This window comes from Candoia aspera, chromosome 14 (genome assembly GCF_035149785.1).
Source record: "Candoia aspera isolate rCanAsp1 chromosome 14, rCanAsp1.hap2, whole genome shotgun sequence".
Lineage (NCBI taxonomy): Eukaryota > Metazoa > Chordata > Lepidosauria > Squamata > Boidae > Candoia > Candoia aspera.
This window is the reverse complement of record NC_086166.1, coordinates 18,421,135-18,705,915: the sequence shown is the minus strand read 5'-3', so window position 1 is coordinate 18,705,915 and position 284,781 is coordinate 18,421,135. Positions and strand designations below refer to the sequence as shown.

Genomic DNA, 284,781 nt, shown 5'->3' with positions numbered 1-284,781 from the left:
AGAACAGAACAGAACAAACAGGCCAGGTATCCTAACAGCCAGGAACCACGCTGAGACAAGGAATAGGTCTCTAGTGTTTTATTACTGCTACATAAGACAGAAAATCCTAACAAACTGAAGAAGCATGGGAAAAACCCAGACAGATAAACCCCAAAAGTCAAGGCGGGTCTGATCTGTGTCTCTTTGAGTGGCTGCTCAACTCCTCACTACTACGCATGCATTTTCCCCCCTGGATAGGGGCCCCCTCCTGCTCACCATCAGTGCTCATGACATCACCCTCCCCTCCAGATTTACATTCCATTTCAGCCCCCTCCTCTCTATGGTTCCTTCCTCCCTCCAAAGTCTCATGATAGTCCATCTCCCCCTCCAAGCTCCCATGGGAACTGGGCAACGATGGAAATTCTTCAAAGGAAAACTCCTCCAAGGACGAATCAGTGCTGCTCTCCAGGTCTGATAACGCTTCTGGCCAGCAGGTGGCTGCTGCTGGAAAATAGCTAGATAATTAGAAGATTCTTCCCCCTTCCCCCTTGGGAAATGCAAGCCCAAGGTGGAGGGCTGCGGCTCCCCCTCCTCCTCTCGCTCTGGCCTCAGAGCCTCTGGTGGGGGTGGAGGTTGCCAACTTATGAACTCCTCTGCTTGAGATTCCTCTGCTTGCTCAGTCAAGTGAGGAATCTCTGGTAGAGTGCGAGGCTTGGATTTGTGAGGGAAAGGCTGATGGAATTGATGAACCAGCGTTGGTACATGCACATCTCGGGCATTTTCCCACATGCGCTCTTCCTCAGGGTACCCTTTCCAGTGTATTAAATATTGGATGCCCCTTCCCCTCCTCCTAGAGTCCAGAATTTCCTCGACTTCGTATTCCTCCTCCCCCTCCACAATTACTGGAGGGGGGGGGCATTTGCGATCGTAAGGTACTTGGGGAAGGGTCTTTGGCTAGCAAGGCTCTGTGAAAGACTGGATGGATTTTCATGGATGCTGGCAGCTTTAAGCGATAGGCCACTGGATTTATATGCTGTACCACAGTGAAAGGGCCCACAAACTTAGAGTCCAACTTCTTCAAGGGCCTGGTAGAGGTTAAAAACTTGGTAGAGAGCCACACTTTGTCTCCTACCGCAATCGCTGGCCCCTCTTGTCTGTGAGCATCTGCAGCACTCTTTGCCCTGTTCAGCTGCTCCTTTAACAACTCCTGTGTGGCTTGTTGCGCTTTAAGAAAATCAGCCGCGGCTGGAACAGTTCCCTGCTGGGAGGAGGTGGGCAACACCCGAGGGTTAACCCCGTAGAGTGCTTGGAAAGGAGACATCTTGGTAGAGGACTGCACAGAGTTGTTATAAGTAAATTCTGCCATGGGGAGCAGGGCTGGCCAATTGTCTTGCTGATAAGTGGTGTAACACCTGAGATACTGCTGTAACCATTGGTTAATTTTCTCAGCTTGCCCGTTACTAGCCAGATGATGCAATGATGATAGGTGGATCTGGACCCCTAATGACTGGAAAAGGGCCCTCCAGAACCTGGAAGTGAACTGAGGACCTCTGTGTAATGGTTGCCTACCCCAAACACTCAGACTCACAAGAGGTTACTTAAATGAAATCTGATTTATTAGGGAAATTATGGCAAATACAGAGAAAGCTGAGAATGAGCAAAAGCACGCGAAAATACAAACTAAATCCCCTTGCTTGAGGAGAACCCCTCCCTCGCCCAGCCATATCAACCGCCCCTTCCCAGGTGCTGGAAACCGTTAGCCGCAGCCTGGGAAAGCAACCTTGAATCCATGACCTAACCCAAACACATTCCAACACAGCAGCCAAGAGATAACACCTCAGCAGAGTGGAATTATCCACCCGCTCCTGAGAGTAAGCCCCCTCCAAGGAAATGGCATGCGAGGCATTACGATGTACCAGGCACATTGAAACGGTAAACATGACATACTGCCCCCCCCCAAAAATAGCTAAGGACCGGGTTTGGAGGGATAAGCATTATGGAATCGACGAACAAGAATAGGGGAAGCCACATCGTGAGCGGCCACCCATTCCGGGTGGGGAAAATGTTTCCAGCGAACGAGGTACTGCAGTGTGTTGCGAAGCCGGTGAGAGTCAAGAATTTCTTTTACTTCAAAATGCTGTTGCCCGTCAATCATGATAGGAGGAGGCGGCGGAGGTTGATCATGCCAGCGGTCTGAGCGAGTAAGGGGTTTGAGCAAACTGCAATGAAAGACAGGGTGTAAGCGTTTCAGATTATGCGGCAAGTCAAGTTTAAAAGTCACTGGGTTAATTTGTGCCACAATAGGAAATGGACCCCCAAATTTAGGAGCTAATTTTTTCGATGGTTGAGAGGACTTGATGAACTTGGTAGACAGGTACACCATGTCACCCACTTGAAACGAAGGGTGAGGGGCACGCTTCTTATCAGCATGCTGTTTGTAAGCAGACTGTGCATCCGCTAGTGCCTGCTCCTTTAGAAACTTTTGTTGCAATTGAGATGAAATGGACAAGGTGCCCTGCGGGGCAGAATCACTGCCGGCAGGCTGCTGCGCACGGGCTTGACTACGGGTCACAGCCGGCATTCCCAGTTGTGGCTGTGTCCACAGCGTACTGACCACCTCTGGCGCTGAGCTGGAGTCCTGGGGCTGCCTGGACAGCGCATCTGCTAAGAAGTTCTTTTTTCCTGGGATAAACTTCAGTTTGAAGTTGAAACGGTTAAAGAACTGAGCCCAGCGAACTTGTTTAGGGCTCAACTTGCGGGGGGTACTAAGGGCTTCCAAGTTCTTATGGTCAGTTCACACCTCAAATGGATGATTAGCCCCTTCCAGTAAGTGGCGCCAAGAGTCCAAAGCCACTTTGACTGCAAAAGCCTCCTTTTCCCACACATGCCAACGTCTCTCCATCTCAGAGAATTTGCGCGACAGGTAGGCACGTGGCTTTAAACAATCCGCCCCATCTGCTTGCAACAACAGGGCTCCAATAGAATAATCAGAGGCATCTACTTGAACAACAAAAGGCTTGGAGGGGTCAGGGTGTTGTAAAATAGGCTCCTGTGTAAAAGACTCCTTCAGCTTATCCAACGCCGCCTGACAAGCCGGAGTCCATCTAAGCAGCACGCCTGGGTTTTTTACCCAGCGGGTTTCCCCCACCCCCTTCGTCCAAAGCAAATCTGTCAGGGGCAAAGTTATCTCTGCGAACCCCTTTATGAACAGCTGGTAGTAATTGCTGAACCCCAGGAAACTTTGAAGTTGCCTGTGGGTGCGGGGTCTCTCCCATTCCAGGATGGCCTGGATCTTAGCAGAATCCATCTCTATGCCTTTATCTGAGATCCTATACCCCAGATAATCAATTTGTGTTTGATGGAATGCACATTTGGACAGTTTGGCATACAACTCAGCTTTCCTTAGCTTGCGAAGCACCTGCTTAACCAACTGTACACGTTCCTCCAGAGTTTCAGTATAAATCAATACATCATCCAAATAGACCAATACTCCTTTAAACAGATGTTCATGTAATACTTCATTGATCAATTGCATAAACACCCCAGGTGCCCCAGCCAAACCAAACGGCAAAACCTTATATTGAAAAGCTCCCAATGGGCAATTGAATGACGTTTTCCATTCATCCCCCTCCCGGATCCTCACACGGTAATAAGCTTCCCTTAAATCTAGTTTTGAGAAGATTTTCCCCTTAGCCAGATGTGATAACATATCTTTTATCAAGGGCAGAGGCTATTTATTTGATATTGAGACCACATTGAGCCCACGGAAATCGGTACAGAGTCTTAATGTCCCATCTTTCTTCAGGCGGAAGAGGACCGGTGCCCTCACTGGCGAACTAGCTGGTTCAATGAACCCTCTTGCCAAGTTTTTGTCCACAAACTCCCGTAACAAAGTTAGTTCCTTCTGAGTCATTGAGTAAATATTTGGCTTAGGCAATTGGGTGTTAGGCACCAGCTCAATGGCACAGTCAGTTTTCCGATGGGGGGGAAGTTGATCCGCTTCTTTCTCCCCAAACACATCAGCAAATGCCTGGTATTCCTCCGGTAGACCCTCAAGAGGAGAGGTTGGGTACTGTGGAGTCGCAGCTGCCGCTACCCCCACCACTCCTCTGGGGCTTCATTCCCCTCCGGTGCTTGATAAAATCCATCCCTAAAGGTTACAGTCCGATAGACCCAATTTATCTGAGGATTTTGCTGGACCAACCATGGGACACCCAAAACCACCAAAGGACCCCCCACTGGAGCTACTACAAATGACAACCCTTCCCGGTGGCTACCCATTTGCAAGGCTACCAAACCGGTGAAATGCGTGACCGGTTTGCCCCCTGCCATGGATCCGTCCAATTGGGTGAAAACCATGGGTCGTTGCAACGGAAAGGTGGACAACTCCAAGGCAGCCACCATGTCGGGATGCATTAAGCACCGTGAGCACCCAGAATCAATCATCGCCCACACTTCTATCATCTTAGTGTGTGATCCCAACTTTACTTTCACAGTGAGAATGCGATAGTTGCCACTCACCGACACAGGCTCGCACCCCTCCTCTACCACCTGCCCTGCGGCGCCCTTTAGAGCAGGTGGCTGGCATTTCCCGCCGACTGCAGCAATTCAGGCTCACCCTCGTCCCCGTAAAATGGCACACTTTCCATCTCGCTGTCAGCCACTGCTGCTTTCATTTTTCTCAGCAGAGAGGGGGACTTCGCCGTCGACTTTCCCTGCCGGTCCTCGCCCTTCACCTTCAGGCACGCCGCCACGCGGTGCCCCTCTTTGCCGCAGTGCAGGCACTGCCCCTTCACGTAGCGGCACTCCTTCTCCTCGTCCCACGAACGTTGTCCAGATCTTCCTAAGGAGCCCGAAGGGCGGGTGGGTTTTCCATCCCGCCCCGACTTCGTCGCCCATCTCTGCGCGAACACCTCGTGGGCACACTCAGCCTTTCCAGTGAGCTGGATCCACCCGTACAAGCTGTCAGGATCAGCTCGTCCCAGCAACCAGCGCAGCACTTCGGTGTTTAAACCATCCTTGAACAACTCTATTACAGTTGCCTGTGACCAGTCTTCCACCTTCCCCGCTAGCGCTTTAAACTCCAGCGCGTAATCAGCCACGGTTCTCGATCCCTGCTTGAGTTCTTTCAAGGCACGCTTTGCCCGCTCCTTAGCTAGTGGATCTTCAAAATGGTGCTGTAGGGCCCAGAGGAATTCATCCAATTTCTCCAGTTCAGGGGCTTCTGACTGGCACATCTGTACATACCAGTCCGCTGCCCTCCCCTTAAGCTTGGTGGCAATGGTGATGATTTTTGCTTTTTCCGAGCGAAAGAGCGACCCCCACTCTTCCATGTAAGCCTTGGCATTCGTCAGAAAGAACGAGAGTTTTGTCGGGTCTCCATCGAACTTGACAGAGAAGTCCCTCAGTCCTCCGCCCGGCGGGCCACGCCCCCCCACTGGCGGTTCAGCTGCTTTGACAGCTCCCGGCTGTCTGCGCTCAGGGACAAGCGGCAGCGCTAGTTCCACCCTGGGAGCCCAGTCCCCCTCTCTCGAGCGAGCTCCCCTTCTCCGTTCTGGAGACTGTGTCTGGGAGGAAGGGGTCGAATGCCGCTGGCTTGACCCCTCCCGCACTTCTTTCAGCGAACTCAAGTCCATGCTCATTTTCTGCAGAATGAGCTCCAGGGAATCCATCTTTGACTCTAGTACCCGGATCCGGTCTGGAGTGGGGGAGTCCCCCCTTGGTGGCACCTGTACCACCGTGGGGGACAGCGGGTATCTCTGCCTCCAGGACGAGCCCCTCGCCTCCGAGAAGTCCCCACGACTGTCGTCCCAGGTGACCAGTTCGCCCGGGGTCGTGACCGTGGTCTCTGGCGCGGTTTTCATGCCCGCAGCTTCGCCTTCAGACCCCGAACTCGCCTCCTCCCGAATCGCTGAGAGTTCTCCCAGGGGGGCTCTGTTGGGTCGCATCATGGTAGAGTCGGGCTCTCCCTCGCTCGACCCATCACTCTCCACGAGTAGCACATTTGGATCGATCATCACCAGCACTCTCCCTCACAGGATCGAAAGAACCTTTCTTTTCCTGGATAGGGGCCAGCGGGATTTGAAGCTTTGGATTCTCAGCTTTATGTAATGGTTGCCTACCCCAAACACTCAGACTCACAAGAGGTTACTTAAATGAAATCTGATTTATTAGGGAAATTATGGCAAATACAGAGAAAGCTGAGAATGAGCAAAAGCACGCGAAAATACAAACTAAATCCCCTTGCTTGAGGAGAATCCCTCCCTTGCCCAGCCATATCAACCACTCCTTCCCAGGTGCTGGAAACCGTTAGCCGCAGCCTGGGAAAGCAACCTTGAATCCATGACCTAACCCAAACACATTCCAACACAGCAGCCAAGAGATAACACCTCAGCAGAGTGGAATTATCCACCCGCTCCTGAGAGTAAGCCCCCTCCAAGGAAATGGCATGCGAGGCATTACGATGTACCAGGCACATTGAAACGGTGAACATGACACTCTGTCACTCATGAAATGATTTATCATGCCTCTATACCTAAAAACATGGTCCATAAACAACTGCGCTGTGGCTTGCACAGATGGGAGGCCCTTGCAAGGAATAAAATGCACCATTTTAGTGAAAAGGTCCACCACCACTAGTATGGAAGTCAGCCCCTGGACCGGGGGTAAATCAGTGATGAAATCCATGGAGATTGTATCCCAAGGCCTACTGGGGGTGGGTAGGGATTGCAAGAGTCCTGTGAGCTTCCCTGGGAGAGGCTTGGCTCATCTACAGGTATGACAAGAAGCAACATAACCCTTTATGTCTGCAGTCATCTTAGGCCACCAGTAGTCTCTCAGAGCTCTATGCAGAGTTTTGAAAACACCTCCATGGCCTGCAGTTTGATGGTCATGGCAAAGTCTCAGTACTTCTTCCCTCAATGAGGGGGGAATGTATAATCGCCCACTATGCCAGAGGATTCCTGCCTCCACATTAAATGGGGAGCAGTGTCTTGTGGGCCCCTCTGGAGGTCATCCATCCTGGCCCTGGCATACGGGTCCTGTTGCTGCTGAGCTCTGACTCTTGTAAATAGGTCCTCTGCTTGCTGCTAAAATCTCTGTCTGGTTCCCCCTCATAGACTGCTGAAAGTTGTGAGGTTGTAATATAGTAGCCTGTACCTCCTGGCGAGTAGCAGGGGTTGCCTGAATGGATCGAGACATGGCATCTGCCAAACAGTTCTGCATCCCGGGAACATAAGAAATAACAAAGTTGAAACGGGAGAAAAACTGGCTCCATCTGATTTGGCGTGGAGTGAGGAATCTGGTGTTTTGTAGAAGCTGTAAATTCTTGTGATCGGTGCAAACTTTCACAGGAAAGGTTGCACCTTCTAGCCAGTGCCTCCACTCTTGAAATGCTGCTTTAATTGCTAGCAACTCCTTGTTAAAAACATCATAGTTTCTCTCTGCTGGTGAGAGTGTGCGGGAGAAAAATGCACAAGGTAGCAATGTATTCTCTGTTTTGTTTGTATATTGCAATAAAACAGCAGCAATAGCAAAATCTGAAGCATCTGAATGCATTATGAATTGTTTCGTGGGATCAGGGTGCTTTAAAAGCGGCTGGGATGCAAAGAGTTGCTTAAATTCTTGGAAGGCTGCTTGCTCTCTCTCCCCCCAAATGAATTTTGATCCTTTCTTCAAAAGCTGTGTGAGGGGTTTAGCCCTGTCACTAAATTTATTTATGAATCTCCTGTAAAAATTGCAGAACCCTAGAAATTTTTGTACCTCTTTCACATTTTGGGGGGGTTGCCACGAGAGAATTGCCTGGACCTTAGAAGGATCCATGGATATGCCTTCTGTTGATATTTTATAGCCCAGGAAATGTAATTCAGTTAAATCGAAGGCACACTTCTCTAGCTTGGCGAACAGCTTGTTCTCTCTCAGTCTTTGTAAGACATTACGTACATGGGTTACATGAGTTGTAGCATCCACAGAGAATATTAATATGTCATCTAGTTAAATGACCAGATACTTATCTAGTAAATCAGAGAAAATCTGATTCTTAAATCGGGAAAATATGGCTCCTGCGTTAGACAAGCCAAAGGGCAAAACAAGATACTCAAATTTACCAAACCTGGTATTGAAGGCAGTCAGATATTCATGCCCCTCTTTCATCCAGATCAGATTGTATGCATTCCTGAGGTCCAACCTAGTAAAAATGCGTGCTTTCTGTAAGCGATCCAGCAGATCAGATATTAGGGGGAGTGGATAATTTTACTTGACCATGACTTTATTGAGGGAACTGAAATCATGCACCACTCTCATGGGTGCCTCCTGGTTTGCTGGTGCGAATGGGTCAGGCTTCTTTGGTACAAAGAAGGTAGGAGCAGATGCTGGGGAGGTAGATGGTCGGATGAAACCCTTTCGAAGATTAGAATCCAAGTAATTCTTTAAGGTGGCTAGTTCCTTGGGGGACATGGGATATTGTTTCCTTGCTGGAATCTTGGCTCCTGGTATCAACTCAATAGTGCAATCACAGTCCCTATGGGTGGGTAATGCTGTGGCCTCTTGTTTGCTGAAAATGTCTGCGAAATCTGCATACTTGGCTGGCAATTGGACCCCCCCTGCTTCCATTACTGCGTTGGTTGCTGGAGAGAGAAGAGCGGCTTGAATCTTGTGGTGCTGGCATTCCTTAGCTGGGAAGGAGACTGCTCCCGTAGTCCAGTCCAACAATGGGTTGTGGATCTTCAGCCAAGGTGTGCCCAGGACTATAGGCACATTAAGTGATGCAGTAACATAAAGTTGGATCCACTCAGTGTGGTCCCCCACTGTTAGTTGCAAAGGTTCTGTGAAACTTCTAATCGGCCCTGCCTTGAGGGGCTGGCCGTCAATGGTCTCAACTTCTATGGGACGTGGCAAGTCTATGGTCAGGATGTTCAGGTCTTGTACAGTCTGTACTATTAATTATGAAGGCTACTCCATTTCTTCTGTGGTCCTCTTGTCCACAGTAGTAGATCTGGTGGTCATTTGATGTGAAGTGGCCCATTCCAGTCCATTTCAGTTCACTGACGCCCAGAATGTCTATCTTTAATCTGGACATCTCACCAATAACCACATCCAATTTGCCCTGGCTCATAGATCTTACATTCCAGGTTCCAATGGTGTGTTGATCCTTAGAACATCGGATTCGCCGTTCACCACCAGCACCGTCGGCCGCTAGCCGTCCTTTCAGCTTTGAGCTAGCTGCGTCATCATATCTGGGGCTAGTTGAGCTCATCCTCTGTTCTGTACATCAATAAAATTGGTGGAAGCTCCGGAATCCATGAGGGCCTCTAGCTTGACCTGGTGCTCTGGGTTTACATGCATTATGACTGGTAAGTAGTAAAAGGATTGCTGGAATCCTCGGAATGAACCCTTCTTAATTGATTGATGGTCTTCCTGCTGAGCTCTGTGGAGGGAGACCGATGGAGTTTTCCTGGTTGGAAGTAGAGGTGGCTCTTGGTTCTGCTGCTTGCCCTGGGACTCTTACGGAATTTGCTTGGCTTCTCACTGGGCAAGCTCTCACCATATGCCCCGGGACTCTGCAGTAGAAACAGAGGGCTCTCCCTCTCCTTCTCTGTCTCTCAGCCTCGGAAATAAGCCTCCTGCTCACCCCCGATCTGCATCGGCTCCTCTGGTCCTGAGTAGAGAGATGCTGCAGAGAGAGCTGGAAATCCTGGAAGCGCTCTGAGGCCCCTGCCTCTCCCCAGCTGCATCTGTCTGAGCTCTTCTAGCCTGGCATCTATGACCACAGACAGTTGATATAAACCTTCTAGGGTAGCTGGTGTTCCCTTGCGCACTAATTCATCCAGCCCCTGTTTGAATTGGTCTTTCAAGGCACTCTCATTCCAGTCCAGATCTCCTGCTAACAGCTTGAAATCAGCAATGTAAATTCCCACCCTCTTGTTGCCTTGCTTGAGCTTCCAAATTTCCTGGCTGGTAGTGACCTCTCTGATCGGGTCGTCAAAGTGTGCTTGGAACCCTGCCAGAAAATTCTGGTAGTCGTTGAGAATTGGGTCGTTGTTCTCCACCATGGGAATAGCCCATTTGGCTGCTGGGCCCTTTAGCAGACTTAAAATGAAGGTGACTCTGGTGCTGTCTGTGGGAAACACTGCCGGTCTGCTGTCGAAAAATATTGTGTACTGTGTGAGAAAGGTTCTCAACTGTCCTGCTTCTCCTCCAAACTTCTCTGGTAGACTGCCCTGGGATCGCAAGACTACTGGCAGAGCTGCTGCTGCTGCTGCTGGCACCAGTTGTGGGTTAATCGGAGCTGGTTGTTGTAACTGCTGTAGCATGGCTGCTTGTAATGTGTTGATCTGGAGATCTACTTGTTGATGATGTTGTTGCAATGCTGCTGCCAGTTGTTGGATGGCTTGCCGAATTTCCTGGTTTTCCGAAGACATTTTTCCAAATGTCTCTTCCTTTCTTTTTTTGTTCCTCCCTCTTTCACTGGGAGTAGTAGTTTGTTAGGATTGATGTCCTAACAGTCAGGAACCACGCTGAGACAAGGAATAGGTCTCTAGTGTTTTATTACTGCTACAGTTTAAATTAGGATTACATTATTGATCACATTTCAACCAGTTTCTGCATATCTTAGCTGAAGCCATTTAGTGGCCTGCTAGAACCACCTAATGGAGCAGAGCTTAACACAGCTGAAAAACTGCACACAGAAAAAGAATATTATCTTAAATAGCTTCAATGAGCATGTCAGAGAAACACAAGTTATTGATCTTACACATTTAGCCCTCCTAAGCATAAAGTATAAGATGCTTAGACATAGTAAGTTTAAAAGTAAGTAAAAGAATATCTTATTCATTTTATTCTTGTTGTTACATCCATCTTCGGTGGAAAATGAAGTTCCTTGTATCTTCTGTTCTTTCTAAAATTAATTCATCCTAAACTCTCAGCCCTACAGCTGCAAAGAGCTGCATGGAAGAAAAGGGGGAAAGTTTCTTTTCTTAGGTTGACTGCATAGCCCAAGATGGAGCAGGAGACAAAGCATGCTGCATGCTTTGCTCCCGGTGGAAGGAGGAGGAGGAGAGAGAGAGGAAGTGGGAGTGGCAACAAACAACTTCCTCAATAGCATGGAGAGTTTGCATCCATGAGCAACCATCCATATGCTAATGAGGCATGCTGGATTTGGACTTCCAACATTACCAACTGGTCTGAATGTTTTTAAATGGCCACACCCCTCTTTTTCCAGGTTTGACCCGGCTGCATCCTTTCTGCACTGGCATCCACCTCTGCCAACCTTCCCTCTCCTACTCCCCCAGCTCCTCTTCACAGAAAATCTTCTTGGCAATCCAGATTGTAGGATGTGCCACAAGAACGACATAAACAAATGCCTGAGACAATTGACAAAGAAAAGTCAGGTTTCATCCTTTCTCCTTGTAAGAAACAAATGGAAATGCTACTTCCCCAGCCCCTTGAAGACTGCAGCCTTGGCTGCCTCCACCCATCCGTCGAGGGCCTGGAGAAGACCCAGGTCAGCATCAGAATTGCCCAGGGAGACTTCTGCTGAAGTCCTCATTCTGCAGATGATGCAGCTCTTCCTTCACCTGGCACTACCTACCACCCAAGATCTTGGTACCTCAGGTGTCCCTCGGTGATAGCAGCTGACAGTAGAGCCAATCTGATCCCAGGGTCCAGAACTTCTGGAGATCAAGGGCCAGATTACATGTGACACAGAATTGGCTCAGACATGATTTGTTGAGCCACAGTTTGGTGAACCAAACATACATAATGGGCCGAGTCCACACAACATTCTAAGCCATAAACTCGAGGGCCTCAACAAGGCATCAGAGGGCTCGGTGTGATCTTGGAGATATTTACAATTATCAGAACAACAGGAAACCAGCATTGTTCCAACTACCAGCACCTCCTTTATTTCTAAGGACACCTCTGAGTCCCAAATGTTGGGTGGCTGAAGCCCAGGGCTTGGTGGGGAAGTGGGTGCTCCTACTTCGAAAAAGGACCAAGGCTTGGCAGAGGACTGGTCAACCAGGGCTTTGTAACTGAGCACATCCTCCATGCAGCCCTTGCCCACAAGAAGGAAAAACACTGTTTTGTGTTTCCCTTTTTACTCAGTGATTGTGTTCACACGACATCTTCATCTATGATTAATTTGGGTATAGTTTACTTAAGTGCCCCAATTCTGACAGTTTACCCAACTCACCGAGCCATGAACTAAGCACCCAGAGGGCAAAATGTGATTTGACCGGTTTGTGGTTCAGAGTGTGGTGTGAGTGCAGGTCTTCTTGCTGCAGCATAGACCTGTAGCAGCATTACCGGCGTGTCTGGTTCACTCAAACTGCCTCTGCAGATCCATCAGTGAAAACGTTAATAAATGAAGTGATGCCGTCCTCCCTGGCAGCCGAAAGGCGCCCTCTCCCCCCTTGGGCCGGGGTCTCCGATGGGCAGACTCCTTTGACTGGCCGAGCAGCAGTTTGGCTGGCTGGAAAACAGCTGGCGACTGCCCCTCCCCATCCAAGCGGAGATTCAAAGCGCTTCACGAGCAGAAGAAAGGACTAAAGAGGGCAATTGTCTGAAAGGAGTTGCATGACAGCTCAGCCTCCTGCAGATGTCTGAGGCAAGCTGTTCTCTGCTGCCAGAGAAAAATGCGTTGTTCCAACCTGAAATAGGAAGGAGAAAGTCACAGGCGAGGCAGGACCAGTTCCTCCCGAGAGATGCCGGACAAGCCTCCAAATGCTGATCTCCCACCAGCTTCTCTGCAGTTCAGCAAAGGAGCCAAGACTCGGGGGTGGGGGGGCAGGCGGTGTCTAGAGGCACAGGTTGCCCAGGCCTTTCAGAAGAGGGCATTTGGGTAAGGTGGCTTCCTTGTCATGCCAAGAGGGAGCAGAGAAGCCCCGCCTGCCATCCCCTGTTCCGAAAGGTCCAGGAGCCCGATAGATGGCTAACGAAACGAGGTGGACAGCCCTTCCAATCTTCTCCATCTCCAGGTGCTTCAGAGGAGAACTTCGCCAGCAATTCTCTAGTAGATCGCTCTGGGAGAAAGTTTTGCAGGAGGAACTGTCCCTCCCTGTAGCCCTCCGATACCTTCCCTTGAGACATCTGAGAAGTCGGATTACAGGACACGGAACGGGTATCGTGGGCACGCTTACGCCTCTCGCTCACCTCATTGTTAAATAGCACAAGAATGCCACATACTCCTGTTTTGCCCACCAGTGAAGTTCATGCACCAGTCAATTACATCCACTTATTTGGGCTATTTCACGCTTTTTTCCCCACCAAATGGGTCAAGGATGGTTGACAGTTACCTCTGCGAATTTACGTACCCACACTGTAATCACAACACAAATGTCACACCAATCCATTACATCCACGGTGGGCAAAAGCTTTTTGGACATGAGATTTTAACCCTAAAAAGAAAGAAGAGACCCACAATTTTATCTGTGGGAATTTCTGAAGTAAATCCTTTCACTGAACTGAACTAAATGAAAATGCTAAGAAAAACACGGAGGAAAACGTTTCAGCCGGGCACTAATCGGGAGCAGGTGAGAGCCATCCACATTCGCAGGCTCTCCATCGGTTTCTGCTCCCTGCCCGGGATGTGGCCTTGCAACTCCACGGCAACTTAAGCAGCACACATGAATGTTGCCCTGTCGGAATCAGTAGTCTCAGCGTTTCATGACTGGGTCTGCATGGTGCGCTAAGCTGCAATATGGCTTCTTTGGTTCCACTTCATTGTGTGTTATGTGAACTCAATCACTGTGGCTTGCAAACCGTGATGTATGGCTTGGTGTGTTGAAAAAGTCAGCCAATTGTGGATTATCTCATACACTCCGGTTTGCTCAATGCAGTGTGCAAGCCCTGCCAGAGTGCCCAGCATGTACTGTATCTCTGCTAGCTTGCCTTCCAGAGCAGCTGGTGTGGCTAATGGCTAATGCGACCTGCCTCTGAGCACCTGGTTATCTCCCCTCCTTTTCAGTTGCCTTGGGGGGTGAAAGGGACCTCCAATGGTAAATTGGGGGGGTGGGGGCATTGGAAATACAGAAATGGGCAGCAAAAAAAGGCTCAGAGCCCCCTGCTCCAGGAGGTCCAGATTCTTCATCCCCAAAGACAGATTCCAGCCTTTCCCCAGACCCTTCTCTGTCACCTGCAGCTGCTGGTATTGTTCCAGTCCTGGTCCAGGGAATTGGGCTGCACAGCTTGGGCAGGCGCAACGCATGCACCTCATTATGTGCGCCCTTCAATGGCCTTTCCTAATTGGCTGCAACAACCATCAGAAATTAGCTCCAGGGTGACCATTTTTCCCTGGCACTTTTCATAAAGGAGGCCCCAGTCATCTAATTTCTTCTTTCTCTTTTTTGATAACAAAAACAGAAATGGGAAGAGTCCCCCTTTTGGGGGTAGATGGGCAGTGATAAAATTTGATAAATAAATAAACTCTCCTACTGCTCTGCTCACACACCTGCCAGGAGAGTTCTCGCCATCTTGCTGCACAGGAGACCACACGTCATACTAAGTCATGGCTGATTACATCAGCCAGGAAGGCCTGGGCTCATTCAGTCAGCTCACCAAGCAAAAGGCATCCCCTCCTTTGGGAGAGACCCCAGAACAGTGTTTCTCGACCTTAGCAACTTGGAGAGGTGTGGACTTGCACTCCCAGAATTCCCCAGCCAGCCAACATTGCTCTAGAACCTCCCCCAGGGAAGGCTGAAATCTGCTGCGAGAACTGTGCCTTGGTGAGCAGGAAACCGGCTTTTCAAGTGCAATCCTTGTCATTCTCTCAAGCACCGCTTGAGCCAGCTTCGTAGAACTTCCCGAATGAAAGGCGAGGATGCACTACTCAGCCTCACCCCGCCAGGTGCCTCTGCACCACCGCAGCCTGGCACCTCCCTCTCTGTATCTGCTGGCAATGATTAAGCCACCACTCTCTGCCTCTGCCTTATCACCACAGACCTTGTCATTTTGTGCCTCCCACAGGGGACATGTAAGCCATTGCCTGATAATCCAAGGTCTAGGGCCAGGCAGATGTCTCTCGATTCAGCAAGATTTCAGCCCTAAATACAACTCACATCATTCTCTCATCTCTGCAGATGGTGGACGATCCCCCTCGAAATGTACACTTCAGTCCCTTTTGTAGCAGAAACTGCTGTTGCTGATCTCCATGTCCAAGGGCCCCTGAGAGATCCAGGTTCCACTCCCCCAACGCTCTCAGGATACCCAGGCAAGAGGACACAGCGTGCGACTGGGGGCAACCGGGTCAGTGGCCAGCAGGGCCATTTGGTTGTTCCAGTCACTCGAAGGAGGACCTTCCTGCCTTTTTACCCTCCCCTTTGGAGGATTTTTTTTTAATCCATGGGATGTCACCCCCATCTCAACTCAGTCCCCATGGCATAGTTCACACAACACACCGTGTGGATCAGCTGCCTGGGAGAGTCAGTTCAGCCCAAAAGGAGACTCGGTTTGTCTGAGGCGAAGCCTGTCCCGCTCCAGACAGGACACGGAGAAAACTGGGCTCGTCTCCTTGGATCTAGCGTGCTGGGTCCAGGGCACCAAGAGTGCGTCTTTCAGCCTCAGGACCAGGGACCGGCTGGGGGTTCTGTTGCTGCATCGCCCGCCTTGCTGTCTAACAGACTCCCCAGTGGATCTGGTGTTGCAGCCAGTGCTGGACCCTCCCAGACCCTGACTTGGGGGGAAGTGTATCTGGACCGGCTCAGGGGCTCGTGGTGACCAGGGGCCTTCCCATTCTGCTCACAGCACCAACGCAAGATTAGGATTGTGTGCTCGTTAAACCAGGGCAAGTTGAGGAAAGCGACCAGTGGATTCCCCCGCCCAAGCCTCTCCTGCCCACCGAACCCTAGACCCCCAATGTTCAGAAAGAGGCCCCAAGGAGCATTGGGCCCTGCCCTGCCCCTGCTTCACCCTGGGCCCCCCTCCTGGCCTGTGACAAGCTGGCAGCTGGCTGCCCCCATCATACCAAATGTGCCACCCCAACAAATGGTGACTGTTTTCCCATGGTCAGCTTGGTGGGAGGGGAAATGCAGCCAGAAGCATCCACCTAGCACCATCTATTCCTCCAGCCCTGGGCAAAAGAGCGCTCAGCAGTGAGATCCTGCAACAGAAGCAGCCTCAAGGAGCAGAGGAAAGCCCTTCTCCACCTGCAGGACCCCTTTTCCTGACGCCAATTCTTGAAAGATGGGCTGTGTTTGCAGGACACTCTCACTTGCGGCCATTTTGGCCATGGTACATGGGAATGAGCCAGCTTCCTAGGTTTCCCTGGCACCCTGAGCCACAAAATAGACACCTAACTTGAGCTTGCTGGCCAGCTAGCTGCGCTCCAGCCTGAGGTCAAGCTGACCTTCCCTGAAGCTGGTGGAGCCAAGGTCACCTCTAGGTCTCCAGCCCCAGCAATACCAGTCCCTGTCAGAAAGAGGAAATCTTGGACATCGGCCTGCTAAAGAACCACCTGATATGTTTCTGGTTGTCCTTCTTTCCTTGTTTTTTGGTTCAAGGTGTCTGTTCTTCCTTATTTGTTCAGGTACCTGTGAGAATTTCCTTTTTAACTGCAGTGCTCCTCTTGCAGATTCAGCTCTTTGCCTTCACAGGTTGACAGATAACCACGTGGCTTGGGAAACACGAAAAGAGCATCTCAGAGCACTGGCAGGTGCTTTAGCCTCCCAAGCGGGATCAAGTTGCAGATACATAGTTCTTGTTTTGTGAACTGTGGAACCCTTTATGTATCCCACCCCGACCTTGTTTCTGTGCAATGATTTGCAAGGACAATTCTAATCTGGAGCGCCTTCTAAGAAAGCAAAACTCATTTGAGGCACACAGAGAGAAAAATGGGACAACCCTTCCAAAGAATGAGGACACGCCGTAGGAAGATGCTGGCAAGATGGGTTGCCATGGCAATGCTCTGAAGATGTAGCCCCAAAAAACCTCAAGTGAAGCTCCTCCCTCTGGGATCTCCCTCAGCTGCAGTGAGCAAGCAGCGAAAGGAGGGGAAGGACAGGACTCAGGCCACGTGGAAGCCGGTGTGTGTCCAGCATTACAGGACTGGTTTCGAGTTCGGGCCCCAACGGAGGACATGGGTTGCCATGTGGGAGAACTGACAGCTTCACACCTTCGTGTCTAGGGAGGACCAGGCCATCAGCTTCTGCCAGTGGCCTCCAAGCCCAATTCAGAGAGGCTTTAAAACTCTGAATCACTCAGGAGATCTGCTGAAGGACCATCTTCACTTGCGCAACAGACATATTCATACAACGCATTCAGTTAAACAGCTCTCTGGACCAGAGTTTCTCAGCCTTGGGAACTTTAAGATGTGTGGACTTCAACTCCCAGAATTCCCCAGCCAGCATCGATGCTGGCTGGGGAATTCTGGGAGTTGAAGTCCACACATCTTAAAGTTCCCAAGGCTGAGAAACACTGCTCTGGATCATTGTTTCACCCCAACCTCTTTCCTCAAGTTTTTCAGGTCATCTGATCTCAAAAAAGCTGCACTGTTTTCAGTTTCCCAAAGCAAGGATTTGGAACCTTTAACAAGCTTTTGGGACAAGTCTCAGTTTCAGGAGCCCCCAAGCGATGATAGTTTCCAGTTTGGATGAAGCTGCAATGCTGAGTATGATGGGGAGGAGGAGATGGTGGCATGAGTTTGTTAACTCTTCAGCCCAACGTATTGTGCAAACAGCCAACAATTCCAGAACTGTGGCTCTCTCTCCCTCCAGGCTTGAAAACCATTCCTCCTCTCTAGCGGACAGTGTAACTGGGGTTGCATATTGCCTCGAGTCCCTTGAGACTGGGGTGTGTGTGTCTGTGTGTGTGCCAACAAATGTTACAAATAAATCAATTGCACTAAGCCACAATTTGCTTCACTATGGTTTAGTGAACAAACCAGTTGGCTAGGTTTGGCTTCTGCACAAAGCCATCAACCTTGTTTTACAAACCACGGTGATTTAGTTCACCCAACCCCATGCTACAACCAAGCACACCTCACTCCCATTACAGCTAAGCAAAATGTGTGAACGTGTCAGTGAGCTCCATGTGCTTGCCAAGGGCTGTCTCTTTTTTTCCCCTGCCTTTGCTTGCCCTTGCACACCTCTCAGTCACGGCACACCCTCAAAGAGCAGTTCAAATACGTTTTGCAGAGAAATAGGTCTTTCTTCTGTTATTCTGCATGCCTTTCAACAGCAAAGAATGCTCAATGAACACTTCCACAACATATAAAAGGGAGCATTTATTTACACAAATAATAAGGTGAATAGTCTCTTGACTGCCTTCCAGCTCCAAGAACAGTGTTTCTCAATTTGGCAGCTTTCAGATGTGCTTTGCTGTCTAGGGAATTCTGGGAGTTGAAGACCACACATCTGAAAGCTGCCGAGCTTGAGAAACACCGTCCAAGAGCCTTCTGGTGCAGCAGCCCCACTGACTCCCCCACACACAGGCAGGTTTTCTCCTGTGGCTACTCCCCAATAGCCACCAACACCCTCAACTGACGTTTTAGCATTGCTTATTAAAGAAACATCTCCATCTATGAGCCTGCAGAGATAAAAGTTTATTGCCTCACACCCCAGCTCAACACTTCTGTTAGCTGTTATATGCCTTACTACAGATAAGGGCAGCTTTTAGATAGGGGTCGCCTTATTCCTCCTTGCATTAACAAGAGGGTTCTTCCCTATTTGCTGACCCTGAGGGTCTGGTAAGGGGGAGGGGCTTTTGGAGGGATCAGAAAAAGCCTAGAGAGCCAACCTCAGCTACAGCTCAAGAATTTCTTCCAGCGGTGGGCCAACCCAACTCTGGGAGAGTCTGCAAGCCCTCAGCTGCTCTGCACTAGCAACTGAAGGACTCCTGACCTGGAGATATGTTGCCTGGGAGGGCTGAGACGCTTCAGCCCATCGGCAGCCTCCCTACAACAGGCTCTTGTTGCAACCATTGGCTTCCAATGTTGGGATGGTTTGCAGATCCTGAAATGGGGGGGGGGGGCACAAAACCCGGGATGGCAGCAAAGCCATTTGGAAAACAGCCTCTTTCGTCCCGACAGCAGCAGCCCCATCGGCTCAGAGCTGCTCAGAGGCTCTGTAGACACAACATGCCAAACCACCAACGGCTTAAGCAACCGCCAGCAGCTGCGTTCCTACTGTAGGATACACCAAAATAAGCAGATCCCATTAGGGTTCACTGCCCTAGCGTAGTTTTCTTGCAGTAGTTTTCTTGGTTTTCACTCTACCACTGTGGTTTGTGAACCCAGCTTGTGGTGGATCATGCTGGGCGACCGTATCCAGAAGAAGCCTGGCATCGCTTTGGATCTGCTTGGGAGAGGAAAGCTTGGAGGGGGGAGAAGGGGCAGCACTTCTGACCAATGGCTGGGGCCAGTAGTGCTCTGGCCCAAAACCAAACAAACAACATAGTGGCTTAACCCAACAATCTGTGGCTAATTCAACAAACAATGGTTAAGCAATCTGTGCTTGCACCACAGACAGGCCAATGGAGCATGATGAATGAGGACGCACATCCCCTGCAGGCTGGAGCTAATTTGAGAATCAAGGCGCGGCTCCAACTTGCACCGGTCCCCTCCGCGGGTGCGCAAGGGCAGAACCTGTCCCCGGTATCCAGCTTCAGTTTCACCTCCCGGTTTCTGCAAAGCGGCAACTAGCTCCGCGCTTGGCCAAAGGGGCAGGGAGAGGCGGCAGCAGAGCACCCCGTTTACCCGCTGCAAGGTGGGGCGTCCTTTGTACCGAGCCATAAACCAAGGAAGTCGCGCCGCGCCGGCGGCCACCTGCGCCACAGTCTTCCTCCGCGCTCCTTCCGGCCCTGCGAGGCGCGCCGACAGCCCCTTCGGGCAGGCGGGGAGGCAGAGCAGTGGGGCGTTCTGAGGCTGCGCCGCGCAAACCTCCGCTGGCCGCCGGGACGGACCTCCGCGGGGGCGCTGCTCAGCGGGCTCGCGCAGGGAACGCTCCGGGGCGGCCTCCGGGCCCGGGAGGCCCCCGCCGCGCGGCGCGTCTTCAGAGGCGCGCGGGGGCCGCTCTCGGGCGGGGGCGAGAGACCGAGGAAAGCCGGGCCCGCGAGGAGCCGCGCCCCCGTCTGCGGTGGGAACGCAGCTCCCTCGGCCCGGCTCGGCTCGGCTCGGCACGGAGAGCCGTTTTCCAAACTGCGCGCCGAGCAGGACCCGGGCGGAGGAAGCCCCGGCCATTCGCCACCCCCGGTGGCGGGGGCGCGGGGGGGGCGGCGCGGCCCCGGCAGGTCCCCGCTTGGAGCGCTGAGGAGCGGCTTCGGGGTGCCTCGGCCCCGCGACGGGGGCCGCAGAGGCGCCAGGCGTGCGCCGGGGCCGCTGCGGCTGCCCGAGGCCGGGCCTCGTCGGGCGGCTCCGGGTGCGCGGCTGTCGCTTGGCGCGGCGGCTTCGGGGGGCCGATTCGTCCGAAGCGGCCTCCGGGACCGGCTGCCCTCGGTGCCGCGCCCGATTCGTGCCGGCCTCTGCCGGTCCTGCTGCGCTTCCTGTCCTTTTGCCTCTCTCGGTTGACGGAACGTTAAAAAAAAAAAAAAGAGGCCGTCCCAGCGGGGACTGAAGGAATCGTCCCTCGGGGATTTCGGAAGGGAGGCGGAGTTACTATTTCGGCAAACGGGGGGGGGAGGATCGCATCGCCCTTTTTTTGCGGGGCAAAAGCAAGCGCTTGGCGGAGCGCCGGCCCTGTCTCCCCCGGGGAGGACGGAGAGCAGCGGCGAGCCAAGCCCGCTGTGCGGTGCCCGGGGTCACCCAGGGAAGGGGGTCGGGGGGGGGTCCCGGGACCGCGGGCAGGAGCCTCTCGGGGCGCCCTCATTTGAGGAAGAAGCGGGTCTTCGCGTCTCCAATCAAGAACCTGCAGAAAGGAAAGAGAGAGCCGTGAGCCCGTATTTCGGGATGCAGCCCAGTGCTCCGCTGGCGCTTCTCAATTCCTGCTGCTTCTCTGGGTCGGGGGTGGGGGGGAGCTTGTACATAATGCTTTGTTTCCGCTTAAAACTCCGAAGGTGCGTCTATCAAAGGGCAGACACTGTCAAAAGGGGAGGTCTTTTGCGGAGGCCCAAAAGTGCCACTTCCCCCGGGTTGCCAAGGTACTGTATGCAACTGCCCTCCCTATCGCCCTATCCTGCCTTCTGGGAAGAGAAGAGGTCCAGGCCGGTCGCTGGAGGACAAGTGGACAAGCTTGGAAAGAGCTGCCCCATCTCCACCTCCAGGCTCCTCACAGCTGAGCATTGTGGTCTTATTCCTAGGACCACATTCATCCTTGCTGCCCTTCTCTGCAGCCCTTCTACGCTGAGGCTTTCTTCAACGGTTGAAGGTGTCTGCAGTATATGGTCAAAAAAGTCAAGATGGCATCCACAATGGTGCGATCAAAGCTCCACCTGTTTTTATGTGCATTGCCATCTTGAGTTTTTTTACTATGTCCCTGTAAACAGTGTTTGTTAGAAGTGGGCATGATACTTGGGGGGGGGGTATTAGTAGCTATCCCATCCATTCCCCCCCCCCCCATCTAAGTCATTGATCAATGCAGAGCCCCTTGTGGTCTCCCTCCAGAGATCATCTTCTGATGAAAACTCTTTGAGATGCTCACATAACTGATGGCACATCATGGCATCCAGCCCAGATTTAACTAGCTTGCTAATAAGAATCTGTTGCTGAAATCAGGATCCATTTCTAACATCCTCACAACCTATTAAGGAGGTTACCCATTTTTAAAAAGCCGTTGTTTCACAAGACCGAGCCAAAATTGAAGTTAAGGAGTTTTCCCTTTCCTTTTTTACCTGTTAACATCTTATTCTTAACACCCTTGCCAACCTGGCCTCATTCTCCTGTTTTCCTGCCACCATCTGTGCAAGTCTGTGCTACCTGCCTAGCCTCTTCCTCCAGAACCTCCCCATTTTCCCATCCCCTGTTTGCGTCCTTTTTGATTCCCTGACCTTCACATTAGTTTTTCCTCCTATTATTTCTCTCACTGGAGTTGCTTACAATAGTGCCTCCTTTTTTTTAGGAATTTCTTTTCCCATTAGCTTCTCCTGCCATTGCTCTGAGTTTATTAAATTGCACTCTTTCAAAGTCTGTGTCATGACTTGGCTGCACTCCATTTCCCTAAAAATCAAGAACTTCTACTTCTCCAGTGACGTCCTCCCTGGTGACTAGCGCCGACCCAAGGAGAGCTGATCCTCTTGGGCCTCCCTCACCAGCAAGACCAGTCAGGAATTTCCTGGAACAACAACACTTGGCAGATGGTCTTCATACAGACGGCAGGGTCATTAAAGCCCCCCTCAGTTCTACGAGGAAAGATTCTCAGCTTGCTTGGAGAAACCAATCTGCATCTTCTCGATCATCTGGCAATATCAGGCACCCAGAGCAGTTCTGGCTTCTGACTGGCTCCTCCGCATTTGAACTTGATGCTTGCCAGGTTCGTTCAGTAGGAGAGGACATTTCTAACATCCCGCACAAATCCTCCCCCCTCGGTTTTGAGCAAATTCTATCCCTTCCTTGACCCAGTCCTGGAGTCATCCCACTTTTCTTTTGCCTTTATTTGTCTTGTTCCAAAAGACTCTGCTCATCCTGGTTATTCTTCGTGTTCTGGCCATTGGGGGTGGACAGTGAAGGGTGTGGCTTTGTGGGCCAGCGCTCTTTCTGACATCTCACTGAGTGGCTGAGGAGGTCCCGTTTCGGCAAGACGCGCATTCCATCCAAACGGCCCTCGAGGTTTTGCCTCCGGTTTAACACCCTCCTAATCAAGCTCGCTCTACTCTGGCCAGACCTGCTTTTGGCAGGCCTTACGAGGCGCAGGAGAGCTTGCGCCACAATCCATCAACCGCCCAATACAAGTTGGGCGGTGAAGAAATACAATAAACAAATGAACGGATAAAATCCTTCATCCTGATAACTCAGACCTGGATGCCAGAAACCAAACCGCTCCCTCTGATACAATGCCTGAAGTCAGTCCTTTTCCGTGCTGAACCTAGTTCCCATCAACCTTGGTTGGGCGTCTCTGCGGCTGAGTCTGCTGCACAGACCTGGTCTGTCTAGTTCGTTTTTGAGTCCAAGCATTGTGGGCAGGCAGCAGGAGGAACCAAGCACGCTGTGCGAAGCCAGGCTCTGCCTCTCCCTGCCCTCTGTCTCGCATGCACAAGGGAGGAAGAACGCTGCGGGTGAAGTGGTGGAGAAAGAGCCCTCTGCAGACACAGCCTGGCTCCGGATTCATGCCAGAATGGAGGACCGCTGAAACATCTCGACTGCTCAGAACTTCTACAGCTTTTCTCTGGACTCCACGCCCGGGACTACATTCCATCTCAAGGTGGGGACGCAAGGACAAGGTCCCCGTGGCAGCCCTGGCGTTTGAATGGCATGCGAAGGGCCAGATTCAAAAAAGCTGGCACAGCCAGGACAAAAGCACGTGTTACTTATGAACACAATTACAGTTAGATTAATTAAAAGCTATGTGATTATTTCCCAGGTGTTTCATTGTGTCTGCCTTCTGTCACATTAAAAACTTTGGGAGGGGCTGCAGAGACCACATGGAAGCAGTCCATTCCTGATATGGCCCAAGGCGTCACGGACTTGGTCCTTGGGGGTCTTTCCTGGCCTACCCTCAACCTGCCAGGACTAAATGTGGGACTTCCTGCAGGCCAAACGCATCCTTGTTCTCCACAAGCGAGGGATCCTTTAACAACTCAGACAGCCTGCCTTTGGACATGGAAGTTCCATTGGCCGTTAGGCACGAAGAGCTGCTGATAGAGCCAGTGAAGCCTAAGTCCTGCTCCTGAATCAAGCCAAGGGTCCAACTAGCCCAGCCAGGCAGCCCCATGAAGCAGCACCTGCCCTCTGGAATGAGGGTTCTCCCCGAGATCTGTACCACTCCCACCCTCTTGGCATTCCAGAAGGCCTTGGAAACCTGCCACCTACCTTATCAATGCACCAACCAGAAGTCCGGCCCCCATGGGGCTCACCCAGTACACCCAGTGATAGTCCCAGTAGTTTGCAACCACTGCAGGGCCAAATGCTCTGGCCGGGTTCATGCAGGCTCCAGAAACAGCACCCCTGAACAGTGCAAAAAGATTGACAGTGAAAAGTAGAATGAAACGGCCATTCCCAGTAATGTGTTCAGAGACTTGGGATTCTCAGTCCTGGGCAAAAAGAGTGCCCTGGAGGCGCCTTCTTTGTCCATTCCCCCGCTTCTCCTCAAACAGCGTAGAGTTAATTCATACAGTGATACCTACAGTGCCCCTGCCCCAAGCCATTGACCTAGGCAAGCCAGACTCATGTTGGACCACTAGCCCAGTCCATTCAAGTCCCATTGGTACGCACTGAACTGACACTGAAATAACTGGTAGATCGGCTTCCGGTGACAGAGCAGGTCTTCTGAAGGGTAAGCACTGCTGCATTTAGTATTTCAATTTGTCTTTAGACGAACAGCAGGCAAGTAGGCACCAGCACCGCAGCACGAGACGTATTTTCTAGATGGCTAGAAATAGAAACCCTCCAGGCCAGGGGGTGGGCAGTCTTCACCTGGAGGTGAAAGTAGGAGCAGACATTCTCCCAGGCCTCTTGGGGGTTGTGCTGGGAGGAGCCAGCGATCTTGGGGGGGCACCCTGAGGCAGATGTGCAGGGGAAGGTGCTGCCTGGCCGTGGGGCCGTGTCCCTCAGCTGAGTCAGCATCAGCAGGAGAGCCATCCGGTGATTCCAGAGCCCCTCCCTGGAGGCTACACTCCTCCCTCCCACTTCTTAATCTCTGTATGCAACAGCTGGGAAAAATTACTTAGCTGCCTAACGGCAACTTAAGCATATATGACAATACGTGGTGCTGTCTCGTTTTTTTCAAAGTGAGGCGGTGTGGGACTTCTTCTCCCTGAATTGCCGGTGGAACATGGCTGGAGCTTCATCCAGAAAAGACCTCCATGGTGATGGAGAGATGCTGGGGATTTTAAGTGTTTTGGGGTATGAAAGGCCAAGTGCCAAGATGGGCACCATGGATCCTAGTAGCAAAGAGTGCCAGGGACAGTGTTCTACCCATTCTGGCCAGAAGAGCCGTTTCTGCCCAGGTCAAAGCCCAGGGCCCCATCTGTCCTCCAGCCAGGCAGTGGAGCTGTCCAGCAGGTCAGGAGGCCCTTGGCCGTGGCTGCTGCCAAACGAGGGAGCTGACCAACCACAGCAGATAACGAAGGCAAAGCCACTTTCCTCCCCATGCCAAATCTGGGCTGCCAATGATTCATTCCCTGATCTCATATGCTGCCCAGGCCACCCCATTGGGGCATCTTTTACCTCTGTGTGTTTTTCACAGGCTTAATCCTTTCAGACAAAAAAACCAGAGGAGGATGTTAATCCCTCAAGGAGCAGGTGTGCTCCTTGACTTGATTCCTGTAGGTGTTGGGAAGGGTTGAGGATCAGCCATCACGCTCATCAGGCTTCCCTCTCCCAAGCCCCCAGGTTGTTCTGAGCATCTGCAAAGCTGTTACTTACATCTGCCTAAATTTTTACACCCGCATTCTGAGATGTGAAAACATTACAAGTTCACCTATCTTGAAACCAGCTCTGCACCTGCCAGTGTTTTCAGCTTTCCTTTCAGAGCAGAAGGAACATCTTTTTGTTTACGCAGAGAAGTGAGCAGACACTGTCACCTGCACATGGGCGAGCAACTGGGACTGTTTTGGGAGTGGGGTGGGGAGCGAAAGGGATGGAGTTGACCTATGCAAATAAGTAGCATTGCTGGGTATTTTATACGGCAAACAGTTTTGTTTTGTGGAAGGGGAACTAATAAGTTTAAATCAATGGGAATAAATTTTGTGGGCCATAGATTGTGGTGGGGTTTTTTTTCAAACGATGTGGCCAAAATGTCATCCTGAAAACCATATAAAGTATAAGTTTGGCAGCAAGGCAGTAGTCCACAGTGGGTGTTCCACGAGGTGAAAGTAAGCATTTTGAGAGGTAGGTCCTGCCTTTCATGGAGCACTCCTGGATCTTTCCAATGCTGGCTTTCTGCTCCACCTTTTGAGAAGAATCTCAGCAGTAGAGAATGTAGAGAACTGGGAGGCAGGGCTGGCTGCGGTAGGCATTCATGCAGAAAGAACATGGGAACCACAAGAAAAGGCCAGTCCCCACCCGCCACCCCGTCACACACCACTTCTTCTGGGACTGAGTAGCGCTTGCCAGCCTTCTGGACAACTCACCCAGCCAGGATGTCCACTGTGACTGTGAAGCCAATGCAGAAGGGTGCCAGTGGACTCTTGGTTTTCTCGTTAATGGCACCCATGCAGACAGCCAGCACCAGGAACATGGTCATCACAATCTCCCCCACCACAGCAGCAGGGAGCTGGTGGTCTGAGGAAATGGCAGTGAAGGCTGCTCCTGTGGCATTTTCATATCTCTCCCACGTTGTTGTCACCTGAAGCAGACATCAAAGAGGGATTATTGCAAATTGATAAACCTGGATTAACCAAGCACACCAGCTGTGCCCAGATCATCTGCACTGCCCAAACAAAGAAACCGTGGAAGTTCATGGCCTAGTCTGGTTCACACACAAGTGCCCATAAGTATCTGAGGTCCTTCAGACTGAGTGGCTGCTTTGCCACTGGACCAAGATTTGGGACATCGCTTGGGATACCTTCTTAGCTTCACATCAAAGGGCTGTAGTTTCAGGTGTCCGAAATCCATTCCTGAACCAGAGAAAGATACACTTCCTCCTGTGAGAGAGGAAGGCCTGGATCCAGAACTGCTGCAGCAGGTGGCTTCCAGACGGAAGGAGAAGAAGCCAGAGCTGGACAGGAAGGCTCGCCTTCCTCATCTCACCCCCATATTGCCTTCATGTTGCATTTGGTTTGGTAAGGAAAGAAGGTCAGCATGAAGGCATTTTAAGAAGCTAAGCATCAACCAGGAGGTGTACTTTTCTGCCCCCATGAACCATATTAGCTCACCCTGGTTCTTTTCAGGGGGTTTTGCATGGGAGATCCTCCATGGGTCAGACACTTCTGTCCTTGGCCCTGCCACCCAATGTCTGCCATAGCCTCTGCTCACCATCTGTGATGGTATGTGGGAATGACCTTGGGAGACAAGGCAACAAGACACAGCCAAGGGAATGGTCAGATAAGAAGCAGCTGAGCCTGCAGCTGGATGGTGGGTGGGGCAAGAGGCTCAGGAGGGACCCTCCCTAGTTGGGGGGCAGTAAAGGGGACAGGGGGAGAGAAGTACTTTCAGACTTGCAAGTTTCTGTTAATGGATCCTTACAATAAAGTAGCATTGGCTCATCTGGCCGTGTTTCCTGTCTGGTCTACCTGGGCAGGCTGACACCATCCTTGTGGCAAGCTGCCCATCTCCACCCAGATGCTCCCCCCATCCCCCTCCATCCCAGCCCCCAGACATACCTTGGCCAGGGCAGCTCCAATCATTCCCCCGCACAGCTGGGAGATCCAGTATGGAATGACCATCACCATGTTCAGCCCACCAACGAGCCATGCCCCCAGGGAGACAGCAGGATTGTAGTGGCCTCCGCTGCAGGCAGAAAGGGGGAAAGAGAATTTCTGCTCAGAGGAATGCCTGGGAGGAAGATGATGTCGGATCACACCGTTGCCTGCTGGCAGGGAGCAGAAGTCAAGAAATTTGGAGGAGAAAACTTCAACAGCCTTGTCATGGAATTATTCCCTTTGTTCAGGCCTCTTCTGGCTTCATTCATGAAAAAGAATCAGTGGAACGTTCAAGTCCACACTTCTGACTGGTGTGAGGCTCAGCTATAGGTTGCACTACGTTTGCTCCTGCCGTTAACGGCCTTTCCCCACCCAACGGTTATATTTGCATCTTTCCAGGGCATGAACAAGAGTGAGACAGGCTTAGGTCGTCCTCAACTGTGCCAATAGGATCCCCCTCCCTTATTCCAACTCCTGCAAGGGCAGCCTCACCTTGCCTAAGGACTGTTGGGTCAGTTGCCTATTCAGTTCCTTGGAGACTGGCAATAACTGGGAAAGGGGGCAACAGAAGGGGGTCGACCAGAAGGACAGCAAATCTCAAGATGGTCTCGTTTTCTGCCAACTCAGGGATGAGAAGAATCCAACTCAGCCACGGGGAAAGGGTTGAATTAGGAATCCTCTCTGGGCAGTGTGGCTTGGCTCTGCCAAAGTTATACAGAGCGGTGAGGCCAGGGGGATATAGCACAGGGCACCCCCTTCCTTCTTACAGGAGGGTTCCCCTGGCATGTTAAAATAAAATGGGGAACTTCCTAATCAGACCATCTCCTGCCATGCAAGGCCAGCAGCCAATATCATTCCCAAATGTCCCCTTTTGCCTGAAGTGAGGCTGTTCCAGTAGAGCCCTCCTTTTTGGGGGGAGACGGGCGGTGATAGAAATTTGAATAATGAATAAATGAATAAAGAGAAGGGCTTCCCTTCCAGCAGGGGGTTCCAGGACCAGAATGGCTCTCACCAGCAAGTTCACCTGGCACCCACATTGAAACAAAGCCTCTTGAAACAAGAGCCAAGCAGTGAAAACATTTTCACTGCCCAAAGTATTTAAACTCTGTGATGTCCTGATGTCATTTATCTGCTGGCCATTGTGCTTGGCTCTGTTGTTCTTTCTTTATGTAAATCACCTTCAAATCATGGACAAAGGATGACCACAGGTTTAACTAGCTAAGCCCTGTTTGAGGCCCAGCTTTTAAGAATAGGCCTGAAAGCAAGGTAGGCGCTCCAGTTACAAACTGGCCCAGAGGAGCGATGCAGAGCGCAAAAATGCAAAGGAAGAGGATTGAGGCTGCAGACCTGCCAATTTAGACAGCTGCAATGCAGACTTAGTGGTGAACAGAGCAGAAGTCAAGAAGAACAAGGGGAAAAATGACCCACTGCAGCTCTGCACTTTGAGGACTACTTTCCACTTGTTTGGATCTTGTTCCAAGGGCCTGCTCCTACAAGCAAGGGACCAAAGAACTGGTTTTGCATGACACCGATTCCCATTTGGTTGATCTGTGAGCCATCAAGTTGGGGATTTTTAGCACCCAAGAAGATTCAAAGAGATCGCCTTGGGCAGGTTATACTCCCCCAAGGCTGCACCTTCTCTCAGCCTCAGTCAACTCATCTGCAATATGGGATTATTTACTTGATAGCTGGTTGTGAGGATTACATCTGGAATACTCTATGTGAAACCCTTTGAGCACTTGACAGCATTATAAGTCTCATTAATTATTGAAATTACCACCAATTTCTGTTGACAGAAAACACAGTAGTCATGTGCAACTAGGAAACGCTGGGATCATGCCATGATTAAGCACCTCTCCCATTGGATGAAAAGGATGGATTACCGGCTGGGATTCACCTCTCTAGAAAAAGGATGCTTAAATCAAAGCAGTGTTAAAAGTTAATTTTCTTTTGCCAGTGTGGGGCAGGGGGAGCAGATGGATTTTAAAGATCTACTAAAAGTCTGCTTACTCCAGTCTAGGACAGCTGGAGTTTAACTGAATGCAGCTTCTGAGCAAAGGTCTCCTCGTCATCCTTCTAGCAGGTGGGGCCAGCAGGAGCAATGACAGAAGAGGTTCAAGGTGGGGAGTTGGAACTCCGGTCCCTCCAATTTATGTGCCTTGTCTGCAGACCAAGGAGAACCCAGAGTCCCTCCCCACACCCAACCTTGGACTTTGCTTCCTGATTATTTCCTTGCCTCCCTTCCCTACAGCTCTGCAAAGAATCTGAGTCCCAAAATCACCATTAGCCTCAAATCACTGGGGAGCCACCTCACCCCTGGAAGCATTATCTGGAGCAATGTTTCTCAACCCTGGCCACTTGAAGATGTGTGGACTTTGTGGCTAGCTGGGGAATTCTGGGAGTTAAAGTCCACACATCTCCAAGTGGCCAGGGTTGAGAAACACTGATCTGGAGGTTGAATTCAGCTGACCCCCCTCCTGCTTGGGCTCTAGCCTCCTCCATCGCTCCCTCGTGGATAACTTGCTAGCTTCAAGCTTTGCCAAGACCTTCTCGACCCTCACTAGGACCGCACCCCCTTGCCAAAGCCCACGGCTGCCCCTTCCTTCACCTGATGTTCCCCAAGACGGCAATGGTGAGCCCCAGCGCCAATCCGTGGGCCAAGGCTGGCTGTAGCCTCCCCGTGCCCTCTGAGTTCTCAATGACTGAAGCGCAGCCGATGAAGATGAAGAAGGCTGAGCCCACCAGCTCCCCGAGGCATGGCTGCAGGTAGTGCTCATACCAGTGGGGCAGGGCAGGGCTGCGTCTGCCATCCAGCTCAGGCTCTTTGATAGACATCCGTCCAAATTCCACATCTGACATGGCTGGGCAATTCTGGAAGACAAAGATTCTGCCTTGGTATGCAAAATTGTTCCCTGCCAGCCCAGTCAGGTGGATGGAGGTTGACCCTGGTATGTGACAATGGAGACTTAAATCGGCTTGCTTGTCATTCCCACAAGGCCAGACTGTTCTGAGCAGGGTGAGGCTTTGGCAGAGCTGCCCCCCATTGTCCTCCTCTTACCCAGCTCGGGCAACAGGAAGGAAAATCAAACCCACCAGCCACCCCACACTTGTAAACACTGCAGCCACCCTGACTGGTCAGGCGAAGGTCCCCCCATGCCACCCACTCTCTCTCTCTCTGAGAGCAGCCAGCCAGGAACGGAGTGCAGAAGTGCAAGGCAGAACCAACCAGCCATCCGAGAAATTCCGAACTTGGGCCGGGCAGCTGAGTTCACCCCGGGACTGCCCCAGGTTTGTTTTCATTTTTCAGAAGGCCTTTTTGGGCCTGCAAAGATGTAGACTTTTCCCAGGAGAAAGCCTCACTACTGCTCTACTGTTTACCGGTTCTGCGTAAGGGCTGTGTTCACATGACACATCAAACCAGTAAATGACCCATCTCGTTTTAGTCAAGGATGCTGCATGAACCCAGCCCATGTGGTCAGTTCATGGCGGAATGTGCTGTGGGAACCCAGAAGGCTGGGTCAGTTTGAGAATCCAGGCAAGCATGGCAAGTGTAAGGGCTGTTTCAATGAGCTGGTGCTTAGAAGGGGCTTGCCAACGGGGTGGGAGAGAGTGACTGATCAGCGGTTGAGAGGGTTACTGTTGCCGTTACGGGGCATAAGGGAACCACAGAAAACCACCTTGCTTTTTTATTTAAAACTCACCTGCTTGGATATAACCTGAAATGAGTTTTGGGCAGAAGTATTGCTGAGATGATTACCCCAATCCACCTCCCTCATCCGCTCCTATATTCACCCAGATAAATCCACCCCTTTTGGAAGCTCCACAGCAGTGCTGGGCAGAGGCACAGAGCTGATTGCAGGACAGCCCCCCCCCCCCAGCCTCCCCACCTCCCCTGCCAAAAGGGCAGAAAAGCCACCTCCAGGGCGCACCACTTGCACCCTGTCCTGCAATCCTTTCCCCTCCCCACTCAAATATGTACTGCTAGACACCCCACACTAGTGTGGGAGTACAAAGGCCACTTTCTACATGCAATTATTTCGTCATTCTGTTTTTTGGCCCAATAATGTCTCCACACTGGAGCTCTAAATGTAGCCCCAAGGGATCCATCCCACATGGCAATCTATTGCCTCCCCTGAGTTGGGTGGAGCTGCTGGGTTGAAAGCGCCAGAGCAGCGTCGGGCCAGATCTTTGTGGGTTTGCTTTCCAGGAGCAAGCAAGGAGCGTTTCCCTTGGGTCTCAATCCCACCTTATTCTCTTTCTTCTTCTCACCTGAGGAAAGGTGAGAAGGGCCCATGGGATTGCTGGGGTGGGAGACTCAGTAGGTGCCCTGAATCAGTGAGGACTAGCATCTTCAGAGGCACCCTTGTAAAGTGCATGAGTCTTAGTTTCTTGACCCACAAGCTCCTTCTGTGCTGGAATCTCATCCCCTTTGCCCGAGGGAGCCTCACAGGAAACCCAGCTGCCAGTGAGAGACGCAACTGGACTTCTACTTGTTTAAAACATGTCCAGTTTGCACTAAAGAGGCAGGCTATAAATTTGCACACATATCAAAATAAAATGTTGGCTTTGGCACATCCTATTATTCCCCCCCAAAAAGTATCTATACTTGATATTTAAGATTTGAAAAGTATTCTTCAGCAATTATAAGAAGTGAACTTTGGAACGAAGATCTGACTTAGAAGACTTTTATCCAGTGTGGTTTTCGAAAAAAGCAAACAACAAAAAACCTCTTTTCTGTCCAAGGAAGAGCAAAATGCCAGCCTGTACTCAAAGCTGGAGGCAATTCCTAAGGGTCACCCTCTGGGCTCCGTCTCTGTTCATCATCAGGCAGAGGAACAGATTCATTTCCACAAAGCTCCTGATGAGAAATTATTCCAAGAAAGGAATGAAGGAGCTACTTGCTTTTCAAGCACTCTTTCTTGCAATTGTGTTTTAACACTTTCAAAGGCATCCTATAGACCAAAATATTTTTCATTTGTCTTAAGGCTGATTCCCTGTTCACTTTAAGTATTTGGAAACAAACAGGAGATGCAGGAGGGCTTTGCAGCCTGTCCAGGGAATGCAGAATGGAGGCTTGCCTGTCCCTCTCTGGACGGGATCCTCATCCTTCTCCTGCCCCCACCCCGGCCTCCCCCAGCCCCAAGCTGTTGCGGGTCTCACCTGGGCGTCTCACCTCCTGGCTGCAGCAGCTGGACAGCTTCACCCTGGAAGAGTGGAGGCTCCTCACTAGCTTGCCCAACGCTCCTCCGGCTGACCGGCCCTGTTGGCCAGGAGCAGCAGTTTTCTTATCTCCTGGGAAGACTGGCACCCTCCCCACTTGCTCTGGGGTGTGTGAGAAGTGTGACAAAAGTACAGTCAGACCTGGAGGGGAGGGGACAGGAGGGGGCTGTTCCAGCCGACTGAGGAAGGAGAGCTGTTTGTTCGGGGGGGGGGGCAGGTTGCTCAGGTTCAAGGCTTCCTTTCGGAGGACTCTGCCAAACCTGGTTGCCAGCCTGGGCGAAGCGCAGGGTGCAGATTCCCCAAGAGCAAGCCAAGAGACACTCCTTCCTCAGAGCAGCGGTGCCTGCTTAGGAGAGGCGGTCGGTGCACGTGAGAGGAAGGGGTGGGCACAGCTGCCTCTCCTAAAAGAGGTGGCACCGCCAGCGCTCCCTCTGAGCCAGGAGGCCTCTTGAGCATGATGGGGGCAGTTGGCCTCATCCGATGGGTGGACATTGACTCCCAGAATTCCTTGGCAGCCCAGCCGTGCAAGAATTCTGGGAGCCGGCATCCATTCCTTTGGAGGCATCAAGGCTGGCCAGTCCTTTCTCAATGTACCAGCATATGAAGCACTAACAACAAGAGGGTGGCCTTGAGCACGTACAGAGTGCTTCTGCATTGAGTCTGGGGATAAAGCTGGGGTATAAATTGGCTGCCACTGAAAGGCCAGCAAGCCCAGCCCTGCCTTTGCGTAAAGACGCTGCTGCTGTCTGCAGTCAGTGCCTCTGCAGGGCCAAGTCTGGGCAGAGAATTTCAGCGAAATGCCCTGAACGGAGAGCTCGGAGGCCTCCTCACCTCGGGTGCTCGGGGCAGACAGGCAGGTGGTGGCTAGAAGCAAACCGTGGACGGAGCCCTCCTCAGGCTGTGCTTGGCTGTGGCTGCTCGTGCAGCAAGTGTGACGGGCACCTCTTTCAGGCTGGAGAGACCTCAGGGCCACAGAGATGATACAGTCTGTGCAAAGGGCATCAAACGGTTGGGGAGGGCAGAAAGTGGGACCCAGGAAAGGGAGGCATTGCCATGGGACACTCGTTGGAGGGATTCCCGCCCCCCAGCAAATAAACCTCCCCCCATTGCCATTGCCACTGCCTCCCACCAGCCTTCCCCAGCTTGGCATCTTGCAGCGCTGCTGGTGTCTGACTCCCATAAGGCTGTTTGGAAACTATGGAGGCTGCCAGGTGGGGGAGTCTGATCTCAGCCAACCAGACAGATTCGGGGAATCGGGTTGGACGATGTTTTATTTACTACCACTCAGACTCTGCACCGTGTTGTTTCTCGTGACCAGCGAATGCCAAAAAGAGACAAATTTTGAGCCATTGGTAAATGTTTAGTTAATCAGCAGACAGGAACGACAGTATCAAGCTCCACGTACATGTACCCTGAATGGGGGCTCCTCAGATCAGTATGGCCCAGTTAGAGAAGTCCCAGAGCCGTGGAGTGGATGAAATCCGGAGCTTCTCCTTCTTCTAAAGCAACATGGAGCCTTGTTTTTGTTTAGCGACTGACTTTCTGTCCCTCCATGTCTGTCTCTTTGGCGGACAGCATTGCTGGATTTGCTTTTCTCACAGCTGAGGACAGGCCAAATGCGCCACCCTTGAGGCTGGGCAAAGACCAGGAGATCTGTGCTCCCGTCCACCTTCCTCCAACAAAGCTCACAGGGAGCCTTTGGGCCATCCATGGTCTTGAGTGCAGCCAACCTCACAGGGTTACATGCTGGGGAAGAGCCAGGGGAGGGAAGTCTACGCTCTGCCCCGGAAGCTCCCAGAAGAAAGGCAGAATAGAAATCTATTGAATGAATAACTGGAAACTGTAAATGCAGTGAATTCCCTTTACTGGATTTGCAGGAAGAATTTCAAAAACACTTCTGATCTTGTGCCTGCAATAAAACTAGCTAGATTTACACAGGATTTTTAGTTAAAAGGACATTCTGAAAGAACTGGATTATCCCTGGCTTGCACGTTCCCCCCCCCCACCTCTCTCTCTCTCTCTCTCTCTCTCTCTCTTTCTCACACACACACACACACACACACACACACACACACTCAAGAAAAAATGGGGAGGCAGTAGGGCTGCAACTTCCCTGTGCTAAGATCTTGATTGGCAGAGATGTACGAGGGAGGGGGTCAAAGAAGTCAAGACTGCAGCTAGCCCAGTGATCAAAGCCCCACCCTTTGGGACACATAAAACAGGAATGGCACTTTGATCACATCTGGTGGCTCCCATCTTGACTTTTTTGACCCCCTCCCTGAAGATACCGTGTTGATTGGCAAGACCTGCTTTTGAGGGTGGATGGAGCAGGACACACACACACATGCTGCCATTGTCCACGGCTGGTAGCAAAGAGGATGCTCAGCCTGGTCCTTTGCCCAGGACCTGAATTTTTGCTAACCTCTTGCATTCTCACAAAGAAGCCAGCTCAGCACCCTGTCCTGCTGGGGATGATGGGAGTTGCCTTTCAATCCATCTGGATGATACCAGCCTGCACCGAGGGAGGGGAAGGCCCTCTGCTCATCTAGAGCTAACTCCTATTGTGGGGATACAGAGATCCTGCATCAACCACAGGAAATGAAATGAAGTGTCCTTATAATGCAGAGGGTCGGAGACAGGCTGCCCACAGTTTCTCACCCGGAAGGGAAAGTACAACCCACTCTGGAGTCACTGAAACAGAGATGCTGCCAGCAAGCAGAGAAGAAAGCCAGCATTTATTAACATTTTCACACTGTGGCTCATGGAGGTAACAGTGGAATAAACTCAAGGAACCTATGAGGCTGTGCAACCCCAGACCCGACTCCCCAGAACCCAGGCAGAACCCTAGAAGCTGGGGCAGACTTTTATGATGGGATTTGAGCATAGGATCCCTTCTAGGCATAGGATTCCCTAAGGGACGCGGTGGCGCTGCGGGTTAAACCGCTGAGCTGCTGAGCTTGCCGATCAGGTTGGCGGTTTGAATCTGTGTGACGGGGTGAGCTCCCGTGGCTAGTCCCAGCTCCTGCCAACCTAGCAGTTCGAAAACATGCAAATGTGAGTAGATTAATAGGTACCGCTTCGGCGGGCAGGTAACAGCGTTCCGTGTAGTCATGCTGACCACATGACCATGGAAGTATCTATGGACAAACGCCGGCTCTTCGGCTTTGAAACGGAGATGAGCACCGCCCCCTAGAGTCGGACACGACTGGACTTAATGTCAAGGGAAACCTTTACCTTTACCTATCCCTTCTAGGCAGAGCTTAACATCTCCTGCTACTATTAATGTAATGGTTTTTCCAATCTCCTTCCTATAAAGGCACAAGACAGGACTTGCTTCCTTCAGCACCACGGTTCATAGGACAGGCTGTCCCTTTATCATCACCGGTGAGAACTGGAAAGGGAAAGGTGAGAAAGCTGATGAACCCTAAAGTGTTAGTTTGAACAAGAAAGGTGGTCTACAATTATCATATTTTAGCCCTCACAAAACAAAACACTTCCACTTTTAGATAATGTGAAGGGCAAAAAAAGTAAATCTATTTGGGTGGTTGGGCACTTATTTATTGTTATACATGGCTGACCTTTGTCAATTAAATTGTCAACCATTAATTGCTTATAAGGAGTTACTTAGTATTTTATAGATTGGGACAGGAATATACTCAGGTATGGTCAAGATGGTGGCCACAGCAGTGTGACTGAAGCTCCATCTGTGTGATCGAAGCCCTGCCTCCATGACACACTAAAAACAGACAGAGCTTTGATTGCACCGCTGTGACTGTCATCTTGACTTTTTTGATCATACCTTGAGATATTCCTTGATAAGGAAAGGCAAGATGAAAGAAAGAAAAAGAAAGCAAGAAAGAAAGAGGGAGGGAGAAAATCTGCAGATCCCTAATCCTGCATTCTATTTTTATACCAGTGTTGACATTTCTAGTGACCATGAAGGAGAAAGGAAGCCCATGGGTGAATTTTGGATGAAAAAGTGACAAGACGGGAGGCTGCTAAGGGGTGGTCCACAGAGCAAGTTGGTGTTGGGAATGCAAGATAAATGGAAGAGAAAGAAGAGTGATCTCTTCCTCTTTAAGAGTTGAAAAGATGGGAAGAGTAGTTGGACATGTCAGAAATGTAGATGTCTGGCATGGTCACCAAATGCCAATTAATGGAGAAATTCCACACTGGTTTCTAGTATCTTGTCAGAAGAGTAAAATGTATTTGTTGCAGTAGGTTGGAAATTTAACCTCACCAAGATCACTTCCACGCAATCCAGAAGAGTGAATGTTTGGTGTCTGTTACGGGCAAGAGATTCTCAGAGCAAGAAGGCAGAGAATATAAATAAGTGACTGTCAGGCACAACTATTGAGTTTGAGAAGCAGAAGCAGGAAGTCCTTTCCACAGGAGAAGATGTGAAAAGAGAAACCTCTCTAACTGAATCAGGAGGGGATAGAAGGTCTGGATCACCCGAGTGCCATTCACTGGGTTACAGTAAAGAGTTGTTTCTAGCTGTGTTGCTCAAGAGTTTCAGAAGCTTCTGTCTACTCCCTTAGGGAGCCTGACAGTTGGAGGAAGAGTATGTATCCTGAAAGTCTAACAGTTATTTCACTTTCAGTTATTTCACTTGGAGACAGAGATTTGAAAGAAGTGGATCAAATAATATAGAAGTGGGAGGGAATTTAACAGCAGCGGCTACTACAGCTGCAGAACGGTGAAGGTAATGCCACCCACAAGCCACGGGTAGCCCTTTCTGGTCCGAAAATGAGGGGCATGTGTGGTTCCTCCATGCTCTGGATCTGCCCTAAAGCTAATGCCATTCGATTCCCCGGAATATGGTGATAGAGGAGCAGGACCAAGGAGGTGGCAAGCGCTGGTGCCGCTGCGACATAGCCTGGGTTTGGCCATCACACCCTGGCAGGTTACCACCTTTGGGGTGGAACAAGAACAACAGCACGTTGTACTGAGCGTGGTGCCTTTGCGTTTCAGGTGTTGAGCAATCACTCCTTTGGCTTTATTGGTGTGTCGGTAATTAAGATTCCTCGTTAATAGCAGTTGTTCTCTGTTGGCGGAAGGTACAGAATCCCACAGATGTTTTTACGATGTTTCACAAGGCTCAAGGGACAGGGAGGAAATTTCCACTTGCTTGCTTCAGCACAAGCTGTCTTGCTGGCTCCTGGAAGCAGGGAGGGGGCCCATGTCTGCTCCAGGAGTGGATGAGTGCGGAGAAAAGGAGCCGATGTCTTTGGCGGTTCTCCTTCCTCAGCCCAGATGGCTGCTGGGAAGCTCTCTCATGTCAAGCCATGGCAGGCCAGTCCTACCACTGGGCAGAACCAACCAGCAACTTAAAGGGCAGTCGCTTTGGGGGAGGGGGATGGAATGGATGCACATTGCCGATCCCCCTTGGTGGAGGACCTGGCTCTGCTAAACTCATCAGCTGCCCTCAACTTCCCTGCCCACTATAAGAATACTGCTTTTTGTGGAAAAGAGGGCCCTGGGAGTGGGGTATTTCTTCAACCATCCACAGAGGAAACAGGGAGGTACCTGAGGCTCCCAAATGACAAGGCCTCTGGGACCTGCTTCCCCACCTCCCCTCCTGGGTCCACCATATTTGCATGACTGCAGCCATTTCCTCTGCAATTGCTGTCTCCTCTTGACCCTACCCTGATCTCCAGATGCAGGAGGCAGCCTGTGGCCCTGGAATTCACTGGCAGCCCACTGCACACTTCTTATAGATGCATGAAGAACTTTGGGCAGAGTAGCAAATCTATTCTGGGGTCTCCAAAAACTTCAGGCCTGCCCTACAGCCTTCTACACTCCCCTGGCCAATGGTTTTCTTGCTATCTTTCCAGAGCAGGAAGAGTCATTTTCTGCTAATAATAATCCCAAGATTAATATTAAGTCCTGCAAAGCTGGCAAGCTCAGGAAACCACTTGGATTTCTGGAAACAGTTTTATTGCTAGGAGGATAACGTACCAGAATCTTGAAAGCCTACCAAAGTAATTCTCCAGCTCAACTTACACCTAGTGTAATTAAGGCAGTGTTATTCCAAGCCTCTTTCTCATGCTTTTCCACTCCCCTGGACTCCAGAATCTCTTCTGTAACAACACTGTTTCCTCCCTTAACTGCCTTGCTGACCCCACTGTGTTCCCAACAGCTGTTAGGTACTCCACCCCAACACATGACCAAGATTTTGCCAAGATGCTGGTCCTGGCCAAAATGGCAATGAGATTCTGGAAACAGAGACAGCAAAGTCCTGCCTCTTGACCTCAGCATGAGAATGCAACATCTGAGTAAATCAGCCCTTCCATTAAACACAGCCGTGAGAAGTCAACCTTGCGCTCTGGGGTGGTGAGGGAGGGGGAAGGCAGCTCTCCTGCACTTCAATAGCACCAGTTGTGCTGAAATTGACAGGTGCCGCTTCTCCCAGGCAGGCAGAAGCTGGTGCTCCTGTTCAGTGACCAGCTAGTGAGGAACACCTTCAGCCTTATCTGTCATAGCCTCTGGGGCTTGCTGGGCAACAGGCAACACTCTACCCCAGCTTCTAAGCACAGAGTCCTCATGGCCAGGTATGGCAGAAGGAAAGAGAGACCCTCTTGTTGGTGCTCAGAACCAACCCCAGCTGCATCCCTGGCTCCTCCTAAGACCTGGGGCTTTGCTGCCCTCTCCTCTTTCCTCTTCCCTCACTTGCCTGTGGCAAGCTATCTTTCCCTTGACCTTTTTCCTCCAGCCAACCTCTGGATCACCAACATTCCAGCCTGTCCCGGGTATCTTACGGATTCACAGGCAATCCCTTGATTTTGGACACCCATAAAGCAGTTGTCAAACACTGTCCCCCTTTCCTTAAGGGTTGGAAGGACTTAATGGTTTCAGGGAAATGCTACTCACAAGCAGCTACCAAGTGAAGCAAAGACTCCAGCCTTCTCTCCAGCTTTGAAGCAGCTAATAGAAAGTCATCCAGGCATCAGCTAACAGGAACTGTCTAATTAGGATTTGGCTTTGTCCCTCCCAGCATCACAACAGCCTCCAGCCTTCTTGGGAATTGATCTCCAGCTGTTCTTTTGTATCCTTTTGGTTTCCAGAGGGGAAGGGAGGTTTTATCATCGTTCTTTGGAATTGGAGTTTATTGATGATTCAAGAGCTCACCAGGGACTTCAAAAGCTGGTAGCTCGCAATCATTTTCTAAGCCACTGTCTCATGTCCTACTCTGGGGCATCCTAGAGGTTCATTACCAAGCTCAACAGAGGTCAGTGGCTCATGGGAGTTTTCACACCTGATGCCAAGAGCATCTTGGAAGAGCACGTTGTCACTTTGGAATAGAAAAGTAACAGGAAAGAAAAGGCAGTGAAGCAGGTTTGAAAAACAAACAGTCTTCTGATCAGTGACATAGTATTAATTCAGCTGTGACCATATACACTGAGGATACTGCGCAAAATACTGCAAATAAAAACCACCCCAGATTTCAGAGATACAATGCCATCTGACCCTACCAAGGGCACCCTCATTTCTAAGGCCTTTCCCCCCAGCTGAGTTGGTCTTCTCCACCCGCCCTTTCTGCATCCTTCTCCTGCCTCTATTGCTCCTGTTCCTGGTCTTTGCCATTATCAGGACTTTTCTCCAAAGTATAACAGCTTTTACACACCTTGCAGCAGTTCCTGAATGGTGCCTAATTAAGGGGGGAAATATGACTTTAACAATGACAAATGTAAAGATGTCATCAGGCTGTCTCACTCCTTGGCTGGAGAGGAGATAAAAGCTACACCAGGGGAAAAAGTGTGTGTGTGTGTGGGGGGGGGGGGTACTGCCAGAACATGTCCGTACTGTGATTAGCTGCAAGTGGGCACACCCTTTATTATTTGTGAAATTATGCAGTGATTTATTTGCAGCTCCACTGAGGCTTTAGTTAGGGATCTGGGAGTTAGAAAGGGATGCTAAGAAAACTGAAAGGTGTGGAGAGAAATGTGAAGAATAATTTAAGGTTTTTGAACAGACCTCCTTGACATGGCACCATCTACTTTATAATGGCTGTGAATGCTGGGATTTGACATCCAGCCCTTCTGCAAGGCAGTAGACTGGAAATCACTGACGTAGAATATCAAGCTTTCAGTGACTGCCGGTCCTGGTAACTACAAATGCCATCTCCACCATCAGGGGCAATAAGCTCTCAGTAGGGGTTGCTATCACTTGGTTTATGTGTTAGCTTTATACCCCATGTTCTCTCCAAGAGCTCATGGCCAGTTACATGAGGGTTCCCCTTTGTTTTATCACCGTAACAGCAACCCGGTGAGGTCAGCTCAGCCAGGTGAGAGAGACTTTCCTTAGAAGCCACAATCCATGGCTGAAGGTGGACTGCAACCCGGGGATCCCGCTCCTGGTCCAGTCCCTGAGTCGCTCTGTCCCACGGACTTCTTAGGATTAGTGATTCAGCTGACACCCTGAGCTTCTCCCTGGGCAGGGCACTCAAGGCAGAATACAGGCATGGAAGGGGCTCTTCAGCATACCTGCCACAAGTCTTCAGAATGGCCACTGTGATTGGCCACTTAATCCAACAAAGATCAGGAACAGATCCTGGTATGTTTATATTACCATGATTCCTGCAGGGTTTTGCCTCCAGAAAAGAGGGTGAAGGGCAGGAAGAACTGGGAAACATCTTGATTCTGGAAAGGAAGAACACACAATCCTAATCTGTTTGTTTTCCATGCTGAGGTTGAGGCAAGAGACAGCCATCTTCGTCTCCAAGAGAATCTTCTCCTGGAAGCTCTGGGACACGTTGGACACTTGAGAGGAGCTTCTTCAAAGGTGCTGAGAAAGGCAGGACAAGCACTGCTGGGAGACCCCAGGCCCATCATGACCAGTTTGCTTCTGCAATGGGCTGCTCCGTAGTACGCTTTGTGATTTACACCTTTTTCATGGGGGGCAACAGTGGGACCAAAAGAGTTCTGGTGGTGGGCATGAGATCCACAACTTCAGAGCAAGGGCAGATGTTTTTTTTTCTTCAAGATTAGTCATTGCAGAACCTTTCAGGAGGTCCAGCAATGCATGGAGCGAGAACTGCCAGATGTACAAGCTGGGTTTAGAAAAGGCAGAGGAACTAGGGACCAAATTGCCAATATCCGCTGGATAATGGAAAAAGCCAGGGAGTTTCAGAAAAACATCTATTTCTGTTTTATTGACTATTCTAAAGCCTTTGACTGTGTGGACCATAACAAATTGTGGCAAGTTCTTAGCGGTATGGGGATACCAAGTCATCTTGTTTACCTCCTGAAGAATCTGTATAACGACCAAGTAGCAACAGTCAGAACAGACCACGGAACGGACTGGTTTAAGATTGGGAAAGGAGTACAGCAGGGCTGTATACTCTCACCCTACCTATTCAACTTGTACGCAGAACACATCATGCGACATGCTGGGCTTGAGGAATCCAAGGCTGGAGTTAAAATCGCTGGAAGAAACATTAACAATCTCAGATATGCAGATGATACCACTTTGATGGCTGAAAGTGAAGAGGAACTGAGGAGCCTTATGATGAAGGTGAAAGAAGAAAGTGCAGAAGCTGGCTTGCAGCTCAACCTCAAAAAAACCAAGATTATGGCAACCAGCTTGATTGATAACTGGCAAATAGAGGGAGAAAATGTAGAAGCAGTGAAAGACTTTGTATTTCTAGGTGCGAAGATTACTGCAGATGCTGACTGCAGTCAGGAAATCAGAAGACGTTTAATCCTTGGGAGGAGAGCAATGACAAATCTCGATAAAATAGTTAAGAGCAGAGACATCACACTGACAACAAAGGTCCGCATAGTTAAAGCAATGGTGTTCCCTGTAGTAACATATGGCTGCAAGAGCTGGACCATGAGGAAGGCTGAGAGAAGGAAGATCGATGCTTTTGAACTGTGGTGTTGGAGGAACATCCTGAGAGTGCCTTGGACTGCAAGAAGATCAAACCAGTCCATCCTCCAGGAAATAAAGCCAGACTGCTCACTTGAGGGAATGATATTAAAGGCAAAACTGAAGTACTTTGGTCACATAATGAGAAGACAGGACACCCTGGAGAAGATGCTGATGCTGGGGAAAGTGGAAGGCAAAAGGAAGAGGGGCCGACCAAGGGCAAGATGGATGGATGACATTCTAGAGGTGATGGATTTGACCTTGGGGGAGCTGGGGGTGTTGACGACCGACAGGAAGCTCTGGCGTGGGCTGGTCACGAAGAGTCGGAAGCAACTGGATGAATAAACAACAAAAAATGGCACCAGACTGACATCTCCAGGCCAGCTTCACACTTCATGCTGAGACATAGTTGGCTTAATAAGCCATACTGGTCTGGTTCATACATCACACTAAGCCAAACATAAATGAACAACATATCTTTCTGGGTGGGTCTATACATGAAGATAAAATGTGTAGTTAGGCTTAGCATACTGCTTGGAGTCAGTCAATTCCAACTGAATCAATAAACTATACATAAGCCACCCATGGGTCAGTTCAACGTGTTAACCCCCTCACTGTGAAGTGTGAATCCATCCACAAACTGCTCTTCCATTTGTATAATGATTGCTCAAGCATAGGCCATCTCTTCCCACTTCCACCCCCCACCCCACCCCCCACACACAAAACCACCTGACCAGGACTGGTGTGTCTCTGCTGCCAATCTTTGTTCCATGGCTGGCTGATTGGCAGAGATAATTGGGAGTGGAATCTCAGGAGGGCACCCACTGGATTTAGGGTGCCCCTGTATTCCAGAGTGTGCCTCCCTAAAACACTCACTGAAAACTGCTAAAACTGTCTAGACCAGTGCTTCTCAACCTCGGCAACTTTAAGATTCCTGGCTGGAGAATTCTGGGAGTTGAAGTCCACACATCTTAAAGTTGCCGAGGCTGATAAGCACTGGTCTAGATGGTCCTTCTTCAGCAAAGGATCGTTATCTTGTCGTGGTGCTGGAGCTTGAGCACCTCAATGATGCCATGAGCTAAACCGTGAAGGGCCACCCAAGACGGGAAGGTCATGACAGAGAGGTCAGACTAAATGCGATCCCTGGGGAAGGTAATGGCAACCCACCTCAGTATTCTTGCCGTGAAAACTAAATGGATCAGTACAACCAGAGATATGTCGGTATACCATCGGAAGATGAGACCCCCAGGTCGGAAGATGGTCAAAATGCTACTGGGGAGGAACAGAGGATGAGCTCAACTAGCCCCAGACGTGATGACGCAGCTAGCTCAAAGCCGAAAGGACGGCTAGCGGCCGACGGTGCTGGTGGTGAACGGCGAATCCGATGTTCTAAGGATCAACACACCATCGGAACCTGGAATGTAAGATCTATGAGCCAGGGCAAATTGGATGTGGTTATTGGTGAGATGTCAAGATTAAAGATAGACATTCTGGGCGTCAGTGAACTGAAATGGACTGGAATGGGCCACTTCACATCAAATGACCACCAGATCTACTACTGCGGACAAGAGGACCACAGAAGAAATGGAGTAGCCTTCATAATTAATAGTAAAGTGGCTAAAGCAGTGCTTGGATACAACCCAAAAAATGATAGAATGATCTCAATTCGAATTCAGGGCAAGCCATCTAACATCACAGTGATCCAAATATACGCCCCAACCACAAATGCTGAAGAAGCTGAAGTAGAGCAGTTCTATGAGGATCTGCAGCACCTACTGGACAACACGCCTAAAAGAGATGTTATTTTCATCACAGGAGACTGGAATGCTAAGGTGGGCAGTCAAATGACACCTCGAATTACAGGTAAGTATGGCCTGGGAGAACAAAACGAAGCAGGACACAGGCTGATAGAATTTTGCCAAGACAATTCACTCTGCATAACAAACACTCTCTTCCAACAACCTAAGAGACGGCTTTATACATGGACTTCACCAGATGGACAACACCGAAATCAGATTGATTACATCCTTTGCAGCCAAAGGTGGCGGACATCTGTACAGTCGGTAAAAACAAGGCCTGGAGCTGACTGTAGTTCAGATCACGAACTTCTTCTTGCACAATTTAGGATCAGACTCAAGACATTAGGGAAGACCCACAGATCAGCTAGATATGAGCTCACTAATATTCCTAAGGAATATGCAGTGGAGGTGAGGAATCGATTTAAGGGACTGGACTTAGTAGATAGGGTCCCGGAAGAACTCTGGACAGAAGTTGGCAGCATTGTTCAGGAGGCGGCAACAAAATACATCCCAAAGAAAGAGAAAACCAAGAAGGCAAAATGGCTGTCTGCTGAGACACTAGAAGTAGCCCAAGAAAGAAGGAAAGCAAAAGGCAACAGTGATAGGGGGAGATATGCCCAATTAAATGCAAAATTCCAGAGGTTAGCCAGAAGAGATAAGGAATTATTTTTAAACAAGCAATGCGCAGAAGTGGAAGAAGACAATAGAATAGGAAGGACAAGAGACCTCTTCCAGAAAATTAGAAACATCGGAGGTAAATTCCAGGCAAAAATGGGTATGATCAAAAACAAAGATGGCAAGGACCTAACAGAAGAAGAAGAGATCAAGAAAAGGTGGCAAGAATATACAGAAAACCTGTATAGGAAGGATAACAATATCGGGGATAGCTTTGACAGTGTGGTCGGTGAGCTAGAGCCAGACATCCTGAAGAGTGAGGTTGAGTGGGCCTTAAGAAGCATTGCTAATAACAAGGCAACAGGAGACGACGGCATCCCAGCTGAACTGTTCAAAATCTTGCAAGATGATGCTGTCAAGGTAATGCATGCTATATGCCAGCAAATTTGGAAAACACAAGAATGGCCATCAGACTGGAAAAAATCAACTTATATCCCCATACCAAAAAAGGGAAACACTAAAGAATGTTCAAACTATCGAACAGTGGCACTCATTTCACATGCCAGTAAGGTAATGCTCAAGATCCTGCAAGGTAGACTTCAGCAGTTCATGGAGCAAGAATTGCCAGACGTACAAGCTGGGTTTAGAAAAGGCAGAGGAACTAGAGACCAAATTGCCAATATCCGCTGGATAATGGAAAAAGCCAGGGAGTTTCAGAAAAACATCTATTTCTGTTTTATTGACTATTCTAAAGCCTTTGACTGTGTGGACCATAACAAATTGTGGCAAGTTCTTAGTGGTATGGGGATACCAAGTCATCTTGTATGTCTCCTGAAGAATCTGTATAACGACCAAGTAGCAACAGTAAGAACAGACCACAGAACAACAGACTGGTTTAAGATTGGGAAAGGAGTACGGCAGGGCTGTATACTCTCACCCTACCTATTCAACTTGTATGCAGAACGCATCATGCGACAAGCTGGCCTTGAGAAATCCAAGGCTGGAGTTAAAATCGCTGGAAGAAACATTAACAATCTCAGATATGCAGATGATACCACTTTGATGGCTGAAAGTGAAGAGGAACTGAGGAGCCTTATGATGAAGGTGAAAGAAGAAAGTGCAAAAGCTGGCTTGCAGCTAAACCTCAAAAAAACCAAGATTATGGCAACCAGCTTGATTGATAACTGGCAAATAGAGGGAGAAAATGTAGAAGCAGTGAAAGACTTTGTATTCCTAGGTGCAAAGATTACTGCAGATGCTGACTGCAGTCAGGAAATCAGAAGACGCTTAATCCTTGGAAGAAGAGCAATGACAAATCTCGATAAAATAGTTAAGAGCAGAGACATCACACTGACAACAAAGGCCCGCATAGTTAAAGCAATGGTGTTCCCTGTAGTAACATATGGCTGCGAGAGCTGGACCATAAGGAAGGCTGAGCGAAGGAAGATCGATGCTTTTGAACTGTGGTGTTGGAGGAAAATTCTGAGAGTGCCTTGGACTGCAAGAAGATCCAACCAGTCCATCCTCCAGGAAATAAAGCCAGACTGCTCACTTGAGGGAATGATATTAAAGGCAAAACTGAAATACTTTGGCCACATCATGAGAAGACAGGACACCCTGGAGAAGATGCTGATGCTAGGGAGAGTGGAAGGCAAAAGGAAGAGGGGCCGACCAAGGGCAAGATGGATGGATGATATTCTAGAGGTGACGGACTCGTCCCTGGGGGAGCTGGGGGTGTTGACGACCGACAGGAAGCTCTGGCGTGGGCTGGTCCATGAAGTCACGAAGAGTCGGAAGCGACTAAACGAATAAACAACAAAGATGGTCCTTCAAAGAAAAACTGATGTGGAAGTGGGAAAAGCTGGACAGCGCTGTTCCGAAGAGAAGACCCTCTCCTTCCATGTCCCTTTTGTCCCTTGAGTGACATCTTTACTTCTTCAAGCATGCTAATTAAATTCCAGATTTGAAAACTAGCATAATAGTTGACATATTCTGCTTTTCACAAGGGTGCCTTCAAAGCAATAAAGAACACAAAACTCAGCTGATGATGTCCTTATCTATTTGCACTGTGATCTCCAGTGATCATTGGCTGTGCAGCAAATACCAATGATCTGAAAGTTACACAATCTCCACAAAGGGCGCACACTCAGAAACCTCTCCAGTAGCTAGCACGTACATTTTATACAGTCGCTATGAAAATTTATGTGTGTTATTATGAAACCAGTTGATTTTACAGAGAGACCAGTGGAATTTTCCAAGCCCGTGCTGTCAGTCTGCCATTTTTTAGGAAGCGGAGAAGCAGGGAGAGCTGTCTCAAAGGGAAGAGATGAGAAGTTTGGATGGTCTCACACCTGACGGGACACGCAGCAGCTTCGGACAAGGCATCAGGGTGATCGGTGCATGAAGCCCAGCTTGGACCAAGCCCATCCATTTCTGGGGAAGCCATTCTGGGAGGCAGGACAGAACCTGCCACGGGGCCACACCTTTGGCGGGATAGCTCATCAGGGCAGTGCACCGGGGGAGGGGGGCGTTCCTTGCAGCTTAAGCCTAGTCCACCTAATCCAGCAGCCCCGCCAAGGCAGAACCCTGGTCAGAACAGCCTTGCCTCCAATGCACAACTGTGCTCCCAGCATCAAGAGAAAAGGAGGAAAACTTAGGGCAAGTCCAGGACTCCTCACTCATGGGGGTGGGGGGAATGGGTGGGCATTGGCTCTGAGTCACCCTGGTTCCTCCCCAAACACACACAGCGGGTCCCTGTCTTTCTTCTCATCCTGGAGTTCCAATGGTGGAGAGACCATTCAAATCCTGAAAGCCCCCCGGGGGTGGATCTCCCTCTTCCCTGGGCAGCTTAGAGCCCTTGTGAGCCCCACAAAGCAGCAGGGATGGATTGTCCCCGATGGTTGTGGGGGACGTTGTGCCAGTCATGCCCTGAGCACCCTTAGGCTTTCTGTCTCCAAAAAGATACTGGATAGCTGGAAAAGGCTCCAAACTGCTTCCCTCTAGGAAAAGATGGACCATTGGGCTTGAGCCCAGAGCAATGATCAGGGAAGGCCCACCGTCCAGCCCCAGCCAAGGAAGCTCACCAAGCAAGGCCTCTTCCTCAGCCCTGCCAGCTGCCCAGAGTCACAGGTGGGAGCTCCCAGGGAAGAGGAGGGACAAGGGGTGTCCACCAGTGTGGTCCATAAAGCCACGTTGGTGGCTGCCCCAGTGGTATCGAAGCTCCACCTGTTTTTAAAAAGAGGGGGAAAACACCAGGTGGAACTTTGATCACACTGTCAGGGCCACCATCTGGACTTTTTTAACCATGCCCTGTGGACACGCCTGGAAGAGGTGATTTTCCTATCTGATTTCATATCAGATAGCAAAACCACAAGTGTAAGAAAAAAGATCCATCACACAGGGCAGTGGGACACCTGGTGGGTTTTGTTTTGTTTTTTAAATGCATGGGGTGGAGAAGAGGGCTTTGGCTTTCCCTTTTCTCACACCCACACTAAAACTGATCTCAGCATTAAAATTTGCTAAGCAGCCAGGGTGATGTGGTAGCCCAGGGGGTGGATGGGCACCAGGGAGACCACGGTTCCAGTCTACCCTCAGCCACGGAGGCCCACTGCCCACCTGGGCCAGTCCCTCTCTCTCACCCAACCCACTTTACCGAGCTGTCCTAGGAGAGGAAGGAGCACTGCATGCATCAGTGTGAGTCTAGGCATGTCTAGGCAAGAAGACCAAGTGCCTTGGGCAGCAGCACGATGTAACGGTGAAGGTGTTGGCTGGCACCGGTAAGACCCCAGTCCTAGACCCCCCTCAGCCACAGACAGCCCTGGCTGACTGTGCACTACGCCCCCAGCCTTGATCTCCTGAATGAAGGGTAGGACACAACTCTAAGAAACAAACATTGATTGGCCCAAGGTTCAGGGCAAACAAAACACCAAGAGGCATCATCACTCAAAAGGCAATCAACATCCAAATGTCACTAAATGCAAAACTGAGCGGCCAGCTTGAAAACAGGACTCCCAGACTGGATGGGCTTTGAGCAGCAAATCCTCTTTGCTTTGAATTGTGGTAAGTGTGCTAAATATGTTATACCTCAACTTGAGTCCTGGCAGGTAAGGAGAGAAAGGAGTCGGCCAGGTCTGGAGAAAGCACGTTTCGCCAGATTCAGGCAGAAGAGACGGAACAGACTGCGCTCCAGAAATCCCTTCCAGCAATGGAGCTGTGTCTGCTTTTTGCAGGAAAGCTGCAGAGAATTTTGCACACCTCAGAGAGGGAACAAGTGTGATTTGCAGGACCTGACAGATGCAGAGCCCTTGATAGAGATGCTTGGCTTTTACCAGGGCTCACTGTAATGCCCTTCCTTCAGCACTGCCACAGGGCAGGTACTGCAAACTCCCGCCAGCACCACCCCCCGTCTCTGCCCCGGGATGCAAAAAAGGGAGAATCAGTAACCCGAATTCCTTATATTGCAGGTTTTACAGGACTTGGGCCCAAACCTAATTCTTCCCCTTCTAGCAGTAATCCCCAGACAATCAGGTAATTTCTACGTTGATTTTCTGCTCACTGATAAACTATTTTATACAACCTACGCTGTTGCTAAGTTTTATTATCTAGCATCAGGGTTTCAGCAGGAGATCCACAGCAAGATTTAAGATGGATTGCTGTGTATGCTTATTTGTGTTTAGCTGTTGACTCTCTTTTTTCCTTCTCATTTATTTATTTATTTATTTATTTATTTTTCAGATTTTGTTACCACCCATCTCCCCCAAAAGAGGGACTCTGGGCAGTTATTTCCTGTCTAAAGGCCATAATAAATAAAATTGAAACATCCTGCCTGTGCATGCTGATCAGAGACAGCAGCGAGAGCCAGTTTGGTCTAGTGGCTAAGGTGCTGGGCTAGAAACCAGGTGTCTGTAGTCCCGCCTGAGGCACGGAAGCCGGCTGGGTGGCCCTGGGCCAGTCACTCCCTCTCAGCCCAACTCGGTGCAATGTAGACCAGCCTCCTCGGGGTGCACCCCGGGCAACGTGGCTTGTCACGGCTAAATAGCCTGCACATCTGGCTGCTGGACCTCACAAGGACTTCCCAGCAAGAAAAAAAGCAGCATGAACACCAAACTGCTATGCCACACAATGAGAGAGAGAGAGAGAGCAGCAGCGTGTATTTGCATGTACAGGCATATGCGCAGCATGCGTGTGTGCATGGACAGTGCCTGTGTGTGTCCACATCTCCATCCATCCATCTACCTGACTGGGAAGAGGACACCTCCTGGATGTGGTGCTGCAGAAGAAGCCAGCATGTTTCCTGACATACTCCCTCACTCCTGTTGCAGTTTTTTCCCAACATTAAGTAATATTTGGCAACCGGGAAGCAGGGCTTGGTTGGGGCACAGTGCTCTGCAGGGTGGCTATTTGCAGAACCCATGAGTGCTGGAGCTGCCACAAGCTGCAGCCACTGCTGTGACCCCCTTCCTGGCAGCAGCCATGGAGGCAGGGCAGGGGGGACATGGTGGTGCCTGGGGAATCCTCCAAGCAGGAGGTGCGCTGCCAAGATGCCCACCCCCTGCCCCCGGGTGGCTGGAAAGTCCCTGGCTTCAGGAATCTGGGGGTGGCTTTCCAAGGTGGGCAGGGGAAGCCAGCCCCCTGCCCCCCCCCCATGCCTCTTGGCAGCTACCAGTAGCCTTACAGGGTTTGAAAGAACGGACACATGAATGCAACCCTGAAGCAAATGCGCAGCAAAAGATCTCCATGAAATACAAAAGTTTTCACAATGAATTCATGGCAGGCAAGCAGGACGCCAAAGCCAGTGCACACCAAGGGCAGCCACGCTTTGCCATGGCAACCCAAATCCCAGTTTGCCTTTCCCTGGCACCACAGAGCCACCCTTTTTTTTTTTCCACAGGAACAGGCCTGGGGCCATCCACAGCTTTGGGCGCCCAGCTGGTGCTCTGTTGCAGATGACATTCTGACACAAGGATCCTCAAAGGAAGGCTGGGGTGGCTAGCTAAACAGGGAAGATGGTTCCACCCACCAACACCTGGGGTGATTTTGTCTGCGGGGAAGTACGTATGTTATGCTCCCCCCCTCCGCCACCAATATTGCCCTTCCCAACTTAGTGGGTGAGTGGGATCAGAGGCTCTTTGGTTGCCACAGATACCTGGGCCCCATCCAGCCGGGAGCAGGGTTTCAAGTGCTGACCCGCCACGGGGGGGGGGGGCAGTAGGGCGAGTAGAGAGAAACCCTGTTTTGCCCTGTAAACTATGGAGAAGTTAAAGAAAAGATTCAGGCATCCTGCTTTCAAAATGGCCCTGTTATTTGGAGCTGGAGAAGCCAGTCACGACAGTTTGTATTTCACCTCCCGGGTCAGCTTCCGCCTGTTTGGGGGGCCATCTTTTGGACAAGGAGGAACTTCTGCTTGCAGGCAACAGAGCTCCAGTCCAGCTCCATCCCTGTTCCTAAAGAGGACCTTGGCAGAGCTGGGAAGAGCTGCCCTCTGGCATTGCTACGGTTTATCCCTGTGGGTGACAGTTGACTCACTAGACCGCGGGGCCAACTCTACAGGAGACCCAGCTTCAAGCCGTGCGCCATTTCCGTGACGGGGAAGCTTCAGGGAAAGGGCCCCAGCAATGCTTGACATTTCTTGATGGTTCCTTCCAGCAGCGCTTTCCTGCAAAAAAGCACATTCGGTACCTTCTGCACCGGTGACGTCTCCAGCCAATACCTTTCAGCCAAACCATCCCTTCCAAGTCATGGCTCCAACGTTGCCAGAACAGGTGTGGCTGTGAGCACCAAGCACCTCCCTGAGCAGGTAAGGGCTTGTATCTCATTGCAGAGGCCAAGGTTGGAAGGTAAACAAGCCAGCAGAAAATGTGCACTATCAACTGTTCCAATAAAAGTCTGAAGAATTTGGCAGCTGCTGAACCGTCCAAATAAAAAGAATTTATCAGCTTCCTAACCCTTTCCAAATATCTCTTTGAAAGCAAAGGTGAGAGAAGATCAGGGCAGGCCAAGAGCAAAGGGCAGCTCCCAGGTGGGAAGGGGCAGGGCTGAACTTTGCTAAAGAGGGATTTCAGAGACCTTCAGACTCAGCGCCAAGCTGCTGATAGAGAATCGGATGCGCAAACACCTGGGCGAACTGTGACCATTTCTGGCAGCAAGCTGAGCCGGGAGTCGGGAGCCTTCGCTGGAGGAGAGCAAAGGCCCCCCAAAAATTCACTTAGGGAGCCGGAAGCAACTCCTTGGCCCACTGTTCCTCCACTCCTGCCTTTGGCGACACTTGACGCCCTGGCTGGGAGACCCAAGATTAGCCACTGACAGACCATCCTCCAGCAACAGCTCCCCCACCATGGAAGTGCTGCCCCCTTGCTGTCCTTGGGGAACTCCTAATTTAAACCAGGACAGAGCGCTCCAGGGTGGTGGGGAGGGGGAGATTAGCACATGTTCAAAAGCAGGTCTACCCACAGAAGCAGCTGTCTGTGACAAGGTTTTCATTGTTACGGTTCAGGGCTCTAACCTACTTTTTCCCCATCAGCTCCCACCTAGGCCACAGCATTGGGTGCAGCTGGAACACCTGCTCCGTCCTGATGAAGAAAATTCCCGGCTTACCAAGAGAATAGCTGCCCACCGCCTCTCTGCACGAGTCACCATTACTCCTGGTCCATCTGGGTTAACTGGAAGAGAGCTTGGGAAATGGGGAACAGGTTCTGTTGGTCAAAATCTAAACTTCTGAGGAAGTCAGAGGACAGCCTTTGGGGCCCCAAAGAGCCATAGGGGTTGGCAGGTAGGGCACACACACAGTTGCATACACCCCTTCTCCTTCGCTTATCCTGCTCCCCAATCCACCGCAGGTTGCCGGCTACCTGCCGTTGGTCACCTTAATCATCAGAAAAGTGCAGGAATCCTCTGGCTCCACGGGCTGCAGGTGAGCCATGCGTAAAAGGTCAGAGGGCAACCAATCCACACAAGTCCCTTTCCCAGAAAGCGAACTGGGGAGGCTGCCTTTTCTGTCTACCATCTCAGCCTACCTTGCATGAAGGAACATGGAGGTAACCCAAGAAGGGATGGGGGAGCCGTTAAGGGAAGGAAAACAACCATTCGTTTCCGGGAAAGGGGAAAGCATGAGAAAGAAACTCAGAATAACTGTGCCGTGAATCTCTTTTGTTTAAGGTGGGGCAGGGAGACAGTCTGACAGGCTTTCAAGATTGAGTTCAGCCCTTCAAGGTAGGCCAGATCAGGAACCAGACACAAGGATTAGATTACTTTATTGATGTAGGTATTACAACAGAACCTTGAAATCCTCCCAAGAGTTTTTCTTTGCCCCCTCTTACCCCAAAGAGAATCAAGGTGGGGTTATTTTGAGTTTCTTTCTCACACTTTCCACCTTTTTCCATTTTTCCTCCTTTATCAGCTGATCCATTCTTTCTCCAAGGTTATCTCCACATTTCTTTACACCATGGGTTCCCCCCCACCACCACCACCACCACAGGGAAGTGCGAGTTGCAGCTCCCCTCATTTTATTTTCTGGGTCTTATAAATAAAGGGGAAGCAGAAGGCTACCCTCCAAGTCATTGGTTCTGTCAAAAAATCAACCAGGTGGGACGTGGAATCCAAGTATCAGTGGAAACATCTGCAATAGGTTGGTGCTTACAGGCCTCAGGCTGGGAACCAGGGGCTCTGGTGCCAGACAGAAAACTCTCCCTTGCTGCCCTCCAAAGTTGTGCCCCAACTAGCTCAAGCCACATTGGCCAGGGTGGATACCTGGGCCCCATCCAGGTATCCTTAGATCCAGGCCCACCGTGGTTCCTGCAGCAGGCAGGCAGGCAGGCAGTGCTGCTGTCAGGAAACGCGAAGAGGCTCCCCGGAGAAACCCCACAAGCAGAGCAGATGTCAGGACCAAAACAATCCGTGCTCTTGAGAGGAGGAGAAGCAACCTGCACCTGCTCCACTGAACTCTGGGCTTAGACCGTCATGAGCCATTTTGCAGACCCAGAATTAAGAGGCGTGTTCTTACTTACTTACACCGGAGCCACTGAAAATCCCCCCGCTTGGTGGGCCAGAACCAGGTCGACAAGCAGCAGCCAAGCAAGGGCGGGCTCCAGCCATGGTCATCCAAGGGGCCAGCTTGCACCCTTCGCAGACGGCTGCCGCATGGTACCGCCTGGACCCAAATGAGACCACCCCCTCAACACAGAAAAAGAAAGGTGACGAGAGAAGTAAGGCGAAGGAGTGATGGGGGGCCATGACCATGTATTCGGGGACTGTGGTAATACAGACTCAGCCATCAAAAGGTGGTCCTTTGCCAGTGGAGAGGGTCATTTTCATGAGCTTAACAGGGATAGCCACCCCCCTCATACCTGTCAATGTAAGAAATTGTGCCTCACCATTTTTCTGGGTTGCTGTAAATCAAGGGGCATTGAAGGGAACACCTCAGCACCAGCTGCTTGCTTAGCGAGCCACTGAGGAGGCAGAAGAAAGCCTTTAGGGTGAGACCAATTAGGGTCTTGGGTCCTAATTAATTTGTGGTTAGCACCTTTCAGGGGAGCTCTGGGCTGGGGAAGAAAGCAGTTTGGGAAGAGAAAGCTTGTTTAAGCAATCTCTCCGCTCTGCGAGGGGGAAAATTCTTTGAAGGGGGAAATTAGAAAATGGGTCAGACGACCAAGCACAGGACTAAGTCACAGAGGGAGGAAAATTACCGGGAGGTGCTACCTCAAGGGTCTGGGTGGAGGGAGGGGCTCTCCTCCAGGACAAACGAAGGGAAATCACCCCATTTCCTAGGGAGCAAATGTCTGGAGGACAGTGCCGTCTGGCCCTTTGGGCATAAACTGCATTGGGGACCCCCGAGTCTTGTTTAACCAAATGTTTATTTGAGTTGGCAAAAAAAGCATGACGCGACTTTACAAAAATTCACCATTTATTAACCCTTGCAGAGTCAGGAGCACGTTTCAATACAGCCACAAAAAGCTGCAGCTCAGGGCCAACAGAATTTTCCGCCTCAACAAGAGATCTTCCTGAACTGAAGCCAGCTCTCTTTTGACAAAAAAGAGAAAAAAAAGCAAATTCCCACAGAAGATACCAATAAACTCACAGCAGAAGAGGGTGGAAATGCACCAGGAACAGCATTTCACAAAATAAAAGAAATGCAAGATTCCAGGGGGAAGAAGGACCTCTAAGGATTGCTGACAGCAAACAGGATCCCTCTTCCCTGCCCCAGTTTAAATCCTCTGCCCGGTTCTGAAGGACCCAGTGGAACAAGGAGGCAAGAACATCACTTGTACGTCTAGGAGGAACCAGAATCCTTTTCTATTCATAATGGGTTTTTTTAAAAAAATCCCAAGAAAAGGGAGAGAGACTTGCTTGTTTTTCAGCTGCTCACAAAAAGAGTAATTTATTCAAAAGGTTGCCACGTGCCACGAATGGGGGAAAGAAGAGGAGGGCACTAGCCAAGGCTCCAGTGCTCACATTCACCTGCAGGCGCCTTCAAGGGAGGGATCGGGCAGCGGATGCATGCAGAGGCCCACCAGGAGGGGGCAGCAGATTCACCTGGAGCTCCACTGGAGCAAACGCATCACAGAATAATGTCTGCAAGGCCTGTAGAAAGACAGGGAGAGAAATCAGAGGTTTCCAACTTTTTCAAGCAGAAGGATCTGTTAGTTAAAAAAATATTTCCCAAAAACCTTGATGAAGAGACAAAGCTCTAGTGACAGAAAATTTTATGTGTCTGAGTGAACTTTTTTTGCCCTTAGTCTCTTGGAAGCCCATCAGACTCTCACAGAACCCTTGGGGTCCCCCCAACACAGTCTGAAAAACCCTGACACGTGCCTCCAGGCACAGCTGTGTCTACCTGGCTTGGTCCTGGCACAAAGTAACAGCGGATTAAAGAGGACCCAAACTTCACCAGGAAAAGGCGACAGAAGGATCCCCTTCCCCCTGCTTTCAGGGAAGCAGCACGCAAACGTATGCCATACAGCCAGGCATCGGAAAAACAGATGAGATTGGTAACCAAGAGGCATAGTTAGATCTGGAGTTCCAAGTCAAGCTGGCAGCTAGTGAATAAAGTGGACATCCAAGCACATTTCTCAGCTGTTCAAACACTGTCAGAATGACCTGAACAATGGTGGAAATCCTTTAATCCACCCACAGTAAATCCAGGGGTGTTGAAACTTCCTCTGCATGTAGATCCTCAAGCGTGACTGGAAGACTTCACAACAGAGTCTTGGAAGGACTGCAGAGTCCAATGGCTACATCCATTTTTTCTGTCCCTCCCCAAAGAGGTCACAGTAGCATCAGTTCATTTTAGATACTATATGACTAGGATCTTTGAGCTTTTGGCCCAGCCACACTGTTTTGGCTTAATGTATTTAAGAATCCAGAAAAAGAAACCCCAATGGTATGAAGCAGAAACTGGTGTGATCAGAACCTGAAAAAGACCAGCTGCTAACAAGGAGCAGTCAGAAGAGGATGCACCTTCCCAATCTAGTAATTCCACCTTGTTTCTTGTACCCAAAAAAGAACAGCACAGGAAGTGCCCATCAAACAGGCTCTACGTGGCCATGAGGATATCATGACAAAATGCTCGTGATACGTTATATTCAACGAAACCCCTGGCTGCTAAATCAATTCACATGTATTTGCTAATTTGCATAAACTGACAAAGAGGGACCCTAACTCCACCCCCCTTTAGACCCATTTTTGTCTCCAGCACCATCAATAAACCCATCTGACCTTCAGTGTGGTATGTCCTACTCTCCAGTTCAGATGTACCCCTAAACATTCTACTGCCGAGGCCACCTCAGCAGGACCACACAGCAGCAGTCAAGCCAACGGAGGCAGCCACCCTGGGACCGGCCCACCTTCGAGCTGTTCATCTCTCTGCAGCACAACTGCTCCAGCTGAAAGCCAAGAACGTGAACAAAACACCGGACTGTCTAATCAACGGAAGGCTTAGCAGAGATCACGGCAAATACATGCCCATGCCAGGAAGCGCTGAGCTTCCCATCCAGCAGTTCCCGCAGGATTTCCCACTTCTTACCTAGAAAGGTACGAGTGGGAAATGGCCGTCTTTTCTGCACCCCCTCACTAGGCACAAACAGGCCAAGTTGCCAGTTGCTTCTACGCAACCACAACCAATTACCTGACTTGGCAGGTCTACTGGCAGGACGACCCAATCACAGGCCACAGTTCCCTGCACCCATCCACTCAACTAGCTTTCCCCTCCCATCCCAAGTGCCCCCCCCCATCTTCCGACTGAATCCAACAGATGCGTCACATTGCCCTGTTTTTCCCGGCCCTGTGGAGAAAGAATTCTTCTGGTATTAAGGTGTTGGACCATGGAGGCCCCCGCTGGCTGAATCGCTCAGCCCAACAAATCCCACAGGATTACCATTTTGGAAAAATTCTGAAGCAAGTGCCATGTACTCCCCTTTGAGCTCCTGGAGGAAAGTTATAATCTCACACACACACACACACACACACACATGCATGTGTGTGTCATCTCTACTGCAGAGGTCTTTGAAGAATCAGAGGGAGCTCCCTTTTGCTGACCAAGTGCAGGAGAATCATAGAGAACTGGCCGATCCCATTTTCTCCCACCCGGGTATTCAGCCGCACTTTGAGCATTAGATAAAATATAAGTTTAAGAGGTGGCTTGTAGAACGTTTGAAACATCGCTGCTGTCCCTGTTTGCACTACACACATCTGGCACTGGTAAAATTGAAGCGCTACAGTCAGAATTGTGCTTTCCTAAGAACAGGAGAGAGAAAACAGACAATGGGGTCAGTGTGTTCTCCCCAGAGCCCCTGGTCAGAAAAGGTCCATGATCTCGCAGGCAGCCCGTACTGGTCCTTCCCCGCTCCAAAGCAAGAGGCAAGACGGAGGGCCATACCTAAGTTCTGGGAATCCTTGACGGCCCAGCACAGGCAGTAATGTTGCATAAGCTGCTCAAAGGGCTCCTTCTCATCCAGGAACTCAAGTGCCTCTATTCTGGAAGGAAGAAGAAGACAGGACAGACTGCAGCAGACCCAAACTGCACAGAGAGAGAAAGGAGCTAGAAAGATGGACTGGAGCCAGGTTCAAATTCCTACACAGGGCCAAGGCTGATGCGGAAGCTTTGAGCCAGGCCCCCTTTCACGCATCAGCCCACCGCAAAGGACCCGACTACGGAGGGAGCCAGAAGTTTCAGAACTTCTATGGCGGCCAGTCCAAGGAGCCCAAACCGGTGGTCTGGTGGTGCCTCTGAACTGTCACATCGCCATCTGTGAGTCGGACAGCCATCTCGATAGATCAAATAAACAAGCAAAAAATCCTGAAATTTGGTTTCCACCCAAAACCTACTCTAAAGTTTTACACCATTTTATTCCACCAAACGCAGATTTTGAACCACAACCCAGAGTGGCTAACCGACATGCCCTCTGTGGGGAGCTACAGAATACCATAAAACCAGCACAGCCAAAGTTTTGCTCCACAAAGCCCAGCTGGTACCCCCCTGATTAGGACATCTGAAATTGGGGGTCAAAGGAAGCACCTCACACATACCCCAACATTGCTGTATTTATCAAATACCTGTGTCAAAGTTTTGTACTGGTTCTGTTCATTTTTGTTCCAGCATTTTCAGGTTTCATTCCCTCCCCAGAGTAGGTAACTGACATGAACTATGTATTAGCTACAGAGCACCCCAAAATCAGTATGGCCCTACTGACCATTTTCATTCAGTATTTTAAAACATTAAGCAGCCATGTTACTCAAAATAGGTTTTCAACAATAAAAGCTCACTATAAAAATCTGGCTTTTGATCAGGCTCAAATTCATTAAAAAATGTGTTTCTCATCAGCCCTGGACAGATTTAATCAAAATACTTATCTAAGTATAAACTCAATCTACAGATTAAGAAGTAATATAGTTCAGTTTATAAATCCAGTTATTCTTTTCCCTTATTATATTTAGATAGGCACAAACTTCTCAGACGCGTACCTTTTTAAAGCATTATACTACTAATGAGGCGCCATAAAACTGTTCCAGCAGAGTCACCAGCAACTTCTTAAAAACATGCTTTTACTTTTCTGTGTTTTTAATTTTACAAGGTTGTTTGTTTTGAGGATGAGAGAGACTGCCAAATCCCAGGGTCATTCCATTAGCTTCGGCCAAGTCTCACAGTTATGCTGAGCCCAAGAAAAAGCCATGGTAACATGGGACACTCCTGGAACTGCAAATCTAGCAATTCCTTTTAAAAAACTATCAATGCAATTGTCTGATCTGAGCCTATACGGAGTAAACCGAACATAACTTTACAAACTCTTATGACAATGTTGAGCCATTGCTCCTATAGTAGTAACAATAAAACCTTAAATGTGAATGCATTTGTATCATTTGTAAAGTAGCTTGCACCACAGAATCATCACCCAAAGAACATGTTGTTGTTGTTTACTCGTTCAGTCGCTTCCGACTCTTCGTGACTTCATGGACCAGCCCACGCCAGAGCTTCCTGTCGGTCGTCAACACCCCCAGCTCCCCCAGGGACGAGTCCGTCACCTCCAGAATATCATCCATCCATCTTGCCCTTGGTTGGCCCCTCTTCCTTTTGCCCTCCACTCTCCCTAGCATCAGCATCTTCTCCAGGGTGTCCCGTCTTCTCATGATGTGGCCAAAGTATTTCAGTTTTGCCTTCAATATCATTCCCTCAAGTGAGCAGTCTGGCTTTATTTCCTGCAGGATGGACTGGTTTGATCTTCTTGCAGTCCAAGGCACTCTCAGAATTTTCCTCCAACAAGAACATAAATTGCAGCAATTACATGCCTCTGTTCTATTTAACAGACATTTGTGAATAGCAGACATCTCCGCCTCCAAATTATCCCGTTAGAGCAAGGTTTCATTGCACCCCGCTTCTATACCAATGGGCCAATATTTAATTATTCTCGGCTAACATAATTGCTTCCCAATATATCAGATACGCAGCCAAGAGGGACGAAGAGTTAAACTTCTCTGAATAGAGCAATTGCTCTCTTCCTCCCTGGCACTAAGACTAAAATTCATTCCCAGATCATGAAGTATTCATTTTTTCCAACACTTCTATTAATGTATGCATCAGTCAGAACAGAACCGAACAGAACCGAACCGAATACTTCATTGGCCAAGTATGGTTAGACATACAAGGAATTTGACTTTGGTGGAAGAGCTCTCAATAAAGCAGCATTAGTGCTAGGTGCAACTTATGGGACTTAATATCCTGTCCATTATGATCCTGTCGTCAAAATCTGCTCTACAGCTCACTTACTTTTCAGTATTCTTATCTAGGAAAACCATCTAATGTTTGCCGTTCATAAAAAAAAATACAAGTTCTATATCCTATGACTGTCAGTTACCCACTTTTAGAGGAGGAAGAGATAGAAAACCTGGGCTTGATGGAACAAACCGCAAAAAACTTTGGCAAAGGTTTTGGTTGTGGATGTGGATGTGCAAACTCACCAATTCAGGAACAGAACGTTCCGTTGAATTCTGGAATGTTCCGTTCCCCCTCCAGACCATGTCGTTCCGGGGGCAGTTTCCTGAAGTTATCAGTGAGTTCTGCACATTCCTAGTTTGGGGTGAATATAACAATGTTGAGTTTTTAGATGTTTCCTCTGAATCCTGATTTGACATTTCTGTACCTCTTAATTACTAGGATACTCAACTCAGGCTTACTGGAACAAAAAGTATAAAACTATAAAACCAGTACTTTGGTGCCAGCTGGGGCCAGTAGGGCCATATTGGTTCTTGGGTGGTCTGCAGCTTCTGTACTCACTTTTAGGTGGGTGTAAAACGTTGGCTTGCTGGAGCAAAATGCTACAAAACCAGGGAGTATTTCAGGATTAATTTCCACTCCATAACTCTTTGTTTCTAGGATAATTCTGGATTCAGCCTTTCCTGCTTTTTAACATCTACATGGATCCTCTGAGATGTATCACTCAAGGTCGGGCCAAAGAATCATCAGCACTCAGAAGGATTGGACACACATTCTGGAGACACTCCTTGATCCATTTGTTTTCTATGGAGACCAAGCTGAGCTCAACAGGTAGAAATGGCTTTTGTTCACTCAGTCTGGTGCACCAATTCAGCCTCACCTGGAGAGAGTACACGGGGCCTCTCTCACACACGCGTTGGTTAAACCCCAACTACATTATTCTTGTATTCTAGGCTTGGCAGGTTTTTTTGGGGGGAGGGGGGCTAGGCAACTTAAAAATACATCAGTTTAACATCAGGTACATTGCTACCCATCTACTTCCAAATTCAATTTCAAATGCCACCACCGGCTTTGGAACAAGGCTAATTCAAGTTCTACAATCCCTCATTCAAGTCAGCTTGGACCTTCAGATAAGCATCAGGTGCCTTACTCTGTGGCCTGTCCTTTAGTATGGTCAGGCTGGGAGGACTTAAGGTCAGAGCACTTCCAGCTACGTTCACCAAGCATCTGACTGATTCACTGCTATTTGCCATCTGTTTCTATTGTAAACAAACATGTGAGGGATCACCCTATAACATAAACATACTCTACATATTTTTAGTACAGAGACTGTATTATCATCATCCTCATCTATCGTCACTGTCTCTGTCAACATCATCACCCTGACGCAAACCATAGCCGGAGGAAGGCCTTTTCACTGAAGGTTATGCACCATAATCTACCATGCTGATTCAGTGCAGGTCAGCGCTTCCTAGTCCAGCACCTTCACCACTACCCCTAATACTCTTGCCTCCTGTTTTTCCCACAACCACCACCCTGTGAGGTAGGTCAGGATGAGAGAGTGACTGGCCCCAAGTCACCCAGCTGTCTTCCATGCCAAAGGCACCTAGAACTTACAGCCTCCTGGTTTCTAGGCAAGCACCTAAACTGCCACACCAAACTGGCTCTCATATCCTGTATGTGAACAAATATACAAACACACATGCTCTTTCCCTCCCTTTCGGTAAAAAAGAGCAAGTGAATTAATCGATGTGAGTGAAGAGGGGTTACCTTCTGATATCCTCCGATGGCAAACTCTGGTAGACCTTCAGCATATCGAGAGCGTTTACTGTTTCCCAGCCGAGTAGCAGGAATCGTTCCTTCTGTGAACAAAATGCAATAGAAGAACCCATTTTAGGCAGATTCTCCAGGACTCAAAGGGAAGATAAAGCCCTCAAAAGGTTCCACACCAGTCAGCTTCATATCCGAACCGGGCAAGATGCCAGAACAGCCTGCCAGGCAGTGTGTCTGAACGCTCCTGGAAAAGGATGTTACCACAGCAGGAGTTAACAGACTGAGGGATCTGGGAAAACTCTGGGGGATATGACAGCCCTCTTTAAGTATCTGAAAGCATGTCACACAGAAAACCATCAAGACCTGTTCTCCATCTTTCCAGAGGGCAGGACCTCCAATAATGGAGAAGAATTCTAGGAAAGCAGAACCTGGTTGAACGTCACAAAAAATTTTCTAACAGAAAGAAGAGCTCAACAGGGGAGTTGACGCGTAAGGAAGCACAGAGCTGCCACCTCTCGGGGACTCCCTCTGTGGGGGCCAGACTCAGCAGCCTAAATGGCCCTGTCCGGCGCTACAGTTCCAAGGACAAAAACGGTGCCGCTCCCAGCCCAAGATGCGCCACAAGGGCATCCGCTTGGCTTCTGTATGGTGTCCCGTGTCTCCCCGCTAGGTCAGTGGGAGCAATCCCCTGTTCGCCAGCACAGCAGCTCTCCAGAGCAAGGCCTGCTACGGGGCGGAACATTAAGAAGCGCAGGGCGGAGATATGACCTGGCATGACTACACCCAAATGCAGGCACTACAGCCCAGGCAAAGCCCTCCTCCTTCACTGGGGGTTCACCAATCTGAGTCCCGTCGTCCAGGATGCCTGACCTGGGTATCCAGAGATCTGCAAGCGTCTGCACCAACCAACTCGCACTGCTTGCTCTGCAAGTTCTCAATCATGATCTGTCCAAAGCGATCAGCCATATTCACCTGGAAAGGACACCACAAAGAAGCCCACCATCTCTCCGTTCAGGGCACAAGTGCACAAACAAGCAGACAGGCAACTGCGCCCACTCCAGAAACAGAGTGGGAGAGGGGCTTTGGGCCTCACTTCTCTGAAATTCATTAGAGCAGCCCCAGCTTTTTCAGGGTTCAGCATGAGCCCAAAACAAGGCATTACAGAGTTGACTCGTTAAATTTAAGATGGCTCTTAAAAGGGCAGCATCCTTTTTCAGGTTCACGGGGAACCCTGGAATGTCTGGCTGCTTTTGCGAAAGTAGAAAGATGCTGCCATCGCCCAATATTCAAAGGGTGCACAGTCCTGCTATACACATACCTTTTATCTTTGCCCCCAGATTCTCTTTCATCCTTAGATGCACGCCTAGAAACCAGATTCTCCCCACCCCCAGCTGGAAACAGCAAACACGCTGCGCGCTGAGACAGCAGGCATCAAATTAGTAGCTTTAGACTGTTCTTCTAGACTTGTGATTTAAGCGAACAGCAATATCCAACGAGGGCTTGTGCACCAGAGCTTCCTGCTAGGTGGAATGTCCGAAACTCAGCTCTGCTCAGGCCTCAATAAATGCAGACAAATGGCAGAACCTGGTTTCCTTTTTATGGGACTGAAAAAGATAATTTCTTCCCACCCCAAAATGCAAAGCAGTGGGATCCCAATACCTGCAGGAAACCACGGCATTTTACAACTGCTGGGTACCATAAAGATGATGATGATGATGATGCCCACAGAGCAACTGAGCGTTACCCCAAGTGACTGCCATCCCACTCCGATTTGCAAAGAGGTCATTCTAGTGACACTGAAAATTGGAAATATTTCCTAAACGGAAAGCCAGCAATCCGATGAGAAAAGGGTTTGTCGCACTGGATCACTACAAACTTATCCCAGTGTTTTCATTTCCAGCTTCAACTGGATTCATACCCAAAAGTGGAGTATCAAATCTGTCACCTGCATTTTTCCTCCAGTGAGCAGTTTCTCCTTTTTATAAGGAAGCAGCTTGCACCACCATTCAAATGCCAGCGTGATAAGAACCAATGGATTAATATTTAATAAAAGGTAAGACTGCTCCGAGTGCTATTTCCTTGAGTTCAACCACCTCTGACTCAGCAGCTCTTCTTCTCAATAAAGAATAATTATCCCTGTTTGAGAAGAGCTTGGCTCCTGTACTGTGGGAAGCAATGCAAAAAAGCAAAGCAGAAACCCAGACACGAAGAATAATGGGCAGCGGAGCAGCCTCGGCTTACCTGCTCATAGTTGATAAACATGGCAGATCGAAACATGCCTCCCACCCACTTGATGAGGCAGGTCGAATGCTCTGTGGTCATGTAGATCAGCACACATTCCGCCAGCAGGAGGGTTGGCAAACTGTTAAACAGGAAAAGAAGTGAGGGCAAGGGATAAAGAGAATTCAGGTTTTTTTCCATCTTCAATTCAGGGTACTAGAAGTCCATAAAAGATTGTTTTGTGTGTACAGAAAGGCACTTTCCACAACATTAATTTAATTTAATTTGATTTAGACACCACTTGACTCTGGGCAGCATACAATAAAACCAACAACATAAAAGCAGAATATGATAAATGAAAAAGAATAAAAGAGTAAACAACAAAAAATGATGGCGGGTCTGGATAACTACCCCTACACACAATCCAGCAGGACCCCCACCCACCCTAGCCAGGCCTGGGAGAAGAGCCAGGCCTTTAAGGCTTTCCTGACTGCCATCCAGGTGGGAGCCGCACGGATATCCGGGGGAACCTCGTTCCAGAGGGCAGGCGCCATGACAGAGAAGGTGCACTTTCTGGGCCCCGATAGACAACACTGTTTAACTGAAGGGACCCGGAACACACCCACTCTGTCAGTCCAAACCAGCCAGGCTGATATGACAGGAGACAGGGGATCCCTCAAGTAACCAGGCCCTGTGCTGATGTGATTAGTTCAGTCCTGGCTGATCCTTTGGAACGGGAAAGACAACTTTTCTGTTTTTCCCTAGCCAATTCCATATCCCAGTGTGCCTGGGCATGAACAGCAGCAAGAACCAAGGCAGCATCAGAACCCGTAGCCTAGAGATGAACAGGCTCAAGAGGAGGCCAGAAAGGCATCAGCCTGAGAAAGTTTAATTTGGAGAGATGCCTGAAGCACAGAGTTGGACTTAGGGGTCTCCTCCAAGTCTAGGATTCTAAGCTGCTAAGCAGAACAAGATCTACTGTCACCTATTACCACTGATTGTGTTGTGTGTTCTTCAAGTCAGGGACACTGAAAACACAGAAGAAACCAGAGCAAGTTCTCAGAAAGGTAAAACCTTCATCCTTTTTCTTTGTCAGTCATACGCAATTCTTCCTACATTCCGGGAAAATGCTTTATTTGGACAACAGACTGTGACATCCCGATTCACCAGGTCAAACATCTTCACAGGCCAGAAGAATGTTAGAGGCCTGCAGCCCAGAGTCACTGACTGCACTGTTAAAATTGCTGTTTTCATCGCATTCAACTGGGATTGCGCATCTGGCACTGCTTCTCGCCACCGATTCACCCAGGGCCTTGGACTGAACCCAGTGGCACCTCAGGTCACGGCAGGCAGCACTGAGGGCTCTGCACCCTGAGCAGCAAGAAGGCAGAGGCTCAGACAGCCCCCCCTGCGTTCTTCGCAAGCAGAAACGATGCTTCTAACCATGCTGGCCTAGGGCAATCCATGGAGCAGTTTTTACCCTGGGGCTACTTTTAAATACTGGTAACTGAAGAGTCATATAAATGAGATGGGCAGCTACGTAAATTTAGATAAGCAAATGGGAAAAAAGTCTGCTAGAAACAAAAGGAATCCCACACAGGGAAGTTCTGTGGGCAGGTGGAAGAAGCGGGATGAAAGGCCTTGGTCAGCAGATGCCGCTCCACAATGTGCCCGCCACGTCCCGGCTCGCTCTGTATGAGCCTGTGGGATGTGCACTGAACTGCCCACTGGAATACCACTGAACACTTCTTAGAAGCCCTATTGACCACCCCAGCTGTGTGCCTGATGCCTTCAAAATCCCCCAATTCAATGCCAGTGTGAGCATTGCTGAGAATTCTGGGCATGGGAAGTATGAACAGGGATTTTGGCTGATTCTCAGCAAAGTTCAAGAAAATGTTGCAGCCAGCAACCCTCCAAGTGTGCATGGATTACAACTCCAAGAAGGTCGGGAAGGCTGGGGGCTGCAGTCCTTATCCATCTAGAGGGAAGCGGGTCGGGGAGGGTACAATACTGAACGCAGTCCCCGCTGCACCCACATTAACCAGAGCTGGGACCCCTAAAGACAGCGGCGGGGACTCCCGATTCCCTCTTACTCTGGATTGATGTGGCATTTCTTCAGCTTTTCCTCTAGTTTGGGCAGGTCTCGAAGATCTCCTCCAATAATGGCGTATCGGCTGGAATCTAGACTGTGTGGATCTGCAGAGGAATCAGCGGGGGAAAGCCATTTTTAAGTGCTCCTCATCCGAGGGGAGTAAGAATCAAGTAAGGAACCTGGCAGATATCGGGGTTCCTCCCCCTGAGGCCCCTTTTCCCCTCCATCAAAGAAGTGTGGGCAAGGTGGTTGGCAAAACCTTTCATCAGCCAATTCCTTCTGAAGAACTACCTAAAGAGCTGTCTCAAATGCCCCCATTTTTCAGAAAAGGAAAACTCTAAAGCCAGCAGCAGATCCTCTGTTTTTAGAGGCAGGGAGATAAAATTAAATTATTTTAGGGCAAAAACATTGTACTTCACCCTCTTCAGAGAAGGTCAACTTGATGACAGCTGAGAAAGAGTAGTTACAGGCTTGAGCTCTGCAAACCATTTGAACAGGTCATGTCATAAATATGGGATTAGCCCACCCTCCACAAAACAACTGGTCGCTACTTCCCAGTATTCTGCAGCCCAGCCCACCTTAAAATACACATAAAATAAATCAAACCTTCCCTTTTTAATATTGTTTTATTGTATTATTATAAAACAGCAGTAGTACATTATATTATTTGGATACAGTGGTATTTATTCAGTGTTGACTAGAGATTATTAACACTCTGATGATTTAGATAACAAACCTTTAAAGATAAAGAAAAAAGGTTTATGTCAATATTAATTATGGTTCCTATAATGTTAATGTTGATAAGCATAAGGTTGCTTAACTTCTAAAATTTAAGCTAAGCATAGCATTGTTAAACAACTGCAAAATGCTTAAATTATTTGTCAGTAACAAAGGTTTCTATCTTAAGTTTAATACTTAATACTAAGTTCTCCACTGCTGTTACTTATTGTTGTTTATATATATTAGAAAGCTACTTCCCAATGTTTTGTAGCCCACCCCATCTTATAACACCCATAAAATAAATCAAATCTAAACAACAAATTTATCATCCCCAGCCAAGATAAACCCTGCTGCCAAAACCAAAGCAGGGGAAAACATTTTTGTAAAGAGGATCAAGTACTGATGGATCTTGCAGAAAAAAGAAATTCCCACTAAGTAAATTACAAAAAGGAAAAAAACACTTATTTTTCTTTCAGAACTCCGAGAACTAGGACTCTCCATGGCTGCCTCAACCCTCAATGGGCACCCCATCTGATAAGAGAAGAATACCGTGTGGAGGTTTGAAGAAACCAACCGAAAAATGCTGCCAGGCAAGACAGAGACCAGAGGGAATCCTGGTACAAGCCAAGAGAATGGCTGTTCAGAGGTGGACGGAGCTGAGCGGTGGGGTCAGGGAGGCCTGACTTAACAGCGGAAGGAGAAAGCTCTGTGGCTGCCCATCTCCTTCTCAACCGGGCAGGCAAGGGAGATGATGCCACACGATGAGGCATACAGACGCACCGCTAGGCAGATCTGTAGAGACTTCTCAAAGGGCTTGTATGAATGACAAAACCTGGAGGTTTGGTCAAGAAATGTGACGACCGAGGCTGTTCTTAAAAGCTAAGCTACCAGTGGTGATCACATGCTGCTTAATGACCGGGATGGGTGGGGGGGACCCACAGATCAATCTCCACGTGAAGGAGTCAGGGATTTACCAAGGATGATATCTAACTCGGCAGGAAAAAAGAAAGGGCACGGCCCTTGGAACAGTGTCATCAAGCAGGGAGCATGTTCCCAGACCCATTTATGGGCACATTCCCATGTGACTTCAGAACCGGTCTCCTTTCAGCAGCTGCCGACACAAGCCGAGCTTGCTGATCTAGTTTCATGGGAAAGGAGGGACTTGGGAGCACTGAGCCCTGTGAGCAACAGTCCTACAGAAGGACCATGAGGCAAAGGGCACTTCTAAGGACGTTTGATCCCAGTCCTAAAATTAGCTATGGGTAAACCTTGGAAAAGAAGAAACTCCCTGGGAACAAACTCACTCGTATAGCTATCTCCAGTCACAATGGGGGGCGTCTCCAGCAATCCCACTGCAGGGGATGAGCAAACAGGTCAGCTCAGATCAAAATTATGTCTTTAAAAAACAAAGCAAAGCCTGGCTTGATCCTAAAATCAACGAAGGCGTCTAGGGGAGGGACTAGTCCAGAATTTTACAAAAGAAATCAGTAGAAGCTTTTCCCGCCGTTCGTAGTTGTGACTTCCTATGCTGGTCTTGATCAAGGAGAGGCAGCCACTTACTGGCCAAAGGAAACAGGGGGCTCCCTCCAATGATCCCATCCCATCCTCACCAAGCCCAGTGGAGGAACGAGAGGGAAATAAGTCCGGAAGAGCTGCCTGCTCTCATGGGGACTCACCTATGAGAAGAGTCTCCCCTGAATGGCTTTCCATGATCGGTTTTGATAGAGGAGGTTTTGATCTGTAAAGGACAAACAGAAAGGGAAAAGAGAGCCCATGAGTCACCAGAGAGTGCGTGATCTTTCCTAAACCATAAAAAGAGAATGTGTCTGTGCTCTTCTGAAAACAAACCAAGAGGGTGGGCTGCAGGATCACCTTCTGCAGTGGATTAAGTGAGCAAGTAACAGGAAAAAAAATAAGCTGAATGCCACTGATGTGCTTGTCAGAATCAAAGGGACTTTCTCTGGGGCCAAACATTTGTGGGTAATGCTGGGCAGGAAAGGCAATGCCAACAGAGATGGTTTCAAGGTGAAGAGAGACAATGCAATCCTCATTTTTCAGAATAAATGTATCCAATGGAGCTGTTGCAAATCTGTATGCCAGAAATTAATTTGAACAGCTCTTTTTATTTATTTAAAAGTACTTTTAGCCACCTTGAGTTTGTTTTAAAGTCCCATCATCATATATTTCAAGGCATTCTTTTTTTTTTTTTTTAACACAAGCAACATTCAAGCAAATACGTTATCCTATTAGACCAAATAACTATGGAACAATTGATGATCGTTTTATAAGGAATCGCTGTTAGGTTCCCCAGATCGGGACTTGGCCACAAACCTCTGTTCTTCAACCACATATGGCTTAACTTGGCTTGAACCTATCGGAAATCTCTCAGACACTTCAGCTAGATAATTAGTTTACCAATGCATTAGAAAGTAAACTATTTTCATGCTTGTCTTCGTAAGCTTCTTTGCTTCTACATTTTATTTACTTAAGAGGTCTTCAGTTGTAAGATAGTTTTAAGAATGTTTGTGCTCTTTCTAGATATTTATTTTTCTGATTATTACAGCAATACTCTTGACTGTCCAGCTAAACCCAACAATATATGAAATCGGTTTTTCATCATACAATTGTTTGACTGACTGCATTTCTAAGCTAAGACTATCCTATCTAGATACCTTATAGTAGTTAGGATATGCGAAGAGAATATTATCTATTATAATTATAAGCTTCTGTATAATTATTTTTACCCTTTTTTGCATTCTATTTTTAGAATGCCCCCGAGAATACAATATAATTCCAAAGCACTTTGGCTTTCCGTGAAACCATTTTCACTGGAATCCAGGATCCCCTTCTCTCTCTTTTACTGCCTTTCTCTGGCAGTGTGATGCGAAGGATTGGAATTATCTCCTTGCTGCGGGAGGAGCGGATTCCCTGGTTTTTTGTTTCGCTAACAGACTGAGCTGGTTATTGATCTGTTTGCTCTTAACCGTGTGGGAGCTTGCTCTCACAATTAGTTGATGAAAGGGGAAGTCCTGCTTCTCAATTTTTTAAACAAACCTCTGCAAAGTAATCATAACAGCTTTAAAGGGAATCTTTATAAAATTATAATTAAAGTTCACATTCCTAATTTCAGATTAATGGAAAAAGAAAAAAAAATTATCCACTTCAACTTTGGGTGATGGCAACTACAAGTCTGTAAACTGTTACCTGCCCAATATATTGACAAAAAGAAAGGCACCCTTTCTTGAATTTTGGCAAAGCTGCAACTGCTCTGCAGAGCTCTTGCTTTGGAGCAAATAGAAAATGTCAAAAGGCAGAAATGGACAAAAACTCCCTCATCAAACATTCACGGCGGTATCGTCACATTTACCTGGGCAACACTCTTAAAGGTGCAGTTTGTAGGATAGCAGGTAAGATTTTAGATGTACTCCCTTGTGATACTTGATATATTTATACAGCAAAGCCAACTAATTAAAATGTGACTATTTTAGTGTCACTTCTAACCATTTTTCTCTAAAATTCTCTGCTTCTCCAAAGACAAATGCATCCATTCAGTTGTTCAAACATAATGAAAATCCCAGCACTTACTTGATGTAGTGGATTTTCCTTGAGACTACAGATGGAAAATCAACTTCAAAGTATTTCATAGGAAGAAGATTCTCATCCTGAAAAGGGGGGGAAACAGATAGACTCCAATGTTTTCACTGAGGGCAAAAGAATCAGCCCATAGCTTTACTTGAGGTCGTGACTGTGACTCCAAGGTTGCTAGGCTGGGATTCTGGAGTCACAGTTAGACGTGCCTTTCTCCTACTCCTACGATATTCTTATGCCTAATCCCCCACCTATAAGTGAAAGTGAAAGGTCCCCTGTGCAAGCGCCGAGTCATGTCTGACCCTTCGGGGGGATGCCGCTTTCACGACGTTTTCTTGGCAGACTATAGAGTGGGCTGGTTTGCCGTTGCCTTCCCCAGTCGTCTCCTTCCCCAGCAAGCCGGGTGCTCATTTTACCGACCTTGGGAGGATGGAAGGTTGTCAACCTGAGCCAGCTGCCCCGAGAGAGGATCCAGCTTCTGCTGGGATCAAACTCGGGTCGTGGGGAGAGTTTCAGTTGCAATACTGCCGCCTACCACTCTGCGCCACACAAGGCTATATAATTCCCCACCTATGCTGAGCAAAAACCTGGAAAAGAGGTGGAAGCAATGACCCCACCTCAATAATCCACTTGAGAGGTGTTGGGAGGCCTGATCTTCCCTCATCTTAGCAATTCTATTTAAGATCATTGATTTACTACTAACAGAAAAAGTGGACAGACTTCTGCAAGCGGCCCTATTGTGTGCACCCTGTAAATCATGAAATGCTCAGCCATATCCTAGTTTAGTGGTTTGCACGCTATTTTCTAGAAACCATTTTCACTGACATATACCAAAAACTGCTTTGCACATTATATATCATGCTGTGAATTAGAAACAACAGCAGAATTCTCTGGAACATAAACCACACTTAACATTCTTCTCCTGTAAGATAGCAACCAGGTATCCTTAAGCTGTTTTGGATAACAAGTCCCACAGTCCTCTGACTTCAGCTATGTTGCATGGAGCTGATGACTGTTGAAGTCCAAATTTTCTAGAGGATACAAGTTTGCCTAGCTTACATATATAATCAATAAAGGTGAAAAAAACAAAGTCTTTTAGAAATTATAATTAGAGATTACACTTGAGATAACATTATAAGCTATTTCACCTTTAATTTCCAAAACAGAGTATCCATGCCAGCACCAAGATTTACAATTTGGCAATTGCATTTTGTCTTTTCTAAGAAAGCCTTAAGTAAACGACCAACTCCATGGACCCGTGCATAATACCCTTAGAAGAAGAAGAAACAATTAGTTGACAATACTTCAGCTCTGAAAACATTTGAAAATGATTTTGTTAGCTCCCATCCATCCCTCTCTTCTGTTCTTCCTTTTGCCATATAGTCACGGAGTTACATAAATTGCCCTGACACATATTTGTTTATAACCTACCACGGCTGATTTCAGGTGCCTTCCTTTCTTTTGGATGGCTTACAAAATATTCAATGTAAGGATCTTTCCAGTAGCCAACACTTATAGCATACCTGACCACAGAAAGAAAAACAGTATTTTAACAAAATCAGAATTCCCACTCTGTTGAAAACACAATTCTAGACTATATGAATATCAATCTAATCTAGAAAACTGGCTCTTACGCACTTTAAGTAAATTAGGCAAATTCATATTATTATACCATGTTTAGAGATGGCATATCAATATCACAAAGAGCCTCTTCAAAACATTTATGACTTTCAGAAGCAGGCTGCTGCTCTCAAGAGGCGGGGGGGGGGGACAGAAATCTGGGGACCATGAATCTGGGAGGAAACCGTTGGATCAAAACCAGGTTTGTGTATATCTGGATGCAAGAAGGAGAGAGCCAGGATAATAGGTTTGGGGAGAATACCTGCTCATGGCAGAAATCAGTATTAAAGCATCCCCTATAATTATTTATCCAGCTTCTGCTTGAATAAGTGGGGTGCCCAAAACAGGACATGAGGCTGTACTATCCAGAATAGAACTATTACTTTGTGGAACTGTGATTTTGGAACCTATATGCCTAAATGCAGGCTAAAGTGTACTTGTCATTTTGGCAACCAAGTCATGCTGTTGATATATAGCCAGCTTTTGGTCATCTATAATCCCCAATACAAATAATAAATAACAGACTGCTAGACGGCTGGAGAAAGAGTAAAGAGGCTGAGGTCCAAATCTCTCTTCAGCCACAAAGCTCATCAAGCCAGCCACTATTCTCAAGCTGGAGATGGGCAAGGGCCAAACCACAAGCAGCCCTTGGAGAAAAGGCAGGTTTGTAAATGAAGAGAGCAACAGTAAGCTAGACATTTGGTCTGATGCAGCAAGGGGCATTCCTGTGCCCTTGCAGTAGTTTCAGTTCATTCACTCATTCAGTCTTAACAAGTGGCTCTGGTTTCCTGCACCTTGCATTTTCCAGATGTCTGGAAATAAGGCAACCCCTGTAGATGCCACCTCAAATCAGGGCTGCCTTCAACTGCGATCGATCGAGCTCACAGAATGCGTTAAGGAGGATTTATAACCACAGTGGCTGAGCCAAACTCCCACACGCCACATATCAGCTCAATGCCTCAGCCTCCTCTGGGCCAGCCTGAGCCTTCGTGACGCCATGGATGGGTCCCTGCATTCCTCTCACGGAAATGACTCCTGGGGTTTTTTGCGACTTCCCAGGCTAGCCTTCAGCCCTGAGATTTCCTGGTGGTCTCCCATCCCGGCCAGCCAGTCCCAAGCCTGCTTGGCTTCCCGGAGTCGACTAGGCGCAACCACCTCCTGCACCAGCTGACAGGCGAGCCGCAATCTCCCCGCCCCCGCCCGCCCCCCTTCGGCGAGCCGCGCCAGGCGAGACAGGGGCCTCCCGCACAAGCTCCGCCCGCGTCCTCCCCCCGCCGCTCCTTCACCGCTTGCAATGGGAGGCGACATCGCAGGTGTTCCGCACGGCCTCGTCGAAGACGTCGGCCAGCAGGTCCCGGGAGGGGCCAGCCATGGCCGGGCGCAGCTGCTCAGCGGAGAGACGCGGGAGAGGAGCGCGGGCCGCCCATGCTGGGCCTCCGCCGCCGCCGAGCTCCCCTCAGAGCGCGACGTCGCCGGCACCAGCCAGCAACGCGCTCCCCCATTGGCCGGGCCAGGAAGCGCCCCCTGGGAAGCTGGTCGAGGTCGTTCTCCCCGCCCCGTTCTCTTCTCATTGGTCGAGGCTATTGCCAGTACCCAATCAAGGGCGATACACACCGTATCGCGTGAGGCGCGGACAGCAAAGTACGCCGGGAATTGTAGTCCGTCGCTGAATGGGGGTTAGTCCGCTCGAGGGCGGAAGCAGCCCCTCGGCATTGTGGGAATTGCAGTCTCAAGTCACGAGGGCTGCAGGCTATTGGGGAAGGGGCCAAAAGCCCCGCGGGGAGGTTGCCCTGTGTTCGTGTGTTGCTCGTTCCCAACGATCGGCGGCCGGTGAAACGGCCCCAGCCCTGGGGAATCCCCTATGTCCGCCATCCAGTCACATTTATATACTGTATACAGTATTAGATGTGTGTCTCTCAACCTGAGCAGCTGTAAGATGTGTGGAGCTCAACTCCCAGAATTCCCCAGCCAGCCTGTATGTATATGCCATCCTCACGTTTAAAGCCCACAGCTGCAAAAACCCAGCCCTGCAAGATGGCAGCAGCAAAACGCTGGACTTAAAAGCTGATCCTGTGTCGGGATCTCACGGCCCTGGGGACTCAGGACACTTGCTTCTCTATTCAGCTCTCAGGATAGTCCTCCCAAACCAAGATGGAAAAGGCAGAGTCCGGGAGTTGAGTTCGGCTCCCAAGAACTGGGCAGACATGTCTGTCTCGCTTCTGAACATTGCAGGGATAAAGAACAATACTCTGAAAGCAAATCAAGAGACTTCTAGGACGAGGACTTGTGAAAAAGCAAAAAAAAGAAAATTGGGTACAAATCCATAGAATGATGCAAAAGATATTACGGATTAATATCTTGATGAAACCAGAATTATTTTTACTGGGCGTTATTGTTTTTATTTATTTATTTTCTATCCCACCTTTATTATTTTTATAAATAACTCAAGGCGGCAAACATCCCTAGCACTCCTTCCTCCTCCTCTTTTCCCCACAACAACCCTGTGAGGTGGGTTGGGCTGAGAGGGAGTGACTGGCCCAAGGTCACCCAGCCGGCTTTCACGCCTAAAGTGGGACCAGACCTCTTGGTCTCCTGCTTTCTAGCCTGTTGAGTTAACCACTAGACCAAAGTAATATTGTATATGGTAACTGTGGCAAGATTATTGCCTGCAAAAAGTTGGAAAAGCAGTGACATGCCTACAGTGGAAGACAATCATAAAATTAACTGAACTTGCAGAAATGGCAAAGCTGACCAGTTTGGTCAGAGAAAAAAATGATGAAGACTTTTTTTAAAGACTGGAACCCTTATATGAACTTTTTGCTGAAAAAAAATAAATTGATGATTATGGGACTTGGGGATTTAAAATGAGACTAAGAGGTTGGGGGAAAGTTTAAGATGACAATTACTTGATAGAAAGAAGGGTGGAAGACACAATTGTATGTTTTTGTTTTCAATTTGTTTCTCTCTTCCTTTGTTCCTGTTTGTATATTTTACTATATTAAAATTTTCTGATGGAGTAAAAGAGACTTCTAGGACCATCAGGGAAAGCGATGGTGGTCCTGGTAGAAGGGAGGAAGGTCTAGGGGAGCAGCTTGATAAGGCTGATTGGGATCATCTTTGCTGCCCACAGACAGCATCACAATGATCCTCCCTTTTACCATTTTTAGAGAACGTCTCTTGATGCTGCAGGCCACTGTAGAGACAGCCTCAATTCTGCACTGCCTTGTCCACCGTCTTTGAGGTGCCATGGTCATCCATGGCCATCTGGGGTTGTTTTGGGCACATCCCCTCCCCTCAGGCCACTGCGCAAGGCCCTCCATGGCCATTTCAGCTTGGGCTGCAGGAGAATCTGGATCACTGATTTCTGTGGAGGCCTTGGCCCTGCAGTGCCCGACCCACACTTCACAAAGTGCTGTTCAGGCATTGCGCATGCTTATTTTACTTACTTTCCAACAACCTAAGGGACGGCTTTATACATGGACTTCACCAGATGGACAACACCGAAATCAGATTGACTACATCCTTTGCAGCCAAAGGTGGCGGACATCTGTACAGTCGGTAAAAACAAGACCTGGAGCTGACTGTAGTTCAGATCACGAACTTCTTGCACAATTTAGGATCAGACTAAAGAGATTAGGGAAGACCCACAGATCAGCTAGATATGAGCTCACTAATATTCCTAAGGAATATGCAGTGGAGGTGGAGAATTGATTTAAGGGACTGGACTTAGTAGATAGGGTCCCGGAAGAACTCTGGACAGAAGTTTGCAACATTGTTCAGGAGGCGGAAACAAAATACATCCCAAAGAAAGAGAAAACCAAGAAGGCAAAATGGCTGTCTGCTGAGACACTAGAAGTAGCCCAAGAAAGAAGGAAAGCAAAAGGCAACAGCGATAGGGGGAGATATGCCCAATTAAATGCAAAATTCCAGAGGTTAGCCAGAAGAGATAAGGAATTATTTTTAAACAAGCAATGCGTGGAAGTGTGGGACGCGGTGGCGCTGTGGGTTAAACCGCTGAGCTGTCGATCGGAAGGTCGGTGGTTCGAAACCGCGCGGCGGGGTGAGCTCCCGTTGTTAATCCCAGCTCCTGCTCACCTAGCAGTTCAAAAACATGCAAATGTGAGTAGATCAATAGGTACCGCTTCGGCGGGAAGGTAATGGCGTTCCGAGTCATGCTGGCCACATGACCCGGAAGTGTCTATGACAACGCCGGCTCCAAGGCTTAGAAATGGAGATGAGCACTGCCCCCTAGAGTCGGATTCGACTGGACTTTACGTCAAGGGAAACCTTTACCTTTACCTAATACATGGAAGTGGAAGAAGACAATAGAACAGGAAGGACAAGAGACCTCTTCCAGAAAATTAGAAACATCGGAGGTAAATTCCAGGCCAAAATGGGTATGATCAAAAACAAAGATGGCAAGGACCTAACAGAAGAAGAAGAGATCAAGAAAAGGTGGCAAGAATATACAGAAGACCTGTATAGGAAGGATAACAATATCAGGGATAGCTTTGACAGTGTGGTCAGTGAACTAGAGCCAGACATCCTGAAGAGTGAGGTTGAATGGGCCTTAAGAAGCATTGCTAATAACAAGGCAGCAGGAGACGATGGCATCCCAGCTGAACTGTTCAAAATCTTCCAAGATGATGCTGTCAAGGTAATGCATGCTATATGCCAGCAAATTTGGAAAACACAAGAACGGCCATCAGACTGGAAAAAGTCAACTTATATCCCCATACCAAAAAAGGGAAACACTAAAGAATGTTCAAACTATCGAACAGTGGCACTCATTTCACATGCCAGTAAGGTAATGCTCAAGATCCTGCAAGGTAGACTTCAGCAGTTCATGGAGCGAGAATTGCCAGATGTACAAGCTGGGTTTAGAAAAGGCAGAGGAACTAGGGACCAAATTGCCAATATCTGCTGGATAATGGAAAAAGCCAGGGAGTTTCAGAAAAACATCTACTTCTGTTTTATTGACTATTCTAAAGCCTTTGACTGTGTGGACCATAACAAATTGTGGCAAGTTCTTAGCGGTATGGGGATACCAAGTCATCTTGTCTGCTGTCAAGGCAGCCGCGCTCTGAATAAGACTCAGACTCACTTAGAAGGTCTAAGGATTTCTGGTTTTATTAGAACGGTGTGCGTGCAAAGAGAAAGACAGGAATCCTTATGTGGTGACAGGGTGCCCTGTTTATACTTTGCTGGCGGACGTTGTGCTTCCCTACCCTTGGGCCAGGACCGGATGGGTGCTTGAGACTGCGATGCGTCAGCTGATGGGCGATCCCGGCGATCTCCTTTGTCTCCCTGTCTTCGTCCGGACCAGGTGCGTCCCCTGAAGGTGTTTCCCCGATCTTCCGATAGGCGTTAACTCCTGTCTGATGGGTGCCCCCATTATGTTGGGCATTACTCTGTGAACATGCATGCCTGAGGGAGGTGTGAATGCATCCCCGGGGGGAATGGGAAGGCGTTCCCCTTATCTCTTTATGGGTGCTAAGTTTGGTCTGAAGGGCTTATCTGTTATGTTGGGGGTTCCCTTCTGGATATGGGTGCTTGAGTGATATAGGGATTATGCTTATCCCTTCCTCTTACCTAATGTGCATGTTCCCCGTTGTGATGCACATATGCCTTGCAATGGGGAACATGACATGCTGCCCCCCAAAGAAGCTCTTAGGGTGCTGGTTTGGATGGGTATGCTTCATGGAAGTTCTTTACCAACCGTTTAGCTGAGACATGTTGGGCTTGGACCCACTCTGGGTGTGGGAAATGCCTCCATTTGACAAGGGATTGTAGTGTGCCCCTTTGCCTCCTGGAGTCAAGTATTTCTTGGATTTCAAAATGTTGTTGCCCATCTATCATGATGGGTGGGGCGGGGGGGTTTCTGTGTGCCATTTTGAAGGGGTGGCTGGTTTCAGGAGGGCACAGTGGAAAACTGGGTGTATGCGCCTTAGATTGTGGGGTAAGTCCAGTTTGAAAGTGACTGGGTTAATAATTTCTGTGATGGGGAATGGTCCGATAAATTTGGGTGCCAGTTTCTTGGAGGGCTGTGGGGATTTGATGAACTTAGTGGAGAGGTAGACCCTATCTCCCACTTTGTAGTTCGGTTGTGCCGCCCTGTGATTGTCTGCAAACTTCTTGTATGTTGCTTGTGCATTGGCCAGGGCTAGCTGGATGATGGGCCAAACTGTACCCAGTTGAGCTGCCCAGTCATCTGGAGAACAGGGTGGGGTGTCTGGTTGGGGCAGTTCCGGGATTGGCACAAAGTCTCTGCCATAAACCACCTTGAAGGGGGTGTGACCTGTGCTTTGGTGTACCGTGTTGTTGTAGGCCACCTCTGCAAAAAGAAGCAGGTCCACCCAATTGTCCTGTTGGTAGTTAATAAACGCCCGCAGGAACTGCTCCAGGGTAGAGTTGAGGATCTCCGTAGAGCCGTCTGTGTGGGGGTGCCAAGCCGTTGACAGTGCTTGCTTCATGCCAATGAGGTTTAGGAACTCTTTCCAGAACCTGGAGGTAAATTGTGTGCCCCTATCTGTCACCAAACGGTAGGGGGCACCGTGGATTTTGTAGATATGGGTGGGGAACAGGCGTGCCAGCTGCTGTGCAGAGGGGATGGATGCACAGGGTATGAAGTGTGCCTGCTTGGAAAAATAGTCTTTTACCACCCAGATTACGGTTTTCCTTTGGCTGGGTGGCAGGTCGACTATGAAGTCCATGGAAATCTCCTCCCAGGGACAGGAGGGGCTTGCTACTTTCTGCAGCAGTCCTTGGGGTTTCCCCACCTTCTGTTTAGACCTTGCACATGTGGGGCAGGATGTTACGTAGTCCTTGACGTCTTTTCTTAGGGTGGGCCACCAGAATTGCCTCCTGATTAAGTGTAAAGTTTTTACAAACCCAAAATGTCTAGCCGTTTTATCATCGTGGGAGCAGTTTAACACCTCCGCTCTCAATGGTTCTGGTACGTATAGGGCTTTTTGTTTCCATGCGAGCCCGTTTGTAATAGATACATGGTGTTGGTTGTTTTGCAACCATGTATCTTTTTCGAGGGCTTGGGCGAGTCTTTGTTGCCAGTCCTGTGAAATTGACCTGCACCTTCCCCCGTTTGCCGGTGGTTGCTCTGAGGCGCGTCGGGTTTAGTCTGGCTGCGTGTGACAGCAGGGCAGCCCAGCTGTGTGTCTGTCCATACAGTCCCCACAATGTCCGGTGCTTGGCCAGCATCTTGAGGTTGTCGGGAAAGGGCATCCGCCAGGAAGTTTTTTCTCCCCGGGATGAACTTAAGTTTAAAATTGAATCTGCTAAAGAATTGCGCCCAGCGTACTTGCTTTGGACTGAGGCGTTTCGGGGTGCTGAAAGCCTCCAGGTTTTTGTGGTCAGTCCAGACCTCGAAAGGGCAGGAGGCCCCTTCTAGGAGGTGCCTCCATGTTTCCAGGGCTGCCTTGACCGCGAACGCCTCCTTCTCCCACACGTGCCATCTCCTTTCCGTTTCTGAGAACTTGCGGGAGAGGTACGCACAGGGCTTCAGCTGATTGTCAAAATCGCGCTGAAGGAGGAGTGCTCCGATAGAAAAGTCTGAGGCGTCTACCTGTACGACAAAGGGTCTGGCGGGGTCGGGATGCTGTAATACTGGCTCTGCCGTGAAGAGGCTTTTTAGGTGTTCGAAAGCCGTTTGACAATCAGCTGTCCAGTTTAACAGCGCTCCCGGGTTTCGTGATTTACGGGTGTCTCCCAGGCCCTTTGTCCGGAGGAGGTTAGTCAGTGGCAGCACAATTTCCGCTAGCCCCTGGATGAAACCCCTGTAGAAATTCGTGAACCCCAGGAAACTTTGAAGTTGTCTCCTCGTGCGCGGGCGCTCCCACGCTAGTATAGCCTGGACCTTACTGGGGTCCATTTCGATCCCCCTTGCCGAGATCCGGTAGCCGAGGTAGTTGATTTGCTCCTTGTGAAATTCACACTTGGAGAGCTTTGCGTATAGCTCTGCCTTGTGGAGTTTTGTGAGCACTGACTTTACAAGGCGTTCGTGCTCGGCTTCATTCTCAGAATAAATCAAAACATTGTCAAGGTAAACAAGCACCCCCTTAAACAAGTGGTCGTGCAAGACCTCATTGATTAGCTGCATGAACACGCCCGGTGCCCCAGCTAACCCAAAAGGCAGAACCCGGTATTGGAATGACCCCAGCGGGCAATTGAAAGCCGTCTTCCATTCGTCCCCCTCCTTTATTCGAATCCAGAAGTAGGCTTCCCTGAGGTCTAATTTTGTGAATATTTTGCCCTTTGCGAGGTGGGCTAGAATGTCCTTTATTATGGGCAGGGGATATTTATTTGAAACGGACGCGGCATTGAGTCTGCGGTAATCTGTGCAGAGCCTGAGGGACCCGTCCTTCTTTTCCCTAAAGAGGACCGGGGCTCTGATTGGCGAGTTAGCCGGTTCAATAAACCCCCGCACCAAATTCTTGTCAATAAAGTCCCTTAATGCCACCAACTCCCTTTGAGTCATAGCATAAATTTTCAGCTTTGGTAAGGTTGCCCCCGGGATCAGTTTAATGGTGCAGTCTGTTTTTCTATGGGGGGGGGAGTTTGTCAGCCTCCTTTTCCCCCAAAACGTTGGCAAAGTCTGCGTATCTGGCAGGCAGGCCCTCCGGGGTTTCTGCCTCCAGGTGCATTGAGGTCGTTGTCGCCCTCCCCATTGCGGCGCGGGGAACCCGATCTCCTGTGGGTGCTTTGTAACGCCCGTCCAAAAAGGTGATCTCTCTTGTCGCCCAATTTATTTGGGGGTTGTGATGCCCCAGCCACGGGATCCCTAGTATGAGTAGAGGTTGGCCCACTGGTGCCACGATGAAGGGGAGGCTTTCCTCGTGGTTGCCAAGCCTCATCGCAACTCTTTCTGTGTATTGGGTGACCGGGCCCCCTCCCGCTGCTGATCCATCCAACTGCGTGAACACCAATTGGTGCTGAAGTGGATAGTAGCGGAGGTTAAGCGCGGCCACCAGGTCTGGGTGCATGAGGCATTTCGAGCAACCCGAGTCGATCAGTGCCCAAACCTTCTCTGTTTTCCCCCTGTGGGCCAGGGTGACTCTCACATATAGGGTAGGACAGTTGTCACTCACCCCAAAGTCGTTGCGCCCTTTGTTATCGTCAACCTGTATTTTGGCGCTCTTCAAGGCAGGTGGCTGGCGTTTCCCGCCAGTTCGTCACTTCCGCTTTCCTCGTCATCGGTGACGTCAGGGAATTCCCTTGCCGAGGTTTCCCCCTTCGCGGCTGGCCTTTTCTTTGGCGTTGGGGTTGGTTTGTTGGGAACCTTTCCCGGGCTGTCTCTTGTCTTTGCTTTCGGGCAAGCCGCCGCCTTGTGGTTCACCTCTCCACACTTGAAGCACTGCCCCTGGGCAAACCTGCGCTCTCGTTCCTCCCCCCAGGGTCAGGGCGCCGGTGTCGCTGGAGCACCGCCGGATCGGGGTCCTCTTGCTGTTGCTGCGGGTTGTAGGGACCTCTGGACATGCCGAAAGGTTTCTTGAGCGTTCTCCGTCTTTCCCGCCAGCCAAATCCATTCGCGGAGGGTGGTGGGGTCATCCTGGTTTAGCACCCATCTTAAGACGGTTAAATTAAGCCCCTCCTTGAATTTTTCCATGAGGGTGGATTGTGACCAGTCCCGCACTTTGCCCGCAAGCGCTTGGAACTCACTTGCGTAAGCAGCCACGGAGCGCTGTCCTTGCCTGATTTGCCGTAGTGCTCTCTTCGCTGTTTCGGTCTCGAGGGGGTCTCGGAAATGGGAGTCCAGAGCAACCAGGAATGCGTCCACATGCTTGAGCTCTGGGGCGTCTGCCTGGCATAGATGGACGTACCAGTCAGCCGCCCTCCCCCTGAGTCTGTTGGCAATGGCGTTGATCTTTCCCTGTTCCGTCCGGAAGCAGGGTCCGTATTCAGCCATGTAGTTCCTCACGTTGATCAGGAAGAACGACAACATGGCTGGGTCACTGTTGAATCTTGCCGCGAGGTCTCTCATTCCCATCGTGGGTGGGCCCAGGGCACCTCCGGACGTGTGGTCCTTCCCCCCTCCGGTAGGAAGCTGTCGTCCCGAGGTGGGGATTCCCTCAACCAGGCTCCAGGTGGTGTCGGCTCAGCATCCACTCGCCTCCAGCCTCTTCCCAGCTGATGCCCTGCAGAAGAGGGGGGGGGAACCCTCTCCCAGGCAGCCCAGTATGGTGTGCTCCGGCGTGGTCAGCTCCCTCCTCCCATGCTGCGCCCTGCCGCTGCAGCCGCCATGCTTCGGGGTCAAGCAGGGGTGGGGATGAGCTTCTGGCGCTCCGTTCGCACTCACCCCGGTCGCTGCCTCCACGCTCCAGCGCTAGTTCTGCGAGTAGCCGCTCGATCCGTGCCAGGCGTGCTTCTGTGGCTCCGCAGCACGCGTTCTCCGGGGCGCCTCCCGTGGCTTGCCCGCTCCGCCGGCGATCTCCGCCTCTCACTGTGGGTGCGTTCCATTGCTCCCATGCCGCTTCGACCATCACGGGTAGGGATTCCCCTGTTGCGTCGAGGGTGACCCATTCTGCCTGCGACTCACCGGTGGTCACCCCGGTCACATTGCGGCTCAGTTCCTCCCCCGCTGGGCATCCGCTGGTTGCGGGTGCTGTCGCCGGTTCCCGGGTGCTGCTTCATCGCTGCGTTGTTCCCTCACAGAAAAGTCTGGAAAGGTGCTAGCGAAAAATTTTTTTGGGGATTCCTGTCTTTATGTCAAGGCAGCCGCGCTCTGAATAAGACTCAGACTCACTTAGAAGGTCTAAGGATTTCTGGTTTTATTAGAACGGTGTGCGTGCAAAGAGAAAGACAGGAATCCTTATGTGGTGACAGGGTGCCCTGTTTATACTTTGCTGGCGGACGTTGTGCTTCCCTACCCTTGGGCCAGGACCGGATGGGTGCTTGAGACTGCGATGCGTCAGCTGATGGGCGATCCCGGCGATCTCCTTTGTCTCCCTGTCTTCGTCCGGACCAGGTGCGTCCCCTGAAGGTGTTTCCCCGATCTTCCGATAGGCGTTAACTCCTGTCTGATGGGTGCCCCCATTATGTTGGGCATTACTCTGTGAACATGCATGCCTGAGGGAGGTGTGAATGCATCCCCGGGGGGAATGGGAAGGCGTTCCCCTTATCTCTTTATGGGTGCTAAGTTTGGTCTGAAGGGCTTATCTATTGTGTTGGGGGTTCCCTTCTGGATATGGGTGCTTGAGTGATTTAGGGATTATGCTTATCCCTTCCTCTTACCTAATGTGCATGTTCCCCGTTGTGATGCACATATGCCTTGCAACGGGGAACATGACATCTGCCTCCTGAAGAATCTGTATAACGACCAAGTAGCAACAGTAAGAACAGACCACGGAACAATGGACTGGTTTAAGATTGGGAAAGGAATATGGCAGGGCTGTATACTCTCACCCTACCTATTCAACTTGTACGCAGAACACATCATGCGACATGCTGGGCTTGAGGAATCCAAGGCTGCAGTTAAAATCGCTGGAAGAAACATTAACAATCTCAGATATGCAGATGATACCACTTTGATGGCTGAAAGCGAAGAGGAACTGAGGAGCCTTATGATGAAGGTGAAGGAAGAAAGTGCAAAAGCTGGCTTGCAGCTAAACCTCAAAAAAACCAAGATTATGGCAACCAGCTTGATTGATAACTGGCAAATAGAGGGAGAAAATGTAGAAGTAGTGAAAGACTTTGTATTTCTAGGTGCGAAGATTACTGCAGATGCTGACTGCAGTCAGGAAATCAGAAGACGCTTAATCCTTGGGAGAAGAGCAATGACAAATCTCGATAAAATAGTTAAGAGCAGAGACATCACACTGACAACAAAGGTCCGCATAGTTAAAGCAATGGTGTTCCCCGTAGTAACATATGGCTGCGAGAGCTGGACCATAAGGAAGGCTGAGAGAAGGAAGATCGATGCTTTTGAACTGTGGTGTTGGAGGAAAATTCTGAGAGTGCCTCGGACTGCAAGAAGATCGAACCAGTCCATCCTCCAGGAAATAAAGCCAGACTGCTCACTTGAGGGAGTGATATTAAAGGCAAAACTGAAATACTTTGGCCACATAATGAGAAGACAGGACACCCTGGAGAAGATGCTGATGCCAGGGAGAGTGGAGGGCAAAAGGAAGAGGGGCCGACCAAGGGCAAGATGGATGGATGACATTCTAGAGGTGACGGACTCGTCCCTGGGGCAGCTGGGGGTGTTGACGACCGACAGGAAGCTCTGGCGTGGGCTGGTCCATGAAGTCACGAAGAGTCGGAAGTGACTAAACGAATAAACAACAATTTTACTTACTTAGTTACTTATTTATTATTTCAATCTAAGGCCACCTCAATCATGCAAGCAACTCTAGGTAACACACGACACATTAAAATAATAAAACAAGTGGAATGTTTTATTACTGTATCAAGAAAGAAGACCTAAGAACCAAGATACAAACTTCCAGGGCCTGCTGAAAAAGCCACATTTTAAAGGCTTTCCTAGAGAACAGGGTCCTGGCTGGAGGGGGGTACTATCCGGCAGGTCAGGGCGACCACAGAAAAGATGGGTCACTGGTGTGAGAAAGGGGGGATAGCGATGTTGTTTTTGCAAGGCCTACAATAGAACAGAACTTGCTTTTTCAGTAACTGGCCAACTGAAGCTTGCTTTCTAGTAGCTAGGCTTGCTTGTCAGTATATTGAGGATGTGGGATATGTGATTAGGGGAAACAGGAGACTGTATCTCCATAAGGGCAGGTATAAAGGAAATAAGCTGCCTAACCAATGCTGAAAATATGCTCAAAACCAGTTCTAGCGAACTTTGTGGTCAGACAAGACCCTGACCTACTTACTCCAAGGGGGCTAGCTGCCTTATAAGGAAAAGAATAAATAGGGGACTGGGGGAGGTAAGAAGTGAAGAATGTGTCATGAGTGAGGATGGCAAGCAGGGGGCTCCCATCCAGGCTGTAAAGTGCATGCGTAGTACTGAGGAATTGGGCGGCCATTCAAAGAGACACAGATCGGGCCCGCCTTAGCCTTTGGGGTTTATCTGTCTGGGTTTTCCCACGCTTCTTCAGTTTGTTAGGATTCTCTGTTATGTAGCAGTAATAAAACACTAGAGACCTACTCCTTGTCTCAGCGTGGTTCCTGCCTGTTAGAACAGAATGGGAGATATAAACAAAGGCGGGACTTCCTGCAGAATCTAAGGGTCTCGGATAGGCTGTGAACTCCTAAGTACCTACCCAATGGGGAACAGGAGGAGGGATTTCACCGGCCAGGCAGGGCGGGCGTAGGGAATAAAACTGCATGCTTTGTGTGAAGGGGTGTGCCTATCTTGGCTGGGCACCCGTCCTTGCAAGAACATTAATAAAACCTTTTTGCTGCTTCTCAAGACTTTGTCAAATTTATTCTGTGAGTACAATTCTCACAGCGGGATGCCAGAAGGCCACTAGACCTGTTTATGAAGGTCTTCAGCAGTCCTTCAAAAGACCAGTAGACACATCTCCAGAAGGCCTGGTAGTCAAAACTAGGAGAGGGACATCTTGCTGGTTCTCTCAAAGGAGGGCCTTCATTTGCTGCTCCTCCTGGGGACAAGGGGCTTTACATGACACTGATTTCTGCCGTTTCTGTGGGGAAGCACCGGCACTCCGCCTGGGAATCGTCCAAGGCTGTCGGCTGTGGCCATTGCGTTGGAATTTGGAAAGCTGGCGTGAAATCGAGAAGCGTTCTGTGGCCTCCTCTTTCTCTTTCTAGCTGAAATGACTGAAGACTAAAAAACCTTGGAAGACTGGCAGGAGGAGGGTGTATTGGTCTAAGGCAGGGGCCCCCACCCCCGGGCCACAGACTGGTACCGGTCCATGGCCTGTTAGGAACCGGGCCGCACAGCAGGAGGTGAGCGGTGGGCGAGCAAGCGAATTTACAGCCTGAGTATTTACAGCCGCTCCCCATCACTCACATTACCGCCTGAGCTCCACCGCCTGTCAGAGAAAGCAAGCCCATTGGCTGCTATCTCCAAATGGCATGAAGGAAAAAGAATAAAAGGTCAGGAAAAAGAGAAAGCGCTTGAATCATCCCGAAACCACCACCACCCCGGGTCCATGGAAAAATTGTCTTCCACGAAACTGGTCCCTGCTGCCAAACAGGTTGGGAACCACTGGTCTAAGGGGACAAAAAGGAAGAGTCCGGGAGCATCTTTTCCAACTAACACATTGTATTAATAAGCACAAACTTTTGAAGGCAATGACTGGAAAAGCCAGTGTTGCAATTGTGTGGCTTGTTTGATGTCTGCCAAAGAAGATGGTACAGTGGTACAAGAATGCTGATTTATGATGACAGTAGAGATAATATGGGCAGCAGAGATGGCACGGAGGGGAGATAGCAAGGGTGAAATAAAATAGAGCCAGTAGAGATATGGGAATGAACGCAAGCATGTGCTTATAAGAAATATCTTGTCCGAAAGTAACTGGACAGATCATTAGCAAGGTAAAGATCATGGCTTCCATTAGATAATTTCCCACCTTAAGGTGGAGATGATTCTTAGGAAGTAGGAAATATAACTATATTAGGTAAAAGCACAAATGTATGCATACCTGAGAGATACCTGAGACCACTGCAGCAAAAATTATCCAATTATTGCTTTTTGCTTGTAACCACTCCTTCTTTAAAAAGTATAAAATGCTTGGTTTTTGAGAAGTTCAGGGTTCCTCTTTTGGGAGAGGAATCCCATTTCACTTGGTACCAAATAAAATGGAGAAAAGTTTTCTTGTGTCCAGTATTATTGGATTGAGCTTTGGGCTTACATACTTTACCACACTTTGTGGCCAACACTTTCAGGAGCTGCAACTCACTTCCTCAGATGCGTAAGAGAGCCAGTTTGGAGTAGTGGTTCAGCTGCTGGCCTAGAAACCAGGAGCAGTGAGTTCTAGGCCTCCCTTAGGCAGGAAAGTCAAAGTGCTGACTTTGGATCAGTCCCTCTTGCAGGTTGTTGTTGGGTGGTGGGGAGAAGAGGCTGGAGTATTAGGTATGTTTGCTGTCTTGACTTATATATAAAGAAGGTGGGGATGATGATGATGATGATGATGATGATGATGAGGCTAGACCGAAGTTGAATTTCATGGTGGTTCATCAGGTCAAGCAAGAGGGGTATGTTGCTTTCTGCTAAGTAGTTCCATCTGGTGGGACCAAGACATGCCTTTTTTGCTGTGGCTCCCACCCTCTGGAACATCATCCTCTCCCCAAGGTTAGCTGCATCCCTCTTGGCCTTCTGGAAAGCCCTTAAAACATGATTGTTCCAGCAACCTTGTAGATCCCATGGGGAGCCTGCGAGGTGGCCGTAGATATTAGGTGATTGTTATTCTCCCACAGCCTTTTTTTCAAAATGTTTTTATTTTTAGTTTCAGGGTTTTAAACATCACTGTATTATTGTGGTTGCACATCGTTTCCTGAGATGGGCGGCTATACAAATTTGCTAAATAAACAAACACACACATTACAATTGTCAACTGACGAGGTCCTGGGAATCTCACATGTAACCTGCCTCGGCAAAACCAGCCTGTCTCCCCACCACCAGCACCACACCCCCCACGGTCCCCACCCCTCCGTTTTGGACGACTGGTTAACTGGCTGATATGGGTGGGGGGACAGGACTGGGAGAACCTTCTCTCGCCACGTGACCCGCTCCGCCCACCCCGCCAGCCGGGCTCTCTGCGATGCCGGAAGGGCGGCCGACCCTCGGCCCCGCCGCCTCGCGCGCGCAGCCGGCTCCCCACTTTCCTATCTCTAGGACTCCGAAAGAACCGGACGCAGCCTTTCTACCCTCTCGCTGTCTATGGCCTTGACGGCACTTCCGGGCCGAGGGGCGCCGCCCTGTACTCCGGAGCAGGCGGGCAGGCAGGGCGGGCGGTGACGCGCCGGCAGCCGGAAGTCGCGGCGTCTTCCGGTGGGACAGTGAGGTGGAAGCCGGGTCGGGCGCTGCGGGGCTGCGCTGGTGAGGCGGGCCGTGAGTCGCGCGCGGGGCGGCGGCGGCGGCGGGGAAGCGACGGCACCGCCATCATGAAGAAGCAGTTCAACCGCATGAAGCAGCTGGCCAACCAGACGGTGGGCAGGTGAGGGCCGCCCGGGGCTGCCGGGGCTGAGCCGCGCGCGCTGTCCCCCCCGCCCCAGGACAGGTCTGGGGCCCTGCAGGTGCGCCGTTCGGGTTGGGGACGATGGGCCTGGGCTCCAAGCCCGGCCCGGGAGGGGCCCTCCGGAGGCGGGGGCTTCGTGCCTGCCCTGCCAGAGCCGAGGCGTTGCCGGGGGAAACCGAGGAAGCCGCAGCCCCCGCGAGTTGGTTCCAGCGGCCGCTGCAGAGAGGCGCCCTTTGCCCCGGAGGCCGGTTCGTCGGCGCCCTTGCCTGGGAGTAACCGAGCCGCGGTTCCCCCCGTTAGTTGGCGTTGCCTCAGCCGAGCGAACCGGGAATTCCTCGCTGCGCTTCGAACAAGCCAGGCTGAAACGCGGAGGGCTGGCTGGAGGTTCAGTCTGTTGTGCAAACGGGGCCGAAGGGAGGGCAGCGGGCTCTAGTGCTGGAACATCCAGTAGAAGCCATCCTATCTACCGGTGCGTGCTTAGGAGTTACCCGCCTTCCACTTCTGGGTCGAGTGGGTGATTGTTCTGGCAATTCTGCCAGGAAAGATGCCTGTCCTTCTCCAGCAGGCGTTCTTTCAGAAAAACGGTGATACCAGGGAAAGCAGTTCTGTGTTCAAGGCCATTTAAGACTTTAAATATTGTGCACTTGAGTACCGGAAGGGACCGGGGTACTGTATAAGGTTGGCATAAGAGGGGCATCTCGGGCTGCATCATGGGCCAGTTGTGGTTTTTCAAAGCAGGAACTAAACATCGCAACCATCCGTTTAGAGGTAATTAGGGCCCATGTGTTAAGATTGACAGCGGCACAGCTAACAGATACATTCGAGAATTAGTTGCAGTTCGTTTCATTAGATCTGTCTGCCAAACAGGACTAAATCCACAAAAGCCTGTGCTGTAGTACTTTACATTAGTCTCAAATATCTCATTATTTTTATTTCAGAAAACACTTAGGCTGGGTAGTCCTATTTCCATCTTCTGTTTTGTTTCCTGTGGCACTGCAGAATATTGTGTATTACCTCCTTCCAGTGTTTCAGACTGCTGAGTAGATAAGTTGTTAAATACAGAAATCTAAATTAGAGGAAGTGGAGAATGGGTTGGATCAGATGCTTTGAGTTGACCTCATTTGAATGGAGAGAGCCAGTTTAGTGTAGTGGTTACAGGCCCCAAGGAGAAACCAGAAGCCGATCCCATATTAGGCACGAAGCCAGCTGGATGACTTTGGGGCAGTCTCTCTTCTCTCAGGCCTAGGAAGAAGGAGGCAAGGGCAAACCACTTCCGAAATGTTGCCAAGAAAACCACGGAGACTTCAGACAGTCGCCAAGTGTCAAGGCTGACTTGAAGGCAAACACACGCACATTTAAATAGACAATGTGCTTAGAATATTGGTAGCACCTTGCCTGATTCGAAAAAGAGTCAGACCTGGGCAGTACTTGCATGGGAGATGACCAGGAAACCGAGCCGTTAGACTAGACTGGAAATCTAAAAACAAAAACAAAAAACAGAAGAGGAGTCTTTAGGGAGTTGGACAGCCTTTTAAACTTGAGAGACAAATAAGGCAATGGCAACCTCTTTTCATAATGCTGCCAAGAAAATTCCATGTAAACCACCAGTTGAAAAAAATCAGGAGTTACTAAACCAAATCTTGCCTTCCACTGCACTAATTGATTTTAGATAAGCTTTTCTTTCTCAGGCAAATTGAAGATAATATTTAAAGAATTTATATGGCTGCCTGACTCAAACAGTGTGACTCTGGGCTGCTAGCAACAGAAAACAAACCAAGATAAAAACAACTGAGCGGGGGTGGGGTGGGGCAATCATTCCAAAGGACAGGTGCCTCTACAGAAAAGGCATGCCTTCTAGGTTCCAGCAGGTTTCAAGGAAGGGACCCAAAATGTGCCTACCCTGTTAAAGCATGAAGACCAGCAGATGTCCTTGGGGAGAAGCGATCCCACAAATAGTCTGGTCCTGTGCCACAAAGTGCGTACATAGCTTACAAGGCTGTTGTAAGAACAAAGTGTGTACTGTATGTAGTAATTTCAATGCTGTGCGTTCCTATACAAATAATCATTATTATTTACTATTGGTATTATGGTTTATCCAAAAGTATTGTTTCAACAATAGCACTCCATAATTTAATTGGTAAAAAAGCTATTATTATAGCAATTTAGAGAGTTTCCAAATCTTAAAACGGCTAGTAGTAATATTCCATTACTACAGATAAAAGCTCCTGCCAACCTAGCAGTTCGAAAACATGCAAATGTGAGTAGATGAATAGGTACCGCTTTGGCGGGCAGGTAACGGCGTTCCGTGTCGTCATGCTGGCCACATGACCACGGAACTGTCTACGGACAAACGGCGGTTCTTCGGCTTTGAAACGGAGATGAGCACCGCCCCCTAGAGTCAGACACGACTGGACTTAATGTCAAGGGAAACCTTTACCTTTACTACAGATAAAAGGGCTGATATTGGTGGCCTTGCTGAAAAGTGCTGGAGGAGAAATTTGAGGCAGGGACATCCTGGCCCAGACTTCAGTCCTTCAGTCATTTGAAAAGAGTAATTTTACTGTCTGCCTCATGTCAGTTGTTTTTCCATTTTACGTGTCATATTGTTCAAATTGAGAACCTATCTTGAGAGTTTGAATGGAAAATGAAATATAAATTGAATGAATTTTTAAAACATAAGAATGCTACGGATACAGTATTCCCCTTTCAGCAAGTGGAAATCTTGAACGAATGTGAGAATCAGAGTGAAGTGTATGTAACTTAGCAAAGTAACCTTTGATTACTACAGCCATGTGTGATTAAGGTAGGGTTAGGAACCTTTGCCTGCAGTCATAAAAAGCTTCTGTTTCAAGTTTAATTTATTGAAGGCATTTAGCAGGAGGTATCACTTTGCATTCTGTTGCCATACAGAGCATTAATGCATCTTGCCCTGGAGAAGAGTATGCACTTAAAAATCTTCATATATTCTTACAAATTTGCAAGTAAGCATATTCAGGATTAAAGGAAGACTGATAAAAAAATTTATTTCAGCTTTGAATGAGAAATTAAGGAGGGGTTTTTATTAAAGTCAGTTTAATTACTAAAGCAGGGAGAAGCACTGACCACTTTCCCCTGCCCTCCCGCCCACTGGGAAAAAAATCTTGAAATCAAATAAACTATCTCTCACTAGGCCAAAATTAGTGAGCTTGGAGTACTTTAGAATGATCTGAGTAATTCTGTTTTTAAGTGGAGCATATCTCTACCAAGTGCAGGAATGTCCAACCTTTTGGATTCCCTGGGCCATATGGAGTGAAGAAGAATTGTCTTGGGCCACACATAAAATATATAAGCTGGGTTTGGGTTTGTTGTTTATTCGTTTAGTGACTTCCGACTCTTCGTGACTTCATGGACCAGCCCACGCCAGAGCTTCCTGTCGGTCGTCAACACCCCCAGCTCCCCCAGGGACGAGTCCGTCACCTCCAGAATATCATCCATCCACCTTGCCCTTGGTCGGCCCCTCTTCCTTTTGCCCTCCACTCTCCCCGGCATCAGCATCTTCTCCAGGGTGTCCTGTCTTCTCATGATGTGGCCAGAGTACTGCAGTTTTGCCTTTTGCCTCTCAGTTTTGAAATATAAGCCAGACCGTGCCTTTTAATCCACCCCCAGACCCCCCACCTTCTCCTGCCCTCCTCCCCCGCCAAACTCAGCAGCATCCCCAAAAAATGCTTGAGCCCCCGCCTCCCGACGCGCGGGACTGCAGCTCCCACCATCCAGATGCAGCCCCCCATACGCCCTGCAAGCCACACAGCAGGCGAAGGCCGCCTCCCTCCGGGGACAGGTGCGTGGGACGAGGAGGTGCAGCGCGGTGGACACAGGCTCGAGGGGCCATCGCCACAGCCGTGGACACTCCCTCCCAGTGGCTGGGAAGGGAAGGAGGGAGGGTGCGCACGCATTCCGTCTGCCCCACGCCAGCCCACCGCCAGCCCACCTGCCTTCCTTTCCCACTGTGTATGCAGAGGAGCAGCAGCAGCAGCAGCTCCCGCAGGGGTGGGGGGGGAGGCTCAGCCACCCGCTGCTGGCCTTCCTTTCCCTTCCCTCCCACTGGGAAGCGGCTTCCTCTGCGCTCTGCTCTCTTGCCTCTCGTCTTCGTTTTCCGCCCCTATTTCCCTCCCTCTTTCCCCCCTCCTTTTCTTTTTTCTCCCACTTTCAGGCCACACTTGGCTCTTGCTTCCAAGCAGTGGCAGCAGGAGCAGCAGGAGCAATTCCAACAGTAGGCACCGGCGGTTCAGTAAAAATCACAAAATAATGTTAAAAGTTTACAATTTTGGGGAGCCGCATTACTAGCTGTTCAGGGCCGCGTGTGGCCTGTGGGCTGCGGGTGGACGCCCTTGGCCTAGTTATTGTACTGGCAAGAGCACCGGGAGACCCTCTTGCTCCTCCTCAATTTAAGCTGCTTGAAATAAGTTGACAGCGATGTATCAAATAGCGTGTCTCCATACTATCTGAAATGACTTGCCAATTTTTATTTTATTTATGTTCTATCCCACCTTTATTATTTTTATAAATAACCCAAGGCGGCGAACATACCAAATACTCCCTCCTCCTATTTTCCCCACAACAACAACCCTGTGAGGTGGGTTGGGCTGAGAGAGAGGGGCTGGCCCAAGGTCACCCAGCCTTTATGCTTTCATGCCCAAGGCAGGACTAGAACTCACGGACTCCTGGTTCCTAGCCCGTTGCCTTAACCACTAGACCAAACTGGCTCCCTTTAGCTAAATTTGTTGCAAACAGGGTGTGGAAAATGCAGTGTTCATAAAAATTTTAAACAAAACGAATGAGGGCAGACTGCAGGACAACTTTGCAAAACCTGTTTTGCAGCTTCCATGGGTCCCACTAGAGCAGGGTTTCTCAGCCAGGGTTCCATGGAACCTTAGAGTTCCACAAGAGGTCACTAGGGGTTCCCTGGGAAATCCCAATTTAAAAAATTATTTTAAAAATTTGGGCAACTTTTAGTTTAAGAACTGTCATGAGTTCTGATGGTGAGCAGAAGGGGGCCCCTATCCAGGGGGGAAAACGCATGCGTAGTACTGAGGAGTTGAGCAGCCATTCAGAGAGACACAGATCAGACCCGCCTTGACTTTTGGGGTTTATCTGTCTGGGTTTTCCCACGCGTCTTCAGTTTGTTAGGATTCTCTGTTATGTAGCAGTAATAAAACACTAGAGACCTATTCCTTGTCTCAGCGTGGTTCCTGACTGTTAGGACAAGAACACTGTTAATACATATATACAGGCCTACCCATTAAATGAATATAATAATTTTGTAACATCTGGCCTATATTTGAGCCTGAATGTGCAGGGGTTCCCCGAGGCCTCAAAAATATTTCAAGTGTCCCTCCAGGGTCAAAAGGTTGAGAAAGGCTGCACTAGAGCTCCTGGAAACTGATAGTGACCCTGTTGTTACCACAGAAGATGCTCTCATGAGAGATGAACAAGCAAATGTTGGTTGTAACTGGTGGGGAAAGGTTTATAACAGGAAGTACTGGGCTTGCCATTTCAGAGGAACGGCGGGGGGCGTGATGTTTTCCTCATCCCCTCCTCTTCAATCTCATTTCTGGATCTAGGAGGTTAGATTGCTGGTGACTTTGGTCTCATGGTACTCTTGATCAGTACCAGATCTTTTCAGTAAACCTGCATTTGGTCATGGACAAGTGAAGGGTACCTGTGTGTAGAACCAAAGGCTTATTAGGTGGTGTAGACAGGATGCTCTCTCAGATGCTCCTCTGTGTTTTGGGTCTTTTAGCTACTGCAACTCTTAAGATCTCTTGTGTTGGGGAGGGGGGGATGATCCTTTGGAACACTTTGGCTGTGACCCAGGAGTTTGCTTTAGAGATGTTGGCATATGGTGACATGTTGGGGACTCTACTTGTGTACTGCCCACTCTGCTACTTAGCAAGATCCCATCCTGACTGGTATTTACCATCTTTCTAACTACTAGTGTTGGGAGATCTCAAACTCTGTAGAGGATCAGGAGTTCATGGCCTTCATTGGCTTTTCCCAGGTAATCTCTGGTTTGACTCGTTTTACCTTGTAGTAGCTGGCTTGTGATCTCAAGACAAAGGAAGTTGCTGTTAGTCTTTTGCCACAGTCAGGTCACTTCCTAGTCCCAGTGAGGCTTTTTGATTCTAGGCAGGGGGCTGATTAAAGTAGTCTGCCCCAGGTACTTTGTGGAAGTGGATGAATTCTGACAGGGCCATGTGGATTTTCCCAGCAACCTGGCAGACAGTCCATCAGATGCTTTGTCAAATTTTGGAATTCAGAGGCAACCAGAGCACTGTGTGATTGCTCCTGAACAGGTACTCTTGTCTGCAGTCCCAGGAACTTCCTTAGTTTATTGAAGGACTCAAAGGGTTTAATCAGTATAAAAAATGGCTGGTGCACTAGTGGAGGAAGGCTGGTAGTGAATCTAACTGAATGCAAGAGTTCATATTCTAGAGAATACTATGGTGATAAGGTTGATGAAGTGTCAGCGATTCATCATTGTTGCATCAGTTACCTCAATAAATAATTCTTTCCAAGCTAGTTTTTCAGAGTCGTCTTTAGTACGATTTATTGTGATGAAAGGGATGAGATTACAAGAATGTCAGCAACTAAATGATTTTCTATTTAGAACCAATTTATCCCTTAATAAATTAGCCTTCCTCTGATCCAGCTGGGAAGTGGGTCTTTTCACTGGTAACAGAGAAATTAGCTGTTTGCATAAATGTGTCCTAAATCTTCATTAGCCTGGAATCTAACCTTTCCAGTGGCTCTTTTTAAAGTGGCTTAGTGCCTATTGGAGAAGAGTGAGCAAGATGATCTACCCATAGGCTGCTGTGAGTTATCTGTATAACATTTCACTAATAAAATTGCTTATATTTGGCCCAGTCTGGAGCCTGCGTATGGGGTTAGAAGAGGAGACTGAGGCAGAATCTTATAATGGTACTTGGCATTTATTTTCTGGTACTTGTGGACTGAGAAATTGGAGAGGATGCTAGTGGGCTGGCCCGTGTCCCAACAACCTCCTTCCGGCTGCTGGGACAGGATGAACAATTAAATCCCAGAAGCTGGCAGTATTTCTTTGGGGAGATAGATTGTACCAGCTGTCTTAAAGAAACCAGGGATGCACCCTCTCCTTAAGAATCCTTCTCTGGAACAAACTGTATTGGACAACTACCCCATCTCCAACCTTTCCTTTCTGTAGCAGGTTGTGGAAAGGTTACTGTAATTGGATATTAGCTGCAGAGTACAACAGATGAAGCAAACTATCTGGACTCCTTTCAAACAGGGTGCAGGATGAAAACTGCATTATTTACTCTGCTCCATGTCCTTCATCATGTCATGCTCTGGTGCATGACCTGTGTCTACACTGTGAAGGTACAGCCCTCTTGATCCTTTTTTATTTTTTCATGGGTATTCAGTACATTGATCACGGTATTGTTCTGGACCACCTGTGAGCATTGGAGGCACTATTATGCAGTGTTTATGCTTCTTTGTGAGTGGCAGGTCAAGTCACAGGTGGTTGGGGAAGTGAAGTTTGGCAGATGATTCTTCACCTTTGTGCTGTGGGACTTGGTCCTTTCCCTGCTTTTTAACATCTACTTGAAACTGCTATGGTTCAGGATAGGTGTCGCCAATATGCTGGTGTTATCACTTACAGATCTCTGTTCCGGGCCAAGACAGAGAGGTGGCAGAGTTCTTGATCAAGTGTATGGAGGCTAGTGTACTGTACAGGGTAGAAGAAACTAAAATTGAACCTTTGCAAGATGGAGGCGCTCTTGGTCCAGAAGACATCTGTCAGCTCCAAATGGGATGGGGTTGTCTTCTCCCTGGAGGAGCAGGTCTGCAAAATGGGCCCATGGCTACTGCAGGATTTGCAGGTGGAGATTATGACTGGGGAAACCTCTGACCAGCTTTGGTGTAACATCTTTGCTGTAACACAACAGTTAAGTATTAAAATGTCTGACTCTGAAACATAACTCCAGTTCAAGTACAGTTCAAAGTACTATTAGATCAGTCCACTCTTGGTCACTAATGGACCTGAAATGGGTTCCAGAGGGAGTTGGGGGTTGTTCCTATTGGTCTCCTGCGTGGTCCAACTGAGGCCTTGGTCATCGCTTGGAATGAGGGCGGCCGAGCTTTGGATTGGATCGTACCCATGCTCTCCCCTTCCATGGATCCCACCTCTCTCTGTGGTATACCAAAGAGTTGAGGGAGATGAAATAGGAGAAGAGACTTCTAGAGAGTCACTGGAGGTCAATGAAGGATGAACTTGACTGGACATGGGTTAGAGCTGCTATTAAGGCAGCTTGGGGATCCCATGGTAATGGTTGCATTGCATGTGAGATTTTGGTGCATTCTTCCATTATCTTATTTATATTATATTATTTTAGTATTTAAGATTTGTTTTTAATTGTTTGTTTTATTGTATGCCACCCAGAGTCACGTTAGTGAGATGGGCAACTATATAAATTTGATAAATAAGTAAAGTGCTGTTTTTAACCTATAAGGTCCTTCATGACTCCAGGAATCTTCAGGTTTGTTTACTTCAGACAGAGCAAGCCTATCCTGTAAGCTGTTGAGCAGAGATGCTCAAGGTCCCCATACCTACTATGATACCATGTAGAATGTTATTCCATAGAGCTTTTGATCTGTAATTGTCACCACTGAGATTTTGAACCTGTGGATTTTATTTATTTATTTATTTATTATTCAAATTTAATTACTGCCCATCTCTCCCAAAAGAGGGACTCTGGGCGGTTTACAATAAAATCAAACTCCAATCAGAAATGTTAAAATCTCATAAAACCGGACCCATTACAATTATTATAAAATGGAATAAATAAATGTAAAATCCAAGAGGGTGTAAAATTCCAAGCTGGTAGGAGGGCCTCTAGGGTGCGAGCCACCCCCAAGAATGGTTACCCATTTTCCTGCCCCAGGCAAGATGGCAGAACCAAGTCTTCAGGGCCTTCTGGAAGGTCAGGAATGAAGGGGCCTGCCTCATCTCCAAGGGGCAAGATGTTCCAGAGGGCGGGGGCCACTACAGAGAAAGCCCGTTTCTTGGACCCCGCCAGATGAAATTCTCTTACGGACAGGGTCCGTAACATGCCCTCTCTGGATGATCGGGTGGGGCAGGCCGATGTAATGGGAATGAGACGGTCCCTCAGGTAACCTGGCCCCATGCCATGTAGCACTTTAAAGGTGATAACCAGCACCTTGAATTGGACCTGGAAGCAAACTGGCACCCAGTGCAGCTCGCGCAGCAACAGTGTTATATGTGCCGACCTAGGGGCACCAAAAATGGCCCGCGCGGCTGCATTCTGGACCAGCTGAAGCTTCTGGATATTCTTCAAGGGTAGCCCCATGTAGAGCACATTGCAGTAGTCTATATGGGAGATGACCAGGGCATGAATGACTGTTTGGAGGGCTTCCCGTTCCAGGAACGGGCGTAACTGGCGCACAACCCAAAGTTGCGCAGAGGCCCTCCTGGCCACGACTGCAACCTGCTCTTCGAGCAGGAGTCATGAGTCCAGGAGAACCCCCAGATTACGCACTGAGTCTGTCTGGGGCAGTGCGACCCCATCCAGAACTAGAGATGACAATTTCCCGGAAGGTGAGGCGCCATCAATCCACAGCAACTCCGTCTTACCAGGGTTCAGCTGAAGCCTGTTGTTCCCCATCCAGGCCCCCACAGCCTCCAGGCATCTGGAGAAGGCAGTCACTGCATCACTTACCTCACCCGGGATGGAGATGTATAATTGGGTATCATCAGCATACTGATGATACCTCATCCCGTGGTTGACGGATGATCTCACCCAGTGGTTTCACGTAGATGTTAAATAAGAGAGGAGAGAGGACCGAACCCTGCGGCACCCCACAGTAGAGGGGTCGAGGGTTGGATCTCTCCTCTCCTATCACCGCCGATTGGGAGCGGCCCTGGAGGAAGGAGGTGAACCAGCACAGAACTACGCCGCCCACCCCCAACTCCCTGAGCCGTCCCAAAAGGATACCATGGTCGGTGGTATCGAAAGCCACTGAGAGGTTAAGGAGAGCAAGGATGGATGCACTGCCACCATCCCACTCCCGCCAGAGATCATCCATAAGTGCAATCAATGCAGTTTCTGTCCCATATCCTGGCCTGAAACCTGACTGAAAGGGGTCCAGATAATCCGTTTCATCCAGAATCCTCTGGAGTTGTAACACCACCACCTTCTCAACCACCTGCCCCAAAAAGGGGAGGTGGGAGACTGGGCGAAAATTGTCCAGCACAGTTGGGTCCAGCGACGGCTTCTTGAGGAGGGGGTGCACCAGTGCCTCCTTGAAGGCCACCAGGAACACTCCCTCACTCAAGGATGTATTTACCATTGCTTGGACCCAACCACACGTCACCTCCCGAGCTGCCTTCACCAGCCAGGAGGGGCATGGATCTAACTGACAAGTGGTGGCATTCACAATCTGGAGGATCCTGTCCACTTCCTCGGGTCCAACAGGATCAAACTGCTCCCAGATAACAAGGCTAAAACATTCCCTCAGCATCTCCTCAGACTCTGCTTCACGCATGGAGTCCAACTTGGACCGGATCTGAGTGATTTTGTCCTGCAGATGCTCAGAAAACTCTTCCGCACGGCCCTGTAGGTCGGTCACTGGGCCCACCTTCCCCAAAAGGGTATGTGTGATCTTAAACAGGGCCATCGGGCAGCAATCTGCAGATGCAATAAGAGCAGAGAAATACTGCCATTTCACCACTCTTACCGCCACAAGGTAGGCCTTAATAGCGGCCCTAGCTTGTGTTCAGTCAGATTCGGTCTTTGTCTTCCTCCAGCGGCGCTCTAGGCGTCTCTTAAGCCTCTTCAAAACCCTCAGCTCCTCCGTGAACCACAGGGAGTGTCGGGTTGGATGAGGCAGGAGAGGCCGTACAGGCGCGATCCTGTCCAAGGCCCCAGCCACCTCCCTATTCCAGGCAGCAGTCAGGGCCTCCGCTGGATCATGCAGCAGATCCTCGGGTATAACCCCCAGCTCCCTCTGAAACCTCACTGGGTCCATCAGTTGCTGGGGGTGGACCAATTGAATGGGTCCCGCCTCCCTGTGGAGGGGGGCAGCAAAAGAGGATCTCAGGGCCACCAGGGCGTGATCTGACCATGACAATCGGGATAGATGCAGCTCTCCCCTCAGATTACGTTTCCACTGTTCCGACAAGAAAACCAAGTCCGGAGTGAGACCACTGTCTCGAGTTGGATCCCGGATAATCTGGGACAGGCCCATGGCTGCCATGGTAGCCATGAACTCCCAAGCTGCCTCCAAGGCCTTTCCCAGGGAAGGCAGATTGAAGGCCCCCAGGACCATAAGCCTAGGGAACTCCACTGCCAACCCTGAGACGACCTCCAGCAGCTCGGGCAGGGAGGTTGCTATGCAGCAGTGAGGCTGGTACAGTAGCAACACTCCCAACTGTTCTCGGGAACCCAACTTGAAAAACAGGGTCTCATACCCGGCCGCTTGTGGAGTAGGGCCCCTGAAGGCCACCAGAGACTCTCGGATGACAACAGCCACCCCTCCTCCCCTACCCTGGTATCTTGGCTGGTGCCACACCTGAAACCCAGCTGGGCACATTTCTGAAAGGGCGACCCCCCCTTCTGGGCCCAGCCAGGTCTCGGTGATAGACGCCAGGTCTGCCCCCTCCTCTGCGATCAAATCACATATGAGGGGGGCTTTGTTGTTAACTGACCTGGCGTTAAGCAGCAGCAGCCAGAAGCTAGGGCCCTCACAGATCTGCTGTCCAGGGCCTGGGTCTGAACTCGGAGGGCCAGAACATGCCACCGGTAGCAGATACCGGGGGCGTCTTCCCCGAAGATGGCCTGCCCTCCAGTTCCCGTTATAACATCCCCAACCCATCACCACCTCAATGGCACACCCCGCCCTATAGCCCCCAGAATTTCCAGGCCCAGTTGCCCCCACTCCCAGGCCTCCAGAAACCCGGGATGGAAATAAAGGTCCCCTCCTCCACTCACCCATCCCCAAGACTCACTCAACGGCCGGGCAGTGGCTGACCCCACAGCGCACCAGCTCACGCTCTCGGCGCTGCGGAAGCCTAGCCAATACTCCTCACACTCTTCCTGTGCCCCCCCTCAGCCTCTCTCACTGGCCGATGGGGAGGCACCCATCCATTCCTGCCCCCCCCCCCGTCTCTCACACAGGGGGTAAGCACTCTCACACACAGCCACACACCTCTGGACTCCCTCCACGTCTCTCACTCTCGGAGGGGAGTACCACACGCACACTGGAGGGACCCTCTTAACTGCCTGCCCTCTCTGGGCAGGTTGGGGGGTGACCCATGCCCACACTCTGGACTTCTTCCCACCCATCGCCTCCCCACCAAGATCTTCGACCAGGGAGGTTCTGGCACTGGGGTCAAAAGTCCAAGGAGCTCATCACTCCCTGCCATCAACCATACCACACGGTCTAACATGTTTTAATTATTAACAAGGCTGGGTTTTTTTCCCAACATGGCACCAAGGTAGGGAGTAGAGTATAGTTGGGCTCACAGTCTCTGTTTGTTTTAGGATGTTGGAGAGGGTTTGTGGAGCTGAACTAGAGGTAGACAATTGTTTTTTATATGGTGATTCCTCCAGTGTTTCCCTGCTTTTCACCTGGTGTAATGATTGCCTGAACCCAAATAAAACGCTCAGACTCCAAATCAAAGTTTAGGTTCTGATTTTATTTAGAATAGAGTGCAAAGAAAGAAAGCTGAGAATGAGAAAAGCGCGCCTAAACTCAAACTAAATAGCTCTGTTTCCAACAACGATCCCCCCCCCCTGCATATAGAACAATCCCACATTCCCAGGTGCTCCTAACGAGCTCTGCTGATCAACGGGCAAAAAGACCTTGACATTTAAGAGATAACCCAAACACATTCCTTCCTGGCACAGCCCCACACATCTTTCCATACAAGGTTTATCAGCAGCACCCTCCCAGCCAGGAACACGCATCAACACTCTGGCATGCGAACCATTACGATGGAGCGAACATCGCAACGGTGATCATGACACCTGGATCGAAGGCTGGAGATTCATGCCTCTTGTCAGGCCTTTGGGTGATGGCAGAGCCGGAGACTGTGGGTGATTGTGTTCCATGAAACTGGTGGTGATGCAGGATTCCCTCAAAGAGTTGGCAGAGACAAAGGATTTGGATCACTGCAACTGGCACACCCATTACCTGTGTGGCAACTAGTAGTGTGCCACAGTGACCTAGTTGGGCACGGAGGGAGGGGTTGCCCTCAGAGATGTTTTACCAGGTTTCAAGACCTCAGGGCCAAGGCAGTGGAGTAGCTGTGGTCATCAGGGGCATTCTTGTGGCATTCAGAGATGTTTCCCCACAAATAACTGGATGTGAGACCCTGTTTGTTAGGTTGGGCTATAGGGATCACTTGGGGCTGCTGTACTAGCCTCTTTGCTGCATAGCATCTTCCCTGCCTGAGCTCCTTGACTCCATGGCTCAGCTGGCAGTGGAGTTCCCTAGGCTTATGGTCCTGGGGGACATCAGTCTGCCTTCTCTGGTGGAGTTGGAAGTGGCTTAGGTGTTCATGGCCACCATGACAGCCGTGGACCTGGCCCAGGTGACTGAGGACATGGCACATAATGGTGATGAATAGGGCGAGGATTTCTGTGACATGTCGTATTTTTTCTGGAACCTTTATTTGAATTTTTAAGTAAGTTAAAACATGTTTTAGAGTAATCTGGTGAGAATTAGTGCTTTTTATTTTGCCTGAAAAGTCATATTTTGACTTTTTAAAGGTGTTATGTCATATTTCTGCTTAATTTTGTAACAAACATATTTTGGTCATATTTCGGTCATTGGCAACACTCCTGATCAGCAGCAAGTTCGAGCCAGCAAAGAAAATGAGAATTTGCCTGTTTTTTCTTTTTCTTGTTTGGTCCCCAACTCAGGGCTCTGTGTGTGTTTGTGTGTGTGTGTGTGTGTAAGAGAGGGAAAGCAACCTTTTTTAAAATGACTTCAGCAGGCAGAGGCTTCTCCATTGACCAGGCCTGAAAAAAAGAGTGAGAATTTGCCTTTTTTTTTTCTTTTTCTCATTTGCTCCCCAACTCAGGTGTGTGTGTGTTTGAGGTGGTGGAGTCACATGAGAGCTGCAATCTGATTTCAGCATGCCTAAAAGTAGATGTTTAATGAGTGTGAAATTACAGTGCCTTGTTCAAGAATTTGGGGAGCAGATTTTCAGTAGCGATGGTGATATTTTGTTTTGTAAATTGTGTGAAGTTAAGGTATCGGCCCAGAAGCGTTTTAATATTCAACAACATTGCGACACCGCAAAACACAAGAGTTGTTTAGCAAGATTTGCCTTCACTGAGAACAGGCAATGTCTCCTTTTCAAGAGAGCTTCTTCTTTAATTGCAAGTTCATCAAATACCCAGTCAGAATTTTGTAAGGCTCTCTGTACAGTGATGGTTATTTCAGATATTCCCTTAAGGAAATTAGGTAGTGGTAGCTTCAGGCATTTTTTGTAGAAGTACACCAGTCACCTGATTCCAAATGAATCAGCTGTAAGGAAAAATTACATCTCTGCCTGCTATGAAGATGTGTTAGAAAAGATAAGATCTGTTGATAACAATAAGATACGGGTTTCAATCGATGAAACAAGTGATGTAAACGAAATATATGTAGCCAGTGTTATTATTGGCACTCTGAAAAGTGACAAGCCTGGTGAAGTATTTCTTCTAACGTGAAACTCGACAAAAAGTAAACAGTTCCACTATTGCTATGCTCTTTGATGGTTCTATGAAACTACTCTGGCTGGATGGTTTAAAAAGGGGATGGCTGGATGGTTTAAAAAGGCCTTCTCTTTGTAACAGATGCCACTCCATACAGGACTAAAGCAGCCGAGGGACTTAAACTTTTTTATCCAAAAATGATCCATATCACATGCCTTGCACATGGCTTACACAGAGTGGCCAAAGAGATTCAAAGCAACTATCCTGACGTAGATAAGATAATTTCTAATGGGAAAAAAATGTTCATTAAAGCTCCACTTTGAGTACAAAAGTTCAAAGAAATTGCTCCTACTTTGGCTCTCCCTTCTCAACCTGTCATGACACGTTGGGGGACTTGGCTGGATGCGGCTATGTATTATTTCACTAATTATGCTTCCTTGCAGCAGATAGTTAAAGAATTTGACTGTTGTGAATCTTCCTCCATCAAGATTGTGCAAGATTCCTTTTCTGAAACCTTGGCTGGAAACTTAGCATATATAGGATCTAACTTCAGTGGATTATCAAGAGCAATCACCCGCCTTGAAACTGTAGGAGTGGAACTTAGTGATGCACTGAACATTGTAAAACAAACTGAGAGTGATTCAAAGCAAGCAAAGGGGAAAGTGGCTGAAAAAATTAGGGATAAACTGCAAAGAGTGCTGCAGTCTAATCTGGGTTATTCAACACTTTGCAAAATAAGTAACGTTCTAAGTGGACTCAAAGCAAAATTTGAAGACTTCGAGCCAGAATTTTCTCCAGATGAGTTTGCTTTTTTTCAAATTTGTTCCTATAACCTCTTGTGATGTCGAAAGGAGTTTCTCCAGATACAAGAACATACTGGCGGACAACAGAAGGAGTTTTGAGTTTGATAACCTCAAGGTGCACGTGGTGTTAATGAAAACTAATCCAGGGATGACCATTGTATTCTCTAAATGTTCATTTGATTCCTTCAATACTAGCATTTATGCACTGGGAGTGAAGAAGAATAAACCTTTTAATTTGTGCGTGTGTGTATTTGTAAGCACAGATTTTTAAAAATTGGGTGCTAATTTCAGAAAAATCATATTTTTGCTTTAAAAGTCATATTTTTGGTTTAATTGGTCATATTTAAATGGTTTTAAGGTCATAAATGCTTGCATATTTCTAACATTTTTAGGTCATAGAAATCCTCGCCCTAGTGATGAATCTTCGGACTTGCTTTTCCTTTCAGGACAATGGCAACATGGTTTGGAGTTGGGGGAGATTGTCATCCCTCTCTATTACGGTCAGATCACTTCTGATCGCCTTGGAGTGTTCCAATGCTACTTCCTGTCACAGGAAGGTGGGCTTTGTTTGATTGTTCCGCCCCAGGCCCTTGATGGACTCAGCAGGGTTTCAGAGGAATTTGAGGTTGTTCCTGAAGGGTTGGTGCATGGTCCATTGAAAGGTTTGGTTGCCCCTTGGAAAGAAAGGGCAGCTGAGGCTTTGAATCAGATCATACCTGTGTGGCCTCTCCCTTCCTGTGGATCCCAGGGCTCCTTTTGGTTTACAGGGGGCTGAGACAGGTAAAATAGATTAAGAGATGCTTAGAGCGCTGCTGGTGGTCAACAAGGAGTGAACCCAGTCGAGCACAAGGTAGACCCACTGTTAAATCCTGCCTCATGGTGATATATGTGGCACCTTTACTGCATCTGCAGATAGGCACCCAGCGGCCCTGTTCCAAGTGACCTGGTCCCTCCTTGGTAAAGGAACCAGAGACTCATTTGCAGGGCTATTGTGATGAATCTGCTATGCATCTGTTGGATAAAGTTGCTTGGATTCACTGCAGGGTGGACTCTGGCTTTGAAGCAGGTCTTATGGAGTTGACCAAAGCCCAGTCTTGCAATGTTATCTGAGATGAGTTTCATTCTGTTACTCCTGAGGAATTGGACAGGGTTCTCAGGGCTGTGAGTTCAGCCACTGTCTGTTAGATCCACATGGACTACTACAACACACTCTACATGGGGTTCTCCTTGAAGAACATCTAGAAGTTGCAGTTGACCCAGAATGTGGCAGCACAAGCAATTATGGGTGTGCCTCGGTACACCCATATTTCACCCCTGCTTCGTAAGCTGCGTTGGCTCCCAGTAGGCTTCAAGTGCAATTCAGAGTGCTAGTTGTCGTCTATAAAGCCTTTCATGGCAAGGAGCCAGGATATCTGAGGGACCATCTCTCTCCAGTTATCTTTACCTGCCACATCAGGTCCAGCAGAAGATGCATGCTCCAAGTCCCATCTGTTAATGTCATCTATTTATTTTGTTTATTTATTTATCAGATTTTTATCACTGCCCATCTCCCCCACACAGAAGATCCAGGAAGCACGCCTTTTGTGCTGCTGCCCCTGCCCTTTGTCACCCCACTCCACACAAGATTGGAGTGGCCCTACCCCTGCTAGTCTTTCAGAAAGCCCTTAAGACCTGGCTGTTCCCCCAGGCATAGGGTTGGGAGTACAGGTAGTCCTTGGTTAGGACAGCAATTGGGACCGGGATTACTGTCACTAAGTGATATGGTTGTAAAACATGATGCCCCGTGACTGCATCGCTTAGTGATGACAATCTCAACAATCCTGGTTGCCATCATAACCCCAAGTTGTGTGGCTCGTTAAGCTAGAAGCAGTGGGAGTCCCAGTTAAGCAGGGGGGTGCCACGTGCGGGGGGGGTTGCTGGAGGCCCGGGGAGGCCTGATGCATGAGCACAGGAAAGCTGGGGGAAGGAGCCTGGGGTGCCGTGCAAGCTCAGGGAGGCCAGGAGAGGCAGAGCGCTGCGAGGCCGGGCACTTACCAGAGCAGCTTGCTACCTTCCCTACCGGCTTCCCCATTGACTTTGCTTGTGGGAAGCTGTCAGGGAAGGTCGCAAATGGTGATCACATGACTGTGGGGTGCTGCGACAGCCGGAACTTTGAGAAATGGTCATTAAGTACCACTCGTTGCAACTTCGAACGGTCAGTGAACAAGTGGTTGGTAAGCGAGGACTACCTGTATGGTCAAGCCTGAGTGGTGGTATTAATTTATTGTGGATGGGTTTTTTCCTTGGTTGCCTTTTTTTTGTTGTTGTTGCTTTCCTGTTTGCTATGTTTATATCTCTATTTTTTATTATTATGCTGATACTTTTAACTGCATTTGTTGCCCAGAGGTAAGATGGGCAGCCATATAAATTGAATAAAATAATAAATGAATATTTTATTGTTAGCTGCATTTGATTATTTTTATGCAAGAATATGGGGGGGGCCTTTTTTCTTTCTTTGGGTTTTTTTTGTGTATGCTAAAAATGTAAAATAAAAATTAAATGTTGACTTAAATAAAGAGTTGGGTTGCAAAATGGCAGTATAGGTGTTTGTAAATATTTAAATGTGTTTAACATCTTTTTGTGAAAAAAAATCTGAAATGCACTACTACAACTTTTAGCTAGTGAGAAAGGATAATAAACTAGGATTTTGGAAATATGTTTGCAGTTTCTTGGCAGAGAGAAAGTTAGGCAGTGATACAGAGGTCAGATGGAAATGATCTGCGGCATCATGAGAAGCAGAAGCTGATTCAGACATTTGTAAAGGCATGGAGGATGTGACCCAGATTCTCCAGAATATAGGAACTGTTTGCAGAAGGGTAAGAAGATGGCACCACTTGTGTAACCGGATATATGGAAGAGGAGACTAAAGGATGTTGGCTGCTAGTACCCCTCGTAGCTGGTAGCACTGGAATTGGGAGCTGTTGCGTTGACTTTAATGGGCTAGGTCGGTGTTTCTCAACCTTGGAAACTTGAAGATGTGTGGACTTCAACTCCCAGAATCCCCCATGCTGGCCAGGGAAGTTGCCGCAGTTGAGAAATACTGGGCTAGATTTTCCACTGACAGCAGCTCACTTGTTGTAACTTAAAAGCTGCAGTTTTCTACCCAGCTACCTGCATACAAGCTCTGTTAACTTCAGTGGTCTTACATCTAAACAAACACGTACTGTAGACATCTCAGTTTTTTAGAACAATTTGCGTTATTTTTTGTGCAATGTAGTAACCTGCCAAGCTCCTATAATACATTTGTTTTTTATTTAAGACTGAAACAAGCTTAGAGAGTAAACGCAAATCTTAGATTACTGGGACCATTTGTTTTGCCTTCATTTCATCTGTGATTTAATAACTGATTGTACAACCATGGGGATCTAAGAATAAATTAAGATAGTAAGAGAGGAGGTGTAGTAAGACAAGGGTTCTCCACATATGCAAATAGTCTGTGTTAATTTGGAATTAGAAAGCGCAACATATTCGACTCATTTTTCTCTTTTTTGCAAAAACTATAGACCCCTCTAACTCAGACACAGAAGTCACTGAAGAGAAGCACTCAGATTGGCAAGATGCTTAATTTTTTCCTCCATGCCGTTTTCCCAGATAAAATTGTCCCCTTGCTCTGCGTGACATTTAAGTAAAAGTGGTGGTGGGTCAGCTGTTGGGCTTGCACCAGAGAGAGCTGAATTGCCCCTCAGCAAGAACATTTATTAGGTGACCATGTGTTAATCACGCTCTTAGTCTAATCTTTCTAGTTTAATATAGTTAATGAGATTAAAGGGGACCCTGTGCACAGGTTTGAACACCTTGCATGAAAGTTTGGATATAGCTGTCATCATTACAGAAAGCCTTGCAGGTAACCCTTCTCCATTGGGAGAAGATGCAAAGAAAAGGAAATAAAATCTTTTCATCTTCATCACTTACAGCAGCTGCTTCTTACGAATGTAGAAGTTGTAGAATATTCAAGTCAGCCAGGCTGAAAGATGTTCCAGCAGTTACAGCCCCTGTGCATTTGCTTACCAAGATAAAAAGCTGGTCAATAAAAAGTGTTATTGTTGGCTATAAAACACTTCATATTCCAAGTTGTCAGATATGACGTAGTGTCAGCTAAATGACTACAGTTTTCCTTCTTCATTTTATGTGTTATCTGACGATTCTATTTGTAATTTGGCCAAGGGTTGATTTGGCTTGTCAGGCACTGTTTTTCTAGATTCATACCTGATATTGTAATGACAGGTTTTAACTCAGGGCAAAGGCATTGTTTATTGTATAAGCTTTCATTCCATCCCTTTAAAGAATCCATAAAGAAAACTGTATTAAGATTCTGTTTCTGGTTGGATTATTTCATTGCATTTTACTGTCTTGTCATGTCTGTTTTCTGTGACCTTCCTCTTTCAAGATGAGATGCCATAGTATAAGTTCTAAATTAATGACCGTAACTTGCTTAAAGCTCCGCAGGGCAGGAGGAAATGGAAGTTAATAGGTTCATTAATTTTCCCAGGCTCAATGTTAAGAATGTTTTGAGTTTGCTTCCAAAAGAATCTGTTGAGTGGTTTGGCAATTATACATGCTAGAATCAGGCCTTGTATGTGTTCCTCCCCCTCCCGCCTTTTTTTTAGCTGTTTGTGCAGAGATAAGGACAGTCTGAATCTTGCCATGAGGAGGGGGCATTTCCTTTGCTATGGTTTTCTTCTGGCAATTGAGAGCTGAACAGTCACATTTGATTTAGGCTTTGAGCTTTGTACTTCCCACTTAGCTATATCAGAAGTGAACCTACCTTTCCTTCTGTGAGATGTGCACACTTTGATTTTGAAGTGGGACTGTGGTCAGTTTTTGCAGCAAGTGGCAGTCTAAGTTTATTAACTTGAACTTCATATATAAAAGCATGTTTTGTTAATTTCATGTAGATACTAGTATCATATTTTTCTGTGTAACTTGGAATAATATGTGGAATAAAATATATATCTGAAATTTAGTGATGAATAGTAAACCTTAATGTAGCCCAGCACAGTGGTATCAGCAATCCTGGGACTAGTAACAGGCAGTCTTTAAGGGGGAAAATGTCCTGGCGATGAGACTCCAATAACGGCTCCATAGGCAGGCTGTTTCCAAGGAAGGCAGCTGGCCACTGGGGGAGAAGTGGGGGGGAACGGTCTGAGTGGGATGACGGACCTGTGTGGCTGGCCGAGCACTGAAAAGAGTGCTCCGTTAAGGTTGCGTTCGCTGCCGGGCTTGCTGGCGTGGAAAGTGATTGGGGGAAACGACCAGCCGCAGGATAGGAACTTGGGCTTCCCGAGGTTTTCTGCCAGAGGGAAGAAAGAAGAGGAAAGCTGTGCTGCACTGTATGTTTTTCGACCTGGGCATAAGCCCTGTTAGACTCACTAGAGCTTGCTTCCGAGTAGAGTGGAAGAGAATTACACGGTCAGTCTTGCTCAGCCAGCTTCCCCGTGATACTTCCTTTTTCTGAACGTTACGTGCCATCTTCGTGCGGAATGGTGAGGAATGCAGTCTTGCTAGTCAAGAATTTCTTTATCAGCCTTGCTGTAAATAATGGTTGTGTTTACAGAGAAAAAATTAAAATAGTTTGCTTGACTACAGATTGGATAAACTCTCATTCAATTGCTTACCTATTCCTACTCAACAAAAGTTAAAAGTTTATACTTAACTGTTTTGTAAGTTCTGATATGTTTTGAAGCAACCGTCAACTCGCGGGCTAGGTCCGCTAATTGCCCTGAGCCATAGTGTGATTTTAACGCGTTGTGTGATCCTAGCCAAGTTGTGGTCTATTTAATAAATGATGCTTAAGTAAACCAGGGTGGTTATAACATGCAAACTCACTGTGTCTTCCTCTTTTTTAATATTGGACTAGGGGTAGTTTGTCATGCATTATTATAAAAATTATTGAGCATGTAAAGTATGCCCATAAATTCTAAGTATTGCTTTTGTATTTATATTGTGCCAGAGTTGTTTGTGCTGATATTATGTAGACCTGTAGTTGGCTTTAATAAGGCATTTGAGCATATCAAGCCTGTTATTTAAAGGTATTGAGCAGCAGAGGTATATGTTGAATAAATCCTCAGGCTGGATGTGTTCAGTACCATGCAAATCCCTTCTGTAGTTTTCCAACTAATTAGGTTGTTTGATGCAGCTTTTGCCTCAGTTTCACCCTTTCCAGAGGCTACCTGGCTCAACCCTGCTAATTTTCACAGTTCAGTTTCTCCTCCTACTGCAAAGAGTGTTTTAATACATGAAGTGCTGTAATTGCAGCCAAAGCCCAGGAAAACCTCAATATTATTTTAAGTCACGTTTTCACCACAGACCCTGTCACTGCCAAGGAACAAAATACGTTTTAAAAAATTCTGTTTAATTATTGAAAATAATGAAAGGTAAACACCGGTTTAGTATACTCAGTTATATAATTTTACAGTAAATGAAATTGTTTCCATAATTCCTCAGATTTGGGGGAGGGGGGTTCTACTGTTATTTCTTTTGATTTACAAAATTTATAAACATTTTCTATTCATCTACGTATGTCTAATTTTGCTAACATTTATTATTAGTAGTTATTTAAATTTATTATAGCCGTCCACTCCCATACACAATTCTTGCAATAATGCAATATTCCATATGCTTTTTTGAAGTCATGTTTTAGAAGGCAAGCATGTTTAGTAGTGCTAAGGAATGTTACTATTTTCTTGGTGAGTAATTAAATTTAATTCCTTGAAAACCACTTTCCAAAAAATCCTTATTACATGATTATCATAAGCGAAATAAACGTTTGTTTCATTCAGGACCTCCTTCTAGCACTCTGGAGAAATTGTTAATAGAAATTAGAGAATGTTCATAAGCTATAACCAATTTGTGCAGCAATTTACCAGTAAAGTTCATAAATTCAAAGAATGGAAGGGATGGAAGAGACCTTGTTTCACTGAGGTCTAGATATGCTGTCTGTGGTAGTCCTCTGGTCTACTAACTCTATCAAAGGAGAAGATAGGGTTAGTCTGGTACAATTTGTTTGTGACAAACCTGTGCTTGCTGCTGTTAATTGTAGCATATTCTCCCAACATCCTGCTTAATAATCTGTCTGAGGAACTTGCCCAGTAGAGACACCAAACTGACAGGTCTACAGTTTCCTGGTCCTCCTTCCCGTTATTGAAGATTGGGATGACATTTGTCTTCTTCAGTCTTCTGGGACCTCGCCAGCCCTCTGGGAGTTCTCAAAGACTGCAAGAGTGATTCTATAGTCACTGATCCCCAAATGCCATAGAAAACAATTCTGTTTTTTACAGAATTGAACTAGTTCTATATTATATTTTGGTTGTTATATTTCACACACATACCTGTGCATGCGCACACACATGTTTATATATAATACTGTTTTACCAACTTTCAGAAGGCTGATAATAAGGGTGCTAACCTGATCTTTATTTTCCTGAGAGTATTGTACTAATTTGTCATCACTGTATCCCCCATCCAAATCTCTGTCCAGTACCTTTTTATTAAAAAGATTAAAAGTTGTAATTGATTGGCCTAATAAAATTTCAAATATATAAGGAACGCCACGTCCTCCCACCTGTATATGCAGGGATTTTTCATTGCTAGATCCTTCTCCAAATTACAAATTTTTCAATTTTACTCTGCTGTCTGTTTAGCTGCTTATCATTTATCCAACAGGATAACACATTAAAAAGGTAATACATGTTTTAGATGTGTTATTCTCTCAGTTATTATCCTGATTCTATTTTTTGCCACTTGGTAGAGTTTTTTTTTTTTTTAATAATAATAGTTGCCTATGCTGGAGTGTAATTAATTTGAAACAGTTTATTTGGTACTTTGTAATTTTAATCCCCACATATCTAATCTGTTTATCACTCAAAATATCCAGTGTTCTTCCATTTTCTCTGAACCTGCAGCAAAGTAGGAAAAGAGATTAACTTTGATTTCAGAAAATGAATAGGTAGACCTGAAACCCCTTCAAAATCTGTCACATCTTTTGATTCTCAGCAGCTTTATATGGATTTGTTGCCATGAGCAAAAGATTGTCAGCATTTAAACATAATAGGTATTCCTCTCCCTATTTAAATGTAATAGATATATCAAGCTCTTTAATATTCCTGTTCTAACTATTGAGCCAAGGCTTCCTTAACTCTAATAAATCACAAAAAGTGTCTTTCTCAGGGAAACACTCATCCCTTCACTAATTAAATCAGTGAATCTCCACCAAGTGAATTTCATTCAAGGGTGAGTTACGCTCAAGGGGACAAAAGGTCACCTTGGTCATAACTGCCCAAGGACCCCGGCTGCATTGTTGGGACACTCATGGGGCAAAATATGCATCGAAGCCCAGCAAAAGGGAAACGCAGTAGCAGCCCTTAAACAGTTACCCACTTCTGGGTCCTGCCATTCAGAAAGGACAATAACAGACTGCAGCACGGCCAGAGGAGACCCATGAAGGCAATAAGCAGCCTGGAACGGAACAGCCCCGGGAGGCATGGGGTGTGTCTGGTCTGGAGTGGGAGCGACGGGGGAAGTCGTAACGCTGTTTTCAAGCATCCGGAAGGTGTCCTGTGAATGCCAGTCAGATCTGTGCAGAGGTGTTCCAGAAGACAGTAGGATGTGAAAGAAGGGGTTCAAATGAAAGGAAGTCAAATGGGGTTGGACATCAGGAAGTGATAGATCTGACTTCTCAAAAGGTGCTTCAACAAAGGCTGGAGGGCCATCTGTTAGAGATGCTGCAGTAGATTGCTGCTGTGAGTAGGGGGATTGGATCATTCATTCATTCACTCACTCACTCACTCACTCACTCACTCACTCACATTTATTGGCCATCCAACTCCAGTGGGCTCTGGGCAGTGTACAAAACTCAAAAAAACATAAAAACAGTTAAAAACAAAGGTTTATTTCATCTCTTCTATTCTGATGCTATGAATGTTTATTAGCAAATTGCCACACAAATTGCTGATAGCTTATGAACAATTCTACATTCTGAGGAATAAGAAATCCTTCCCAGCATGAACGAAGTCCAAATGTATAATTTGTTGTTGTCCCTAATACAGAATAAACAGGAATGGTTACTTGAACTAGCTTTTGGGTTTTTTCCCCCTTATTGTCACTGTTTTATGTATTTATTAAAATGTTTCCAAGTTATTACCACATTTCTTTTTGTTCTTTAAAACAATTCACCAGAGTAACTGGAAAGAAATTGTACACAAAGTGGTACTCAGAAGATGTCGTTGACTGAGTTTACACATTACAATAACTCGTGGTTTGTTTGGTCATAACTTACTAAATAAACTACAGCTGATAGGGCTTGTACAGCACACACCAAGCCATCTACCAGCTTAGAAACCGTGATTGCTGAATTCAAAACTGAACAAGCTTCATTACACATTCACATTAGGATTTTTCAATTGGGATTTGAATTGGACAGGGTTTCTATTCTGACTGTTACCTTAGTGGGGATTTTTATGATAGACTTTTAGTTAAATGCAGAAAAGATTGTCTGGACAGTCGGCTTAGCCTGTTGTGTTTACCAGCCCATCCAGGGATCCATTGCGGTAATGGCTAATGCTGATGCTGACCTCTGAAAGTGACTCAGCCACTGTGGGTAATTGCCACTGTTTGCCATTCTGCCTCCCACAGCAGTTTCATGCTGATGTACACAGATAGGGGCAGGTGGACTCTTATTATCAGTGGGAAGTTATTCTTTGTCATTAAGAATTACTCAACCAAGCGATACTTCTTTGTTGTATCACTTGCCCTTCAGGCTTCCCGGTAGGCTTCTTTTGTGGAATTAAACAGTGACGATTTCCAGTGGTTTAATAATGGAGCAAGCAAATGGCAAAAGAGCCATTTGGTCAGAGGTTATACACATCAGGATGCCTTCCTTGCCCTGGAGTGAATAATATCAGTTTGCAAACTGTTTTCTCAGGATGCTGAAACTTATGTTCCATTTTTAAAAAGGGACAAAAATCTAGCGCATGATTTTTCCAGGTGAACAATACATAATTTGATCACACAAGGTCAGGGTTTTACATGCAACCTTGTATATGGATGCAGAAATGCCAGATGCTGTTCCAGCTGTCCTCTGTCTCCCCTGAGCTGCAGCTTGGCAGCTTCATGCAGTTCAGCCTTTCAGTCTGATAAAGTCATAACTTCCCTGCTTCTTCCACTTGCCCAAAGTGGCCTCAGCTCAGCCGGAGCAATCGCAGTCCCCATCGCAAGGGCAACTGCCCAGGGTCACTCTTTTGGTGACGAAATTTGAAATATAAATAAAATTAATAAATAAAACTCCTTTTGGAAGAATGAAGCCAGATGACGGTTTACCTGACACCATCAGCCTGTTTCTCAAAGCATCTTAACTGTGGGCCCACTTGGGTTTTCCCTTTAGATCTCAGCCCCTCTGCGAGTCATAACTGTGAAACACAAGATAAAATGTAATAGCATCAAGCCTAGCAGCAAAATTGCTCCCAAAACAACAGGTCTTGCCCAAAGATGCTGAAGGATGATACAAAGACCTTTGGGGGGGGAGGTCCTAGATGGGCCTGTTTTTGTAGGAGGGTTTTGTTTCTCCTAAGCATGAGAATAAACATTTCAACACAACTGGGGAGCTGGCTACAGTAATTAAGATACTATTGTAAGTAGAATGCATTCTGTGCCTGTTACTTAAACGTTTGTTTTTTTCCAGTATAGTGACTGTACAAATCAAGCAGTCCTCTGATTCAAGGATCGTTCACTCAGCACTCAGCCTGTGCAACCTAAGCCATAGTTCTCCACCTCTGTTGTGTGAGAACTGGGTCCAGCATGTAGTTGCACATGTTATGTTGATGCTGTAAACCAGCTGTGACATGGAGCTGCTTGTTTTTCTTTCACATTCCACAAGCACGGAGATAGAGGTAGAGATTGCAATTAAGTGACCTCTGCTTTTCTGGAATCAAGGGATACATATGGTTAGAGAACACATGGGAAGACAGTCTAACATGCTTGCAGAATCTGATTCACAACAATAACAAAAACGTTTTGAGTTGTTTTTTTTAAGTTGTAGGCATGAAAGGGGACATGGATAAGAGGGGCCTTTGAAACCTTCCTATGACAAGATCTCTGTTGCCGAGGTGAGCTGACCTGAGATTTTTTTTTTCTTCAGAGCTAATACCTGCTACGCTAGCTCAAACTTGCACCAGAAATAATAAACAGGAATGGCATTACCGGTGAAAAGAACCAGGAATGCTAAGCCTTCTACCGGAAGAAGTGCAATGGCAGCAGATTGACTTTTGTAGCATTCAGCACAATCAAAGCAGGATGGCTGGCTGTGAATTCCGGCAGAATGGGCTGACTAGTACTGAAAATTATTTCCAGACCTCCAAAGACATTCATTTGTGCAAATAATAGTTTTGCAGGTTGTGCCCAGTACTGAGAGACCAGTCGGATTCAGTGAACAGTGGCTAGCAGCAGAATTTCCTCCATCCTGTCTTCTGCACATACTTTCTGTGGACTTACAGCTAGAGACACATATGGAACTTCATGTGGTAGGACCCTGGCCAAAGTGATGAGGAAGCAAAGCTGCCTTCTCAATGTTTTAAAAGGATTTCTATTCCAATCTTATGCCATTAAAGCTTCCAGAGCAGGTTACCAGTCATTGAGATACAAGAGAAAAAGTGGGATGCAGTGGTTAAACCAGCCTTTCTTAATCCCTTCACCCTGGAGGAACCCTTGAAATATTTTTCAGGTCTTGGGGAATCCCTGCATATTCAGGCTCAAATATAGGCCAGAAGTTACAACATTAAATTATTCATTTCATATATGCATGAACAGTGTTCTTAAACTAAAAATAATAAAACTTACCTCTTTAATGTGAAGTTGCCCAAATTTGAAATGATTTTTTAAAATAAATCATGATCTCCCAGGGAACCCCTAGTGACCTCTTGCGGAACCCCAGCCTTCCACAGAACCCTGGTTGAGAAACCCTGGGTTAAAGTGTTGGTCTAGGACTGGGGAAGGATAAGTTCAAGTCCACCTTCAATCTTTGCAGATCATTGACTCTCAGCCCCACTTACCTGACAGGGATGTTTGGGGAAATTGGAAGAGAGAATGCTATCGAACCACCTTGCCCTCCTGGAGGAAGAGTATTACTCTGACCCATTGTTTTCCAAACTTGGCATGCTGGCTGGGGAATTCTGGGAGTTGAAGTCTCCATGTCTTAAAGTTGCCAAGTTTAAAAAAGTGTTCTAACCAGTAAATAATAAATAAATAATTAGTAAAATCTGACAGGTTACCATTGTGGGGATAACATGAAGGAGGAGCCCCATGAAAGCTGCCTTGAATTCCTGGAGCGACTTTAGTATAAATCACATCACGTATACAAAGAAGGACGTGTAGAGAGGAAACAGCAAACTCTGGCATTAGTTCTTAAGTTTCATCCTTGCCATGAAAGCCATTTGGATTTGGGGAGAGCAAAAAATAGCCTTTTCTCAGTGTGTTGCCATGGCCTCATGGAAGAGGTGCTGATGTGACCTTCCTTGAATGTCCTCTGCTGCAGCTTCAGGGAAAGCACTCAGTTTGCCTGCTTTGGGTTTGATTGGTGGGTCTTTCTCCTCGGTATTAGGCTTAATTCTTTGTCCCCACCATATTGGTCACTCCCCTCTTCTTACAGGGTACTTGCAGCTCCTGTCTTTATTCCTTATCCTGAGAATAAGTGTACTCGTTTTCCATTTTTCTTTAATTCCGTTTGCAGCCAGTTTTTTTTTAAGATGACTAAAAAGAGTTCCTTTAAAATTGATTTGATCAGAGAAGACATTTTCAAATCTCCCTTTTAATTCTTTCTGCTGCTCCATCTCTGCGTACTGTTTGCTTTTTAACTACATTTCCAACTTTCGTTTTGTTTTGTTTTCATTTCCACACTCAAAGAAAGAAAAAGTTCAGCTCACCTGAAGCCTGATTAATATAGAAACAACAACAAAAAGCAACAAGCCTGAATTAATATCTCATTCTAGGAAGGAAGAAAAATCAGGAGAGATTTCTTTAAAAGAGATGGAGAAACTGTGGGGTATGTTTTTTTTTAATGATGGTGAGGTTTGTAAGGAGTAGAGGCAATGCTTAATTTTTAAGAAAAAGACCACAGGAGGGTGCTTCTGGGGGAGGAATGGTGGACTGAAGACATCTCCACAAAGGCGGAGCCAATGACTGCTGCGAAGAACAAATAACCATTGAGTAGACCAGCTCTTCAGAACCTCTCCGGACAAGGAAGGACGGGAGATCACCCACATGTGCTCTGGACAACTGCTCCTCGCAAGGAGACTGCAAGACCGTGATTTCCCACGGGTTTGAATGCTGGGAGACAACAGGGATGGCCATCTTGCTTGCAACCATGGTCGGCACCTTTTAAAGGACACTAAGTTTGCTAACCTCACTTGCTAATCATGTTCAGAAATTGCTCATTAACTGCTTCTAAGCAATTAGAGACCTTTGGAATGACAAGTTTGAAAACGCCAGGTGAGTTTGCCCTCAATCCCGAACAAAAGAAAATTTTATCATAAGCTTAAGAATTTAAAGAATCTCAAATAAACAGCAAAAAGCTCAATAAGATTTTGATCTTAGAAAGTTATAAATGGACTAAGGGTCCAGATAAATTTGAGATATTGAAACTTTTACAATAAGGTTTTGGAATTAATTATAAAGAACAAACAGCTTCTCATGGGAAATAGATCTGTTTTGGTTTTCGGAAGACATAACAGAAATAAGTAATTTCCCGATTTAAAAACCGGACACCAGAAGGGACTAAAGGTTTTAGGTAGAGGAAAAGAAATACAAGACAATAAAATGCAAAATGTTATAACAATGAAAATACCAAAGGAGAATTTTGAAGAATGGAGTCAGAAATTAGTAGCCACAATATCAACAATGTCAGTCATGTCTGCTTCTATGGATAGACTATGTCCAAAAGTCTTATTGAAGAAATGACAGATGTAGAACAAATTTTATCTGACAAGGTAGAGATGGCCTCAGAAGTGGATTTATAACTGACAGGCCAAGAGAATGACTTGGAAAACGATGTTTCACTGATCTACAGAAGAAATTGGCTGATGTTTTAAAATTCAAAAGGGAAACACAAATGAGAAACAAAAAGAGTGACCTGGACAGTTTTTTCCCATTGGATTTACAAAAGAGGCTTGTCAAAGCCTTGAAGAACTCTGTGTGATGGGACAAAGAAGAAATGAAGAGAGATCAAATCCTATGACCATATTAAAGCAGCGTTGTGTGCCTGGGTGGCTTTCACTAGATTAGTTTGTGGAGCTCTGCATTTCACTATTGGGAGTTTTAATCTAGCTAAGAGTGAATGGGTTTCTGAGCACTCTGGGATGTGGGTTTTTCCTGCCCTTGCTGACAGGCTGTCCGTAAGTCGTGTCCTCATGTCTACGGCATCCCTCTTGCTTAGCAACTCAAAAACAGACCGGATGCTGGTGATGCAGAATGCAGGGCCCCGATGAGGCTGAGGCAAAACGGAATGTTCTGGATAAGATTCCCCAGACCTGGCAGAGGCCCTGCTTGAACGGGAGCAGCTGTGTAGTTTGTGTTCTTGCCGCTTATCTCAGCATAAAGGAACATTGATTGAATGCCGGATTACTGCCTCATCCAACACAGTTTGATGCTTCCTGGTCATGTCTGTCTTTTATCATGCATAAAAACTGTACTACTAAAAAATTAGCTTAGTAAAATCTATAATTTCCTAGCATTAATGTTTCTAGCAGACTGAAAAGCAGGTTAAAAATGCAAAAAATAAAAATGCTGGTAAATGCAGACTAATGCCTTACAAGCTATAAAAGCAACAATGTCTGGAACTATTGGGAAATAAGGATGGATGACCTTTCTGCCTTCCTACAGTCCTGAACCAGCTCGACTAAGTGTCTGGAGCCATAGCATGTTATTTCTCCAAGGCAATAATACGCCTTAGAGAAAAAGATTAAATAAAGGGTGGGGGGGGCAGCACAGAGGAAGGAATTAACAGCTCAGATTTCTGGGCCCCAGTAGTTTTGACCCTATTTTTCTCCTCCCATGTCTCTCATGTACATATGGTCAAGGTAGCCATTCATGCCCCAGCTACTACTGTGGGCCATGCCATCAAAGAGAAAAATCAAGCATGGTTTTTGATATTAATGTGGCTTTAACCACCTTTAAGGAAAGAAAGGTTATTAAAAAGCCCATACTCCTTTATGTGTTTAGCAAACTTTCCCTTGTTACTTTTGGAATATCTCCAGGGCTTTTGGGGACGACGTGCTGCACTGGGGTTGTGCTGCTCTACACTAGAATGCTTGTATAGAGCTGGGACCAGCTCCCCCCATGCCCATCTCCCACCTGGGATGCAGACAAGTTGCCCTGATCGAATGCATGAGCACTCAGTAAACTGGAGTCCGTTCTTGGCAGGAGAAAAGTACAGACTCTCCCTTAAAAGAAGTTCAGTCTTCTTGCTTCGAGTTCCTTCTAGATCAAGCGGTGCCGACAGAGATTCTTAGGGTGCTTCCATACCATGAAGCACCTTTTAATATTGTCTCAATTGCCAGTTGACCTCCTGAAAGAAGATAATGTGGAATGAAAAATTTGGTGAAATTCTGCTTGGTTACTGTAATAAAATGTACGCAGAATGCCCCTGAAAACAATATTCAGAGACATTAACTGATTCAAAACACTATATCCAAAATATTGTCTCCCAGTTGTTTTGTGATACTAATCAAATTGCAGATACTTAGAGTCCTGAATGGTCAGATCTGAGTTATTACTGTGTTATTATTGTCCTCTTCCATACGAGCCTGCTTTTCACTGGCCCTTTCCGGTTTCTGTTATTATCAGAATGACAGAATCTGAACATTGGCTCTGGGATGGGGGAGGCCCCAACTAGAGGTCGTCTCCATTGCAATCTAGATTTGAAAAGGTTCCCCTTGGAAGTTCTCTGACTATATTTCGAAAGTCTTTGTCAGGCCAAAAGTCCTATTTCCCCAAGAAGTTGCTTCTGTGTCATTTCTATACCTTGCTAAGCTGCTGCATTTCCTGCAGTGCTTCATAAGTTACTGAATGGATTCCAGAAGGGCAAATGGTTTTAAATCAATGGAATAAAAGGGATTTTTGAATGCCCAATATGCAGGTGTTCTTAGATCTCAATCCAACTTTTGGGTTATTCAAAGTATAAAGAAAGGACTCACTGATTTGTTGTTCAGAAAAACACGGGTGGAATCATAACTGGAAGTGTAGAAGGGGGCCAGTCATGCATCCCTCATTGGAGGTGGGAAAATCCCCAAGGTAGCATCCTGGACAGTGGGCTCTGACCTCCAGAGTCCTGCAGGGAAAGAGTAGTTGCTTGAATTAAAAGCTCAGGCTCCCCTTTTCCTTAAGCTGCTATTTGTGTGGCTTGGTAACATTTGTTCAGTTGGAAACCTGCCGCCTGATATGTGGAGCCACTTTATCTTGGTTTCTGCACAAAGCTTCAGGTTTTTCCGTGCCTTCCTGCGTCTCCTCCCTGGCCTGGCAGCAAAGCCAGCCATTGTGCTGTGGAGAGGGGAACGGATGTATGGCCACGCACCCTGTCCTCTGAGGGCTGGCTCACGTGAAGCCTCGCCTCCCCAGGGACTGAGCAGACTTTCTGGGCTGAAATGCTTCACGTAGTTCACACAGACCCGCACCAGGGACGGGGGTGTGGCCGTGTGAGGCGAGGCTGCATATTCACTCCAGCCCCCCTGTCGGGTGGAGTTTTGTTCCCATTCTCTCCTGATGTGTGACAGCATCAGATTTTCTTCTTTTTGGACCACCAGTAAATGTTGTTTTTACCCTCTCTGTGCTGCTTTGCCCACTAGTTAGTTATCTGCCCACAGCCAGAACCATAAAGCAGGACCTGGAATCCCTTCAGACTTCCCTGTCAAAGTAGTTTTAGGTATTATTTGTTATTGAAGAGACCATTATTTAATGTAAAGAGGCTTGTTTGTTTGATTGACTGATTGATTTGTACAGCTGAATATTTTATGGGCATGTCAACTGATACTGAACTAATTTACCATTATCTTCTGCCAAAATACTGTTTTGAGTTTCCAGTCTGGCCTACCACTCTGGGATATCCCAGTGTTCTCCCGTCCAAGCACTGGCTATGTCATGGCTGCTTAAAATGTTGCGATCAATTGTACACTGCTATCTAGCTGGGATTACTGCAGAGAAACACTTGGCTGTATGAAAGCTCTGACTTAAAAAACACCAGTTTCTCTGGGCCCAGATAAACTTGCATTCATCTCAATCAAATTGACAGATGATTTCTCCCAGTGGTTTCATATAGATACTAAACAGCAGCAGGGAAAGAAAATCATCCTCTGAGATCTACCATGTGAGGGCTCACCAAGTTGTCTTCTCCCTCTATTGCTACCAAATAATGGGCAACCTTAAATAAGTTGTTGGATAGCAATTCACTGAAGCGGTAAGACTGAAGAAGTGCGTGTACACTGCTGATGTTACTGGCTCAAACATGACACAGGCTCAGGCATGAGCTTTTACAAGTGTTCAGTCAGATTCAGTCTTTCTCCTCTTCCAGCAGCACTTCTATAGCTTCATCTCCTAGAAGTTCTCAGTAAACCAAGGACACACCCTATGATTGGTTAACACTGACGGGCCATTTGGAAGCAATCATACTGAGCACCTTGGCTGCTTCCATATTCAAGACATTAGCCTGACTCACAGTGTATCGTTGGGAAGCTCCTCAAGCGCCTTTTGGAAACTCTGTGGTCCATTAGAGAGAGTGCAGGCCATCTTAATAGGCCCAGCCCTCTGGTAGAGATCCTGATTAGCAACCAGTCTCATCTGGCCAGGAAGAGATCTTATGATGGCAAAAGACTTAGCCTGACATCCCCCATATCCATATCACACATCACCCACTCCAAAATAAAAACAAGGACTGATGTATGTCCACCTGCATGTGCCAAACCAAATATTACTTGGGACATGCCCATGGTTGTTGAGGCCATGAATTACTTGAACCTTCCTTGAACCTCCTCCATGGCATAGAAATAGAAGTCAGATGATATTCTTATTCTTACTATTACTATTATTACATCACCATCAGTCAATTGCAAAAGGCAGCTTTACCTGGAACAGCTTACATCCTGTGATGATACTTTTAACGCCATCAAACAACAAAATTTGCCTATTCCAGGGCCTTGGGAAGGACTCGATAGGTGGACAAAATGCCAAATCCAGTCTAAACATCTGGCTGATTGTGCAACCAACCGTAATAATATAATGAGAGCCAGCCAGAGCGGTGAAGGTGCTGGCCTAGAAACCAGGAGGCAGCAAGTTCTAGGCCTCCCTTAGACAGGAAAGCCGGCTGGGTGACTTTGGGCCAGTCACACACACTCAGCCCAACCCACCTCACAGAGCTGTTGTGGGGAAAATAGGAGGCAGGAGTATTAGGTATGTTCGCTGCCTTGAGTTGATCATATATATAAAAAGCGGGATAAAATATTCATAGTAATAGTAATAATAGTGTCGCTCAGAACAAGATGCATAGGGAAGCAGCTGCAAGCTTAGTAATAAGATCCAAGAGCTTTTGGCAACAAATAAAGGAGCAGGATCCCAAACTTGTCCCTACACACAGGCATTCATACCCCATAACTCCTAAAATGGAGACAGGGATCATGAGCGGAGTCTTCCTCACAACCCTTATTCCCTCCCTTCTGGACCCCAGAGTCAAGACTTTGAAGAACCCAAAACCCATTAGAACAAAGACAGCTGAATTGTCTCCCTTGCTGGACTGGGGTTTATTGATTCATGCCAGGTCTGTGTGCTCATTCACAGTCAAATTGTGGTGGTGGACCTGGTGTTCACCATCAGCACGTTAAGACCAGGGTCACCAACAATCCAATCACCTGGACCCAGGAGTAGCACTCAGGCTAGAAATGGGGACCTGCACACAATTGCTGGACTCCTTCCCTTGTAACAGCCTGCTTGGGTCCTTAGTTATTTTGGGTAGGATTCTTGAATGTTTTTTCCCCCAATGTATCTTGTCCTTCTCTCTCACTTTTGTCTTTCTTTACGCACTTCCTGCTCCTGAATCTTCTTTCATCTACTTTCAGTTCAGGCCTTTCCCTCTATTCTCAAGGCCACTGCTGCCCATCCAACTGTTGATCTTAAGTTGTTTTCTTATGGCCACACCATTTTCTTGTCCTCCTCTTCCACCATCCATTTGCTTCCTCTGACTCACCCCATGGTCACCATCACCGGTCAGTTCCAGTAATGTATTAGTGTATGAATGCTAATTAACTCTAACTTTAATTAATTTACTGTAATTCTGAATGTTGGTTACTGTACTTCTAAGATGATAAGGATATTAGTAAATAAATGTTGATGACTGCTTCTTGTGTCACTTTGGTCTTTTCTCTCTGTGGAATGATTGTCTTTGGTTAGTGCAAAAGAGTTGCTATAACCCAGCTGCTGTGCTATTCAGGTTTCTAACTGCTTATTTGGTTTGAACGCTAGTATTACAGGTTGTTCCTGATAAGGAACTCTTAGTTAAGTATCAGTAATGGCAACATTATTTTTATGAGAGCATTTCCTCCAAATGATTCTTGAATTGTGATAGCAACAGCAACATCGAATAGGAGACGTAAGAGAGGTTGACCACGTAGGATTTCTTACATTTGGATAAAGCCGTGTCTAAATATGTAAATGCCTAACTAGACTTAGAGGTTCATTCTGTAGACTCTTCACTTAACGATCTCTGATGCCAAGGTTGAGTTCTTGAGAGATGCAGAATAGTTGGCCCAGAATAGATGGATTGGTATTTTCACTCTTTTAGCATTGGATCAATTCTGGTTTTGCGTCTGGCAGCCTTGTTGCTCCCTCCTTTTTCCAGATACTTGCTGACCTTCTGGAGTTCTGCCAGTCTAGCAGCTGGGTGGTTTCTTAATCATGTAAGCAGCTGATCAGTCCACTTTCTGTATCTGCCGGGGAAAGCCTCTTAATAGTCACAGAAGAGCTTCTGGGCATGCTGATGGCTTCTCTTTCCTTTTAGATCTGGCAGCATTCACACCTTAACTGTATACTTTAGTAATTACAAAAATATGTGGGGAACTTCCTTAGGGTTTTAACAGTTTTCTGTATCTGTTTCCAAAACACAGCATATTATGTACAAATCAGCCACTTGTATGATGATTTTGAGACTCAAGGTTACATGCTTCTCTGGTTAGTCATTCTTTAGAGGAAGAAAATACTCTGTCTTCCCATTGCAGTGAAGCCTGTATTCTGTTTCTCAGTATGTTTGTTCAGGTATGTTCCGCTGGGTTTTACTGAGACTTTTTCAGGACTGTACGCTTGTGTACACTCCGAAGTATGCTTCATAGGCTCAAAATTAGAAATTGCTGTTGGCTTCAGTGAAACTCCTAAATAAACATGCATTGTGCAAAATGTTTTTGGAAAGAATGGTGGTGCTTTCAGAAACGCGAGAGGACCAGCAGGTTCACTGCCCTATGAAGTTAATCTGAAGAACCTGGCCAGAGACACCTGTTCTTGTGAACTGCCAGTGAGGTTATTGAGATGTTATCTTGCTCTCATACAGACAGAAGCAATTTGATGTTTGTATGTCCGTGCCTATAACATAAGCATTTTTGTCCCACTGTCACTTCTGATGAAACAGTCTTAAAAGGCAGAAAGGTGGAAATGCTGAGAACACTCTAAAGTGCTGATATGCTTGAATTTTTGAATTAAATTTCTCTAATGGGCAGTGGGGGAGAGAGGAACACGGTGGCTGGAAACAAGGAGCACAAAAGCAGTTCAGGGGTTCTGTGACATCTGCCAGTTCCCAGGGAAATTGCAAAGTCTGTACATAAACAACGTTAGTTGGAGCCACCTGGAAAGTTCATAGAAAAAAAGTGTTGCCCTCACGCTCTTGAATAAGCGACACAAGATAAAGATTTTATAATACCTGTGGCTTGCATTACCACATGTGGCAGAAACACACTGCTTTCATAATCAAAGGAATTACCGATTCTAGATGCAACTCATGTTTGGACTATTCTACTTTAAATATTTGTATAACAATTTTCAATGACTTTTTTTCTTCTTCTACAGAGCTGAGAAAACTGAAGTCCTCAGTGATGACCTGTTGCAGGTAATTGATTAATGGTTGTGGTTAATTCCTGTAATAAGGCTGCTTTTGGGGATTTTAATGACTGCTGCTTTTCAAAGGTTGAGTGGGAAACCCAAGTATGTCTTGCAAGACAGAAGAGGGTTTTTCAAATTGCACAGCAGTGGAAACAGGGTTTGAAAAAGTCAACTTAGTCTAAAGCAGGTGAGAAAGTGAGAAATAACTATTTTGAAACTCAGTTGGCTTAATGGAGAATGAAATATTGTGTTATTGGAGCATGAAGGCATGTCTCTGCCTATTTGGAAAAAATACATTTGCAGATATATGTTGCAGTCAGCAACTTGAAATTTTGTTCTACGGTTCTTTTCCAAAAAAGCTACCTGTGTGTTCTCCAGAGGAAGGATGTATCATAAATATTGTTCTGCACGGCTAAAGGTTCCCTTTCTCTTTATCATCTCTTTTACTACTTCTACTAACCTAGACCAGGACAATAAGCTGGCATCAGAGATATGCATGCCTGTAGACTCATCACAGTATTACTTTTTCGGATAAGCAGCATTATGCAAAGCATAGAAAAGGAGTAAGTAATAGTAAGCCAAAGAAATTATAGGTGGTCCTGGTTTAATGACCACTTGTTCAGCAGCTGTTCAAACGTATGACAGCGCTGAATGAGGGGTAGTTATGACGGTATTTACGGCTGTCACAGCATCTCCGCAGTCAAGTCATCACCATTTGCAACCTTCTTTGCTGGCTTCCTACAAGCAAAGTCAGTGGGGAAGCCAGCAGAAGGTTGCAAATGGCAACCACATGACGTCCTCACTTGATGACCTGCAGTGATTTGCTTAACAATGGCAACCAGAAGGACCAGAATTTCCGTTGCTAAGTGGCACGGTCATGTGACGTTGCATTTTACAACCTTGTCGCTTAGTGATGGAAATTCCAGTCCCAATTGTGGTCGTTAAGTAAGGACTACCTGTAAAGCATGAGGTAAGAAAAAGGAGAATAACTATACCTAGCACACAGGCAGTCCTCACTTACTGACCGCAGTTGGGATCGGCAACTCTGGCACTAAGTGATGTCATAAAGTGAAAAGTCACATAACCATGTCTGACTTACATCAGTTCATCAGTTCTGACTGCAGTTGTTAAGCGAATCACTGCGGGTTATTAAGCACAAATTCACATGACTGACTTGTGACTGGCTGGCTTCCCCTTTGGCTTTGTTTGTTGGAAGCCAGCTGTGAAGTTTGCAAATGGCAATCCCATGACTGCAACTGTCATAAATATGCACCAGTTGCCAAGTACCCGCAACTTTGAGGACCAGTCATAACTCTCCTTTTGTTCAGTGCCGTCGTAACTTCAAACCGTCCCTGAGCCAATGGTCAGTGTGGACTCCCTGTATACCAATACTGTACCCCTCTATATCTTTCTATTTGTGGAACCATTGTTGCTTCTACTGTGTCCACATGCAGGTTCATACGTGGACTTTTGTCCTTTAAACTTCTTAGCTCTCTCTTTTTTAGGATCTCATCAACTCCATCCAACCACAACTTTTGTGGACTTCCCTATTCTCTCAACTTTTATGTTTGTTTTGTAATTCACCCCCCCATTCATTCTTTCTATATGACCAAACCATGCCATAGTACTTCTTTCCTTCCCTTTTGTTTTCAGTCCACATTCATTTGGCACTCATTTATTCTCGACCCTATCTCTTCATCTTCTACCACATATACTTCTTAAGTATCCCATTGTATCCAACTTGAAGATTTTTCTTGACATGCCCAATTCTGACTTCCATATAACAACCAGGCAGAAGCCCAGCTTTATACACAGCCATTTTTGCTTATTTAACAAACATTTATTTCACGGAATAGACCAAACTGTCGTTCTGCCAGCACTTGCACACTTCATCTATTTTCCCACCATGGTAAACATTCTGCCAAGATACAAAAAAATCTCCTAATTGATCTAGTTCGGCACCATTTTGGTATGACTTGCCATTTTTCATTTTCCCTGTCAAACTCAACTGTGTTGGCTTTGGATACATTAATTCTTGGATCCATACTCCTTAATCTATCTAACATTCCCAGCAAACCATTCAGAGTCTCAAACAATAGTGCAGGATCAGCTGCATACAAAAGTACACACACATTCACATCCCCAACCAACACATCTCTAATGTCACCACAAGCATTTATTAAACATTTATTTATAAATAAATTAAACAACCAAGAGAACATCAGAGATCCTTGTCTTACTCGTTGCTCAGTGCCGAACTATTTTCTAAGCATTCCATTTATTCTCTCACATATTTCATTTCCATCACATTCAGTTCTTGCTCCATTCAGCAGAGAACCTGCAATGACATATTTGTGTAAAATATTCCATAATTCAAGCGTATTCATTTTATCGTATGCTGTCTCTAAGTAAGCAAAGGTCCAGTAAACTTCCTTTCTCATACTAGTACTTTTCTCAATGATTCACTGAAGTGCAAATATCCCGCCATCCACAGTATTCTTTCCAAATGTTGCTCATTGCATAAAGGTGTGACATTCTTGTACCTTTTCTGCCTCAATCATCTTTCATAATCTTATGACTAGATACATCAGTCTGAGATACTATTCCATATCTGACCTTGCAGCCATGTAGATTTGAACAGGATATATATATGAGCAGAGATCCACAAAATGCGGAAACCTTTATCAAGTCCAAACTTCCATATGGTCCCTTTCCCACACACCAGAATCTCCAAGATGCATCTAATAAGCAGCTCTGCTCAGAGCTTTCCAGCTGAAGTCCAACGTGGGAAAGGAAGTGTTGATGGGCAGAGCTTCCTTCATAGTCCTGCCAGTTGTGGTCAAGTCCTAGAGGGTGGTTTTCTCCCATCCTTCACAGGCTGCTGCAGACTCTGGATGTTGTATTTGCTGGCACTCAGGTTTTGCGCTCTTTGTTCCAAAAGAACATCAGGGTGGCATTCCTGGAAAACGTGACAGGGACTCACTGATCTGCGCTAATAACCCGAAATATGAATGAGCATGCATTTACACTTTTCGTGCTGTCTGAATAGAATCAGCACAAGAAGCCGTTCCAGCAGCAGTACCAAGTGTGTGTCTCAGCCTCTGTGCAATGGTAGGATTTTAATTGGGGGTTAAAGCATTTAACTGCTTCTGTTGTATTTCTTAAGTATTTTCATGCAGAAGAAAGGGGAGCTTCTTTCAAGATGACCCCAGAAGCATCAAGTTCAGCACTGTCCAATCTCTCCTGTATATTCTGTGCATTTAAAGCTTACTAGATTCCACCTTACAAATTTGGAGTTTTGGACCTTCACTTTATAAAATGAAGTGAAATTATTAAGCTGTTTTCTTTGAATAACGTTATAGTTCAGCTTTAAGTTGTGTATTTAACTTAGGTTGTGGTCAGAGGAGCAGGGAAAAGATACAGATTTGGCAATATTTCTATTTAAATATCTGCACTTTTTCTTAAGTCTGCCCTTCATTCTCATATTTTGTTGCCTTGGTAATCTTAAGAAATATTTGGAGACATGGAGATGGAGAGAAGCCAGGAATTCTTCTGTCCAACTATTGGCAAACTCTTTTTTTCAGCACGGCTTTCCCCAGCCCAAATGTTGGTTCTGTGACGCCCAAACAGAATGGCTTACTCATTCACTTGCATTGTTTTTCTTACTAGGTGGAACCCTTCCAAGTTGTCTGTTAGGCACAGCTTCATGCACTATGCATTTTGCCAAATATTTCTGTTCTTTGGCATGCTCCTTTAAGCATGTTCATCATTTCCAGAGTCCTTTCCAACAGAAGGAAACATGTCCTGTGTTTCTGTAAATACAATTAAATAGCTTACTGCTTTCCACCATAATCTCTCCTGACAGCTCTGATTGAGAGGCCTTGGGAACTGTGCAGGACAACTGCCCACAGGTTGGTTGGGCTTGGCTGCTTGTACTTGACTGTTCTTGACACCACCTGCTGTTGGTATATGGAACTGTGCGTCTTTCGGTTACAAATCCATAATGTGGAGGGAATACCATAGGAAAATAGATCAAAATAAAAGCAAATGTTCAGCAATAATTTTAAATTATAATTGGAAGCCAAAATACCCAGGATTAGGATAAGTGATTAAATAATTTTTTAATTATGGAGTTCTTGGTGCTCTCTGGGCTTGGTCGTTTGCTTGCAGACGTTTCATTACCCAACTAGGTAACTTCATCAGTGCAAGTCAGTGAGAAAAACATTGGTGCTGTGCCCTGTGAAGAGAGATCGTTATTTGGAAGAATGAGATGTGTTTGAGTGTTTCTTCAATGAGCACCAGTGGTGTTCCCTGGTGTTCAGCTGGAAGATGTTGAAGAAGCTGGGCCAGGAGGATTTGGACCTCTCTCCACCCTTCTAAGGGAAAAAGTGGCTGTGATCCATTTGCTCAGCAGTTGCAGAGCTGGCTGTGCTAGAGGTAATACATGAAGCTCCAGGTTGTGAGGAGTCTTACAGCGCAGGGCTGGCCGCCCCCTCACGACCCACAGCAAGTTCCCCCTTCTGCCTGAGCTGTTTCGCTTTACTGGATCACATTAGATGATTCAGAATAGTGATTCCCCTGGGGGTGCAGATGCCCTGCAGGTCCGCTGCCTCCTGTCTCTGCTTTTCAGAAAGGGCGCTCTGGCAGATTGGGAGTGGGGTGGGGGTCTCCACAGCTCACCATTGCCAAGGAAGTGCATCATTTAGCTAAATCATACTTATAACTTGCTCTCCACTTTAGTTGCAGGAGCATCCAGCAAAGTTTAAAATCTGTACAGGAGGCAAAATCAGAACAGCAATTACAAGCCAGGGGAACATGTGATTCCAGAGACAATTTTACCTGCACTAAGTAGCACTTGCAAGGAAGATGCCTGTCTATTGTTCAGGAGCTGATCAAGGACATACTGTAGGCCTGTAGTTCTCTGAGTGTAAGGTTGAAGCATGCCTCTAGCTTCCGTATGCCACAGTCTGGTCCTCTCCTCTGGTGGTTCTTTTTAATTTGTGACTTTCGGTTCCATTGACAAGCCTTGAGGACTTCTCAAGTAGGATACGAATCCCCTAAATGGTTACGTGTTTCAGAAACAGTCCCAGGGGATTGTTTGGTGGAGGTCCCTTTTGAATAAGGTGGTGGGGAGAGCGGGAGGCTGTCCTCGTGACTGCAGGCTGTGGTTTGCTTTTGTGGGCGGCACCTACTTGTGTGGAGCTGAGGCTTTGGGCTGTTCGGGGTGGGCGGGAGTGAACCAGGGGCGAGCTGTGCGGAAGGACGGTTGCGCCTGCCGTCTTGCTGTTTGGCAGCCCCGCCTACCAGGCCGACCAAATTGACCGCGTCTGTGGACTTGGTGACATTTTTTCTTTTATTTGGCAGCGGCTTGGGTTGCCCTTGGAGGACCTGTTCAGGCTGCTTCGGAGGACCGCTGGAGTTTCTTGACGAGCAGGCTGAGGGGTGGGCCGGAGGATGGGCTGCCTCTGTTCTTCTGTCGCTGCACTTGTGGCTCAGTGGCGCTTGCTCCCTGTCTGCATCGCCTTCTCTGTGCTGGACGTCGAGACTTGGAGGTGTGGGCGGTGGCCAGGTTGGTGGAGGGTTGCAGTGGATTGGCAGGCTGCTGTGGACCCCCTCCCCTGTGGAGGCCTTTTGCCTTCCCTGCTGGTAGCCTTGAGGAGGAATAAAGACTGGGCTTCCATCTGACAACTGAGTGCCTGAGTGCTGGACTGTGGCTTCCCACTTTGAACTGAGGCCTGCCTTCTTCCTCTGGGTGAGCCAGAGGAGGGATTGGTGGAGAGGGGGTGAGTGGAAGGGAGCCCTCTTCCAGCTGGTGGGAGCAGCAGGGGAGGGGCCCGTGTGAACATTAGTGTGCATGAATGTCTTGTAGTGGTGTGGGGAGGTGGCTGCTGAGCACCCTGATGGCACTGAGAGCTGGTGAAGCAAAAGTGCCTCGGGGTGCCCAGCTTCCCCTCCCAGGGATGGTTGGTGAGGACAGTGGGAGGTTCCCAGTCTTGGGAATTGAGGGGCCTGGATTTTGGGATGGGGCTGCCATTAGGGGGATGGGGTGGGCCAAAGCATTGCAGGGGTGACAGGCATGGGGAAGTATGGAGGGTGACAGGGAGCTGGCTGTTCTTGGGGAACACGGGACTGTTGTCTTATGCCAGTTTCATATTCTGGCTCCCTGTTCTCAACCCCAGTACCCCATCAGCAGGCCTTCAGAGGACCTGGCTTTTGGCTGTTGCTACTAAATGCCAGGTCAGTTTAAGGCCTCCCTCATCAATGATTTAATTTAAATTGCACCCATTCTGGATTGGGAACTCTGCTCACAATATTCATGCCCTAGTCACCTCCCAACTGGGCTACTGTAATGCGCTCTACAAGGGGCTGCACGTGAAGAGCATCCGGAAGCTTCAGCTGGTGAGAATGCAGCAGCGCGGGCAGTTATGTGCGCTCCTAGAACAGCCCATGTTACACCTCTGTTCTGCAAGCTGCATTGGTTGCCACTTTGCATCTGGGCCCAGTTCAATGTGCTGGTTTTAACCCTTAAAGCCCGTCATGGCATGGGCCGGGTTATCTGAGGGACCGCCTCTCCCTGATGACATACGCCCATCCCATCATATCCAGCAGAGGAGCCATGCTGCGAGTCCCACCTGTTAGGGAACTACACTTGGCAGTTCCCAGGAGGCGGGCCTTCTCTGCCATGGCTCCCGCCTTACGGAGCATTCTCCCCCTGAAGTGAGGCTCCGTCCCTGTTCATGTTCCGGAGGCCCCTCAAGACCTGGCTGTGGGGACCAGTGAGATCTTGAGGTGGCTCCATTACTGTGGGCAACACTCATTCTCTCCTGTGTCTTGTGGTTTTTTTGTGTGTGTTCAAATAATGACTGTTTTTATATATTTGTTGTTTTAATTAATTGTTGTACACTGCCAAGGGTCACTTTGTGTGCAGTGGGCAGCTATATCAATCAATCAATCAAATAAAGGTGTGAACTATTTAACCTATAGTATATTCTAAGCATCTTCCTTGTTTTGGTAAGTTCTAATTAACCTAAGTCTGCTAAAACTAGATGCGCATCCAGAAGTGAGCCCTAGTAGGCATGTCTGGCCAGTTTCACCTTCATCTTGAACAAAATTTATGTGTAAAGTGATAACAGTACAGAAATTATCTTAGCTAGCACCACTGCAAAACCTAATGTTGTAACAGTAAATATAATTAAGCTTCAAGAGAATTCTAGGCCTCTTTGCCAGAATTGAGTTAATTCTGTTTAGACTGTTGATGTTCTAGGGCTTTTTTTTACTGACAGCATTTAAACCTCTTAAGGGGATTCCTATCTTTGCAGCTGAAACATATTTTTTCAGGTTTGTTCAAATGAAAATATTCTAGAAGGCTTCCGTTTAACTTTCCCAACTCATAAAAATGGGGCAGCAAAAGAATGTAATGTATGTGGAGATTCCCAGCAGAACTTAGCAAACTTGTTCACTTTCTCAGACATTTGGACAAAAGTTCTTTAACAGAATCTGTACCGCTTATCAACAAGCCACTCCTTTACAGCACAGGTTCTTCTACACAAAGATTTTATTGCACAATTCTTCATTCACTTCGTTTTATGTAGGCTCCCATGATAACTGCCAGATTCATACATCAAGGGAAGCCGTAATATCTTTGCTTGATTTTGATGAAGTGCGTTGCAGGAATCCTGCCGTGGCTAAGTGTGATGTGTGAAACCAGTTCACTACACCAAGCTTAATACAATGTGTGAAGCCGGCCAGCCTTCCATTTAGAATCCTTCCCTCTGTTATGTCTTACATTGTTTTCCCCCACCCAAGGAAGACTAGGCTGCAAGGAGCCATCCATCCGGAAGCATTCATTTTCTTAACTACGAGCTGTATATAGTTTCACCACTCAAACTGTGTCGTTCTCAAAGTACAGGTTTACCTGTTTCCCTTTTTATCTGTGATTTACATGATGATGATGATGATGATGATTTCCTGCCTTTTTTATATATTTTGATCAACTCAAGGTGGCGAACATACCTAATAGTCCTTTCTCCTGTTTCCCTTCAACAACAACCCTGTGGGTTGGGCTGGGCTGGGCTGGGCTGGGCTGGGCTGGGCTGGGCTGGGCTGGGCTGGGCTGGGCTGGGCTGGGCTGGGCTGAGAGGGAGGGACTGGCCCAAAGCTACCCAGCCAGCTTTCCTGCCTAAAACTCACCGCCTCCTGGTTTCCAGGCCAGCACCTTCACCACTACACCAAACTGTCTCACCAGACAGCCAGTAAAACAACAAAGAATCCCACGGCATTTTAACGTTTTAATGAAAATGTGAGCACGTACTTGAGTATGGATCACAGCTCACGTTATGCCTGGTATATAGAACTGAGCAAGGAGTATTATGTAGCCACGTAGCTGGCGTTTGCAGGGGGAGTGAAAGGGAGAAGGTTGAAAGGACTGGTAAGAGAGAATTACACATGGGTATATACAAATCGTCTTGCGCTAAGGAACTGGTCGGCGTTTGAGTGACGAGGACACTTGTCCTTTGTTTGATCCAGGAGTCATTATGGTAAATCACTTATGAATTCTGAGCTGTTTTGAAATAAAATCATTCCTTATAATTTTGAAACAGTATAGTAAAACTAAAAATACCAGTGTTTCAGGTCTGGTCAAATCACGCTTTGTTTGCAGTATTCATTCTGAGCAGGAAGGTCAACTGATGGTGGATCTCTGGGTTTGCTCAGGGCAGTATGGAAGGGAGGTGACCTGTTTGCATCAAAAGGCTCACCTGCACCCTTGCTTTATCCTGCCCTGTTTGCTCTCCGGCTAGATCGAGCGGCGTCTTGACAATGTGAGGTCCGTTTGCCACAACTCCTGTAAGCGGCTTGTGATGTGTTTGCAAGGACAGTACGGGACTGAGGAGGAAAAGAGACACGTGAGTAGTGCTTGCCTGTAGTTTTCCCTTTTCAACCCCTTCCTGTGCATCAGTGCTTCCTCTCTTCCCCCAGGATGACAGGATCGTCCTTGGCGTTCCTTTTTTATTCGCTTCTTTGTATTGCTGTAACACACGGAAAAGGAAGGTGATCAGAAGAAAAACTCAACAAAATATTAGACCAAAAATAAAGGATAGAGAAAGAAATCCAGCCTGCTCTGTTTTCCTGTTACTTTCACGTGGGCTCAGATCCTGGCTCCACGCGAGGGGACTCCTGCAGGCAGTCAAGGAACATGGCGTCTCCTTCACAGAGCTGCTTCCTTCTCACAAGGAGAACATCCTGGTCCCCCATTTCAGAGGCCCTTTTTCAGATTCATGGAACAGCTTCGAAGGCCCAGCAGGCTTCATGCTGAGAGATCTCCAGAGTGTTTCCTGGGTGTGCCCCAAGTTGACTGTCCTGCCTTTGCTTCTCAAGCAGGCGTCCCCCAAAATCTCTTCTCCAGAAGCTTTGCCCGACCATCAGGCCTCAGCTTTCTTTCCTCCTTCCTGCAATTCTCCCCTGACTCTTCCCGCAGGCGTAGGGTTGTGATGTGTGGGCCTGGCAGCTGCCGCGGTGGGAGGTATGGAATAGCCGCCTTGCTAGGGGCCGCGTCTCTTGTCGTTTGCAGAAGAAGCTCCCGCTCACAGCGTTTGCCCAGAATGTGCAAGAAGGTGCCCAGCAGCTCAGCGAGGAAACGTTGCTGGGGTAAGAGCTGCATCTCCCTTCTGGGTCGGCCCACAGCCCTGGGCTTCTTGAGGCGGGGGTCAGTCCGGTCTCCGAGCGTCAGACGTGCTTTCCGCTATCTGCCCTACTTCACTGCCATATTTGTAGTTCTCACCTTACTAAACACCGTTTATTAAAAAGTTGCTAATTACTTTTTTTATAAACTACTGAAGAATCCCACATAAATCATGGATTCTCTAGAGGAAGAACCTGCTTCCATGTGGAGGAAAGCAAAATGGGGAGGGGGTGCTAAGCATTGCTTGTCCCACCGACAAGGTGCCTCCAGTCCAGGCCTCACGGGGAGTGTCGCTTCCTGCCTGAGGAGGAGATCAGGTTGCTTGGAGAGGTCCAGCCAGCCTTCCGAAGGGTGGCCAAACCCCTCTCTGGGGGAAATGCTTCCTGGGGGGCCGCTGTATCCCTTGTTGCTTACATAAACTTATGGAAGTGCCTGTGCCTACCCTCTGGAATGGCCCCCCCGAGATCCAGGTGGCCTCCACACTGTGGGGTTTCGGAGAGCCCTGAAGATCGGACTCGCCACCCTTTGGCAAGGACGATGGAAGCCCCTTTCAGGGTGGTGTGGGTCTGCTTCCAGTTGCCCGGTTTTTGCCATCTTTTGTTCCTCGTTTTTACTATTGTGTTGCTTTTGGGTTTTTACTTGTGAACCGCCCAGAGACACTGGGAGTTGGGTGGTGCGCAGTTTAATAAATAAATGATAACTTTTGTGGAAGGAAACCAACCACAGAGTGCCATTATTCTAAATATTCATCATTCTCTAATATTTCTTTCCCAGGCAGGGTCATGAAATGTGGGTGGAATTCTAGATTCTGAGTTGAAGCAGGCTGATTTGCTCTTTTCTGATGCTGATTCATTAAAGGGATTGGGATAAACACAGTTTTGATTCTCTTGGATGACCTGCATGAGGACCCCCGGGTGCCGTTCAGTACCACTGCCTGCCCCATTCCTTTGGGGCATTGGGACAGAGTGGGACTCGGGCATTGTTTTGCTGTGGGTCCTTCCTTTTAGAAGAATATGGTTTGGCCCGTACTAGCTTTTGCCTCAAGTGCGCACTTGGTCCCCTGTGTTCGCATATACGTTTCCCCATAACCGCATGGACACTGATTTGGGATTGGGTCTGTTCACCCTTCTGACAAGAGTCCGCTCAGCCCCTCTTTTTTCAGTTGAGGTCAAGAAGCCCTGAACTGCTGGCTGGGCATAACAGGGAGGATCAGCAAATTAAGGTTTGGCCCAAAGGCCTTGGTGTGGGCTTCGCCTTTAAACAGCAGCTAATGGGAAATCACTGCTTTCTGCTTTCTCTTCTATTGACTGTGTGTCCTGGTCTTGCTTCAGTTGCACCGGCTCCCACCTGTTTTGGGGAGTGGGTCCCTGCATCTCAAAATCCACCAGACTGGATTTTAAGGAAGTCCCTCCCTTGAATGTTGACATCTGACGGGACCCAGGAAGCGTGCTGTTTCCATAGCAGCCCCTGCCCTGTGGAACACCGTTAGCCTTGCGATCTGGCAGGCCCCCGCCCCCTTAGCCCTCCGGAAGGCCACGAAGAGCTGGCTGTTCCCCCAGGCACTGGGATCATAAAGTTGGCACCCAGGGGTTGTGCGGCGGAGTGGACAGGGATGATGGACCAGGCGCTTGGTTTTTTAAATTGTTTCTCCTGCTGTGGCTTTATTGCTGTTGTGAGCCACCTAAAGTTGTGTTTTACAAGATGGGCAGCCCTATAAATCGTTTAAATAAATAAATACAATCCTAAAGGCCTTGAGGCCATCCTTCCTATGAATACCCCTTTACTTTAAGATATCCCCTAAGGCTCTTCAGGTACCCCACCAGCAAAGGAGGCTGTCGATGAGAAAAGGGGGTGTGGCAGAGGCTGGGGAGGCTTAAGGGTGGAACTCGCCTCAAGATACTGAACTGGCGCTCACCCGCTCACGTGCTGGGCACGCTGTTAAAACCTGTTCTGTCTGTTTGGGATTGAAGTTACTTGAGATGTATTGGTTTTTCACGCTGTTTTCCTCCTCCTCGTACTGGTGGCTGCTTTTATATCTATTGTTTTAACGTTTTCAGCTGTAATCCATGTCTTGGAGGTTCTATCCAGCGTGAAAGGCAGCTCAGTGATCATTTTATAAGTGAACAACGTGGGCAGCCCTGTGCTTTATTTTGCCGGGGGAACGGCTCCTCTCCCGCCCGCCCGCCCGCCCAGGGTTTCTGGGTGTGGGAGCAAACCGAACGAAGCCAACAATGCTTTTCTTTGCTTGTAGGAAAATGCTAGAGACGTGTGGTGAAGCAGAGAATAAACTTGCAATGGAAGTCTCTCACCACGAGGTGCAGGTTGAAAAGGACGTTTTGGAACCCCTGAACCAACTCGCAGAGGCAAGCGGCTCCCCCTGCACCACTGACCCCACCTAGGCTCCCCCGCTCTCTCACCAGGGGGTTTGGATAAATATAACAGTTGTGCAGTTAGTTCCGAATGTCAGTTTCCTGTTGTCTCTGCTTGCAGGTGGAAATCCCCAATATTCAGAAGCAGAGGAAGCAGCTTGCTAAGCTGGTACTAGACTGGGATTCTGCAAGAGCTCGGTTGAGTACAATTCCCCGGTTCCTCTTTGAGCTCAGGAAACATCAGCCCCCCTTCCTTGCAAGTGCATCTGCTCACTGGTTGATCATCAGGCCGCATCCAGCCCACCAGCCTTTCCCATCCACTCGCCACCTTTGGGGTGGGGGGAGTCTGCCTTGTCTCCTCACTTCCCTCAGCTGCTCGTAGGGACTGCCTGCTCCCAACCCCAATCCACGGTGCATGCTTGTGCCATGAGTAGCAGAAGACGTGTCAGCAGAATAGATTTGACCCACAGGATGGCCAGTGTTGTTCGCTAGGACAGCAGCAACTCTCCCACAGTGTAGTAAGCTGGCACAAAAGCCAGCTTTCGGTGTGAGTAGCCAAGCGGAGGAGAACCTCTGGGCCTCCAGCTGAATTGCAGGTCCCACAAGCCCTCACCTGTCAGCCTTGCTGTCTCTGTGTCAGACAGCAGAAGAATGGATCCTCTGCTTCCTATTACATTATCGTGCTTCGATTGGGCGCCCACGTAGGGCAAGAATAGTGTGGCTTTCTCTGTCCCGTTTGGCATGCGGTTGGCATCACACGTTTACTTAGTTGGAGTTATAGTCCAGACACGCTTGCCATCAGTTCTGTCTTGAGGATTGCAGAGGGAGATATTCAGCTCATGGACTCCTCTTCACTTCCTGCTTGCCTCTTCACAATCAGTTTCATTTGAAGAACAGTACTTGGGCAGGGTGGTTAAGAAGATTGTTAATCACTCTTAAATGTCTTCTCCCCTAGAATTCTTTCTAGATGTGTGCAGCAAAAATAAATTTGCTTTCTTTTATACAGATGGAACCAGGCCCACAAAACATCAGTCACTAACTTCCAAGGGCTTCCGTCTAAGATAGATTCCCTTAAGGAGGAGATGGATGAAGCTGGAAATAAAGTCGAGCAATGCAAGGTGTGTTCTTTCGTGATTTCTTACTCCAGTTTCTGATGGAGAATTGATGAATGTCTGGAGAAGTTTTACATTTCCCTCCCTAGTAAAACAACCAGGACAGAAGGTCTAGTTCTGTGTTTTCAGGGGAAATGTCACCAACAGGCATTTTCATCTGGAGCTTATTTGTTTATAACTTTTATGCCTCTAGCAGCAGTCTAACAGGTGAATTCCATTTGCGTCAGAGGGAGAGATTCCCCATCTTACTAACACCAGCCATGGCTTCCTAGGAATCCTGCTTCTAATTGGTAACTGTTCTTGGTCTCCTATATGCACTCTGTAGAACAGGAACCAGCTTTTCAATCAAGCTGAATTATACCGATTAGCCCTTTCACTTGCTTCGTTTTGCTGTCCAGGGTTACATCTGAATTGCTGGAATTGGATGCTCAATTCTCATCTTACTTCCTTCAGAGATGCTTTTTCGTATAGTTCTCCCAGAATTGGACTTACCCTCAGTTAAAGCTGGTGTTGATAATATCCTGCTCAGGTTTTACAAGTCTCTCTCAAAAAGAGTTCAGATTCTTGGTCGGGTGATACATGGATCTGTGGAGCCAATAAAGTGGTAGAAGTTTGTGAATTGCTGAACAAATATATCCTCTCAATACCGACTATTCCTCTGGAATCTAAGCAGCTGCAAGAGTTGCTTGATAATTTGGATACAGGGAGGGATAAGAACCTTATAATGACTAAGTTGTCCATGCAACAGATTAGAACTGGATCATAAAAGAGCTAAGTATTTATTCAGTTAACCTTCTATAAAGCTTGCCAAGTATTTACAGCCTTAAGATTAGAAACTACACCCGCAGCAGTGATCAAGGGTAGATATCAGCAAATCTCTATTGAACAAAGACTGTGTTCTTGAGTTCATATTCAGACTGAGGATTTAGCATGTTATCATTAGAGTCCCCATTTTATTTCTCCATGAGAAATATATGGAAAAAGGTAGACAATCTGTTAGTTCAGATGAAGAAAAAAATACAGTAGTGCTTAAAAGTTTGTGAACCCTTCTGAATTTTCAATATTTCTGCCTAAATATGACCTAAAACATCATCTGTTCTCCACACAAGTCCTAAAACTAGATAAAGAGAACCCAATTAATCAAATGATTCAAAAACATTATACTTGTTCATTGATTTATTGAGGGAAATGATCCAAGGCTACTTATTTGTGTGTGGCAAAAGTATGTGAACCTCTAGGATGATCAGTTCGTTGGAAGGGGAAATTAGAGTCAGCTGTTTCAGTCAGTGGGATGATAATCAGGTGTGAGTGTGGGAGGTCCTGTTGTAGGTATTCACTATCCATGTCTGATCTTCACAACACAGTTATGTGGAAGTGTGTCATGGCTGAAACAAAGGAGATTTCTAAGGACCTCCAAAAGACAGTTGTTGATGCTCACCAGGCTGGAGAAGGTTACAAAATTATTTCCAAAGAATTTGGACTCCACCAGTCCACTGTCAGGCAGACTGTGTACAAAGGGAGGCAATTCAACACCCTTGTTACCCTCCCCAAGAGCGCTTGACCGAGATCACACCGAGAGCAAGGCGTGTAATACTCAGGGAGGTCTCAACCCCAGGGCAACATCTACGGAACTAAAGGCCGCTCTTGCACTGGCGAATGTGAGTGTTCATGACACCACCATCAGGAGAACACTGAACAACAACGGTCTGCATGTTGAGGTTGCAAGGAGAAAGCCACTACTCTCCAAAAGAACGTTGCTGCTCATCTATAGTTCAAGAAAGACCATGTGGATAAGCCAAAAAGCTATTAGAAGAATATTCTGTGGACAGATGAGACCCAAATAGAACTTTGGGGCTTGAATGAAAAGCATTATGTTTGGTGAAAGGCAAACCTCTGTGTTCCAGCATAAGAACCTTATCCCAACTGTGGAACATGGTGGTGGCAGTATCATGGTTTGGGCCCATTTTGCTGCCTCTGAACCAGGATGGCTTGCCATCATTGATGGAACTATGAATTCTGAACTGTATCAGTAAATTCTACAGGAAAATGTCAGGGAATCTGTCTGTAAACTGAAGCTCAAGAGAAAATGGGTCATGCAGCAAGACAATGACCCAAAACACACAAGTTGTATGACCAAAGAATGGTTAAAGCAGAATAAACTTAATATTTTGGAATGGCCAGGTCAGGGTCCCAACCTTAATCCTATAGCAATGCTGTGGAAGGACCTGAAGCGGGCATTTCGTGCAAGGAAGCCCACCAGCATCCTTGAGCTGAAGCTAAGGAGGAATGGGCTCCAATTCCTTCAAACCAAAGTACGCTGCTGATCAACAGTCACCGGAAATGTTTAGTCGTAGTTACTGCTGCCTGAGGGGCACACCAGTTACTGAAAGCAAAGGTTCGCATACTTTTGCCAGACACAAATATGTAGCTTCGGATCATTCTCCTCAATAGATCAATGAACAAGTATAACGTTTTTGACTCATTTGTTCAATTGGGTTCTACGTGCAAGTTTCAGGACTTGTGTGGAAAACAGATCACGTTTTATGAATGTCTGAATACTGAAAATTCAAAGGGGTTCACAGAGACTGAAACAGCACTGTATGCTTGCTGTTCTCTGATTTCAATGAAGGTGTGTACCTTTGTTTATACTTACTGCACAAATGATTCATCTAAACCATGTAAAAATGGTAGAAAGATTGAGGCCAGTATTGAGTAAGTTTTCCTGTTTTAATTGTATTTTAATCTTAATTTCTTTTAGCTAATAGAGATAATAGTCTGAGGTTATACATACTTAATAAGGCACATGAGATAACGATACAAGATACGGAGTTTGTTTTTCTGAAACAGAGGTTTCGGCGAGGCCACTGCTTTCTGGGCCTTGTGCTCAGCTGTGACGTGCAGGATGTGGTCATTTTCACGGAGAATGCAAAAGGTCTGATGGGGCTGTGGGTCGTGCTCCCTCTTCACCTCCAGACTTCACTGTGTCCTGGAGAAACAGTTCAGGATCTCTCTGCCCATTCAGATTACGCTGCCAAACTTCCATGCCTGTCCCGGAGGGCTGCTGGGAAACGCAATGTCTTGTGTTACTAACCTGCAGCTTCCTTTTTCTACACCCCTCCCCAAAATCTCCAGGACCAGCTTGCTGCCGACATGTATAACTTCGTTTCCAAAGAAGGTGACTATGCAAGACACTTTGTCTCGGTGAGTGTCAGCTGCCCAGGCAGAAAGCCTTGTTCCTGGGACATATATTTTACCTGCTTAATCCTTCTGCCTGTGTGCTGTTCTGTTCATCCAGTGCTAACTTTTGTTTTAAAATATGGGTTTTGTTCTCAGTTATTAGAAGCCCAAGCAGATTACCATAGAAAAGCATTAGCAGTCTTAGAAAAGGTGCTCCCTGAAATCCAGGCCCATCAAGGTAAAGTAACTCCATGCTCTGCCTCCTGCTTTGCCTGTGCCATCTCTGCACTCTTCCTCCTCCTCCTCCTCCTCCTCCTCCTACCAATTTACTTCGCCCCCTTTCCGCATGCTGTCCTTCTTGAATGAAAACACGGGAGTTTTTCTTAATGGTACACCTTCCAAAATTATCCCCTCCCTTCTGCAGTTGCATCCCTGATACCCTTCCAGTTCCCTATTAATTCACTAACAAATCACTAGGAATTCGTCTGAAGCTCTTCCAGAGCATTACCTTTCCTTGGACCAGCGAGGCACGACAGCCCATTCCTTGGTCAGTCACTGGAGCCATTCTCTCTCTCCTGGTACCTCATGCTTTTCCTCAGTCACCATATTTGGGAATATATGTCTACTCTGATCAGCATCTCTTCCCAGGGATGCAGGATTGGAGCCTCCTGCTTGCAAAAATTGTGTATTGTGCCCTGCCCTTAGAGACTGTGCACAGCTATACATGCAAATATCCTTCTAAAATATGGCTGCTGGGAGGGAGGCCCCATTGAGAGCTCACAAGTGAGGACTAATGTCCAAAATGATTTAACAGGTCCTGCAGTGAAGGGATCCAGTGTAGGAGCTATTTGACCTCGAAAAGGCCTTTCAGGTCTGTGACAGAGGAATCCCACAGTTATTTATTTAATTTTTATCCCACCTTTATTATTTTTATAAATAGCTCAAGGCGGCGAACATACCTAATCCTCCTCCTGTTTTCCCCACAACAGCAACCCTGTGAGGTGGGTTGGGCTGAGAGGGACTGGCTGGCTCAAGGTCACCCAGCCGCTTTCATGCCTGAGGCGGGACTAGAACTCGCCGCCTCCTGGCCTCTAGCCCAGCAGCTTAACCACAAAACCAAACTGGCTCTCCCAGTTATCCCAGTAATTAGCTTGTTAGCTGAGCTACATTGTCCTAAGAATGCTGAATTATTTTTTTATCTGCTTTTTCTTCGTGCTTCCCTGTAAAATACACTAAAGGCAGTTACCAACAATAAAAATGACAAAAAATATGAAATCATCTAAAAATCAAGTAAAATATCCAGTGTTTAATTGTTCACAGTAAATTAGTCATGACTGTGGCTAATTAGCCCTGAAATGACACTAATGTTCTAATTCTTAAAAAACAAAACACTTCTTTACAGGCCGCTGCATTGATGAATATAGCGTGTTTCCTAAATTAATTATGGGAGGCAGCGTAAGGAAGGAGGGAAGTCCCTCTAGACAGTGGCAGGTCCTGACCTCCTGGGATGGGACTTCGTAGTCCTTCTGGTCCGGCTGAGCTGCAACTCCCAACCTCTGACCTCACAGTTGGGGCTACAGGCCTTTGTAGTTTAGCAGAGGAACACTGGTTTTTTGGCCTTGCTGCGCACCAGTAGTGGTGGTTGTGACGCATGCAGAGCCTTGCACAAAAGCACTGACCTCAGGGCTCAAGAGCTAGTTTCTCTCAGTCACCCGCTATGTTCACGCCCAGCCTATTTACTGGGAAGGTTTAATGCAGTGCCGCACAGAGCCAGATGGCCTCCGTGGCCCCTTCCAACTCGGATTCAGAGTGTGCCATCAGGTGTTCACCATCTTTCTCTGCAGAGTGCTGAGGACAAAACAGCTCTGCCAGAGCACCATATGTCTCGGAGAGCTTTCAGACTTCTTCTTTCTAGTTCTTCCTGAATAACTAACAGTCTGCTCAGGCGCCTGTGTCGTAACGGTTTGATTTAGAGTAACAGAGAATTAAAATGCTGTTAAATGTACTTAGCAGACTGGAGAGAATTGAGATTATTTGTGTGGGCCATTTGGCAAGACTCACGTCACTCCCCGGATTGTGTTGTTGAGAAAGGATATTTATTTGCTTGTTTGTTTGTTAGTTAACTGAATATGTATAGCCGCCTGATCAATGTGCCACTCAAGGTGACATACACAATTAAAAACAGATAATAAAAGATAATACCCCAGAGAAGACTTCCAACAGTCAGAAACAGTCGAGATGGGCACACACACACACCCCAACCCAGAGCCTGGGAGAAAGACCGGGTCTTCAGAGCCTTCGGAAAGGCAGGCAGGGTTGGGGCCATCCAACATTTGGGATGCCCAGAGTGCCAGCAGCCTGATAACTGCAGTTGAAGAGGCCGTTGACCAGCCTCCTAACTGGGCAGAGTTGTCCGAATTGGCTCTTTCCCTGGAAGGACACGCCATGGGCAACTCTGATCACCAGGAAGTACTTTGCGTTCCTCTGAGAACAGCTTGCTGGCGCCCCTGTCAGATGAGGTGGTTCTTCCTGCTATAGCCAGCTCTTCTACCTGTGGCAGCCTGAGCCGCTTTTAGCATCGCTCGTCATGAAGAAGTGGAGAGAAAAACTGAGGACAGCTGACTGAAATGAAAAAATTAAATTGCCTGATAATTGATAGCATTCCTCAGTCATCATTACAGCCAACCATTATTACCTTGTTTTAGTTCCTGGTCCCGAGTCACAAGTTTTCCAGCCCCCGCGTTACACGGGTGTGAACGATGTTTCTGACGAATGACAGGTGGTGACAGACCTCCCTGGGCTGATTATCTGTCATTTGATTTTGCTCCCCAAGCGTGGTGGTGGCATTCTGGCACTCACCCAAGCAGTTCTGTTGGAAAAGCCCAGCCCTGCACAGGAGTTGGCCCTTTGGCAAAAGTGCCCGTGTGGGCTGTGGGCCCTGGCCCACCCAGCTGCATCAGCCTCTGTACAGAGCCGTCTGGGTCGACCCTCTCCCGGGCTGCATGCTTGGCACTCTGGCTTCCTCCTTGGGGTGAAATCTAAAGGGCTCCACAATCAAACGGTTCAATCTTCTTGTTCGGTGCCTAATGACCAGACCGCAGATCTCTTCCCCCACCCTCTTCTGGACGGTGGTTGCCCAGTTGTGTGGCTGACCTTTAATTCTGCTTCTCTAACTAGACAAGTGGACTGAAAAACCAGGTTTCGGGACTCCCCTGGAGGAGCACCTCAAGCGTAGTGGCCGAGAAATCGCCCTCCCCATCGAGGCCTGTGTGATGATGCTCTTGGAAACAGGCATGAAGGAGGAGGTGGGTAAGGCGTCCACGTGGGGCTCTGCTCTTTTCCTGTGTGGGGCAAGTGTAGGTGCCGGGCTGGCGAGAACCCTTGGACCTTCTGCACACATGCTGGATGAGCCGCGTCCAGTGGCAGCAGTGCCTTCCTAGTCAGGCAGCTCCCACAGGATGTGTGCCCCCATAAGCTGCCCTCTGCTCAGCCATGGCTAGGGTATTTGGCACGTTGGCTGCCACGTTAACTGAAATCCCTTGAGAGGGTTTGATGGAGGTTTGGGTGACACTCGAGCCTAGCTTGGCTGTGTTGCTCTGACCGTGCCAAGTAATTTGGAAGCAGCCTGCGTCTGTCTACTTGCCTGAGTGATTGTGGCTTTCTTCACTGCAAGCTTCTCGTGATAGGGCGTCCTCTTCTAGCAAACTATTGGCACAGGCCAGTCTTAGGGCACCTGCAGGTGCTTTCCTGATAACATCAGGCTCCCTAACTAGGAGGCCAGCGCGAGCCTTCCTGTGGTGGCAACTGCCGTCCATCATCCGGCGTCTGTCCGCCCTCACCCCGCTCCCAGCAAAAGGACGGAAAAGCTGAAGGTGATGTGGGGCCTCCTGGAAAGCTTGAGGAGCTAATAAAACCTCTGGAGGTGCAAGAGGTGGCAGCTAGCAGTGAAGTTTGCTTCAGTTTATTCCGAAATTGCTGTTTTGTTATGCTTTGTACAGCAGCTCCATGACTTTAGATTTTCCTTTTGTCTCGTGCTTAATATCTAGTCCAGTTTGTTTCCCCTTAAGGGTCATCCATTTGCCTTCTCAAAAATGGGTGTTAGAGCAGAAAACTGCGGGTTCAACATAGTGGCTTTGCATTTAGGAACTTGGCCCCCGCTTCTGCCTTGTTACTTGTCTTTTAGCCTTACCGGTTTGTCCCGTCTGGGAGACAGAGGAATGGATGCATTCCTTGTGAAGCCTGCCTTCCCACAGTAAGGGTGTGGGAAGGAGCCCACATTCAGGCTCAGATTTCAGAAAGTCTGGGGACTGCTGGCCAGTCAGGATTGCAGGGGGAACAGACTTAAGCAGCACAAGAATGAACACGTAGGGCGTATCAGTCCTTTGAGTCAGAGTTCACTTGCTAAAGTTACTGGCTTTGTTGCCGTAATTGTAGCATCCACCTGTTTGGGGGGAAGTCACTCCTATTTTGGAGCACGAGCCGAGTTCTGTTCACAGAATATTCCAGGAAGAAATAGGGAAGATGGGGACGGTTTTCACACCCCCTTTTGCCTTAATGCCCTAAGAAGGATAGAGCTGTTCCTGCTGGATCCTCCTGCGTCTCCTCTGCTTGATGAAATGGCCCTGCGATCCAGCCAGAGCCCAGGATCCCCCGGAGTGTCCCCGGAGAGTGCATGAGCTCAGTCAGACACGCTCCAGTTTCTTCCAGGACACCTTGTAGCGTTAGCACCTTGGACATGAGACCTTTTGCATGAAACGGGGAAACCACCAGTGCGGATTCTGGTGCTGAGGGATCCTGGCTAAGGGAAGGGTGTATTTCCCGTCCTCCCCAGGGCTTATTCCGCATTGCTGCTGGAGCCTCCAAGCTAAAGAAGCTGAAAGCAGCACTGGACTGCTCAGCCTCGCATCTGGATGAGTTTTACTCAGACCCTCACGCCGTGGCAGGTAGGTGGATCCCAGAAGAACAGGCAAGCTTTGCGCCAGGCCTGGAGGAACGCAGACTTGACGGGGGAGAGTTGGTGAGGGAGACCACCATGGGAGGCCACGCTTTTTTGCTGGTTTCAGAATTGACCACAACTGAGGTCCTCCCCACGGGTTGCTTTTTTGGGTCAGTTTCTGCCCCACCTGCTGAGTTGGCTCCAAAGTCAAGAGTATTTCTGCACCTCCCCTGAAGGATCAGATTGACAGTCTAGGGCTCCTCCTGGACTTGCCAGTTCTATAACCACACGTGAAATATGTGGCCTTTTATCACACGGCCCTGGGGCGGGGGGCCTTGTATCGCATTTGACCGATGAACCTGTTGCATCTCTTCTTAGAGGAGAAGAACCCGTTATCAGCTCTGCAGGGGCTGGTAGCCTCAAGGTTCGATCGTGGTCATGGATGCTGATCACAGGCAGCTCTTGCAGAGTCTCTGGAAATTGCCGCCAGCCCACAGTTGGCAGCAGAGGGGTGAATGGCCTCCCTTCTAGGTGCCCCACCTCTCCCACGCTGAAAGGTCTGGTTGGCGGCTGCCTTCGGGGTTCGATTCAGGATGGTCGAAGCCATGCATGGCTTTGGCCCCAATACGTGGAGAACCACTTTATGCAGTTACCTGCCTCTTAGATCATCCTCTTCTGCAGGTTAGGGTTAGGGTTAGGGTTGGCATGGTGTTTTTCTGTGGCAGGACTCTCTGTGGTACAAATCAATTCCTGGGGCATCCACCGGGAGGGCAAAAAAAATCAAAATGGGAACTGTGTGATCAAAGCCACCATTTTATTGACACCCCTGACAGTTTCCCCCCTCATTACAGTTTAAGAGGGGATCCAAACATGGCTTTCCATTCTGAACCTTCAGTGGTGTTTGTGGATTTTTTCATTGTATTATCTGATGTTTTCCAAAGTATTCCAAAGCAGCATTGGGATTGGGCGGCAGGTAACTTTGCCAGACAAATAATTAAATATAAATAAACATATACTGCAGACATCTTTTTATCCCCCTTAACCATATAAATACTTACTTGATTTAAAATATCTGCACCCTACCTTGAACCTCCTAGTTGGAAAGGCAGCTAACAACAAAAAAACATATTTAAAACTTAGCATTCTGCAGTTTAAAAATCAAGAGTAGGAGCCAATGATAGAATGATAACCAAATTTAAAAGATGCTTTTTAATCATTGATGTGGGCTGAAAGGTGGGGGGGATCCATTCTCAGCTGGGGACAGGTTGCCTCCCTCCATTTACTGTAAACTCAACGGTTGCTTGGATTCTGCTGCAGCCTGGTTATGGTATGTCCAGTTGCAGCACCCGAACTGGTTTGCTTTGACTCTCCCTCCTCATTTTTGCTTCAGGTGCCCTGAAGTCCTACCTGAGGGAGCTGCCAGAACCCTTGATGACCTACGCCCTGTATGAGGAGTGGACCCAGGTTGCAAAGTAAGGCTTGTTTCTCCTGGGGATCTCTGGTTTGGGCTTGTCCCAGCTCCAAAAGGCTTTGGGAAACGTGTGTCTCTTTCCTGATTTTCCCCTTGTATTTCTTTCACTGTTTTTTTTTAAGTGAACTTAAGACTTCTTTCTCAAGCCTACATTGACCAATTGGTATTTTGTTTTTCATCTACTTTCCTTATGCTTGCAGGTAGAGACTGCTGCTGCATTATTTTCCTACGAAGTGCTTAATATTTCTAAGCAATTAATGTAGGATCTTCCAGTTTTAGACCTGTCTTCTAGCAGCTTTCCATGTAAAACTATTTTACATGGACGTAAAAGTAAGCGCCTGTCCCTTTCTTACAAGGGAAGGAGGCAGCACCTGGATGGAGCTTTGTACATTTGTGTAGATTTGTCTCAAGAGAACAACATTTCATCTTTCGTAGCATTCAGGACCAGGATAAGAAATTGCAAGACCTGTGGAGGATTTGCCAGAAATTGCCAAAGCCTAACCTGGCCAACTTCAGGTAGGTGAGGCACCCAGAGGCCTTCTGAATTATCTGTCTTTCCTCCTTGATTTTAAAATGGAGAATTCTGTGGTTAGAAGCTCAAGAATGTGTTTGCTTTAATATTGTGACCTTCCTTGGGAATGTAGTGTTTTGCATTGTTTGCCACTCTGAAGTTTGCAATGCAAACTCTAGTCTAGGGAATGCAAAGGCATAGAAGTCAGACGGCAGCGACTGGCAGTAGCACTCTGAGACTTGAGGCAAGGGTTTGACCTGGAGGTACCTGATACTGTATTAGGGATGTCCTGCAGGCAGAGCAGGGGCTCTGTTACTGAGCTGCCACACAATCCCCTTTTGGCCCAAGCCCCGCTGGAATGCATAGGAATCATACAATTGTAGAGGTGGAAGGGAACCCAAGGACCACCTAGTCCTACATTCTGCTGTGTGCAGGAAAATCATTTCTTTCATTCATGAGAGCGGGCTGCCCAGCCTCTTCACAAAAACCTCCAGAGATGGAGAACTCAGAACTTCCATAGGTGGACTGTTCTGCTCTTGTACAGAACGTTGGTTGAGCAAAGTTTAATAAGGATTATTCCAGTGGATGCTCTGTTTTCCAGGGGGCTCTGAAGTCCCATGAGTAATCCCTCCCCACTATCATTTGTGTGTTCCTGTCCAAACAAGAACGGAAATCCACAACGCTTTTGTGGAATTTTCGTACCACATTTCCCTCTAGGAGAGAGAGGGAGCTAAACGTCTTGGACTTCGGATTTCTCATGACCAGTGATGCCTTTGGTTCTCCTTAGAGCCTAACACTGATTATTCCTTGCAGGTATTTAATCAAATTTCTTGCAAAACTTGCACAGTATAGTGACATTAACAAGATGACTCCTAGCAACATTGCCATTGTGCTGGGCCCAAATTTATTGTGGGCCAAAAATGAAGGGTAAGTGCTGAGTTCTACTATTTTAATTGCCAAATCATTAGAATCAGGTTAATCACCACTGCTGTTCATTCGTTTGTTGCCTTTAGCAGCTCTTCTTTAAATGGCAGCTAGGGGGCCCATTGGCCTAGGAGCCAGTCTTGAGAATTTGTCAGGTTAGATTTTTGCCTAGTCCTATAATGAAAAAAGTGCAGCACAAACTAAACCCCTGCATATGAAATCACTACCAAGTATTTCTGTCCCATTTATTTGACTTCGTGTGGGAGAGCTTAATAGCATCACAAAGGAGATTTTTATTATTCAGTCTGCAAGTACTAAGATTAATTAAGAACTTGAGCCTGCAGAGTTTCAGAATGCAGAAGAAATAGGGGTCAAAGGTAATTCTTGAAGGATTACATCCTGTCACCTGATAGCAACACAGGGGAAGGCTTTCTCCCATGCATCTCTGGAAGCCTCAGCATCTTCAGAACAGCTTCTCCTGAAAAGTTGGCAAGAGAAGAGGTGGCCAAGGCCCTCAGATGGAGTGGACTTAAACCCCTCAATTGTGCCTAGTAAACAACTGGCAGCCACATAGATGTTCCACCAGGCATCCCATGATCCCTGTATCTGACCCCAGTTAGCAGGATTGATTAGCTCTCATCAGCTTCGTTGCTTGCTGAGAACGTCTTCAAAGCCATTAGCCTTCTCTCCCCAGGTCTCTTGCAGAAATGGCAGCAGCAACTTCAGTGCACGTGGTTGCCGTTGTTGAACCCATAATCCAGCATGCTACCTGGTTCTTTCCTGAAGGTAAAAAAAAAAAGCTATTTCTTCTTAACATGTAATCCCAGTTGTTCCTTCCGAGGATAACTGGTAGGCTAGTGCTAAGAATGCTCTGGTCTTTGCTTCTGATATTCTTGCATCCTTGTAAAAGCCAGTGTAAAATACTGAAAAGAATGAGCTTGGAAGCATCTTTCGTTTTTAAATATATTTTTGTTGAACATTTAAAGAGAAAATATATAAACAAAGAAGGAAAAAGAAGAACAGATGGGGCGGGGGGAGAATCCCTTGTGAAAAAGCGATTTACTATTGATAGAAATTATAATTTTTCAGTGCATCATTAATTAATTGTAAGTATTATATCATTTTAAAAATCTGAAAATTATTTTTAAACTATTAACAGAATATAAATATCAGGAACCATAATGAGCACAATATAACTCATAAAATGAAATTGTTTTTAAACTATTAACAGAATATAAATATCAGGAAGCATAATGAGCACAATATAACTCATAAAATGAAATTGTAAATTATTATGAATTCTGTCCATGCTGCTGAAAAGAAAACTTCTTATAAACTGAAATATTAAAACTTTATGTAGAGAAAAACCCAAAATTTGGGTGTGATACAAATCCATGTATCAAGTTATAATCTAGAAATGGTTTGCAATTTGAATTAAATTCTATGTCAAATTTTCTTTTAAGATAACAAACTTATTCTAGTCATTGAATTATATTCCTACAACTTGGTGAGCCATTCTTCCTTAGGAGAGATCAGACACATCCTTCCTAATAAGAGGCATAAAGTATCCTCACACCAGTTAGCGGTTACAAGACTAATTCAGTGTACATTGTGGGAATACGTAGTTTAGTAAAAATATTGCAGATTGAAAAGGACATTCACCTTTTAAGATTTGCTTCATTCTGATATGAATATTTTCCAGAATTGTTGAGCTTTACAGCATTATCACCAGTTGTGGAAAAAGGATTCAACCTCATCTTTATATTTCCAACAATTTTTAGAAAATGAACTATCCAATATATCAGTCAGGACTGGGGTAATATACCAATTATAGAATATCTTATACCAATTTTCTCTTAAGTATAATATTCAGTGTAAATTTAATATTTTTCTTCCATTGGAATTCCCATTATTGTACATCAGTTACCATATCTAAATCCTGCATCCATTTTATCATACAATCTTTAACTTGTTTAGTTTTTGAGTCACATGAGCTTGGAAACATCTTAATGTCTCCACTCAGCTCCTGGCTCCCTCTCTGGGGGCAATCATGCTACTGAAACATTGAATTTACAGCTTTTATTACAAGTTTTGGGTGCCACTCTGACTTTTTAACTTGCAGGCTGTGTTGTATTGCATTGTCTGAATGTTTTCATCTGAAAAGGAAAATAGAAATGAGTTTACCTTAATACTTGCAAGTAGAAGCTGTAAGGTATTTTGATAGGTTTGTAAGGATATGTTGCAGTATTTAAATAATGTTCATGCCCTTTGAAACTAAATTCTTGGGCTGGAGGACTTGTTCCTCTGAACTGCTTGGAAGAAGGATCAGAGAAAATTTTGTTTCTGAATCCACAGAGCTGGATTTCAATGTGTCTGGAGCATTCGTGGGGCAGCCTGCTGTGAACTCAAATCACCTGACTGCAGGGAGTGACTGTGACTCAGGGACCCTTGAGCGGAAGAGGCCGGTCAGCATGGCTGTGATGGAAGGGGAGCTGCTGAGAAAAGAGAGGTATGGCCCCCATTTCTGACCCGCCTCCATCCTGCTGGTGGCTGAGCAGCTTATTCAGTACCACTGATTGCTATTCAACTTCTCCTAAGTTAAACGTGTATGAGGTTCTTTCCGAGATCATAAACTTGGGCTTGATCTTCACAATCAACAGTCCGTTTCTAGGGACATAAGAAATCACAGCTTCTTTGTCTAATGGAGGAAAATAGGCCAGATTAATATGACGTTGGTCCTGCTTGGCTCTTGCAGCTCCCCCTTCACACGTTGCATACTGAGTGTTGCTTGAAATCTGGCAGAAGTTGGCACAAGTTTCTAAGTTAGTTGATATTCACAAAATTCTTTTGCCCCAGAGAATGATTACCTTCATGCCTGTATATGATGGTCAAGGGGGATCTGAAGTGAGCTTCCATTCAAAGTGGTTTAAGTATAAAAAGCTATTGGTGACACTCCCTTCACTCACTAAGACTGTAAGGCAAAAACGGCCCATATTCGCTTGAGAACCAAAGTATTGTGGTGACCACTAGCTCTGTCCAAAGGTGGCATTCCAGGAAATCTGGGAAGTGTCTTAGGAGGGCACCTGCTTGAGTGAGCTGCAAAAGGCATGTGAGGGGCGTCCGTAAGGTGTCCTGCAGACAGGGATGGCTCTCTGGAAGGCCCTGTCAGGGAGCAGCTGGGCCTGCCTGCGCCATGGCAATCCAGCCCTTAGCAGTTCCTTTCCCCTCCTTACTGCAGCCTACGGAAGATCCAAAGGTAACGTACGTCCTGTTACTTCCTTCTCACTGTGTTCCACGCATGTTAGAAGCCCACGGGAGGTCCAGTGCTGCTGAAGCAGCAGCTGCAGCCTCCAGGCTCCTCTGGGAAACCGCACAGGGCCTGTGCGACAGTCCCCTGCCTGTCAGGACCCAGGGAAGGGGGCAGTCTTCACAACCAACCATTGGAGACTTCCAATTCCTGGGCAGCCTCTGATCTCACGTGGTCCCTGTTTAGAATCCATGACAATCCAATGCTTGTTTGTCATGCCAGTCACCTTCCCAACATTCTACCGTTCTACCATGTCTTTGGAACACCAAATTTTGGTCTAGAAATTTGCTGTGACCTTGGTTTGAAGAGTGGTTAGTACGTGTTGTTTAACTGTGTGCTCTGGGCTTACCCGAAATCTGTTGTGTCCTGATTTTCAATAAAAGCTACTTGGCTCTTCCTTGTCTCACAAGCAGCTAGACCAGGGATCTCAAACTCCTGGCCGATGGGCTGGGGAATACTGGGAGTTGAAATCCAGACATCTTAAAGTTGCCAAGGTTGAGAAACACCGGCCTAGAGGAAAGAGTAGGCCCGACGGGGCCTGCGTCTGCTGGCTGGCAGAGATGGCACTGCCCAGGTTCATCGCAGATGCTGAGGCCGCTGGCTCTGGGTTGAGAAGAAAGGGTCTCCTGCACTCTGGGCCCCGCATCGAGGCCCTGCCTCTGCCACTACCTGCACAGGGGTCCAGAGAGAAGCGGGGTGCCCCAGAACAGAGTTGGCAAGATCTTCCTGGGAGGTGCCCCAGGGCAGGGAAGCGACCTGTGACCAGCTCTGTTTGGAAACGCTGCCTGGAATTTCAGTGGTCCCACACTACAGGGAGGGTCCCAGGGCCTTTTCCACTGCTCCTGGCCATTCTCCACACACAAGCCCACCACTGCACGCCAGCCCCGCCTCAGCAGCAACCTCAGCAGTCACTGCACAGCTGTCAGTCAGCTAACTGGCCAAAATGAAATGCAGAGAAATAGCTGCAGGGTTTTGTCTGTGTGTGTGTGTGAGAGAGAGAGAGAGAGAGATAAATTTGTTTAATGGCATGCTGTACCCTCTTCGTTTTCCTCACTAGAGACATTTATTAATCAGGATATGCAAAGGCTTCGGTGACAATCTGAGTTTGAGGTCCCTGAGCTAGACAAACGTTGGAGACATCGTTATCCTAGTTTTCATGCTTTTGTTCCTGCACATTAACAGGGGTTGTGTGTATTCTGGGCTTTTACAAATTCAAAATACTAAACCAAGAAAATGAATAATTAAGTAGCATGTATTATGCCGGGGTGTTTACCCTGACTTGTTTTAAATCATTTTGCTGCCAGTAAATTTGGAAAAGGCAAACCAATTCTACAGGGCACCAAAGTCTGAGGCACCAGATCTCTTTTGTCCGTTTGCGCCTCCCCCGTGACTAGGACAGCAAGAAGCCGGACTTCCTGGTGTCCGGGAAGCTGGATTTCCTGTCGCTGCCGTTCTTGTGACTGCCATTATTGTTGCTGTTACCGCTGCCGAATACACACAGCCCTGCCATTAATATTTGAAGAGGTGCAAATGCATATGGGTATGGCATCAGCTTGAGTGTCCCAGGCATTTGGATCATAAGGGGCTAATACAGAAAAGACCCTTCTTCCACCCGGCCCCGTGTGGCCGATGCTGACTGGCAGCCAACTAAGTCCAAGACTTAAGGGGGAGAGGAGATCCTTCAACCCTACCGCAGAATCCTTTTGGCTGCTTAAGGAGGGATAAAGTAGACACGCATTGGTCTGGCCGAATATGCAATTGTCCGATTCTTCTTCTAACATGGACATGTTCTGTTTCTGCGTCATATACGTATATATCTCTACATAGATAGGGATTAGTAGTGTGTGCCACACTACAAATGGCTGTTGAATAGCCCCTTGCTGGTCCTCAGGGCCTGTCCCACACTTCCTGACTGGGCCAAAGCACGCTGTCCTTTTTTAAACTCCGGCTGCATCCTTCAGGCGGAGTTTGTGTGTTTCCTTGTTGCTTATTTGCATGGCAAGCAGCAGGAACTCCCCTTTCACCTACCCCGTGTAGTTGTACTTACCTTTTCGTGTTTATGTGTAGCCTGTCTGCATGGAGTGTTTACTCTCTCTCTCCTCTGTAGCTTTGGTGTCAAGGTTATGGACTTCCAGGCAAATCCCCGGAGAGTTGGCACTGTGAATAGAAAGCACACAGCCCCAGCTTTCCAGCCACCGCTTCCGCCCACAGAGGCTGGCCCGCCGGCCCTGGCCGTGGCGGAGCAGCACCCTCAGGGCCCTGGGGCTGAGCCCGGCCTCGCTGGTGCTTCCTCTGCCTGCCTTCCTGGCTCAGCAGAGCATTCTCACAGCCAAGGCACGGAGGACAGCAGGTAAGATGGGTGGGGCGCAGAGAGGCAGGCACGCGGGCGGGCACCTTGGAAAAGGTGTGCCACAGTCCTTTGAAAAGATGCTTCTGTGCTTTCCTCTGGAGCAAAGTGCCCTACATTGAATCTCCAAAGTGAGTTGGTTTGCAAGGTGAGCCTGCTTTGTTGCAGCGTGGAAACAGAGTAATAGTCGTCATCATCATGGTCATCCTGCCTTAAAGCAGGCAGAGCCATCCGTCCTCCTCCCCCTCAAGATGGCTGCTCACAGATCACCCCACAGCCCACCCAAGTCAGGGAGAAGGCACTCTGCCACTTAGCCGCAAAGCCAAGTCCAGCTGCCCTGAGCAAAGGTAGGGATTCTCCCTTCTGCCTGACCTGGGAAGACTGGTGGTTTGTTCCTCTGACCCGCTAGCCAGAACCCATTTGTCTTGCCTTCGTAGGCTGTGCACCTCCCCACAACCAGTATCCCACAGTGTTACTGTGCTTTAGCTTTTCCTTCCATGTGAAAGCTGGGGGTGCAAAGGGAGGGTTAACTGGAAGCTGATTTTCTGCACCTGTATGTGCAAAATGCACTGGGGTGGGAATGAGACTTGGATTCAGCCCTGCTCCCCCAAGGCCTTCCCCCAGTTTGACTTGCTGGAAAGTCTGTGGGCAAAACAGTGGGGGAAGATGCTGAAGCAGCTGCTCAGAAAAGCCTTACAAACTCCCCAGAGTAGTTTTACTTTGTGTTTGAGCAAAGACCAAGTTGCAGGAATGGGCAAGACAAGAAATACTGATTGTCAAAATCAGTTCTCATTGCAAGGATCCCTGAGTGTGGTCCAAGGACTGGTGAGTACGTGAACAGATGCTCATTCGGGTTTGTGGAGAACCCCCGTCTTTGGCACAGGACCTGCATTGTACATCTCGGAGAAGCTAGGGTGGCAGCTCTCTTACATTTCAAAAATCCCCCTCCTAACAATTACCTGTGATGGTTGTGGCTGGTAGTGCTGTCGTCGCTTTAAGCACTTCTGACTTTTTCCCCCTGTGGGGATTCTGTGAACCCAGGTGGCTGGATCAGACAGACCAGCAGTAAATTAGGTGCCAGGAGGAGTCTCTGCCTGCACCTTGCCTATGTTTGTGAACAGCTCCCCTTCTTAGGGTGAGCTTTAGAGAGAAGCAACTTATGGCACCAGGCCATTGATGCAGATCTTTCTCTCCTTGCAGTGCTTCAAAGCCAAAGGACTCCCCACCCATGACGACGCCTCCGCCCCCCAGAAACGGCGGACCCGCTCAGCCTATTGGTGGCTCTGGCCAGCTCTCCGCCGGGCAGTCCCAGACCACCGCTGGGCCCAGCCCACACGCACTCAGGCGAGGTTCGTCCTTCAAGGGGTGTATTAACCGCCCAGCGGATGGGCCATTGGGCCCACGGAGGGTAAAGCTGAAGCTGTGCCGGATCCGTCCTCAGGAATAGTCTTTCAGTGGGAGTTGCTCACTTCGGGTGCTCAGGGAGGCTGGGTGGATTCCAACGCTGGCCGGACTGTTTTCTTTTCCCGTTTTGGTCAACTTGCAACATGTGTTGCATGGCACTGGCTGCTTTGCTATTTCACACCAAGAGAATGCAGAACTTACTCCCAAATCAGACTATCAAATTTGCCTAACTCTGTGTGTGAAATTACTTGAATTATCCACTCTTTGGGAGATAAGATGAGTTGGAGCAGGAGCAGAGCTGGTAAGGGAACTGAGAAAGCAGAAGAATGGGCAAAAAGATGAGGCTGGGCTGGCTGGTTTGTTTGTTTGGTAAACTTCTGTAGCCACCCATCTCACATACATGACTCTGATACAAAGTTAAAAAACACACACAAAAAAAACAATAAAACAAAATTACCAGAAAGATAACAAACATCACCATGCTCTTCCTGCCGGACCTGAGGGGAGGGGTATGTCAGAGCAGATCAGGAGTTCAGGCTGGTTCTGGCCGGAGGGGGCACAGAGCAGGCTGGCACGCTGGGACTGTTCCACACAGAGCCCCAGAGGGTAATGGGCAGAGAGGCTCTGCCCTCTGCCCCCCTCCCACCGCACTGTGCCATTAGAAGACAGAGGATCCGCAGGTGCTTCCCCAGAGAGGAAACAAAGCCACCACTTCAGAAAAGAGGCCGGCAAGGTGCCGTCTCCGGTGCTAAAGCAGCCTCCATCCAACTTCTGGGGCCACCATGGATAATGGGGACGGAAGGCCTCTGGTTTCCAGAGGCTCGGTATTTCTCAGGCGGGAGCCAGCAGCCTTCTCCATCTGGGTGCCGGGCACTCAGTGCCATCCGTGGATGGTTAGAAGCTCTGTGCTGGACAGCCACATCAGCCATGCCTGTCCTAACTGCCAGGAAACACGCTGAGACAAGGAACTGGTCTCTAATGTTTTATTGCTTGTACATAACAGGAATCCTAACAAACTGAAGAAGCGTGGGAAAAACCCAGCCATATAAACCCCAAAGGTTAAGGCGGTCCCGATCTGTGTCTCTTTGAATGGCTACCTAATTCCTCAGTGCTACGCATGCGCTTAACAGTCTGGATGGGAGCCCCCTGCTCACCATCCTTACTCATGACAGTGCCTTTTCTTTCTGCTCTCTCTTCCAGCCGTCAAGAAGCCTGCACCGGCCCCTCCGAAGCCGGCTAACCTGCCCCCAGGGCAGCCGGGGAACCCAAGTGCTGCTCCTGCCCCCAAGCCCCCCGCCAGGAGCCCTTCTCCTCCCAGCCAGCACACAAGCCAAGGGGGCGCTCAGCCCGCCGCTGCTCCGCCCCAGGTTTCTGCCCCCCGGCGGTACTCAAGCAGCCTGTCCCCGATACAGGCACCCAGCCACCCACCCCCACAGCCCCCCACACTGTCCGTAACGCCACCGCCTCAGACCAAGGCCGGCAGCCTCAGACCCTCCCCACCTGGCCCGGAGGGAGGGTCAGAGCAGCCGTCGCCCACCCCTCCGCATACCCCGACGCCGCCTGACACGCCCCCCCCGGAGAAGCACAGCACCACCTGCCCAGCTGCCCAGCCTTCCACCCAGGACATTCCACCAGCTCAGTCACCACCGCCTCCATCGGGCACTTTGCTGAGGCCCCGGCCAGTGCCCAAGCCTCGCAACCGCCCCACGGTCCCCCCTCCGCCCCACCCTCCTGCCCATCCGGCTGCGGACGGCGCTCTTCCGGGGCCCCCGGCAACGGCGTCCCACATTGTGACCGGTAAGAACCCCTTGGCTCCGTGGGCAGGCCTTTTAGGGCATCCCATCACCGTGTGCTTTGGGTGGCTGAAGGGAGCTCAGAAGAGCCGGCCAGCTCTAGCTGTCAGCCCTCAGTGGGAACCGCAGGGCCAAGTTTCTGGCCCTCGTGGTGGGCAAAGCGCATGGAATGTGACGATCAAGGCAGATTAACTGGATGCATAGGAGCAAGTAGTCCAGATAGGAGCAGAGCGCATTATTTCAGGAAAAAATAGGTTATATTGGAGCAAATGGAAAGTATATGAGCCCATTATTTTGGCATCAATCAGCAAATCAGTGTTCACGTCAAAGGTTTGGGTTCCTTTAACTAAAGAACAAAGGAATCTTCGACAGACAGGCACCAGCAGTCATATTTTTGGTGTTTTGGGCTTTTACATACCATTCTTCACTATTCCCCATCCCTTCCCACGATCAGTAGCAGCCCACCTTTCTCTCTGACTCAGGATTCCTCTACAGTCCAAAATTACTCTCTTTCACGTTGTCTGCACTGATGAAGGCCATCCCATGATGTCACTCTTTCCTCCCGCCCAGTACTATCAAAGCGGCACAGCCAATGATGGGGCTCACAGATCTGGAAAGCCAGGTTTTACCCTCATCTTTCAGTTCTTTCCTTCCAAGCTGCCCCAGCCAGGGTGCTAGTGGCCTTTTCAACACAGGCTGTTTTCTAAAAAACATTTAGAAAATCTCAGTGCCGTTCTGGAGATGAGGGGAAGATTGGACAAATTTCATTACACTCAGATTGTAGGTGGCAGACAGAGATAGTAATGATTTGTTCTTTGATTTAAACCCTGTCCCTTGCTAGCTAACAAAGTAATTTCCCTGTTGATGCAGTACATCCGTTACTCATTTGGAAACCATCTTGCATCAATATTTACAAGCTGTTTTTATTTCTTAATCTGGATTGGGCGCTTCTTAATTAAGCTTAATGTTAATCTTAAACAGCATTTTAGGACAAGGCCTTGACTTCTGGCAGAATGAAATAGCGCATGCCCATCCCTTAATTTTAGCAGACTCTAACATATATTGATCCACAGACCCCTGCAGAACTGTTATGGCCACTGGAACAAAACACATTTCAGCTGCAAAAATATTTCTTTGAGTCCTTTAGGTTGTAATATACTCTACAAATAATATTCTAATTGAGAATTTTATTAAATAATCTAGATGTTTGAGCTGCCTTATTCAGTAGGATCTGAAATTGGAAATGGTAAGAAGAAATTGAGGCCTTCCGATTGGCCAGAAATGTTGCACATGCATAATCATGGATGCAGCTTCTGTTTCTGACTAACTGTTCACCATAACACAGCTTGCTTGCACCTGGACTAATCCTGCATGAGAAAGGAGTGATGCTTTCCTTGTCCCTTGTTTGTAACATTTATCTCCATATTAATGCATTCTCTGGATGTGTTCTGGATTACTGCCCCCTCCCAGATCCGTATTTGTCCACCTCTCATCAGCAGGCACAGCAATGAATTTCTGCTTTTCAAAATCTCCAGAGCTTCATCAGTCATAGCATGTTCAGATACCAATAAAAGGCGCTCATGTGCGCACACAGGCGCACATAAACGTTCCCTTCCTCAGCCGTTGTGCTGGCAAATGTGCAGTCTGAGCTCTCTCCGCTGACAGAGGAGTCAGCGGGTCGGTGACAGTCCTTGCGCTGGCCACTGTTCCCTCTGCTGTACGAACTCGGCGTTTCCACTGCGTGAGGCTTAGAAACAGGGAAAGCAGAACCTGGAAAGAGGCCTCTTGTGCAGACTGGAAGCTCAGATGACTTCTGTATTCTTAAACAACAAAACACAAACTTGGTGCGATCCTGGAGTAAGTGGCCATTGCCCCAGGCCAGCCAATGTGCATTCTTCTGTCTTAGTTAACAGTATTGCTGGCCAAGAGCTGCAGCAGCTGTGTCTTTTGTGTGTAGAGAGGCTCAACTCGAAATATTGCCTAATTTGGAAGGGCTGGATGTGACCCTGACTTAGAAGGCGATAGAGCAGCCAAAGCATCTTTCTGGAGAAGAGCAGATTGGGACCCGACCCACAGAGCAGTGTTTCTCGACCGTGGGAACTTGAAGATGTGTGGACTTCAATGCCCAGAATTCTCCAGCCAGCCGTGCTTCAAGTTCCCAAGGTTGGGAAACGCTGCTGTAGAGGCTTCTGGGTGAGACTCAAAGCAGCCTATCTGGTGGAGCCCCTGTTCTGCCTTGTGCACCAGCGTGCATTAGCAGCAACTCTCATCTAACACTGGAAGTTTGGGGTCATCAAAGCTCTTCCATTAGGCCCAAGTGAGAGCCAGTCCAGTGCCAGTCCAAACTTTGCCCGTGTGGACAGTCCTAAGGAGCGATTGTCAGAGAGTAGCGGAAGTTAGTACAGAAAGCTGGGACTGGATTTGCATCTCCGCTGGCGAGGAAACGTGCAAGAGCAGGTGCAGCTAAGCCTCTGCAGTCATTCTGCGTTGAAAAGGAAGTGCTCCCCTTGACCCATCACACATGGCTGCACATCTGTGGACAACAAGTGCTGCTTGCATGTCGGGGGAAGGGGGAGGGGGAGAACAGGGAGGTCACAGATGTAAAAACTGCCTAGCGGCACGCTTGTGTCTCTTGGATTTTGAAATGGGTAAGAGAGCTAGGTAGCCATGATGGGCAAGCCCCCCTCCCAAATTGTTCCCACGTAATTACTCTGCTAATGGAGCCTCTGCCCACTTCCAGGTTCCTTCAAATTACACTTCCCCTACTAAAGCAGTTTGTGCCTTTCCAGAAGTATCTGAGTTGATGTTAGCTTGGCCTAACAGTTGGATTTTTAGCCTGTAGCAAACCAGTTTCCCCATATGACATGAAGAAACTGCCTATTTTGGCTGCCTGAAAATAAAGCTCTGTTTTCCAGGAGCTTCACTGTTCAAATTTGAAATTTAAAGTGAAGGCACATCCTGTTATCTCTGAGAAGGTGAGGCTCCTTCCACAAGGAAGTTACTGGCCGTTGTGGCTGTTGTGATAACCTTGCATAAAGTTGCTAGGGGACCCCTGAGTCAGCCACTGCTGAGATTCCTGTTCTTTGAATCCAGAGACGTTTGGGCAGAGTGTTGGCGACAGAAGGACCTGTTAGTGGGAGAGCATTGTGAATCGGCATCCCAGGCCTTGGTTTAGCTTTCAGCATTTGCACTGTGTATGTTTTAATGTCTTTTCTGCACAGATGCCGGTTCCGAGGTTCAAGAGCCATCACGGGGCTTCTCTGGTGTGGAGCCTCCTGCCCCAGAGTTGGTGACTTCGCCAAATCAGAATTCACACAACCACCTTGTGCTTGATCTCGATCATGATACTGAGAGCACTGCTTTGTAAAAATAATAAAATCACTCCGAAACAGCCCTTTCTATCCCAGTGAAAACCTAGCCTGTCCAGGATCAACAGTGAGGAGCTTTAAAAAAAGGAGAGGAAGCAGCGGCAGCTATGGTGGGGATGGTGCTGCGGCCCCCTCGCGTCTCCCGAGAAGAGGCGTGGCCTGCAAAGGGGGAGCTCGATGACCTGTGTCCTGGCGAAGCTGCCCAAGCTAGCCCTGGGGTGTTCTGGCTGTTGCTCGGCCCTGCATGAGAAGCTTGATTGCTGCTGCTGACAGAGACGGCGCTTGCCGGGAAGTTCCAAGAGGAATCCAAAGCGACGCGCCTGTAACGAAAATCATGGCCCTTTCGAGGCCTCTGCCGAACTCCTCCTCTTCGTCCGTATCGGGGAGATGGCCTGCCAAGAGACGCGCCATCTCGGATATGCTGCAGACTTTGTTGCAAGTATGAACCAAAAAATGGCTCCAGGTGCAGAAGATGGCTGCTGGTTATCGGTCACTTTTCCAAATGGTGGATGTATCCTTGTGCCTTGATGGACTTGACACTGTAGAAGGAAATGCACTGCCTCTCTAACCATTTCAGTGCTGTTCTTTTTTTAGAGTATTGTTCTTTACCCCTTCATTTGTCACAGATATTTGTATTAACCCTCCTGCTCTGGTTTCTGTAACATCCATAGGCAGCTGCTGTCAAGCTGAACTCTTTGGAAAATGTGTATTGCTATAAATGAGTTGAACTTTCAAAGTTACTTTGAACATCTTGTTGGGTTCCTCTGCTGAGTAACATTACTGTCACTTTTGTCACTGCAAGGCAGATTTATTGTAATTTTCCTACCCAAAGAGCCTTTTCTCTTAACCTTCAGTGACTTGAATTGCTTGGGAAGTGAAGCGGGGTCACCCCAGAAAGAAAAAGGGCTAAATTCAAGCAAGTAGCTTGGCAAGAACTTGGAAGATGCTAGGATGTGGAGACCACAGAGTAGAGCTTTACCCCTAACTTCTTCCCTCCCTGAATACTGTTAGTCGTGCAGGGTCAGGGCCCAGACCTGGAGTGGAGCAACTTCCGGAGAGCCACCGATCCGCAGCCCTGGTCTGAAGTAACACCAGCCAGGCACTGTTCAGGCTTCCCAACAACTTTATTGCTTCCTTCGTTTTCCCTCTGGGTGGGTGAAGAGAGTAAACGGACACCAAAGCTCACCCAACTCTGCCAGTCACGTTCCTCGGTTGCTGCTTGCCAGGAGTTACGTAGGAGTTCACGTGGACATATGAGTAGGAGTAGGCCATACTATTTCTGGGGAGCGGGGGAAGAGAGAGAACATGAGTTTCCCAACCCTTTTGCCAGCGGTAACCAGAAGAGGGATGTGTATGTTCTTCTTGTGCTGTGTGCAGTCTCTCCTCAGGGTCTAATCAGAGTGCGCATACATGTTGCCCTTGTATCTTGTGTTGGCCCAGTTAGAGCGTGCGTGCGTGCGTGCATTCCTGTTCTCCCCTCAGGTGCACTCTACGTGTGAACGTGCAGCAGGGAAGCTCTGGGTCGTCTGACCAGGAGGGAAGGACGCTAAGAGTGGAGCCGTCTCCAGTATTCCTGGCCCCTGCCCAAAGGGCCCTCCCTCTGGGATGCGTTGGGGTGCAATTTCTCACGTATTTCTTCCCATAATCCCCAGCTAGACCAAGTCTCTTTTTAATCTGATCTTCCTTTTAGCAGCTTCTCCTAGTGTGCCGAGTAGGGTCCCATTCCACCGCCGGGCTTGGGGAGAGTTACCCTGCTGATGGAAAGAGTCCTGTGCTGCTTTTTATGATTTATTTCCACCTTTCTATTGGATTCAAAAGAATAAAAGGGGAAATTGCTGTGCTTTACTCTCTCTGCAATTTAAAGTGCTCTCCGCCCCCCACGGTCAGTTGGGAAGGGGTGGGGCAGAAGAGGCCTGAAGCAAGCCAATGTCCTGTCAGGTTTGGGGGTGCTGGGAGTTGCAGTTCACGTTCAGGCCCCATATTCAGATTAGGAACACTGGGTTAGAGCTGAATGAAAGGGCAGGAAGCGGGGGGAGGCCTCAGGCTGCAGCCTGCTTTGGGGTTGGTGGGAGCACCGAGTGGCACATGGCAGCCTCCGTCATCCACTGTGACTTGCTGTTGGCATCTTGGGGGCAGGCTGGGTGATTTGTGATACAGTATTTAAACACAGCCAGCATTTTGGCGTTTTCATTTCTTAATTTCTTTGCAGGTAACAGAATGGCAAAATGGGCCGCATCTTTAGAGTCTGGGAATGGGGAGCTAATGTAAGAGTTTGGCTCTTGATAGGGTATCGTGCGTTATGCTTTTTTCAGCACAGTTTGGCCAGACGATTCTCAGCGTTCTTGAAAACAGTAGGCTACTTTTGCGGGTCACTGTCCTCACATCAGACATTTTCCTTGGGGCTCCTTTTTCTCCATCCACCCACATGCTTTTAACTGAAAGGCTTTGGGACGTTAAAAACAAGGTGTGGTGGGGATAGAAAAACAAACTGAATGGATTGCTAACATCATTTAGTTGTGCTAAAGCAGAAAAGCAGCAGCTTTCCAAACAAACCGTTACGTCAAATAGCCCTGCATGCAACCATCTGCGGTTCCAGGCAGAGCCTGCCGCTTTCTAGGCCCCACAGCAAGATCAGTGACTTGCGCAGCTCCAGATCAGCAACAGCCCCCGGACGCCAACCGAAGCCATATTAGAGCCTGGCTGAGGAGGGGGAACTTCATCTGTCTGCGGCCGACTGCTTGGAGCGCGGAGCTGGGGCCGGGAGACATGGGGGGCTCGGGGGGGCGCATTCCCTCTGGGGAGGGGTACCTGAGTCCATGTTCGGCTGCAAAGGGGCATTGAACATCTCCAGAAACTCCGACGGGCTCAAACATTCTTGACTCCTGCACAGATACCGGATCGTTTCTGCTGGGATCAGCAGCTCTGGCACAGCAGTGTGAAGACATTCACTGAGGCCTTTGTTGCCCACCTTGAGATTAAGAGGGAAGCACAACGTGGTCAATCCACTTGATTTAGCCCTGTGGCGTTCGTTCTGTAATCAGCTTATATGCCTGTCTTCAGGTCATTTGTGAATCCTTTTCATAGGCATCCAGGATTGTTGGGAGTCTGGCAGCCTCCAAATTGCTTAAATGCATGAATGAATAATCATGCCCCAAAGCTGCTAGAAATGCCCCTTCCTAGCTATTCTGAGGTAAGCCAGTGGCGTGTGCGAGAGAGAGCACACTCCTCCAGTTTGGTCTTTGTGGATAAAGGGATTATCAGCATTTTGGCAATTTGATACTTAAGAGTCTAACTCGGTGCTTCCCAGACTTTTTCCTTCATTAACCCGAACTGCTGATCAGAAAGTCCTTTTTACCCAATGTAGGTAAAATGCTTTTAAGTCAATGTAATGGGCTTGTGCATCATTACCCAAGGAAAAACCACTTTTACCTAATTTTGGCTAATTTACCCAGGTTTGGGAAGCACAGGTCTGACTGCTTGGTAACACCACCACTTTTCATCCTGAAGTGTTGGCTTCCTTTCATGGAGTTTCCATGAGCCGGGCAGAGAGGCTTTGTTGCTGTGTCGTGCTGGGCCTGCGAGCTGAAGAGACGCTCCCAGTTTGGGTCACGCAGAATCGGTTAACTTAAGCTGAGGTGGCATCAATACATGGTCTGGGAACCTGTGTTTTAAAATAACCCTGCCAGTAACCCAAACACAAGAGAACTCTGGCTCTGTATCTCCATGATCAGGATATTGTCTCCTTCAGGAAAAGCACTAATTATTTCCAATCAAAGTTTTGTTTATATAAAGCACATTAATGCATCAAAACCCCACAGGTCTATTGCAAGTAAGAACCTACTGTAAAATAGAATCCCCATAATGCACTTCGCACTATCTCATGCATGTCCCCAAGTGTCTTCTGTACACAACGACAGCACTATTAACATAGAAGGTGTCAAAACTGGAACAGCACCAAGCCTGTAACTAGCCAAAACATAAAGAAGGAACTGGCTTCTGAAGGAATGGAGGGAGGAGACATTCAATTGTTTCTGGACCAAGCAGGGAGGTTGTAAACAAATGAAATACCAGATTTCTTGATCTCAATGCACATGTCAGGATTTGGTGTACTTTTTATGCTACCTGAGGACATCTCAGAGGCAAGGACAAAAAGCTGAAGAGGTCTTCTGGCCGCAGAAATGCACACAGCCCCTTCCCTCTGGACTACCACCCTTGTCCCAAATGAAGGAGATCCACGGTTGGAATACATTGTCCTTATGTGCAGGCAAAATATATGTTGGATCAACCGTGCTGGTCCTGGGGAAGTCAACTTCATGTCAGAGAGAACTGCTGAAGGGGTCTGCTCTCACCTTGAGTGTGGCAAAGTACACGCCCATCTTGAGAATGAGTGTAAGACACTCTGAAATAACTTCTTCCGTTGTCTGGCTCTGGGTAACATCTTCCAAAGTTACAGGCACGTCCACTTTGGTGGCATACCACTGTGTGAAAAGTCTGGTGGGAACGTTATGAGATATTACCAATATCTTAATGTCTTGCAATAAAGCCCTAAAAAAGAGAGAGAAACCATATCAAAAACCACAAGTCCTGCACACACATTACACACATGCTTGCATCCATGTTCTATCAGATGTCAAAATATTTAAGGCTTGCAGCTGCATAGCAATGAAGGGTCACATCAGGGGCAGTGGCTACGCTGCTGCCGGTGGACATTGGAGGTTGCCTCCCTTCCTTCCAAGTGTTTACATAGCACTTCCTGTTCTAAAACTCCAGAGGTGGTTTACAATCATTATGAAAACAGAAGGTAAAAACAGGATAAAAACTGAGTAGAAATAATCCTTAAGAAAATACTCAGGTAGGTAGTAGTTGGGGGAAAGCCAGTATGAAAATAGAAGTTTTGCAGAGCCTCTGATGAATAACCAATTTCTCAGGGCAAGGATCCTTCCAGTGGAGACCCAAGTCCGTGTCTCTCCCTGAAGTGATGCAAGATGTTTTTACTCCAGCTGGATGTTGATGGCCTCAGTAGGTTGTCATATTAGCCGTCCAGCAAGTTGGAGATATCTAGACATTCCTCTGAAGTCCTCTGCTCATAAATGCTTGCCCTCTGAATTGGACCAAGCCCTGCTCCTAATCCAGCCACATGTCTTCTGGAACCCACTGCCTTCCCCTCTTGGCTGAGCATCACGGGTGCGCTTTTACCTTCCTCTGAAAACAGGGATGAGGAACCCGATGCCCTCCAAAGTTGCTAAAGGCTTATGCCCACCCAAGACGCTAAGGGAACCCAGGAACTGTAAACTGGCAACCTTCGACTGGCCGCAGATTCCCCATCCCTGAGATAAGATGACGGTCTTCCCCATTTTATACACACATCCAAGTGCCGGAAGGGATGAGAGGCTTTTCTTTCAGTTCATGCTGGGCCTTCTGCTTTCTTCTTCTCTTATGTTACAGCTCTTGGGGCTTTGTTTTTGGCTGTTTTAGAACCATAAACCATCTGTGAGCTCTGGTGAAGAACGTTGTGGGATGCTCTGAATATCAGTGTGTACACTGTTTTTAACTTACTATAAATGCTTTTTTAAAAATTACTTTTCACCTTGGGATCTTTTTTAACAATAAAAATGCAGGTAAAACTATAAATATAAATAAATAAAACCAAAAAGGTAATTAAGGGAGGAGAATCAACATACTTGGGGTTGGCTGGTGCCTTGAAGTGCCCCTCCTACATGATGGTTGAAGAGATCATAGCCATCTGGATTTTATGAGCTGGGGTAGTTAAGAAATTGTGTTGGTTTTAATGGGATTTTATTGGAATTTTATCGTGTATTTATTTGCGTTTTTATTGTATATTTATTCTGTGTTGTAAAGGAGATGGCGGTGACAAGTTTGATAAATAAGTGTAGCCTTTTAGCCAAGTGCGTCATCCATCCATCAGACGGTCCCCTTTCAACCCAGCTGTGCAGAGAGACTCCAACACCCTCAAAACATCCCTCTGGTTGGGGGCTGAAGTGCCCCTTCCCCCTCCCCAGAGCTGACCTCCCTGGAGCACTTGCTCAACTTACCCTGCTCCCTGCTTTTCAAAGAGTGCCAGGTCCTTGAGGATGTGGTAGAGGGTGCCGCTGGAGGCCTGCAGGGAGGGAAAATGGGCATCAGGACCTGATGCTCTGAAGCGTTGCAGCACTGGGGGAGGTCATATTTAAAGTAACGTTTTCAAATCTTTATGATGGGGAGTGTGCTTAATCCTCCAAATGATGAAACTACATTGAGCCTGCAATACTACCAGTATGTATGCTTACATACTGGGGCCTAAGCTGGATGTCGATTTTGTTGGCATTTGTTATAAACTCTTACATAATTAAACAAAAGGATCTTTCAACTTCTTCTGGTACTCTAAATATTTGCTCGACCTACCTCGAGAATATGGAGAATGCTCTGGGAATAGATGAGAAGAACCCCTGAGGCTGGTTCCCCCAAATGGCACCGTGAAATCTTCTGGAAAAGTTCTTCGTGATAGTCTTCAAAAAGAAAGGGGGAAGATCAACAGAGAGATCAGCCCAGAATCTCCTGAGAAAGTGGGATGGGGGGCGAGATTCCAGTGCCTGGTGGATGATGGGCTTGTTCTCAGCCCCTTCTCATTGGTGTCAATGGGACCTGCTCAAAGGAGTTCCTCTCTTGCTGCTGGCGCTGTAGAGGAAACATGGCTTCATGCCTGATTGTTCAGAGATCAATCACACTAACAGATTAACCTGTTGGAAAAACTGAAAAACAATTTCACAATTGGGCCTGTGATGCAAAAGGCCAGTTGTGAATCATTGACTTAAAACAGAGGAAGGCAATGGGTAGCTTTCCAGGTGCTGCTGAACTAGACTAGGGATGCTTTGCCTTCTGGGCATTGTGGTTAGGCAACAGCTGGAGGGCCACAATTTCCCCACCTCTGGATTTGAACAAATAGACTTGACAAACATTAGATATTGGTTTAAATGTGGTTTGTTGAATAATCTTAGAGGCAGGGTTCACATGTAACCCTCTGAAAAATCAGCGTTGAGAAACCACCTGTACTGAATATAGAGGATGGCCTTGAAGGACAGAAGGAAGATCTACCACCAAGGCAAAGATGAGATAAATGAGCCTTCAGCCCAGGCCAAAAAAGTGGTTTACAAAAACACCCCAGACAGTCCTCTCTCCCCAGTTCTCACAAAGATAAAAGAGAGAAGAGGTGAAGTTCATTCAGACTTGTAAGGTTCTGTTACTACAATTGTTCTAATAAAAGTAGGCTTAGGTCTGCACTGTGTCTGTTTCTTAGTCTGGTTTACCTGATGGGGCTGGATTCAAAATTATGGTTATTGCCAGCAGTCTTCACCTTGACACACACTGATCTTCAGTGGAGGCGGGAGAGGAAGGGTGAGATGAACAGACCCACCCCGCCGAACAGACAAGACTCCTGAAAGCACCATTTGGGGAAACCTGACCAGCAGGAAAAGTTCAGACCACCATGGCAGAGGGCCACCCCAGGGCAGGCATAGGCTCAAGAGCTGCTAAGCTGGGAGAGAGATTCCAGCAAGATCTTGGAACCTTCTTTCCTACCTACACCGAGAGCATCCATGGGCTGGACGGGGTGGGCTCTAGCTACCTCCGCCCTTACAGGCGAGGCTCGGTCTTTCAAAGGTTGTGGTTACACGATCTGCATTACCTGTGATTTCACCCTCACGGGCTTCTTCTTGCAGCATTGCAACAAAGAACAGCCGGTGCAGCAGATATTTCTGTGGGGAGAAAAGCACCAGAAGGTTTAGGTAACAGTAAGAGATCCCACACTTTAGGACTTGGTTTTCCCGCATGTTTGAAGCTCTGTCAACAGGGCAGAGTTGCACAAATAACCCATCATTTCTTTTTATAAATAGTTTGGCACATCCCCCCAGTTTGAAATCCATCAAAATGCAGGATGCAGAAAAACCAAAACAAAACCCCAGAAGGAAAGCTGGGTGCTTCAAGGGGAAAACAGCCAGTTTGGCTGGCGGAGTCTGGGGTGTCAGCCCGCGGCTCTGTTCTCAGCACGCTGAACCACCAAGTAAGCAGGTAGACGTTAGCCTGACGTTGCCGCAGTTTGTAGTTAGTGTATAGTTCCGTGTGTCATGCAGTTCAAAGCAGCCAGCAGGGATGTCTGCTCAGGGGAGGGTCTAAAAAGTAAAGATGGTGGGTGCTACCACATAACTGCAGTTCCAAGTGGTGGCAGCCACCATCTTGATTTTTTTTTAACCCCCTGCAGATGCTCCTGCACATTGGGTTAGGTAGCTGAGCCCTAATTAATACTAACCTGGGTCAAACCCAGCCAAAGGCTGAATTCACACATAGTGCTAAGCCATAAACCATGGTCCACAAACAAAACCAGCTTGGCTTTACATGCTATAACACCTCAGAACTTAGGGTATTCTGTGAACCCATCCAATGCATCTCCAAGCTGGGGAGAAGGAATGCGCACAGGGTGGGGCTTCGGACACACGGTTATGGCTGTCTCTTGGCTCTTCTGCCCCCGTTCCCGAGGACACCACTGCATCGAGGGGAGGAGACCCCTCCCTTGTCCAGATCTGGAGGGTCTCCAGGGCAGCGCAAAGCAATGATTCCGTCATTACAAAGCGACTCCAGTGCAGGGCGCTGAGCATCTTCTGATGAGCTGGAAAACACACGGGGTGGGGTGGGGCTGAGGGACAGGATGGCAGGGGTTAGGGTTAGAGGGTGAGGGTGCCCCCTTTGAGACTCCTTGAAATGCCCAGCCTCCTCTGAACACAGGCAGACCCCCTCAAAGCTCCAAAGGGGTGAGAGGTGCCGGGAGATGCGACCGGGGAAACGCAGCCAGTCGCAGCAGCCCCATTCGTCTTCTTTCCTCGTGCAAAAACAGCCTGGGGACTTCTGCGCTTTGGGCAAGAGCAGGGAAAAAAGGAACAACTGGCCTTTCTTGTGGCCACTGACCAGGAGAAAAGGCCCCAAGAACACCTCCTGAGGGAGAGAGAAAGCTGGTTGAAGCCGAGGCGGCCAGAGAGACCCGCAGAGCTGGAGTACAGAGGAGAGCCGGGCAGCCAAGGAACGCAGGGAAAGCTCTGCTCCCAGACACATCCAGGTATGGGGGAAGGGGGGCCTTCCCCTGGCCTTCCTCCGGGATTGGTTTCCCAGTCTAGCCCACAGCCTTGGGATTTCCAAGTGGTCTCCCATCAACAGACTCAGCAGGGCGGCTCCTGTTTAGCCTCTGAGCCCAAGTATGGCCAGCTGGGCCAGCCGCAGAGAAGCCGTGAGATACATCGTCGGGAACCCTGCTAGGCATGGGTTCACATCCCACCCAGCTGTGGTTTGCTTAACCGTGACTTAGTGAATTGGCCAGGTTTATGCAAAATGCTAAGCTGCAACCAAACAACCCCCCAAGGGCCAAGCGTGGTGCGGGACCCCAGAGGGGCTGCTGGGGTTGGGAGGAGAGGCCTGTGGAAGGAAGCCCCTGCCCCCCCAGGACCCCTGCCCCCCCAACACCTTCATCTGCTGCCGCCGCTTCTCCTCCAGCGCACTGAGCAGGGTATTCCTGGCCACGGAGGGCATCACCGCTTCTGCCATCTTGCTCCAGAGGACCATTCCGGAACCCACCGAGGTAACTGACCTGCCAGCCCAAGTTGGTATCTGCCCTGTTAAGCCTGCCTTGGAATCGGCTGCCGGTAGAATCGGCTGCCAGGCTCAGGGGGCGGCCTGTGCATCTGCCAAGGGGGCACCACTTCTTTGAAGCAGATGGAAGGGGAGAAGGTGCTTCGGAGACCACGGCCCAGCCCGCTGCGGGCACCCCCTGCTGCCGATGGCCTCGGCCTCTGCTTGCACGCTCCGGGGAAGGAGAAGCCATGCCTGAGGAAGCCTCGTCTGTTGCTGAACAGCTGTTGCCATCAGAAAGCTTTTCCTGATGTCCCGCCAAAATCTACTGCCTTGTAGTGTCAACCCACTGCTTCCAGTCCCATCTTCTGGAAGAGCCAAAGAGTTTTGCTGTTTTCTACACAACAGCCCTGTGGAGACTATCCTTCTCTTCTGAACCTACTCAACACCTCTAACTGCTCCTTATGGGTTTTCCTTCCAGGCCCTTTATTTGTTTGTTTGTTTGTTTGTTTCATCATATTTACATGGCCGCCCATCTCACAGGCAAGTGACTCTGGGTGGCATACAACAAAACTAAAAACAATATATACAAATTATTATTATTATAAACTGTAAAAATTATAAAAGTCACAAAGCATCCATACAAACATACATACACATACATACATACAGTATATGAGTGTGTGTGTGTGTGTGTGTATAAAATTCCCTTCTCACCCCTATGGGTGGTATGTGTCTTCCTCAACCTCGGGTCCTCCACCACAGGCCTGGGAGTTTGAGGGTTCTGCACCAGTGTCAGCCACCTCAGCTAGTTGTCGACGGTACATCCCATGCAGGGTCTTGTCTTGCCATGGCACTTCCTCTGCTTGATCTTCCTTCCATGCCTGCTGTGGCCTCAGGCATTCTCTAGCAGCTCATCTTTAAGGGCCATCTTACTGATGTGCTCCTGGATGCTCTGGGTCTCATCCAGGACAGCGGCTTGGACACTCACCAGACCCCACCCGCCCTCTTTCCAGCTGGTGTACAGTCTCTGGGTGTTGGACTTTGGGTGGAAGCCTCCATACATTGTGAGGAGCTTCCAGGTCTTCACATCGACAGCCTCCATGTCCTCCTCTGGCCAGCTCACTATACCAGTAGGGTATCTGATGACTGGCAGGGCATACATGTTGATGGCATGGATCTCCTTCTTCCCACTGAGCTGGCTCTTCAGGACCTGTCTTATCCTTTGGTGGTACTTGGTTGTTGCTGTCTTCCTTGCCTCCTCATCATGGTTCCCATGTGTCTGTGGGATACCAAGGTACTTGTAGCTGGTCTGTATGTCTGCTATGTGGCCTGCTGGTAGTTCCACCCCATCAGTCATAACTACCTTCCCTCTCTTTACTACCATCCGGCCACACTTCTCCAGTCTGAATGACATCCCAATGTCCTCACTGTAGATCCTTGTCAGGTGGATCAGTGAGTCAATGTCTCATTCTCTCCTAGCATATTGCTTGATGTCATCCATGTAGAGGAGGTGGCTGATGGTAGTTCCACTCTTGAACTTGTATCCATAGCCAGTTCTTGTGATAATCTGGCTGAGGGGGTTCAAGCCCATGCAGAACAGCAGTGGGGACAGTGCATCACCTTGGTGTATACCACCCTTGATGGCCACTTGTGCCAGCTGCCTTGAGTTGACTTCCAGTGTTGTCTTCCACAGTCCCATTCAGTTCTTGAGGAAGGTCCGGAGTGTCCTGTTGACTCTGTATAGTGCCAGGCAGTCACAGATCCATGTGTGGGGCATTGAGTCGTAGGCATTCCTGCAGTCAGTCCAGGCTGTGCGCAGATTGGTCTGTCCAGACCTTGAGTCTCGGGCGACTGCTCTATCTATGAGCAGCTGGTGTTTGGAGCCTCTGGTGTTGTTCCCTCATGTACTGGCCTATATGGTCCTGCAGCTTGGCAACTATGATGCTTGATAGGACTTTCTATATTGTGGGGAGGCAGGTTATTGGCCGGTAGTTGGATGCTGTTGTTCCCTTGTGGGGGTCTTTCATGATCAGCACTGTCCTTCCTTGTGTTAGTCAGTCTAGGTGGGAGCCTGCTGCTAGCAGCTGGTTCATTTGTCCATTCATGCACTGTTAGTTTCTTTAGCCAGTAGGTGTGGATCATGTCTGGGCCAGGTGCTGTCCAGCTCTTCATGTTCTTGACCCGCTGTGGATGTCTGCTACTGTGATGGTGACCGGTCCCTGCTCTGGGAGATCTCTGTGGTCTGCTCTCAGGTCCTGCAGCCACTTTGCACTGGTGCTATGCGTCTTCTCGTTCCCCCATGTTCTTCCAGCACTGTTCAGTTTCTGCTGTTGGTGGCTCTGCTGTTACTGTGTTGCTGCACTGCAGTTGGGAGTACACCTTGGATGGTTCTTTGGCGAACAGGGCATTCATCTTCTTGGCCCCTGCTTCTCTAGTGTGTCATCTTAGCCTGGTAGCCAGTGCTGTGAGCCTTTGTGTAGCAGTCTCTAGGGCTTCCGATGGAGTCGGCCCCTTGTATTTTTTCAGTAGCTGAGTCTTATCCTTAATCTCCCCACCCTTCTGTAGTTCTACCAGCTATCTTCTCTCCAAGTTGCCTTGATCTTAGCTTCCAACCTCATTTTCCAGGGCGGCATGTACTGCTGTTTTTCCTGATTGTGCAGCCAAGCATCTCCAGGATCACAGCAGCGTGGTGTATACCAGTTCATTGGTTTGAGTTATAGTGGTAGTAGGGATTGGCACGAGGTCTCCGTTGGCATCTTCTAGCATGCTATCTGATGGTACCTCTCCACTGAGCCTCGGTAGTCGGTCTCGAGAGTCGAGTGCAGCTGGTTTATCCATGATCTTCTGCCTCATATCCACTGCTGGGCTCTGTAACGGAGGGGGTGGCAGTGACCTTCCAGCTTCAGGTGTTGGCTGGACCTCCAGTGGTTCTTCTGGGTCTTCTTGAGTCTGGGATATAATGTGTAGTTGGTCTATCTCAAGTTCCAGCTTTACAAGTTCCTCCTAAATTCTGATACTGTCCTCTAGGGGATTTGCTACCACCTCATCTTTTCATCCTCCACAAATTTCATCATTGTATTTTCTAAATAAATCTCCAAGTCATTTGTAAGTATGTTGAAAAGTGCACAACCCAGAATGAAGCTCTATACAGTATGCCAGTTAATAACATCACCTTCCAGCTTGTCCTGGAGCCCTTGATGGACACTCAGAACAATTGTTCGGCCAGCCCTACGGTAGCAGAACCAGGCCCACACTTTGCCATCTTCCATACTAGGAGACTTCGTCAAATGCTTTGATAAATTCAAGGGATGCCCCGTCCATGGCATCCTGGCCAGCTGAACTGGTCCCTCGATCAAGGAAGGAGACCAGGATGCTTGGCCAAGGCTTGTTCTCAAGAGCCCCACCGCCAGCTCCTGCCAAGAAATGCTTCTTTTCTAAAGACAAAGTGGCTGCTTAATTCTCCATTCCAGGACTTTTGCTGCCTCAGGGTCAAACCAACGGGTCTGTAGTTACCCAGTCCTCTTTTTCCCTCTTTTTGAAGGTAGGGACAATAATGATTGATTGATTGATTGATCGATTAGTTAACTAAAGTCACTCTCCAATCCTTTGCAAGTACACCCAGTACAAAGTAAAAACATGTAAAACTCTCCTGATTGGGATCAGTATTGACTCTTAAGATGAATATACCATCTAAGATCATTTTTTAATTATTACTTCAATATCTCTTTCTGTAACATGTTGAAACCCACAATGACACGTTCGTATTTTCCAAGGTCTCCACAGCTTCTCTCTCTCCATCAGTTCCTCCCTTTGGGAAGATCAGACATCTGAGAGCCAATCCCCTGGCCTCTTCTTCAGTCATCTGGAAAATGAATCAGTCCGCAAGGCCACTGATGAACTGGGGGGACTTTGCAGTTTTATCTGGGCCAGTTTCCCATCGGATGTCTGGAGAATTATCTCCCATTGTTACTAGGTCTCTCCTCCATGAATGTTCTGTAACCTGGTCCAGGAGGAAATTAACTGGATCTTCTGCCTGGTTTGGCAGTCCAGAGCATCCCCTTCCCACAGGAGTCATATTCTTGTTTCCCCTTCCTACTCTTCTTCCCCAAATGCTCATGGTCAGATTCCTGGATCTCAGCACAGGAGGGCACTATCTTCACATCCTTTTGCCTGTCCTCTTCCTTGGGAGTAAGTTACACCTGCCAGTCTTTGCAGTCCACCCACGAGTTTCATCCTACCAAGGTTCAGTGAGGTCAATAAATGCAATAAATGTTGGCCTTCCCACATTCGTGTTACCACGTCATATTACCAGGTCAGCGTCTGTACTCTGTGCATCTGCACAGGGACAGTGAGTCATAGGACTGCACCTATTCCTCACTGCATTTATCTGCCCCTTATTGGGTGTCTCCATAAACTGGGTCTCTCTCTCAGTCCCTCCACTTGCAAACCGTGTGGCCCTTGTCAGAAGGGTCGGTGCATGCGTATGAGTGTTTCAGACAGCCAAACTCTAACCTGAGCCACAACTGATGGATCAGATTTTTAACTATACTGTAATAGGTAGGAGATTTGTTTAGGGAAGGGATAGGAAAGCATTGTGCCTAGCTAACTATATCCTACTAGGAAGTTAATTAGAAAACAAGCGCTGTTCGTTTGTTTGTAAAAACAGCAAAGGAATGATCCAGAGTTGGTGATCTTGTAGAGTGCAGAGTAATCAAGTAGGGCCACAGAGTAAAGTCTCAGTGCACTAGCTACATCTCAGGTCTCCTTACATTCTGTAGGTGCTGAAGTGCTGAAGAGTCAGTACCTCTGAAGTCACACCTCCAACAGTCTTCGGGGAGGAAAACAAACAAACATAGCTCATCCTCTGCAGGGGCAAAGGACAGCCCTTTCCATCTCCATGTTCCCCAGAAGGTGGAGGAGGAAGAGGAGGAAAAAAAACGCTCTCACCAAAATCTTCTTTGAATGCTCAACGAGCTCACTCTCTGGGAATTGGCTCCCTTATATGTCCCCAGAAGCAGGCTCAACTAACTCAGCAAGTTCCAAGCACATACATCAGCAATCAGCATTACTATGGGCAATCAGCAGTCCTCAGGAAACAACCACCAGGAGCAATATGTCAGCAACTTCTCCTCCTTGGCTCTTCTCCAACTTCTGTTTCCTCAAAGCCCTGTTCGCTCTCCCAGTTCATTCACTCAGTGAGCTAACTAGGATCCCTTCATCTCATTAACATATAGGAAATTAACTGAAGCACAAAACATGTATCTGTACAGCATAAGGAATAGGAAGCAGCCAACACAGTAGTGTGGTTACACCATAGGCTTTTCCAGCCAGACGCCTCCTGTATGTGATGGACTTCAACTCCTGTCATTCCCGGCTATCATGGCCATGAAGTCCTCTGGCAAGGAATGATGGAAGTTGTTGCAGCCAACTCATCTGGGGGACATCAGGTTTGGAAAGAGTCTTGTAGAAATTGAGGGTCCAGGATGTGCTACGATTATTTTTCAGGATTGTCTTGGGGAAAACCAAGAGATGCAGAAATGGGAGTTCTGGAAGACTGCCTGGAAAAAAAAATCAACATTTGTGAAGAGCTGAGATCATTGGGCCATCTGAATGCTTCATTCAAGACTAAAATAAGATCCAAACCATGGAAAATGTTGGTGCTTTTATTTGATCCTGGACTTTGTTACTGCATTCCACAGGGCACCCAGGGATCCATGCTGTTTGTTGTTCCTTAGGGAATGCTCATGCTAGAAGCCACTTTCACACACGGACCCTTCCGCAGAATACATCATTTAAAGAAAGTGGCCTGGAATAGAACATTTTGTGAGGATAAGCTTTTCACTCAGTCAGCAGCACGCAGAAGTCACCACCAAGCTCCCTAAACAAATTTATTGTCAGTCTGTGAAAACTCTCACAAGAATCCCACCTTTGAGATTTTTGTTTGTTTATATATTATAGAGCTTTTCCTGCAAATGCCAAAAGAAAAAGAATGGCATGCACAGAAACCCTACAGAGGCCTGCAAAGCTCAGACAGGCTATTTTCTCTGCAGTCTTCTTGCAGGACATCCCACCTGGTAAACATATACTTAAACTAGATTTATTATTGCCTTGTGAGGAAAACAACCAGCAGAGCCCAGAGAAAAGGAGCATTTTTGTACAGGCACATCACTCTGTTCAGAGTAACAAATAGCAACACACGTGTTGATCTTTTTTAAACACCATGAAAAACATGTCATTACTTATAAAATATTCTGTAAACAACACACTCTACATTTTTGTACCCAGGAAGAGCAACACTGCCAGCAGATCCTCTGCTTAACGTTCGGGAACCCCATTCCTTTCTAGCTCTGCCCGCAGAAATTTTGTGGGAAAGCCATTGGGTTTTCTCATCCTCCCTATAGTAGCTTCATTTCCGGTTAAAGATCCAGCTTCTCTCACTTTTCTAGGCCACATTTTTATCAGGGCCTAATACTGTTTGTAGCACATAATCAGCATCATATCATTCCACCGAAAGAATGCCTGTACATCAAACGCACCTGAATAGGAAGCAAATGCAGGTGACGTTCAGTCCTCCCTGTGACCAAGAACCTTAAGGCCTGGGGTGCTGAGGGTTCAGACCGAGTAAAGCAGCTGTTCATAACACTTTTTACATTTAACCACAAAGCATGATTTACATATCTGGATTCGTAAAGCCAAAATTAATCACACTCTATTAGGCTTGGCCCAATATGGCACTGCAGGCATGCTGTAGTGAATGGGTGGCTTTACAGCAACAGCTGAAATGGCTGCTGGCCGTGAGCATGAAACGAACTTCCTGCCAGGGTGGGGGGGGGGATCCTCAGACTGCCAACCCCAGGGAAGGTCTTATGCTGCTGCAGGGGCATCTACAGGCTGGTGCTGGCGGGATGCTTGGTCTAACCAAACTAGGGGGGTCTTCATGTCAATTTACATCAGCACAGCAAAGGGTCCTCGGGATATAATTGCACATATAAATGTCTTTGCTTTGGGATTTCGGGATTCCATGAAGTGTCCTCAGAGACAAAGCCCATGAAAGAGAACTGGCACAAGGCATGGACTCCACTCTGCAAGGTTGTCTGCACTGTCACCTATTCGTGAGGGTGGCAGGTGCCTGCCTCTTCTCCTGGCTCCTACACCGGGGGGGCCACTGAATTCCCACAGCATGGTGAAACAAAAGACCCAGAGCTTCAAAACAGAATTAAGGCAAAATCCATCATCAGGGCCCTGTGACTGTAAGGAGATTCACACCAACAAAATGTGTTTTTAAAACATCATTCTGCCACCAAGCAAACTTGCAGCAGAACTTTGCATATAATCGCATCCAGATATGACTGTATCAAATATTTTTCCATATTCCAAGAAGGATGGGTCAGTCGCCTAAAATATGCCATTGTTGCCACTGGCTTTTATTATCATCAGTTCGGTTTCCATCTTGCCTTTCCCCCCAAAGGGCACCATCTGGCCCCTTCTGAGCTCCATCAACCCGCGGGATGTAGTCCGTCTATGATTCCATCTCCAGGGGCATCCATGGGCGTCGAAAAAGTCTACAGCGCAGCTGCAACTGCACAAAGTCCTGCTCGTTTTTTACATGCGCTGCTTGTACAATGTTTATAACAAAGGGGTTGGGCTTTACTCAGCAACCATGAAACAGCCAAGACAGAATTCTTCATACAAGTCTTCCCTTTTTCCTATGGACTGTAAAAATACGTATTGTGCAGATTCATTATTTCATTTTCTCACTGATCCTCCTCGATCTTGACGCCATTCCCAAGTGTGGAGCCACAGCAGCATCAAGAGTGTCTGCCGTGGCTGGCAGAGCCCAAGGCTATGCGAAGTAGGCCCAGAGGAAGACCCCCGCACTCATGCACAGGAGCAAGTTGATGTTGAGGATGTGTTTCACCAGGGGAGCTTCGTCGATTGAAGCCCTGGCCGCTGCCCCTACTTTGGCTTCAGCCGTCGTCCCAGGCGTCTGTGCGTCTCTGCTCTCCATCCCACAGACCCACAAAAACACGCCCATTAATTTAGACCTCGTCTTCTCCTTCTGCTTCTTGTCCAAAGGACCTACAGGTGAGACAATCAGCAGTGAGAACTCCACGAGGAACCCAAAACGTCCCTCTTTCAAAATTTGGCATTCGCTGGCATATTCTGGGTGCTCTTACAACACAATACAGCTGGGATGGGAAACTGCCCATAACACCAAGGCTGCCAGGGTGAACAGGAGCAACAGAAAACACTCGTTTTTCAGAAGTCTTTGGAGGAGGGCTGCTCCCCACTACCTGCTCTGCCCCCCAACATGTATTCTACTGCTTCTTACCTCAACTAACTTATCATCTCCTGAGAGAAAGACCCAGACCGCTTTCTGTTCTCAAGGAAATGCCACCTGTTACAACATCTCTTTGATAGTTCATAAGCGGATACAACACTGATAACTAACATTCTGGAATCATTACAGAAGATTGAGACCCAGGGTTGGTGAAATGGTGAAGGTACCAGGCTAGAAACCCGGAGACCATGAGCTCTAGTCCTGCCTTAGGCACAAAGCCAGCTGGGTGTCCTTGGGCCAGACGCTTTCTCTCAGCCCTGGGAAGGAGGCAATGGCAAACCACTTCCGAAAAACCTGGCCAAGGAAACTGCAGGGACCAGCCCAGGCAGTCGCCAGGAGTCAGCACTGACTCAAAGGCATCAAAAAAAAAAAAGCAGCCGATCCCAGAATCTGTCATTCTAGATGTTAAATCTCAGATTAGTAGATTTAATTTCCTAATTTAACTTTTACATATTTACAAAAGGTTTGTGAGGCCCCACACCATTTGTAAGGGATCTCCTGGACTTTGCCAAGGATCACCTCTAGGGGCCACTACAAGACAGTGAAATTTCCCTTCCTCTCCTCAAGAGCTCCGTTTTGAGGAGCTGGCCCTCCGATCCTAACCCTGGGGATTTCTGAACATTGATGTAGGGCTTCTAATATTAATGTACAATTTTCAACCTCTTTGCAGCTGTTGAGAGGGCATCCGAGATTTTGTAGCCCAAATGTGGGATGCTTAGAAGAGCTTTGGAGCCAAGGACGTACTTTGCCCCCAGAAAGTTGCATCTCAGCATCCCTTCAAACAGTGGAAGTGACCCTCCCCCATCTGAAAGTTTGGAGGCCAAGCAAACCAGCTGTGGGTTGCCGTAGGGGATTCTGCTCTGCCCAGCCTTATTTCAAATGTCCTTCTGGTTTCCTGATTCCTGTACACTTGAAAACCCACCAGTCTGAGTCTGGGGGCACAAGCTCGCCTGATCAAGCCTGCCTGGGGGGTGGGAGGCAGGAAACATATTTGAGCCTTCCCCTTTTCACTGCCTGTCAGGAACATTTTCTCTGCAATAGTTTTTCTCGTACCTTTCATTTTGGAGAATGGGGGGGCACAATGCTAAAATAACTTGGGACTGATACTTCAACCGATCGGTTTTGCTGCCCTGAATAAAAAGCATGGCTCCCCTTGATCAGTTCAAATACTGGAGCATACTTTAGACTGGGGGCCACATCCAGCAAGGCACTCTGGCCAGTTGCCCTCTGCTACGGAGGTCTGTCACTTCGAACAACGAGGTCAACGTAGAGTTCCTCCGCAGCAGCACTATTCGCACACATCCAGTTAAAGATTCGGTCACTGTCCCAGACGGGTCTCTTACCTGGACTGCTTCTGCAAGAGTTTTCGGGGTCATCAGTGATTTCCAGCTGCCCTAGAGAAGGACCACCCTCATGGATCCCTTTGACCGGAATGGATAAGGGGCAGCTAGATGCAATGGCAGCATGGTTCTTTCTTGGGGCATCCTTGCGGGTGAACCATGTAAGACGGCTGACCTGTTTGGACAAAAAATAGCGCTCAAGAGAACGGCTTTCTTTCACTGACCCCAAGTCATTCCCTGTGCAGAGGGCAACACAGGCTGAGTCCAGGGCATCCCCATGACGCTGTGCAGCTTCTGGCGATCGTGGAAAGACAAGCCATTTAACTCGGCAAGTCATTCAGCTCAACTCCTGCTCCAAAGGATATGCTGCACCAACAGTTTTACAGGACTAACCAGAGAAGGTGGTTTCCCATTGTCAGCAACTGGGTTTGGTGCTCCACCATTGACTTGCCAGTCCAAGCACAGAGCCTTCAGGGACACTCCTGTGGCAGCGCGGACGTCTGGTGTGGGTTGGATGGTGAGGCAAGGAGCGCAAAAGGTGAGTGGGGAAGAGCCCTACGGTTATGCACAGCTCAGCTAAAACTGAGAAAATTTAAAAGTTCTGCATAATCCCTGGCCTCTGCTAAAACAGGTGTCCATGGGACTAGCAAGTTTGCAGATTTCTCATGGATGCACTGTATTTTTTACCTCTCTATAGAAACACCCATCCCTCAACCGTGAGATTTCTCTGGAACAAGGCATCGCTGTTCAATAGGCAATTCAGGCAGTCTCCTGTTTCTGGTATTTAATGATGCTTGAGGCTGTGCGGCTCGGTTCAGAGGAAAGTCAAGGAAAAATATTCCTATCAAAACAGGCGTTTGTTCTATACACCTGGCTGCAACTGTAGGTCAAACCCTTCCTGACTAATTTTACCCCAGGTGGTCAGATCCCTCTAAGCAGGGCATTCCAAATGAGAGCGAAAAGGGCCAAACCCTTTAGATGTGCATACCATTTCCTCTGGGGGGGGCTCCGTCAAGAGGCTGACAGCCACCACCACGATCAGAGTGACCACCCCCAGGATCATGGAGAAGTAGAGGTAGTGAACGTATTTCACCACAGCTGGCCGGGCATCTGGCTCCCCACACCTGGGCTGCATGTAGACAAAGTCCAAAGCCATCCGGATCAGGCCCATGGCCATCCCAACCAAAAGACCACAGAATGCCCCCTGAAGGAAAAAAGAACAGGAACCATGTTGGGTTAAAAGAAAAGAACTCTGCCCCAGAACCAGCTGCCCTCTATTTTAGAACCACGAGCGTTTACAGGCTGCCCAAAAGTGCTTGAGCGGGAGCTACCTTCTCGTTTGTTCGCCTCCAAAAACATCCCAGGATGAACACCACAGCCACGGGGGGCTGCAGGTAAGAGCTGATGGTCTGGATGTAGATGAAGAGCTGCCCCCCCTGGCTCGCTTGCACGAGCGGAATCCACAAAATTGAAATGACCACAAGGAGCAGGACAAAGACCCTGTATTGAGAAGGAAGGCCTGGTCACTTTGTTTTAATCAAGCTGGGGGTGAGCGGATGGGGGTGGGGTGAATGGAGGGCTTCTCGTCAGAAGCTTCAGAACTCAGAGGTGGGCTGAGCGTGCTCTGAAAATGGTTGGGAAGAAGTGCCTTGGAGCACAACCCTCCTCTGCTAAACAATCCTGAGCTTTTTCAGGCTTCTGGGTGAGTGTGAGGGAAAGCTGCCACCGCTTTAAAGAGCCCGCTCATTAATGCTGAGGCACCCATTGAAGCACTGCCCTGCAGAAGCCAGAAGAAGACCCAACTCCTCGGATTACCACCCTGGAGGCCGAAGCGCTTCCTTCAAAAAGATCTTCAGAGCAGGCTCAGCCCTTACAGAAGGACTCACTCAGTCATTTATTTGGCTACCGCTTACCTCCTAAGAGTAGAGTACTCCTGGGACTCTTGCTAGATGTGCACCATGGGTTGGGAAGTCTTACCTGCCAACAACCATGAGCTCCCATTCTGAAGACAGAGGTCGAAGATGTCGCCAAAGGTCCATCGTGAAAATGGTGCTTGCGCTGTTGAAGATTGAAGTCAAAGAGGACATCAGCGCCGCAATCATGACTGACATCATAAGCCCTCTTAGTCCTGGAAGCAAAAAGAGAGGCTGCTGTGAGCCTGGATGAGAACGTTCCTTACATGGAGCAGAGCCACCAGGGTCCCACCCAGGACCCCAAAAGACTCAGAAGGTTCTTGCTATCTGCTAAGTGATAGCTTGCATCCAACTCCAGGAAAAAAGAATAAAATCAGGAACTGTTTCATTTGAAAAAGCGGGAAAAAAAATCCAGTTACTTGTCACTGACATACAGAATCCCAGAATTGAAAGCTATTCCATCCGGTCCTAAACAGCAAGTCTCTCATTTGCTCACCATGATGGCATATATGGTGCCCTGCTGCCCCTTCCAAGGCTGTGAGGGTCTGTCTGTTAAACACATGAGAGATTGTGGAGTCCTGGGTGCTCTCTGAGCTTGGCTGTTTGCTTGCAGACATTTCATTACCTGACTAGGTAACATCATCAGTGCGAGAGAGTGTGGGGTTCACAACACATGGACAGACTCAACCATAGTTTCAACTGGGAAACTGTGAGCATCCCATGCTAAGCTAAATCCAAAAACCCCAGAGAATTCCTGGAAGCTGGGCATTCAGACAAATCAGCCATCAACAGACACATAGAGATAAACCACATTTACACACCATTCAAAAGAGGCAATAAAAAAGCTAAGAAGGAAACAAAAAGACCGGAACGCATCCTCTCCAGCAGGCTACACCCAGATAAGCAGGGATTAACACCAGACAAACAATCAAGCAGAAAACAATACCCTAATCAAGGAATACCAAGGAGAAAACCACCCCCCACCAACACTGGCAGGGCAAGCTACTGCATAGAAACGGGGAGCAAACCCCACCTTCACCAGCACTGGGGATGTTACCTAGTGCCTACCTACCTCTTGACATTCTTGACCATATCCTACGGACACTCTTGTTTTGGCCCTTAGTTCTTTGTGAGATTGGGAAAATTCAGGCTATATATATTGAGTAACTATCTAAGAATACATGCTCCAACCTTCATCTTCGAGTCATACTTTTTTTTCTTTTCAATCTTTTAAAAAAATTACTACAACAATAAAAAACTAATACAAACTAGAAAAAAGAAAAAAGAAGAAATAAACGGTGCAGAAAAGAAAATAGAAAATAAAGAAAAAAATAAGAATATAGTAAAGAAAAAGAAAAGAAATATAGAAAGAAGTGACTTCCCCCTTCATCACAAGTATAAACAGTATTACTAACTTATCACCTTCTCTTAAAACACAACAAATGATCTCTTTTTCCCATATCCCATCTCTTATCTACAAACAAATCCTTAAAAACCTCATCATTTCAGTCCTGATCAACAAAAGTCCATTATGGGTTACTAGAGATAACATATCTATTTTAACCTTGATCAAATAAACCAACATTATATTCCTTCCTTTTACTTTTAACAATCTTGAACTTTAGTTTTTTAAATAGTGTCATAGAACTTGATTTCTTTTCATTTTTTCTTTGTCCCTTCTCATAAAATTCTTCAAAGCTTTAACAAGCCTCTTTTGTAAAGCTGATATAGGAAGATTATCCAGGTCACTCTCTTGGTTTGTTATTTGTATATCTCTTTTAATTATAAAGACATCAGCCGGTTTCTTTTGTATGTGCAGGGTAGCATCTTTTTCCATATCATTCTTGTAGCCTGGCATTTTTACATCCACTTTCAGATTAGTCTCAATCTTGTCAGGTAAAACTTGCTCCTGTTCCACAGCATCTTTTAAACACAGACTATCTATAGAGGCTTAAAATTAACTTTTGGGTCCATTGTTCAAAAATACCCTTCAATATGTCAAATGTTAGATTATTTTGCTCCATTCTGTATTAGTAAATCAAATTTAAGTGTTCTTCTTCTTTAACTGCAATCTTTAGTTCCTTCTAGTTCCCCTTGTGTTCAACCTTCCTATCATGGTTTTCACTTTCATGGGGATGCACATGAACTTTCACCACCTCCTAAACGTCGTCAGGGCCTCCTACAGTGGCTATTGATGCTAAACAAAGCCTGCAACTGAAGAAGCTAAGAAACAGTCACTTGCCCAAGGACCCCAGCAGTTCATGGATGAGACAATTCTTGATTGATCACTCACATTTTAAAACTTATTAACATACATTCCCACAAACTAATAGTCCCCCAGGCTCATAGTACAAAGATCTAGAATTACAGCATGAGAGCCGAGGTGAGCATCAGCTCTGAGAGCACTTCTGCCTTTGAGTGACAACATATCAGAACTAAAGCGAATAAACAGTAGGGTTGACATCACTGATTCCTGTCCCATTCAAACCCATGCCGGTTAATTCACCTCCCTTCCATTTCAGGTGTGAAGTTCAATTTTTAAAATAATGGGGGGTGGAAGCCCTCTCTCACTGTCTCCTCATTAGGAAGGAAGGTAAGCAAATGGCATCCATTAGATGCAACTGATCACCATCTTCCTGCCTAAAAACTAGAAAAGAAGGAACGCTCCCTTTTTCAAGAAAGGGAGCTGAAGAAAGGCACCCACGGTACCCCTTCTCCTACCTCATTCTCTCTCTTTTCGGGTACAGGGTCCCCATCCCTAACCCAATTTGCCACGGATTTTCCAGCTGCTGCTGACTTTTCTGCACAGGGCTGACTTATCCATCAGACACAATAGGCACAGTAAATAATAAATAAAGAAATAAAGAAATGGTTTTTCTCATATCAGAAAGAATAAAATGAAGTGATTTATTTTCATGCCTTTTATTTATTTAATTTTATTTATTTAATTTTTATCCCTTTATTATTTTTATAAATAACTCAAGGTGGGGAACATACCTAACGCTCCTTCCTCCTCCTCCTATATTCCCCACAACCCTGTGAGGTGGGCTGGGCTGAGAGGGAGTGACTGGAAAAACAGGCAAGAACACACGGAGTTTGAACATCAAAGCAAAGATCTTATTTGTAACCGACAGGTGTATACTAAAATTTAGTAACTTTCTTGATACACATCAGAAAACTGGTGACTAATATTATTTCAGACTAATGCCTATATTATTTACTATTCCCTATTTCTCTGTAAAAATACAAAGACAATACTGAAAATCACATGAAACATAATTTTAAATACCACCATTTTTATGGAGGGAGAGGCCCACGAAGGCAAAAGTCCCTGGGCTCACAAGAGCCATATTGCAGCTCTCCCTGTCAGCCACATCCCTATTTGGGTCGATGAGAAGTCCCTTACCTAGTGGCAGAAGTTCAATGACAAGTTTGGGGTACGCGATATCAGAACATCCAGATGGATTGCCACAGATCTCTGTACAGGATTTGGGATCAGCACAGGCCACTAGATCTGCAACCAGGTGTAACAAAAAAGCATTACGAGGGGTGGGAGGAAGGCTGGACAACTTGAAAACTTTAAAAATTGATTAGAAAGCAGATTTGGGGCTGCCATTTGGAGACCAGAGTGGAAAGGACCGCCGAGGGCTGGCGCCTGCAGGAGGGGAGTCTGGGAGCCCCAACCTTCTTCTTCTGGAAGCCCTCTGGGTCTTCGCAGCCCAGACCATCCTGGGGTAGAGACTGGTAGTTCCTGCTGTTACCGCCTATCTCCTGAGAAGAATCTCACCTGCATTCTACTCTCTAACCCCTGTGGGTGTGAAAATCAGAGTTCTTACATCCTGAACTGCCTTTGTGGTGGTTAGAAGAGCAAAATGCAAATGCTGAAATAATTTCTATACAGCCAACTCCTGGCTACCTGTGATATCTAGAAGATTCAGACCTTCTCCCTTAGGAGATAGACCAATTTCAAAGGGGATAAACAAAATCAAAGTTCACTTCTAAAAATGTAAAACCTCTTTTTATCTGCAAATATTAAAACATTCCATACTGAAGGAATGAAATACCAAACCACCCAGGTCACGGGATGCAGCAGGTACAACTGAGTGAACACAGCCTGAAGGATGAATGACTGCTAAGGTTTAAAGAAACTTGGGCAGAGAATTAAAAACATGAAATAAATGAGGCTTAACTACTGCACAGAAAACAAAAACCATAAACATAGTACAAATTCCTGGCTACATGTTTTATTTATTTCTACAGGAAGAGCAGTTGTCTGAAGCAAACCGTTCCTCTACTTCAATTACCTGGGCTTGCCTTTGACCTAGGATTCCAAACTTTAATCACAGACTGAGAAGAACTCAGGTACAGCATCCTGTGCTTTTCCCAGTCTCACTCCATGGCCTCTGATGGACTTCTTCTGCCATCCTTTGCTTTAAATCAACCAACCATTTCTATAACCATTTCTATAACCAGCAGAGGGAGGGACTGTGATCACTCTGAACATGCTCAAGGGCAGCTCTCTCTGCTGGGGGTGTGTATTGGCAGTCAGCCCAAGTTGCTGGCAGGCAAGCTGCATTCATACTTAACTTTGCCATCTCTTGCAAGTCCTCCTCAGGAGCACCAAGGCCTGGTTCTCCACAGTGGCCAGGTTCCCATTTCACTCTAAGATGCCATATGGATTTTTTGTTTTTGAGATAGCTTTTCCTATGAACCCAGTCAAATGCAATTTTTCCAGGGAATTATGGTTAAGCAAACCATAGCTTAATGTGTGAACCCAACTGAGTGACCACATTTGCACATCATGCTTAGTCAAATTGGATAATTTGCTTAATCATAGTCTATTAAAAAAACCCACAATTGCCTGAGTTCATTCAGCACAATAAATTATACAGATTACGAAGAACCCAGGTCGAGTTCACATGGTATCTTAAGCAGAAATAAGCAATCCACATAGCTAGTTTTGAATGTTGTGTGAACCTAGAGAGGGACCATAATCACCAATAGTTAAATAAGCAATGAACGCAAAAAGGCCAACATTCCTTTGTTATAATAAAACAAGACAGGATAACTATCGCAACTGTGTGCAGAGGAAAAGAGAGGGGTTCACTGCCAGAACAAATACTTCTATATTTTAAAAAATCATATAGAAAAGAAGAATTTGAGTTTTTTGTGAATTACACTTTCATTCATATGCTGATTTGGCTTGGTTTTAGGCAAGCCTGGATGAACCCAGGAAGAAATAGTCGGAGAAGACAGGCCTTATTCTAGGAAGCTAACCTGGAAAGAGAATGCGACTGATCATGCCAGGCAAAACCATCATGAAGAGAGGCAGGATTTTCAGATAGGAGGCCAACAGCGCACCACCTTTGGCATGAGAAAGAGACTTTGCCGCGAGAGACCTTTGAACAATGACCTTCAAATGAAAAAGAGATGCATCAATTTCTCCTTCCTTGCCTAGAACATCCTCCCACACCACACCAACTTTAAAGTCCAGGCAGAGGGGTCTGCAGAGTGTGGTCAAAAAAGGTCAAGATGGTGGCCACAATGATGCAGTCAAAGCTTTGCCTGTTTTTCACGTGCTTTGACTTTTTTGACCATACCCTGTGGACACCTCTGAATCTGGAGCCTTGAAGGTAGATGCAGATGTATCCAAATGTCAGCCCAACAAAGTAGACCAGACTAAGAAACCAATGCCATTTGGATCAGGATACCTTTATTGTAAACCTACAGGAACAGAGCCTTGCAAGTCTGAATGTGCTTCCCCCTCCCTCCCTTTATCTTTGTGTGGATTGGGGGGGCTTGTCTGAGAAATTTTCTCAAGTTATCTCCTTGGCCTGGGCTCAGCCCCGCGTATCTGACTTGGCAGCAGCCCTTCCTCTTGTCCTTCGCGGCCGCTCCCTCTGCCCTCTACCTGAAATAGGTGGCAGTTATTGAGATGCACATGTGCGCGCTCCTTCCTGAAGGTGGGCTGCGTTGGCCTCGACTGTGGGAGTCCTGGATTAAAATCTCTGCATAGCCAGGAAAAGGGGAGGGGTGTCACCTGCATGGCTGCTGCTCATTCAGAGCACCCACTAAGGATGGATCATGGTCCGGAGCCAACAATAGGAGTATGCATGTATGTATGTATCTATGTATGTATTTACCAAATTTATATAGCCGCCCATCTCGCAAAATGTGACTCTGGGCGGCTTACAAACATGTATCAAGATTATTACCATGATAGCGTATAAAGATGTGGGCGGACGACAGTGTTGTTCCCATTATGCCAGATATTTCAACTGCCACACTTCAGAAGTTCTGTAAACTTTCTCAAGCACACGCCCCTGCTACTAATTAAAGCAGCCACGTCTTTTCTCGCCCCCCCCCTGCGTGAATCCCGCTATGAGTTGCTCCCTTAAAGCAACAGTACCTCTTCCTGGCCCATGGCAGCGATTTCTCTTCCTCTAAGCCAGAAGGCAAGTGCAGCTAATAAGACGAATTACCTGGTCTGTGCACCAGTACCACAGGGATGGGATGGTCATTCCAACTAGGACTCCTGGCCAGGGAAAGTCGGACGTGACAGGGTCCCGGAATATGTGGAACGCATCCTCTCTTGGCAAGCCACAGCTGGTGTTCCCATTATGGCTGCTTGCAATGGCTTTGAAGTATCTGTTCTTCAGGTCTTCAAGGCCTCCAACTTTGGCAAAGCCTAGAAAGGTCGGAATGGACCAGGTCAGCCGCCCCCTGCAGACTCCAAAGGAAAGGCAATTCTGAAGGCCCTCCGCAAGGTACTCACTGAAGCCCATCAGACTGAGCGCACCAGCCAACATGATGACCGTCTGCAGGGTGTCCGTGTAGATCACTGCTGCCAGGCCACCTGCAGAAAGGAGCAAGTGCCAGAGTGGGGCCCAACTTGTGCCAAAAACTGTCTCTGGACAAGCACCAGAAACCTAAAGGAAACCAAACTTCCCAGACACCGAAAGTTCATTTTATACCTGTCAGAAGGCCGTTGCTTTAATTCAGCTACGACTGAGGTGTTGGGGATTTCTCTGAAGGCTCCTTGTTTGTATTTTTAATGAGAACCCCAAGCCAAGAATACCACACACTTGATTATTTGCACAAGTACTAGCCCATATTTGATTTTGCTATTTTTAAAATAGCAAGACTTCCCAAACAGGGAAGACGTGCCAATTGGAAAGCAGTTCTGGACCGTGGAAAGTGAAGGAACAATTTCATTGCCCTCTGCATAGAGTGGACGCGGGGCGGGGGGACAATTTTTGCAGGACCTGTGTCAGCTGTCAGTGGGAACCTGATTTCACTCTTGCTCTCATTTTAAAACGACCTTTGAGGGATTGGGGAGCAGAAGTGGTTGGCAGCCTGGCAGGTTAGGAGCCCTTGCCCGTCTCCTCAAGCCAGTCAGGGGTCTAGCAACAGATCATGCCTGGCCTTTCACTCGCCTTCACCATGTAGTTTAATTTTCTGTGTTTTTGTGTTACTTGTTAACAAACTGTTCCCTGGCAGTACACAAAAGTATGCAGCTGAACACCAAGTCTTTTTAACTTTTTAAATAGTTAAAAGAAGGAAACTTTCAGGACATCAGTTATCTGAAGAGTTCAAAGCAAAGGAAGATGAAAACTGGTGATATTTTCTAAAGAAAGCCAGAACAGAATAATCCTTTTTTTTTTTTTGGAAATTTCAATCTGTTCCTGTCATGAGTAAGGACAGTTCCTGCTCTGTAGGTGACCCAGAAGTTATTCCAGATATGTTGATATTTTCTTTCTTGAAAAGCATGTTTGTGCATCCAAGTTATTTTTATAAAACATGCAACATGAGTAATATTTTGTGTTGTTTTTCATTCAGTCGCTTCCGACTCTTCGTGACTTCATGGACCAGCCCACGCCAGAGCTTCCTGTCGGTCGTCAACACCCCCAGCTGCCCCAGGGACGAGTCTGTCACCTCTAGAATATCATCCATCCACCTTGCCCTTGGTCGGCCCCTCTTCCTTTTGCCCTCCACTCTCCCCGGCATCAGCATCTTCTCCAGGCTGTCCTGTCTTCTCATTATGTGGCCAATATTTTACATAGTTGTAAATGCTACCCCTTCACTATGTTTCTGAGCTGGCAGTTGGGCTGCAGACCATGGGCAAAATGAGCTTTGCGAAAAAGCAACAAATGTCAGAAAGTTCCTGAAGCCCACAGAAGAACCAATGGTCATGAGGCAGAATTTAACCAACGTTCCAGTATATTAAGGGAATCACCTAATCACATGCTACATATTGATCAGGTAAACTCCACATGTGACTAAGTTTTCTAAAGGTGCATGCTCTCCCTCCACATGCATCAGTCAAGCCTCAACCGCCTGAAGCTAGGTGATAGGACAGCCACACGACCATTCCCCTAAACTCCCTCCAGGTGACTCCTGGTTCTGAAATAACTGCAGAAGACCCACTTCTACCCTTGTGGGGTTAAAACCTACCTGCCACAGTGTAGATTGCAGTGATTATCAGCAAACCAATGACTGCTATGTAGAGATCCCAGTGCAGGGCCTGTTGGATGAAGAGAGCCCCAGCATACATGTCAACCTAGAGGAGAGAGAAATGAGTAATATCTAAACCTCAATGACCATCTCACCAGGGCCGGCCCAAATTAGAAGGGAGCTGGCCAAATGCTGTGCTGTATTCCCTAAACCAGGGTTTCTCAGTCAGGGTTCTGTGGTACCCTCGGGTTCCGCGAGAGGTCACTAGGGGTTCCCTGGGAGATCACAATTTATTTAAAAAATTATTTCCAATTTGAGCAACTTCACATTAAAGAGGTAAGCATCATCCTCCCCACCAAATGTCACCCGCCACTGGGGTAATACCCAATAGCTGCTCTCCTAACATGGGCCAGAGAGGAAGTGGATTCTGACAGATGACCAGACAGCTGGATTTAGCCATCTCTCAAGACACCCTCCAGGTTTTGCTCATCAAAGAGGGAGGCCTTTTGCTGCACAATGCAGCCTCCCCCTGTGCACCTGCCAGTCAGGCTGCTCTTAAGCCAGAGTGTGTGGCTCTTCTGAGCACCCCTTTCAGAGCATGAGTGTTGGACGTGCATTAGGTGCCTCTATCGGCTACCACATCAGGCAATTTTTAAACACGTGTTTATGCTCTTCTGAAAAGCAGTAAGCCTGTGTTTAAAAGGCCCCCAGCTGCCAGGTGTTGGTGGCGGGGGCACTGGATCTGCACAGCCTCCCCAGCTGTTCGTTGAGCTAATCTCTCCTCAAAGCCAGATGCCTGTCGGCCAACTGACCACACCACTGGCAGAATGATTGAGTATGCCAGATTTTATCCGTGGCAAAAAATGTTTTGGATAAAAGGCAAACAGTAATGGAACAGCAAAGGATGACTTAAGGATGGCTTATTTGAAGGCTGGAGCTCAGGTGAAGACAGTATCATGAAGCTCGATGGTGAACCGAGGTTGCCCTAGAATGGCTGGAGGGATCTCGCATTTGATTTCAGACCGGGCTAGTCACACAGAAGTATTTTTTCTCAGCCTTCATACTGCAGCGTTGGCAACAAGAACACTTAAGTATCTGTGGGCCTTGTCTCCATCCTTCTCATCACTTCAAAACTAGGTAGTGCCCCACCCCAAAGGAAAATTGTGGCATCTGGTCATGCCCTAAGAACTCGATGAGGAAGAATTAGCCTAGGGCTTAGAGTCTAAATAATTATTCTTCTCAATCCTTGTCTAAAAGGATACTGGGTCTGACCTTTGTTTCAAGCCCAATAATTATTAATTGCACGGTCAATATTGGAACTATTGATTGGGATTTCCTCCTCCTCTCTTTCTGCTTCACTGTGGCTGTACCAGATTATAAGGCTAAATGTCTAAACATACGTAACATTTGAAGAGATTAAACCATTTATGTTAAGCTGTTACTAACTCTGAAAGAATTGATCGCCACTGTTACCAGAACTAAAACATATTTCGATACTGTTGCTCCTTAGTCTATTTATATACTGATGCATTTAGAAGTGGCTTAAGCATTTGCACCTTTTCTTCTTTTACATCACAACTAACATAGATTTACACAGAAAGTAAAGAACATTTGTTGAGATTCCTTAGCCCATGAGTTCCAAACAAAATATTACAAGAAAAAACTTTCACTTATTCAGTGTCCAATTATTTCCAAGCTGGACCTAAGAATGTGTGTGGGTGTGATTGAATGGTACAAAACTGGCACAAAATATTGCCATCATTTGGATGAACAGAGCAACGCTGGATGTTTTTTAGATGTTTCCTTTGAACTTGATTAGAAATCTCTTAAACCCTTAACTGTGGATTACAAAAGGTAGCCACAGTGAAGTAAAGCAGCAGAACAGAACACTATTTATGGACATGTCGGCTACCCACTTTGGAGGGGAGGTGAACAATACACAGGCTTGATCAAACAGAACTGGTCAGAAGTAATTCAAAACTTTGGCACAGGTTTTGGGTGAACGTAACAACCCTGGTTTTGTAGGTAAAACTCTTCTGCCATCAGAGAGTAACCCAGCCATCCTCTTGCAATGGGTTTGCAGTTGTTTCCTCCAAAGCTCAGTTTGAAACATCTGCAACCCCTTAACTATCAGGGAATAAAACCTGGACTTGGTAGTACAAAACTTTGTACATTCTGGGCAGAAACGAAACGTTGCAATTCATAGCTAACCCAGCTGAAGTAGCATCTTTCTCTTGGGACCAGGTGCCATCGGTCGTTAATAAATGACTGGAGCAAAAGCGCAGCCAGTTACTCATTAAAGGTGAGCAGTCAGAAGAGTAAATGACTAAACGAGAGGGATAAGTCATCTTCTGTGCCTGCTTGTCCACACACTTGTCCCATCAGTGTGGGCATTTCCATTACACCTCTATCTGGAGCATAGGTTTGCAAATAGGAACAGAAGAAACAGATGGAAACCAACACTAGAAAATCAGCAACAAACAAATTAGATAAGGAGGGAGATTCTGGACGCAGGCCTACTTAGTTAGACACGCAGCCAAAGATTAAAAGCTTTAACTCCAACACTTTGTGACTACATTTTTAAGCAACAAATTTTTTTACTCATTAACATTTGTTTTCTTGAGTAATGGTTGCCTGATGCCACACAAGCTAACAAAAGTAATGGATGTGAACTACAAACAAAATCTTAGATGAAATATTGTATCCTTAGAGTTTCTCCGGTGTAATGTCTGCGGGATGGTTTTTGGAAGCCTTCCAGAAAACAGCTTTCAGTGGAAATGTTATGAGCAAATCTGCCCCCTCTGCAAACTTTCAGGAATGGATCCACGGCCCAAATCCTAGATTCCTTTCGCATCCTGATCAGGGACACGACTCTGGAAGACTTGCGGCAAGAGGACATTTCCAGATATAAAAAATCTGAAGGGTCACTTTGTCAAGGGATGTTCTAGGCCAGTATGCCATGGGCTTGTTTCTGGTGTGCCACGAGATTTTTGCCTTATTTCCTATATTCTAAGTATATAACTTAATAAAAACTGTATAACCTCCTCTTGAACCATGTCTTACACGTTTAAAAATATGTATGTATGATTAATAATTTCCTGGTGTGCCACAGAACTACCGCTATATTCAGCATTGCGCTGTGGATTCAAAAAGGTTGAGAACCACTGATCTGGGCCTAGTATGCACTGTGTCAAAGCCACAAGGCAGGCAGCCAAAAATCTTCTCCCCTAAATTGATCTAGCACTGGGGGTATCACCCAGCAGCCTCCAGGGTTCTAGACAAGCTAAGGGCCATACTCAGAATCATTCCTTCTAGGGATGTGCTGCATTTCGCATCCAAGGCCAAAATGGGGCTTTCGAGCAGGGGTGGGCGTGTGATCCCAGGGAAATTCATGTTTGAGTTAAAGAGGTGCCAACAGGACACCCACACGCACAACCAAGTGCCTGGTTGCAGCCAGTGGGTGTTTTGTTAACTCACATGGGCGTTCCCTGGGATAGTGTGGCTGCAGAGTGAACTGAGGAAGACACGCGCCTTCGAAAAGAAGCTACCAACGGATGCGGCTTCCGCACCCACAGTGGCTCTGAGCACCTTCTAGGCTTCGGATCCCAAACACAGCACTTCCCTAGTTCCCTCCTGTGTCCATTGGTTTGTCACTCTACCGTGGTCATAATACAAGAGAAACATCAAAATCACTTATTAAGCCTATGTTGACCTACTCTTTCCAAGCCAATTCTGTTCTGTCTCCTCTTGTCTCCTTACTTACTGAAATTTTGGTGAATATATAGATAAACAAGTAGAGAATTGCAAGGAAGATCTGTATCCTTTTGCCACCAAACCGTCTCTGTAGATACTCTGGCATGGTTGTAACCTGGAAAGGACGAGAAGGATGGAGGGTCTTTGTGAAAGAAAAGCTCTGATCTGCTGGGGATTGTTTGAGTTTATGCAAAACAGTCTGTGATATGGATTGCTTCGCAGCCCTCACCCTTCGCCTCTTGGATTTGCCACTGCCCAGGACCAGAAGCCCCCACTCGCCCCTGCTTGGGTTGGCAATTGTTTTCAATGTCTTGTGAGCTGCCCAGAGTCACTCTGGCAAGTGGGTGGCCAGAGATGTTGATTAAAATAGATAGATAGATAGATAGATAGATAGATAGATAGATAGATAGATAGATAGATAGATAGATAGAATAATAGCCTTGACTGACCACCAGGGGCCTCCTGGAGCCCTGGAAAAGAGACAGGGAGTCTGGTTAAAAGTATGCTTTGGGCACATGCCAAGTAGTTTTCCTCTGCCACTGAAGATGCCAACCACTGCTCCCCCACCCCCCCAGCCGCAAAGTAGCTTGCAGAAAATACAGTCCTCCTATGAACTCCACAATCAAGGGTTTTTATTTATGGAACAAGACTGCTTGCATTCCCTTGTAAAATTATGGGATGGCCAAATGCACCCCTAAACTGGGGTGCATAATCAGCAACTCTCAAATGAATTCAAATAAGGGACTAAATGATGGGAGAGAAGACTCTGCCTCTGTTTGACATCCCTCCTCACCCTAAGATCGTTTGCTATCTGTAGGAAAACCGAAGTACCTATTTCTCCTCCTTGCACACTAGCATCTAGGGTTAGGCTTAGGCTTAGGCTTAGGTTTAGGCTTAGGCTTAGGCTTAGGCTTAGGTTTAGGTTTAGGCTTAGGCTTAGGCTTAGGCTTAGGCTTAGGCTTAGGCTTAGGCTTAGGCTTAGGCTTAGGCTTAGGCTTAGCATAGCTGGCTGGGGAATTCTGGGAACTGAACTCGATGCAGCTTAAAGTTGCCAAGTGGAGAAACACTGCTCTGGGCCATCATGAAGTGATTCTAACAATACAAAGGCCAAATCCATGCAGATGCTTTGCCAGGGTCCCCTCCCCTCCTGAAGCCAGCAGGCGATCTTGCTGCTCCCCCCCCCCCGCCCATGTGCCATTACAGCACACTCGGAAGGTGTCCATGCAGCATCACCATCCACAGGGCTTCAAGGAACAGCTTTCCAACCACCAGCTGGGCTTGGTGGTCCCCCCACCTCATGCCAGCCTTTTCCAAGTGGCCCAGTGCTCTGATGGCTCTGTGTCCTGCAGTTCTTTTCTTTTTCTTTTCTTTTCGTTTTCTTTCCCATTGCCCATTGGCCAATTAACCTTTTTTTAAAATCAAAACTACAGCCAGTTTGGTCTAGTGGTTAAGGCAACGGGCTAGAAACCAGGAGGCGGTGAGTTCTAGTCCCACCTTAGTTTCCCTCAGCCCACCCCACCCCACAGGGTTGTTGTTGTGGGGAAAATAGAAGGAGGAAGGAGTGTTAGGTATGTTCGCCGCCTTGAGTTATTTATAAAAATAATAAAGGTGGGATATAAAATAAATAAATAAAATAAATAAATATAGGCCGACAGCTTGACTGTTTGACCTAATGCCACTAGGTGACAGCCAAGAGTCAAAGTTTGGATATCTCTGGGCTGCCATCTAGCAGTTGCCTGGATCTGGGCAGCCAAGGGGCAGCCAGCGGCCAGCTGGAAACTGCCCTAAGGGCAAAGCAGGAGGAGAGGGAGCCAGGATGCAGGCAGGGGCCACTGGCCAGGGAGGTCCCTGCCACGCATGCCACAGAACTTCAGGCACTGAGCACTGAGGAGTGGGAGAAGAGGTGAGTGATGGAAACCAGCAGAACCAGACCTTCAGTACCAACTGTGGCATGTCAGGCCAGCTCCAAAGGGGCCACGTTGCCTGCATGCAGCATCCTGTGGGATAAGTGGGATAAGAGGGGCCGGAGCCCCTTAGGCCACCTTGGGAGCCTCAAAAGATGCTCAGATATAGGGGGAGGCCAGCAGACGCGTGCTCAGGAAACGGTGGGGAACCGTCCTCGCAGCAGGGCCAGGAGGCTGCGTGGGCTTGCTCTGGGGGTTTGGTTTCAAGAAGGGAAGGACATTTCTAACTCCTTTGAATGGGAGGAAAGTCCCAGAGGCGCTTCCACACTGCCAGTTTGCCCACGATCCTTCTCAAACTGAGGGCAAGAGCAGAAGAAAGGGCAGCTGCTTCATCGGGTGCCATCAAGGAGGACACAAAGGCTCGCCTATCCACAGAGCTTCTGTGGGGGCAGAGGAGGGCCTTCTGGAGGCCAAGTGACTCACCCCGGCTGCAACGTAGATCGGAAGGAACAGCCACGCCAGCACCAAGACACAGAACATGCCCTACAAGAGACCACAGGGCGTTAGGAAGAAGGGAGCCCCCTCCCCCAAAAACCTGCTGATCTACAGAGGCGCCTCGGAGCACAATCTGGCGGTGGGACAAAACCCGAGGGGTTTACATGAGCAAATCCAGATTACATTTGGCGGGTCTAGCGGTATCCTTCTGGCAGCCACCGCCAACCAATCTGCGGCATTTTAGCAGACTTTGAAAAGGAAACACTCACTTAGCGGAGTGTGAAAAGCTAAACGGTGATGCAACTGACTTGCCAAACTAGGGCCCTGCTGCAGACAGTCCTCCCCCACCCCCACCGGTCCAGGCTCTCTAGGTGGTGACCGAGTCCCTGATGAAGGTCCGACATTCGCACCTTCTACCCCACAACCATATGGGGCTGTGCAGTTATAATCCTGCTCTGGGACCCAGAAACAAACTGGAGGGTGGTACCCCTGGTGCACTGCAAAGCAGCTGCCCCACAGGCAGGGCTTTTTTTGCCCCCCTCCCCTGGCACGGCTGCTATTTAATACCCCTTGCTCCAAAACAAGCGGATGCCAGGAGGGGGGCAGCCTGGCATTACCAAGGCCCAAGTAGATGAACCAATGTGGGGGCGGTTCTCTGTGTGGACAGTCCACCAGCACATCTCAAGGACTGCCCAAAGGGTTCCTGCCGCTCACAGAAAGGGAGGCTCCCAATCTGGCCGTGTGGCGGCTTGGAGGGCTTGCCGTTAGCGAATGTCCTGCTCTCGCCACCCTCCCGCTGCCTTCTAACCTCTTTATCTGAGTGAGCGACGTAAGGTGGGTTTTGAAGGCAAGAGAAAGGATTCACAAGACGCTGTTTCTCCAAAGACTTTGTCCTTTGTGGAGAATCCTCCTCGTAAGCTCCAAGTGCATCTCTCTACTAATCCTTGGGCCGTGGCAGGGATTTGCAGATAGCTCTCCCAAGGTGTAGGCAGGTGGAGGGGAGGGAACACTGGGTGGGGCAGCAGTCTTCTTTCTCTGCTCCAAACTAAAGATGCTATCCAACCCCCACCCCACCCCCTCAAAAATTCTCCTAGTCCTATCCACAAAGCTCCCAGATTCAACCAGACCACGCTAGCCCCATGCCCCACTTCATCTGGGCTCCTGATTCAGCTTTCTGGGAATGCTGATTTCACAACATGAGCATATCTCACAAAGGAAAAGTGGGGCAAAGTTTAAATGTTCCATTTACTTGGGACAGCTTTATATCCCCATGTGCAACCGCTGACCCAGCCCAGAGACTTCCAGCAAGATACCAGAGCTGGAAGGAGGGGAGGGGCAGCCTTCGGACCAAAAGAAGCGGCTCCTTCGCTGACCTCTCTGAACGCCCCTGTGGGAAAGTCTCATCCGTTAATCAGCAGCAGCAGAGCCAGGCCCAGGAGAGAGAGAGATGTGCCCGCAGATTAGGGGCAGACCTTGCCCCCTGCGCCCTGCCCCCCAGCATAAAGAGTGCCATAAAAGTGATACTCACATTCCACTCGTAGGCTGTGGCAGCAATTCCAGATGCCGCACCAGAGCCAGCCAAGCCGATGAAATGCCCACTGCCAACATTACTGGCAAACAGGGAAGCCCCCACCTGTGAAAAGAAGCCAGGAATCAGCTCGGGGGGGGGCGGGGCGGGCGGGGGGGATCTCGGGGTGCTTTCTAGACCTGCCGTGAGTGCAGAGCCTCTCCTGGCAGGGGCATTGCACCAAGTCTGCTCAAAGGGCTTCCGGATCCTGTGTCCTGGGCTAGGCCCTGCCTCTCCTTTGTGATGCTTCGCTTGACACTGCAGGAAAAGCTGACGCTCTCACAGCTCCTCCTGGTTGTACGGGTTCAGACAATGCATCTGGCAACATGACACTCTCTCAGCAAGAGCAGCCTGCTGGCGAAGAGGTTCTCCCCCAGTTCCCTCAGACTGGGGTCTGGGTGAACCGTCCCATGGAAGGAGGTTCTTTGGGGCTGCAGCCCAGGCCAGTTGGTGCCTTTCAAAGCAGAGGAAACAGAGAACGAAACCACATGTCTGTGTCTTGTATCAAGAGCCAGTTTGCTGTAATGGCTACAGGCACCAGGCTAGAGACTGGGAAACTGGGTGTCCTGGTCCTGCCTCGGGCATGAAGCCGGCTGGTGACTTGGGCCAGCCACTCCCGCTCAGCCCTGGGAAGGAGGAGGCAGTGATGGAAACCCCTTCTGAAAATCTTGCCAAGAAAACCGCAGGGACTAGTTCAGGCAGTGGCCTGGAGTCCAGACTGACTGGGAGGTTCAAAAAAGTTTTATATAATCCCCCTACCCAAATCGCTCTGGAACCAAAGTATTTTATACATGCTGAAATTGGAGATGACATACCGGCCACCAGACCATCTCGCCCCCAGCTAGGAAGTAGCCCTTGACAGTGCTTCGTTTTGTCTTCCACATTGACTGAAATATTAAAAGACAGTGAGTTTATTTGCTGAGAATATGAAAGATTCCATAAACCACAAGGCTCCCCCCGATCAGACAAGCAGAAGCTAATATGAAGCGGGTCCCATTTCACTCTGGGTTAATTCCTGGGGCTTCCTGGGTTGTGATCTTGAAACAGATGCAAAGGAGGAAGAGGGCTCCGCCAGGACAAGGAGGCGCCCGTTTTAAACATTCAGCTGGCAAGTTGGGCATTTCCTACTGTCAGATATCCAGCATTGAGGCAGGTGATTTTGATTCATGGAAAAGGTCCCAGTCAACGAACCAATTTGACTTAGAAATTTGGGCCACGATGGACTACAGAGCAACAGCTGAGAAGATGCTTGGGGTAGGGAGTGGCACCTGGGCATCTTCAGAAGGCAGAGGTTTGCAGGTTTCCCTGGAAGAGAGACAGGGCAGAGTTATTTGGAAGGGACATCCCTTAGAATACATTTGAAGCAGGATACATCCCACTTGGTAGGCTGGTTGTGTGTAACAACGTGCCATTAAGTTGGCAGCGTAGCAGGGCCTGAAGAGAGCAGCCTTGGCCTACTCAGTTGTGCAATCCCATCTGGAGGGAGCCTGGAAGCCACAGCCTGGAGCCATGAAACAATGTGATGATTCGATTGTTTGCTTTGGACAGGCTCTAGGCCAAGGGGCTGGCACTGTGACCTGGCAGAGGGTGCCAGGAGAAAATATAGAGTTCTTGGATTCCATTGAACAAGAGCAGGAATCATGTCTCACAGAACTCTGCAGTCCTGTAAAGTTGAACTACAAGGCTAGTCAGATGATGAATAATGCCACAAAAATTACAAAGCCTCCCTTTCATAGCAGGAGAGGGAGTTGAGGCATGTTTAACAACCATTAATCTCTGCAAACCCTGTGTGTGGGGAGGGAGCGGCAAAGCACTTTGCTTGAAGCAGGATCTGGCCATAGAACTCATGAAGTGGGATACTAATGCATTTACAAGGAGATGCTTTGCTTAATGGGGTAGATCTTATGGAACTTTTCCCAGACAGGGTCACTGTACTTCTAGTAACAAGTTGATCTGCTCTTTATTCTTGGCCTCCTCCAGAAGAGCACCAGCTCGTGTGGTGTGCCCTCCAGAGAAGGAACAAGCCACGGACCCAATCCCTGAGCTGCTACCCAGCTTCTATGGCAAGAAAGGAACCTCAGGTGGGCATCTAGAAGAGGGAGGGACACCCAGGGACACTCGGGCCTCCTGCAGACCCAGATGGCCCCAGAGGAGTTTGGCCCCAGAGCTGGCAGTCAATGTGACAGAAGAGGGAGACTGCTGAACACATGAAGAGCAATCAAATGAATTAATTGACCTAACTGCAACTTAAGATAAACTTAAATTAAATTGCACTTAGGTGTTGTCCTGCCTTGGCCCATCTCTGCTTCTGGAATGTTGCCTCTGGCTAATGTCAAGAACAGCCCCGGAGCAAAAAAACAGGTGTGCTCCCCCAACTGAGGAGCAGGAGCAGAGGCATCTGTGGAGGGGGGTCAAAAACGTCAAGGTGGCAGCCACAGTTGTGCAGTTGCAGCCACCATCCAAGGACGCCGCTGGTTAGGTGGGGAGGGAATGGGGCAAAAAAGGGCCTCCAGGACCGTCTGCCTATGAAAAGGATGGTTTTGCTGCTCTACTCAAGTCCAGGCAGTCAGCCAGGAGTGAACACTGGCCGGAAAGAACACACACACACACACACACCACTGGCCGGAAAGAACACACACACACACACACCCTCAAGGGTAAGTGGTTTCTAGCTGCTGGGCCCTTCTTCGTGTCCCAAGGTTCGACCGGCAGCCCCCCTTTACAGGGCTTTACAGAACCAGCCTCCACAAACACAGTCATCTGCGGGAAAATCCCCGGCTCAGGTGCCTGTGCCACGCCGGGCGGCCTCCCGCCGCGGCCGAGAAAGGCGCAAGGGAAGTGCCCGCCCGCCGGGGAGAGGTTGCCCTGCCTGCCCCGGCTGGGTCTCGAACGGGAGCGTGTGCTTGCTGGCCCGTCCCGATACCGGCTCAGGTTATGAGGCGAAGAAAGGCCGGCCAGACCCTCGGATGGCCCGCCCCCCGCAGCCCCGCGGCTCCCAGGCAGAGCCTCGATTACGTCGGGCAGCCTCCGCGAGAGAGCGCGCCGCCGAGGCACGCAGCCTTTCGGCTCCCCCGGCCGCCGCCCTTACCCACAGCCCCACGGCCAGGACGAAGACGAAGTACAAGACCAGGACAACGATGTCGACGGCCTCCAAGGTCCGCGGGGGGAAGGCGTCCCAGCTGCCCGGGGGGGCGGACGGTGGGCTGGTACCGCCGGGCTCCATCGCCGCTCGCCCTGGCCCGCTGCCCCGCCCGCCCGACGCGCCGATCTGCCGGGAGAAAGAGAGCGAGTCACGGACCGGCCGCTTCGGGGAGAGCAGCCTCCGTCCCGAGCAACGCGGCGGGCCATTTGCCGGGCGCCCTTGCTCCGCGCTCCGGCCCCGCAGGAGTTCTGTTTCTGGGCTGTTGCGGGAGACTGAGGGGATGCAAATGCAAAGGTCGCTTTGTTTGCTTCTGACCGGGTTTATTTGCTTTTCAGTCCAGCAAGAGAAAAAAAATAACTCCAGGAGAACGGGCCTGTTGTTGGCATGTTGAGAGAGAATGCCTCCACTCGGCCAGTTCATTCCCCTGGAGCTCAGTTATGCTCTACCAAATGTAATCCGTAGATCGAAGCTGTGCAACCGGGGCAAATGCTGCCGTAGCTGCAAGGAAGCCTAGAAACTCATCTGCCCCGTCTTGACGAGCAACCAAAGAGCTGTCGCTTTCCTAAGTTAGTCAAGTCATCAGGGGTTGGCTTTTTATTTATTTTTATTTTATCAAACTTTACCACCGCCCATCTCCCTCCCAAGGAGGGACTCTGGGCGGTTTACAGTAAAAATGAAGTTAAAATCAGAAGTTACAAATACAATAAATACACCAAAATAAAATACAATGGAGTCCAGATGGCTGAGAGTCCTTATCAGTCCGTGAGTGTAATGGGTCCATCAAAAATCACTCGAGGGCTCTAGCCATCCCCAGGTGTGGCTATTCCCCCTCCCATTCCAAGCCTGCCTACAAAACCAGGTCTTTAACCTTTTTTGAAAGTCCAGGAGCAAGGGGCCTTGTCTCACCTCTGGGGGAAGGATGTCCCAAAGGGCGGGAGCTACTGCAGAGAAGGGACGCTTCCGAGACCCTGCCAGATGAAACTTGTTTATAGATGGGGTCCGTAATGTGCCCTCCCTGCATGACCAGATGAGGCGGTCGATGTAATAGGGATGAGACGGTCCCTCAGATATCCTGGTCCCATGCCATGTAGGGCCTTAAAGGTGATGACCAACACCTTAAACTGGACACGGAAGCAGACTGGAACCCAGTGCAGCTCACGCAGCAAAGGTGCGACATGTGCAAACCTGGGGACACCCAAGATTGCCCGCGCGGCCACATTCTGGACCAGCTGTAGCTTCTGGATACTCTTCAAGGGTAGTCCCATGTAGACCACATTGCAGTACTCTATACGGGAGATGACCAGGGCATGAGTGACCATTCAAAGGGCCTCTCACGCCAGGAAGGGGCGTAACTGGCGCACAACATGAAGTTGAGCAAAGGCCCTCCTGGCCACGACTGCCACCTGCTCTTTGAGCAGGAGCTGTGAGTCCAGGAGGACCCCCAAGTTACGCACCGGGTCTGTCTGGGACAGTGCAACCCTGTCCAGCACTAAAGATGACAATTTCCCAGAACTTGAGGAGTTTTTAGTTTTAGTTTTTAGATGCAATGACCAGACTTTGAGGAGCCATGACCAGCTGGGACCTAGAACCCTAGAGATGGAAGGGGATCTGGACCTCGTCAGGGCCAACCACTTCCCAGGGCAGGAATTAAAGCACCCCCAGCCCCCACCTGAATACACCCAACAAAAGGGACCACCACCACCCCCAGCCCTTCCGTTCCTCTCTTGAACTGCTGTTGCTGTTGGGAAAGCAGACACGACAGGATTAACCAACCAGGTCTGTTTCTAAGGGATGGCATAATGCCAAGCATTCCCAGGGCTGCGGTACAGAGTCAGCCCTAAAACATTTGAAGCAATAATAAAAACTTCATCCAAACATTTAGCAACTTCTTCCCTCACTGACTTACCTTAAATTAGGTAGGGGAAATCAGGGAGCCTTTTTCTCTATAAAGTAAATATTTTGCTGAAGACTTTGGGATCCAGTGAGAAGGTCTAGCTGTCAAGACACCTATTGTTCTTTCTCTGGGCCAGGATCAGGCTGGTGAAACCCCAGGAAGAGAGCTCCCCCTATAAGCAGGCCTCTCATCTGCTGTGTCCCAGTGTGGGAGCAGAGCCCAGAAAACAGCTTCTCGGAGGCTGGTCCTGTTCCAGTCACCTTGTGTTGTGTTGTGTTGTGTTGTGTGGGAGTTCTGAGAGCAGACAAACGAGTTTCTCTCTGTGGCTTAAGGAGGTACTTGAGGGTGAGGCTGGGAGCCAACCCATCACCTTGCATGTTGACACAATTTTCCAGACTGGCAAAGGCGCCTTTATCTATCTGTGGCCTGCCTGGAACTGGAGGAGCCCCCAGGTGCCAGCTCTGTCACTCTCGGGAACTCTGGAGGCTTTGTCCTGCCAGGCTGATCTGAAAATATTCAGGAACACCATCGCTTCAGGCACATTACTTGCTGCTCTGACCAGGGACAGAAAAACAGATCCCTTTGACATCGGTCTCCCTGAGGAAAACTACCAGCACCACCGTCCAAGGGGGAGCCGTCCTGGGACCAGGCACTGGGATGGGCCAGGGATGCCACAGCTGTTGGGGTGGGGCAGGAAATGGACTTGGGGCTGATCTAGCTGGAGAGTTAATACATCCTTCAAGAGCTTTTGGTTGAATAATCCAAACTCTCCTCCTGTAAGAGCACCTCATACTATACTCCAAAATGTTTATGACATATAACTTAAAGAATAAAAGAAAGCATTCTTTCATTTGAAGCTATTTTTGAATGTGAAGTTCTTTGCTATCAAAATACTATTTCACTTGTTTTCACCTCTCTCAAACAAAGGTTGTTTTCTTGCCTGCAGCGTTACAGTTATTTAATCTTTGGCAATGAAGAAGAGGAGGGACATGTGGTAGGGAGGAGCCATCCCTGCCTGGGACTGATGTGGGGAAAAACAGATTTAACCCATCCCTATACTTTGTAAAGATTAGCCCTGCTTGCCAGCCCCAAGGGCAGCCATCTCCTGGGGATTCTGTTCGCCATTGGGTGGGAATGTCGGCATCGCCCCCCCCAACCCAACCTTGGAGCCCAGATGAAATGGCTAGCCAAGCCGGAGGGGGGATGGCAATGCCAGTTTTGGAGAGTGTCTGGGATCCTCCCTGTCCTCTGGCACTGGCAAATTGGAAGTTGGGGAGGTCCACCAAGTTTGATCAGAGCCTGGTCCTTCTTCAGCTGCTGGGTTGGGTCAGAGGAGGCCACTGTGTGCTCAGGACCACCACGGCACTGAAAGGGATCCCCTTAATTGAGAGAGTGGCTGGTTCGTGGCTTCTGCAGAAACCAAGTCTGCCCTCTCTTGCTCTGGCGATTACGCTTTCCTCCAAACCGCGCCCCCAGGCCTGGCAATGATGCCACCCACGGACCTTTTGAGATGGACCCCAAGTGTTCAAGAGCTCCCTACAGATCTGAGCCGGAAGCAGAGACTTACCATGCTCCTAGTGGGCTCACTCCTATCTGGTGCTTGGGACAGCCAGTCTTCTGCCAGTCCACAGGGTGCTTCCAGATGCCAGTGGAGAGGATTCAATGAGGCTCTTTTACATGGTCACAGGCGTGAAAGGGGAAATTTATAGGCAGAGCACTTTGATTCATTGGCCCTGCCTTTGCTGCTGCTCATGAGTCGGGCTGAGCTGCCTCCTTATCAGGCTTCGGGGGTCAAACTCCAAAGTACCTCATTCCCCCCTTGCAAAAATAATCAGAGAGAGACAGAGAGAGAGAGACAATGGAAGGGTGTTGTAGAAACACCAAAGACGGGGAGGAACCGTCTCCCAACAAATGTCGCATGACCTCAAGCAGGAGGAGAACTCCTACGATCCTGGAGGATCTTTCCACTCAAAGCAGCAGAGAGTAACTTGGTTTCTGCTCACAATTCTCTCCACCTCAGCCTTCACTGTGTCATGCAAAAAAAAAAAAGGAAGTTGCTACAGATCTCTCTTCCGGCATCGCTAGCAGCCTGGCAAGGGCACAGCAGCTTTAACTTGGATTCTTTGATGTTGCTTATAAGATGATTGTTGTAGTAACAGGAGAAGCAGTTTGTATTGCACCCATGTGTTAAGCTGCTCTTGCGCTGAACGGCACACGTTCTCCCTTCCGCTTTGCGGACGTTAGTCTGGTCCAAAGTCATGTTCGCGTGGTTTGGTCCTTGACTGCGCACTGGGGTGGCTTGCGCAATTGACCCCATGTTGGTTTCTAAAGATCGGCGCGTTGGCGTGGCCTCTTGCCCAACCCCGCCTGGGCCCTCCTACGGTGGCCTTGGATTATCCTGCTGTGGATCCATTTCCAACCACGGAGGGGGCGTTAGGGGAGAACGAGCCACCTTTTGCGCCTCCCGCCAGTAATTTCTAGCATGGAACTTATTCTCAAAGGGGGATCCCCATTCCGGGCATCCCCAGAACATGGCTGAAAAAGGCAAGATGGCCACTGCGATGGTGCAGTCAAACCCTTGACTGGTTGTTGTGTGCAGTGTGCGCGCAACACACACAAAATCCAGGCGGGGCTCTGGTCACACCATTGCGTCTGCCCTCGTGGCTTTTGACCACACCCTGCAGACAGGCAGAAAATAAGATTTGATTGCAGGAGTCTTCAGGGTGGTTTGTCAGCTTGCTTTTCAACCTGAGCGTGCCCACCCACATCCGTGCTGCAGCCGGCTGTTCAATTCCAAGCCAACCCCAAAACCATGCAGCCAAAGCATTTGGATGACTTCTGGGGCGCGCCAGGAGGTGACCTGACAGCCAGGCTGCCTCCCTTTGCTCTGGGCCTGTTCGACAGGGCTGGCCGGGCCGGGCCGGGGCAGCGTAAGGGCTTCTCACGGACACCATAATGTGGTCTCCCCCAGCTGGCGTACCTGGTGCTGTCGCCACAGCTGAGCCTCTGCCTCAGCGGCAAAGCACCTGCTGCCCCACGTGAAGGAGAGCGGTGGGCGGGGACCGGGCTTCCTTTCCCCTCTCACCAAGCATCGCCAGCTGTCATCCTTAAAGTGTGGCCGGTCCCTGGGCGCCAGGGCTGGACAGCTCGGACAGCTTCCAAGACACCCTAGCAACAGGTTTCAGGGGTCACTTTTGGAGAAGGTGGAAGGGCGCCCCCCCCAAAGGAATAAAAATGGCAAGCCCCCTTCTTGGCAGAAGTAGCGGAAAATCCGTGTTGCTCCAGTTGTGACAGGAGCAGCAAGGCAGACCTGGCTGAGCCCAGCTTCTCCTCCCAATTTCGAGTGACTCCTGCACAGCACGGCACTGCCACTCCCTCCAAAGAGCACAAGCCTTGTTTCCTGAACACAGACCTCGTGCTTTAACCGTGAAGAGAAACCATGCAACGTTGCCCTGGCAGCTGCCCAGGATCGCGAGCTGAGATCCCCCCCTTCACACCTGGTATGAGATGATTCTTAGAGCAGTCCAGCAAGACAAGGAAGTAGGACCAGAGGCCCCAAGTTTATGTCTGCCCTTGGCCACAGAAGCTCCCCGGGGTGCTTTAGGCCAGTCACACACTCTCTCTCAGGCCAACCTCCCTCACAGGGTTGCTGTTCTAGGGAAAATTGGAGGCGGCAGAACTGTGGACTCACACGGAGCTCCAGGAAGAAAATGTTGAGGTTTTCCTACTAACGATTAAGACTGCTATTGTACCTAATCATTTTGGCCGGGTGAAGAGGTTGTATTTGATTGTCTCCTCTCACGTGCTTCATGCAAATTGCCTGGGGGGAGGAAACCTGCCCGGACTTGTTTCTCACTTCCTCTTTTTTCTCTCTGCCGATATGTAGCAAGTCAGGCTTGCTCTCAATGAGAGCTAAGTCCTTTAAATATGTTTTGCTTTTGTTTTGCTTTTTGTAAATAAATTATTTTTATAGAAATGCCTGGTGTGTGACTTTTCTGATCTCTCCTGGGCTAAAGGCTTTCCCAGCATTCTGCCAACAGATTATGTGCCCAGTGAGCAACCCAGTAAGCCCAGTAAAACCCAGAGAGAAAAGAGAGATCAGCTCCACACCTCATGCACAATTTAAAGGCAAGTAGCAAAGACCTGTGAAGATTTTCTTTGGAGCCACCTGGAGATTTTCCAGCAACTGCCGGTCTACAGGACAAAGAAGCCAGCTAAGGTGACTTGCAAAAGAAGGAAGAAGCCATGGCTACCTCCCAGCCCTCAGCGATGCCTCTGGAGCGCCTATCAGAGACCAACTATTTGAATTGGGCCCTGGAGATGGAGATGTATCTTCGCAGAGAGAATCTTTGGCTGCCAATTGGTGAGCAAACCCTCCAAAATCCCAGTGCTGAATGGCTGAGACAGGATGAGCGGGCTAGAGCCACCATTATCTTGGGAGTTGAGGACAATCAGCTAGTCCACGTGCGAGGTATGCAGTCTGCAAAGCAACCTTGGGACGCTTTGAGAGACTTATATGTAAAGGCAACAGCAGGGAGTAAAGTTTTGTTGTTTATTCGTTTAGTCGCTTCCGACTCTTCGTGACTTCATGGACCAGCCCACGCCAGAGCTTCCTGTCGGTCGTCAACATCCCCAGCTCCCCCAGGGACGAGTCCGTCACCTCTAGAATATCATCCATCCATCTTGCCCTTGGTCGGCCCCTCTTCCTTTTGCCTTCCACTCTGCATAGCATCAGCATCTTCTCCAGGGTGTCCTGTCTTCTCATTATGTGGCCAAAGTATTTCAGTTTTGCCTTTAATATCATTCCCTCAAGTGAGCAGTCTGGCTTGATTTCCTGGAGGATGGACTGGTTTGATCTTCTTGCAGTCCAAGGCACTCTCAGAATTTTCCTCCAACACCACAGTTCAAAAGCATCGATCTTCCTTCGCTCAGCCTTCCTTATGGTCCAGCTCTCGCAGCCATATGTTACTACAGGGAACACCATTGCTTTAACTATGCGGGCCTTTGTTGTCAGTGTGATGTCTCTGCTCTTAACTATTTTATCGAGATTTGTCATTGCTCTTCTTCCAAGGATTAAGCGTCTTCTGATTTCCTGACTGCAGTCAGCATCTGCAGTAATCTTTGCACCTAGGAATACAAAGTCTTTCACTGCTTCTACATTTTCTCCCTCTATTTGCCAGTTATCAATCAAGCTGGTTGCCATAATCTTGGTTTTTTTGAGGTTTAGCTGCAAGCCAGCTTTTGCACTTTCTTCTTTCACCTTCATCATAAGGCTCCTCAGTTCCTCTTCACTTTCAGCCATCAAAGTGGTATCATCTGCATATCTGAGATTGTTAATGTTTCTTCCAGAGATTTTAACTCCAGCCTTGGATTCCTCAAGACCAGCTTGTCGCATGATGTGTTCTGCATACAAGTTGAATAGGTAGGGTGAGAGTATACAGCCCTGCCGTACTCCTTTCCCAATCTTAAACCAGTCCGTTGTTCCGTGGTCTGTTCTTACTGTTGCTACTTGGTCGTTATACAGATTCTTCAGGAGGCATACAAGATGACTTGGTATCCCCATACCACTAAGAACTTGCCACAATTTGTTATGGTCCACACAGTCAAAGGCTTTAGAATAGTCAATAAAACAGAAATAGATGTTTTTCTGAAACTCCCTGGCTTTTTCCATTATCCAGCGGATATTGGCAATTTGGTCTCTAGTTCCTCTGCCTTTTCTAAACCCAGCTTGTACGTCTGGCAATTCTCGCTCCATGAACTGCTGAAGTCTACCTTGCAGGATCTTGAGCATTACCTTACTGGCATGTGAAACGAGTGCCACTGTTCGATAGTTTGAACATTCTTTAGTGTTTCCCTTTTTTGGTATGGGGATATAAGTTGATTTTTTCCAATCTGATGGCCATTCTTGTGTTTTCCAAATTTGCTGGCATATAGCATGCATTACCTTGACAGCATCATCTTGCAAGATTTTGAACAGTTCAGCTGGGATGCCGTCTTCTCCTGCTGCCTTGTTATTAGCAATGCTTCTTAAGGCCCACTCAACCTCACTCTTCAGGATGTCTGGCTCTAGCTCACTGACCACACCGTCAAAGCTATCCCCGATATTGTTATCCTTCCTATACAGGTCTTCTGTATATTCTTGCCACCTTTTCTTGATCTCTTCTTCTTCTGTTAGGTCCTTGCCATCTTTGTTTTTGATCATACCCATTTTGGCCTGGAATTTACCTCCAATGTTTCTAATTTTCTGGAAGAGGTCTCTTGTCCTTCCTATTCTATTGTCTTCTTCCACTTCCGCGCATTGCTTGTTTAAAAATAATTCCTTATCTCTTCTGGCTAACCTCTGGAATTTTGCATTTAATTGGGCATATCTCCCCCTATCGCTGTTGCCTTTTGCTTTCCTTCTTTCTTGGGCTACTTCTAGTGTCTCAGCAGACAGCCATTTTGCCTTCTTGGTTTTCTCTTTCTTTGGGATGTATTTTGTTGCCGCCTCCTGAACAATGCTGCCAACTTCTGTCCAGAGTTCTTCCGGGACCCTATCTACTAAGTCCAGTCCCTTAAATCTATTCTTCACCTCCACTGCATATTCCTGAGGAATATTCGTGAGCTCATATCTAGCTGATCTGTGGGTCTTCCCTAATCTCTTTAGTCTGATCCTAAATTGTGCAAGAAGAAGTTCATGGTCTGAACTACAGTCAGCTCCAGGCCTAGTTTTTACCGACTGTACAGATGTCCGCCACCTTTGGCTGCAAAGGATGTAATCAATCTGATTTCGGTGTTGTCCATCTGGTGAAGTCCATGTGTAAAGCCGTCTCTTAGGTTGTTGGAGGAGTAAAGTTACTCTGACGAAAAAGCTGTACAGAGCCTACCTTGCAGAAGGAGATAGCCTTCCTGAGCACCTGCATGATATTCAGCAGCTGTTTGTTGAGTTGCAGGAGAGAGGAATGGAATTTACACCTCTCACAAAATCCTATATCCTCCTGTCCTCACTGAATGAAACGTGGGACACGCTGATTTGTACCCTGGAGGCTATGCCTGAAGCAGACCTCACCCCATCGTATGTTGCACAGCGCTTACTCGCTGAATGGGAGAAGAGAGAGGAAAGATCCCCCCCCATCTCTTCTGGAAAGCTGCAACACCAGAAAATGAGGGAAAAGAAGGGAAAAGAACCTGAGGCCACAGCGCTAGCAAGCCAGCGATGCGTCACTTGTGGTTCAGCTGGACATTTGCAAAGAGACTGTGCCATGAGACCCAAGAGTAGAAAGACAGAGAAGAAGAACACAAGGGCAACACAGAAGAAGGCTCTTCAGACAACCCAAATTGCACAGGTTGCTGAGAAGGGTAATTCTGATGTATGGGTGTTAGATTCTGGGGCCAGTTGTCATTTATGTAATTGTAAAAGCTCTTTTGTGTCACTGTCTAAAACAAACAGACAAAGTGTATCTTTGGCTGATGGGTCTGTGACCAAAATTATGGGACAAGGTGACTTGTATTTATCCTGCTTGGGAGAAACTGTAAAAGGTGTGTTGTATGTGCCAAATTTACAATCAAACCTTTTATCTGTGGCACAATTGGCTGCAACAGGGTATATCATAACATTTAGGAAAAATGGTTGTGAGATACGTAAAAACGGGAAATTGTGTGCTACTGGTATGTTAAAAGACTCCTTGTACATTGTGCAAAATGCAAGGAAGCCAAGCTGCAAGGCTGCAGTTGGCAACACTCCATATCATGACCAATGTGTACACCTGATGCACAGGAGATTTGGTCATGCTAATTTCAAGTATATAGCACAAATGCCACAGCTGTGTGCTGACCTAAAGATAAAACCCTGTGACAAATACTTAGACTGTGTAGTTTGCAAAGAGTGCAAAACACTAAAAGCTCCTGTGAGTAAGCACAGTGACAGAGTTACAACTAGACCTTTGGAAATTGTACACTCTGACATTATTGGTCCTTTTGCTCCAAGTCTTGGACAAGCAAGGTATGCAATGACCATCATTGATGATTTCTCAAGATACACATTTATCTACATTTTAAAACATAAAGATGAGGCATTTGAGAAATTTAAAAGTTTTGTGACATGGGCAAATGGAAAATTCCCTAGGCCTGTATCTGCACTCCAATGTGATAGAGGAGGAGAATACCTTTCTCACAAATTCAGAAGGTTCCTAGTGGAAAAAGGGATAGAACAAATTCTTTCTAACCCTTACACCCCTCAGCAAAATGGTGTTGCTGAAAGAAAGGGCAGAACCTTGCAAAATGCAATGGAATGCATGTTAAAAGATTCACGATTATGTTTTAAGTACTGGGGAGAGGCCATATCTACTGCCACTTATGTACAGAACAGGTTGTATAACTCTGTGATTCAGGACACTCCATTCCATTTGTTTTATGGTGTGAAACCAAAGGTAAACCATCTTAGAGTGTTTGGTAGCACTGCATGGGTTCACATTCCAAAACAGCAGAGAAGGAAAGGAGGCCCCACAACAAAGAAAGCCATCTTTGTTGGCTATGAACAAAGCCAAAGGAGCTACAGGTTCATAATGGGAGAGAAATTAATAATTAGCAAAAGTGCTTCTTTTGCTGAACAAAACTGGGGGAGATTAAATTCTAGCTCTCCAGTTGAACTGACCACAAGAGAACAGCAAGGACTTGCTGATGGTGATCTTTTGCCTGATGAGGACATTAAGCGAGAAAAGCAAACTGAAGATCTGTCTGATGAGACAGATGCTTCTCAGGAAAGTGATAGGAGTCAAAATATAAGCCCTGTATTACCTCGCAGATCTCAGAGGAGTAATAAAGGCGTTCCTCCATTACGTTTTCAGGCTGAAACAGTAAAGGCTTTTCACATATTCACAGAACCTGAGTCTTTAGAACAAATGAATGCTTTACCACCTGAGATTGCACAAGATTGGCATTCTGCCATGCAACAGGAATTAGCATCCTTGAAAGAAAATAAAACATGGAAACTGGTAAATCTACCTCCCAATGAACGCTGTCTGGGTTGTAGGTGGGTTTTCAGACTGAAAAGGGATGCTGATGGCAAAATCCAAAAATATAAAGCAAGGTTGGTTGCAAAAGGGTTCACTCAAAGGAAAGATTTAGACTTTGACAAGACTTTTGCACCAGTTACTAAAGGTGAATCAATTAGATTACTGTTAAAAGTTGCTGCACTCAAGGGAATGTCAGTTAACCACTATGACATTCAAACTGCATTTCTCTATGGTGATTTAGACCACAGATTATACATGCAGCAACCCCCTGGCTATGAAAAAGGGGAGAATCTAGTCTGTGAACTGCAGAAGTCAATCTATGGGTTAAAAACAAGCTGCTAGATCCTGGAACCAAAAATTAGATGAAAAACTGCAGAGTTTTGGTTTTGAAAAAGGAAAAGCAGATCCCTGTGTATATATGAAGAAGGACAAACAAGGCTGTATGTATCTGTGCATTTATGTTGATGATTTGCTGCTGTTCACATCAACAGAAAAACAAAGGCTTGATTTTGAAGCCTGCATAAAAAGCCATTTCACATTAAAAAGCCTTGGAATTATAACAACCTAGGTTTGGAAAAACACAGGAAGAAGAATGGTAGCTTTCTGTTAAACCAAAGGGGAGATAATGGTAAAGTAATGTGAATGGAAAGACATATAAAGTTGTCAGAGAAGATTGGTTTGCATCTTAATCTATAGTGTAAAAAGGAGTGTTGAGGTTTTCCTACTAACGATTAAGACTGCTATTGTACCTAATCATTTTGGCCGGGTGGAGAGGTTGTATTTGATTGTCTCCTCTCACGTGCTTCATGCAAATTGCCTGGGGGGAGGAAACCTGCCCAGACTTGTTTCTCACTTCTTTTTTCTCTCTGTCGATATGTAGCAAGCCAGGCTTGCTCTCAATGAGAGCTAAGTCCTTTAAATATGTTTTGCTTTTGTTTTGCTTTTTGTAAATAAATTATTTTTATAGAAATGCCTGGTGTGTGACTTTCCTGATCTCTCCTGGGCTAAAGGCTTTCCCAGCATTCTGCCAACAGAAAAGTGGGCTATAAATCTAACCAGAAAACAAAACAAATCTACTGAAATAGCCCTGAGCTGGCTGTTGAGTGCCCATCCTCACCACCTGAGGATAAAGCTGCATCCCCCAACCTCCTTGGCCAAGTTCAAAGGCAGAAGCTTCAGCAAAATGGGCTGGAGGATGGGAAAGGGAAGTGGTCAGTTGCCAAGGCTCACGGCTCTCCCTGGCCCATCGACAGTCAATGACCCAGCCGGTCCAGGAAGATTCTGCCATATCAATGTAGCATCAAGACGAGACGAGGTTCCTGCCAAGTCCCTCCCTAAATCTAGAGGTAGTTGGGATTACTGCAGGTTGGAATTTAAATTTCTGGATCCCACCTGCAGTGATCTGGGCAACTTCTAGATGGCAGGATGTATAACATCATTTCACAGGAACACAGAGTAAATGATAACATTAAGGCTAAATAAATAATAAAAGTGAAGCCTTGATCTCCTGACCCGCTGGCAAACTTTCAGGAAACTGATCGATGGTTGGTTTTCCTACCTGCAGCTGTCGCTGGGGGGGCTTGGAAAAAGTGTTAGGGAATCATCAGCCTGTGCCTGAAGTACTATCTTCTGTCGAGGACGGCAACCCTGCCCAGTGATGTTGCAGAATCACATCAGGATAGACTGCAGAGGCTGCGCAATTTATGCCACAAGGACAGGAGAAAAGCACATTCCTGAGACTTTAAGGAAGATCCCACGAACCATTGTCTCACTCTACAGATGGCTGGCTTTGATCAGGTAGAAAAGGATCTGGTCACCAAAAACAGATATTGCTACAGAGAGAGTATTTCTTTATTACATGACAAAGATTTGTACAGAGACACAGTTCTCACGTCTACACACAGTTCTCAGCCGCCATCTTCAGTCTTTGAAAGCAAGAAAATAGCCTCTCCAGAGGAAGAGCTTAGCTCCTCCCCACGGCCTTGCAAAGTTACCAGAAGAGCAGAACTGGGTCAGTCATCGTCGTCGTCATAAAATAACCTTGAAATACGTAATTGCAGCTCTTTGAAAATATGAGCTGAGCTCTGTACATATCACCCAGAACAAAGAGGGCCAATGTGAGTGACACATCAAAATACACCCCAAAGGAAAAAGCCCAAGTAACTTCTTTCCATACTGAAGGTGCTACCTGGCACCAAGCTGTGAAACAAGAACGCTCAGCAAGGTATGACTGGACTGGGGCCTTTAAAGAAGAAGAAGAGTGGGTCAGAGCCCACTAAGGCCCAGCGTTGTTGTTGGTCTTGGTTTTGCCCACGCCACAGTGAAGTCACTACTACTGATCTCAAGGGCAGACAAGGTGGGGCAGGGAGATGCTGGGCTGCTGGGCTGCTGTCAGAGGAGGCCTGTTTTTCATTTCCAGCTCAAAGAATCTCCATCCAGGGGCTAAGGGAAAGGCTTGGCTGGGTGCCCGCTGGGGGCACCAAACCGACCGGAGCATCTCCCTGGTCCAATGAGCTCACTCTCTGCCAATCTGAGGGAAGCTTGCCAGAATCCTGATCTTAATCACTATGGTGTGGTGGTTCAGATGCTAGGCTAGGACTGGAGAGATGCGGGTTCAGGTCCAGCCTTATCCATGAAAACTCACTGAGCGACTTGGCATCTGTCTCTCTTCTAGCTCCACTTCTGTCACAGGATCACTGCTTAGGGATAAAATGAATGGCGCCCCTCTCAGAAGCTGAGGAGGAATGGTGAGAAGGCAATCTAACAAATAAAGTGGCCAACGCACGAACGTACACTACTGTGCTCCCACAGATTTGACCCAGGGACAGGATAGCGGGAGCCGGGGTGGAGCAGGCATCAGAGCTTCTGCTGAGCAGGAGCTGGGCTGGCTGGGGGACTTCCCCACCATTGCTGCCGCCCAGCTCTGGAGAGAAGGCCTCAGCCGCCATCCTGCATTTACTCCTGCCTGTGGGGATCACTTCCTTTAGGAACCTATTTTCCCAAGCGACTGACTGGAACAAAAGGTTAAGACTTGCTGGCTATCTTTGCACCACAGGCATAGATGCCTCGAGTCCAGGATGCAGGAGGAGGAGGAGGAGGAGGTCAGCTCCTCTTGGGGCAAAGGGACCATCCAGCCACCAGTCCATGCCTGACTTTGATTTGGGGCACTCAGCGTTTCCCAGAAAGGCTGGGTGGCAGAAATGGCACCCCTGAACTGGTTGGCTGCTCTCAAATGCCATATGCAGACTTCATCACAGCTCCCTGAAATAAAGGAATTTTCAGAAAGGCCATAAAAAGTGGGAGGAACGGAAGGCCAGCTTTGTCTTTGCATCTTGGATTCTAGCACACAGGTTTACCAAACCAAGGAATATCCATGTGAAAGAGAGATGTCTCTGGCGTGGAGAAGTTTTTAGAAATCTGCAGCCAGCCCCTCTCTCTTTCTGAGAGATGCAATTTCCACAGAAATGCCCCTCTGCTGGTCTCCAGCAATGCTTCTTCCATGCTGAGGCGCAACAGCTTTGCACTGACCACCGGACTGGACCAGAAGCAGCTGCTCTCCGTGGGCAAGAAAGCACCGTGCTGCATTCTCACTTGAACTGTCCGGTCACCAGGCGAGGGAGGGTCATCTTCGGACTGCCCAGGGGCTCACCGGCCTGCACATCGCTGAAGGCCCGCTGCAGAGAGAATGGAAGAGCAACGTAAGACAGCCATCAAGCACAAGGGCATTCTAGGTCATTAAGACAATTTAGGATCCCAACACCACATGTCCACTTTGCAAGGACTGGGAGGCCTCGAAGGAGAATCTCAACATCTCTGGTTCTTGTACCCCAGTTCACTGCAGGAAGGGTGCCTGCAGAGAAGACACAGGCAATCTTGACGAGCTGCTTGAGATCTGAAAAATGAGCCCGAGAGCGCCCTCTGCTTTGGGTTCTCCAGCCTGATGCTTGCGGAGGGTCAGGGTTAGGGATAGCCACTGCACCCAAGGCTGCCAGGTCTTGCTGCCTTCTGCCCCTTCCCACTCTTTGCCCAAGAATGCAGTGCAGAAGCTGCAGTTGCTGACGCGACTGTTCGGAGGACCCAAGGAGCGTGAGCTGAAGCCTGAGCAGACCAGAACTGCATCATGCCCATCCAAATCCCTGAGGTTGCTTGATTGGGTCCACCAGCCCAATTTCCCTTTCCATACAGCATGCTCCCCTCCCCACGACAATGTCCACATGCACAGGGTAGCTGCAGACCTTTGGGGATTTGTCATTTTATGATCAAAGAAGTTTGAATGGGTTGCTGGCTTAGTGACTCATTGCTCTCGGCCTCTCTGGTCTGGGCTCTGCAGGGGTGGACCATTTTTTCCCAAGTCGTCTAGCGTAATGTGCCATACCTGCTATATCAAACTATAACCAAGTCAGAGATGGCTCAAGCTGATGACGAATGACTCGGGTGGCCAACAGGCACCAAACTGGAAGGAACCCACAATCAGTTCCAGAAGACCTATCCTGCTCATGCAACCCCCATGTTGTTCAGACTTCTTATTCCCTGCAAAACAGGCATGTTTTTTCCCGATTCTTTCATGTGGAGTAAAAGAATCTTGCAAAAAAACTTGAAGTGGGGAGTGGTGGGAAGAAGAATTCACCTAACCTTTTGAGGGTAGCCAGTTAATCTAGGATCCAAGCCAATGGGTTCAAGTTACAAACAATGAAACTGAATCTTCGTGAGCTTCTTTTTGGAAGCTGAAAGGACTCGGGATGCTGAGGTATCAGTTGTAACTCTTCCAGGCGACACATACTCAACTCCACCAGCCCTGCAGCTCTTTCCCCTGTGCCTTCAGAGGAAGGCGACACATACTGGCAGCAGTCTGGGGGCATTTTTTTCTCCAGCATTTTCTTTCCAAGAAGGGCCATGTGATCAGAAGAACATTCTTTGCAAGAAAACACAGGAGGGAAGAATGCCAGGGCAAGCATGCACAGAGTCCTCTCCAAAAGGTTAGGCTCTCTTCCCCCTCAACCCTCCCCAGCATATTTTTCTTCCCCTTCTGGATTCTTTTTCAGGCTATGAAACAAACCCAGATGTGTAACTGCTCAGCAGAAGAGATGGAGAAAGGAGACACATTTCTAGCCATCTTCTCTCCTGTCTCTTGCCAGCTTCAAAGTGACAAGGAGTTTCTACTGAACGTGGTGAGTTCAAAAAGGCCACCAGTTCAAACTGGCTGAGTCAAGTCTGTTTGGGTTTTCTCAAAGAAGAGTAGCAGAGACATGTTGTAGGCCACATTGGGATCAGTCTACCAGTGTTTCTCAATCTTGGGAACTTAGCTGACTGGAGAATTCTGGGAATTGAAGTCCACCCATCTTAAAGTTCCCAAGGTTGAGAAACACTGGTCTGCCCCTATCCTCACCCTTCAGGAGCAATGCATACAATGAAACAAAATCCACATGGCTGACAATTGCTCTACCACCAAGATATAACCGAAAAAGAAAAAAGTATTGGGTTTTAATACTCACCTCAAATTTGCTCATGAACTCAGCAAAAATGCCAAAAAATCCTTCGGAAGTTGTGACTTTGGAGTCTTCCCCAAAGAAGGATAAGACTTTCCTGAATTCTTCCATGGCTTTATGCTGGAGATCACCAAGGGATCGTACGGTGGAATCTGCGCTCTCCAGGAAGGCCTACAGAGGATGGCTAAGGATGAACAAACAACCGCTTGTTTTTTCCATCAAGTCAGAGAGGAAATACTATAACATCTGCAAAAACAAACCTGACTCTAAACACATGGCAGGATACACTTCTTACATTCCCATTTATTAAGGTAAGAAAAAGAGAGCCCATTTGGCCTAGCGGTGAAGGCACCTGGCTAGAAACTGGGAGACGGTGAGTTCTAGTCCGGCCTTGGACACAAAGCTGGCTAGGTGACCTTGGGCCAGCCACTCTCTCTCAGCCCTAGGAAGGAGGCAATGGCAAGCCACTTCCAAAATCTTGCCGAGAAAACTGCAGGGACCAGTCCAGGCAGTCACCAGAACTGACTCAAAGGCACAAAAAAGAAAAGTTAAGAAAACCACCCAGCTCCAAATCCATACATATCCAGAGGGACCTCTCTGATGCCAACAGTAACACTGCGCAAGTGTAAATGGGAACTCCTTTGGCTCCTACTTACAGTAACAAGCCACGGATCACTCCCCTGTCTTGGGGCAGGGCTCTTGAGATGAGACGGGGCAAGCAAATTCACTATCCTCCCCTAGTGGAGACAGGAAGGGGAAGGGGCAGAGCTCCTCATCTGAGGGTGGGCAATGTGCTGTCTGTGGACTGCATGCTGTCCTCCAGCATCCAGGGTGTCACCCCTCCCACTATCCACACCACCATAATTTGGTTGCAAAATGGTTGAATTTAGGCAACATTTCACCTACCCCCCCAATTACAGGTAGAAATTTTCAACCCCAGCCTGAAAAAAAAAGGAAATAACATCCCAGATATGTTTTATAGGTCCTTTAGTGGTGTTTGAGGGACAGTAAGAGTGGGAAGGGGAGCAGAAGGTCTCTAGGACAGTGTTTGTCAACCCTGGGAACTTTAAGATGTGTGGACTTCAACTCCCAGAATTCCCTAGCCACACATCTTAAAGTTCCCAAACACTGCTCTAGGAGATTAACTCTTCTGTTTCCAGACAAAGAACCCTGAAAAATAGTAGTTTTATAGTAGGAATGAGAGGGGTTTGCCCCTCAGAAGCCTCCCACCCCCGTTCCCACTCTTCAGTCCCCTAAATCTGGGTCTGTCCATTCCAGTGACATCGCCAGTTAGCCTCCTTCGGTCCTCCAGAAGATCCAAAGGTGACCTGTGGTTCTCAGACTTCCCACCATTCCCCATCTGCTTTTTCCTTTGGAGGGCACTTTATTTGCAGAATGAAGACAACACCTCCTAGACGTCCATCCTTTTCAACAAAAAAGATACATCCATCACAGGCACAAATCTGTCCTCAGGTGATGAAGGCACCATATTCTGGCAGGCGATCTCAATCTCATTGATGGTGTGATGAAGGTCACCGAGGTCAGCTGTTAATGTTCTCTGATTCACTAAGGAAAGCAAAATGTTAGGAGGACAGAATTTCAACAGCTGCTGCAGCTTCTTCTGAGTGAGGCAAGGAGTCTACAGTGACTCACCCATATTCTAGTCCACCAAAAGGGACAAACCCAAAGGCTGCCCAGCCTCCTTCTCCGGCACCCGCTCTGCCCTGGGCAAGGACTCCAAGGAGCAGGCAGGGTCACTTGCTGGAGGGGACAGCCAACGACTGGCCACTGGAGGAGCACCTGCCAGCCTTAGAGGAGACGGGATGGATGGAAGACTCCCAGGTAGACAGCGCATGGCCCCACCTGGTGAATCACTCTGGAAAGGCCCTATTTGGCTTATGCAAAATGAAGGGTGTCTGGCTAGAAACCGTTACCCTATGGCTATTTGTGTATTATATGCAATAGGTAATATTCCCAGACTTTTTTTTCCAGAAACCATGAATGTCTTGTGGGTTTTTCCTTTCGCAGCAAGACACGCTGGATAGCCCCTGTGAAGATAGGAAAAAGCCTGTGGAAGCATCCATGATTTCAGGCAACTTCTCTTTGTAAATTCAGCCCATTGTGTTTTCCTTTCTGTCTATCCAGGTTAGAAGATTAAAAATGAATGGGCAGACCTTGGAGGCCCACAGACCTTTTCCATCACTGTTTCCCTACAAGCCAGGTGATTTCAGAAAAAAATCCCATCCTTTGTGGCTTACCTTTGGCAGCATGTGGCACTGTGGGCAAATCCTTGGCAAAGCCTAGGAGTTCTGGGAAATGTTGGCTGAGCGATTTGGCAAGAATATGCAGAAAAGTGGATTTCCCATCAACTGTTTTTGTTGTGTTCAGCTAGAATAAGGCCAGAAAGAGAAGAGAACATTTATCAATGACAGTGATTCCAGTCTCGTGGCTGCTGAGCCCAAAAACGTGTCCCATCATTTCAGCAAAAAAGTTCTCAAGAAAATTAACATGCTTGTTCACAATGGTTGGGTTCACACAACACAACTAAACCAGCCACATTATTCTCACGGCCCACCTAACCCAGTCAGCTGTTACCCCAGTCACATCTCTCTGCAACCAACTGGGGCCTGCAAAGTGGGTCCCGCGAGAGCTCTTTGCGAAGTGGAGCAGCTGCTGCGTCGGGGCTGCCCACCGCACAGCCGAGCCAAGGGAGCCAGTGGCGCCTGTGCACAATTGGTTCGGCTTAAGCTCCTGGGGATTATTCATCAGATTTACGTGGCTGCCATCTCACATCAAGCGACTCTGGGCAGCTAACACAGGAAAAACATCAGTACAGAAACAAAATACAAAAAGAACAAAAAGAAAAGTGGCCACACATTCCTACAACTCAGGAACTCAATGTGCCCGAGAGAAAAGCCAGGTCTTAAAGGTTCTGGGGAAGGCCAGCAAGGTGGGGGGCCAGTCTAATCTCAGTGGGCCGACGCTGGCCAAGGACGGAGCGGGAGCCGGACCCTCCTGTGGGGAGAGGCAGTCCCCCACATAGCCTGCCCCCACACTGTAAGGGGTTCGAGGCAACAGCCTGCAAGGAACCTCTTTTAGGTCTTCCCAGAGAGCTTTAACCCCTCCTTGACCCACCTAGGTGGGTGGCAGGCAACCCCATCTGTTGCTGAAGCAAGCAGGCTTTTCCATCGATGGCAATTTGACATAAGCATCAAAATGGGTGTCCATTGGCATTTGTGTACTGAATGCTCCAATTCCTTGTTTCCATCCTATTTTGTGTATTCTAGCCATGTAGAAAAATAGAACAGTTGTCATAGGCTTAGTGCTCTGTGAGGGCATCTACGGTTCTGAAGCTGGCCAGATCCAGGTGCCAAGCAGCCTTTTAATAGCCAGAAGATATTGCCCCTCTGCACTTTTTGGCAAATGATAATTAGGGGCAACTCTTTAAATAACAAAAATTAATCTTGTGGTCCCAGTAATGCACTCTGCCCAACAATACATTGCCCTGCTATTTGGGAGGACAGATCCCTCCCTCTGTTGACTGAGCAGGCTCACAGGGATCCAGACATGGGCTGGCATGCAGCACATGCCCCCACGGCTGCCAGGGGAAGCAGGGAATTCCGTGCTTTCCCAGACAGCCAAACCCGACTTTCAAGAGGGGTCAGATGCAATTCCAGGATGACCCCATGAGGGCAAATCTCCCTGTTGGCAGTTTGCCAGTTACCCCCAAGAAGAGAGATCTTTTTGAGGTAGAAATCTGGAAAATTAAAGCCTTCCTCACTCACTGACAAATTCAGTTTCCTGAGTGAAAAAGCAAGACTGACATTTTCTTCCAGCCTCCAAGAAGATGCATTCGGTTTCTGAAAACCATTTTACAAATCCAGAGAGGAACATTGTCTATAATGTGAATCACCAGGCGGGAATTAAAGTCTTTAAAAATGATTTGGAAAACGTGCTTTGGACCTGTTGAGAGCCAGTGCCTCTCCGGATCATTCATTAAAGCCGACTGATTTTGTTCAGGCTTCCCTGAGACTGAAAAGAAGGTGCTGTGGCTTTAAGAGCTGCATTTGCATTTGTGGTATTTAAAGCTACAAGATTAACTCAAAAAAGTCAAGAGGGCAGCTATGACTCCCTGATCAAAGCTACCATCTTGATGTTTTTCACACGCACACTCCCCTGGAGATGCCCCTGAAATCTACAGGATATACTGAACTTGCTAGTAGTTTTCCGGGTTGGTTAGCAAGAAGACAGTATTTTAAGCCCTACACTATTAATGAAATAGATCAATAAGTAGCACCCTGTGTCTGGATCTTTGTCTGGTCTAGGCATTAGAGAAATATAAATATTAATATAAACAGAGAGATAGCTTGACTGAGGAATTCAACATGTTCAGTTCACTCATTTTGGGATCCATTATGCAAAGACCCAGCTCTCTGGAGAAGGCCTAAGGCTGGGAAAGGTGGAAGGAAAGAGGAGGAAAACCAGCAGCAAAGGAGATGGACTGGGTTACAGCAGGGGTGGGTGCACCATTCAGAGGACCAGGTTGTGGGGGAGACCATCCTGGAGAAGGCCTATCTCTGTGGTTGCTAAGAGGCGACAAAGGCTTGATGACACATAATCAATGAATCAAGGTTCCCTTGTTTAACCCAAGGAGAGAATCCATCTAGCCAGGTTTGGAGGCTACATACCTCTGTAAGGAAGTTGATTTTAAAGCTGGTTGTTTTGTTGGTTTTGGGTTGCCCATGGTTTAGGTAGTTCCCCATGGCCAGCACAAACTGCAAAGAGAGTTTCTGGTGAATCACGGATCAGAGGAAACCACCAATTACTTCTCTTCCCATTTCTGCCCTACCAGTTAATTAATTTATTTATTTATCAAATTGTCACCGCCCATCTCCTCTGACCGGAGGGACTCTGGGCAGTTTACAATATGAAACAATAAATATATAAAATTTCAATATAAAACACACTATGAAACAATTTCACAGAGCTACCAAATATAATAAAATCCAGATGGCTGTGGTCTCATTCAATCATTGTGTAGGAGGAGCACTTCAAGGCACCAGCCAGCCCCAAGTATGGCGATTCTCCTCCCTGTCCTAAGCCCGGTGGCAGATCCAGGTCTTCAAATTCCTCTGGAAGGCTAGGAGCGATGGGGATAATCTCACCTCCGGGGGCAAGATGTTCCAGAGGGCGGGCGCTACTGCCGAGAAGGCCCGCCTCCTGGACCCTGCCAGACGGAATTCTCTTATCGACGGCGTCCATAGCATGCCCTCTCTGCATGATCGGGTGGGACAGGCTGATGAAGCGGGGAAGAGGCGGTCCCTCAGGCAACCCGGTCCCATGCCATGTAGGGTTTAAAGGTGATAACCAACACCTTGAATTGGACCCGGAAGCAGACTGGTACCCAGTGCAGCTCGCATAGCAAAGGGGTTATGTGCGCCCTTCTAGGAGCACCAAAAATAGCCCACGCGGCCACATTCTGGACCGGCTGAAGCTTCCGGATACTCTTCAAGGGTGGTCTCATGTACAGCACATTGCAGTAGTCTATATGGGAGATAACAAGGGCATGAGTGACTGTTCGAAGGGAGGTTGATTTTTTGCTGCTGAACCTGACCAACAGGCATCAGCAGTCTCACTAACATGATTCAGTCCTGGTTGATGCAACAGGCGGAGATATGGCAGGTAGAGACCTGCCTTACATATTGCATACACAGGGTTTCTGCCTGTCACAGTGCCCTGCCTACGCAAAGCCCAGCCAGAAGAGGCAGTGTCTAGGCTAAGTTTGCAGACTAGAAATGAGGCAGCCAAACATACTGAGATGACAATCCTAACAGCTGCATCCCAGAAAAGTGGGAATTGTAAAGGGACTTGGGGGCACCTGGCCAGCCTCCGCCTGCTTACTCCAGACCGTGTTGCGCCTCTTCTTTTTGCCTGGAGATGCTGCACATGTGCAAAGAAAGTATCAGAGGGAAATACTGCGAGCTTTCACAAAATCACAGTCAACCATGGCTTACACATGAGTTGCCAGGGTTTGCACAACACACCAAGCCATAAACTCACCCTGCTGACCAGGTTTGCACAACACGCAGGCTGAAACACAGGTGGATAATATGGGGCTAAGCACATCCCCACATCCCCAGTGCAAATATGTTTTTTGAGGACAAGGTTGCACAGCATTACCCTCCATCACCCACAGCTGTGGAAGGAGGCAGAGATAGTGAAGGAATGCGAAGGCCATCCACACATGAGAGAATGAATGAAATCTCCCCAGTGGGAAAGCAGTGGGCATAAGGAAGAGGCTCAAAATAACCCAGCCTTTATTGCGCATGGCCTAAAAAGAGGCAGAGGGAAACTGACAGGCTTTCAAGGTTCTGGTATTATACCCTCCAACAAAAGGGTTCCAACAGACTTTCTGTGTCTGTTCCCTGACCTGGCCTACCTCAAAGGCTGACAGCGGTCCCATATTAAGGCACCCACCACCCATCTTAAAAGTGGTGTTCACAGCTTTTGTTGGCCCAAGCCTATCAGCCCACAGCTGTTGTGAAGGAAAGGGGTGGGGTGGGGAGGCTGCCTGCTGCTATGAGCCAGCTGAGGCCCCTGAGGGCATGGCCCCCCATGGACCCTGGCCCCTGATTTTCAGAGCCTTTCAGAGTTAGCGCTCCCCTGCTGTGCTAAAAAACCATCTCTCCCACTTCTCTTGCCAACCCACGGGAGGCAGGAGAGAAAGGAAGACACACTTCTTGAGTGCCAGCTCTACTTGCACCCACGAGGCCCACTTCCCCCATGGAAGGCAGGTAGGGGTAGTGGTCTTCTGCTGTCAATCTCTGCTGTAAATGACCCTTGCTCCCCTGCCTCTTCTGGAAAACTGCTGGACCCATGTCACCTTAAGGATGTCAATGGTCTTCTGGAATACTGCAAGATACATGTCAAGCAAGACCCAGGAAGCTTTGACCAAAACGGGGAGGGGGGGATATTTATATTAAGGGGGAAGTAGCATTTTCACTTACAGCTCTTGTCAGCCCTTTGAGGTAGACCAGGTCAAGGAACAGACACTACCAGGCTTCCACGTTTGCTATCTTAGTGTTGTTGGGTGTGATAACAGCATCTTGAAAGCCTGTCAGTTTCCCTCTTGCCCCAAACAGGTCTGGGTTATTCTGAGTTTTTTTCTCACACCTTCAGCCATCCCAGGACTGAGTTGCCGTTTCTCCTTCCTTAACAGCCCATTCATTCCTCCCCAGAGGCACCAAAATTCCACCTTCCTTCCCAGCTCAGCCACCTTGTGGCCTGGCTGCAGCTGCACCAAAGTCACGGGAGAATCCTTGACGTGTCTCCCCAGCAGGGCTCTGGAAGGCCCACAGACACAGCTCTGAAAAGCCCCCTTGCCCAGGATTCAGGCATGAGCCCTGTTGCAGGGCCAGTGGCAGAAAACCTGCTGTCAGCACTGCTGTCAGCACTGAGGGAGAGCTGGCACGGCTTCCTGATGGCTCTGCCGCCTTCACCCATGCAGTGATGCTGTGGCATCCTCACTGTGGGGTGCCCTGGGCAACACTCAGGGGAGCAAATGGGTCTATCCAGGGTGTGGAGAGCTGCCCCGGAAACCCTCCCCTCCCACCCTGTCTTTGGCCACTTTTCCTGCCCCCCATGGGGAGAGAAGCAGAGGGCATGGTCCTCGGTGACCAGTTCTCTGAATCGCCCTGTTGGATCAAGGGCTGGCAGCAGGAGAGCCTTGGGCCTGGCGCTGCCCCAGGGTCAACATTCTCCATGCCTCTCTCTCCTCCCCCCCCCCACTGGTGTGGGCAGAGCCCTCATTTGCTTCATTCCCAAGGCAGAGTGGGAGTGACAGAAGTGCAGGCAGCCCTTCTTATTTTTGCTGGGATAGCCTATTTTGGTGCTGTGATGCAGAACAGCCCTCAGGATGTTGTGTGAGCCCAGCCAGTTGCTCAGGTGAAGATCTGGGGCCCTCTGCACTCCAGATGAGAAGAGACAAACGCTTGGAAGGCCCAGCTGATTATTCGCAGAGAAGCCACTGGGGAAGAACCACGGTCCAATGCCCCTCTACGTCCGGGCAGCCCCAAGGTAGATTCCCCACCTTCTCACTTCCAGGGGGCTTACATAGCAAGCCCCAAGAGCGCCATCCCTCCCTCAGAACACCCAAAAGCTGGCACTGAAGACACATCAGGATCCGAAACCCTGCGTTAGAGAGCCAGGTCAGTTTCCGTGAGTGTGAATGACCCGCCCTTCCCTTCTTCCTCACTCTGGGTCCAAGGGGAGCTCCGTGTCCACACGAGTGAGGACAGACAGCTCCCTGGGCTGGCAGCTGGATTCTAGCTGGCCAAGCAACACGCTCCCCTCCTAACTGAGTTAATTGATAGCCAGCAAAGAACTGAGCTGTTAACCAGGTGTTATTTATGGCATTTTGAGTGGGTGGAAGGCATCGTTTGGAATCCTTCCTTGCCTCTGCTTGTTTGGCCAACTCTCCGCTATGGGTCAGTGCATGTCCTGAAGCTCCAGAGCGGCTTCTCTTCAAAGGAAGGCAGCTTTGGGGCACTGGGGACAGAGGAACAGCCGGGGAGGGGAGAAGCATAACCCCCTCTCTGCTTTTGGCTCCAAATGGCCTTTCCAGGCTGTTTTGTCCCCCTGGGACTCTGACTTATCTTGCACATTGGAGGAAGGGGGCAGACCTCCCCCCAGCAAATCGTGGCAGCAGCGCAGCCAAGCTGCCCTGTGTGGCACATTTACTTCACAGGAAGCATCTCTGGACACTACAGGGGTTGCCCAACACCATAACCCAAGTGAGCTCCAGGCAGAGAAAAACCATGACCATAGGATAGGCCTCACCAAGAATCCTGGCCTTCCATGCATGGGGAAGGGCCGAGATCCCTCACCTCAGCAATCCTTCAGTATCCCCTCCCCTGCAAAGGAGGCCACCCAAAGCAGTTCTGCAAAAGACAAGAGGGCTGAGCTACAGCAGCTCTCCGGGGCTCTTGGCCTCCAACTGCCATCATCCCAACCAGCGTGGCCTGTGCTGGGGATGACAGGAGTTGGACCAAGACACCAGAGGTGCCTTCATGAAGATGACCTTCTCTTCAGTTCCTTCCAGAAAAATCAGGAGTTTTGGGATGTCAAAAGAGGTGAAAGAAACACTGGGAAAACAAGAAGAACCACAAATAGCAACAGATGTCCGAGAGAGAAGAAGAGGCAGCTGGTGGGGCTTTCACACCCCAGAAGTCTGGGGGCTGCCAAGGGGTGGCTGAGTTGAGGGTGGTTGCCCCCTAGTGGCTGCTACCAGCAACACAGACATCTGACAGACCTCCAAGATTTTTGCCAGCTTCTTGCTATTCTTCAGTTCCAGGGAAGCATTGTAGATGCACTCATAGCTGGCTGAAATCTCCTCCACCTTCTCCTGCAGGGTGGCCTTGAAGTGAAGGCTGCACAGGCGAGTTTTATATTCAGGCACCAAAAGCATCTGGAGGGGAAGGAAAGGGAAGGACAAAGGAAGACCATCACACCTGGGGTGACCTAAATGGGCACAGTTGCCTTGAGATGGCAACAGGCAGCAATAATTCTGGGAGTCTGGAGCACGAGGATGATATTTTACCCACAGGAAAACTCATAAAGTTGTTTTAGTCTTAGCTTGCATGACAGATGATGATCCTGACCACACATAGTAACATCAACACGAGATGTGGCCTGCAAAGGATCCATTCTTTTTTGACAGCTGTGTAGAAGAAAATGGGGTTTCTGCAGGTGACACCTTGCGCTCATCAAAATTCCTTCCTTGGACCACTCAGGAGCTCTGCCATCTTCCCTTCCAACCTGGAGCCTTCCCTGGAGCTCCTATTTCAGGAATTCCAGCAAATAGCAGTACTTCAAGTATGTCCACAGGGTGTGGTCAAAAAAGGCAGGATGGCAAATGCTGAGCCAAGAGTCCCCAGAACTGGTTGTGGGAGCCATGCTTAGACTTCCTCCTAGGAACATGCCCACATCAAGGGATAATCTGCTTTGACATTCATCTGGAAACCAATTTACAAGAGGAATGATGCGACCAGGCCATACATTTAAAAGAAGTCCCAGGTGGCTAAACCTGACACATTGGCTGGTTCACACAATACACCAGAACCCAGCCAGAACCACGTATGCAGGGATTTGGCAGCAGATGGGGGAAAGGCAGGGCTACCCCACCAAACAATTAACCCAAGATATTTCAAGGTTAATTGGAGGGGTGATTCTGGCCAGGTGCTGAATCACCAACTACCCAACCCCCTTTTAGTCCAGCGAGTCTCACCATGGCTTATAAATCTAGCCACGGGGTCTTTAGATGGCCTCCCTAAGCAAGTCTGGCAAGCACAAGGCCTGTTTGGTTTACACAGCAGGGGGGAGTGGGGATTCTGTGCACAAAGTAAACTTCCCCCTTTCCTTCTGCAAGCCCCGAGGCAGCTTAAGGGAAGGGGACCCGGGACCCCCTCGCTTCTCCTGACTTGAAATCCTGAAAAGAAGCAGTGAAAATTGCTGCCCCCACAAGAGCCGCTGCGGGTTCTGGAGCACCAGAAATCTTCTCTGCCCCCACCCTGCACCAAAGGGAAAGAAAGAACAGGGGGAAATAGCCAGTATTCCAGACACATAGCCTGGGGCAGGATTCTCTACAGCAGGGAAATGGAGCCATGACATTTTGAAAGGAAACAACCTTCCTCCACCGTAGTTTCAACCACCCCTCAGCTCAGCCAGAAATAAACCCACTCAGCTTTCCAGCACGTGATGTCACAGAAAACGCAGAACGCAGAGCTTTCCAACCAGCACGGAATCCTTGTGGAGGGTGCCCCGAGCGCAGGGGACAAAATGGAATAGATCACCTTGCCTGACCGCCCCCCCCTCGCCCTGCTGCTAGAAACAGGCTCCCAAGCACAGCAGGCCTCTGGCTTCGGAGCAGAAGTGGGGAAAAGGCAGCATGAAAGTGGGGAGCAAGACGGGGCCCCCCTCAACTGCAACTGAGCACACGCCCACAGACGAACGGCTCTTTATAGCCAGCAAAAGGGTTTGTGCTCATTGAACACACACACACCTTGTCCAGCCACACTCGCCCACTTCCTCCAGAGCCCACGTCGAGAAAGCGTCTTGGTTAGCCCTTGGAAGGACTCTGGGTCTGTGAGCGGGATCATCCCAGCACCAATCACCCTGAGAGGATTTCCGCGGACTTTTCAGGGAGCTAAAAGCTTTCACGGTGCACCAGCTGGACACCCCCCGGTTCCCCCAGCAGCAGACCCGCGCCCAGCCTCACCTGCAGGACAAACTGGTCCGGCTCGCTCAGCTTGCTGGGGTCACCCTGGTAGCTGCGGAAGCGCTGCACCTCCTCGGCGTCCGGCGCGTACAGCAACAGCTGCTTGACGTGGGAGGCTTCCAAGCGGTCGCTCTCCATGCTCAGGAGGGTCTGGCGCAGCTCGGTGTGGGAGAGCTTGAGGTGAGCAATCAAGATGGCTGGCCAGAGGAGGAGAGGCATCAGCCAGGATGCCGGGCATGCCTCGCCAAGGCTGCTTTGGTTTCAGACAAGGGCCGGCCAGGCCCACGAGGAGGCCCCCCGATCCAGCAGGGCAGCACCATGTCTCGACTGCCTCCCCCACCCAGTGACTCTCAAGGGAGGGCAGCGGCACTTTCTGCCACAGACCCGTTTATTCTTTGTTTGGACTTCAACCCCGGAGGTTTTCAGGAAAAGACGGTCTGGACGGTCGTTTGCCCAGAATGGTCTGAGGATTCCTGTCCCGGGCAGGGGGTTGGACTAGAAGACCTCCGAGGTCCCTTCCAAGCCTATGACTGATATCCTACCTTTCCTCCAGGAGCTTGGGAGGTGTGGTTGGCCTGGCAGCCGCAGAGTGTAGTCCACAAGATCAAGATGGTGGCCGCACTGGGGCAATCAAAGCTCCCCGTTTTTATGTGCAACGCATCAGCTTGATCTTTTTGACCGTAACCTGGCTTGGGCAAAGGTATCCACTTTACCTGTCCAGTGCCCTGAGGTCTGCTCTGCACCCTCCTGGCAGGCCAGCTGTACTCACCTGTGTTGTAGGCCTTTTTGTGTGACAGAATCTCAACCACGTGCTTTTTTTTAAGGGACTCCGGGAAGGGGCTTGGCTCTGGAAGAGAAGCTGAAAGATTTAGTCTGAGATAAGGAGGAGGTTCAAGAGTTCTCTCCTTGCAAAGGAGAGAAACGAAGCTGTAGGACTGGAATGGCGCATGCTGGGCCTCCTGGAAGCTCCCCGTGGGCACCCACGCGCATCCCAAGACAGTATGGGAAGTCCGAGCTGTGGGAGGCAAGGCAAGGCTCTCAGCCCCAGCCCCCATCACTTCCTGGGGGAAGGCTCCTCACCTGCACTTCCCATGACATAAAGTTCTTTGCTTGGCTTCCCCAACGGGCCCACCCAGCCGCTGCCACCTTTGTCTTCTTCCCAAGGCCGCTGTGGCATGATTAGCCAGTCTGGTCTAGCGGTTAAGGCAATGGGCTAGAAGCCAGGAGGCTGTGAGTTCCAGTTCCACCTTGGGCATGAAACCTGGCTGGGTGACCCTGGGCCAGTCCCCCTCCCTCAGCCCAACCCACCTCACAGGGTTGCTGTTGTGGGGAAAAGAGGAGGAGGAAGGTGTAATAGGGATGTTCCCCGCCTTGAGTTATTTATAAAAATAATAAAGGCGGGATAGGAAAAAAAATAAATAAATAAATAAATATAGGCCAACAGCCTAACTGTTTGACCTAATGACCAGATGATTAACGACTTAATTCAGATTGACAGCTATTAACAGCCAGGAAATGGAGAACCAGTTTGGTCTAGCGGTTAAGGCAACGGGCTAGAAGCCAGGAGTCTGTGAGTTCTAGTCCTGCCTGAGGCACGAAAGCCGGCTGGGTGACCTTGGGCCAGTCCCTCTCTCTCAGCCCAACCCACCTCACAGGGTTGTTGTGCAGAAAAGAGAAGGAAGAAGTATTAAGTATGTTCCCCACCTTGAGTTATTTATAAAAAATAATAAAGGTAGGATAAAAATTAAAAATTAAATTTTAATTTTAAAATTAGCCCCCAGTCTAAGGCTGGGGAAGGGGAATTTGCTTTTCCCATGCCGAGGAGGCATAGTGAGTGCTCTGGAACAGCACAGGGCCCAAGGACGATAGTCTGCCTCCAAGTCTACCTCTGAAAACCAGTTCTGGAGGGCAACAGTGAGGAGGGTTGTGGTCTTCATGGGCTTCCAAGAGCTGGCTGAGGGGAGCCCAACCATTGCTGACAGAGGGGTATCCCTAGATTTGTAAGCCGTGTCCTCCCCAATGGCCATAAGGAAGCGCCTTTCAGCTTCAGGCTCCCTCTTCGTAAGGGAATACTAATTACAGCCAAACTTATTTATTTATTTGTTTGTTTGTTTGTTTATTAGTTAGACAGCCAGTTTGGCATCATGGTTAAGGCACCAGGATGAAACCAGGAGACCGCGAGTTCGAGTCCTGCCTTAGGCACAAAGCCAGCTGGGTGACCTTGGGCCAGCCACTGCCTTGCCAAGAAAACTGCAGGGACCAGCCCAGATAGTTGCCAAAAACTGGCCTGAAGGCACCACCACCACCAACAAAAAAGTCAGTGATTTCCTGGAGCTCAAGGCATTATAGTTTCTCCTCCAATTTTTCTTCACAACAACCCCCCTATCAGGTAGGCTGGGTGGAGAGAGCATGACTGGCCCAAGGCACATGTCAGCTTCTACGGCTGCAGGTGGGTCTGAGCCTGGCCTCCTGCATCTTCATCTAGCACCCTGACCTGCAGGACGGTGGCAAGGATCACTGCCCCGATGGACGGCATCGCATTCTCTGAAGGAGAGAAGCGTCCTCTCCCAACCTCTCCTTGCCAGGCTCTGGGGTATCTCCCCACTGACATCCAGTGTGGCCAGAGGAAGCGCTGGGCATTAAGGGGGCTCAGCTACGGGGGCAGTTCCTATCTGGAGACCCCCAGAGGGAGGGAATACTTCAGAATCCACGGGCTTTGCAAATGTGTCAATGGCTCTCCCCCTCTCCCCTCCCCAGGGAGCACTGAGTGAACGCCTGGTACTTCTCCTGCCCGCCCCCCCATCCAGCTGTGACCCAAACAGCAACCCTGGCCTAGATTTGAGGCGCAAAGGGGTGACAGGGTGTGGCCAAGAGCTGAGAAAGCTCCTGGCCCAAGGCAAGCAGCAACCCGGGAGCAGCAAGGAAGGCACCGGATGCTGCCCAAGCCAGTAAGCGCAGGGCTGTGGTGGGGGAGTGGGAAGGCAGCACACGAGGCAGAAGGAGCCCCTGGCAGCGAAGCAGATCTGCAATGCACACAACTGCCCCCACCCCAGGCCAGGCAGGAGGGGGGGGCTGCGGCACCACCAAGATGCCACAGCGAGCTGCTTCTCCTGCCCACCCTCCACCAGAGCGGGCCCTGTTCCCAGAAGCTCAGAGGCCCCCAGCCCAGAAAGCCGTTGCCGCCACGCAGAGACCAAGGACTCACTTGCCGGCCTCTGGGTTCCGAAATGCAGCTCTAGGTCCAGGTACTTGACCATGTCACTCAGCTTGTCATAGTCCGAATCCTCCCCAAGCTATGCCCGAAAGGAAGAAAGTGGCAGTAACGTCAAGGCCAAACCCACCCTTTGCTCGTCAAAGGGCCCCTTGGCACTGGGCCCGTGGCTGATGCCCAGCCGCCCCGCAAGCAGAAGGGCACCAAGGTCACAAAGGAGGGACATGGAGGTAACCCGGGGGAGCATCTACCTGACAAGCCCCCCTCCCCCTCCCCAACCGGTCAGGCATGCAACAGATGGGAAGTTCTGTTTGGGGCCAAATTCTGCTTATCTGCATCTATAGATAAGTCTCTCTCTCTCTCTCTCACCCACCCCCCCAAAGCAACAAGAGGACAAGCAGCTCCTCTGGATCTGCAGAAAAGGGTGGGGCATCTCCCTTCCCAAACAGGTTCACAGTCAAGACCACCATGTTTGAGAGCGCCCCCAAATACACCTTTCCATAACCATGGAAATACTCCTGGAAAGAACAGGGAAAGCTCAGCGCAGCATTCAAAATAGGGTAATTAATTGGCCTAGGTTGTTGCAGAACGTGCACGCTTGCAGATTTTGCGGGCTTTTCATCAGGCAGAAGAGAAAGCCCAGAGGATTTCAACAGAGCAGGGGCCAGGGTGGGATGAGAGGGGGGGGGTCAGGCACCCCCATTAGGGCTCTGGTCCTACCTGCCCCCAGATGGTGCCTTCCGAATTTTCCACCTGCTCCCAGCGCAGCCGCTTGACGCTCATGTGGTGGGACTCGCTCCTGCGGTGAACAATTCCTTGCGGCATTGTGGGGGGCACACAGAGCATTGGGGGAGGGGGAGGAGGGGGGGGGAGGAGGGGGAGGGGGAGGGGGGACCAGCTGGGCTGTGGGATGGGGGCGGGAGGAAGTGCTCTGGGCAGCCTCCGGGGCCCTGGACTCCTCCTTGGCCTCATGGAGCTGCGGAGGTATGGGGGGTGGGCTGATGGGAGGTGGGGGGACGTGGTCAGACAAGATGGAGTAAGTCAGGGAACTCCTTTCGCTGCTGCTCAAGCCCTCGCTGGCACTGCTCCGGTCGTGGGCAACGTAGCTGCCCTGGTCATCGTGGAAACTCATCTGGGGAGAGAAAGGCAGCGGTGGGAAGGCATGCCTTCAGCCCAAGAACAGCTCCAGAGGCAAATGGCATCACAACATCACAAGCACATTGCATCATTTTGACAGCATCATGGCCCGGAAGGAACACCTGTGTCCAGGAAAAGGGGGCAACGTATTAAATAAACAAACTAACATTACTCCCCACCTTTACCCTCAGAGAGACGATTTTCAGATCTATTGGTCCGTGCTGGCCCTTGCAAACATACGGGCTGGGCTTGCACCAGACATCGCAAACAAGGTTGGCTAATTTGTGGCTCGGGTTGCAATGGGAAGCCAGTCATTATCAGCACTGAGGGTTTTTATTTGTTGGACAGAGCCTTCTGTTGGGGGTTTCACTTTTAGGCAACCCTTGCCAGGTTTGTGTTTGTTTATTATTCAAATTTTTATCACCGCCCATCTCCCCCAAAAAGGGGGACTCTGGTGGTTCACAATAAAATCAACAATTAAAACCATAAAAATATAATTAGAATATCAACAACCAATATAAATAAAAAAATAAAATAAATACAGAATCCAAGGAGCGAAGATGTCATTCTCGGGGAGGGCTCTATGATACCAACCAGCCCCAGGAGGAACTATTGCTTCTCCCACCCCAAGCGAGGCGGCAGAACCAGGTCTTCAAATTCTTCCGGAAGTCCGGGAGCGAAGGGGCCTGCCTCACCTCTGGGGCAGAATGTTCCAGAGGGCGGGTGCCAGGTTGGCGTCTGGTAGGCACATTGAAGACAGCCAGGAGAAGGCATCTTTCTCCCTTCCTCCCGGTGCCTCTGCCCTGGGAGATGTCTGCCTGGAAGAGGCTTTCCTGTCCTCTGAAGGACTTTCTGACCCCTGCTTGATTCCTCTTAGTGGTGTCCAAAGAGCGTGGTCAAAAAGTCAAGATGGCAACTACGATAGTGTGATTGAATCTCACAACACACGGACAGACTCAACCATAGTTTCAACTGGAAAAGGGTGAGCATCCGAAACCAAGCCAAATCCAAAAACGCCAGAGAATTCCTGGAAGCCTGGCACTCAGACCAAGCAGCCATCAACAGACACACAGAGGTAAACAACATTTACATACCATTCAGAAGGGACAGTAGAAAAGCCAAAAGACCAGAACACTCCCTTGCCAGCAATTGACACCCAGATAGGCAAAAACCAACGCTAGGATTAACACCAGATGAACCATCCAACAGCACAATACACCCTAATCAAGGAACTATTAACTCAGGCAATCAACCAAGCAGCAAACAACAGCCCAATCAATGGACTCCCAAGGAGAGAACGCCCCCACCAGCACAAGCTGGGCAAGCCACGGTATATAAACTGGGAGCAAGGCCCACTCCCTCTTCGCACTGAAGATGTTGCCTGGTCTGGCCATGAAACGTCTGCAAGAAAACAACCAGGCTCAGAGAGCACCAGGGACTCTACAGCTCAACCCTGAGCTACTAATATTCGCTTCGATTAGTGATAGATGCTCTGCTTGTTTTTTAAGTGTATTACCTGTATCATGTGTATTACGTGCTTCCATCACAGTTGCAGCCACCATCTTGTGGACACCATGATTCATCCCGAAGAGCTGCTGTTTTCCCAGATGGAACACACAGCATCGTTTGGCCTTCCAAACAGGTAGGGCTAAAATCAAGCCTTTTTTGCATGTTTGGAAATATGTGGGGAGGCTGGCTGGGGAATTCTGGGAGTTTATTTTTTTATTTTTATTTATTTATTAGATTTATATTACTGCCCCTCTCCCCCAATGGGGGACTCTGTTGGTCCACACATCTTGAAGTCGCCAAGGTTGAGAAACACTGCTTTAGGGGATTGTTTTGGCCTGCAGAGGCTTCTAATTTGGCTTTTGAGAGCCTGCTGCCTCTCAGTCTTGTATCTGTATTTTAACTCTCTTTGCATTTGTTAAAACACAGCCTTTCAAGTGGCGTTTTACATTTCAGTGAAACAAATAAAGACTTAACTTTTGGCTTTCCCCCAAGCCTGTTGTTTTTCTCTTTCTTTGATGTTTACTAGCACACAGATGGCTCCAAATCGTCGAACAGAAAAGTTGTTACAAACGGCCCCATAAATATGTTGCCTAAGAAGAATCCTGACAAGTATATCTGCATAAAAACTAATGTCTCTCTCATATGACTGGGGGATCCAGGCCTTGGATGCTGACAAAGTGCCTCCAGGTTCTCTTGCCTGCCTGGCATTAGCCAGTTGAGCAAACTCTGTTGCATCAGCAGTGGCCTTTTGGAACCCTGAGATCTGAAACAGCTTCCAAGAAAAGCCGAGATGAGCTAGTGGCTGACCCCGTGGCCACAGCATCTCTGCAGATGTTTTGGCTGCATATGGAAACGTGGGCTACTGGAATATTTTTCTACTTCCCAGTTTTGCTTACAGCTCTAGTATCCTCTAAGGGCCTCCCATTACGCTACTAACTATTCTCGGCAGGAGGTCAGCCAAGGTCAGCCAGGTGCTGCTGTCCCGCCTGCGCAGGAATGTGTGTTCAGAAGAGAAGCAAGTTCACGATCTTTGTTGAACCAAAATGTCTTTCTCGGTTTTACCGAACATTCTTCTTTCTGCAGCAGCATTTGAAGAGCAGCGCATGGGTGTGGGACTCTGGGGGGTCATTAGGCTCTGGGAAGTCAGAAGGCCAGACGCCAAGGTGCAGAAGTTCTGCCTATTCCTGGTGAGATAATGTTGGGGGCAAAAATGACAAAAGAGAACCAGCAGGACCAGGGCCAATTTCTAACCTTTTGGGGTATTGTGCTGCATTCATGCTGTTTTCAAGAAAAGACTGGATGGTCATTTGTCCAGAATGGTATGTGGATTCCTGCACTGGGCATGGGTTGGACTCGAAGACCTCCAAGGTCCCTTCCAACCCCAGGATTCTAGGCTATTCGATGGCTGGTTTCAATTATTGGTTTAGTTTTACATTACTTGTTTAGACATACTAAGCAAGTGTAAAAACCACCTGTGGAACTTCCACTGGGGCAATTGGTCATCCCATGGAAACGCAGGGCTCAGGCAGGCCCAGGTGCCTGATCAGAAGACAGCCCTCCCAGCAGATGCTTCCATTCTGGCACCTTTGGCTAGAGAAAGCACTCGTGGCGCCGCCTCCCACCTCCTCATAATCGTTCTCAGGCGTGAGGAAGTCATCCACGAGAGTGATCCGGTGCCCCAGCTGCTCGCTCAGCGCGTCCAGGAAGCGGTCTGTGTCCCTGCTGCGTGGCGGCCGCGAGAAGGTGAACAGCTTCCTCTGGCGAGATGGGGGGCTCAGCTTGGGCGACAGGGCTGGGCTGCTGTCCAGGCTAACGTATGGGTTCGAGTCTGTGCTGCTGGGGGAAGGGAGGCCACCAGGCGAGCGGTAATAGCAAGGCTGCTGGGCAGGATCATTCTGCCAGGAAATAGTCAGACCTGATTTCCGGGCACCTGCAGAAGGTACAGAAAGAGACACGCAGCAATCTGCAACATAATGCCAACTTTTGCCAGGGCACTTTGGCCTTTACCAGCCACAGCAGTGACACCGGATCTCATTCAGTCAGAAAGAAACCTGGTTGCACCTTTTCAGACTAACACGTTTTATTAAAAGGCAGAAGCTTTCGTGAGCTACAGCTCACATTAATAAAATGTGTTAGAAAGATGCTACCAGATTCCTTCTGATTTTTTACCACCATAAACTAACACAGATCTTCTCTTACAACAGATCCCATTCAGGCAACTTGGGGAATCTAAAATCCTCCACACTGGTCAAGAAAGAGAATTTGTTTTCCTTGCAACAAAACACTGAGTATCTCAGCGCTGAGAATGAGACACAGTCATCCTTCACTTAATACAGGAAAAGAATAAACATTGGAACATTAGCTGCCACTTAATTTACATTAGCCAGTCTGGAGAATCTAGCCTAACAGATAGTGAGAAGTGCTCAATGCATTTTTTGGAAAACGGAGAGAAGGGAAAAATTCTTTGAAATGTGACCAACATTTTTGTGAAATGTTATCTGATACGTGTAGCATTCTCTCACCTGGGGAAGGGGATAACAGAAAGGGAAGCTGTTTCTTTCTGACTTTGAATATTACCTTTCTTTAAAAAGAATGGTCCTTACTGTCTGCTGGGTGAAACTCAACGCTACATTTATGATGGTCATGTTTGTGTTTAACTGAATTTTAAAGAGAGAGACGCGGTGGCGCTGCGGGTTAAACCGCTGAGCTGTCGATCGGAAGGTCGGCGGTTCGAAACCGTGCGGTGGGGTGAGCTCCCGTTGCTCGTCCCAGCTCCTGCTTACCTAGCAGTTCGAAAACATGCAAATGTGAGTAGATCAATAGGTACCGCTTCGGCGGGAAGGTAACGGCGTTCCGAGTCGTCATGCTGGCCACATGACCCAGAAGTGTCTATGACAACGCCGGCTCCAAGGCTTAGAAACGGAGATGAGCACCGCCCCCTAGAGTCGGATTCGACTGGACTTTACGTCAAGGGAAACCTTTACCTTTCTTTAAAGAGAGAGAATCTATAAATCTGTATTTATTTGGCCCTTACAGCATTACAAGTCTGCCTGGTTAAAGTTCTCTTGGTTCTGATCTTGGGGCACAACCAACCAGGAGGAAAAAACTTCCAGTTTTCCCTAACAAATTACAAGCTTCAATTTTACCCCAACCAAAATTTCCCAAATTTATCTCGTGTACACCCACAAGACTGGAGGGGCTACCTGTTGGCTCTGGAACCCAGGATGATGCCCGACGCACAGGCAGGTGGCCCAGCCTCCCTCCCAAACCAGCAGTCAGGCGGCTTTCCAATTCGGCATAGACTGCCGACATCTGCAAGCAGAAGGAAGGAAGCAAAGCTGTGGGTGCACTTGGGTGCTGGCCCTTCTTGCGCCACACTCCACCCCAGCCCGCTTGTTTGCCAGCCCATCAAGAGCATGGCCACTCACCATTTGGGGGTTGGGGGTCTCTGGAAGAGAAGTTCCATCACCTGCTTGGCGCTCTCCAGGAGCTAAACAGCCTGGCATGTCACCGGCTTCACTGGAACCTGTGGGAAAGATGGTGGGGGGTAGTATTCTTGCAGGAATGGATGGCACCAGGTCCCCTGAGGTCCATCTGGAGCAGTGTTTCTCAACCTTGAGAACTTTAAGATGGGTGAACTTCACTCCAAGAATTCTCCAGGCAACCATGGAGAATTCTGGGAGTTGAAGTCCACCCACCTTCAAGTTCCCAAGGTTGAGAAACACTGATCTGGAGGGCCTTCAGGAATGATGGTTTGCCATCAATATTTCATTTGAATTTACTGGGTATTGTTATTGGTAATGTTTTGATTTGTCATTGATTTTGCTATGGGGGGGCAGGTAATTCTTTACCACAGGCATTTCAGTGTAGCTGATGTTGTTGAGGGCCTCCATGGGTCTAGATAACTCAGTGGCATTCAGTTTTAATAAACAATAAATAAAAGCAATAATACTTAGTCAGCAGGTGGACCAGAATAAATGCCCACTCTGGGTGGGAGCAAAGCCACGACCCAGAGCAGGAAGCACAGGGACCAGTGTGGGCAGGAGTGCAATCGCTGGGCTCAGGTAAAAGGCACGTGCAGGACGCTTTGCAATGGGCTGCTTGGTTCAGAGAGTACGGTCCAAAGCCAACAAGCGCCAGCAGCCTCCCTGCACGAGCCAGAGCTGGGGAGCAGCCAAGGCCAGGCCCAGAACTCATCAAATCGGAATCACGGAATCGGAACGAACCTCTTAAGATTTTCTCGCCCAGCCTTCTGCTCACTGAGGCAAACTGGAGCCCCTTCTGAGTAATCCTTTGATTGCTCAGAATAAGGAAGAGGAGGAAAGCTTTCTGTCGCAAGGGGCTCAGTGCGTGAGAAAGCCCAGGTGGCCATGTGGAAGTTCTAGCTGTGCTCCACAAAGGGGAGTGGAGCACAGCTGTTACGCCACTCCAGACACTGTAGGGTACAATCCATGTTATCTGGCAGAGTCCCTCAAAATTTGTAGAGGGGGATCTGACAATCTTCAGGCACCGCAAGGTATGTGAGCAAGCAGAGCCACCGCTATGGCAGCCCTGCATTCAATCGCTGTTCCCCCAAACCTCTCTCTATAGATGGGATGCATCACTATCCCCACCTCCGGAAGGGGAGCAAACAGAGGGGGGATGAAGTTGCCTCCTACACGTGTTGCTGGACAAAGGTGGGGAAAGAGCCCAGAGACAGCCACCAGCCCAGCCCCACAACCTACCCCTGGGTTCTCCATCCTCGGGGCTGTGGCCGTGCAGACTCTTCCAGCCCCCTGGGCCAGTCCGTATGGAGCTGCGAGGCGGTTCATCCACACTTGGCTCGGCTGTAGCTGAGGAGGAGAAGCCAGCACTTTTGCTTTAGATGCCCATCACAATCCCACCTTCTTGTCACAAAGAAACACAGTTTGGGGGCTGCCAGTCACTTGACCCTTCAGCATCAACTGCGGAGTCCTGGGTGCTCTCTGAGCTTGATTGTTTTCTTGCAGGCGTTTCACGTGCAAGCCCCGCTCCCTTCAAGCACTGAAGAAGTTGCATAGTCTGGCAATGAAACGTCCGCAAGGAAACAACCAGGCTCAGGGAGCAGCCAGGACTCCGCAGTTCAACCCTGAGCTACAGAGATTCTCTTCGACTGGTACTTCAGCATTAACTCAACTACTCAGCTTGACTTGGCAGAAGAGTAACAGACGCATCTCGCCTAGACTAGAATCATTACTGCAGACAACTATAAAGCCTCGCACATAACCACTGATTGCGTCACTGGGCACTTTTCCACTTTCTCAGAAATTCAGACACGAGGCTTCCACCCTTCCAAAGCAACAGATGCTTGGTGCCTTGGTGAGCGGCCTGCGGAGGCAGCTGAGGTATGTTTACATGACAGCCATCCCCAGCCCGGGAACTGTTGGTTCCTGCTTCGCCAGCCTCCACGTTTACTGCAGGGTGTTACTTCAAAAGGCGTACTAGGGGAGCCCAGGGAGTCTCATCCTGCAGATTTTATCACTGTTCTGAGCAACGTGTTGCTGCCCCCAGATTTATGGGCCACTCCGCTGCCCCTGCATCCAGGCTCCAGCAATCCCCCTCCCCACTCTCCATTCTCGGTAGAGCTGCGAAGCCTCATTAGGTCGTTGCTTTGATAGATCCGTTAGCTGGCTGCAGAGACCACTGGCCTCTGATTATACTGTAACAACATCTTCTTTACATGCGTCTCACAGAGCCCTACAGCTGGAAGGTCTTCTAGTTCTCTTTCTCCCTCTCTGTGGGTAGTGGCTAGGGTGCGGGAGTATACGGGGGAGACCAAGGGTTTAGCCCTCCCTCAGGCGGAAAAGCCAGCTGGGTGACTTTGGGCCAGGCCCCCTTTGTCAGCCCGACTGGGAAGTGAAAACGTGCAGTACGTCACTCTACCAACTTGCACTGGATGTGGTAGATTAGGGGGGGGTGACTCATGCCATACACACACACGCACACACACTTAATTATGAGCCCTTTTCAGCTCCTGCTGCCCTCCCTTCCCCCGCACATGTGTGTTGTCCACAGGGCACTATGCTTTTGCTGAACACAGCACTATAAAACATGGACACTATTAGCCACTCCTTGAAATGAAAGGAATTGTCTAAAGCATGGGTAGCTGGGGAATTCTGGGAGATGAAGGCCCCACAGCTTCAAGTTGCCATGGCTGAGAAACCCTGGTCTAAAGAAAGGGGCTTTTCTCGAAAGCGAAGACACGGGGCGTGAGCGCCACACATGAAATGAGCTGACTCCTCAGGATCAGAAGCCTGCGGTTGTCTTGGGATGTATCTAGACTGAATGTAGGAAAAAAATCCCTTCTCCCCAGACCCCTCTCTGCAGAGACACACAACCGCCGGCCTGCCTGGTCCTGGGCTGGCTGCGCCTGTTCACCCGCCACGGTTCTCCAGCACTGCTCCTCAGACCAGGGGAGACGGAACCCAGGATCGCTGGCAGGGAAAGGGGGTCTGCCAAGGCAGGCGGCGTAAGTGCTTCCCCAAGGAGGCAACCACGCTTGAAGTCTCAACTGTCCTAGGCAGCCTGGAGACAGCCGAACAGGGGGTACGGCCGTCCCTCCCTCCTCAGTGAACAAGTCACGCGTCTCCATGCTCTCTGGATTGAGATGTAAATGAAATAAATGAAACTGAGTGAAACAGGCTTAGGACACCCCAGTGGAGGCAACTCTACAGCTTCTTTCTCCTGGAACGCAGCTCTAGCCAGCAGGGAGGTGGGCTTGGTATGGCGTCAAAGATACCTACAGCCCAGCCTCCCGGGTAGCAGCTCTGCCCACTTGGCAGTTGTGGCTGCAGGAACCCCTCCTTGCCCACCTTCGGCAACCGTGGTCCTTGGCCAGACCAGCAGAGGAATTCTGACAGCTGCATTTTCCAACACATCTGGAGGGCTCCAGGTTGGGGAACGCCCCTCTCACTCAGAGGCATCTTGATGTGCCTGTTTGTCCAAGGCAAGAATCCTCTCCTTCCTCCATATATGGAGGCTCTTCCTATCCCCCCCCCACCTCCTCCTGGGCATCTGAGCTGCTCTTTGGCTTAATAATCATCTCCTTGGAACAAACACAGGCATTCGCTTGTAAATAACAATTCCCAAGCTGAAGATTAAAACCTTTCATTCTAAATTTACTCTGATGAGATGAATGCCCACAATCCCTGAAAACACGCAGCTGGTGCCGAGGTTGCCACAGCAACCCAAGGAAATACCCTGCATGAAGCAGTAGGTGCAAGTCATTCACAGCAGCAACCGGGTGATGGGCTAATACCCTCCTGCCATGCCACAATGTTTCCTTGGCAGCTGCTCTCTCTATGGGCTGGCCGGATCCTGCAGCAGACTCAGGAGAGGGAGGCACCCAGCAGGGCTCTCGCGCATCTCCCCCGACTCAAGAGGGAGAGGGCCACGTTGGGAGGATCGGGCCCACTGCCCATGGAGGAAATCTGAAGGTTCTTGGTGGGCGAAGGCGTTTGCTCCCTCCAGTCCCTCCTCCAGTCCCTTCCCAGGCTCTGCCCCAACTTCCGACTGCTTATGGCAACCTAAAATCTGCACTTGGAAAAGCAGGCTCCATTCCAGCCCTGGGAAACTCAGACCAAACTCGTTCCAAGGAGAACTGGATCCCGGCTTGTTGCAGGAGCCTTTTATCCTTCGATTGACTGGATCTTTGCCTTGGTAAGCAGACAAAATGCCCACAACCCAGCCCAGTCCCGCAGATGCCTGGACCACTTCCCCCGCAGAGGATTTGTTCTGAGCAAGCTCCAGTTCTTCCGAGAGGGAGGAGGGAGAAGCGCAGCACCCTACGGCAAAGGAACGTCCGCAAGGGCATCGAAGACCTTGAGCAGAGGTGCCACTTCTCCTTGGGGGCTGACTTTGCTCCCTTCTACAAGAGTTTTCCCTCTGCTCCATTTCCTCCAGTTTTTCCTCCAGGCTGTTCCCTAAAACCCTGCTCCTTCCTCCATCGCTTCTTCTAACACTGAAACCACCCCACCCCCCATCCTAACAACTTCCTACCCCTCCCGGTTGGGATCTGTCTGGTGCCACGAGTAGGGGCAGCTGCTCACCAGCCTCTGAGCGGCCAGTCTGGGGTGGACCCTCCCTGTGGCTGCAGCAGGAGGCTGGCGGTGAGTGGGCCAGCATGAAGCCCTCCTCCCTTTATGAGGCCAAGGACCACAGGACCCTCCAGTCCAGACTTCCTCATTCTCCTGCCCTCCACATCGGCTAGAACTACAACTCACATCTGCTGGGATGTTGGAGGTGTGGACCTTTGCTGTTACTCCCACTGAGTAAAAGTCATGATGAGGTGGTTTTCATGGGCGTCACCTTGTTTCATATGAGGGGTTATGTAACAGTTAAAGGATAATCAAATCTCACTGTAACTGTCCAAACATAATTTATAAGTAAATTGCAAGTAACTTCAGGCCTTCGGTCCACTGACTGGATTATGGAGAGAGAGAGAATGAGAATGAGAGTGTGTTGTTGCATTGCATGGCTTCCTTTTTTAAAATTATCTTAATCTTTTTCTCTATGTTCTCTTTTACTAAATAAAGAAAAAGAAAAAAAATAATCACTTTATTTTATCGTTGCTTCATTATTGCTTTTATCATTCTTTGATTAAACTTGAGGGGGTGATAAATTCTGGGAGGATCTGCATGAAAAGCTGGCCTGTGGTCGTTTGAAACAGTTTCAGTCTCTCACCTTCTGATGCAGAGATCCCTGGTTTCCCAGATGTGCCTCAGGGCACCCTTCCTGTCTCTATTCCTGCCCCACTTCTACCTTTCACCACCTTCTTTCCTGCTCCCCCTTCGTAGCAAACTGCTAAAGGTTCCTGAACCATTGCTTGGAGAGTTCTTTTACCCTGCCTTTCCAAAAACCATCTGGGTGCATTTATCTTTTTAACTTTGTGTATTTTATTATTGGCACTGGTTTGCATAATATGGGCAACCATATACAAATTAAACAAATAAAAGATCTGCACGCACAAACACACACTGCAATCCATGTTTTGTGCCACACGCTATGGTGACACGACAGCTGCCAGTCAAGAGGCAACACCCACGGGTGCGACTCACCTGGATCCGATGGCCCCCTTGCCAAGGACTTGTAGCCGAGGAACCTGGCAATCTTCTGCTGGCAGTGGCCCTGCTCCTCGTAGGTTAGCAGCTGGTAGACGAACTGCCAGATCACCTGCTTGGAAGGCGTGTCCAGGACAGGGTAGACATCCACAATCAGGGTGTCAATGTTTCTGAGTGGACAAGGAAGAAAGCAAAGACTTCTTTAGGGCAGATGTGACTGGCAAGAAAATCCAAATTCTGCGGCCCCGTGATTAGATAGGGTTGGAAGGGGCCCATGAGGCCCTGGGCTCAACCCTTGCTCGGTCCACAAATACGAATAGAAGCCCCCCACTATTGGCTGCTCTGCGTGGACACACTGAGTGAAAAGGGGCCTCCCCTCCTCCGAGCCATCAGCCCCCCTGTTGAGTCGCACTTAACGTTAGGAAGCTTTTTCTACTCTTCCGCAGGAATCTGCCTTCCTGTCACTTAAGATCATCAGAGCCAGTTTAATGAATGGGGGGGGGGAATATATTGACAGGTTTAGAGTCAGCCCCCCTCCCTGGACATACTACAGATGGGTCCCTGAAAACTAAGATGTGTTCGAAATGAAATACCTGCAGAACCTGAACAAAATACAAAGAAGTATCTGGAAGAACTCTGGATTCCAGAGACACCATGCAGTAAAGGTTGGGGGGTTCTCCTGTTTTTCTTTCCCTCCCCTCTGACCAAATGTCACCTGCCAGTCAATATCCAACAATCACCCTTTTTAATAGAGGATGGGGATGGGGTGGTGGCAAGTTTTGACAGATGGCTAGACTGTGGGTTTTACACAAATGTTTTATTGGTTTGCTTTCTCAGTTATTATTTATTTAATTCGGCATACTACAAAACCTCGCAATGGTTTACAATAAACCAATTTAAACTTGAGGCATTAAAAACATAACATAGCAGTTTAAGTAGCAAATAGTAATATAGTAATAACTTCATTGTTATTAAATATAGTTAAGCATATAGTTAAATATAAATATAGTTAATATAGTTGAAATCAAAAGTTCAAAGCTTTAAAAAAGATGCCTTTCGTGAGCCTTTTTAAAGGATAACAAAGTAGTCAGCCCCGACAATTTGGTAGGGGTGATCCCTTGGTGGCAACAGAGAAGGCAAACTTTCCCAGATATTCCCTAGGAGCACAGATGTTCATACTGAAAGAGATGTTCTCTCACACTGCCAGCTTGGGCCTAATATGCACGGAGGTTTAAAGGTAATGACCGGCCCTCTGTATATTGCCTGGAAGCGAACTGGCAGTCAGCATATGCCTTGCGACACAGAGATAATATGGTCTCTGTAGGCATTCAGCTGAAGCTGATAAAAGGTGCCTCTGTGTAATGGTCTGTAGGAATGACCTTGGGAGACAGGAGGAAGAGCTGCAGACTAGGCAACTGTCACACAAAAAGTATCTCAGCCCACAGAAGGAAAAGGGGCGTGGGAAGCACTTCAGAAAGGACCCTCCCTGGTTTTCCATAGTGTAAAAGGAAAGGAGGGGAGAAATACTTTCAGTCTTGCAAGATTCTGTTAATTAAACCGTAGAGTTAATACTCATACAGTAGTTGTCTGGACTACCTCAAAGGGCTAACATCAATTTTGCAAGATGTGATGGAACACGCAGCTCTCAGAACTCCTCCGCTGTTCTGTATGACAGTTGTCTAGCAGAGTGGCTCTTCCCCCTGACTCCCAATGTCACTCCCACAGACCATTACACCCTGGCTGTTGCCTCAATCTGTGAAACTAAAGGCTTAGGCAAGGTTTTCACTTTATCTCCATGCCAGAGAAAAGCTTTGCTGAAGCAGGCTCAGATATGCTTTATTCTGCAGTGAATGGAGACCCACCACCAGCTCTGTGCTCCTGCCCCAAACTCAAAGCCCCACAGTTCCTCCCAAAAGCTGTGTGGCACTCAGCCCAAATGCAGAGCTCCTGCCAGAGGGAGCACCAAGGGAGCAGAGCCTGGGGAATCTTTCATTTGGACACATGGATGGAGTCACCATCACTTACCTGTGCTGGAAGAAGCTCTCCAGGGCTCTGCATACTGTGTACCGCTCTGCTGGGGTGAGCAGATGTTCCAGCTGCTGGTGGAAGGTCCTTCCCTGGATCTTGATGCTGGAGGGCAGGATCTCAGCGACCCACTGCAAAGAGGTGAGTGCAGAGGAGGAGCTGGGTGTTTCTGATGATTCACCATCTAGACACAGAAAGACAAAGCAGATTCCAACAAACCAAGCTGGCACTCAAACCTCTGGAACCTATTAGCATGATCTGATTTTAAATAAGAATAAATATCTTCCTTCTATTTTTGTGTGAAATCTATGCATTGTTTCTGAAGAAACCTTACTATTATTCTTGTGCTGGGTACATGCAGAACACTGAAAATATACCCTTTTGCAGTAAGGATTACTTAGGATCTGTACGATAAAACTTTCGTTGTAGCTCAAATGTATCCCTCAGAGTATGCTGTAATGTTCCATTATGCTGTGTCCTTAGGATGTTTTCTAGCTTTTTTTAAGCTTCGTCTTTTGTTCTAACGTTCTTACACTATTATGACCTGCATTCCCTGTCCGTCCATTGGAACAGCCCTTTCATTTTTCCCATGTGATCAAATAAAATCTTTCCTGATGCAATCTAAAGAAAATTGGGCCTAGTGACATGTAAGTTGCTTCATTTATAAGCCAAAAACAATAATTGCCATGTTTGATAACAGAACCTGTAAAGTCATTCCCATTCTGTAACTCTGAGGTCTGAACAGCAAATCAGCAGGGATCTCTTGCCACGTGGCCTCAACCACTTCAGCTGAAAGTGGTTGAACTGTCATGGTTCCCTCCAAGTTCCTAGAGTTTGCAAAGACCCTGAATGCCATGTAACATGGGCCTTAGACTCTCTGGAGAACTAGCTTCCAGAGGTGTTAGCTTTAGAGCTTAAAGAAAGAAAAAAGAACGAGCTGGAGACAGAGGGCCAGGGGAGACGTCCTGCCTCAAGTGAAGAAAGCAGAATATTCTACGCATTCTACGATTAAGACCAACTTTCTGCTTACCGCTGGAAAAGCTAACAATGCCTTCTTCAACCACAAGGGTGGGCATTGCCCCGCTGCCTTGGAGCATGGAGACGACCTTCTCATGGGAACAGTTCCTGCAGAACAGAATTCAGGACAAATCAAGGGCAGAAGCAGCACACGGAGTGCTCCTGAAGAGGAGTGGTGGGCTCTGCACAGACAGGGCAGCCGTTGAAGAGATGTGTGCAATCCAGGTCAGGGTCAAAAGGACATCAAAACCCAGAGATGATCATGGGAGAACAACGAAGCTGCCAATTCACCTCATATCCAGGCCATTAAGGAACAAGATCCTGTCGCCAGCTCTCAGGGAGGCTTTGTCCGCTGGACTCCCTGCAAAGGAAAACAAAGCACCCTTGGAGTACTCCAGCACTGCTTTATTTGCAGAGTCTGCTGGGCCACAAAGGCACACCTTTCCTCACGGCTGACCCTCCACTCCCAAGATTTCAGGCAATCCAGCAATTCCAGCACCATCTCCTTCTCTGCGTAGAATCATAAGATCCTGGAAGGGACACCATCACCAGCTATGCAACCAGACCTTGCCTCTTGCTAACCTCACAGTCCCACCAGAGGAGAAAGCCTGCTATTCCCCAATATTCATGCCCCGCTGAAATTTGGGAAACAGCCCCAGTGTGATGATACACTCCCACACCAAGGATGGTGGTACATCTGGATCACTCCTGCCATTTGGCCAATTGCTTCCATGGCCCCTGGGCCTCATTTACAGGCACGTGGTAGCCAGGCATCCAGAGGGATGAAATGGCATCACGCTCGATGGTCTCGCCAGGAAGGAACTCTGACTGCGTATTCCCACCTAGTCCAAATGTACACAACCTGAGGCCGCCTGTAGCTACCAAAAGTGGTCACAGAAATGTAGGTTTTTTGGGTACTGCAGAGCAGTAAAACGATGAAATGCCTAGGAGATAATGATGGAATTACTTAAATTATAGCATTAATTAAAACTAACAAGATTTCAGTTGAATGAAATTGAAACTGAATTAAATCCCCCATCGTTTTTGTTCTGGCTTCGCCCACTTCTTTGCCCTGGCGGCATCCCCTTTGCGGAGTCTGGCAGGTGAGGGGTCAAAAGAGGCAAGATGGCGGCCATCACCATGCTAACAAAGCCCCTTTTTTACGTGCTGGAGTGGCCCCCGGACTTCGCTCAGAGGACAAGGGCGTCCCTAAACCATAGCTGCGTGCCCCTGAACAAGACGCGTGGTCAGGTAGTCGGTCTGGTGAAGAATTCACAGCGGGCGGAGAGCCCAGCGGCGTCCATAAAACACCCGACCCACAGCGAAGTCTGGGCAACCTCGCGCCGTGACAGCCTCCGGCAAGGAATCGGGGTTCTTCTTACCAGGCAGGATGGACTCGATCCACACCGGGGCATGGCCACGTAGCGTGAACCCAAAGCTTCTGCTGCCCTTGTGGACACGGACGGTTCTGGGGAGGGAGAGCAGATCGTGGTCCTCTGCCGGCCGGGAAGCCGGAATGCGCACGCCAGGCCTTTGCCTCCGCTCAAGCGGTCTGCAGAGGGGGGACCCAGGGGGCCTCCCTTGCCGGAGAACGGTCCTTCCGGGCCCAGGACCCCTGCAGCGCCGCCCTCGGCGTGGCCCTCCTTCCCTCCCTGCCAGCCACCAAGGAAGGGATCCCCACAACCCCTTCCGTGAGCAGCGGGCTTTTCTGCTCCGAGCTCCCGCTCCACGCTCGTCTGCAAGTTCGGGATCCTGGCCCGCCCTTCCTCACACGGTGCCCAGCGCAGCGCCCCGCCAGGAACGAGGCACCGATACCGGAATGGGCTTCCCGCTCCCCTCATTGCGGAAACTGCCCCGCAGGCACCGGCTCCCTCGCGGCTGCTCCTGGGGGCCGAGGGGCTCCGCCCCAACAGCCTGCCCCCCGGGGCCGGTCTCCGGCCGCGGCCCTCACCTGCAAGCCGCCCCGGTCCCTACGCTGCTGCTGGTCGGAGCGGCCGACCTCCTCGAGCCGCGGCCGCTCTCCTCGCGGCTGCGGGGCGCCGAGCTGGCCCGGGCGGAGGCGAGCAGGCGCTCGGGGCGGTCCTCGCTGCGGCTGCGCCTCAGGCGGTGGGCCGGCGGCTCCCGCTTCGCCCGGCACAGCTTGCTGATGAGGCTCTGGGACACCACCTCGTCGAAGCGCTGCCGGTGCTTCCGGGGGATGAAGATCCTGGGGAAGGCGACGGCGGAGCCGGGTTAGGGCAGGGGCGGCTCTCGCGGCGGCCCCGGACGCGGCGGCGCAGCCCTCTCGGTCCCGGAGCCGCCCGGGAGGGCGGAGAGGAGCGCCCGCGCCTCCGCTCGGAGCTGCGCAGGGTCCAGCCGACGGCGGCGCCTCCCGCGCGCTGCTCCTTCCGCAAGCCGGCTGCCTCGCTGCGGGCTGGGAAAGGGAGGCTGGGACGGGCTCGCTCCTGGCCCGGAGATGCGGGACCCGTCGGGAGTCTGGGGCGGATTTCGCTGCCCAGCGCTCTTGCCTCCGTGCGGGAGGCGCAGGGAGCTGGTGGGTTTGCCCGTACGGGTGACATTGTACTTTGCCAGACGGCTGCAAAACGTGGCTGCACCCCCCGATGGTGGGGGTTTTTGCATTACAGCCTGACAGCAAAGTCATGATGAGCTCCCGGCGCTCACCCCGTCCCTTCCCCCGAAGGCGTTCCGCCTGTTTTTGCTGTACACGGTGCAGACGCCCACCAGCCTACGCGGGGCAGCTGAGGACTCTCCGTCCTCCTCTCTCTTCCCTTCCTCTTAATGCCTGAGCGGCGATGCCCGAAGACTCCTCAGAAGGCGGTCCTTGCAGCCTGAGAGAAACCTTGAGCGCAGCGTCTCTCGACCTTGGCAGCCTTGAGGTGTGTGGACTTCAACTCCCAGAATTCCCCAGCCAGCTGTGCTACAGAGAACCTAGACATTAATCCTTCTTGCTTACTTGGATGCCTTCCCTGCCTCTCAGCTAAGTGAGGACACCTACCCTGATTAGGTTTTTGTTTTGGAACAGTGCTGGGTGAACCTTCCATAATACAGCAGAATCACAGAATTTGGAAGGGACCATTTTAACCATCCAATTCAACCCCCTCCTCAGCACAGGAATCCAAATTAAAGTATCCTAGATTGGGCGCTGTCTAGTTTCTGGCTGAATGCATCCAGGGAAAAAGAGGTACCCGCTGTTGGCATTTCCTTGTTTTTTGCAAGGAGCAAGCCATTAAGTTGCTATGGTAACAAATCACCCTGGCAGAGTCAGAAGGTCAAACTTAAGTATCCTTAGTTTTGGGGGTGAAAAGGCATGACCATATAAGGTAAAGCTTTTAATTGCCCTGGAGAGGTATTTTGCCTGGGCTTGTTAGTTTCATTTTCCTTTCTATCTGCCTTCCTCCCAGTCCTCTCAGCTCTGCATGTGAATGCATGAGCTTGTAAATATGTTTTTGTGCTTTCTGTAAATAAATTTATTTTTATAGAAATGCCTGGTGTGTGATTTTTCTGATTTCTTGGGCCAAACACTTTCCAGCACTCTGCCACACCCACCACTGGTTCCATTGTCATGCTCTCTTATTATAGGATTTTTTTTTCAAAAATTCAAATAGAATCTGCCTTGCTGTAATTGATATCTATTCCATTTCCTGCATTGTAGAATGAAAGAAATCAGTCGATGTATGTGGGAATAACCTTGGTTATACCAAGTTGATGTATGTGGGAGAGGGTGGGCGGGGTGGGGGGAGAGATGCTGCCTCCGGAACTATCAGATAAGAGGAGGAGGAGCCCAAGCTGCATAACGGGCAGAGAAAGAAACTTAGGAAGGGTCTGCCGTAAGGTATCAGGCTGTAAAGGAGATTCTGACTCAGACTTGCAAGATTCGGTCAGTGTAGCCTTCGAATAAAGCAGAATTAGCTCATCAAGTGATGTTTCCTGCCTGTCCACCTGGGAAGGCTGACAGTTTTTGACCTTTTATGTGACCTCCTTTCAGTCACTCAAAGATCCTTTCATATTCCTCCTCAGTCTTCTTCTCTTGAGGCTAACCAGACCCAAGCTCCTTCAATCTCTCTTCAATCTTTCTCCCCAGTTTTGTGTGGTAATATTAATAATAAGCATTCTTTGAGTCTGATTTCTGAGCCAGGTATATATTCTCATGCCACCAAGCCCACATTTAACTCACTTGCTGATCAGCATGTGTTCTCTCAAATGTTTGCTGAAGGCATATCACGTCTACAGTATTACCACAATCTATTAAATTGGCCAACCAGAAAAGGAAGTAAGATTAGTCTGTTCCTGACAAATCCATGATGACCTGGGAATTACCACATTGTCTTCAAGGTGATCACAGACTGATCTCTTCATGATCTGCTCTAGAATCTTCCCGGTACTGATGTCAGATTCTCTGGACTATAATTCCCCGGATCCTCCTTTTTAACCCACTTTTGGAGATAAGGACTATACCTGTTCTCCTCCACTAATTTGGTACTTCACAGTTCCAGGATTGTCAAAGATAATTTATAAGAATTTATGGCAGACCATCAGCAAGTTCCTTCAGTACTTTAGGATGCAATTTATCTGGTCCTGGACATTTAAACTAAATATGTATTTCTTGGTCATGTTTTTACAGTCTGAAGCTTCAGCTCTGCCTCTTCTTTCTTCCCTTCATAATTTTTTGTTTTTGCTTCTTGGTGAAGCAACTAACTGAACCAAAACAGGAGATGAGTTACCTGTTGGCATTTTGCCATCTTCACTGAACAGCTGGTATAATGATTCCTTAAATAATTTTTTCCCCTTTTAGTTTAAGCATATCTAAAGAAGCCCTTTATATTCTTTTCAATCTAACAGAACATTGGAAAGAAATTAGGTAAAAGTACTTGGGACTCTGTCCAGCTGTCTGTCAGTCAGCCTGATAACTCTCTGAAAACTGCATCAGACCAGATTTGTTGGAGTGGGGGGAGCCAGGAAAAGAAATACCAAGTCTGAAATGGGTAGGACCCACCAGAAGTGGCAGGGGGAAGGAAAACTGAAAAATTCCCCCAGTGATTTCAGTTCAAGAGGCTGCGGTTTGGCAGTGACTCAGGATGTTGGGGACCACCCATTCTGCGCCCCCTTTTCTTCCCAGCCACATTGTCCCAGGGCAGTACATATAGTTTGCTTCATGCTTCCCTGGGCATACATTCACACAGACATATAAACAGTGCTGATAGTGGTAAAAAAGAATTCCAGAAGCCATACCCCGTGTGCTTCCTCTGCCTTATTAGTTTTCAGATCTTCCTGAATTTTTCTGTGTAGCCCCACCGGTTTCTTTTGACGTCCCTCATTTTTGCTCATCATTGGAAGTGTTGTAACTGTACTTTTCCTATATCAACTCGTTTAGGAATTCCCACCCATCTTGAACTCCTTTTCTCATTAGCTTCTGCTGCCAGTGAAGCCTATCTATCACTGCTCTTGAATTTATTGAAATCTGATATTTTTGAAGTCCAAGACGCTTGCTTGACTATGCTCGATTTTGGTTTCCTAAAGAACTCCTGCATTGCATGGTAATATTCTCCTAATGTTCCTGCCACTTTCGCTCAGTCAGCTGAGGGCTCATCCTCATGTCCTACTCAGCACAGCACAATTTTAAAGGGCATCCTCATCCTGGCCCATCGTAGAGCTGTTCAATGCACCATTCTGACATTACATGGACTCCTTCTACACCAGGGTCTAATGTTCTTCTGGCTTCTTTGGTTCCTTGGTAAAAATTCCTGCCGGTTGGGCCCCACCTGGTTTGCAGCAAGACTGCTAGTTCAGCAGCCAGCCAGCCTCCAACTAGCCAAGCCCCCTTGGTTCTCCTCTCTGGCGTGAACAGGTTTCCCCAAACACCCTCTCCCTACCCAGGCTCAGCTAATTAAGCTTACACAACTCCTGAGGAATAACCCTTATGTCTGCCTTCTTGTATTCCAAGAGAATCAGAACCACTATCAAAACAGGTTTCTTAGCCATTTCGAGATTAATTTTATGAACAAGATTGGCTACAGGGTTCAACTGCACCATTGGGATTGGCTACAGGGTTCAACTGCATCTCAACTTTCTGACCATACCCTGCAGACACCCCTAGTATCTAGACTACACTCTTCTGAAAAAGAATCAATTGTCCTGCCCCCTTTTTGGCTTTGGGGCTGACTTCCCCCAAAGGACCCAGGAAGGCTAAGCCCTAAAAGCCATCCCTGCCTTTCTTGCAAAGGAAGAAAAACCTAACATGGGCCTCACTAGAGGAGGGAGGTCTAGGTTGAATTCTGTTAACCCCTGGCTGCCCTCTACACACTTTCTCAGTCCAGATTGTCTAAACTGGCCTCCACTTTCTACAGAAAAGAGGATAAGGCTCCAGAAGGATGAGGGAGGGTGGAAAGGAGAGCCAGCCTAACAACATCCAAGCAGGAGACTCAGATAATCTCTCCAGCCAATGGAGATGTGTTGAAACTCAAGAACTTATTCAAACAAATAAGTAGTTTTGCTAGGCTGACTACATTGACTTTTTTTGGAATAAACCACCTTTCCCCACATGCAAGACTGTATGATTACAGGAGGATCTCAGGAGTTTCAGGAGAGGTAACTGACTTCCAAGCTTAGGGCAAGAACATCCAAAACATCTGGCTATTTTTTCTGGAATGGGGCTGGAGGGAGAAGTCCTGGTCAAAAGAGCTGAGATCTCCCCAGCAGCATAAGCAGGAGCCTGTCTGGTCGCAGACGTAGCTCTCCTTTACCGAGGAACTCCAGCTGGTAAGAGTCTCCCTCAGCAAGTTTTGGCTCCAATAACTGCCACAATGGCAGGTACCGCCTGGCCCACAGAGGTGGTTCACCAGAAGGCACACCAGGGAGGTTGTTCTCCTACCCCCTTCAGCGTAAAAGAAGGTAGCCCTTCCAAGTAGGACAGGTCAGGAAACGGGCACCACAGAGATCCCAGGAAAGTTACTTTATTGATGTAGGGCAGTGTTTCTCAACCATGGCGACTTTCAGATGTGTGGACTTCAACTCCCAGAATTCTGGGAGTTGAAGTCCACACATCTGAAGGTTGCCAAGGTTGAGAAACCCTGATGGAGGGTATTGTAACAGAACCTTGAAAGCCCATCCAAGTTTCTCTCTGCGCCGTCTTATACATCAAGGAGGGTTGCTTTGTGTTTCTTCCTCGTACTTCCTTTAATCTCTGGATTGTGTAATTTCTTGTCCAAGTCCCTCCTTAATGGCTCTTTCTACTTTCAGCTCCAAATTCCTTTACAAAAGGCAAAGACTCCTTAGAACTAAGCTTGGCTCCCAAGATCTTCATGAACATATCTGGGAAATTTTCATGCAGTAACATGGAAATGGTGGGCCACTGCCCTCCTCTAGGAAGTTTTTTTGACTCCCGAGTCCAGCCAAAAGCCCCTGGATTGTTGGGGGGCCTCCCATCCAAGTATAAAACAGGCCTGACTCTGTTAGGTCTTTGGAGATCATCCAAGCTCAGCTGGATGCTGTGGCCACCTGCTGTTGGCTCCCATCCCTTGCTTTCTGGGCAGGGTGAACGTGGGCACGCTTTAAACAAAGCTTTGGGCTGTCGGGTCCCACACCATTTAATTTTCTAAGACCCAACTGTGAGATTTATAGGAACCCTTGGATGCTGGAGAGGGGTGCTTTGCTAACTTGCCATTTAGCTTTCAAACTTAGTGAGCCAGTTTGGTGTGGTGGTGAAGGCACCAGGCTAGAAACCAGGAGACCCTGAGTTCTAGTCCTGCCTTAGGCACAAAGCCAGCTGGGTGACCCTGGGCCAGTCACTTTCTCCCAGCCTTAGGAAGAAGAAGGCAGTGATGGCCAACCACTTCCGAAAAACCTGGCCAAGAAAACTGCAGGGACTTGTCCAGGCAATCACCTGGAGTCAGCACTGACTTGAAGGCACCACACACACAAAAAAACTTTTAAACTTAAAAACTGACTGAAAAAGTGGGGGCAGAGAGTTTCTGGAGTACCAAGGGAAGGTGTGTCTTCCAGCCCCTGGGTGCCCCCCTCCTGCCTCCCTCCAGCCTCTTTGGGCAGCTCCCCGGACAGTGCAATGGTGAAAGACGCCTCTCCCTACCCCACTTCCTGGGGATCCAGGACTTCGCTGCCGGCTCTCCTGTTCAGTTCTGCTTCCTCTCCCGGCCATACTGACCCAGTGGACCTGCACAGCGATGTCTCTCAAGTGGCCTTCCATTCCCCGACAGCAACGGTGCAATCCAAAGGGGTATGTTTCATTCCACTTGGGGGTAATCTTCACTAGACAAAGGAGACTATTGCTGATTTGGGTGTTGCTGGGACTCCATCATACCCTTCTGGCTGACAACAGGAAGCAGCAGCATCTCCAGTCCAGGTCCCCTCCCTTAAACGTGGCCACCTGAGGGGACCTTGGAGGCACACCTTCTTGGTGGCCACCCCAACCCTTTGGAACAGCCTCCCCCCTGAGATCCGAGGGATCCCCACCCTTTTAGCCTTCTGGAGCGCCATGAAGACCTGGATCTTCCCGAAAGCATGGGGCTAGGAAGGGGGTTGAGCTGGAGGCTGAGGGTACTTCCTTTTCTATCTTTGTCTTTATGGATTGTGGTGAACTGCCTAGAATCATTATACGAGACAGGTGGCCATATAAGTCCAGTAAATGAATAAATTTCCAATCCCAGGGTGTGCAGGGAGTTGCAATCTCCTCCCTGGCTTAATCCCATCCGTGCACCCAGCCTGCTGCCATCTGCTTCAACTGCCATCCCGCCTTGTCATCCAAGGAGAAGGCCAGGCATTGCTGGGGAGAAAGGGGGTGGGGGCTGGCCTCAACTCTGTGCCAATGAGGGTAACCTTCCCTCTGGACAGGCAGCAGCTCAGCCCCAGCTGCCCTCACTAAAACAGCTGCCTGGAAGGGGGAGAGGGAGGGGCTGCAGTGCATCTCTTGGGAATCAAAGAAGCAGGGGTGTCTGCAGGGCATGGTCAAAACAGTCAGGATGGCCACCAGAAGGTGCAATTGCATCTCTGCCTATTTTTTATGTGAGGCACACGTATGGCCACCCCTGCAAAGTATCTCCTACTTCCTGACCTCGGTAATTTTCTACCTGGTGGTCAAGTGGCATTTGTCCGTCCAAAGAGTGTTTCTGCACTGGAGGCAGCCAGGAGAAAAAGATACACAAAAATTTCTCATTGAAGGGACAGAGAAGGGCCAGTGTCCTTCAAAGGACCCCAAGCCATTTGCTCCGTTGTGGCCAAAGTGTAACTTTCCCAGCGCTCCGGCACTCCCCTCCACCCCAAACGCCGTGCAGGGCTGGCGCAGAACAGTTTGATGCACGAGGCCCGAAGGACAGAGGCGGGAGAGGATGGGCCAGAAGCCCGGCTCAAGGCTCTCCAGAGCTGGCATTCCTTGCAACCAACTGTTCCTGCCAACTTCCCCACCAGCCCCCTTAACAGGGTCCAGCGCAGCGGCCTGCTGGGGAAGTCTAGCAGTCCCAGAGCAGTGGGGGCTCTGTCTCATCTGAGTGTCCCAAGCCGAAGCCTCAACAGGCTGAACCAGGCCTGTCATGGCTGAAGCTGCCCCACCAGCTGTTTCCCCTTCTCTCCCAGGGGCTCCCAGCTCTTCTGAGACTTCTCAGGTCTCACAGCTGGAGAGAGTCTCTTTCTGAGTCAGGAGGAGGGGAGGGGGCAAACAAGGTCGAGCTGTTTCAAGAGGCACAAATCGCCTGGGTTAATATGCTTGGCCTGGGCCAGTGTGTTGTGGGAATCCACTCATCCACTCCCTGCTGTGGCTACCAAGGGTCAGCTCTAGCCTCAAACAGTACCCAAGCGATTTTGAATCAAGCTGCCCTTCTCCACTGGTAAAATAGCCAAAATCCCCAAACCCCATCCAAGCCCTTCTCGGGCTCATCCATCACCAAGCAGCTGCCTTTGGGTTCCCTCCCTGGTCCACAAAGCGGCACACAGGCACACCAGCAACATTTGCCCTGCCCGGCTGCCTTGGTAACAGGGTCCTGACAGCTTCCATGCTGGGCAAATCAAGGAAAGCCATTGGCGGATTTGTGGATGGTGGAGATCGTACCCACCAATGGGCTGGGGCTAAGGGGCGAGTTCTGACCTGGGTTTGGCCATCTGTCACAACTGGACCTGCAGGGTGGAGGGGCTTTCTGCCTCTCTGGCTTTACCAGAAGGCAACCCCTGCCCCCCGCCACCATGTGGATCACGTATTACGTCTCTGTCTTCCTGCCTCTCTCGCATTCTTTCCTACTTGTTGACTTGGACTTTCTATTGTTTTCTGTCCCGCTCAGTCACTCCACACACTTGTTTGTTCACTTGCTTGTTCTCGCTCACTCTTTCGTTCTCCCTCTCTCTCCTTCGCTGTCCATCTCAAACCAGCTGAAGGGGTCAATGGGCACCCCACTTCTCCTAAGCCCCCCAGCCCTGGCATTCAAGCTTGTCCTTCCTATTGCGCCTGCCTCCAGAACAGCAATCAGAAGCTGCAGCACCGGTCACTTTGCAAAGGGAGGAAACACACAGCAGTTCTCGTTCATGCGGTGGCCTATAAATAGCAAACTTTTTGACCCAGTTATTGAACAGACGAGAAGGGAAGGGGGACATGGCCCAGAGAGCCTCCCTTTTGGAAGTTAGACCCGCAGCAATGGCCAGGCCTGAAAAGCGTGGGGGTGCACCTGGTGCATTGCGCATAAACCCAGGCAGAGCTTCAGTCACACTGTCGTGGCCACCATCTTGACCTTTTTGGCCACACACTGTGGACACACCTCTAGGATATCACACAAGGCTGGAAGAAATAGGGACGGACTTCATCTTCCCTGGGCTAAGCAGGTCACACACCCCAAGCCCTAGATTCTCATCTACTCACCGTGCCCCCTGGCAAAAAGCAGGGCCACGCTTTTAACCTCTACACCTCTCTCCATCCTCTCTCTCTCTCCCACCAACGGCTGCCTTCTTCAATGTAAAAATATTTCAGAACAGGAAAACCCAGTTTTAACACAACACATTGCACATACGCATTTAATACATTATCTGTGGGGAAGGACTTCATTAACAAGTCTCTGATTCTGCAAGCCTCAACTGAAGGTCCCCGGCACCGAATCCTAGGCGGGCCAAGCTAACAACAGAGCAGCCCTGTCTAGCTAGACAAGGGATTTGACCATAAATATAGTTATTAAGAACCCTGGAAACTGTCAGTGGTGTTTGTGCACGCACACACACACATATGTGCTCAGACACGGATCTTCATTGGCAGACAATCCCAAGTCTCTGTAGAAGTTTGTTGGGTTCAGGCCATCTTAAGCCACCAGTCTGAGATGAGAACCAGTTCAATCTAGTGGTCAAGGGACTGGGTGTGAACAGGGATAGCTGAGCTCTTATCCTGCCTGGGTGACTTTGGACAGTCACTCACTCTCAGCACTAGGGGAAAGGCAATGGCAAACCACTTCTGAAAAATGCTGCCAAGCAATCTGCAGGCACTTGTCCATGTAGTTGCTAAGAGTCAAGACTGACTTAAAGGCACACACACACACACAAATGACGGAGGCAGTCTTTTTCATCAAATAAATAACTAGCTAAATAACCTTTTTCCTTAAAGCTGTTTCTGCCAGCCAGTAGGTTCCTTGACTTCCCTGCCCTGCCAGATATGATAAAAAATACCAACCATTTAGGAAAGTGAACTCTCTCAAAAGGAAACTCTTCAAATAACAAAATGTTCACTTTATTTACTTATCCCTTTAGGCTTGTGTGCCACTCTAATCAAAAACACCTCAGAGTAGATTGCATTCCTCATTCAAATAATAAAGTTAAAATATAGTTCAGTTAATAGTACCAACCCACACAACCATAAATCATCATCCTTGCTGGTGCTGCTTCTGCCCAAATCACTCAGTGTTCACCATCCCTCTTAATTGATTCTGGAAGAGCCACCAGGATCCCTCTAGGTAGCAGAGGAATCGGATGGTGGCCTTTTTGGGCCCCAACCCCCAGGGAGGTCTTGGGCACAGAGCAATCTTGGTTAGCAGCAAGGGATGGGGGGGGGGTGGATTTATCCACATCCCACACAGATGGATGGACCCTTTTATTACTGCCAGAGTCACAGTAGGAATTTCTGTTGACATCAAGCATGCAAGTTAGATGAGAGAGAGAGAGTGCGCAGAGAGAGGGGAGGACTGCTTGCTTTTCCAATACTATAAAAATAAACACAGGGCCGTTTCCTTTGAGAGCAGGGGGCCCCCCAGAAGGAGATTCAGTGTTTCATAGCAGCTGAAGGCAAATTGGTTGAAACGTTATGCCATCCCTTGCCCTCCTCCCTGGAAAGGAGAAGGCTGGGCTGACATCAGGAAGGGGGTCTAACCAACCACACTTAACATCAGCGTGGAGAGGAAAATAAAACTCCAGGAGCAGCCTTTAGGAAAAGGGAGTTTCAAAATGTAGCTCACTAGGAAAGATGGTAAGAAAAGATTAGTTGTGGCTAGCATGATTTAAAAAAAAAAGAATAGAATTAGTGCAGAAATGATGATGTCGAAATTACGATGCTGCTAAGTTTCTCCTGGTCCTGATTTAAAAGCAGTTCATCAACTCCACCAGCATTTTCTTTCCAGATACTGTGAGGGATGACCACTATGAGTGCCAGTTCAAGAGAACTGGGGCCATCAGCTGTGACACTGCTGTATTCTAACCCAGTTCTGCTGAGAAGAGTTTAAAGGGCTATAATTCTCATTCCAATCTTACTGGCTGTGGATGATGGAAGTTGTAGTCCAACATATCTCAAAGGATATCACCTGGACCAATGAAACATTTCTAAGAATCAGGGAGATGGTAATCTGAAGACTTTCTAGTTCCGGGAGGGTCCATGGACAATCCATCCTAAAGCAATGATGGGCAAGGAAATATCACCCATCCCCCAAACTCACATTAATAGTGAGTAGAACAGAGTTTAAAGCCAGAGATGGTTGGCCTGCTCCTCATGGGTCACAAGCACTTTCTTCTTGAAATACCAGCAACCCATGAAGATGAGCCAGACCTGCACAACCATCTCTCCAGTGTCATTCTTAGGCTCTACAAATGCGCAAAACCACTTTATGCATAAACATGTTTTCTCGGCTCCCTGGAATCTCAGGCAGTCCTTCCCCAGAGCAATTTAGATCCCTTCTAAGCGGGAGATGCCACGGCTGAACCTAGATTCCTTGGGAGCACAGAAGAACGGGGTCACTGCACTCAGCAGTGCCCGCCTTCTGTGGAACTGTCTGGCCCCCATTCCTGGATCATCCCCTCCCAAAGAGCTTTGAAGTCACAGCTCGTCAAAAAAGCATTTGGGGACAAGGCAGAGTCTGTTGTTAAATTATTAGAATTCTGTTTTTAATGTTTTTGCTTGATGTAAAACCCACTGAGAACTGAGAGCATTGAGGATTTAGCTGCATGCATGCCATAGCAAAGCAATTAATTAATCAAATAAATAAATAAGTTTCCTCATAGCCATAATTCATAAATCATAGAATCATAAAATGTAAGCATTGGAAGGGACTATGGAGATTATCTAGACCAATCCCCTGCCCAGTGCAGGAATCCACTGCTAAGTGTTCTCGGTAACACCCGTATTGCAAGCAATACAACATGGCTTTAAAAAGAGAGACACAGTAAAGCTATCAGTGAATTCACTCAGAAGAGAGAGGCTAATAAATTATTATTATTATTATTATTAATTTATTTACTATCCCGCCGTTATTATTTTTATAGATAACTCAAGGCAGCGAACATACCTAATACTACTTCCTCCTATTTTCCCCACAACAACAACCCTGTGATTTGTATGCTGCCTGACTCTCAATTATCTGGGTGGCTAATACAAATATAAACCTGGTAAGATTAATATTTTTATATTGGACTACTTAAAATTGGTGAAAGATTATGCAGAGTTTTGCATTTCACAGAAACCTACAGCAAAAAGCAATGAAATGCAGCATTATTTCAAGGACATGGACAAGACACTGTTGCAAAAGACTGGAAAAGATTTGCATTGTTGACCTCTGTACAATGATAGAGCTGGGCATTCTGTATTATTTAATACACACTGTTTGCAAAAGGTAGCCTAAATGTGCAAAAGTTTTCCAGTTGCTTGTATGCAGCAAAGTGTCTCTAGCAACTTCTTTTTCCATTCTATAAGCAGAGGAATTCTATGAAAATTAAAAACCTGCATGTTCCTATACCAAGACAGTCAAGTTCACTTGCTTCTTTTTTCCATGCTTTCTCAGGCCCTTATAGGAAAGAAAAGTTTGGGGGTGATGGGGGGGACTGTCAGCTGCCAGTATAGATGTACACTCTGAAAATCCCAAATAAGTGGAAACACTCTTCAGATTTTTTCCAGACCTGTCTTTAAAAAGAGGCAGAGAAAGAAATGGGAGCCCCATCCTTTCCCTTTCCCTCCTACTTCAGAATACCCCCAGTTCCAAAGTGTGAACATCAGCAATCTCTACCACCGGCAGCAATAGATGGTCCCAGCTGACCCACCTTGCACCACCACCTGGCTGACCTTGGCACGTGGGACGTGAACCCCTCGGTCTCTAAGCAGTTGCCTTCCAAAGAGGAGGCGCTGAGCCTTCTCTCACCCAGGCAGGTTTCAGGCCAAAGGACTGACTCTCCCCCTCCTTGATCAAACTGCAGCAGAAATAAAGTCTGAAACCCAAATTTCAGACTTCAACCCAAACTGCCCAGAGTGGTTGGAAAATACGATAAACAAACAAACAAACAAGCAAAGAAAGAAACAATTTTCTTTCCACTGTTTAACCTCCTCTGTTTAACGAGTCCCATCCACAAAAGCTGCTTCGGGCTCCAGAGGATGCTAAGAAGCAGCGAACTGCAGCTGCCCAGGCAAGAACCCAAACTCTGCTTCTCGGGTGCCCTTCACCTCACCATCTCAAGAAAGGACCGCTTTGTCACTTACCCAAGGCAGCTCATCTTTCTTTCTCGTTGCTGTGTCCCCACATCCTTGAATGGGAGCCTCAAACTGGGCACTTTCCCAGGGTCTGCAAAGCGTATGGCACAGAAGGGGAGAGGGATGGGATGCGGCCAGGGAAAGGGCCAAAGGCACGTGCTCTCTCTCCGCAGCCGGAGGGATGAGGGAAATGTCAGCAAATTGAAACCAGAAAGCTTAATTCCGGCTAAGTGGGTCGAAATCCACTGGAGCTCCCCCAAGGAAAAAGGAGGGGAGGAACGGTAATCAAGCTGACGATGATGATTAAAGCAGAGAGTAAACTAACCTACCCTGGGAGCGGGGGAGAGAGGATATGTTTATCCAGCAAAGGGGATTTCAGATCAGACGCGTCACATCCAGGGAGTCCCAAGAACGGCAACCAAGAAACATATTGCAAGAAAAATATCCGCCCTCTCGTGCCAAAGGAGAAGGGCACTTGGAGGCCACCGTGCAACAGCCTGTCCCGAAGGACAAGAGGGTCCTACCCCCGCCCACCCCCAAACAGCAGCAGTGAGCAACCATCCAGTCAGGCATCTGCAGAAGCTCCTCAGCTCTTCGAGGGATTTCTGTGCTGCATTGCTGGGTACCGAAACTGCACCAGCCGCCAAGGCAGTGCACCAAGGGAGACGAGCCTGATTAACACTCGCCCTCCTATGCACGCACACTCTGAGACTGATGCAGACACCCTCCCTCCCTCCCTCCCTCCCTCCCTCCCACCTAGCAGGAGCAGCAGGGAAGTGTCCTGGTTCTTCGGCACGGAAAGCAGGCTTGATGGCAAGGTTGCAAAGCAGCCTCGGAATCTATCAAAAGGATGGATGGATGGATGGATGGATGGATGGATGGATGGATGGATGGATGGATGGATGGATGGATAGATAGATAGATAGATAGATAGATAGATAGATAGATAGATAGATAGATAGATAGATAGATAGATAGATAGATAGATGCAGATACTCAGCCCCCAAAGGGGCCACGCTACATTTCTCTGCAAACCTTGCTCAATTCTTGATCTATAGAAGGAGAGGAGGATGTGGTATGATGCCAAGGTTGGTTTAAAAGCTTGAAACTAAGCTTGAAACTAAAGAAAATGTTGGGTTTTTTTTAAAAAATAAACCATAACTTTCTGAGATACTTCAATGAATTGGCACAGGTTGCAGAGAGGAAGTTAAAGCTTGGCTCTTGTATCTTCTGAAATGCTTTGCAAGCATTATCATTTACTACCTTACAGAAGGCTGGATGTCCTTCCTGAGGTCCTTTTGGCCCAACAAACCTAGAAGGCAGCTAACACAATTCCTGTTGTGCAACTCCTGCGACGGTCCATGATAATAGGCTATATCTGTCATCTTCTTCTGCAGTAGCTCCCAAGCAGCCATCATTTCTTGCCAGGTATTAAAGACCCCAAGGTTCCTTATCTTGTAGGGGTTAACATCTCCTTCAAGGCTCAGGCTTTTGATGCTTCCATAACAGCCCAAGACTGGTCTCAAATTATCCACTTCCTGTATACAGTACTTAGATGGGTGTGCTTGGCTCTGCGGGAGGGCCGGTATTTGTGGGATCCTGCTACCATTGGCAGAACATCATGGAGCTCACTAAGTTAAAGGACTCAGTGTACTTTCCATTTTCAAGGTCTATCCATAAAGATGCATTGATCCAGAGAGATCTTTGAGATTTTCTGTGCAGTCTTGGCTGGTGATACAACATATACCCTGGTCAATTTAAAGAAAGCAGAACTGACTCAGGCTTCTCAATGTCTTCTCCCTTCTCAAAGAGGCTCCATTCTGAGGTGCTGGGTATAATCAATTTTATTTATTATTTATTTATTATTTAAATTTATATCACCACCCATCTACCCCCAACGGGGGACTCTGGGTGGTTTACAATAAAAGATAATAAAAACATATAAACCTAAATTACAATCTAAAAACATAAATAAGATAAACAGATATAAAACCCAAGAGGAGATGGAATCACATTCAATAGGGGGGGCTATGGTGCCAACCATCCCCAGATGGAGCTGTTACCCTCCCCATCCCAAGCAAGGCGGCAGAACCAGGTCTTCAAATTCTTCCGGAAGGCCAGGAGCAAGGAAACCCATCTCAACTCAAGGGGCAGGATATTCCAAAGCGTGGGCACCACTGCAGAGAAGGCCCGCCTCCTGGACCCCGCTAGATGGAATTCCTTTGCTGATGGGGTCTGTAGCATGCCCTCCCTGCCTGACCAGGTGGGGCGGGTCGATGTCATGGGGATGAGATGGTCCCTCAGCTAATCTGGCCCCATGCCATGCAGGGCTTTAAAGGTGATAACCAACACCTTAAATTGGACGCGGAAGCAAACTGGTACCCAGTGCAGCTCATGTAGCAGCAGTGCCACGTGTGTCGATTTTACAGCACCAACAACTGTCCGCGCAGCTGCATTCTGGGCCAGCTGAAGCTTCCGGATACTCTTCAAGGGTAGCCCCATGTAGAGCACATTGCAATAGTCTATATGGGAGATGACACGGGCACGGGTGACTGTTCGGAGGGCATCTCGATCCAGGAATGGGCGTAGCTGGCGCACCACCCGGAGATGTGCAAAGGCCCTCCTGGCCATGACTTCCACCTGCTCTTTGAGCAGGAGTCACGAGTCCAGGAGGACCCCCAGGTTCCGCACTGGTTCTGAATGGGGCAGTGCCACCCCATCCAGAACCAAAGATGACAACTTCCTGGGAACCGAGGGGCCATCAATCCACAGCCAGTCCATCTTACCAGGGTTCAGTTGAAGCCTGTTGTTCCCCATTCAGGCCCCCACAGCCTCCAGGCACTTGGAGAGGGTGGCAACTGCATCACTTGCTTCACCCGGATGGAGATATATAACTGGGTATCATCAGCATATTGATGATACCTCATCTCATGGTGGTGGTTGATCTCACCCAGCAGTTTCATGTAGATGTTGAAAGGGAGAGGAGAGAGAACCAAACCCTGCAGCACCCCACAATGGAGGAGTCAAGGGTTGGATCTCTCGCCTCCTATCACCACCGATTGGGAATGGCCCTGGAAGGAGGCGAACCAGCGCAAAACTACACCGCCCACCCCCAACTCCCTGAGCTGCCCCAAAAGGATACCATGGTTGATGGTATCGAAAACTGCTGAGACATCCAAGAGAGCCAGGATGGATGCACTCCCTCCATCCCGCTCCCGCCAGAGATCATCCATAAGTGCAACCAATGCGGTCTTCATCCTATATCCCGGCCTGAAACCTGACTGAAAGGGGTCCCGATAATCCGTTTCCTCCAGAATCCTCTGGAGCTCCAACGCAACCACTTTCTCAACCACCTTTCCCAAAAAGGGAAGGTGGGAGACAGGGTGGAAATTGCCCAATATAGTAGAGTCCAGGGATGGCTTCTTGAGGAGGGGGTGCACCAGTCCCTCCTTATAGGCAGCTGGAAATTCCCCCTCCCTCAAGGATGCATTAACCATCGCCTGGACCCAACCACAAGTCAACTCCCAGGCTGATTTTACCAGCCAGGAAGGGCATGGGTCAAGATGGCATGTGGTTGCATTTACAGTCCAGAGGATCCTGTCCACTTCCTCAGGCCCAACAGGATCAAACCATTCCCAGATAACAGGGTAAGTGCGCTCCCTTGGCATCTCCCCAGACTCCACTTCACACTTAGTGTCCAACTTAGAATGGATCTGCGATTTTATCCTGCAGATGCTCTGAAAACTCTTCCGAACAGCTCTGCAAGTGGGTCACTGAATCTATCTGACCCAGAAGAGATCAAGCAATCTTAAACAGGGCCATCGGGCGACATTCTGCAGATGCAATAAGAGCGGAGAAATACTAGCGTTTCGCCGCTCTTACTGCCACAGGGTAGGCCTTAACAGCGGCTCTAGCTTGAGTTTGGTCAGATTCGGTCTTCGTCTTTCTTCAGCAGCGCTCCAGTTGTCTCTCAACGCTCTTCAAAACCCTCAGCTCCTCCGTGAACCACAGGGAGTGATGGGTCGAACGCAGCAAGAGAGGTCACACAGGCGTGATCCTGTCCAAGGCCCCAGCCGCTGCCCTATTCCAGGCTGCGGCCAGGACCTCTGCTGGACCATGCAGCAGGTCCTCAGGAATAACCCCCAGCTCCCTCTGGAACTGTACCAGATCCATCAGTCACCGGGGGCGGACCAATCAAATGGGTCTTCTCCTTTTTCAAAGAGGCTCCATTCTGAGGTGCTGGGTATAATCAATTTTAATTATACCCAGCACCTCAGAATGGAAGACAGTTGGAATACATGAAGGAAGGATGAATCAGAATGAATCTGATTCATCACAAGCTAGCTAGTACTCATTTTAGGGCCTGCTGCAACGATGATGGCAAAGTAAACCCACTTCATGTCTGTTCAGTTTGGCCAGCAAAGGTCTTCAAACAGGGGAAAGATCTTTCAGAACCTGGTCAACAAAGTGAAAGCTTCAGTTTTTAGCATGACCACTTTATGGAAAAGTCAGATCAAATATCGTAAGGGTTGAGTCTGAGTCAGACTCAGAAAACGAAACCTATGCTGAGCCAGGAAGGGAAAACAAACTTATTGGGAAGGTTTTGTGGAAATAGAAACCAGGAAAGACTCAGCAGAGCGGGAAGAATTGGAGAGGCTGACTGGGCAGAGTCTGGAGGAAGGTTTGAATCCTCCAATCAGTGCTTGAGAGAGGAAAGCAGAGAAGCACGCCAGGCAAAAGGCAGCCCGATTGGCTACAGAGGAGAAATGGCGCAAAAAGGATGAGATAAAAAGGCACCAGCGCAAAGAGCAAGTTGCCGGAGACAGCTGATCCTTCGAGCTGCCAGCATTTGTGGAAGAGTCCTTGCCAGGAAACGGAGCCTCGCCTGCAGCTGATACGGAATCAGCGCTAGCTTCTCCTGCCTCTGAGGATCCTCCTTCCTTACACCAATTCAGCCGAGTTGTGTCTTGCTCCCAGCTCCGAGCCTCGTCTTGCCACCTTAGCCAGATCCAGCCCTGCCTCCAGATCCCCGCTGCGTCTTGCCATCCCAGCCAAGTTCCCTCCTGCCTCCAGTACCAAGCCTCTACCTGCCGTGCCAGCCAGATCCAGCCCTGCCTCCAGATCCCAGCTGCGTCTTGTTGCTCCATCCAAGTCCAGCCTTGTTTCCAGCTCCAGGCCTCGTCATGCTGCTCCTGCCGTGCCTAGTCTTGCCTCCAGTCCAGAGCCTCGTCATGCTGTATTGCGAATAACTGGTTCTGCCTTTGATCCTACAGACTTACCTTGTTGCCTTTCACTGCCTGGGTGGACTTGATTATCTAACTTACTAAGGACTTTCTTCTGATATAAATAGTTGTTGAAAATAAATAATTCTTTTAGTAATTCTGTCTGGCCACCTCTTAGTCTGAACAGGACAAATATGGAGGCTGCTTAACTCGGGTTAGCGAAACACTATATGTGTTCATGATTGGTCTTCAAGGGTAGCCCATGTAGAGCACATGACAGAAATCCAATCAAGAGGTGACCAAGCACAAGTGACTGTCTGAAGGGCCTCCCAGTCCAGGAACAGGTACAACTGGTGCACCAGATGAACCTGTGCAAGGACACGCTTGGTCATTTCTGCTGAGCTGAGTCCAAGAGGACCCCCAGATTGTGCACTAGTCCTGCATGGGGAATTCTAACCCCCTCCAAGACTAAAGTTCTCCAGAACCAGGAGGCCCAAATATCCACAGCCACTCAGTCTTGTCAGGATTGAGCCTGAGCCTGTTCCTCCTCATCCAGGCCTGCATAGTCTCCATGCACGGGGTCGAGATTTTGACCACGCAACTTGGTCAGCCTGGAGTCGATATATGTAATTACTTTACTGAGGATACCTGATCCCAGAGAGCCAGTTTCACATAGTGGTTAAGGAACCAGGCTAGAAATCAGGGACTGTGAGTTCTAGTCCCGCCTTAGGCACGAAGCCGGTTGGGTCAGTCACCCTCTTTCAGCCCTAGGAAGGAGGCAATGCAAACCACTTCTGAAAAACTTTGCCAGGAAAACTGCAGGGACTTGTCCAGGAGTCAACACTGACTCGAAGGCACCACACACACAAAAAAACTTTTAAACTTAAAAACATACTTAAAAAGTGGGGGTGCAAAGAGGGCCTCCTCCAAGGCTAATGGAACCCTCACTCAAAGAAGCTGATGCCACTACAGGTAGTCCTTGCTTAATGACCACTCGTTCAGCAACCGTTTGAAGTTATGATGGCACTGAACAAACAGTAATTACAACTGGTCCTTGAGGCTACAGCCGCTGCAGCACCCCCATGGTCATGTAATCAAAATTCGGGCACCTGGCAGCCTGCCTGCATTTATGACTGCAGCATGCCCTTCAACGCCCTCCACCTGCCTATCCCCCCCATCTCTGCCCCTTTGGCCGCCCTGAACCCTACCACCACCGCCTGCCCCTGCCGCCCCCACCAGCCCCAGCTGACCTTCGGTACCTTCCTCCTCCCGCTGCTAACACAGCACACCTCACTGAGGCAGCTGCTGGCCTTCCGCGAGGCCTCCCTGATGCTGCACGAGACCTCTGCAAAGTTGTGTGGGGCTGCGCAAAGGCCTCACGCAGCGTCAGGGAGGCCACGCAAAGGGCCGGCAGCTGCCTCAGTGAGGCAGGCTGCGTCAGCAGCGGGAGGAGGAAGGTACCGAAGGTCAGCTGGGGCCAGGGGGTGGCAGGGGTAGGCAGCGGCGGTGGAGTGCAGGGCAGCCAAAGGGCAGAGATGGGGGAGACAGGCGGGGCGAGGAGCTGAAGTGGAAGCGAGCGTGGCACGGCAGGAGAAGAGTGAGGCCCTCACCCAATGATGGCAGTCCTAACCTAACAACCACAACCAGGACTATTGTAACTGCCGTCACTAAGTGGTGTGGTCACGTGATGTTTTGCCTAATGTCTGCCTTGCTTAGCGATGGAAATTCCTGTCCCAATTTGGGGTGGTTAAGCAAGGACTAGTCCTTGGGTTATGACCACTCATTCAGTGACCTTTCAAAGTTATGATGGCGCTAAACAAGTGCTACTTACAACAGGTCCTCAAAGTTCTGGCCATTGCAGCACCCCTGCAGTCACATGATCACGATTTACAATGGGGAAAACAATGGGGAAGCCAGAAAAGTCAATGGGGAAGCCAGCAGGAAGTTGGAAGTTGCTCCTGCTCCCGCTGCTTTTTTGCCCACCTGCGCTCCATAGTGCCTACCCACAACACCCTCCCACCCCACTGCAGCACCTCCACACACCTGCCTATGGCACCCCTCACCCCTGTGCGGCACCCACACACCTGCCGGCCTGCTTGCCTGGACTCCTGCCTCTTCCCACTTAGCAACCCGTGCGGTCCTGGAATGACAGTGACAACCGGGACTGCCAGGACTGCTGTCACTAAGTGATGTGGTCACGTGATGTTGCATTTTATGGCCGTATCGCTTAGCAATGGAAATTCTGGTCCCAATTGCCGTCGTAACCCAAGGACTACCTGTAAACAGGCAGCCAAGCTCAGACTGGAGGATCCTGTCTACTTCCTCAGGAGTTATAGAGTCATATTCACTCCAGATAAGCCTACAAGCTGGTACCTTGAGTTTCTCGTCTGGACCTGCCCAGCTGGAGTTCAACTCTGAGCAAATCGGAGCAACTTTATCTGCCAAATAGTGAAAATATTCCTGACAGCAGCCCTGAAGAGGGTTCTGGGATATCATGGGGTGCCACCAGGTTCCATTTGGTTGCCATGGTCCTTATCCCCACTACGAAACCTCCGGGTGAGGTCATGTCCAGATTCAGAGAGAAAGATGCAGATAACCTCCCCTACTCCAGTGCTACCTCCACTAGGAAGAGCGATCGACTGCAATCAGTTTGGGTCAAGTGGGAGTCAGAAAGCTGAAACAGAATTCTGGCAAAATGGAGACCAACCTCCTGCTAATGTGGGGAAGGCGATTCAACCTCTTCTGCATCAGGAGCGGCCCTGCAGTTTGGGGTGTTCTGGCGTCCAACCAGAGGCAGTGACGGCTAAGACCATTTTCAACGATTTCACATCTGTAATCTTCCAAAGGCGTGTTGGGCTGTCTTTCAGCTCTCCGTATTACAGTCACTTGCAGTGAGATGCTGCTCTTTCAAACCGTCCAGAGACGTCATTCGGTCCACAGTGCAACAGCTGGATTTGCACTGGGTGTCTGCAGAACTCCAAACTTACGTCAAGTGGATTGGTTAAGTCTTTATTACTGGGCTGGTTCAGAGTGCTTGTGCTGGCCTTTAAAATCCTAACTGGCCGGGGACCGGGGAGACCTGCTTGGGTTTGAAACCAGCCTCAGGGAGGCACTGCTCTTCAGGAGATCTTGGGCCTCCCAAACACACTTTTCTACCAGGGGTGCTCCTGCTTTTGAGGACCCCCACCAGGGCGCCTCTCAAAACCTCCAGAGTCTGAAAATGATTGGGTTTGGCAGGCTTTTTCTTTAAAGCCAGCTTTGCTGCAGCAAGTTTGTTCTGGTTTTCTGCAGTTGGTTCTTCCCAGCTGCAGTGCTAACTGTGCCATGGAGCAGAGGAGGAGGCGGTTGCACATAAAAGCTATACTGTAAATCTTTAATAGGCTGGTCTTTCGGAATTCTGTAGTTGATGTAGCTTTGATATAAGCCACTCTGAATACAGTTCTAAAGAAGTTGGATTTTCCAGCAGGCTGGCTGAGATCAGGACTACCTCAGTGCAGGGGTGTCCATAAGAGACAGTCAAAAAAGTCAAGGTGGTGGTCATGATCACCTGATCAAAGTCCAGTCCCCCTTTTTAGATGAGTCGTACACATTCAATTGCATGGTTGTGGATGCTGTCTGCCCCCCCCCCCATACCCCTGCCTCAGTGCTACCTGGACACATTCAGAGCACAAGCCTCAACGTGCTGAAGATCTCACTGACCCGCATCACAACAGTCACGCAGTACAGTATTAGACCAAAGGCTCTTCTTCCGTGGAACTAAGGCTTCTGCACTCAAGTCTCTTGCCGATTTTGGGAAATAAGACAGCCTCAGTTTCATTCGTCTTATACAAGTCTCCAGGAGCCTTTTCAGCTGGTGGGAAGGTCCACCCACTCCTCATGGCCCTGAAGGGCTACTGGCATGGTCTTCCCAACTCTTTGGGCAACCACTGGCAGCAGTCCAACAGCCAGTGGTGTCCAAAGTCAGGATGGTAGCCATGACAGAGTGAAAAACAAACAGCTTCAATGGCTGTGTCATGGCTGCCATCTTGACTTTTTTGACCATACCCTGCAGACACCCCTGCCATCAGCTGTTTGGATGCCCCACCATGAAGAGAAGCTCCCTTCTGCCCACATGCACAGGGAACTGGGCTCCCCAGCAGCTCACTGCCTGACCGCTAAGTTCAGGGAGAGCCCCTGGGGTCCTGCTTCCAAATGGTTGTGGGGACCCCACATGATGGCGAGAAGAAGTGTGTCTCCTCCTCCCAGTGAGCTGAACAAATGTCCCCAGGAGAAACATGTCCTCCCTGCAAGAAGCCTGAAGAGAGGCGGGGAATGAGTGACGTGGGATGTCCCTGAGAAGAACCAGGGAAGCGCGAGAGGCTCACCGCCTGCCGGTGAGGTTTCTGGGCCCCTCTGGGTGGCCGGTCTGTGGAGTTCTCCAAGCTCGGTCTGGGGATGCCGAGGGCTCCTTGTCCTACTAGAGAACCTCACCGGCTCTGGAGCGGGAAGGGCTGTCGCTGTCTTTCTGGTAGTCACGTGCAGGTCTGACTGGGGCAGCTTCGCGGGCAGACGCTGTCTGGCTACTTTGGAGCCTTAGGTGAGATCATTGGCACCCCACCATACAAGCACCACCAGGCACCATTCCTCTGCTCATCCCTTCCGTGTGCTCTGCAGGTGTGTCACCACAACGCCTTTTCCCACTTACGGGTGGAAGCAAGGCAGGCTGAGCGCATTGTTGCACTTCCGGTTTAAGCGGCTACTTGCGGTCTTGTTCTGCTGTGTCCCTGAAGTAAAAACTGTGCTGAAAGCTTTCTCTGCACATGCCCCTTATACACACACACTCGCTGGGGAAACTCCAAGCCCCATGCTTACTCTGGAGTAAGTCCCACTGGAACTGAAGTTAACCTGAATAAGTTTTTCCCCTCCATCAGAGTCTGTCTGTCTTTAGAATGGATCAGACAGACAGTCCATCTTCCTGGTCTGGAGCTCTCAGACCCGAACATCCAGCCAGTTCCAAACCAGGAAAGGGGAGGGACTGTTACTAAGGGAGACAGCCGCTGGCGAGGGGGGTGTGCAGCAGGCCAGCCTGTGGGCTGAGATTGCTTGCTAATCTGTGCCCCCCACCCCACCCCATCCCACCCCTCTTGGTCTGGAAGGATTCCTTCCCAGTCCTGTTCCAGGCACCCACCAGCTTGGTTTCCCCCAAAGCCCTGCAGATGGCCACAGCTGAGGTCAGCTGTGTTCTGCCTTTGCCAGGTCCTTCTGTTAAGGCAGCATGCCTGGCCCCTCTTCCTGGCTGCAGGGCGGAGCACCTGCACCTCAGAGTCCATTTCCGTAACGCCAGTGAGTATCAGCCAAAGCAAGTCTGCTCAGCCACCAACACAGAACTTCTTTCGGCATATTGCAGCTCTCAGGAATGGCTCTCTCTCTCTCTCATTCTCTCTCTCTCTCTCTCTGTGAATACACACTTTACTATGGTCACTGACCAGCGAATTGAACAGCTGACATCATAAAAAGAATAAAAGAACAAAGCATGGGAAGCCATGACGTAGGAAAGAAAGCACAGACTTCATTTACAAAGAACAATAAAAATGCCTCAAAGTCTAAGACATCAATCATTGGTCCCCTTTCAGCCATAGGTGCTCCCTGGAGGACTTTGGACCAGTCCCCTCGCTTCAGCCCAAGAGCCAGTCTAGTCTAGTGGAGAAGGAGCTGGACCACGAGGCCTCAACGGGAGCCCCACAGCCTCAAGGGGGACGTAATGCACCTGTGGAAGACAGGCACCCAACCGAGCAAGCCAAGGAGCAGGAGTTTCCACAGGGTATGGTAAAAAAAAATCATCAAGGTGGCAGAGCTTTAATCACAGCATCTTGACTTTTTTGCCCACATGCTGTGGACACCCCTGCCAAGGAGAGAGCAGAGCCATCCCTTCTTCCTGTTGGAATCTGTCTGTGGGCTGCACCCAAGGTGCCCATGAAGAAACAGCCATACCTGATGTGGTCCAGGAGCAGCTGGTGGGAATCCTTAATGAGGATGAGGGAAAGGGCGTGAGCCAAATAGTCCACCTTCCGCTCAGCAGCGAACTGCTTGAGAGATGTGACCATCTTCTCTCTCACGTTGGGCTGGTCACCCAGGATCTCCTGCACCTGCATACAGAAGCAACTCATGAGAAACGGTGGTGCTCCCTGTCTCTCTCGCACCTCTCTGTCCCACCATTAGCCTCTCGCCACTGGCATCTGCCATGAGCCATGAACTGGGGATGTCCGGGGGAGGTTCAATGAGCCAGCTGGATTGTGCCATGCTTAAATTCACGCGTGCTAGCAGTAGGTGAGAGGAGGAAGGCAGGGAAGGCCCTGGGAGGAACACCAGGTGGGCCGGTCCTCAGATCCCACAGAGGAGAAGGAGAGAGAAGGCTGAGGTGCACCAGCCTTGCCCTGCAAAACCCATCCATCTTTTGTTTTGGCCCAAAATTAGAACAACCAAGATTTTCCAGGATTTGACAGGCTGAAATGCAACACATCTGGAATGGCTGGGGCAAACTTCCAAGACATAATGTGTTTGTTCCAGACACAGAACAAAATATATTTTCCATTTCATGCACTGCACAATTTAAAACTGCAGATAATACAGGAGGAGGAGGAGGAGGAGTGAGCCTGCCTATCAATATCCAAACAGGAGGCCAGATTGTCTCTTTCCAACCATCTTCTCTGCAGTGAATTCTGAAACCAAGATCTTACTGAAAAAAAGAATAAGCAATTAATCAGACTGAAATAGGCTATCTGTATTAATTTTATTCAGAATTCTTTTTGCTATATTTCCCTTTTCTGGGTGTACTCTTTTTTTATCTAGAGAGCCAGCTTCAGTTTTAATAAGATAAATTCTCTTTTAAAATTTCACCACGTGAAAGTCTGTGCAGTTCCATAGCACCTCTGTGTGTTTCAGGATTAGCATAAGATTTGTTAGATTATTTCCAGGCTTTCAACTAGAAAATCCAAAGTACCTTCCTTCCTATTTCCCTGGAGCCAGCCTGGAGGAGGAAGCCCTGGCAGAAGGGCAAAGAAGGGCTAAGAACTGCCCCCCAAGCCAGACTCTGGGGAGAGGGGTGGGTCGGGAGGCTCAGCCTGGCGGGTGGCAGCCCTGCGGCAACTAGCTTTGACCAGGGAACGCAGAGAAAAAGCTGGCAAGGTTGCCGGTTGTGCCCACTTCTGGTTTGCAACACTTTCCTCCACACCTGTTCCAGTTTCTCTGAATCTGTCTTGGATGGAGAACTTGAGCTGCAATTGGATCGATGTGATATAAAGTAGACTACAAATTTCGCATGATTTGCAGACTACACTTCTATTGATGCAGTTTAAAAATGAGTTTGCCTTTTTAGCAGCTATGTCACTCTGCTGATTCACACTCTGGGTGCAGTTGTGTGTTTTGAACTTCATTGTTTTATTTTCAGCCCACTTCTCAAACCTCTCAAGATTGCCTGGAATTTTGTTCCTCTCTTCTATTACCTATCACCCCCAGTTCTGTGTCATCCACATGTTTGATAAGCAACCCCCTGCTCTGCATCCGAGTCATGAAGAGGGAGGTTGACGTGTCCTGGGCCAGGAACAAATTTGGTGACACCCCCCACTCACGCACACACCAGTTTAAAATGAGCACTGAAGCAGTGGGGGTTTTTCTCTCTCTCTCTCTCTCTCTCACACACACACATGCTTGTCCCACTTCGATGCTCTCCAAAGGCAATTATAGCCTATATCTTGAAACCCCAAGGCCCGCATCATCCGTTGCAAAGCACAGGAACATGATTGGGACTGAAGCCCAGAGGAGACCCAGAAATTTCAAGGTTGCTGCATCCAGAGCAAGGACCGCCTGGCACTCTTCCCAATGGCGGCGGTGATGAAAGAAAACTTTTCTTTGAAGGAGAAAATTGATAGTTCCATCCTGAGAACAAGATAAGGGTTCTGTCTCAACCGAGCTCAGCTCAAGCCCCTTGAAGAGCTCTGCCCCCAAGGAAAGCAAGCGCTGCCCGCTCAGGCTCGGCTCAGCTTGCGAAATGCAATGGAGAGCAAATCTTTGGATGGGGGCCTTGGGTGGGAGCAGCCAAGGGTGGCCCACGTCCCTCTGCCAGAGCAGAATGCCCCCAGAGCAATGAGAGGGAGTGAAGGCGTCCCCAGGCACGGTCAAAAATGTCAAGGTGGCAGCCAGAACAGTGCAATTGAGCTCCACCGGTTTATCTGCGCTGTGTTTGCCAGCAGAGCTGCCACCCTGACTTTTTTGACCATGCTCAACAGGCACCCCTGAGAGGAAGTGATTTAAATCAACAGCATCTGGCGCACGTTTACTACTTGTTCAATTTGAAGCCTTGCGCTTGTTCTCTCATGGAAACGTTGAAAGGTTCTAAAACTTCTCTTGAAACTAATTTGTGAGTTTGTTTGTTAGTTTGGGTTGGACTTGGGTAAAGTAGACTGGGAAATAAGATGAGCTTTGCATTTGTCTTGGTTTACCTTCTGGGCGATCGGCTGGCTCCCAGGCCCTCCGGCATCCTGGGCTGGCAACGAGAGAAGTGAGAAGTCGCTTCCGGGTCCCTCCGTTGGGTACGGGCAGCAGAGGGGGAGGCCTGGGCCTCTGTTCTAACTCAGAGCCTTGAAAAGGTCAAGATGGCGGCTGTGACAGTGCAGCTGAAGCTTCCGGTCTGTTATGCATGTCACGTATGCCATGCGCATAGAACAGGTGGGGCTTCTGTTGCACCGCTGTGGCTGCCATCCTCACTTTCTTTGCCACGCCCTGTGGATGCCTCCTTGGGAGAGTGGGCCCTGTAGAACTGTATGGCTGAGCCACTAAACTCTTTCTGGAGGACTGGAATGCACCACCTCAGCTTCAACCCCCCACGAGGCAACCTCTGCCCATCCTTCCTTGCTCCAGATCAAAAGACCCACTTCCCACTTCTGTCAGCACCGGCCACGCCGGGCTCTCCCTGTGGTGCGCTGCATGGAAGGCCACCCCTCCCACTGGCTAGTGGGCACTGAGGCAGGAAAGCCCCCTTACCCTCCCCACAGCAGCAGTCGCCTTTTTAGCAGCCACCCACTGCTGCCAGCTCTTGTTTGAGTCGTGGTCATCAAGAGCACTGAGATCCCTTCCACACGGACCACGGCCAGGCCAGGTCTCCTGCCTCTGCTGGGACCTTTCACCTTTTTCTCCCCAGGTGGAAGGTTTTTGGCTTCTTCCATTAAATTTCACCCTCATTGTTTCTTCTCACTGTTTAAGCCCATCTAGATTTACCCCCCTCCCTGAAGCTTTGCTTTTTTTCCACGTTCCTTCTTATTTTGTGCCATTTGCAAGAACATCAGCGGCTGAGTCCAGTTTCCTGCGCCTGCTTATCTTCATCGTGACATATGGCACGATCTATCGGCAGGGCTCTTCTGCCTTCTGGATAGGATAAGTCGGTCAGTCTCTGTGCAGAAGGTTCAATGGAGACACATTTTACATTAAAAAGAGCAATTTTCAGTGATGAAGTAGCGCTTCAATCCCCCAAGTGCTACTGATCTAAAAAGGGAAATTAATCTCTTACACGATAATATTAAAAGAAGGTTCCAGTGGGGAATTGCACAATTAGAAATTATCCAGGTCTTTGATTGTGTTGCTTTGGGGACTGAGCAAGCATTATCATTTCTCCATCCCGCTAAGGCTGTGCTGACCGGCATGCGACCAAGGGCTAACTGCATTGTCACAATCTGCGCTCTCTGTCTGTGTCTCATCGATCCCCAGCTTTAATAATTCTCCAGCAGGCGAAAGTGGTGTCCAGATAGACCCGCCCTGTGACTCCAGTCCACAAAAGAGGTCCTTTCAGGCCTCTCAGCAGCCGTCAGTACCGTCAGCCACAGCATCCTTCTGGGCTGCCCGCAGGGTTGCAGGGTGGAGACATTGCGTGGCAGTGGAGGAGAGGCTGACTCAGTGGCTACTCCCTTGAGGGGTGCTGTGGGGGTCAATCCTCTCCCCACTTCTATTTAACATCTACATGAAGACACCAGGAGAGGTCAACCAATTGCTTGGGGTCCGCATCATCAATATGCTGATGATGCTCGGCCTCACATTGCTGCCCCAGCCCAGACTGGCAATGCTGTGGAAGTTCTGTCCAGCGCCTGGAGACGTGACGCTCCCTTCCTCTCCCTCCTCGTACCTTCATGCAAAAGACATTTTAGGGCCTCTGGATACCCTGGTGGTAGCTTGGAATCTGTTCAGCTAATCTGCACTCTGGCCCAAAGGCAAAGCACTTCGTAAGAGAACGGACTAGTTACTGATCGGCTGGAAAGAGAAGGAGAGAACCTGCAACCGATCTGTCCCTGGGGATTCTTGCAGGATATCCTGCCCCTTAGGAACAAACGGTCCTTTTGATCACAGAACACGCTGCAAAGGCAAAAGGATTAATGTTGCATCTTCCTGCTGAGCACAAGTTAATAGAGTTAATAGAGAGAAACGGCAGCATTTCCATACATTTACTTATTATTAAAAACAATAGTTACACACATACATAAACTCTACTCAGCATGCAAGAAGTCTGCCCTGACAACATTAAAACATAAATAAATATGAAATGGTGAATTGCAGAGCTTCCCCTCTGTCCAACTGGGACCTCCTCCCACCCATATTTTTTGCAAGGTCTCATCAAAGGCTACTTTCAAATGAAAATGTGATTGTTTCTATAAACCTGGCAGACCAGCACAATCAGCTTAGCCAGACCGGATGAGCATTGCACTTTCCTGCTGGTTAAGCATCAGACATAATGCACAAAGAGGACAGGAGGACTTTTAATATTATTGTTGACATTATACAGTATAATTTTTCTAGGAGCATCAAAACAAGCTAAAATCTGCACTGGGTAAAGGTTGGGCTGAGGAACGAAAACATCTTGGACACCTTTCCCAGCAACTGTTCTGCTTTCAGTTACGCACCTCTTGCCCAGCTCATCATTTCCTTTCCATTACAACCTTCTACTTCTAACCATCAGCGTTTATTCATTTGTTCAATATATTTATCACATTCCACATCTCTGTTTTTTCCTACATCATCTCTTCCTAGCTTCATTCCTTTGTTTGCTGACATTTCCTGGTCTCTCCAAATTACCTCTGACAATATATTTGGAGATATTTGGAGGGAGTTTTAAATCCCACCAGCCTTGAATCCATTTCTGATGTTGAACAATGAAGGATAGAGAGCTGACGTAGCCTCCTTTCCAAAGAGCAGCAACATGGTTAGTTCTGTGGAGCTGCAAAACCAGCAAAGCTCTGTAGAGCACTTAAAGGCTAACAAATTGTATTTATGGCCTCCAGCTTCCATAGCCTGGATTTCACCTTGCCAGATGTGCCTCAGTGGGGCTGTGCTGTCTGCTGTCCATTCCTGGAGAGAAGCTCATCTTCGGAGGAATCAAACTTGGAAATGGGCCCATGGACCTGTCCCTTGGTGCCAGCCAAGTCCCCTGCCCTCCCTGCCTTGCATTTTTTCCTTTGGTTTAGATTGTTTGTGATTATTTTAAAACATCTCCACCCCCCCAGCCCCCAAGATCATTGTAGGGCAATAGAAAGGAATCCTGCTTTTTAATATGCATCACTCCCTTAAATATTATCTGTTGTTTGCAGTGCAAGGGTAATGTTAGACCTTACAAGGAACTATTAAATGGTATTTCTGCTAAAAGCTGGTATCGCATACCAATTTTCTCGAGCAGGATAGAAGTGGCTTGCCATGGCCTTCTCTGGGGCTGTTTCTGGACTTCCAAGTTTAGCCTCCAGTCCTGGGATCCCTGGTGGTCTCTCATCCGTGTCCTGAACAGATCAGATGTTCCTTCTGCTTACAGAGTTAATCGTATGAATGCGATGACATGCCTCAGTGCCACTAAACAGTGTCCTGTCTCACACTGAATTACCCTCACAAATGGGAAGAACACTGAGAATTTAGGAGCCACTTTGGGATGGAAGATTCACAAGGAGGGAGCTGCTGGAAATAGGTTGTGCAGACTACCACACGGCTGGGCAACCTTCTGCACCTGAAGCCTAGTTATGATGCAAGCCTTTGAGGACTGCACTTGTGTAGGTGCACCCATACACACCTTGACCCCAGGTATGAAGACATGCCACTGCACCAAGGTCCCGTGCATATTTGCTTCTGAGTACAATTCAAGGTGCTGGTAATGACCCATAAAGCCCTGTATGGCATGGGACTAGGTCATCTGAGGGACCGCCTCCCCCTAGTTGCATCTTCTCATCCCATCAAGACTGGCAGAAGAGGCAAGTTACAGATCCCGTCTAAGAAAGAGTGGGACCCAGGAAGACAGCCTTTTCTGCTGTGGCGCCTGCCCTATGGAACGTCATCCCTTGGAACTTAGATTGGCCCCAACCCTGCCAGCCTTTAGGAGGGCCCTGAAGGCGTGGCTCTGCCGCCGTGCTCGGGGGTCCGGCAATGGTAGGGAGCTTTTACAATGGCTTTGTTGAGCTTGGGGCAAGGATGGACTCTGGTGCTGACCATGGTTGGTTTGTCTTAAAGTGATTATTTGTGTTTTATATGTTCGCATATTGGCTTTTAACTGTTGTAAGCCACTCAGAGTCACTTAGGTGACACCTGCAGCCATACAAATAAAATAAAATCAGTAAATAAATATACTATTTCTTCTGCACATTCAAGGCAGAGGCAGAAAGACAGCAACCTTCAGCCCTTTCTACTAGGAGAAAGTAGAAGTGAAGCGGGATAAACAGACAATTCTCGGCCTCTTTTGCTGAGAAGAGAGGAAATAATGAGGTTCACGATTTCCCCTGGCAAAGGAAGGAGAAACACTGCATTTCAAGAATCTCTGAATTCACTGGAGGCACCTTTTCCATTGCTCCCAGCAATAGAAAAGGCCCTGCAGCCCAGTGGTTGCAGCTATGCACTGCTTTGCCCAAAAGATGCTTCTGAAACACAGGTGCCACGTTGGTGCTCTGCAGCACCCTTCGGAGATCAGATCCAAACCCTGGGACCCACAGGGAGCGAGGTTGAAGCAGGGGCTGGGGAGGAGATGTGGGCTGCCCCCCTCAGCTTGTTCATCAAAGTCATGCTTCCCAGCTCCACCAGGCTTACTAAGATCACCTGCAAGGAACTAGCAGGTCAAGCCAAGGAATCTGACAGCATGCCCAGGCACTTGGCATCTGTGCTACCCAGGCAGCTGGCAGGGCAGGGGTGCCTTGCTGCTCTCCTGTGGCTTCCAGACAAGGCACAAAGAGCAACGGGGGCCTGTTAGGTTGCCATCCAAATAGCTTTAAAACCATAATTTTTAACACAATAATCTATTATAGGTCTCAAAGCACAAACTATGCTTTGTTAGAAGATACTGTCAGGTATTTAGTTTATTTACCAAATTTAACATATACAGGCTTCCCTCACTTTATGTTAGGGTTACGTCCCCTGAAAACCAAACACTCATGAAGTGTGACACTGAACCACTGGAAAAAGGGGGTTGTGGGCAGTGGTGTGGTGGAACCAGTTTGTACCAGCTTGTGAGAGTTGATTTGTAAATTTTTGGGAATTTTGCAAGCCCCAAAGCCTAGCACACCAATCAGCTGTTCTGCGGCTAGCAGTGTGGCAGCAGCAATGGAGCTGGCAAAGCTGGTTCTAAACATTTAGCAGCACACCACTGGTTGCGGGGTATGGTGTCAAATTTTGTAATCCAAATGCACTGATAAATGCATTTAGAGCCTTATTCTTAAGCACTACATTACTCAAACACGTTTTCTGTGCTCCATTTGCAGCGAAAACATTTTCTCCTTCTTTTCTCCAGCTGTGTTTCGAATGTGTGTGGTTATTTATTTATTTATTAAATTTATTTATTAAATTTGTATGCCACCCAACTCCCAAGGACTGTAATGGTTGCCTATTCTAAAACACCATCAGACTCATGAGTAGGAATTCAAAGATATCTGATTTATTAAAGAATAGTATGCAGGATCACAGAGAAAGCTGAGAATGACGAAAGCGTGCCAAATTCAAACTAAAAGCCCTCGGTGCAAATGAAACCCCTCCCCCCGTAGAGTCTTTTCAAGTTCACAATCCCAGGTGCTCCTAACGGTCTGCGGTCTGATGGTCTGCGGGAAAAGGCCTTGAGCAGAGAAAATAACCCAAACACATTCCATTGTACTGATTTCACATACAGAGCTTGGCACAAGGTCTCACAGCAGCTCCCTCCCAAACAGAAACGCGTGTCAGCGCCTTGGCATGTGAAACGTTACGATGTATAAACTACATTGAATCAGTGAACCTGACAAGGACTTTGTTATTGGAGAAAACGAAGAGGGAGAATGCATCACAGCACTACAAATTTTATCAGCATCCTTTGTTCTGTTGCCAGTGGTAGATTCGCCCAGGTTAAAAGCTCATCCTGGGGCAGAGGATCCTTCACCAGCTTTGGCAGGATGTAACATGTCCAGCTTTGTTTCTAGCATTAGAGAGCTCCTTTTCTTTTTCATTGTGGGTGAAAGGTGAAAGGTCCCCTGTGCAAGCACCGAGTCATTTCTGACCCTTTGGGGGGATGCCGGTTTCGCGACATTTTCTTGGCAGACTATAGAGTGGGCTGGTTTGCCGTTGCCTCCCCCAGTCATCACCTTCCCCAGCAAGCTGGGTACTCATTTACCAACCTCGGGAGGATGGAAGGCTGGGTCGACCTGAGCCGGCTACCCGAGACTCCAGCTTCCGCTGGGATTGAACCCCGGTCATGGAGAGAGTTTCGGTTGCAATACTGCCGCCTACCACTCTGCGCCATGCGAGGCTCTCCTTCATTGTGGGTAAGGGGGTTGAATGGATGGCCATTTGACCCCTATAATAACAGGAATAGCTACTGCAGGTACAGAGGCGGGAGGCAGCACACACAACTAGAACAACCGAACAACACAACGATAAAGGTGCAAACCCAGAACAGGGTTTTGTCAGGAAGAAGTCTTGGCATGTTTCCAGGCCTTGGTGCAAATTGGCTATGCCGGCTAAACTTGCATAATAGCCACTTTTTTCACATAAAGCACATTCTTGGATGAAATGATCAATTGCATAATAGCAAATTCACCTAAAGCGTTTTTGCATAAAGCAAGGGAAGCCTGCAGGGATTTTCTATATCAGCCATTTCTAGACTTTGCATTGTAATGAAGCATGCACAAAGGTAGCCCTAAGTCCTGATCGAAAGAAATTAAGAGGTTAAGTTCCAGTGGAAAATTGACTCGTTGATTCCAATGGTGGTTCTCATCATGACTATCTCAGGTAGAATGTGGTCCCATAGTAAAGAGGTTCACACTAAATTAAAGTTACTTTTTGCACTTCTGATGCATTTCCCCTGCAAGGCCATAAAAACAAATTGCTCCTAAATAACACTGCATGTTTGCCCTCGATCAGGAACAGTTTTATGAAATATGGCACATCCTAGCTGGCTTTACTTCACCTTCCAGGGGCATGCAGAGGGGCAAAAAAGGCAAGATGGCAGCTGTGAGCATGCAGTCAAAGCCTTGCCCCTTTTTTGCACGCCTAGTGCGACAGACCCGTTTCTGAGCCTATGCCACTGTCTCACTTGGCCCACAGATCTTTGCTTTTCTGCAGAACTCGTCTGTCAGCCCCTCCCCTGCCTACTGCTGTCCTTTCAGCTGCCTTTGGCCCTGATCCCCCCTGCTCCACATCCTCCCCCGGACGTCACCTTGACTTACCTTCTTGCTGAACTCCTGAGCCTTCTGCCTCCTTTCCTGATGCACAGCATCTGCGCTCTGGAGAAACTCCTCCACGCTGTGGCTGGTCCACCGCCGGAGCCGCCCCAGCCGCAGCAGTCCCAGCCGTAGACCGTGATCCCGGCAGGATTGGATCGCGGCAGCCGCATCTTCATGACACTGGACAGAAACGCCATTGACTTCCAGGACATAGTCACCCACTTTGATCCCCCATTTGGCAGCAGGTGAGTCTGGAGCCACGCTCTCCACCTGCATGGGATCGCCCACATCACAAGTCAAGGTGAAGCCAAAGTGTCCCTCCGGCCCCAGGGGGAGGTCCACTTGCTGGACACGAGAGACCACGCCAATGCTCGGGGGGACGTTCTCACACCGCCTTGCCAGGACCGCCAGGGCCTCCGCATTCATGGAGGAAACAGGCTGCCCCTCGATCTCCAAAATCTGGTCTCCTGGCTGGAGGCCGGCCACCTGGGCGCTGCTGCCTTCTTCCACAGCCAAGATGTAGCAGGGACCGTTGCCACGGACCTTAAAGCCAAACGCCTCTGGCCACCCATCATTGGTGGCAGGCATGGCTGCAATGGAAAAGGGGCATGCAGAACAATCAGCCCTTCTCCCCAAGCAAAAGAATAGTGGGCTGATTGCCACATGCGCTATACTGAAATGTGGTTTGCTAGGGATGAAGCTGTACACTATACACCTAGGCACCCCACCCTCCTTTCCCCACCTCCTGATGCATGCTCTTGCTCTTTTGCTGTCTTCCCACAGCAAGGGCACTGGGAAGAGCTTGCCACATACAAAACAAAGCTGCCATGTCCCTGGCATCTCGTCTTCAGGAGGAGAGGGGCAGGACTGGGCCTTGGTGGCACTAAATTTGGGGAGCCCCTGGGCTGTGGGGTGCAGAGCCTGGGCCTCAGCCAGCTCTAGCAGCACCATCAATGGCACAGAAATTACAGCTGATTAATCAGACGTGGAGAACATTCCTGCAATACATTTCATGGCCTGGGCTGCACATTTGTTTTTTGTGCCTTCGAATTGGTGCTGGCTCCTGGCGACTGCCTGGACGAGTCCCTGCAGTTTGCTTGGCCTCATTTTCAGAAGTGGTTTGCCATCACCGCCCTCTTCTTCCCAGGTCTGAGAGAGAAGAACAGGCCCAAGAACACCCAGCCGGCTTTGTGCCTAAGGGAGGACAGCAACTCATGGCCCCTCGGTTTCCACCCTGGTGCTTTAACCACTACACTAAACTGGCTCTCAGGTAGCTTTCAGAAGACAGATAGTTTCCAAAGAACAGGTGAGTTGGACTTCAGAAGCAAGAATTCCTTAGCAGCTTTTGTACCATGTGAAGATCAAGGCTTCTTGTTCCTCTAGGTGGGTAAATTCATTGTTGTAGGAATGCTTGTGTCACATTTAATGGCCTCTTTTAGAGCAGAAGTGGGCAGTACTGGAGGAATGAAGGCTGCAACTCAACCTTGGGGCAAGGGCAGGGGATTATGGGGGGCTGATTCTTAGGCCTGCCCATTTTGTGTTTTTG

At 48.5% G+C, this 284,781-nt stretch overlaps 6 protein-coding genes across 10 annotated transcripts; 1 reads left to right on the top strand and 5 right to left on the bottom strand.

Annotated features, from left to right (window-relative positions):
• Window positions 1–20,314: 20,314 nt before the first annotated feature.
• On the bottom strand, window positions 20,315–32,626 carry AQP8 (aquaporin 8). Of its 2 annotated transcripts, none has more exons than XM_063314943.1 (6): window positions 32,518–32,626; window positions 29,966–30,228; window positions 27,319–27,445; window positions 26,128–26,342; window positions 23,867–24,001; window positions 20,315–20,810 (listed from the first exon to the last, which is right to left on the bottom strand). In XM_063314943.1, the coding sequence occupies exons 2-6, from the start codon at window positions 30,214–30,216 to the stop codon at window positions 20,768–20,770; spliced, it is 771 nt and encodes a 256-aa protein (XP_063171013.1). In that variant the 5' UTR covers window positions 30,217–30,228; window positions 32,518–32,626; the 3' UTR covers window positions 20,315–20,767. The 2 variants fall into 2 exon arrangements, with proteins under 2 accessions (XP_063171013.1, XP_063171014.1); XM_063314944.1 differs by lacking the exon at window positions 32,518–32,626 and adding an exon at window positions 31,604–31,624.
• Window positions 32,627–54,741: 22,115 nt separating this feature from the next.
• On the bottom strand, window positions 54,742–73,548 carry LCMT1 (leucine carboxyl methyltransferase 1). Of its 4 annotated transcripts, none has more exons than XR_010068728.1 (12): window positions 73,360–73,546; window positions 71,885–71,976; window positions 71,602–71,723; window positions 70,451–70,527; window positions 68,542–68,603; window positions 66,147–66,249; window positions 64,075–64,195; window positions 62,704–62,805; window positions 61,831–61,922; window positions 60,306–60,414; window positions 57,730–57,827; window positions 54,742–55,436 (listed from the first exon to the last, which is right to left on the bottom strand). XR_010068728.1 is itself a non-coding variant. In XM_063315266.1 (11 exons), the coding sequence occupies exons 1-11, from the start codon at window positions 73,443–73,445 to the stop codon at window positions 55,414–55,416; spliced, it is 978 nt and encodes a 325-aa protein (XP_063171336.1). In that variant the 5' UTR covers window positions 73,446–73,542; the 3' UTR covers window positions 54,742–55,413. The 4 variants fall into 4 exon arrangements, 2 of the variants coding, with proteins under 2 accessions (XP_063171336.1, XP_063171335.1); XR_010068729.1 differs by lacking the exon at window positions 54,742–55,436 and adding an exon at window positions 60,622–60,662 and having other exon boundaries at window positions 57,734–57,827; XM_063315266.1 differs by lacking the exon at window positions 60,306–60,414 and having other exon boundaries at window positions 73,360–73,542.
• A 14,476-nt stretch (window positions 73,549–88,024) lies between these two features.
• On the top strand, window positions 88,025–162,078 carry ARHGAP17 (Rho GTPase activating protein 17). The gene is made up of 20 exons (XM_063315021.1): window positions 88,025–88,167; window positions 124,847–124,886; window positions 133,678–133,782; window positions 134,448–134,524; window positions 136,810–136,921; window positions 137,049–137,125; window positions 137,934–138,045; window positions 141,172–141,240; window positions 141,373–141,454; window positions 144,394–144,521; window positions 146,048–146,159; window positions 147,543–147,624; window positions 148,059–148,139; window positions 148,948–149,061; window positions 149,753–149,844; window positions 151,414–151,567; window positions 154,473–154,715; window positions 155,913–156,061; window positions 157,317–157,913; window positions 161,131–162,078. Exons 1-20 carry the CDS (start codon window positions 88,115–88,117, stop codon window positions 161,274–161,276), a joined length of 2,625 nt encoding a protein of 874 aa, XP_063171091.1. The 5' UTR covers window positions 88,025–88,114; the 3' UTR covers window positions 161,277–162,078.
• Window positions 162,079–162,156: 78 nt separating this feature from the next.
• LOC134505422 (testis-expressed protein 47-like) lies at window positions 162,157–171,139 on the bottom strand. The gene is given in 8 exon segments (XM_063315103.1): window positions 162,157–162,556; window positions 164,086–164,245; window positions 165,627–165,822; window positions 167,331–167,395; window positions 167,680–167,783; window positions 168,959–169,028; window positions 170,782–170,869; window positions 170,871–171,139. Coding segments are annotated over 8 exon segments (990 nt in total). The 3' UTR covers window positions 162,157–162,518.
• Window positions 171,140–178,165: 7,026 nt separating this feature from the next.
• Window positions 178,166–202,021, bottom strand: SLC5A11 (solute carrier family 5 member 11). Its single transcript, XM_063315015.1, has 15 exons — window positions 201,745–202,021; window positions 199,472–199,543; window positions 198,618–198,722; window positions 197,078–197,137; window positions 194,701–194,805; window positions 190,938–191,043; window positions 189,259–189,339; window positions 188,966–189,171; window positions 187,761–187,896; window positions 185,890–185,997; window positions 182,548–182,698; window positions 181,902–182,070; window positions 181,559–181,774; window positions 180,574–180,745; window positions 178,166–178,968 (listed from the first exon to the last, which is right to left on the bottom strand). The coding sequence occupies exons 1-15, from the start codon at window positions 201,877–201,879 to the stop codon at window positions 178,733–178,735; spliced, it is 2,058 nt and encodes a 685-aa protein (XP_063171085.1). The 5' UTR covers window positions 201,880–202,021; the 3' UTR covers window positions 178,166–178,732.
• Window positions 202,022–214,635: 12,614 nt separating this feature from the next.
• Window positions 214,636–283,823, bottom strand: GRID2IP (Grid2 interacting protein). The gene is given in 23 exon segments (XM_063315013.1): window positions 214,636–216,359; window positions 218,178–218,342; window positions 219,616–219,737; window positions 220,430–220,559; window positions 222,860–222,946; window positions 227,482–227,637; window positions 229,447–229,643; window positions 230,216–230,293; window positions 232,652–232,739; window positions 233,378–233,515; window positions 233,517–233,789; window positions 236,926–237,233; window positions 238,507–238,615; window positions 238,732–238,829; window positions 240,028–240,135; window positions 244,378–244,550; window positions 246,406–246,589; window positions 247,436–247,530; window positions 247,714–247,783; window positions 248,805–248,890; window positions 249,374–249,628; window positions 273,532–273,686; window positions 283,239–283,823. Coding segments are annotated over 23 exon segments (3,747 nt in total). The 3' UTR covers window positions 214,636–216,272.
• Window positions 283,824–284,781: the final 958 nt, after the last annotated feature.

What these genes read in the sequence shown, in the direction of transcription:
- AQP8 (XM_063314943.1), bottom strand. Translation starts at nt 30,216, where the DNA reads ATGTCAGATGTGGAATTTGGACGGATGTCTATCAAAGAGCCTGAGCTG. An exon ending in TTGGAGCTGCCCTGGCCAAG is followed by an intron (nt 26,343 to 27,318) that starts GTATGTCTGGGG and finishes TGTCTGCTTCAG; the next exon opens with GTGACAACAACGTGGGAGAG. An exon ending in CTGGTTGGTGCATTGATAAG is followed by an intron (nt 20,811 to 23,866) that starts GTAGGTGGCAGG and finishes TCCTTTCTGCAG; the next exon opens with GTTCTTGATTGGAGACGCGA.
- LCMT1 (XM_063315265.1), bottom strand. Translation starts at nt 73,445, where the DNA reads ATGGCTGGCCCCTCCCGGGACCTGCTGGCCGACGTCTTCGACGAGGCC. An exon ending in AGGAAAATCCACTACATCAA is followed by an intron (nt 68,604 to 70,450) that starts GTAAGTGCTGGG and finishes TGTCCTTTACAG; the next exon opens with ATCAAAACCTCCTCTATCAA. An exon ending in GCAGATCTCTGGATACCCAG is followed by an intron (nt 61,923 to 62,703) that starts GTCAGGCATCCT and finishes TTTTGTTCACAG; the next exon opens with AAGGAACGATTCCTGCTACT.
- ARHGAP17 (XM_063315021.1), top strand. Translation starts at nt 88,115, where the DNA reads ATGAAGAAGCAGTTCAACCGCATGAAGCAGCTGGCCAACCAGACGGTG. An exon ending in GCCAACCAGACGGTGGGCAG is followed by an intron (nt 88,168 to 124,846) that starts GTGAGGGCCGCC and finishes CTTCTTCTACAG; the next exon opens with AGCTGAGAAAACTGAAGTCC. An exon ending in CCTAACCTGGCCAACTTCAG is followed by an intron (nt 148,140 to 148,947) that starts GTAGGTGAGGCA and finishes TATTCCTTGCAG; the next exon opens with GTATTTAATCAAATTTCTTG.
- SLC5A11 (XM_063315015.1), bottom strand. Translation starts at nt 201,879, where the DNA reads ATGGAGCCCGGCGGTACCAGCCCACCGTCCGCCCCCCCGGGCAGCTGG. An exon ending in TCCTGGCCGTGGGGCTGTGG is followed by an intron (nt 199,544 to 201,744) that starts GTAAGGGCGGCG and finishes TTAATATTTCAG; the next exon opens with TCAATGTGGAAGACAAAACG. An exon ending in GCGAGATGGTCTGGTGGCCG is followed by an intron (nt 198,723 to 199,471) that starts GTATGTCATCTC and finishes TTCTTTTCACAG; the next exon opens with GTGGGGGCTTCCCTGTTTGC.